Source organism: Gopherus evgoodei, chromosome 8, assembly GCF_007399415.2.
Source record: "Gopherus evgoodei ecotype Sinaloan lineage chromosome 8, rGopEvg1_v1.p, whole genome shotgun sequence".
Classification (NCBI taxonomy): domain Eukaryota; kingdom Metazoa; phylum Chordata; order Testudines; family Testudinidae; genus Gopherus; species Gopherus evgoodei.
The window spans coordinates 54,736,924-55,025,281 of record NC_044329.1 but is presented as its reverse complement, the minus strand read 5'-3'; the positions used below and the strand labels follow the sequence as shown (position 1 = coordinate 55,025,281).

At 46.8% G+C, this 288,358-nt stretch overlaps 4 protein-coding genes across 7 annotated transcripts; 1 reads left to right on the top strand and 3 right to left on the bottom strand.

The window, feature by feature from the left end:
• Positions 1-94,266: 94,266 nt before the first annotated feature.
• On the bottom strand, positions 94,267-127,028 carry TDRD5 (tudor domain containing 5). The gene is given in 19 exon segments (XM_030574000.1): positions 94,267-94,835; positions 95,624-95,840; positions 102,664-102,792; positions 103,199-103,408; positions 105,217-105,390; positions 107,406-107,561; positions 109,137-109,337; positions 110,404-110,470; positions 111,100-111,312; positions 114,179-114,399; positions 116,516-116,625; positions 118,319-118,429; positions 118,432-118,471; positions 119,389-119,445; positions 120,831-120,914; positions 123,173-123,351; positions 123,831-124,223; positions 126,348-126,586; positions 126,987-127,028. Coding segments are annotated over 18 exon segments (3,051 nt in total). The 5' UTR covers positions 126,580-126,586; positions 126,987-127,028; the 3' UTR covers positions 94,267-94,578.
• A 9,463-nt stretch (positions 127,029-136,491) lies between these two features.
• Positions 136,492-147,874, top strand: NPHS2 (NPHS2 stomatin family member, podocin). The gene is given in 9 exon segments (XM_030573120.1): positions 136,492-136,511; positions 136,513-136,793; positions 140,505-140,608; positions 142,014-142,086; positions 143,369-143,451; positions 144,873-145,076; positions 145,897-145,952; positions 146,596-146,674; positions 147,599-147,874. Coding segments are annotated over 9 exon segments (1,176 nt in total).
• A 4,276-nt stretch (positions 147,875-152,150) lies between these two features.
• AXDND1 (axonemal dynein light chain domain containing 1) lies at positions 152,151-221,010 on the bottom strand. Of its 3 annotated transcripts, none has more exons than XM_030573121.1 (26): positions 220,921-221,010; positions 219,381-219,541; positions 218,441-218,622; positions 199,168-199,268; positions 198,367-198,475; positions 197,373-197,455; positions 196,220-196,276; positions 195,988-196,096; positions 195,059-195,180; positions 194,509-194,649; positions 192,814-192,918; positions 189,957-190,077; positions 187,446-187,547; positions 186,641-186,807; positions 180,761-180,836; positions 180,270-180,504; positions 178,123-178,336; positions 173,471-173,564; positions 169,115-169,323; positions 167,832-167,928; positions 165,915-166,025; positions 164,811-164,957; positions 163,941-164,081; positions 163,027-163,118; positions 156,311-156,453; positions 152,151-154,263 (listed from the first exon to the last, which is right to left on the bottom strand). In XM_030573121.1, exons 2-26 carry the CDS (start codon positions 219,508-219,510, stop codon positions 154,175-154,177), a joined length of 3,177 nt encoding a protein of 1,058 aa, XP_030428981.1. In that variant the 5' UTR covers positions 219,511-219,541; positions 220,921-221,010; the 3' UTR covers positions 152,151-154,174. The 3 variants fall into 3 exon arrangements, with proteins under 3 accessions (XP_030428981.1, XP_030428982.1, XP_030428983.1); XM_030573122.1 differs by having other exon boundaries at positions 163,941-164,078; XM_030573123.1 differs by having other exon boundaries at positions 180,761-180,833.
• An 8,101-nt stretch (positions 221,011-229,111) lies between these two features.
• On the bottom strand, positions 229,112-276,485 carry SOAT1 (sterol O-acyltransferase 1). Of its 2 annotated transcripts, none has more exons than XM_030572781.1 (16): positions 276,408-276,485; positions 271,853-271,985; positions 260,678-260,736; positions 251,091-251,242; positions 250,943-251,002; positions 249,919-250,026; positions 247,287-247,569; positions 245,291-245,369; positions 244,373-244,454; positions 243,528-243,573; positions 239,194-239,323; positions 238,530-238,627; positions 237,823-237,921; positions 236,605-236,740; positions 235,259-235,404; positions 229,112-233,126 (listed from the first exon to the last, which is right to left on the bottom strand). In XM_030572781.1, the coding sequence occupies exons 2-16, from the start codon at positions 271,977-271,979 to the stop codon at positions 233,070-233,072; spliced, it is 1,662 nt and encodes a 553-aa protein (XP_030428641.1). In that variant the 5' UTR covers positions 271,980-271,985; positions 276,408-276,485; the 3' UTR covers positions 229,112-233,069. The 2 variants fall into 2 exon arrangements, with proteins under 2 accessions (XP_030428641.1, XP_030428642.1); XM_030572782.1 differs by lacking the exon at positions 276,408-276,485 and adding an exon at positions 276,218-276,362.
• Positions 276,486-288,358: the final 11,873 nt, after the last annotated feature.

The following is a 288,358-nucleotide window of genomic DNA, read 5'->3' as shown; positions in this document are numbered from 1 at the left end:
CCCTGTTGCCCATTCCCAGCTTCTGGCAAACAGAGACTAGGGACCCCCCCGCCCATCCTGGCTAATGGCCATTGATGGACCTTTTTCCTATTTTCCTTTTTGACACAGCTGTATTTTAAAAAAGAAAGTTTTATCCCTTCTCATCAGAAGTCATGCCTTCTGGGAAGGATGAGTACAGAAATTCATTGCCTGCTCCCTGAAACAAATGCATTACAATCTAAACATTTAATATATCACTTGGCCTTGTAAAAACAGACTAGAACATCTTCGCTACTCTCTAGCTGTGCTAACGCATACACGCACTGTTGTAGAATTACACAAGTCATTCTAGATTCTTTTAAGAGTTCCAAGGGAAAAAAGGGTGTGCAAGACAAAAGATTGATCCTCTGCAGTTGTAGCTCTCAAAAAGTTCCAAGGGCTCCAGTGAAGACAGCCTTCCCAAAGGGCATGGGACTGCCCCAATTACCATGGCTTGTCCAGCAACGAGATTAAAAAGACAACGCTTTTTCAGGTTGTGTGTGCTCATGTCACCTGCAACACTATGGCTGGCTGGGATGTACAAACAGGATGATAATGCTGGGGGAGGGGTGGGAAGACAGTGAAGCAGGAGTACAGCCATGAACCCAGGAATCTCTGTGTAAAAAAAACAAAAAACTCTGGCCTGCATTATTTAAGCACGTGGGACTACAAGATCATAATGGTTCCCTTCTGATCTTGAAATCTATACTCTTACATAATCAGTTTTGAATCAGAAGCACTTTCTAGAACTACCTACAACATTTCAGATGTCCCAAGCTGGGCCATAGGGGCCCTTTACGATTCTGCCCTTCTGTGGGTGTAATGACAAAACTCTGAAGAAAAGAAATGAAATTCAAGAAAAAGGCCCCAGAGATGGACCAAACAGGGTTAAGAGAATGGATCTTCAGGGACTGGACAGGCATTGGCCACTTGCAGCTGTTCTAGAAGGATGGCTGGCTCTCTCCCACATTCCCAGAAAACACCTGGTCTGCAGCATTTGGCTGTCATGGTGTAACCCATGTGCCTAATAGGGAGATCTCTTTAAGAGACCAGTTGGGGGGGAGGTAGGAGTGAGTTGTGCCTGTTGCTAGGCAGATTAAGCACTCCACATCTAGAAGCTTCTGGAGTTGGGCGTGGTAGGTCCAGTGAACCCAAGCAAGCCCATTAGATCACAGAGCTGACACCTGGCCCCCTTCTAAAAACTAGCTCATTTGCCATTGACTTACTGACCCAGGTGCAGTAAGACAGGATGGGCCAGATCATGCTCCCCTTACCCACCAATTCCTGCTGACGATAGCGGGAGCTCTCCTGAGAGCACTTTGTCTCCAATTTTGTTCTTGCTGGGTGGCGGCACTCAAGAGACGCTATTGATGCGATGGATGAATTGGCCCATGGTTCTAACGAGTGGGCTGGATGTAAGGAATGAGCAGAGTTCACATTTCCTACTGGGGGTGCCTGTAGCTAGACACACTGACAAGGCAGCAAGGGGAAGTTCTGCTTAGCTGTGTGTGCCCAGAGATGCCCAGTGCCTTCCAGCAGCACTGAGAGTCGTGTCACATGTATTCCAGAAGAGAAAAATTGAGACCCCAGTCACATTCTGGTGCAAACAGATGCAACCATGGCGGGGGGGCAGGGGAAAGAGGGGGCTTCCACAGTTTAACTTAGGGCTCTCACATGGTTTGTGGTCCTCACTGGACTGCAGAAACAGTCACTTCTGCTGCCAAACGCCCACCCGCACCCTCGTTTCAGAAAGGGGAAATACTTCCAAACACTAGATATTGAAGAACAGCCCTTGACCTACAAACTGATCGTTGCTTTAGAACTCTACTACTTTGCACTTGGCTTGCTAAGGAAAGAGAGGTAACTTAACGTGTCCTTCAATTCAGCTAGTATGTAGGTCAATAAATATACAGTATAGATGCATTTGGGATGCCCTCTTTTGATTTGAGATAAGGTATCTGGGGCAAAACATTTGACTCGAACAGAGACTTTTGGATCAAGAGAAAGCCCTTTAGTACAGAGGATTATGCTTTGTTAAAACTCTGAGAGGGAAAAAAACTACTTAGCCTCGCATTGCTTTAGTTCCAGCGATTAAAGACAGAGGCCATGGCAACACTGGCGCTTTACAGCGCTGCAACTTTCGCGCTCAGGGGTGTGAAAAAAACACACCCCTGAGCGCTGCAAGACACAGCGCTGTAAAGCCTCAGTGTAAACAGTGCCTCCCAGTGCTGCAAGCTAGACCAATAGAGGATGTGGAGTACATGCAGCGCTGGGAGAGCTCTCTTTGAAGTTTCAAGTGTAGCTCTACCCAGACACATCCTCTAAGGAGAAGAGACTGATTGCATTGCTGAACAAACAATACACACACAGAGATCGATGCCTTGGCTTGTTTGCTCTGCCAGTCAATCTTAACTAAAGTGTTAATTTGATGTGTACCTAACCTTGCAGCAGGTCCCTCTGTCTTTGAGATCAGTGTAAATGGAAGAAATTGAACTGATTTTATTTATTTTGATCCAGTGAAAGTTCTCCTTTGCACATCCAGACCCGTTCAAGCCATCAACCTCAATGCACTTGGCAAAGGTGGGTAGCATCCTTGTCCCCATTGTACAGATAGGGAAACTGAGGCAGAGAGAGTTAAGGGATTTGATTGATGGTCACAGACTAAACTAGTGGCAAGAAGAGACCAAGGGCCAAATTCTGCACACTGCTCCAGCTGCAGAAAAGCCAGCTCAACAGGGTACCTGGGGATTCCTCTTGCATAAGGGAAATCTCCCTGTGGTCTAGAGAGCCAAAAGTAGCAGCAGTATGTTATCACCTACCCTGGCATCAGGAGTGTGGTCAGCTATTCCTAGAGGCTGGAAAAGCCCCCTTGAAGCCGTCAGTAGGCAGGTATAAAATCAAAGCAGCCTTCACGCTGCTCTAATTGATGACAGAGATTAGACTGGTGCCTGGTCAGCCCTAGAATCTAGCAGCCACAAACATACAGTCACCTTTCCCCTCCCACTTCACCTCATCAGCTGGGCCAGCCTGATCTTATGACAAGTAGTCAGGCACTTTTTTGCAAAAGAAAGGATGTTCTGGTCCAATTCCAAGTGGAGCAGTGACCTTGTCCCTTTTATTTCAACTATACAGTATTAGTCTTTTAAAAATTCCTGTCAAACTGTTGTCACATTACTGGGGGCTGTTCAGCTGCTGCTGCTTCCACACCAGAGGTGGTTTCAGTTCAAGAGCAGGTGAAAGGGTCTTTTAGAAAGTAAGATGCAATACAGATAGAAGCAGTGATTCAAATTACCATTATAGATTGTTAGAAACTTTGGGGCTTGCGCACAGTTACCTGACGTGTCACTGAACTTTCACTGGCTTTCTGGAAGCAATTAGCACGATGATACAGTAGTGTAATGTTTTTCAGGGAGGTGAGGAAGAAGGGAACTGAGGCAGACACATAATCCTTGGTGAAGGATAGGGACTGTGTTAAACTACGTGCAAAGCCACTTGGTGCAGAGATACATTTGCTATAATTGATGCCACGGCTCAATGTGAAATTATGGCCTGAAAAGCAACTCTGTAAATTAAAAACATCTCAATGTTCTATATTTATTCTCCTTCAAGTGACATCCATATCAAATTTGCACAGTTTGCAAGTCGATACAAGCTTTGCCAACAGTCAGCATTGTCAGCACTGCCTTACAACAGTGGTTTGGGGGGAGGGGAAGGAAATCAAGCAGAATTCTTGCTCCTTCACACTCTGCAACACCTACAAACCCTGCAAACCCAGGAGCTAGCCTGATGTGTATTTTAACATCAAACAACCTACTCCTTTCTCCCATCCACCCCCTTTCCCTCACTTTTTATCTGAACAGGGGCCAACCCGAGCTCTTGGGGCTGGGACCAGGTCTTTGCTCATTATTTAAAGCACACCTGTGCTACTATATCCCCAAGTGATGATGCTACCCTGGGCTGCGGTGTTATTGTGGCAATATTCACTCAGTCAGAGAGACAGACACATATACATTATACACACACACACACACTTACTTTAAGGTCAGAAGGGACCATTATGATCGTCTAAGTCTGACCTCCTGCACAATGCAGGCCACAGAATCTCACCCACTCACTCCTGTAACAAATCCCTAACCTATGTCTGAAGTTACTTAAGTCCTCAAATCGTGGTTTAAAGACCTCAAGGTGCAGAGAATCCTCCAGCAAGTGACATGAGCCCTCATTCAGCAAAGCACCTTAATCAAGTCCCTGAGCCCCACCGAAGTCAGTGGGTGTTCGACACCTGTTCTAAGGGCTTTGCTGAATAGAGATGAACCTTTTAATTGGGGATGGGGGCTTGATCTAGAGCTCATTGATGTTCATGTCATTCTGTCCATTGATGGGCTTTGTATCAAGCCCATATTGCAAAATGAGATCTGACTATAAATGTTGTTGGCAACTGACATAAAACTTAGTTTGTCCCTCCATTTTCATTTCAAAACAAGATCAGCCCTACCTATGTTAACCACGAGCAGTTCTGACCATAAGAGATGCTTTAACAGAGAAGTTCATTGGTCCCTCTAGCCTGATGCCTAGCCAGAGGCACAATGCTAAGAGCAAAATTTGGAAGAAAGTCATAGTAAAAATGTCCCAAAAAAAAATCACAACAGATCAGATTTTGATCTGTGTTACACTCACGTGAAATCAAGCTCCGAATCTGGTCCTTTGATTTGTAACAACCAAGCTAGTTTAATAAACCCAACTTTTCTCTACAAACTACGTTTATTTTTGCTAGTATGGAAGGAGAGCCTTGTGACTAGAGTTTGGATCAGCAACAGGGGGAGCTGCAATCTATCCACGGCACTATAGAAGAGTCCTATGTAATCCTAGGCAACCTCGTTGGTTCCACAATTTCCCCATTCATAAAATAAGGATAGTAATATTTACCCCTCTAATGAGTGTCATGAAGCCAAGCTATTAATATTTATGAAGTATATTACCTATAGCATCCAGCACTTAGAAGATACAGCCCCTGCCTCAGAATGCCTACAGGCAATGAACCCAATCCCTGCTACCCTTCTTCCTGGGAGCAATCCATCTTCTTGCCAGCAGTCCCATTAACGCCCAGGATTAACAATGAGCACAGGCTGGTGCTAAAGGAAACATAAAACAAATCCCAGTGGTTTGGGGGGGAAGGAAGAAGCATGTTACGGCAATACACTTCAGAGGCTGGTTGTATGGTACCGCTGCATCAGGGCGTTTCCATTTGGGTTTGAATACACAGAATTAGATTACCTAGTGTTCAGCACGGGTTCCTTGGCTTTAAAGCGCCACCCTGCATAAATGCAAATTGTTTTTATTTGAGAGGGCTAGATACTAGCCATGTCTACCCAGGGGTGGATGGCTACAATACCAGTGCCTATGAAATACTCCACTTGCCTTCAGCAAACTACATTTGCAAAATCCATTTTATGATGATATTAGTCAAAAAACGGCCTATGATTAATAGAGCACTGTTTTAATCAGTATCTTTGATCCCTTATTAATAAATATGCAGATCTCCCACCCCACAGGAATTCTCAGTGGATGGTAAAAATGGAACAAAGTGCTTTCACCACCCCATATAGCCTTGTATAGCCTCAAGGCTACTTTTACTAACACGGCAAGAAAGTATCATTGCATGTATCTACCTAACAGGTGTGGCTCTGCTGCACTGGTGGCGTGCGTGAGAGATAAGATCACTTTCCTGATACCCATGTTATGCCACTAACAGTCTAGTGTCCGCCTGTAATTGGCTATGCCCTAGTGCAACACATAAAACACCCACGCACCAATTTCAGGATCCTACGGGAACATGAAGATGAACTGCATCCATCAGCCACCCTGTTGTCTGAGCTTGTATTATGTTAGATTATTGGTGTTCACTGAGCACCCACCAGTCTGCTTCTCGGCATCCTCACTGGGATATCCTAAAGATGAGAAAGCCTGGTTCCACCACCAAGTCCATCCCCTCATCAGGGCAGGAGGCATCCCCACCCTTCCCTGACAATCACACATCAGATATCAAGTGGCTCCTATGCTTGATCTAAACCAAAAGGTCAAAACAACTGAACAATGAACTCCCACTCTTTGGGCTCAATTCCCCCATCATCTGTACCTTGGGCAGCCATTTACACCAGCAGTAGCATTTTACCTCCACTTTGCATTTTTATTAGGTAACGGTGAATCAGGCCCCCATCAGCCTCCCAAATAGCAAGCCTTTCACTGCAGCTTTTTCTGCTGTTACCATCGTACCTACTCACCCATCCACAACCCCCCCCCCCAGCATCAGAGGTCAAGAATGGGGCGAAGGCAGGACCCATTTCAATCGGATGAGGATGATGTTTGCATTTACGCAGCACCTCTCATCCAGGCCTCACCATGCTTTGCAGCTATTAATGCATTTGATCTTGCAACACCCCTGTAAGGTGGGTGAGATGCATTATCCTCATTTTACGTAAGGGGATATAGACACACACAAAGGCTAGGACTTGCCCAGGGTCACCCAGAAAACCTGGAGTGAAGCCAGGAAGAAAGTCACAATCACCCAACCCCCAGGCCTGTGCATTAGCCACAGGACCATCGCCTTCCCTCGTCAGCTGGGACAAAAACCCAGCCCTGGTGTTAACATTGCCCAAGCTTTGTTCTTTGAAGGCTTAGCAGGCTACAGGCCTCTTGTCCTGCCCATGTCTGCTCCCTGTGTGTTCTCATCCGTATGTGCTTGGTTTATGGACAAAAGAGACTCTGTTCGCCTGTTTACGCAGCATATCAGTGAAACGTGGACTAGCAGCCTCTATGCTATTCCACCTACCACATCCTCCAGAAATGCAGCAGCTAGCACTTTTGTTCCAGAATCTTTCCTGCTAGGCATGCTTATCTTGCATTACCCAACATGTGCGAGGTGCTTTGCAGACACACATCCCTGCTCCAAATACCTTGCAGTCCAGGGGTCTGTCTATAGTGCAATCACAGAGTCTGATCACAGCTCAAGTAGATTAAAGGTAGCTCAGGTATGTCTACAAGTGCTGCAATCACAGATAAGGCTGCATACCCTAAGGGCTTGTCTACACAGGGAAACCCTAAATCATTCTCAACGTAGGGGTATGAGCATGTTCGGGGGGATGGTGGCTACCCTTCTCTCTGAGTCATTGAGAGGGACGGGGTTGGGGTCGGGGGGTGCCTGGAAGTTGTTTCCAGAGACAGCCACGAGGCACAGTATGGAAAAGGTTGAGACCCATTGATAAGACAGATGAAGGCTGGAAGGTGGGGGAAGGAAGCAACATATACACAAAGGCCTGATCCTGCAATAGGCTCTGTGCAAGCAGATATCCCCACCCAGACAGTGCCACATAGAAGTCAGTAAGGCTCCATGCCAGCACAGGGGTCTGCGCTCGCAGATCCAAAGCTATTGAGGAGATGTGGTGCCAACAGGATGTGCACCAGAGCATTTTTTGGAGGCGTCTTTCCCCTCGTCTCCAGCTGTCCTGGAGCCTGCAACTTGAACTACCCATTGCTCTGTGAGCTGGGTTGCCACCTCATGGGTATTTATCTTCACAGATTCCCTCCTGCATTTCCCCCCTTGCTCATTCTCTCACTGCGCAGTTCCACCCCACTCATTGACTCATTCCATCACAGCTCACTAGCTTTCCCTCTACCTTCTCTCTCAGAGCCTAATCCACTCCCACAGCAGCCACCTCAAAAGGACCAGGCCAAACCATGTGGGACTGGAGTCCAGCAGCACCATGCATAAGCTGGGAATGGGAGGCCAGCCCAGGAAGCCACCTGGCCCCCTCACCTGCAGCCAGGCCAGGAACCCACCAGCAGCTGCTGCTGCCACCCCTCCCCTCCTTCCTCTTGTTCTAGTCAAGGCTTTCAAGGCCCATGCCCCTCTCTGAGCAAAGCCAGACTCCCCTCTCCAGAGCTCTTCTCCGATGTCAGCAGAGTGACCTTTTCAGACCTGGGGCACCTGCCTCGGAAGTCCCAGGCTGCAATTCTGCCTCCTTAGTGGAAGAGATGGGTCATCATGACACTTGCCCTGCAGGTTTCCATCCCTTTAAGAAGCCTTAGAGTGACTTTAGTGGCCAGGAGAGTTGCAGGACAATACAGTTCTGGCCCTGACCAGCTTTTGTAATGTCCTGTGCGCAGATGAATGATGCCTTGGCCTGAGTTCCAGGATCCCGTTGGAGGATAGGAAGATTTGGCAGTCGAGTGGGTGAGGACCACTTTCTTAGACCCTACCCCTGCATGCCAATAATCCCACCAACCCTCGCTGTGCTCCGGGGTGTAGCCCTGTACAGGGGGCTCTCTACTGGCTGCCTGGCAGAAGAGATTCCAGAAGTGCTGAGCCCTGTGTGACTGCACCTCTGGGCATGTAGCTAGGTCCAGGCCTGTGCTGTTAACGCCATAGCCAGTGTGCAAATGCCTCCCCTCCAACAGTGCACTCAATGCATCTCGCTTCTGAGCTGCAGACTCCAGCTGTTCCAGGCTCAGGCCTTTCGTGAACAGGCTGGATTAGTCCACGCAGCCCTAGATACAGATGGGATTTGCTCAAAAGCAAGACCAGCCCTGCACCAGCAGGGCCCTGCCAACCCCCTTTGCTCAGAAGGGAGGAGTGGAAAGAGGATGGTGACCAGCCATTCGGTGATGGCTCCTCCCCGCACCCAGGGCCGTCCTTAGCCATAGGCAGAATAGGCAGCCGCCTAGGGTACCAAAAGGTCTGGGGGCACCACTCTGCAGGGAGCCCAGACAGAGGGGAAGCAGTGGAGAATGTAAGAGCAGGGCTGCTGGGTCCTAGAGAGAGCTGAATGCAGCACAGTCTGAGGGAGGAGATTGGCTGCTGGGAAGTCTCTGGGAAGGGGTAGGGGAAGGAACTCACCTGCAGGGGTGGCAGCTTATAGGGGCTCAAGGTGCTCAAGCACCAGGAATATTCAAGGCTGGAGGCTGTGCTCCACCAATATTTGGAGCTGGGTTTCTCCTCTGCCCCCACCTCGGAACTTCCCTGGCTGAAATAAAACAGCCAGTGCCTCTCTCCTTTGTTTGGGCTGCTTTTGCCTAAGACTATAGAGATCATTGGGAGGCAGCCTCTTGGAGCACTGGGGGAGGGGAAGAGGAAGAGAGGAGGGGGAAGGAGGCACACACATGCTTGGGAGCTCTCTCCCCCGCCCCCCCGGCACTCAGTGGCAGCAGCAGGGATGGGGAGGCCACACATGATGGCAACCCCCCCGCCCTGGTACCCATCATAGGGGAGGCGAGTGGGCTTTCTGGACCTGAGAGAGTCACTAGGAGCATATGCAGTGACTGTGGTGCAGAGTGAGTGTGCTGCGGGTGGGGGGCAGGAGAGAGAGGAGAGGTTCCTTCCCTGGAGCTTGCTTCTGCTAGTAAGGAGGGGGGAAGAGTCCTCTCTGGCCCCAGCCCTGGGCAGCCTGTCTGCATTCCAAGTTCCTTATCCCGAGCCCTGCCCCACCCCAGAGCCTGCACCCCCAGCACCCCAACCCTGAGCACTCTGCTGCAGTGTGAACCCCTCATCCCTAGCCCCATCCCAGAGCCCTCACTTGAGGGGAAAAACATGCAACTTAAATTTGGTGGTCAGTTTGGAGTATCATTGTGTTTAGCACAATACTTGATTATTTTACACCCTTTAAAGTATACAGGTGTTACAAAGTGGGAATGTTCTTAATGTTTTCTCTGAATAGTGTGTGGGTGCCTCAGTTTCCCCTATGCATTTCTCAAGGATCTAGATGGTGGGATAAGGATGTGTGATTGTTGTAGAGCCCTAGAGTGCCAGTGTGATGCCGTTTGCACAGAGAATGGCTGAAACCCTGTCTCTGGGCAACTGATGGCCTGGGTCGCTCTCCTGCAAGGTGCCAACTGAAGGTGTTGGAGAACAAAGAGATCAGGTGGCCTCCTAATGCCTGGAAAAGAGACAAAGGCCAGAGGAGAGAGTGTCAGTGCCTGTTTGGACTTCCGGGAAGTGCATGGTGTGGAAGAGGATGCTGGGATGCTTTGGAACTACTCCATACAAAGCCAGTCAGGACTCTGGGGGAGCCTCCTCTCTCTGAGCATACTGTCTCCAAAGCAAGATGCTTATACCTTCCTGGGTCTGACCTCAGAGCATTCAGCATGCCCTTCCACACTGTGCGCTTTCCACAGCAAGTCTGTTCAGGCAGGTCCTGGGGCAACCAGAGGTCCCTGCATCCCAACTCTGCAGTCAGACGTGGCTGTCAGCCAGCCAGTAAAACAGAAGGTTTATTAGATGACAGGATCACAGTCTAAAACAAAGCTTGTAGGTACAGAAAACAGGACCCCTCAGTCAGGTCCATCTTGGAGGGTGGGGAGCCTAGACCCAAGTTCTGGGCCTCTCCCCATTTCCCCAGCCAGCTCCAAACTGACACTCCCTCCTCTAGCCTTTGTGTCTCTTCTGGATCTCTTCTGATCTCTTTGTCCCCAGCACCTTCAATTGGCACCTTGCAGGGGAAACTGAGGCACCCACACAGTATTCAGAGAAAACATTTAGAACATTCCCACTTTTTCACAAGTGCAACAAAATATAATACTGTATATTGAAGCAGGCAAGTGCTGCTTCTGAGTTTACACTTTTAATTGACCCTTGTAATCTTGTGGTGCCAACGCACTGTAGCTTCATTTTATATCGGCTTACAGGGCGACAGCGGGGGGGATGGGGGCAGGCAACACCATTTTGGGCACCACCAAAAATTATACAAACTTGCTGCCTATGCTCACCTGTGAGTGTGACTCTTTCCCCTGGCGTGAGGGCTGTCAGGGCTGTGTTGGGTGAGGTGCTGGGGGGGAGGTGAGGCTGGCTGCCTACCTGCTGAGGAGTGAAAGTGACTCACTTCCTTGCAGGCAGCCAGGATTGGAATGGTCACACACGGCTGGGCTGGGGATAGCCAGATAGCATGTGCGAAAAATCAGGACAGGGGGTTGCGGTAGGGTGAGCAGATGTCCCACTTTTATAGAGACAGTCCCATATGTTGGGTCTTTTTCTTTTATAGGCTCCTATTGCACCCCACCTCCCATCCTGATTTTTCATACTTGCGGTCTGGTCACCCTAGGTGGGGGTAATTGGTGCCTATATAAGACAAAGCCCCAAATATCGAGACTGGCCCTATAAAATCAGGACATCTGGATCTGGTCACCCTAGCGTGCATCTCTCCCCCAGACTGGCAGTGATCCATCTCATCCGGGGGGAGCTGCACAGGGCAGGATGAGCTGCTGTGGCTCCATGGGTGCCCCGTCCCTGAGATCAGATGCTGTGCTAACTTCACCATGGTCCGTTGAGCTGGCGGTGGTGCCCATTGGTGTGTGATCAGACCTGAGGATTTGCTGCTGCTGTTGCCGCTCTGCATCCCAAGATGTGGATTTTGGGGTCCTGCAGTTTTCCACCTCTCCTCTTCTACTGCAGCTGTTGAACCAGCAGGCTGGGGGGGGGGGGATGAGCCAAGCATGAAAGCAGTACTGTGTTGCCATTTTGATTGTCACTGAGCAAATTTTTTTGCTAAAAATGCTTGCTAAGAATCCTGAATTCAATTTCAATATATATATATATTTTTAAAAAATCAATCTTAGCCAAAAACAGAAAATTAAGTTGTTGACAATTATTTGTGACAATTTTGGAATGGGGAAGGGAGTGGGCCAGTTTTCATCAGAGAAACAAAAAATGTTGACTGACTTTCCTATAGCCTGTTACTGCTAAATAGAGCCCTCCAACAACTGTAATATGCTCATCTCCTTACTAGTGTATAGAGCAGGGGTCGGCAACCTACGGCACATGTGCCAAAGGTGGCACATGAGCTGATTTTTGATGACAGGCAGTGGTGGGCTGAATAGCTCAGCCCGCCGCTGATCTGGGATTCCGGCTGCTGCCCCATTGCCACTCAGGGTCCCAGCTGCCAGCCCCACTCAGCACCTGCTGCTGGCCTGGAGACCCCCAAGGAACCCCAGGCTGGCAGCAGGCTGAGCAGGCCGGTGGCTGAGACCCCAGCTGAGCCACTCAACCCGCTGTCGGCCTGGGGTTCTATTCACTCAGCTGGCAGCAGGCTGAGTGGGACTAAATTCAACGAAATAGGAAAACAAAAGCAACTAATGACAAAGTGCAAGAACCTAGAACAGTGGTCACCAACCTTTTTCGTCTGGCGTGCGCCAGACGAAGGACCGTGGTGGTGGACGAGCATCCGCAGAAATGCTGCCTAAATTCGACGGCAAGCAGTGTCATCCAGAGGCATTGGCGCCAAAATGCCACCAAATTTCGGCGACATTTCTGCAGATGCTCGTCCTCCGGCCAGTATGTGGGTGCACTGAGAAGCCCCTGTGGGCGCCATGGCACCCGCGGGCACCACATTGTGGATCCCTGACCTACAGAGCCCCCTGAAGCATGGTGATCATTTTGATTTAAATGGACTTCAACTGTACGAAGAACTGAGTTGTTGCCACATGCAAAATCAGTGGTGGACATTGTACAGTTTATTCATACCAGCAAACTTGCCACTCGTATTCTACTTACGATTCCTGTAACAGTAGCATCAGGAGAATAGAGTTTCTCAAAACTAAAGCTCATTAAAAACTATCTGCACTCTACAATGAGTCAGGAACCTTGACTGGTCTTGCTATTCTTACAATCGAACAAGACATCACTTTGTCTTTGTCATACGATGACATTATTACTGATTTTGCAGCCAAAAAAGCCAGAAAGATTGCTTTTAATTAAAAACTAATCCTTGTTTCAATACCTCTTCATATAAATTTCCAATAAAATGTTGACAAATTTAAAAAAAATATATTATTTGCATCATTCTGTCAAATCAGAATTTTTTCTATAGTGCGACTTTTTAGTGTTAGTTCATCAGTATTACAGTGTGCTTAATTAAGTCAAACTGGTTTTAGTAACATGCCTGTGGCAAGTTTTCCAATACTGTAAGCTTATGTTTGTGTTGCTAAGAGCAAGACAGGCACAGGGGCACCAGTTTAATAATCCCGCCTAGGGCACCATAAATCCTAAGGACGGCCCTGCCCGCACCCATGGCACTGAATCCAGCCAAGCTATGAACATGCCACGAGCAGAGGGCAATACTCCTGCACATTTTGGGCAACGCTCCTAGGCAGGCTTGGCAAGTCGTGCCTGTTGGCTGAAGCCAAGTGCAATTGCTACTTACACCCCATTTAATTTGAGAAATGCACCATTCAGACAGCTCTGCTGCACTCCACAGCTGCTACAATAAAGGAAACATTACACAAAGGCAGCATAAGAGCAGCCAGGAGCAAGGGGCATTAACCAGCAACACTTGGGCCACCGCAGCTGGTTAGAGTGACCAGATGAGAGACATGAAATATTGTGTCATGGGGGAGGGGAGCGGGGGGGTTCGCTGGTGGAGCAAAAGAGCCGCCGGAGCATAGAAAAAAAATTGGTGGGGGCTGAGCACCCAGAGGCAGCTCCCCGTCCCGCCCCCCCACCGCACCAGCTCACCTCTGCCTCCCCTGAGCGGGCTGCCATGTCCTGCTTCTCCCCCCTCCCTCCCAGCACTTGAGCTGCCATACAGCTGATTCGCGCAAGCCTGGGAGGGAGGGGCGAGGAGGAATGCGGTGTGCTTGGGGAAGAGGCGGGGCCAGGGCAGGGATTTGAGGAGGGATCCAATGGGGCAGGGAGGGGGCGGAGACAGGGCAGGGCCACAGCTGAGTTGGGGGCATGAGCCCCCTCCTCCGCCCATGTGCCGGGGTGCAAAATATCGGGACAATTCGTGTCCTGACCAAACATCAGTCAGAATGCAGGACAAACAAGAAAATATCGGGACAGTCCTGATAAAATCAGGAAGTCTGGTCACCCTACAGCTGGTTGCAAGCCATGGAAGGGGGTGGCGCTTGGGTATCCTTTTGAGGAGGAAGTGATGCCAAAGGAACTGAGCAGGTGGAGGTGGTCCTAGAAAATGAGTAGTATTGGCATAGTGGTTTAGAGACACCCCCCCGCCACCAAACTAGAGATCAGGCCCCACTGTACTAAGAACTGTACATGCACATAGAAAGAGTCCCCTGCCCTCAACAGCTTGCAATCAAAAGAGATAAAGGATGTTAGATCCCCGCTTGGAAAACCAAGGCAGAGAGAAGCAAAAGGCCAGATTCCCATGACAGATCCTCCAGGTGCATACAAATCTGCCCCAAGTATCACAGTAGCAGCTGCGGGTTCTGAGCACTTGAAATCCTGGCCCCATAGGACATCCCAAGGTCACACACGCAGTCTGTGGGACAGCCAGAAACTGAACCCAGAGCTTCTGAGTCCCAGTCTAGTGCCAAACCACTAGGCCATCTCTCCTCTTAGGAGTAATAATGAGAGCAGGGGCGGCAAGTTGTATGCGCCCATAGTGCCCAGGCTCCAGCAAATTCAGTGCCAGAGGGGGCCCGCTCCACCAATGGTAGGGACTGGGTTTCTCCCCTGGCCCCACCTGCTGCCCCCGCACACCTCCCCCCAGCATCCCTGCCTGCTCTGGGCAACGGGTGGCTTCCCCCTGCAGCTCTGTGCTGCGCTCCCTCGCCGCCGCTGCCAGCTACAAGGGAGCATCACCAGGGGCAGGCTGAGGCGGCTGCTGGACCTGCGGAGGGAGGAGGCGCATGGCAGCTCCCTCTCCCCCCAGCAGTAGACTCTGAGTGGGACTTATCCTGGCTGGACCTCCTGAGCAGCAGCCGGGGGGTGGGGTGGGGTGGGGAGGCTTGGGTGAGTGTCATGCTGGGAAGGCCAGGGTCCCCCGGAGATTGCTGCTGTTGGCGAGGAGAGTCCTCTGTGCCCCCACCAACCAAGCGCTAGGGCAGCCTACCTGCTGTACCCCAAACCCCCTCCCAGAGCCCTCCTCCACTCCCTCCTGCACCCCAACCCCCATGCCAGCCCAGAGCCCGGACCCCTCCCACATCCAAACTTTCTTCCAGAGCCTGCACCCCAAACCCCATCCTGCACCCAAACTCCCTCCCAGAGCAGTAGGCGGGGGGGGGGGCGGAGGGGGACTTGGACCCATTCTGGGTACCACCAAAAATTATACAAACCTGCTGCCCCTGAATGAGAGGTCAGTTTTCCAATTCCTCAGTATAGACTAGAGCTCCCGTCTTTATTCAGGCTAGCCTCCCATTGACTTAAACCAGACTGGGGACAGCAGAGGTCAAGCCTGTTGTCTGTTTTCAGCTCACGTATTTTCCTTCGTTGCAGATTGTCGCTAATAAGAATATTAGATAAGCTCAAGTCGACGTCACCCAACCCCCTCCATTCCTGCACTGGTGAACTCCACCCCAGCACATGTCCCGCAGTTCCAGGCTCACTCACCGATGCATTTGCTAATTCAATGAAATGTCTGCCTGCTAAATTAGCCCAGTTGCTGTCTTTCCAGAATCGTCTAACTGGCCTAATTGGGGGGGGGGGGGGAAGAACAGCATCGGGGCTGCCTTTTCAAAACAGATTACAGAGGCAAACAACAGGACACGGACATCACCTCACTGATCCAGCGGTGCTTAGACCGTGATGAGGTCATCTCTGGGCTGAGACTACAGGGGGGTTACTGGGTCTGCCGACCCAGCTGCTAAGAAAGAATTAGCATGAGTTGGAGCATGCGGTTGGTGGGTTAATGCACTCATGCAAGTAGAAGCTGGACCCTCGTTTTGGCTGGAGAAAGATGAATGGGGTGCTCACAAAGGTAAGGAGTTCATACTACTGGCTAGGCGCACACACAAGCCTGGGCAAGCTTTACCACCAAACATTCCCACCCTGCTGCTATTGCAGTCTTGGAGCTGCCCTGCTAATTGGCCCATGGCAATAGTTGTACAATACATCCATTGCAGGCTAGGCTGAGATCCCTCAAACTCATTGGATTTTTGACTTCATGCACATTTGACAATATGGGCCAAACTCATTCCTGGGGTAACTCCGTGGATTTATTTGGTCTTCTGTGTTTAGAAATGAAAGATTAGCTCATTAATCCAAGGAATCAGAGCCAGTCAGTCCATCCCCCTTACAATGAAGAGTTGCCTTATTGCAGAGAAAGGCATTAATAACTAGGGAAGTGGCAATAAGCTACTTAAAAAAAATTCCACCAACCTTTATTGCTGCCATATCACACTGCAAACTCACGCCCAATTTGTTGTTCACTTCCACCCCTAGAGCCAGAATTGTCAAGGCCACTCAGAATGTTGGAAACTGATCTCCTTTGAAATCCTGGCCTTTGGTGTCACATGGGAGCTGCAGGGTGTGGAGCACTTTGGAAAAATTGGATCTCCTGAGCTCTTCTGAAAGTTGGACCATCATCTCTTTCAGTATCGCAGATTGGCAGGTTTACCCCTCCCACTGAGGGCATGTGTTTCCAATTATTTTCCCATGATCCATCAGCCTGCACTTTTACAAGCCAAATCTGTTTCAATTATTTTTGGTCTGCAATCCTTCTACGTTCCTTTTCACCATTTCCCACTCCTCACTGGTATCTGCAGCTCCTTCCAACTGAAGACCATCTGTTAATTAGCATGCCTTGGCCCCTGATCTGATATACCAATTTCAGGCCAATCTGCCTATTTTAATAGATTTTTAGAAAGGATGCAATGCACACACACTAGCAGTGCCAGTAAAATATTGCTTCATTTCAAGTTTTAGTCATAGCATTTCAGCAATATGAAAAGGCAAAGCAATTTCTGGAAATGTATTTTGCCTCTATCACTTAGAGTTTATTATAAACACACCCCCAGCCGGCATTTTAAGGCCTTTTTTTTTTGGGTGCATAATCAATCTTTGATTTTTATTGAGGACAAGTTTTTAGTTGCATGCAATCATGTTTTTTGTGAACAACAGTTTACTCTCCAGAGAGATTAAGGATCTTACACCATTGAGGTCTCCAATACCATGTCTAGCCCTTTGGTTAACTAGGGTTTTGTGTTCTATGAGAGCACTGGGTGTTGCTGTGTTTGGGTAACTTGAGGAGCCTATGAGCCTGTTCGTAAACAAGACTAAAGAGGAAATACCTAGAAAAAGCTCTTGAATTTAGAAAAGATAAAAATTGGGATAGTTGTCTTTGAACTGAGCTTCTCAGCCCAGCTAGTGCATTTCAGTCATTTCACCCGTGAGTGCACAAAGCCAATCTGCTCTCAAGGGGCCCAATCCTGCAATCGGAGCCGCTCACATGGACCTCTGGGGGACGAGGTCAGCACACTGGGAGTTCAGGCTGTGTGTGCACATGGCCCAGTAATACACAAGACATATAGAAAACATAATATAGCAACACTTTAAACATTACAAAGACAGTGGAGATTCTAGGACAAATAGCTAAATTCATCTCTGCTATTGTCTATAGAGACATTGCAGACCTTGATGGATTTGGGGCAAATTATTCCAAGATATGCAAACAGTGGATTTCCATGTACTTTCCTCATTTGTATTTTGAGAATTGTCTGACTGATCTCTGGCTGATTTTGCCTAGCATCCCATCATTTTATGTTTTGTGATGGAGTTGAGTGAGGTTGGTTAGTAGAGGACAAGATGCTATTTAGTTTGGTCTTGTTTCAAGGGTGCCCAGAGCTTTGTCTAGACACCTCTTTCTCCTGGGGCATAAATCCAAATAAATAAGGAATATCTGGGGTCCGAGACACTGCTGTGTTACTCCAGATTTCACCAGAGTAACCACAGAAGTCAACAGATTTATACCAGGGTAAAAACCAGAATACTACAAGAGTGACTCAGGGCCTGTACTGGGAGCTTGGTTCTGTACAATGCTCACTAGATGAGACCCCTTCCATGCTGTAATCATTATACAGTTGCTTAACTGAGTCTGGTTAAACATAAGACAGCCTACAAAAAAAATAGGAAGTTTGGGCCAGGTTTCAACAGAGCTCCCCCAACTTACATCAGCTGAGGACCTGAATCTCTATCTTCCGATCCGATAACTCTACTCCACAATAAAGCTGATTGGTGCATGTCCCAGCTTCACTTTATTCCCTTCCCCAGCTTGTCCTCCCAACTCCACCTGTCCTCCCCCCAAAGCTCTTGCAGCATGACCAAAAGACAGGGAACAGATGATGGCCTCCAGCCGAGAATCTCAGCTGCCAGAGTTCAGGAGGCTTGCATGAGCCCAGCCAACCAGATACTGAAAACTTTGCTAGAGCTCATGGAAGGTAATTCAGAGAATCAGGCTTCTGCACGTGCTTGGTGTAGGCTGGGATACAGGAGAATGTTCAGAAGCACTTGCAGTTTTTTGTCAAGATAGCAGAACTCAAGGCTAAGTTCTAGCTGTGATCTGCATGGGCTTACAACATGACATGGCCCACTAAGCATCCTCTCCCCTCCAGCTCTCAGCACACACTCTCATTGCCACTCCTTTCCCTCCCAGCCATGCACTGTAGCATGAGGAAATTCATCAGCCCCCTTGCACTTGACCGTCCCTCAACATTTTTGATACTCTCACTGACCTCCACTACCCCTCAGGGGCTAATTCCTTCTGCAGCTCCTGGCTCTTGAGCAGGGGATTGCGCATACATAGCTGGGCACCTAGAGCTCGACCCTGCAAGCAGAAAAGCATCTTCAGGCCCCACTGAAGGTAATGGTCACTGAGCACACTTTCCACCTTGCTTGCAGCAGTATCAGGCCACTAAATAGTATCCAGCCCTACTCATCCCAGTATGGAGAATCATTACCACAGGCATTGAGTGCTCAGGGTCTGCACAAGACTAGGCTGGACACATTAAAAAAGAAAAAAACATGGTCGTTAGCTACTGTAATAGCTCTCTGCAAAATATTTCCCCTATGCTTTCAGTTACATGAGAGAAGCCACTTGACACTTACAAAAACTGGGGGAGGCGAGGCCATTAGAATACCCAAAATCAATAATACGTTGATCCCGGTGACTTCTTCCAGACACACATCAACAGCAAATAATGGAACATTAAATCAGCGGAATTGCGCTGCTGTACCAGCGCATGATTTGGCCCAATATGTCTGATTAGAAATGGACAGTCAGCCCCACCCCACAAAAATTAGCACAGCTCCTATGAGCAATTCAGTGTGATCTGTGGTAAAATGTGCAATACCAGCCATCTCATGTTAGATCCTTGGTGGATTTTATCGTTTTCTTACTAAGCTTACACCATGCCCTCTAAGCAGTACCCAGGGCCGGTTCTAGCCATTTCAGCGCCCCAAGCACGGCGGCACGCCGCGGGGGGCACTCTGCAGCTCACCGGTCCTGCGGCCCCAGTAGATCTCCCGCAGACGTGGCTGCGGAGGGTCCGCTGGTCCCACTTCTCTGGTGGACTTCCCGCAGGCATCCCTTTGGAGGGTCCGCTGGTCCTGCGACTCCAGTGGACCTCCCGCAGGCACGCCTGCAGGAGGTCCACCGGAACTGCGGGACCAGCGGACCCTCCACAGGCATGCCTGCGGGAGGTCCACTGGAGCCGCCTGCCGCCCTCCCAGCAACGCGCCCCAAGCACGCGCTTGGCGTGCTGGGGCCTGGAGCCGGCCCTGGCAGTACCATATCCCAGACCAGTACTTCAGTCCTCTCTGATCTCATGCAATGAGATCTTGCTACTGGCTGTAATTTAGTATAGATAATGAGAAAGGCAGCCCTCTGTTTTGAAACATAAATCCTGCTCACATGACTGCAGATCCAGAGTGATTCTACTGACTGTGGAGTTATTCCCTTGACATTATACCAGTGGGACTGAGATCAGAAGCTGGACCCAGGTGTTTGGCAGGGCAGACCATCTGCAATACTCTGGCCTGCTGACATGACGTGGTTTTATACGGAAAAAAAAAAAATCACAGAAGCAGCATGGGAAAACTTTGTTTTCATATTCCAGCAGGGTACGAACAAGGCCAAAATAGGCTTTTCCAAGGAAAGTGAAGCTTGTAACACTTCATTCTTTGTGGCCATTGTGTGCTATGGCCCCCTTAGATTTCACAAACTAAGCAGGGTTGGGCTGGGTCAGTACCTGGATGGGAGGGCTACCAGAAACACTGGGCATTCTACCTTAGTACCAATCCAAGGTGTGGCAAGTTCAACTGGGCTGCTGAAGGTCATGTCTTTTATATCAGATATAAGCTGAAGGACTAGCAAACTGTGGTCCTCAAAACCCCAACACTTCATAACAGTTTGTCCAACAAACCCTGCAGCATTCTGGATTCATCCCAACTCATACATTTGCATTCCACTTACCTGCACTAAACTCCCGCTACAGCGAACAAGTTACTATTCACCTCCTGCCACAAACTGTTAGGTAATGCTGTTGTATGCAGTCATGTTCCCTCCCTGAAGTGACTGTATTTCAGAAATGGATAAAATGGGATATGCCCAGTGAAGTGCTTCTGAGTGCTGGGGAACACAGTTCTAGAAAGTCCAGAAAAACAAACAACTATTTGCCTGTATAGTACCTGCCTGGAGATCATTAGCAAGACCTATGTGATTAGATCTAGTGGTCTGAGCAAGTGACTGGGTCGTAGAAACTCCTGCGTTATAAATCACAGCTCTCAGACAAATTCACTGATCTTGGGCAAGTGACATTTGTCGCTCTGCATTGGTTCCTATGTCACAAAATGGCTATCCCTCCCATGGTAATTAAGGTTATTAAAAGACTTTGAGGCAGGTGCTATGCATCATGACAAATCTGTCGCCACCCTAGCAGGTCGACATTTGCCATGTTGCTGCACCCTACAACCTAGAACTTCAGGATGGTAACGGGAACAGGACTCTTAATTCTCCTGCACTGCCCCTACAGCTTGAGCTAAATGAGACTCTCCATTACACTGTCAGCAGGGGCTATGACACAGGGAAGGAGTTCAGCGTCCATCCAGCTGAGGGCACTGCTACTCCTGCTAGAATTGCAACATGTTTCTAATTGATATTAACTTCGTGTTTCTAATCAACTCCCTCTCCTCATCCTCGTAGGGTTACTGGAGGCCAAGCTGAGCAAGTGACTGACTCTCTCTTACCCTCTTCTTTTGCTTATAAGAAAGTGCAGAGCTGGCTCATTGGGCCTTCTCAGAAGGCTTGAGCAATAGGTTGTGTCATTGTTAAAGGGCCCTACCATGGTGTTACTGCCAAGCTGATCTCCCCGACAGCCACCTCATGTGTTTGTTCTTACCTTCAGGAGTGCTGCCACCCAGAATGGATCGCTGCTGTCAGTGAAGAGAAATGACATTCTGCAGAGGCCCACACAGGCTTACTGGTTGTCAGCTGCAAGTCATGGAATTTAGATGATCTGGTGGTTTCCTCTGCCCTTAGTCTGACCTCCTGGATACCATCAACACCATGCAGGCCCCCACAGTAAACCCAGCAACAAAACGTGACTGAAGTATTACAGCCCACAGGAAACTAGACTGTTATGTGCCACAGGCAGAGAACAGGAGAGTCCGAGGTGCATCTCAAGGCCCCTGCTATGGCAGCTTCATGATCCATAACCCTTCTAGGGCTCTTTTCATCAGAAGAGCTCAAAGTGCTTTATTAAAAAAGGAAGAAAGCATTGTAATCTTCAGATGAGAAAACTGAGGCAGAAAGCAGGAAGGTGACTCGGTCTCCCAGCCTGTCCCTCACATCCCAGTCTGGTGCTCTGACCACAAGACAAAGTAGTTGAGACATGAGTCCTAATTCATCTTTTAAAAAGAATACTTCCAAAAAGTCAGGTACAAACAAGGGAGTTAGTGTGAGCCTCACAGCTAGAACTGCAGCCGGGCAGGGGGAGGGGAACTAAATTTGAATTGTCCCTTTATGTGACAGAGCCCAGTGGTCTGTTATTTTTTAGCTTTCAGCTCCAAGCACATTCAGTATCTCAGGGGGTCTTGTTAGGACAGGCCCAGGAACTGCTCAAGGCCCAGGAACTCTTGGCCTCAGAGGCAGCCCTATGGCATTCCACCGGTTACTTATGTGCATAAAAAAACAAAATTTTTTAGTCAGTTCTGACTCTGCCACCTTCCCATTTCATTGAATGCCACCCTCCTCCTGTGTTACAAGGCAAGGACACTAGCAGTTCCTAATCTATCTCCTCTAGCCCATTTGCCGTTTTGTACACTTGTATCACATCCCCTCTTATCCACCTCTTTAAGATAAACTATCCCACGCTTCTCAGTGTCACAGTTTCACCATGTTCTGGGTCAGACGTCAGGAGTTACTTTACTGCAGTCACACCTAGGAACTCCCGTCACGGGCCAGAACCCCACTGTGCGTCACACTGCAGAACACACAGAACTAAAGGACGGTTGCTGCTTGAAGGAGCTTACAGTCTAAGCTGCTGTCTCCAGAGCCCTTCCCCACATATTCGCAACATCCTTTGAGATGGGGTGATCAGAACTGAGCATGGCATTCCAGACTACGGTGGCCCGCCAATCTATACAGAAGTATAGATCCTCCTCCCTTCCATTCCTCCGGCAGCTTCACATTTGGTTCAGCCTCTGCTTGCTTGCACAACTGGCCCTGAAGGAACTTAAGTGTTGATAACTAAACCCATATCCCAGAACGGGCAGCTGGGCTCCACTTCTGCCTCAGAAGGCTAGTGGGATAGGACTCAAACCCCCTTCCCCCTGCTCATGTTTTACAACATGCTAGGTGCTGTCCAAGTTACTGTCATCAGACATCCCGGCCATTCAATCTATAGTCCTCCCTTGTAGATATCAACCATCTCCAGCTGGCCTTCAGTGTAGCTATTACAAGGTAAAGTTCAACTGGAAGAGTGTCAGGGGAAGACACCAGATTCCCAGTGACAGCTAGCCACACTGTTTTCCTCTCCATCAGGAGGCATGTTTTCTGCTGGGCTGAGTGCATCTGACACCCATCACGATCTGGGGTTGTGATGACTAGGGAGCACCACTAAAGTACCAACCACAGCAGGAGCTAATGGAACACCCTGGGAGCAGGTGCAGAGCTGACGGTCAAGAGGCTGCTTTATGTAACCCTGCTGCCATGAGAATGCCAGAGCAATACAAGGAAGGATCCACATGACGGGGAGTGGGAGGCAGATCTCACATGCAAGCCTTTCAAGTATGGTGACAAGCAGGCACTACTGAATTTGTGTAGAGATGGGGCAGCATCTGACCAAGTCCTGCTGCCATGGCCAGCGCTGCGATCAGATGAGTGCCTTAGGGTTACATATCAGTGGGCTCCTGGCATGGCAGAGCACACGGGCCACAGACAGGGTAGGAGTTAACAGAAAGGGCTTGGGCTGCATCATACCAGGCAGGGCCTGAATGCGAAAGCAGCTAGCAGGTGGGTGTTTCTTTCAATCACATGGTACAGTCCCCTTCTTGGGATGATTTCCCTTCCCCATCCAGACGTAGACAGGGCACTACTGTGAAGAAACTCACAACCACAAAAGCCTTACCTGCAATCTGCAGCTGCTAACACTTCAAGCCAGCACCTGATATAGGGATGACTGGTGCTTGAGCTCTGCCTGACTGTGGCAAGGCAGCGCTATGGGGAGTCTACCACCCTAGCAGCCCTGGCAAGGACACACTGAAAGCTTACTAACCCCAGAGCTCCAGCCAGCACTGGTGGAGCTTGCAGGATTGGAGCTGTTGTAGAAGCAGAAGGATGCAGGTTTCGGAAAGGTCCTGTTACAAGGAAACTCATGCTAGAAGGTGTAATTGAGTCCTTACCTCTACAGCATTGAATCAAAAGTCCATGCCTCAGTTTCCTCTCTGCCTAGAGGTGGTTTGCAGTCCCCCCCAGTGCGGGGGTGATTTGGGTTCAGCCCTCCAACCAGGGGTGAAAGTAACTGAAAGGACTTACCGCTACGCCGGAGTCCTGAGTGGGGGCGTGACCTCAACCGGAAGAGACGTTTAAAGGCCCTGGGGCTCTGGCTGTGGTTGGGAGCCCCAGGGCCTTTAAATCATTTCGGAGCTCAGGGGTGAAATAAAGGGCCCAGGGCTCCAGACGCCACGGAGCTCCAGGCCTTTTAAATCCCTGCCCGAGCCCTGCTGCTGGAGCTCCAGTGGTGATTTAAAGGGCCCGGGTCTCCCCACAGCGGCTGGAGCCCTGGGCCCTTTAAATCACCGCCTGGGAAGCTGGTCCAGCCCAGCACAGCGTACCAGCTCTTTGGTAGGCCATATCAGACCAGACCAGCTTACTTTCACCTCTGCCTCCAACCAAACCTCTCGAGGGGTCTTCCCCCTTCCAGGGATCAGCAGAGTCCAAGTCAGACAGACAGTCATCCTCCAGCCTCTCTCTGCTTAACAGCACAGGGCTTCCCTCCTCAGAGTGCACCGTCCTTCTGCCGTCTCCTGACTACAGACTTTGTTACCCCATTGACACAGGGGTGTAACTTCTCAGGAATCTGACCCCCATAAGCTTCATTAATCACCACCCACTCTCTACAGGTTCAGTCAAGAGCCCTTCTGCCCTCATCCCGTCAGAGCTCCTTAACCTGACACAGCAGGTGTGAAGAGGAGAGTCCTTCCTCTCTCCGTGGAAGCCCCCAGCCTCAGGTCCCAAGCAAGGGCTAGTAACATCACTGGACCACTAGCCTCTACCACTGCTCTACTACCTTCCACCTTTGTTTCTTGCTTGGCCCTTCCTTGGCCTCCAGGCAGGCTTTTTCCCCACTGTTACCTTTCCAGGCCCAATGCTTCACTAGCTCTCTTATCAGAAAGCTCCTCTCTACACCCTTTCACCAGCTCAACTCCTTTCCCATGCTGAGTAACAGGGCTAATATATAGCCTATCAGTCACATGGGCCCTCTCCTGGTCACATATTTAGAGACTACTCTTCCCAGCCATCCCTCTTGGGAAACTACATCTCCCAGAATTCCTCTCTCTTAAAGTACCAAGACCCAATAAAAGGCAGGCTGGTGGTGCTCTTAATGGAGCCAGCATGCTCTTGTTACAGAAGGCTTAGCTGGCACTAGCAGGACACAGGTGTGAAACAAATAGAAGTGATGCTATAGCTGACATGCTGAATGAAGAATTCATATTGAATAATTTATTCAATACATTCAGTCTCCCTTTTTGCTCCCGGAATCCCCATCAGTAGATCATGCTTCCCTCAAATACACTCTGTTCATAATTTTCCTATGTATTTTTATGCAAATGCTTTACACTCTGGATTTCTTACAAATGATACACTGCAGTTATGCTTTGATTGTAAACCTTTTTGGGCCAGGGACTGTCTATTTCACTGTGTGACTGAGGCCTCTGCGACTAAGATAATACAAAATCATCATAATCACTCAACAGGGGATCGTCACTATTTAAGCTGCGATTGGTTAGAACAGTCACACAGCACTGTTTTCTATTCCGGATTGGAGGAGCCAACAACAATCAGGTGCAAATATTTGCAACAAACATGTAAAAGGAAAGCTTGGGTTTTTTTTTTTTTTTACTAACACTTGTGAACACAACATTGAAATTGACTTTTCATGGCCTTCAGGCTGGTAAAACGTTCTTGTTAAAAAGTGCATGGAAACCTAACACAAGAGGAGTGTGCTGTATTGACAGCTTTGGACCAGTATTCCTGGATTCATTTTGTTTCACCGCTATTTCTTCAGCTCTCCATAGCTCCTGCCTGCTGTAGTTAGAGAAGGCAGGTTACACCCAGGAAAGGCAGAGCACAGGTAACAATGATTAAGAGATGATTTTGGCATCAAAGCTGATGTTGTGTTGCATCTGAGAATGATGGAAAACTCCTCTGCTGAGCCCAGCAGCTGCAACTGTTCAACACTCAAACCGGAGAACATCTCATGCTGGCCTTTGCCGCTGCCTTTCAGAACACAGTGAACACCTGCCAGCTGCCTCTGTCCAGCCCCCACTTCTCTGCCCCAACTGCCACCAGCTTCCCATAGATGCTACTCCTCCTTCCAGCTGTCAGGGAGAGGAATCTATATAAACAGAGGGCATGCACAGCTAGAAACTTGCTTCCACACCCTCCCCCCATCCTCCTCAATTAAACACCCTTTGCATTGATCATGCTAAACTGGAGGATTTGCGCTGGAAGGTGCTGGGAGACTTTCCTTGGGCAGCAGATTTGACCTAGCTCTCACTGAGCAGAGATAGCTGCCAGACAGCATCCAGACATCCCAAGTCCAGTGTCTGGCAGGATATTTATCTCTTACCCTGCTTAACTTAATCTCTATAGCTGTATGGTTCCCTGCCTTCATAGCTCTTACCTGCCTGCCCTTTGTATCTACCTCTCTCTCTCTCAAGCTCTTTGTCCATCTCTGTCCTTCCCTCTTCTCTCAATCTTTTTACACCTTGCTCCCTTTTATCTCTCCAGTCTCTCATATCTGTCTGATTTGGTGATCTCACTAGGTCTTGCAAGCATCCTGGCCTTAAGGGAACACTGTGACTCCCCACCACCACAAGTGACATTTTCAAATGTCGCTGCTGTTGTTACAAGTGAACCCCGTGATTGCTGGCATGGGACAACATTATAGAAAAACAAACAGCATTCCTCTGTTGGTTTGTCCAATGTCCAGCCCATTGTGAACAGGACGGGTAACTGTTCTGCGGAGGGAGGCCAGCTGGATTGCCCTCCCACCCTGCTCTGAGGGCAGAGCCCCCACTCTTCCCCACAGGCCCTGCAACAGAAAATTTACCCATAAGGGCAGCACCAAAGATGAAACTGAGGAGGCAGAGGCAGGAGTGTGGAGAGCAAGAAAGGGAAGCTGGGACTGTTTGAGGGGCTGCTGCACTGAGGACGCTGCTAAACACAGCAGATCAGCGGACAAACCCTCACACAAATCCTGCTGTCTGCTGAAAGTTTAATCTGCAGTGTTTACCCAGGGCTTGTGGTCTGATGTTTCCAGGACAAGCGCTATGACTTCTGGTCAGGACCACATCAGACCTGCCGACTGGTGCTACAATTACCATCCAAAGGGTATGCAGGGACAGGTAGTCAGGGGCTGTAGCTGGTAGCCTAGGACGATGCTCAGACTGTCAGGCTGAAGCGAGCCAGACTGGTCCAGGCCGTGTCTCAACTTGATCGGGATTGTGCAGCTTTTGCTGCCGGAGTAACAAAAGGCCGGGTCTTTGAGTGAAAGGGGATGGTGCAGCATTACTTGAAGATCTGAACACGCAGCGCAAGGAGTGCATCTGGGCTCCAGCAACTGAGCTCACGCAGGCCTCGCCTCTGAACTAGCACAACGTTGCCTCACTGAGCCTCGTCAATATTTGATGCTCTCCTCTGTCTTCTTTGCAGAGAGAGCTGCTGGTTTTATTCTGGCAGGCAGCAGGTAGAGGGCAGGGAGTTAGTTAAAGGTAGGACAGACAGAGGGACGGAAAAGGCAGAGAAGAAGAAAAAAAGGCATGAATAAGTGATGGCCTGTCCCAAGAGAGGATTCGGGGCAGGGAGCCAAAGCTCAGAGCTGGCCACGGGAGCGGTGGTGTGGAAGAATTTGACGTGACAGATACAAATGTGTACTACACTCTCCGGAGATGCGGGGGTATGAGGAGTGCACGGATTCTCAGAGGAGGTGTTGCCTCTGCCAGGGGAGATTAGTGCCCGTGCTTGCTCAGAAAGATGCTCAAAACTATTGTCTCTTCTTTTATACAAACCTCATTTGCTGAGGGTCAGCGGCACAGGATGTGCTGCCCCCCATGGCTAGCAAAGCTCTCCTTAAAAGGCCAGCAGTATGATCCTTTTCTTTAAAGCCCAAATCACCCTCTCTCCCCCCCATCACATTTATTATTTGTGAGACAGCAGCACTTAGAGTGTCTGACCTGAAGCAGCGCCTCACTGTGCTAGGGGCTGTTCATATACATAGTACAAGATAGCCCCTGCCCTGAAGAGCTTGCAGTCTACAGAGACAAGCCAGAAAGAGGCAGTATGGGTATGGTTATCCCCCGTTTCACAGCTGGGGAACAGAGGCACTGTGGGGACGTCTACACAGCAGCTGGGAGTGAGCCTTCCAGCCTGGGTAGACACTAATGAGGCTGGAGTCAGCATGCTAAAAAGAAAGAGTGGTGTGGATGTTGCGGCTCCAGCAGAGATGGATTAGGCACCTGAACTCAGATCTGGGGGGTAGGTTTGAGAGTCTAAGCTGCCTCCACCCTGCTATTTTTAACAGGTTAGCTTGAGCTCAGTTAGCACCAGTCTGCCCCCTGGGCCAGGCTCAGGCCCAGCTGCAACGTAGCTATACCCAGAGCGACTGTGACTTGCCCAAGATCATAAAGGGAAGCCTTGGCAGAGGCGGGAATTGAACCTTAATCGCAGCTGAATCTTCGACAAATGCCTTGACCACAAGGCTCTCCTTTCTTCTGCAGGCAGAGGGACAAAAAGCTAGTGGGGAACAATGAAGTGCCACATCCATGGCATGGCCTCTCCCTTCCACACCATCACCGAAGCCCCTCCCTGAGGGCAGGGCTGGGGTATGGCTACTGCCAGTGGCATCAGGCATGCTTCTGCCCACTGTTACTCCCATCCGTGTGAACTCCTCCACTAGGGTTCCCCCTCCACTAAGTGAACCCTTCCCCTCAGGAATGGGTCCTGGGAAGGAGGTAACTATAAAGCCAAATGGCCAAAAGGCAGGAGAAACCAGCAAGGAATTCCTGGACCCCAGCTTACCTGCACGCACGCATGCACGCACACACACACACTCCTGTGGGAGGGGCTAGAAGTCTAAAGTTACATAAAAGTTTAGAAAGCTCACAAGAGAAGGCAGCTCATCAAAATCTGGTGACTAATGGGTTAAAAGGCTCCAGTCCAGAGCTGCTCCAACACCACTTTTCATAACCCCCCCAGGCCATTTTCATTGCCCAGCCTTCAGAAGGGCCCAGCTTCCCCCTTTTTTTGTTTCAAAAATGTGACCCATTTTGTCCCTGCTAGTTGAAGTAACTGTCTGGAGATGTAGTAGCGAATGTACACAGTACAGAAACACGTACAGAGCGTAGAACACGAGCAGCTACGCTCCAACACCAGACTAACACCTAAATAAATACAACAAAATATTTACACACTAGTGTAACCAGAGGATGATTATTTGTATTACCATAACATCGAAGAGCTGTAGTCAAGTCCCCATAGTGCAAGGTACTGTATGAACACAGAAGAAGAGCCAGCCCCTCCCCCAAAAAGCTACCAGTCTAACTAATGCACCTTTTGCAAAAAACTCAAGCCGCACCATAAGCTACAGAGGGCAGAAGCTGTGTGTTTATAAGAGTTTGTTCCACATCTAGCACAAGGGGGCCCTGATCCCAGCTCCTAGCAGTTACTATAAAATTAATGATCACTTAATTTTGGGTGAGCCCCCCTTTCCTTATCACCCTGCATTGAGTCATGTCACGGCTAACCAAGGACCTGATTCTGATCCCCCTTACACCAGTGCAAGTTAATTGGCTTCAATGGAGTGTTATTTAACCTGGAGCCTGTACCACTGGAATCAATGGGACTTTGGTGTGTGCAGGATCCAGCCCTTATACCAGTGTAGGCAAAATCTGAGTCAGGCTCTTTATTTGCTCTGTAAAGTGCCATGCTATGGTGTCTACATGCACGTTCCAGCAAGTCAGGGAAATAGAGTATAATAGTAAAAAAGAACCAGAAGGGAAGAACTAGGCAATAAGCAATAAAACAGATTGGGGAATTCTGAAGACTTATGGCCAGACTCCCAGTGGTTGAAAATCAGTGAGACTCCAATGGAGGAATGCTATTTCCATGAGCTGTGTTGCAGCCCGCTGCTAATTCTCGCTCCATCTGGCCTTTATTTGAAAGGCGCAAAGAAATTCAACAGCCCCTCAGGTCTAATCAGTCCCTATCAGCTCAGGAGCTCAACTAGAGCAAGACAAAGTGTCACTGTGAAAACATGAACGCAACTCTTGAAACTTGGTCCTGCCCCATCCCCACCATTCACTGGGTGGATCCTGGCTTTACTTGGTGACCTCAGTCAGAAGACAGGAAGGAAAGGAAAGTTGAAAACCCTCAAGGCTGTCAGTCCCCCGTCTGATGGTAACTGACTGGTATATGATCAAGGTCACCCATCATCCAGTTGGGGCTCTCCAACAGTTCTATTTTCTGCAATGCTGCCAGCTTGTTCTGTGAATCCTGTTTCTGCCGAGCCCCAGGAATGGTTCTGTACTTGGTTTGGGTTTCTGTTTAGACCTTGAGAGCTTTCACATCATCATTGCTCTACAAAAGGCTGACACTTTTCTTCTTTTTTTCCCTTCTCCCCCACTTCCCCCGCCCCAATTCTCAAAACTCAGATTGGAACTTGCAAAAAGTTTTTACTTCCAGCTAACAGCAGATCTGAGGACTAGGTACTGAAAGATGGCATCTCAGCTACCTTATCACACTTGGCCATGGCAAAGTGACCCGATTTCTAACGACAGGGGCTGAGCCTTTTTCAGCTGGAAAATGGCAAAATTCCCACTGATTTTAGTGGGGTTGGAATTCTGACTGTAAGTCCATTGGATCCAGGGTTGCTTTTCCATTCTATGTGTATCCAGGATCTCACACTGGGGCCTCAGGCAGTACAACAATCAGGAAGAGGAATGATTAGTGTAGGCCTAGTAAATGAGTTCCTGCTGACATGGCAGATCCTTAGAACACATCTTGTCCTGGCCAGCCTCACCAGTGAGCAGCGGAGAGGGAAGATGGATGCAAAGAAGGAAGGTCTTTTAAAAAATCAGGTTTTTCACTGTGCGCTGTATTGCTTCTGCAATCTGGAGATAGGAATTCCTGTGAGACCAACAGAACCCATTTGTTCATAAAAATACACTACACATGGCAAAAATAACAGTTGGCACTCGCCCAGCACCTTTCATACAGAGATCTCCAAAACACTTTACAGACCTTAGTTAAGACTCTCTACTCCCTTGTGAGGTAGATATTATTAGCTCCCTTTTATGGATGGAGAAGCTACAGTACAAAGAAGTTAAGTGACTTGCCCAAAATGTGTCAGTGGCAGATCGAAGAATAAAAGCTAGTAATACTGCCTCCCGTTCTCTTGCTTAAACACCAGCTAACGCATCTCGCTTCTACTCTGTGTCCAATGGACTAAACCTTGCAGACTTTATTCATTCCTTATTCAGGCAAACTACTGTTAATTTCAGTAGAAATTTTGCCTGAGGCAGAAGTGCTGGATTTGACCAAAAGCAGATTTTCCATTATATGGATTTCAGCCAATTATTGCTCTGGAAATTCAATCTGCACCCTCTTGTGAGAATCCGTATGGATTTACTCCTGGGCTACCCCATCAGTCCTGCACTGACAGGTTACCCCTCAAATATTCATTTTCTGCTGCGCCCCCAAATAATTCCCCTAAACCCCACTCATAATTCCCACAAGCCTCACTATCTGTGGGCAGGCTGAGAAGATACCAATGCAGAACTTCCAAAGCCTCAAGAGGCAAGAAAAATATTTTCCCCTCCTATATACATATTTTTTAAACCTTCTCTTACTTGACTGTATAATCCTTGCCGATTTTGCTTTGGTTTCTCTATCTGATTGACAGAAATGCTATGACAGGTGCCTATCCAAAGACTGGACAGAACTTAAACATACATCCTCATGGCAGCAGTACACTTGGAAAAGAACCCACCATTAGTGAACCAAGCAACTTAAACACTCAAATTCCCCTGCACCTCCAGTTCCCCTCACGTATGACCTCCCCCAGCACATTTTCAAATGCTGGAAGGAAGAGAAGAGAGCTTTGCAACATGCCCCTGAAATTCAAGTGACTTTGAACCGAGTGGAGATAGGATGGGTATTCATGGCCTAAAGGAGAAACTGCTCAGTAAAAAGGCTTTTGAGATTATCACGCAGGCTAACTTCTCTTCGGCATTTGATCACTGCCAGAAGCCATTTATTGCCTTGTATTCCCTTCTGCCACAAAAAGGATCCCTCAAAGAAACCGAGTATCCTCTTACAGTTATAAGTTGATACTGGGCATTGTGAAGGCAAATGGCTGTACAGACAGCCTAAGAAGGGTCGCAGCTCAGCAGAAGGAAACTGAGCAGCAGCAAAAAGGAGGAGGAGGAGTAGAGAGGTGGTCCAGTGGTGATCCCTCAAGGGCCTGCCTGCACACATTGAAATAAATGGCAAAGCTTCTCCCTGATTTCAGTAGTGCAGCATCATGTCCTCACTGAAGGATACACAGGGCCAGCCCAGAGCCCCCAGTTCCATTCCCATGGTGCTGCCTGAGGAGAAGCAGCCAGAGCTCCCCAGCTGGAGACTTCACTGACCCAGAGGCTCCAACAGGTGTAGAACCAGCATCGCCAGCTTCTCTGCCACCCTGCAGGCCCTGCCATAGCTGGGAAAGGATGAGAATGACCCTGCTTATTCACTGCTCCCACATCCTTCACTTCCCTCCCCCCACCAGGAGTTGGGGATGGCCCCCAAGAACTATGCCTGCATATAGCCCCGCAGAACAGTGTAGGAACCCAACTACCTCTGCTCAGATCTGTCTGGTGGAATACACAGCATGGAGGATCAGGGAGTGGCAGTAATACATTGACTATAGCAGTAGATCAGGGGCCCATTGTGCTAGACACTCAACTTACATATTGTAAGGGACAGACCCTGCCTGAAACACTTATTGTCTATACAGCTAAGTCAGATAAAGGGTAACAAAGGAAAGAAGCCCAGAAACTCGCTCAAGGTCACACCGAGCCACAAATAGAACCTTGGTCCTATCTCCTCACAGCCAAACCAGGCCCCTACCCATTGTCTCCCCCATTAACAAGAGCCCACAGAAATGGAAGAGGTCTAATAAGACTCAACAAGGTGCTAGGCACTTTACAGCCTTGGTCCTGCCCTGAAGACTGCACAGTTTAGGGGCACATAGACTAAATTGTCCCACAAGTTTATAACAATTGGGACCATCTCATAGACTAGGGATGGATGGCAACCCTGTAACCTGCCTCTTTGTTCTGTAATTGGCTCCAAATGCTCATTCTCTAGGTCTCAGACTTGACACTAAGCCAGTGAGAGGCAGGGCCAGCTCCAGGGTCTTTGCTACCCTAACCAACAAAAAAAAAAAGAAGCAGCCACGATCACGATCGGCGGCTGCTCCACCGCACCACTTGCTTCTTCGGCGGCCAGTCCTTCCCTCCGAGAGGGACCTGCCGCCAAATTGCTGCCAAAGAGCCCGACGTGCCGCCCCTTCCCCTTGGCCGCCCCAAGCACCTGCTTGCTGAGCTGGAGCTGGCCCTAGCGAGATGCATGGTCTTCCCTGGACCTTAACATCCAGTAGGTCAATTGCTAACTAACTCCTGTTAGCAGAAAGGCCAGGGGCCCAGGACTCAGGCCCATAGATCTCCTGTGGACCTATAGGATGCTTAGAGGCCTCTTTGCTATGATGTATTCAAGTTGGTGGAGCTTGATGAGATTCACTCCAGAGTACTTAAAAAAGTAGCTGAAGCAATTTCGGAACAGTTAGCAATTATCTTTGAGAACTCATGGTGGACAGATGAGGTCCCAGAGGACTAGAGAAGGGCAAACATAAAACCTTTAAAAGGAGGAATGAAGAGGAACCAGAGAATTACAGACCAATCAGACTGACTTCGATACTTGGAAAGATACTGGAACAAATTATTAAACAATCAATTTGAAAAATGCCCAGAGGGTAATAAGTAATAGTCAACATGAATTTTTTCAAGGACAAATCAAGCCAAACCAACCTAATTTCCTTCTTTGACAGGGTTATTGGCCCAGTGGATAGCAGAGGGAAGCAGTAGACATGATATATCTGACTTTAGTCAGGTTTTTGGCACAGTCTCCACATAACAGTCGCATAAGTAAACTAGAGAAATGTGATCTAGATGAAATTACGAAAAGGTGGGTGCACAATTGGTTGGAAAACCATACTCAAGGAAATCACTGTCAAATCGAGGGAATCTAGTGGGGTCCCACAGGGGGTTGACTTGGGTCCAGAACCATTTAACATTCTCATTAATGACTTGGATGATGGCCTGAACAATACACTGATAAAATGTCTGAATGATACCAAGCTGAAAGTGGTTGCTAGCATTTTGGAGGACATGATTAGAATTCAAGAAGACTGATGAATTGGTCTGAAATCAACAAGATGAAATTCAGCAAAGAGAAGTACAAAGTATGACACTTAGGAAGGAAAAATCCAGTGCATAAACTACAAAGTGTGGAATAACTGACAAGCTGGAAGTACTGATGAGAAGGATCTGGGAGTTATAGTGGATCACAAGCTGAATATGAGTCAACAATATCATGCTGCTGCAAAAGAGTTTATATCATTCTGGGATGCGTTAACAGGAATGTTGTATGTAAGACACAGGAGGTGATTGTTCTGCTCTATTTGGCACGGGTGAGGCCTCAGCTGGAGTACTGTGTCCAGTTCTGGAGGCCACACTTTAAGGAAGATGTGGAGAGGAGCAACAAAAATGATAAAAGATTTAGACACATGAACTGTGAGAAAAAGTTAAAAAACTGGGCACGTTTAGTCTTGAGAAAAGACGACCAAGGGGGGACCTGATAAGTAAAAGGTTGTTTTAAAGAAGATGTTGACGAGTTGTTCTCCATGTCAACCAAGGGTAGGACAAATAGTAATGGGCTTCTTCTGCAGCAAGGGAAATTGAGGTTAGATATTAGGATAGACCCTAACTATAAGGATAGGCAAGCACTGGAACTGGTGACCTAGGGAGGTTGCGGAGTCCCCACTGGAGGTTTTTAATAACAGATTGGACAAACACTTGTCAGTGATGGTCTAGGTATACTTGGTCCTGCCTCACTGTGTGTGTATGGGGGAGGTGGGGGGACTGGACTGACCTCTGGAGGTCCCTTCCAGCCCTACATTTCTAGGATTCTACAATGTCACTGTCAATTCTGCTCTTAGCACTTGTCTTATAAGGTCAGGGTTCTCCTTCCAGGGCATAGTTGGGGTGCGCTGATGGGTTAGAGTAGAGAGATTCAGCACTGAGTGGAACCAGTGAATTAATTGTGATGCACTAGCAGACCATTGCATAAACAAATGCATTTAAAACAAAGATTAATGTAAAAAGTTTTGTAATTACTGCGCTTCCAAAATGGCACCCAAGTTACGGCACCAATTAATCTGTCATTGCGGAGAGGGGAGATAAAAAACATTTAGAGGCCTGATTTTAATTCTGAAAGGCTTATAAACCACAATAAGAATCCTGGGCCAGATCCCCAGCTGATGTAAACCAGCATAGCACCATTGACTTCCAAAGAGTTATGCTGATTTACACTAGCCGACGATCCATTCCCCTTTAGAGTTGAATGGCACTGGCCCACTGAACCCAAGCATTTCCACCGCGTGCAGGACAGGAACAAGGCTAAGTATCTGGAAGAGCTACCCACTCACACTGGTGCATGCACAGACACTCTAGTCACACACACACACACACACACACACACATCCAGACACTCAGTCATGTACACCTACACGTGACCCCCTGTTCTCACACGCTCAGGCAAGCACTTCCAGGCACACACACTCACTCATCCACCTGGACTCTGTTTTCCAGATAAACAAGGGGCAGTTGACTTCAGTCATTTACTACAGATTCAAAGCACCAATGATGAATCATGTAACAACAACTTCCAGGAATCCCCTCTAACTCCTTGTGGCAAATTGCCAGCACTATTATGATGGGTTTCATGCTTTCTTCTCTTGTGGGGGTTCAGGGCACGATTTCTCACCCCTGAACTGGGGTATCAACTGTCCCACTACTATCCCAGAAAAGGGGAGCAGAGCAGAAGGGACCCAGGCCCACCCTCTACACCAAGTCCCAGCCCAGGGGCTCTAGGGATAGCAGTGAACCACTTGAACTAACAATTCCTTCCCCTGGGCTACTTCCCTCTCTGGCCATTCAGCTTGTGGGGCTTACTGCCCTCTCTCCGCTTGGGCCAAGTTTCTCCCAACCCCTTGTGTCTGTAGAGTCCCTCTGCTCTGCACAAGCCAGGTTTCCCTTTACCTAGGGTCTTGGTTTTCTGGCCCTCTCAGTAGCCTTCAACTCCTTCAAACTGCTCTCTGCTCCAACACCAAACCACTCTGCTTCAGATCCTCCTACTGCCTGATTGAAGCAGGGGGCTTTTATTAGGTGACTGGCTTCAGGTGCTCTAATTAATCTGTAGCAGCCTCTCATCCCTCTACAGGGAATAAGGCTCTCATCATCTTGGGGCTTACATATCTCCCATCGATCATTCTCTTGCTGCCCTCTGGTCATGCTATATCACACTCCTCTAGCCCTCTCAGCAGCCTTGTCCTCCTATACACCTGATCCTCCCCCTCCCTGGCTAGTCAAGGCCTCTCCACCACTGAGCAGCATTGCCTGAGGGCTGTCACATTCCCACCCTCTGAGAGCAACAGAGCATGCTCAGAGTTCTCACATGACAGCGAGCTAGGCTGCTGATAGGCCAAGCTGCAGTTTTTAAACACAAGGAAAGCACTAACTGGGCTTTCAGCAGTGAATCTGCTCCCAAATCAGAGGGCTGGGAGAAAGAATAGGGTTTGTTTACTGCCAGGCCATCTTTTCTTGGTTTGTATCAAGATGGGGCAATCTGGTCTTGTTCAGAAGTGCTTTCCCCTTATATATCTCTGTCCCACCCACGTATCACACTTAAATAGTTTTTTCAGAACCCCTCAATGCTACTCCGATGTCCACCAGCAGGGGGTTGCTGCTGAGTGAACTCACATACCTCCAGGGACTATCAGTGTGAAGAGAGAGAGGCCAGGCCAGGGAAATAGACTCAGTTCTTTTTCTGTTACACTGCATGCAAGGAATTGTGGGAGTTTTTGTCGTTACAGTTCCCAATGCTTGTTATCTGGAGAATAGCCAAAACCAGCAATGGGAGAAATACCCAGACTGTTACCTGACCTTTTCATGCCTTCATTGCAGTGGCTTCCCTCAAATGCTACTGACATTTGGAAAGTATAATATTTAGCTTCTGCTGTATAATAGCTCTTCCCTTAACCTTAGCGGCGTGAGAGGTGCAAGTTCTTGCTAGAGTTTCTCCCAGGAGCCTTGTCCAGACTAGGATTTAGAAGGTGTTTGTTAACACATATTAAATGCCTAGTGTAGACAAGATAGAGTTGATAATGACACACTGCCTTGTCTACACTGGGCATTAACATGTGTTAGCAAAGACCTTCTAAATCCTAGTCTGAACAAGGTCAGAGTGAATAGTAAAGACACTAGATCAAAAATTTTAGGCAGGGCATTGTATCTGGCCTGAACTCTTCATGGGCTCATTACAGGCTGTGATCCTACAAGCTGCTCTGTTTGGGCTCACTCCCACATGTTGAGGTGCCTGGGGCTTTGTGCAGGAGAAGGGATAGTGTGATGGAACAGGAACTAATTAAGGGAACGTAGGTGCTCCTTGCTGGGTTTCTTCAGTGAAGTGCTACTATTGCTTCTGCTTTAGATCCCCCTGTTAGAACATGCACTGCACAGTCTGGGGGGAAGCAGAGCAACCTTCCTGCAGAAGACCTATTCCATTTCATGCACTGCGGGTGGCAACACAGAATGAGGATGAAAGTCAAGGGATTTTAAGTTGTTTCTATTTTCTCACCTTTTCTGTGAGAGTTCATGCCCCTAGGGTTAGGTTTTCACCAGAATTCAGGGTCAGACTTTCACATACTCAGCACCCCCAGTCAGCACCAGGTGTTCCAGACAACATAACTCCAGTTGAAGCCTCTAGATTAGGGCTAGTTTTTAGAAGTGCTTGCACCCAATATGCACCCACTTTGCCAAGCTCTTTCTGGCGCCAATGCCCCAGTGGTAGGGCCATAACCGGCAGCAGATGTCTCCCAGGCAGGAATGTGCAGACTGCTTCAAAGGAAACAAGCATCCACCAGAGCTTTGTCCAGAAACGGCTACACTGCAGCTTCTTCCAAAGGTTTGAAAAATGCCTTTTGGTGCAACCTCTGTGCTTGCTGGAGTGACAATGCCCTGGAGTGGCCATGCCAAAATGCCACAAGAAAGACTGCTCTTGGGTCACTCCCAGCTGCATGCTGGGTGAAGTCTTCTCAGGCTCTGCTAGATGGGACACCTGCCAGGGCACATAGAGAAAAAATGCCCAGTTCTGATCTCACAATTGGTTAACTCCCTTGCTGTCAATGGGGAGACACCTGTCCTGCAACAACTGATGTGAGATCAGACTCAAGACAATGCTGTGCAGGGAGGGAGGCAGGTACTAAAGTGAATCAGAGGGCTCAGTTCTGCTCTCAGTAGTAATTCCAACAAGCCTATGGACCTACCTGGGGGTATGTCTCTGGTGCATATGAAAGCTGAATCAGTCCCAAAGTGTTTGTCTGATGTTACAACTAGCCCTAATTTTGCCAAGTGACCTGTTCCTGTAAACCCAGTGAGTCAGGGGCCCAACTTAATTTCTAAATTCTTTGAGTATTTTGAACATATCCAGTGAAGATTTGCACTTCTCCCAGATCTAATCTTTTTCTGCTACTTAGAACTGTGTATTACAATGTTCTTAGGCAGGCATAATCCTATGCAGAAACTTAATAGCACCAAACCTGCAGAGGTCCAGGGTGCAAACAGAAAAGTTATCAGTTTCGTCCTGATGCAGAGATGTAATTGGAGGTAATTCGCAGCAGCTCCATTGCCTCACCTGATCTAGAAATGGAATCAGGATTCTGATTTGCATCCTTCCCCGATAGTCTGGATGGATGTACCCAAGATTTCAGTTGGCGACAAAAGGGAAGTCCTGACTGTATAAGCATCTCCATGCTACTGGAAATAGTCAGCTTCCTAAAAGGATCTATGTGTTCTGTGCATGGAGAGAATTTCATTTCTTCCGCCACTGAAATGCAGCCACTGCTGAGGAGCAACACAGCACAATTTATTACATGTGCATGTGTCATAAACAGATAAGTAAGAGTTAATAGAACAAAAGTGCTACATATCTCTTTGCCTGGAAAGGGTTAACAAGAACAGTAAGCCTGGCTGTCACCTGACCAGAGGACCAATCAGAGGACAGGATACTTTCAAATCTTGAGGGAGGGAAGTTTTCTGGGTGTGCTGTTAGTTTTTGGTTGTTGTTCACTCTGGGGGCTCAGAGGGACCAGATGTGCAACCAAGTTTCTCTCCAATCTCCCTGATACAGGTTCTTATAGATTCCTAATAGCGAGTACTAGGTAGATAAGGCGAGTTAGGCTTATGTTTGTTTGTTTTCTTTATTTGCAAATGTGTATTTGGTTGGAAGGAGTTCAAATTGGTATTTTGCTGAAAAGATTTTAATTTGTACTTGTATACTTAGGCTGGGAGGGTATTCCCAGTGGCTATAGCTGAAAGACCCTGTACCTATTCCATTTTAAATTTACAAAGATAATTTTTACTGTTTTTTCTTTCTTTAATTAAAAGCTTTTCTTGTTTAAGAACCTAATTGTTTTTTTATTCTGGTGAGACCCCAGGGGACTGGGTCTGGATTCACCAGGGAATTGGTGGAGAGAAAGGAGAGAGAGGCTAATTTCTCTCTGTGTCAGGATTACTTTCTCTCAGGAAGAGTCTGGGAGGAGGAGAGAGAAGGATGGGGGGAAGGTGGATTTTCCTCTCTGTTTTGTGATTCAAGGAGTTTGAATCACAGTGATCTTCCAGGGTAACCCAGGGAGGGGAAGCCTGGGAGAGACAACGGTGAGGGAAAGGTTTTACTTTCTTTTTGTTAAGATCCAGAGAGACTGGGTCTTGAGGGTCCCCGGGGCAAGGTTTTGGGGGGACCAGAGTGTACCAGGCACTGGAATTCCTGGTTGGTGGCAGTGCTACAAGTACTAAGCTGGTAATTGAGCTTAGAGGAATTCATGCTGGTACCCCATCTTTTGGACGCTAAGGTTCAGAGTGGGGAATTATACCATGACAGCATGTATCCCACCACTGGCCAAGGGGGCTAACTAACTTCATCAACAACACTACCTGCCACACCCTGAGGAGATGTAAACAAGCTACGATCTTAGAGGGAGGAGCTGATAGACGAGCGAAGAAGTGAGCTGTAGCTCATGAAAGCTTATCCTGAAATAAATTTGTTAGTCTAAGGTGCCACAAGTACTCCTGTTATTTTTATTAGGGAACTAGACCTTAAAAAGAAAAGATTTGGAGCAGGGGAGTGGCCTGACCTGAAGTAGAGCTGGTGCTTAATTTGTACTGAAAGAGGTGCCAGGGCTCAAGCAATTATTTTTACATTCATAACTGATGCAGTAAAGGTGCCAGGGCTCTCAACGGCCAAGCCTAGAGGTGCCAGGACTGAGTCCTCACTACCTGATTTGTGCCAGAAGAGCTCACCCTGCCTATAGGGCTCAATGCCAAACCATACAACAGGTGGGTGAGTCTGTCTAGACAGACTGCTGTGGACTCCTAAGGCCATGGCTGCCATGTTTAAGGAAGAACCAGAGGCACTGGTGCGTCAGCCTCCCCAGGGTGGGGGAGTTAAACAGACAAACAAAACAAAAAAAAAACCCTCCCTAACCACTCCAGTTCAAACATCACCATGGAAGTTGGTGCATTCAGCAGCGATCAGCCGACGTGACGTCCAGTGGGAAGTGCAGGGGCCATTTGGGGCAGGCAAGATATAATCGTTCAGCTGGAGAGTAGCCACGAGAATATGCTGCACTGGATGCTCCAGCAAGTCCTGTACAGTGATATTAGGCAGCATTGTCCTGTGGTTAACACCTTTGGAGACAAAGTTAAAAGCCAAACAGATGGCAGCTGGAAGGCTGGGCCATGGGCTTGAGGACAGTTATAGTGCAGCTTGAGCAGGAGTGCGGCCAGCTTTTTTGGCGCCCTAGGCAGTGGAAGGTCCCACCCCCAAAATACCAATGACAAGCGGGGTGGACGAAGATCTGGCCGCCACCCCCCAAATGTTAGTGCCCTAGGTGACCACCTAGGTCACCTAATAGGTTGCGCCGGCCCTGAGCTTGAGTCAGCTCCCACTGGGAAGTTAGGCCTAGATCCTCAAAGGTACTTGAGTGCCCAACTCCCATTGATCCCCTTTGAGGATCTGGATCATAAACATTTCTCTCTGGCATTCTCTGAAACAATGCTCAGGAACGCTGCCCAGTGCAGTTCCTGACCAGGGATATAAACAAACCAACCAACCACAGCTCTCTCACATCCGCGCCTGGATGCACAGGTGCTGTATCTTCCGAGCCATTCTGCAGCCATTATCACCATCAAAGCGCTTCAGCTTTGTATAACAGCGCACCGCCTGCCACCTGAAAGCTTTTCCTAGTTGCACACTGGCCCTGGGCCTCCTTGTCTGACACATGACTCATGACCCCTGCAAAATCTTTTGCGAAATAGTAAACCTTGTTCCTCCCAGACGCCGTGCCCAGAGGGAAGCTTTCACTGACAAGTGAAGCCTGTTGTAAACCTGCGGGCTTTGGACACATCTGCTGCATCAGACGCCGAGATCCTGAGTTCAGCTGCAGATTGCTCCCAATTCAAAACTGTCATCAAGAATCTAAAACTTTCCCTGAAATCCTTCTGACTTTTCAAGAAGGACTTGCCATTGCGGAGTAAAGAGCAGAGACAAAAATCAGGGAGAGAGAAAAGTAAAAAACAATCTGAACCACTGAGTGTCCTGTTGATATGATGTGGTTATAGACATGATGTTCTGTTTGATGTGGTTACAGCTAATGAACAAGATCCAAGGTGACAGAGTGGATATATGGTTTGCCCTAGATCAGCAGTTTAGTCATATAAAAACCTTCAAAATAAGCTGAAAAGCTGAATGCAAAGCTATAAACTGTTTCCCTATACCAGGGGTTGGCAACCGATGACAGGTGCCAAAGATGGCACAGGAGCCAATTTTTAATGGCACTCGGCTGCCTGCTGGAACTCTGCGTGTCATTAAAAATCCTGCCGACACGGCAAGCCGCGAGGTCCGCGGTCCTGCGCTGGCCTAGCGCGGCAAGCCGCTGGCCCCTCCCGCGCCTTCTCCCAGAGCCCTGCTGCCACCCACACAGAGCTCTGCGGGGCTGGGGCTCCACGCTTCCGCGGGGCAGCGTTTGGCTCTGTGTGGAGGGAAAGACGCTCCCCGCTCACCCAGAGCCCTGCTGCCGCACGCACAGCGCTCTGAGGGGCTGGGCGAAGCAAGGCTGCGCGCCGGGGGGGTGGCGGCAGCAGGGGCAGGCTCCGGATGAGTGAGGAGCCTCATGGTAAGGGGGCTGGCTAAGGGGTGGGGGCAGTCAAGGGACAGGGAGCAGGATGGAGGGGGTGGTATACTGGGAGGTGGTTGGGGTGGGGGTCTCTGGAGGGGGCAGTCAGGGAGCAGGGGGGGTTGGATGGGGCATATGAGTCCCAGAGTCTGTTTGGGGGGTGGCTAGGGGTCAGGGCAGTCAGGGGACAGGGAGCAAAGAGGGTCCTGGGGGAGCAGTTAGGGTGGGGGGGGTCTCTGGATGCGGTGGTCAGGGGACAAGATGCTGGGGGGACTGGATGAGTTGGGAGTTCTTGGGGGACTGCCAAGAGGTAGGGGTGTGGAGAGGGGTTGGGGCAGGCAGGGAGCGAGTGGGGGGGTTGTATGGGTCCAGAGTTCTGGGGATCCTGTCGGGGGCAGGGAGCGATTCAATAGGCATGGGAGTCCAGGGGAGTCTGTCTGGGTGTGGGGGTGTGGATAAGGGTTGGGGCAGTCAGGGGAGAGGTAGGGGGTAGGGTCCTGGGGGGGGGCCAGTCAGGAGATAAGGGGCAGGGAGCTTAGATAGGGGGTGGGGTCCCAGGAGGGGGTAGTCAGGACAAGGAGTGGAGGGGTTGGGGGTTCTGGGGGGTCCAGTCACCCATCCCTCTGCCCTGAGGCCCCCCCCAGCCCTGCACACCCCCAGGCCCCTGCCCTGAGCCCTGCACCACCCAGCCCTCTGTTGATTCCTTGACACCCCCCCCCCATGACCTCAGCCCTGACTGGCACCACCACAAATACCCAGCCCCCCTACCCTGACACCTGCACCCCCTCACATACCCCCAGCTCTCTGCCCTGACTCTTGCACCCCCTACATCCCCAGCCCCCCGAGCACCAAACGGGAGCCCCTGCACCCTCACTCACATTCCCACCTGCCCCCCTCAGACCATATGGGAGCTGCCCATGTAAGTGCCCCTACACCCAAACCTCCTGCCCCAACCCTGAGCCCCCGCCTTCTTTTTAGCTCCTGGCCAGACCCTTCACCCCCAGCCCTGTGCTCGGTCCACTCCAACTCTCAGCTCAGTGCAGAGAGAGGAAGAGAATGGGCCAGAACCAGGGAGAAGGTAAGTACCCACTGTATGTGGGCAGGGCCAGGACCCCAGACCGGCACTGGGCTGAGCGGGTCCAGCAGCCGGAATCGCAGCTGGCAGGAGCCGGAGGATGGAACCCCTGAGCGGCAGTGAGCTGAGCCGCTCAGCCCACTGCCGGTCTGGGGTCCCAGCCACCAGCCTCACACAGCCCGCTGCCGGTGTGGGGTTCTGGCTGCCAGACCCTTCCCTGCTGGGGTCCCAGCCGCAGGCCCCACTCAGCCCACTGCCGGCCTAGGTGAACAGAACCCAGACCAGCAGCGAGCTGAGTGGATCAGTGGCTTAAGATCAACATTTTAATTTAATTTTAAATGAAGCTTCTTAAACATTTTGAAAACCTTGTTTATTTTACAATACAACACTAGTTTAGTTATATAATATTGTGACGAAGTTCCTCCTCTACCTTGGTGGATCCTGCACTTATTGGCAGATTTGCTCACCTCAGTGATCTTCCCCTCTTGTGGAACCCACAGTCTGGGTCAGCTCCTCCTGTGTCTGATCAGGAGTTGGGAGGGGGGGGAACCCAGGCCCACCCTCTACTCCAGGTTCCAGCCCAGGGCCCTGTGGTTCACAGCTGTCTATAGTGCTTCCTGTAACAGCTGCAGGACAGCTGCAACTCCCTGGGCTACTTCCTCATGGCCTCCTCCAAAACACCTTCTTTATCCTCACCACAGGACCTTCCTCCTGGTGTCTGATAATGCTTGTCTTCCTCAATCCTCCAGCAGTACACTCTCTCACTCTCAGCTCCTTGCCCTCTTGCTCCCAGCTCCTCACACACGCTCCTTCTCCTCTGGCTCTTCTCTGCCTTTTTAAACCCAGGTGCCCTGATTAGCCTGCCTTGATTAGCTACTTTAATTAGAACACCTACAGCCATCTCCACTGCCTTCTAGAAAGATCTTAATTGGCCCCAGGTGCCTTGATTAACCTGGAGCAACTGCCATTTGGTTACCAGGCTACTAGGGATTTGTTTAGCCTGGGGCTAATGTACCTGTTTCTCAGTACTTTACTGTAGCCATCTGGCCTCGCCCCATTACAATATATAGACTTGTAGAGAGAGACCTTCTAAAAAAAAAAACATTAAAATGTATGACTGGCATGCAAAACCTTAAATTAGAGTGAATAAATGAAGATTCAGCACACCACTTCTGAAAGGTTGCTGACCCCTGCCCTATACTGTTGTTCACCACATTTCTACAGTCCACTTGTGTCCAAAGAATCCAAAGAGGAAAGAGGCCCTGATAAATAAGGACTCTGACCTGCAGGGCCACCCAGAGCATTCAGGGGGCCTGGGGTCTTTGGCGGCGGGGGCCCCTCCACTGCTGAATTGCTGCCGAAGACCCGGCACTTTGGCAGCAGGTCCTGGGGTGGAAGGACCCCCCACTCCCAGCCACGGGTCTTCGGGGCACTTCGGCAGCGGGTCCCGGAGCGGAAGGACTGAATTGCCGTCGAAGACCCAGAGCACAAGAAGCTCTGAGGGCCCAGGCCCCACGAGAGTTTTCCAGGGCCCCCGGAGCAAGTGAAGGACCCCATTCCAGGGGCCCCAAAAAACTCTCATGGGGGCCCCTGCAGGGCCTGGGGCAAATTGCCCCACTTGCCCACCCCCCCGAGTGGCCCTGCTGACCTGCATTCTGATCCTTGCTCCGACTTGCTAGGCGAGTTACTTAGACCTGCATTCTCAGTAACATCCCCTGATTTTGCATGACCAATTTGAGTTGTCTAAAGCTGGATTCTGAGAGGCGCTGAACAGCCACAGATCCAACTGACTTCCCTAGGGATAATGCTAATTATCAGCGATGCATTAAAGGACTTTCCCCATTACTATTCCAATGCACACTTGATAGTCACCTTTCTCCAGATGGGAGCCTTTGGGGCTGGGAACTTTCAAAGCTGCCCAGCAGATTTGGACACCCAATTCCTATTCATTTAATGAACGGCCAGAAACCTCTGATAGCTTTAAAAATCCTCTGTCCAAAGCTTCTGGGCCAAATCTATCCCTGGTGTATGCAGCTGCAGCTCCACTGACGTCAATGGAGCTCTGCTTCCTTCTAGCTTCCTTCTCCATTTGACCCCCTTTGCAATGGGTTGGTCTCATCTCATGAGAGAGGTCGCCTCCAGCCCCCCACCCCCCAAATGGAGAATTGGTTACAAAAATAAAAGCCCCTCTGCTACTTTTTCACCACCCCTACTTGTCACTCTGTCAAACGATCCATTAAAGTCTCTTTTTCATTTCCAAGGGATGGAGAATATGGCTGTCAGAGAGCCATGGCTCCATATCGATCGTGGTGAGTAACTGCCCAGGCCAGAGGAAGCGCTCTGTGTGGCTCGAATGCTTGTCTCTCTCCCCAGCAGTAGTTGGTCCAGTAAAAGACATCACCTCCCCCACCTTGCCCTTTTCTTGCAGCGACAGGATTTAGAGAGGCTGGAGGAGGGGCAATGTTGCCCATCAGTTACAGGAAAGCAAAGACTCTCTTCCTGCGGAGGATATAAGACATGCCGCTGGGACTGTCAACATTATCTTGGAGCATAAACAGAGGTTTAGATTAATGGCTCATTAAATATAATTACATTCACCAAGTCATACTCCAATAGCATCCCACGTGCTTACACACTACAGGGATGGGCGCACACAAGAAAACAAAGCCCAGAGCCAGCTACTGTCCTCAGGCGCATGTGTTCAATGCCTGATGAAGCTATGGAGAGTTGCACATTTCTAGCTCCTCAGCTAGCTTACAAGAACCTACAGTGATTTATACCAGGATCCAGCCACAGTAGAGTTGCCTTAATTTTTAGGTAGAAAACCACAAGCAGCCTGGTTCTCACTTTCATAAAACCCTCATTAATATGCAGGCGTGTCCTTCAGATGGGCACAGCACTCAGCTGCCACTCCAACAGGGTGGCTAACACTGATAGGCATTGCCTCTCTCTCTGTCATTAGAAGAGTGAGAGCTTTGGTGCCCATCTAGTGGCTGATCCACAGAAGAATCCCTTATGGTTTCCAGTCAATAACTTAGTTCATTCTCAACTTATTTCTGTCTAGCTGCGGTACTTTGCCGGCCCCCATTAATCCTGGGATATCTGAGCACTTCACAATCTTTAGTGCATTTTGTCCTCATGACACCCCCAGGAGAAAGGGCAGTGCTATGATTCCCATCGTACAGATGAGGGAAACTGAGGCACAGAAAGGCTAAAGTCACACAGGAAGCCTGTGGGAGAGCAGGGAATTGAACAGAGATCTGAACAGAGATCTGCACAGTCCCAGGCTAGTGTCTTAATGGCTGGCACAACCTTCTTGCTAGAGTTCCAGCAATGGAGCCTTTTAGTTCTGAAGATCCCACATTCAAACCTCACTGGCGCCTTAAGCAGGGTCAGTTTTACTTCCATGTAATCAAAATTAGACAAAGAAATGCATTCTGGGGTGGGGAAATAGCATACTAGCTACACAAAGTGACCGAGAACCTAGGTAAGGTCTGCCTCCAACAATATCTGCCCTCTGCTGCTGTCCTTCACCATTGGATTTAGATCTGGATAAGGCACTGAGCCAACACTGGTGGCCCTGGGAGATAACCATCTTAGACATGGGCCAGGGACAAATGTATTGGATCTCTTAGCAGTGTTTGACACATTGGTCATGGGGTGCTTCTGACTAGCCTCAGAGACCTGGCAGAAGCAGATGGAGTTGTTTTACTTGGTCCTTACAAGAAGAGCTTTGCAAAATGAAATGCCACTGAAAACCTGCTGAGCAAATATCGGAACCATAACTTCATCCAAGCCTGCCTAGGCATGGCACCATTCAAATCTCCCCCAGTTCTCCCCATTGGCCAGGACCAATCAAACCAATCCCAGCTCTACCCCGGGGTCAGGACTAGCCAAACCTAACCTTGCTCTGCCCATTATATTGGCACTGTAGAATAGATTCATAGGGTTGTAGAACTGTAGAGCTGGAATGGACCTGGAAAGGTCATTAAGTCTAGCTGCCTGTGCTGAGGCAGGACCAAGTAATCCTAGACCATCCTCTTCATAACAGCCCTTACCACAATTGAAGATTTATCAGGTCCCACCTCAGTCTTCTTTTCTAAAGACAGTTTCTCTGAGTTTTTTAATCTTCTCTCACAGGTCAGATTTTCTAAAGCTTTTGTCATTTTTGTTGCCCTCCTCTGAACTCTTTCTAATTTGTCCAAATTTCTCCTAAAATGTGGCCTCCAGAACTGGACACACTACTCCAGCTGAGGCCTCACTAGTACCAAGTAGAGTGGGACAATAACCTCCTGGGTTTCACATATGATGCTTCTGTTAACCTACCCCAGAATATTAGCTTTTTTGCAACTGCATCACATTGTTGACTCATTCAGTTTTTGATCCACTCTAACCCCCAAATCCTTTTCAGCAGTATCACCATCGAGCCAGTTATTCCCTGTTTTGTAGCTGTGCATTTGATTTTTGTTCCCTAGAGTGGAGTACTTTGCACTTCTCCTTATTGAATTTCATCTTGTTGATTTCAGACTAATTTTCCAATTTGCTGAGATACTTTGGAGGACAGGATTAGAATACTGAAGTGCTAGCAATCCCTCTCAATTTGACGTCATCTACAAATTTGATAAACATACTCTCCACTCCACTATCCAAGTCATTAATGAAAACACTGAATAGCACCAGGCCCAGGACTGATGCTGCAGGATCCCACTAGATATATATCCTCCCAGGTGGACAATGAACCACTAATAACGACCCTTTCAGTATGGTCTTTCAAGCAGTTGTGCACCCACCTTATAGTAATTTCACCTAAACCACATTTCCCTAGTTTGTTTATGAAAATGTCATATGGGACTGTGTCAAAAGCCTTATTCATATGTCTGAGTTCAGTTCCTGTAGCTCTTAAAATATCATTACACTATTCCCTACAAAAAGACAAAAGCATTTGTTTTGCTTTGTATCTCTATCTTCTGCCCTAGTCACATCACCTTACAGCCACCTTTCATGCCAAGGACTCCTCCCTTATTTACTCCCCAGATAGGACGCTGTTAACTTATGCAGACCACTCCCTTTGCATCCCATCCCTGCTGCCCCTTGGAACTCTCACATGACTTTAACACAGGTATAACACCCTCAATTCCAGTGGAGCTACTGCTGCTTTCAACTGGTATAAATGAGAGGGTAATCGGGTCCTCAGATGTGAGGCCTAGTTTCCCAGCTGACAGCCTTTACTCATCCTGCAGTGGATCCTCCTACATTTTAAAGTGTGATGATATCTGGCCACCCTGGGATATATTATGTTATGTCATATGTCTGACCTTTGACCTTGTGAACAAAACTGCACCGTGCTGTGGGCTAATGCTTGCACAGCATTCCCCCTAACTGTCTCTGTTGCAATGAAAACCCTCTTGGGACCAATTCTCCTTTTACTGCTATCAGCGTTGCACTGTTGGAACTCCATAAGGCTTGATTCTGAGATCATTTATGCTGGGATACATGGGGTATAACTCCAAACAAAACAATGGATTTGGGCTTTAACCCTTACTTTTGCTCACCAACGTGAGTAAACGGGACACAATCTGGCTCTGTTCAAGCCATGGACAGGGTACTAATCCCACTTAATGAGTGAATGAAAGGTGGGTCTCTGATGCAGAACTGTGCATGGAAGACACCCAAGAGATATACATTTATGCTAGGAGAATGAGGTTTGCAGCAAAACCACCCAGAGACACATCACCCATATGCCTTATAGATTTTGGCTTTGCGGAATGAAAAATGTGGCATGAAATCTCTTAACATTTCCAGCAGATGAAGCATGAAACAAATTTTCAAGAAAAAGGCAGTAATGGAGCCACGCTAAATATTTCATCTCAGTAGCAAAACAGCCATGTGAAAGGTCAGCACTTCAAACTGCGAGCAGCTCAGCCAGGATGTCAATTTCTGCTCTTGTAGCAGATGTGCAGGAAAGGAAATCAGATGGAGAGGGGAGGTGGGGGAAGACAGACAAGATTGTGTACCTATTGTTTGTCTAAGCTTATCTACCTTCATTTAGTGGAGGTGACTGGCATCCTGGATTTATCCACAGGACAGATATAGCAATGGGCCGGGGTGGTTCTCTTTCTGTTCATGTCTATTGTTAAATTAACTGATTTTGCTCAGGCCATAAGCAACATTTTTATTGTGTTGATATTTATAGCTCCTTCTCCTGTCAAGGAGAGGGTTGGTAATCAGGCCATGACACCTCTACCCAGCCTTCCATCCAGGGTGTTTTGTGATAGGAATTGAGCAGCCAGGTGCCTGAAAGAAATTCCACAGGGAGGAAAGACCTAGGTCTAGCTAGGATCATCAGGCATTCATTCAGGGAAATCTTGTGGCTTGTGTTACACAATTGTCCCTCCTTGGCCTTAGAATCTATTAATCTGATCTTTGTCTATGATAACTTCTGTCAATAACTCATTCAATAGCCTTATACACTTGGATTCCCCTTCTTCCCCGGTCAAATCCACCTCTGTTCAGAGCAACCCAAACATGAATCTGATCTTTCAAAGAAACAAAGTTTTCCAGTTCTCAGCCTCTACTAGACTTTTGTTCATACCCCAAACCATTAGGAGACAAAATGATGAGGGAAGGTTTGTTTTTCCATCAGGGCAAGGGCCTTGCTGGACCATTTTTGGAGTGGGCCTTCTACTTGGAGCTGAGTGGGGAGTGGTGTGGCTGCTAAAGCCAATGAGGACACCACATTGCAGAACCCACTGCATGGAATATCAGTAACCCACACTGCAGTTTAACAAGGGCTCCTGAGTCATCTGCTCACAGCCCTTCATCAGCACTATGTCCATCATTACAGCCTGATCCTGCTCTCGCTGCTCCAGGAGTAACCCCACTGAAGACTCATCACTGTAAAAATCCCTGTCATGAGGAGACTCAAGCCTGTTGTCTCATTAATTAATTGCCACTAGTGGCAAATGCTAATCTCCCATTATCACAACCTCTGGTTTAGCAATAAGTGAAAACCCTACTTACCCATCTAATGAGCCTATTACACTTCCTAGATCACTAGCAAATCTGCCCATCTTAGCACACCTCCTGACCCTTCTGAAACTCTATTAATGCTAATTAACTAAAAACCAGGTGCAGGAACAGCCCAAATATTGACATAGTCACAAACAGCATGACATTTAAAAACTAAGCTTCTTAGGGCAGATCATTCAGGGAAGAGGTGGAGGACAGTAAGATAACTCTGCGTATACTGTGGAATAGTCCATCGGTACATCTGAAAGTCTCTAAAACATACAGACAGAATCAGAGAGAAACTGTTTGCAGGGGACAGAAATTCAGCCTCCGGGATGAGTTTAGAGGAAACAAGCCCCACCAATGGTGAAGCAGTCACCCACAGGGTGCAGGCAGTAATGTTCAGGCTACACCCAGCTCTTCTTCCTAATTCTGGACTGCAGGGAGAGACAACACAGATCTCTGGGAACAAACAAAGGGATGTGATTTCCTTCATTTCAGCAAATCAGGCAGATGAGACAGTATAGGAGAGCAAGGCTGGGGCTCTACTGAGCTACCATATCCCTGATATCCAGCTCAACTGCATAATGGGCCTGGTGGAAGCTTCATCACCTGGGACTTTTCAAACTTAGCCTAGGTAAAGCGCTAGCAAGTGCTGCAGGGGACAATCCTGGCCTGGCACAGAGCTGGGCTTGCTAAATCCTTCCCCTCTCTGCCTGTTAGGACTCCTCAAGGAGAGGGTGTTACTGCTTTAAAAAAAACCACACATACACACGCACAAGTTAGCCAAGAAATCATAAAGTCCAGCAGGGCAGCTTAGGCTCTTGCAAGGAGAGGCAGCCTGCCGACAGTCCTCCCATACTTCAGTGGGGCTCTCCCAAAGCGGAGCTCTGGAGCGGAGAAAAGGAAATCTGGCTCGGAAACAAATAGCCCAGAGTCAAGAGCACATCCCACTGCTCTGGCTCTGCTGGTCTCCGAGCATTCCCCGCAGCCATGCGAGTGCTGCGCCATTCACCAATGGCCAGATCTGGCTTTTCTTCCTTTTCTACGCACCCTCCTGGTCTCTCTTCCCTTTTCTGTGAGGCGGGGGGAAGCAAGAGAATTCACTTAAATTTCCTAGCCGGGGCGCCTGGCAGGGCTGGCTCCATCCCCAGCATAACAGCCACGTACTTTCCCCGGGGGTCCATGCAAGAAGGGGAGACCTCGCCGAGAAGTTTGCAGAGGGAAATATCTCGCTCTCTTCCGGACACAGCTTCCCTTTTGCACTGGGCTCTCCAGATCTCTCCTCTGCAGTCACACAGCCTCCCCCCGGACAGAGAGCCCGGCCCCACGCATGGTGTGGAAAGCAGCTTACCTTGGAAGCGTCTGCTCCGGCCGATCGCCTCCCCCCGACGCACACCCGCCCGCTCTGCGGGCAGGACAGGCGGCTGAGCTGCTGCTGAGGTAGGAGGTGATGGAAGCGCCTTCAGCTCTCTGAGCCTCGTGTATATTTCATGGCTGCGTTGCGCGCCCCTTGGCTGCAGGGAGCGCCCTGCTGCAGCCCCTGGCCCCCGCCCCCCTACAAGGGGGTAGCGGCGGGACGAGACAATGGCACCAGAAATCCCGCTCCGAGCTCGCTCGGGGGGAGCCACCCAGGCTGCAAAGCGGCGAGCAAGTGCAGTGGCCAAGGCTGGCGCCCCCGCCCCCGCCGAGCCGTACAACTGAGGGAGGAGGGCGGCCAGCCTGGGAGGCAGCGGCTACAGGACAAGCAGGAGCCCAGAGCGGGGCTGTGACTTGCCCTAGGGCAGCTTCGAAGTCCCTCTGCCGGGGCAGGCGCCAGGGGCATCCGCACGCGGCACTATCCCGTCTGGGAACGAGCGAGCCGCGCGCTGCCCGGAGGAGTCGGGGACGCCCCCCACCCCCGTTCGAAACCAGCAGCTCCCGAGAGCGCCCCGCCGAGCGTCCGGCAGCTTCGGAGCGGGCAGGGAGCTGGCGCCGACTTTAGACCAACAGGTGAATCCGCGCCCTGGTACTCAGCCTAGCGCGCCAGCCCTGCAGGGCACCCGCCATTGTTCCCAGCTCTGCCTCAGTAGTCCCTGTCCAGGGTGCTGGAATCCCAAGCCGCCCTTCCTTCTCCGGCACCTGTATTTCCTGTACACCTCTTCTCTGAATTCCCCACTGCTACCACCAGCACCTCCGGGGCGCTCCTGGTTTGTGCAGTTGCTAAAGAAATCTTTGACTTTTACGTTGACCAAACTACACCGATCTTTTCCTATTACAGGGGCAGGCGATTTCTGAAATCAAACTGCTGCATCTGCTTCTCCCCGCTGGCTTTGCTATGCCTGTGAGCTGCTTTGATCCAGTGCCAAGCGTCCCAGGTAGCTACTCCTTCTGCCTACCAACACAGAAGCCAGTTCAGTGCTTCAAAAGGGCCAGAAAGGAAAACAGATGCAGAAGGCTGGACTTGGGGAGTTGGGCTTTGCCTGAGGCCTAGGCAGGATTGGCATATGGATGAGATACACATGAGATGGGATAGGAAAGCCAGCCAAAGGATTTTTTCAGATAAGATTACCCGCTTGTCTATTGCACTTTGCAGAATAGAGCCTCTCTTTGGCACACTTTAGTCCTGCACAAGAGGGCTTGTTACAAGATGTTATTTCTGTTCTTAGTGGCTCTGGCCCTTTCTTATATAAACTGTTCCATCCCACCCCCAAACAGGTGTTCCTGGAGCTAAGTGTTAGCCACACAGTGTTCTCAGACTCAGACTTTAAGGTCAGAAGGGACCGTTATGATTGTCTAGTCTGATCTCCTGCACAATGCAGGCCACACAATCTCACCCACCCACTCCTGTAACAAACCCCTAACCTATGTCTGAGTTATGGAAGTCCTCAAATTGTGGTTTGAAGACCTCAAGCTGCAGAGAATCCTCCAGCAAGTGACCCGTGCCCCATGCTGCAGAGGAAGGCGAAAAACCTCCAGGGCCTCTTCCAATCTGCCCTGGAGAAAAATTCCTTCCCGACCCCAAATATGGCAATCAGTTAAACCCTGAACATGTGGGCAAGACTCACCAGCCAGCACTCAGGAAAGAATTCTCTATAGTAACTCAGATCCCAACCCATCTAACATCCCATCCCAGACCACTGGGCATACTTACCTGCTGATAATCAAAGATCAATTGCTAAATTAATTGCCAAAATTAGGTTATCTTGTTGTACCATCCCCTCCATAAACTTATCAAGCTTAGTCTTAAAGCCAGATGTCTTTTGCCCCCACTACTCCCCTTAGAAGGCTGTTCCAGAACTTCACTCCTCTAATGGTTAGAAACCTTCATCTAATTTCAAGTCTAAACTTCCTAGTGTCCAGTTTATATCCATTTGTTCTTGTGTCCACATTGGTGCTAAACTTAAATAATTCCTCTCCCTCCCTGATATTTATGAAGAGCAATCATATCCCCCCCTCAACTTTCTTTTGATTAGGCTAAACAAGTCAAGCTCTTTGAGTCTCCTTTCATAAGACAGGGTTTCCATTCCTTGGATCATCCTAGTAGCCTGTCTCTGAACCTGTTCCAGTTTGAATTCATCCTTCTTAAACATGGGAGACCAGAACTGCACCCAGTATTCCAGATGAGGTCTCACCAGTGCCTTATATAGTGGTACTAATATCATCTTATCTTTGCTGGAAATACCTCGCCTGATGCATCCTAAAACTGCATTAGCTTTTTTTAAACAGCCGTATCACATTGGCTCATAGTCATCCTGTGATCAACCAATACTCTGAGGTCCATCTCCTCCTCCGTTACTTCCAACTGATGTGTCCCCAATTTATAACTAAAAAATTCTTGTTATTAATCCCTAAATGCATTACTTTGCACTTTTCACTATTAAATTTCATCCTATTACCATTACTCCAGTTTACAAGCTCATCCAGAGCTTCCTGTATGATATCCCAGTCCTCCTCTGTATTGGCAATATCTCCCAGCTTTGTGTCATCCGCAAACTTTATTAGCACATTCCCGCTTTTTGGGCCAAGGTCAGTAATAAAAAGGTTAAATAAGACTTGTCCCAAAACTGATCCCTGAGGAACTCCACTAGTAACCTCCTTCCAGCCTGACAGTTCACCTTTCAGTTCTGAAGGATGGGGCAGCATTGAAGTTACAAGCAGCTACACACCTCCCTTTTTTTATTTTGTAGGTAAGATAAAGAGAATCAGACCTCCTGCTTCAGGCCATAAGCCAACCACTGCAGTGATCAGGAAGGAACTTTTCCACCCATGTATGGTATTGTACAATTACCTCAATGCATTAGGAATGTTTTTTATTTTCCTAAGATTTCAAATGCTGCCAGAGGTAACATTCTGGACTCAATAGCCCAATAGCGGGCAGCCTGGTCTAGTCAATAGTCACTAGATTGGGAAACTAGCATTCTGTTCCCAACTCTGCTACTGAGCTGCTGCATGACCTAGACCAAGTCATGTCACCTTTCTATGTCTCAGTTTCCCCACCTCTAAAATGAGAATAGTGATACTGGCCTTCTTTTGTAATGAAGAGATGAATAGCACTACATAAGAGCTAATGGCTTTAAGAGGGCAAAGTAATATCTATTTTGTCCATACTGTATTTCCTGCATTCCCATTGCCATAAGTTAAAGCATCTGTTACCATCCACCATCTCCTTCTTGATCCAGACAGGAAATTATTTCATTTCTGGCCCTCCAATTCTGTTGCCAAAATATTGATGATGATGTCACCGATTCAGCATTATGACTGCCCAGCACAATCAGAAGGCAGAGGTGAGCGGGAAAGGACTAAATCTTCGTTTGAATGGGAGCTAGTAAAAGGACAAGGGAAATAAAATACAAATGTACCGACATCCTCCTCACTGTGGTATACAAGCACCTAAAAAACATTACACACACAGGTGAAGGAATTACTCCCATTTAATAGGCCAATCCATTTTATGAAATCCTGTGCACCGAGGGCTAGTAAATTTACTAAGGATTCAAGCAAGGAAAATGGATGTGCAGAATACACCTGTGGATCATAATAGAGAGACATGTCCCATTAGCTTTGTTTCTGTATTGCCAATGGAGGTCAACACCAACCTCAGCTCCACAGAGAATGACCAACAGCCTGAGAAAGCCTTTGCCTATGAAGCTCTGAAAAGAACGTGAAGAACACTATTGTAGCCCTTTGAAAATGCAGGGGGAATGGAAACAGCCACCCAGGTTCTTGGGGAAAAAAGAGCCATGGGGATCCCAAGAGGGCTGGACCTCCCTCAAGATCCCTTCAGCAATAACAAGCATAGTCCTCATAGCATGCTAGGGCACAGGTTGAAAGAAGAAGTCCCCCTACTAAACAAGCACCATCCTGAGCTGGTCTCCCATCCAACTACTGCCTAGGCCTGACCCCAATTCCGATGTTGCTTGTGAAATCTCAGAAGACCCCAGCTCAGGGTGGAAAAGCTGCATATGCTAAGAGATTTCTTATTCTCTGGGTTCCTGAAGGCTATACTCCCTGTGTCAGAGCTACAGGACTCTTCTGTTGGCCCACCCTCTTAGCAAGTACTGAAATCCTGCAGGGTATGATTGATTCTTGCTGACACACTGACAGCTGTGGTTCATTAGCTTTACCCTGGATGCAGGAGAGGTAAGTGGGATGGGTGTGGAGATCTTTGCATGGAAGCTCCAGGAACACTTCAAATTGAAGTTTACATGTTGTTGCTACCACCAATAAAGCCAAAGCCCAGGAAGGGTGTAACTTTGGGCTAAATTAATTGCCCAAGAACTGCATTAACACTCAGTAAAGGGGGCCCGGTGCAGCTTTGTGTCCTTCCAGAATATGGAGAGTAGCTACATTTAAGCAAATAGAGTTAAGTTACAGGCCACTCTGCAATACAACCTTAACTCTGCCCCCTGGAGCTGCTAATGACCACTGGGAATAGGTCAGCAAGGGGAGGGGGTGTGTGCGCACGCATCATGTTAGCTAGCCAGGAGGAAGAGCAAACAGAACAAGCCAGTTTGTGTCATGTACTGCAGATCTGAATCCCAACATTTCTCTGCATGCACTCCAGCTGCCATTCATTGTGTTCAGTGCAGCTGCACCAAATGGTACAGGGATTAGTTGAAGCAAGTCACCAGATCTGGCAGTGGCAGATGAGAAGAAGGACATGTGTACCTATGACATCCACTTCTTCCTAGTGGAAGTGAGTGCACAAGGTGTAGAATCAGAACTTAAGAGGGCAGATTATGGGCAGAGCCAGGTAGGAACTCCCACAGCATATGCTTCCTATCACATCCAGCACTTTTTAAGTAAAAGAAAGATTTCAGATATTTTCCCTTAATGTAATGTTACCCAAGTAGTAATTAATAAGCAACTGCTACAACAAGCCTGCACAACTCGTAAAGCGGTGAGGGCCACATTACTCCAAAGAAAACAGCTGAGGGCCGAACACCCCCCGTCCCGGCCCAGCGGAAACACTCCACTCCAGCACCGCCCAGCCCTGCAGAAACAAACCCTCCTTTCCCAATGCCGCCCCACCAAAACAGCTGTGGGCCAAAAAGGAAGGTTGGGGGTGGGGAGGTGATACTTGATTTTAAATCAACCAGGGGCTCCCAGCTGAAGAGCTGGCTGGGAGCCCTCAGGGTCAAACTAAAGGGCCTGGGGCTCTGGTGGCTGCGGGAACCCAGAGCTTTGTGGGGCTGGGGCAGGGATTTAAAAGGCCCAGAGCTCCTGCTGCTGAGGGGAGCCTGAGCCCTTTAAATCCCAGCCCCAGCATATCCGCTGGAGCTGCTGCCAGGATTCAAAGTGCTCTGGGCTGCCTGTGGCGGCGGGGAGCCCTGAGCCCTTTAAATCTCAGCCTCGGCCAAGAATCTCTGTGGGCAGCCCAGAGCCTTTGAATCCCATCCACAGCTGGCAGGGCCGGCTTTAGAAAGTGCGGGGGCCCCGGCAGGGATGATTGAAAAAAAAAAAGTAAAAAAAAAAAATAAGCCTCTCATTTCTTAGCAACCGGTTCCCTATAAAAAGTTCTGCCACAGTATGTATTTTTTGTACCAAAAGGGTTACCATACGTCCGTATTTTCCTCCTGGATGGTGATTTAAGATCCAAAAAGCCTGACATGTCCGGGAAAGTACAGATGTATGTTAACTCTACCTAAAGTTGTTTTTTAAAAAGATGTGTCTGAACTAGAAATGAGCTCCGCTACTCCCTGAGGGTGTGTTAGGGTGCATGTGTGGGTCCCAGCTGCTCCCTGCCCACTTCATTGAAGCAGGTACGCAGGGTTACTTCCCTGGGAACTACAGGGCACCAGTGGACATGGGGCTGGCTGGAGGTAGGGGGGAGGTGGCTGGAAGTAGGGTCTGGTTGCAGGCTGGGCAAGGGGTGTGGGGCAGGCAGGAGACGGCATGTAGGATGGGCTGGCTGGCTTCAGGCAGGGCCACGGGGGGGGTGCGGCATGGGTTGGCAGGGCTGGAGACAAAGGAGTGTAGGACTGGCTGGCTTCAGGCAGGGGGGTGTGGCAGGGGTTGGCTGGAGACAGGGAAGGGGGTGCAGGGCTGGCTGGAGACGGGTTGGTGCAGGGCTGAAGGCAAAGCAGGGAGTGAGGGGCTGGCTGGAGACGGGCTGGCTGCGGGCAGCGGGTGCAGGTGCAGGGGGTACAGCTCATCCTGTATGGTGAGTGCCCCCTCCTCCTGCCTCCCCCACCAGGGTAGCAGTAGCAGCCCGTGGCTCAGGAACTATTTAAAGGGCCTGGGGCTCCCCTGCTTCCACTGCCCCAGCCCTGTAAATAGCTGCAGGAGCCCTGGGGAAGTGGTGGGGCTCCAGGGGCTATTTAAGGACCGGGGCAGCAAAGGCATCTGGAGACCCCCCCCCCCGCTACCCCAGGGCTCTGGGGGTATTTAAAGGGCCTGGGGCTCCCCTTCTTCTACCGCCCCAGCCCTGTAAGTAGCCATGGGAACCCTGGGGAAGTGGTGGAGCTCCATTGGCTATTTAAAGGGCCGGGGCGGTAGAAGTGACGGGAATCTTGGACTTTTTAAATAGCCCCCAGAGCCCCACAGCCCTACCCCAGGGCTCCAGCAGTGGTGCTCTGGTGGCAATTTAAAGGGCCTGGGAGCCACAGGCCTTTAAATTGCCCCTTGGGGAAGCTGGGCCACCCTGCTACAGTGCACTGGCTTTTGCCGGTACACCGTACTGGGGCTTGGGCATGTTGCCCTCTTAGGGGCAGGCTGATTCAGGGGAATTGGTTGAATTGGCCTAAAGCCAGCCCTGGCAGCTGAGATTTAAAGGGCTCTGGGCTCTGCGGCTGCGGGCAGCCCAGAGCCCTTTGAATCCCGGCTGCAGCTGAGATTTAAAGAGCTCTGAGCTCGCGGCTGCCTGCAGCTCAGAGCCTTTTGAATCGCGGCCGCGGCTGGGATTTAAAGGGCTCTGAGCTCCCCACCGCTGAGGGTAGCCCAGAGCCTTTTGAATCCTGACCGCAGGCCGCACAGTGAGCCTCTGCGGGCCGCATGTTGTGCAGGCCTGTGCTACAGCCTTCACCTACTTTTAATACCCAGGCTGTTGCCTAAATCTGCCTTCCACCTCCAGCTGTTCTTACCCGGCACGTTTAACAATTCCAGCAGGACACTTCCTTGCAGTTAGCATTCTCCACCCTCCTCTTCTGCACAGTTTAAATGGCTAGTGACAACACTGGACATGATCTCCTCTCTTGCCAGGGGGAGGGGGCGGGAAATAATCTAGGACATGGTTTCTCTCTCAGGACATAGGGTCTGGATTTCCCTGCACTTCATGCAGCCAATAATACCAGTGCAAAGTGAGTCCAGATAGGGTGGCGGATGCTGCTAAATTAGAATGGCCTCGTTCTACATTCACTTTGTAATATGGGATGTCAGTTCTCCACTCCTGTGATTTTATCATGAGTCTTGTGATATTTGGCATTTTTCCAAGATCTCCAACTGCTGGAGTCAGGTCATTACCTGAGAAGCCCAGGTTTTATTTTTACAAAGTAAATGTCTAGCCCTCCACTTGAAAACCTGATTTGTGCTCCAATCTAAGAGGACAAAGGAATCAAAATTAATTTTAAAAAAAAATCAATTTTTCAGTGTGTGGTCATACTGCTAACAGTAGTACCAAGTGACGAAAAAACTTGGCCCAAAGTATTTTTATAACCCAGGATATTAATATACTTTTACATCAGTGCTGCTGTCTCCTTTTAAAGGGACCCTCCCAAGACAACTTTTTATTCAAATCTTCTTACTCAGTCCTAATAATATCACCCTCAGTTATTGAAACAAATTTTAAAGATCAAATTGACTTGCCAGTATTAATGCTTTGTTAACTTTCTGAAATTTCATTCAGCTTCAATACTGATATAGTACTAGACTGGTCATTAGTCAGCTTAGTGTTTAGTCATTTTCACTTCCTGGTTCTCTTCCTTTATGGGGTCTCCCTATGTCCCAGGCTGAGCACTGGCCCTGTTTCAGCAAGGCATGTAGTAAGCACACAAGCAGTCCCCATTTGCTTCTCATTCCAGATACAAGCATCATGGATTCAGTCCTGCATTTTCAGCACTGAAAAGGAAGGATTAAATTTAAAACAAAAAACCCACCACAAACACTAGTTTCATCAAATAGTTAAAAATATTTCTATTAACCTCTGGTTTTGTAAAATCTTTTGTAAAGAAAAGTCAAATTTGGGAGCTTCACTGCTAGACAGTTGTTCCCGTGGTTAGTTATTCAGCAGCTGCACTCCCTATCTGAAAAATATCTCCTAGGGAATCCTCATTTAAGCCCAGGTTCTGCAGAATGCTTAAGAATAGTTAAGTCCTATTGAAATGCTTCGCTGAATACAGACAGATTCAACAAGTTGCACCAAGAAAAGTGAGAGCACACAAGGTTTGTGTGGAACCACAGATCTAAATTAAGGAACATCTCTTACACCAAGAAACAGCAGAGGTGCATTATTATACTATCAGAGGGGTAGCCATGTTAGTCCGGATCTGTAAAAGCAGCATAAAATCCTGTGGCACCTTATAGACTAACAGACGTTTTGGAGCATGAGCTTTTGTGGGTGAATACCCACTTCGTCGGATGCACTTAGTATACTGTAACGCTGAGATGATCTAGGACTACCTGATACAGGAGAGACAACAAGAGAGAGAGAGCTCAGTGTTCCTTTATATTCTCTCTCTCTTTCTCACACACACTGCAGCTAGCACAGATCCTTGGACCTACAGAACTTCAGTGGGACTCCATATGGGTATAAGAATCTATACCTGTGGATCCAACTGCAGGATTGGATCCTGAGGTAAAGCACTTAAGCATATATTGAGAGCTGTTTACACTGAGGCCAGGTCTACACTTAAAATGGAGGTTGACATAGCTACAGCACTCAGGGGTATGAAATCCACACCCTGAGCGACATAGCAATGCCAACCTAGCCACTGGTGTAGATGCAGCTAGGTTGAAGGAAGAACACTTCTGTGGGCCTAGCTACCATTGCTTGGGAAGGTGGTGTTCCTACAACAATGGAAAACCACCTTCTATTTGCATAGGCTGTGTTTACACTATGGATTATGTTGGCACAGCTATGGCACCATAGCTATGCTGGTACAGCCTCTGTACTGTAGAAATACCCTGAGGTCACTTTGCACTGCTTTGGGAGTGTGATCACAGTGGTGCCTTCTGGCCTCGTAATCTATAGAGAAGCCTTGAGGTGACTTCATTGGAAGACATGCACATGCATCAAAGGCTCTAACATTTAATGAAGTTACTGGGTCAACATGCCCTCAGTTGCATGTATGCAAACTAATCCTGTTCCCTAATGGCAAGAGCGGTGTGAGAGTTAAGGGCAGGATCTGCCCCTTACTCATTACCTTACCCCTAAGGAATGAAATGAGCACTTTCTTCCATACATTGCCCTTATTTGTTCTTGTGCTCATCATCATTACCCTTGTCACTTCTCTCATCACTGCCACTGCAGTCTGGATCTCCCTAAACCTTCCCAGCTCTTTGCTAAAGGCAACTCAGAGTTAACGCACAGGTTTCCCTTCTGCAGAAGGCTCTCATTGGATGTGGATCAGCCATCATGCACGTAAGTGATTCTCCTTTCCAGAAGCTTGTGCAGGCAAAAATTGAGCCCAACTGTTCATGCAAGAAACATATGCAACAAGCATCCCTATTGTTCTATGAAACAGGCCCATGGAGAAACCATTGCTGGGGAAGGAAAGCACTGCAATACTTCAAACACAGGGCTAGATCCTCAGTGGGTATCAATCAGTGGAGTTCCACTGCCATTGAGCTGTGCTGATTTACAGCAGCAGAGGATCTGGCCTGCAGACTGGAAAGAGTTAAAATTCAAATCTGGGAGGACACCCACAGGAAGAGGCAGCATGATTCTTGGGTTAACAAAAAGCAGCAACAATTGGATCTAAAGCCAGAGAGCAGGAGGAAAGCAAATAGCTCTGTTAGCTCCTTTACTGCCTTCATTAACATGCAAACACCACATCAAGTACTGAGGGGTGACTGTTTCCCAGACAAGTGCCACCAGATCCAGTCGCAAATAAATGTTGATGGTAATAACACTTGATATACTTAATACTCTACAACTACAGCAAGTTGTAGCCAAGGCACTCAATTTCCTGCCATGAGTCCCAACCCTACATACAGGCACCTCACCCATTCTCCAGGGAGTCTCAGCACCTGACTCTGCTCCTGCTGCTGGTGGCCTGCACCAGTCCTGCTCCCTTGTGCATGTTTGCCCCATCACAAGTTCTCCAGCGCCTGGAACAAGAGCAGAAGGGGAGCACTTTGGCCCAGATTCAGTAAGCATATGGGCCATCTCAGTGAAGTTGAAGAGGCTTGAACTTAAGTGCTTTGCTGCTTTCAGGGCTCCAGCAGCAGAATGGTTATGAGCATTTAGAATTACTATAGGAACAGCAGAGATTAACCCCTTTGCAGGTACGTGTGAACTTTAAAATGACACACTGACCCAGATGGCTATACAGCTCCACTCCCTATACAAACTGCTACATAGCACACTGCATATGGCAACCCCTCGTGACCATGCGTGAGCCCCCAATGCCCTGGCAGAGCTCTGGGGAAGAAAGGCAGGTGGCCAAGCACCCATTTGTACTAGACAGGCACATGGTGCTTGGTGGTGGGGTTAGGCCCTTTCTTGCACAAGCTCCAAATTCACACACACACACACACGGAGTCCAGCAGGAGTCAGGTTTATTGTGAGATGCTAAAGAAGTGGATGCTGTGGAAAGGTTCCCATGTCTATTTTCTAGTGTCCCAAAGTAAACCTCTCTCCCTCTAAAGGAGGGCAATACAATTATTGCCCCCCCCCGGCTACCTGCAGGGCTGTTGCTGAGCCCTTTGCCCCATCCCACCACTCTGCCCTGCCCAAAGTCTGAGCTAGAACCAGGGCCGGCTCCAGGGTTTTTGCTACCCCAAGCAGCGAAAAAAAAATGTGATCATGATCAGCTCTACCGCCGCCACCGCTTCAGTCTTTGGCAGCAATTTGGTGGCTGGTGCTTCGCTCTGAGAGGGAGTGAAGGACCTGCCACCAAACAGCTGGATGTGCCACCCTAAGCACCTGCTTGCTGGGCTGGTGACTGGAGCTGGCCTTGGCTAGAACAGCCAGGGCAACAATACAAACAGTACTTTATGCACAAAGTGCATTATACAGAGAGCTAAATACATGTGTGATTTAGTGCTGGAGGGGAGCGGTTTGTGATAGATGGAGACAGGCTTCTCCTGCAAGAGCTGGCAAGATAGAGGCCCCAGCTGAGCCTTGTTTACTGCTTCCCGAAGAAAGGCTATTGGATATGACAGAATAATTCTAAGAGCTTCTTCCTAGGATGTGTTTGTTAGCGCCACGCTAGCACTTATCTGAGCTCCAATGGGGGCACGCGTGCCTGGATATACACAGAGCTACAGCAACCTGTGCAGGAGAGAGATCAGCCAGGCAGAGCTCTGCCGTGGCATTTCTCTTAGGGAGGGAGAAGAGGAGGGATAATGCTTAAGTGGTGGTGTCACAAGTGAGTTATGTCATCATCCGTAATGTCAGGCGCTATTAGCCCTCTGGTATTTTAGATCCAGAGATGCTATAAAGATTCCCCCTTAAGCCAGACTGGGCTGAAAGGTTTAGCAGACTCCTGGGGACTGTTGGAGGTGAGGGAACAATACTGTGTTAACCTATTACCACCTTTCACCGGTTATATCATCAAGGGAATAATAGCAGAGGCTGGAGTGGTGCCATTCACCACCAAGCAATTTCCAACTCGTTCATACAACGCCCCTGTGATGTGGATCACCCCCATCAGACGGTGCAGAGGAACAGAGCTAGATGATACTAGCAAAAACAGCGTGAACATTGGCCTGAATTGCAAATGGCCGACTGACTTGTCAACACTCACACAGCTTTTGATTCGCTACTTGTGAAGGGTCATGGGACACACCTCATTTGGGGACTAGAGGTTAGTTGTGCAAATAGCCACTCACACATGCCATTAAAGTCGCGTGAACCACAGGACAGCAATTAGTAAGGACTCAGCCCAATGAGAGTCATTCATTCACATCAGGAAGCACAATCAGCACCATGTGATTAACCAGAGCCCACAAATACAGGAGAGCAAATAGTCATGAGAGCAGCTTGTGAACTCCTCTTAAGTTGAAAATGGTTCACACCAACCCCAATTCAGCAAGGCATTTAAGCACATGCCTAGCTTTAAGCTAGTCTCTCACCGATTTCAAGGCACGTGCTTAAGTATCTTGCTGAATTAGGGGCACAGTCTGTATGTGAAACCATGACACCAGTGAACCTTTGCTTGAATGCATTTACCAGATACAGAGCTAGGAGTTGCACACTTTTGCCTGGTCCTTAATGTTACCCATGTGAGCAGCCCCTTAAATTTGATGGTCTGACTCCTCAGCTGGTCCATTTACTTCATTGGCTCTATCCCAGTTTACACGCAATTCCTAGTGCTCCTGATTCTGCCCAGCTCTACTCAATTCCTTCTTCCTTTCCCTGTGATAGTTTCCCTAAAAGGTCCCTCTTCATTTAGTTTTGAGGGGAGTTTTTCACTTCCCCAAGTGAACTGTTGTGCACTGTGGCTGGGGCAAAACAGCATCTGCCTTTCACATCACCCTGAGATGACTGCATGGGTGAATATATGCAGGCACACACAGTGTATAGAAGCACACATCCCATGCTTCACCACTCAGCAGAGTTCCTCCCAGGTTGCCTGTGAGAAAGAAAGCTTGCAGCCCACCTAGCAGGTTAATAAATCCAGGCTGTGGTAGAACAAGGGAGGAGGCCTATTACTAGTCAAAGAACCCTCACAGAGCAGCAGGAGAGGGCTGCTGGCACATGCAAGCAGCAGCAGGAGCACCTCTGTTGATCTTGCTGCAGTAGTGTGGCGGGTGAGCACATGTGTAGAGAGCATGGTGGGGCTCGGGCCAGTGCCTGGTGAAGAGGTGTCCATGTTCCCAAAATGCACCTTGCACTAACTCACCACCCTCACCAGTAATCTCCACCAAGGGACCAACGTCTGCATTCTGCATGGCCCTTGGAGACTGAAATTCCCTTCCAGGGCTAGAGGCTAGGCTGAGCTGGGATACAGAAACAGGGCTTGGCACATGTGGGGGGGGGGGGGGAATGAGCTGGCATTGCCACTGCCTGCATTGTAGAGAGAGGATCTTGCTGCCCTGGCCTGCGCTTTTTACCAGCAGCAAACTCACTTCATAAAAGCAAGAGTAAAGGGGAAAATACAGCAAACACTTAGGGCAAGATTGTCAAAGGTGCCCTATAAGGACAAATGGGAGTTGGATGTCCAGATTCGTTAGGGAACTTTGAAAAACAAAACCAAACCCCCCACCACACACCACCACCTCACCTTTCTATCTGTAGCTAGGTAAAACACCAGCATTAGAAAGGGCTTCAAACAGACCCTTACACAGGCCTTAGCCAGACTGCATGTTGTAATGAGACGGGCGGAATTCTAGCTCCCCTCCCCGCTCCACCTCAAGGAGGGATCTGCAGACTCACCCTCATCATTAGCTTGGCCTAGTTCTGGATGCTTCTAGCCGGCCAGAACACCACTGGGCAGGGAGGGGCTGACAATCAATACAGCAGGTGGAAGCAGTACGAGGTCGATTTTTTCCTCCCTCCAATGAGCACAAGTCTCAATATTTGATGAGCCAAGAGGCTTTCTCCAGATCTTAGCAGGATGAGGCTTCACAGTGGGAGCAGCTTGCCTGAGGGATGGCAGGAGGAGCTCGAATGCAGCACTGCACAAGCAGTAATGGGAGATGCCGAGCCATGCCCTTAGACTGAGTCAGAAACTTTCTCCAGCTCATCCCCACCCACCAGAGCATCCCACTTATTTCATTCCTAGTGATTTCCTTCTCTCTAGCCCCTTCCTCGCTTCACTTACTCCCCCAGCTCTGGCCACACTATTTGGCCCCCAGTAACTTGGCACATGGATGATGCCCTCAACCCCCTCACTGTTTTGCCACCCATCTCTATCTCCCAACACCTGTTCCCCTGGCCAGCCCCATGCCCACCTGGAGAGGACACCCACAAACATTGGGGGCAAGGCTGGGATTTTTTACAGTCACCACCCAGGACTGTTACCTAGGAATCTACCTAAGGAGAAGGCCTCATGGAGACATTACAGGCCCACCAGAGAAGAGCTTTATTCAATGGAGCTGGTTACTTCAGCAGCCTAGATAGAACTAGATAAAGTCATAAAGAGGAAGTCGAACAAAATCTATTAGCCAGGATGGGCAGGGATGGTGTCCCTAGCCCATGTTTGCCAGAAGCTGGGACTGGGCAACAGGGGGTGGATCACTTGATGATTATCAGTTCTGTTCACTCCCTCTGGGGCACCTGGCATTGGCCACTGTTGGAAGACAAGACACTGGGCTACATGGACCTTTGGTCTGACCCAGGATGGCCAGCTGTTCATAGGGATGTCCACTTAGCTAACTGCCATACGAGAAAACCTGGCAGCTGGTAAAGCAACTCGTGACAATCCACGGCTGGGCGATTTCAACCCATCCCCTCAGGCCAGGAGTCACCCCCGGAGCCCAAGGGAAATCAGTGCTCTGTGAGCTCAGCAGGAAGGGTAAGTCAGGAATTAATGGTCAGATGCTCAAGTGGTTTAAAGGAACATCACTCCATTGATATCAAAGGTCAGTGAAGTTACACCAGCTGAGGATCAGGGTGATCCTGGATCTGTTGAAATCTAGACTAGCAAGGAAGAGGGGAGAACACTACTCCCTTTCCCTTCATTAAGCCCCCCTTCCCCCTCCCAAAATGGGGCTTATCACCACACAGGAGATTGCTGGGCACAGCACTGCCTAGGAAGGGAACTCTTGTCATAGTCCATAATCCAGCCCTCAGACCAGAAAAGTTAGGAACAGCTCTAGGATCACGGGTCTAGGCAACACCAGGCTCGCAGACGAGACAGCTAGACAAGGCTGGGAGACATTCATGATTAGACAAGGAGGGAATATCACCAGAGCGACACCACTCAGTACTTTACTCCAGGGCCTTTCCCTCCTTTGCTCTGCCTGCCAAGCCACAGCTGGGTTTGGCTCAGCAGATTCTCTTCTATCATCGGGAAAGCTGTGGGTAAAGCAGCTTAATTCAGTAGGTAGAGGAAACATGCCCTCTGGGACCTGTGGTTCACATGGCTTCAGTGGCTGGTAATAGCCCACAACCCACAGCTTGGGATGTACAGGGGCAGTCACAGGAGCTGAGCCCAGGCACAATGCAACTCAAAACAACCGCTCAGCCCTGCCCTTTTGCCTTCCTGGGGAAAGGAGGAAACAGATACAAGCACAAGGGAAGAAGCTACAGCTCAAGCTGCAAGGAGGGAAGCAGCAAGAATTAACCCTTTCTGTAGGGGGTCCCACTCAGACCTGCTTTGCAGGGTTTGTGCTGACATCAGTCCCCCGACAGGAACCCCAGTGTTCAGTGTCTAGTTTAGTCCCATCCAGCTCCAGGGCTGGGGCTCACACCTTCCAGCTCCTTACCTCTGCTTTGTTTGCCAGGGAGCAGGGCAGCTTGCCTATGCTTTATTCTCAAATACTCAGGGTGCATGTAGCCAAAAGGCCCCAGCCATTCAATTTAACCTCAAGGCAGCCACTGGACCAGAGATTCCCCAAGGGGATTCCAGAAGCAGGGTGGGAGGAGGAAAGTTCCCATGAGCCACCAAGCCAGAGGCAAATTAAGGCATCAGTGTTACAGGTCCAGGTCTCACTCCTGGAGTTATGTGATGTCAGAATCACGTTGTTTTTAACTGACACTAAGTTTTAGCTCACCTGGTTGCACAGAAAGGCTTGAAAACATGATCCAAGTATAACCACTGTCATGAAACCTGCTTGAGTCTGCTAGCAGCCTGACACAAGCTGGATCTAGCCCAAGGAGTTAGAACAGAAACCATTCTGCAACCCTAGGCCAGTTTCCAGATTTACTCATCATGATTCTCCCTTGCGGCTGGACACAATAACACCAGGGTTACTGCCTCCTTTTCCCCCTCACCTTAAGGACTCCACCATAATGGGTCTGATGTTACCTTAACCCTGGGCTGGTTTATTATCCCACATAAGTGCCAACAATCCTTAAAGCCCCCCAAACACCACTCATTTATCCTCCACACAATGCACCTAGCCTATAAGTGCCCCCATACCCAGTCCAACAACTCACCTCCTATGCCAGCTCCAGTAGGCTCTGCCACACTCAGCCCTCTGTGGCTCCCCACCTGTTCTTCTAACCAAAACAGCCACCCCACCTAGAGTCCTCTGCAGGCTTCTTCCTACCCTCTGCATGGGGAAGATCACCAGATTACTCCTCGGCTAGGCTAGGCTAGGCTAGGCTTTGCTTTGCTTTGCTTCTCTCCTCACCCTCACCCTCAGCCCTTTTCAGCCTCCTGGCCCAGGCTTTCTGCCTCAGCAGACTAGCCCCACCCTTGATCTGCTGCCTTCAACTTTCCCCCAGGGACTGCCTACAACCCCCTAATCACAGCTGTCTTCCTTTCATTCATTAGCCCTAAATGGCACCCCGCCCTCTTAATCAGCTCAACCTGGGATGTAGCTGTGCTGGGGAGTGGGCAGCAGTGTCCCCTTTCACTTAAGGGGACAGCAGGGGTGTTGGAACAATTTGTATAGTGGGGGTGCTGAGAGCCATTGACCCAGACTGTAAACCCTGTATATGATGGAAACCACTTCAAGCCAGGGGGTGTGACATCCTGTGAGAACTAGCAGCAGTGCCAGGGATGTCACCAGAGCCACCCTGGAATCACCAGTGCGTGAGATCAGAACAGAGCCCCTTTGAGGGGGCTGTGTGCTAGCAAGCGAAGGATCATGCAATTCACAGAAAGCATACAAAGGCCAGTGTGCAGGCAAGGCATTAGGGCAGTACTGCCCAGAAGAGCCTAGAAGCTCGGGACCCTGTCTCCGGCACATGGGTGGAAAGAGGATGTCAGTCTGAGCAGCACATACTTTGGTCAGTAGCAGAATTCAAACCTGAACAGCTCCAGCTCCCACTAGCATCCTCTTTCCACCCAGCTTCCATGTGTCCACTTGCCATTCCGTGCCCAGGATTCCTCCCCAACCTCCAACTTCTGGAAACAACAGGTCTCAATTGTCCTCCCACACTTGACTTACACTGGGGTGAGTGAAGAGAGACTCAGGTCCTTGCAATGTTGGAGGAGGAGACACCCTTGCCTGGGGAGGGCCTGACAACTTAGCATCACATGGCCCAGAAGAGGACAAGCTGCAGTGGTGCTGCTCTTCACCAAGAGGAACCGGAAGGGAAACATGAAGAATTTTGAAACCACCTGGGTGCTCTTGGGATGTGCAGCTGTGACTTAGGTTATCTGGGGACTTTGGCTCATCATATCGATGGCATCTGCATCCTTATTCAGTTGCAGGTCACCTGTAGCTCCTCAGTGGCTCTCTCATCTATTCTACGTGCAAGTGTGAAGATCACCAGCAGCAGGAGAGAAGATGCTGCTAAAGTCACCATTCACACACTCCTTAGCTGGCATAAATGAGCACAGCTCCTTTGATTTTACTTGAGAGAGGATGGCTCAGAGCAGCTGAGGAGCTGGCTCAGCACTTTGAATCGAGCTGGTAACCAGAGCCCTGAGTGCTCAGAACATGGCTGGTATGTACACCCAAATTGTGCTCAATGTACAGCTAGTAACTGTGGCAGCTGAGCCCGAGTGGCCCTTGCCAGTGACCAAGGTTGGCCAGTCTGCCTGCCTTGCAGCTCTCTGTGCAGTGAGAACCCCGCAGTGCCCTCCTGTGTGCATGTCCGCTTGCTACTTTCCCCCTGCTGAGGCATTCTGGGATAGATTTTTCCCAGGATGCACTGAGACAAGCAGGTAACATGTGTGTGAGCCTACTTCTGCAGTCAGACATGTGGCTATGCGGTGAAAAGCTGCTGTCAGAACACACGGTCAGATCTCAGAGGAGTTATGGGTGGGGACTGAAAACATGGCTGCACTCTTGACCCAGAGAGGACAGAAGGCTGAGATTTGCAAAGCTGCGTACAAGAGTTGGGTGCTAATCACCATTCGAACTAATGGGAACAGAGGGGCCAATCCTCAGAGTCCTTTGACAGTCACAGCTTTTGTATTGACAATGGGTTTGTGTTGCTGTGACGGGAGAAGGCTGTTCCATTGAACAAAGCAGTGACAGGTGGAGGGACCGGCTCGTGCTTCTTCTCGAGGCATCAGAGTCCCCAAAGTCCATGATGGGCTGATCATCCCTTGCCCTTGGTTTGAGGCTCTTTGTAGTGGGTAACTCTCCCCATTTTCCCTTTTCCAGTCAGCAACCCTAGGTGATGCCAATGCAGCTATGACCCACCAAACTGCTCCCCCTCACCTCTCCAGGCCCCCCCCTTGAGATCACCTGCATCGGCTGCCACGCTGCGGACACAGGCTGCGCTGCTAGCAAAACGTGCTGCATGATTGCCAACACAGCAAGGCAGCCTCCCTCTCTTTCCAAACACCCCACCAATGGGTGCAAGGGAGAATGCTAGCAGCTGCAGAAGACAAAAGGCGGACGGCATTGTCCCTTTAAGACATCACTCTCCATTCATCACTCTCCTGCAGCCAAGGCACTGCCCTCATTTCAGGCTGGGCTAGAGGGAGGCCAGGCCCCAGAAGTAGCAGAATGATGCCCAAGTCTCCTAATGGAGCTTGACAGCCAAGGGATTAAAAGCACAAGCGCAGCACCCAGAGAGCAGTGAGTGAGATCCCATGCCCGACCCTACATCCATCTTCTTCTTTTAAAGAGCTGAACCAGAAAATAAACCTTTTGGCAGGGAATGGGGAAAAAAACCCAACAGTGCTTAAAGAGCACTGAAGAGGAGAAGATTGGGCTGGGGGAGGGAGGAGGAAGAGAAAAGATGTCTGTATGAAACGAGGAGATCTAGGGAACAGGAGGTGTGAAAGACCTACCTGCCAGGGGCTTATGTGGAAGGCATGTCTGTGAACAAGAGTCCAATGGACATATATATACACACTGTATACACATAGGCATAGACTCTTCCCTGTTTGCTTCAATACCAGCCATGCCATGCACTTGTTACATTTCACATGCAACCATTGTACATCCACTTTCATTCCACTCCCAGTCTTTGCACCGGCCCCTCACACCTATTCCACTTTGTTTTGCACTTTCTCTCTCTCTTTCTCACACAAACACACACACACACACACACCCCTACTCAGCTGGGACCTGTATCCCTGCACCCCATGGCCATGCAGTCCCTAGCTATCTATTCCCATTTCCAGATATGCCTTCCAAATGCAAACAGAAGATAAAGCAATGCAACGATGCCTTCCAGAGTCTTCAGCCAATGGCTCGGAGAGGTGTGAACTCCCCTATCCTCTATTAAATGCATTGGAATGGCAACTAAAGTGATGCTTTAGCTGTTCCATGGCTGATCATTTTAGCAGATGGACTGGAGAAGGGATAGTAGAGCCGCTGGGGGGGATGAAATTGCTGCAGGGAAGGAAGGGTAGAGGAAAGAGGAGGTGACACAAAGATGAGAATGATGGGGAGAGAGAGAAAAGAGGCTGGGGAAGAAGAAGCAAAGGGCCAAAATGGTGGTGGGGCAAGGGCGGTGGCAGATTTTCTCTTGTCTGACACGGAGCATGACAGTGAAGAACTTTACAATAATGAACCTAGGCCCAGACCCTCAAAGGAATTTAGGCGCCTATCTCCTGTTGAAATCAAAGGGCATCCATGGCTAGCTGCTGGGATTAGAACTCATACACCGAAGCCCTTGCAGCACCAACCCTTTTGTGCAGTAGCTCGCAGGCGTGGCAGCACCAGCCTTTCCCAGCAGGAGTCACTGTAGGGAACGGTGCCAGAGCATTGGCTTTGGGGGTCATGTGTTCAGGGCTGGGACTAATGGAGACGTGCTGGATGTGGAGCTCTGTGCCACGGCCGCTCCTGCCCCACTCATTAGGAGCCAGTCTAGGGAAAGCTGCAGGAATGCTGGCATTGGAGAAGCTCACAGCTCTGGCTGTCCCAGCCTTGCTCATTGTAAACTCCCTGGGAGATTAGCCCTAGCTACTGCACTCCCAGCCCTGCACTGTAGAATGACCATGACCCTAATCCACTCGCCACCATCCCCTTCCCTGTGTTAAGGAAAGGGAGGCTGGTGCAGTGGAGTAAATAGATCAGCACAGCTCATCCCTTTGCTTAGAGCCAGCTCTGTTCACGCAGAGCCCCAGGATGCAGCCCCAGCTCTGGGACACCATACTGTGCTGGAATGTCTGGGGACACCACCCCACTGCACTCAGCGTATACCCCAGAGCCCCTGTCCTGGCTGTCAGTGGGACACTGCCCTGTCCCGGCACCACAGGTGTCTCAAGCCCCCGCATCACTGCTCAAACACTCACTTAAGCTTTTAAGCTTGATCACTAAGTTGCTCGGGTTTGTGGCCATCTGTATCTCCCACCCTCTTTGATGAAATCGGCAGCTGGAGACCTGTCCTCCCTCTGGGCCTGCCAGCTCACAACAGGCTCTAGCCCCTAAATCCAGGCACCCTCCACCAGCTATTTCCCCTGCCATGTGAACTAGGGGGGGGGAAGGTGACTCCCTGCCAGACCCCGTCTCCCTGTCCTGTGTTCTTCCCCCACCCATGCTGTGAACAGTCTGGGGTGGGAGTGGGGGTGGGGGGTGCAGCAGCGAAGGGCTGAGCTGAAAAGCCGCCAGCTCTCTGCACTTGGTATTTGTCAGCTGCTGTAGCTCTTTGTTAAGCTGAAATGAGCTGTCATTTCTCAGCCTCGTCCTCCCTGCGCCAAATGCTTTCTGACAGGCCATTTAAAACCCAATGTGCTTCCATTTACAGTCTCTGCAATGGACCTGGTGACTGCCACGGCCAAACCCCCAGCACACGTACAGAGAGCGCTGCCCCCACCCTTCCCACTGCCCAGAGCCCTGGCACCTCCCCAGCCCTACCAGCTTGCAGCACATCTGGACAGATGGCTATGTATGCCCCGATCTACTCCCCCTCACCTATTCCACGTCAGGAGATACCAGGTGAGGGCAGTGCTCTGTTCATTCTGATGGAATGCGTGGGCCCAAAGATTCACAGCTGTTAACATGACAAACTGTCCAACATTAAACAGGGTTAAACAAGGTTCAAAGTTTGGTGTACAGAGACCTCTGCCTGCTTCATGCCAGGTCAAACACTCCCTTAAAAATCCTTCTAACCTTTGATTAAAGATACAGAAAAGGAGGAGCAACAGTTAAAGCATTAGAAATGGGAGCATTAAGTGAGGCTTTTATTTTGATAACATCCCTTGTTCTTTTTCCCTTTAGTTGGAGAGAGTCTTTAGAGAGAAACCCTCCTAGATGGTATCAAAGATGGTAACAACTGTCCTGCTGGGGGAGGAGAGCAGCAGTTAGTTGAAATGGACTGGAGTTGCCGCTGTTGGTAAAGTCTGATCCAAAGAAGACACTGTCCCTGGTGCTGATTAGCTCTGCTGGCAAAGCACAGGCCCAGCACAGGGACAACTCCGCCACTCAGACCTGGCAAACTTGTACCAGCATTGGGCTATATGGGGCACTGCTTTTAGCTGTCTCTCTGGGCACAGGCTCAGCAGGTGTTGCAAAATACATAGTCTTGGCTGGCTAAGCCAGACTTTCATTAGACAGAAGGAAGGAGGAGGATAGAGAAGAGAAGAAATAAGGTAGAGATGGAAAAGGAAACGGAGGGAGGAGAGATGAAGTCTCTCTTCCCAGCTGTTGTTTCAGATTGAGCTGGGGCTGGTGGAGGTGGCCATGTCATCTGGGTCCCTCTCTCTGGCCCCTTCAGGCCAGGACATCTCTCAGGCTCAGGATGACAAAAGCCTGGGATCCCAGGAATGTCTGGGAATGGCAGCCATCATGGTGAAGCTCACTCCTTCCTTCTCTCCCCCTTCTCAGTCAGCCAGCAGCCTGGGCACCAGCTTTCCGCCTCTGCTCAGTCTCCTCTCAGAGTCTCTGAGTTTAAGGGCCCCACAAGGGGAGGGCTGGGTGAAATAGCCCATCCCCACATTGTTTTGTCCACCTAATATTTGACACACCAATTTAGGTCTATTGATTTCTGACCCCTGCTTCTCTTGTTTATCAGGTCTGATCCCAGCGCAGTCGCCAAGTTCTCCCCAGGCCTTTTTGTTTGGACTGACTCAGTCAGTACATCTCCCTTTTGTACCTTTTCCCATCAACATTAGTCACTCTCAGTCATTATAACTGGTGTCGTTATAATGACACCTTAGGAAACCTATGTGCACTTTTCACAGCGGCGCTCACAATCAGGGCACAGTCATCACAATAGAGGGCACCAGCCATTCCCTTCTCTGTGATGGCACCCCTGCTTGTAACCCGTCCAGACACCCCACCCTGTGGCAGGGAGAAGGCTATGTGCACATGCTGGCCACAACATGAGCGCTGCTCCCAGCATTTCCCCTCCCTGGGCACTTGACAGCAAGACAGGGAGAGCTCAGTGCACCCCAACTGCCACCCCCCCACTCCAGGGGGGAAGAACCCCTTCGGTACCTAGGGCAATGAAGGCCCCTCAACAGTACAAGCCCAAGCCTGACACCAGGATGGGCAGAGCTGCTGCCTCTCCTCTCTCTAGTACTCCAGCCCATCCCAGGTGATGGGAGTAGGGAAGAGGACAGACTGCCCTCCTCCAGGCCCAGGTCAGTCTCTCTATTCCAGGACACCTGACAGGCAGGCAGTGTAACCTAGTGGATAGAGCACTAGCCGAGGACTCAGGAGTCTAGGGTTCTATTACTGACTCAGCCACTGATCTGCTTGGCCAGTCACTTCACCTCTGTGCCTCAGTTTCCCTCCAGCCTGCCTGGTCTACATGTGGCTTTTGTACCAATATAACTATTTCACTTAGGAGTTCCTGTTACACAGATCCCAGAACAAGCCTTAGCGTGGACAGTTACACCAGCATAAAAAGGTGCCTTGTAGCAGAATAGCTCATCCCCGTCCCATGCAGGACTTAGCCACACCAGTCTAAGCACAGTACAGCTCTACACACATTAGGAGCTGCACTATTTGAAATGCACCAGAGAGTTAAAGTAGTATGATGCAGGGGTATAGACGAGGCCCCTTCTGGCCAGGGGCTCTCGCTGGGTGTGTGCAGCACCCAGCACAACCAGGTCTCCAGGGGCTATTGTAACAACCAATATGACACCAGACAATGCACTGACTCCGCACCCCCAGTCTCTCCTATTCGAGGCCATGTGACAGCAGCCCAGGGGGGCGCCTGGTTGATCTGTTGTAAGGCCCCATCGATGCAGATACAGTGAACTGTGACCCCACCCATCACTGCAGTCCATTAGCCACTCCCTTGGAGCACACCTCAAGGATGTTTGCCCAGCCCTGGCTTTTAGGGAAAGCCACAGCGAGGGGGAATGCTATGCTGCAGGTCCATTTTTAATTCACTTTAACCATTTTTTCCCCTCTCCCGGGAGCCCTGGTTCAATAACCCCTGCTTGCTGCAGCCGCACCTGTTCATGACTGGGGCACTAGCTCAGCCCAGGGTTGCTCGCCACTGAGTTCAGGCTGACATGCTCAGAGCAGAGCTCCTGGGACAGAGACTATTGCAGAACAATTTGTTCTCTTCACATCAGTACCAGCAGGAAAGCTCTGCAGCAGGAACTAAGCTGGTGCGGTACCTCAGCTGCTGACCCACTCAGTCCCATTATGCATTACTTGCCAAGTCCAGTCCTTCAACAGCCATGGCCCACCATACAGTGCAGTCCTGCAGGACTGATGTGGGCACAGCCCATTGCTCCAGAGATTGGGGGTGGGGTGCTGCATTTTAGCCTGTCGTACACAGTTTGTTTCAGGCTGTGACGTTGTCTAATTAAAAAGTAATCATTCAAATCGTTATTGCTACCACTGTTATATAATTACAATAAATCTTATACCAAGTATAATACATGTCCAGAAAAGGTTAAACAGCTTGCACGACCCAAAGCCCAACTTTAGATCCATGTTAGAGAGGTATGCGAATGGTAATGAGGGCCATTCATGGTAGATAAGCTCGAACTTTGAAATGCAAACCTATATTGTTAGAAGTAATACAAATTGTGTGTATCTTAGACACTAGCCCTGTAAACAGACAATTCCTCTCCATCACTATAACGATTAATTCAGAAATCAAAAGGGAATATTAACATTTAGGTGAATCGAGGTGAAGTAATGTCATTGTCTATATGTCTCTTTCAAGTTCGTGATAAACTGCCTAATGAATAAATTGCCCTATGTTAATTTGTGTAACTAATTACTGGTGGTGTTCAGAAAACAGAAGGTTACATCAAAAGCCTATTGTTCACCTAGGACTGTGTTGTCAAGTGGATGCTAGAACACTATATAAAAAGACCCTTGGTCCTGATCCTGTTCATCTCAGATCTGCTTGATGTTTCATTAGGGGAAGCTTAAACCACCACTTTGGGATCCCAGTGCTGAGTGGTCCGCCCTGAATAGGATATTTGGACACAGGTGTATAACCTATAAACTATTTCTGAAAACTCTTTACAACTACAAAGTTCACCATCTCTGCTATGCATCTGAACCGCAAGAGTTAAACTCATGTCTGTCTGTATATTAATTTTTTAATCATATTCTTTTCTTTAATAAATTTTATTTTAGGTAATAAGAATTGTTATATGCAGGTATTTACATAAGATGGAATATTCATTAACCCAGGAGGTAATGTGTCTGGTCCTTTGGGAGTGTTAGAACCTTTTCTTTTATATGATGAAATAAGATTTTCAGAAATCATCATCTTTGACTTAGGTAGCCGGATAGAAGTTAATCATTTCAAGGGAATGGTGTTATTGACTTCTGAATAACCAGGGAGATAATAAAGAAGTTGTTTTATGCTGACTTGGTGAATCTAAGTATTGAATTATCCACCAGCTCTGGGGTTTGTCTGCCCCATTCTTTACAGTTCACCCTAATTGAATGACCACAGCTGGCCCACACTGGGACCCTGGTCACACAGGCTGTCAGAGGAATGGCGGTACAGAATCCTGAGACAAGAGATTTCATCCTCACTCATAGGTGCCGACTCTGGGCCTGCTCCAGGGCAAAAATTGGGGAAAATTGGTAAGTGCTCTGCACCCACCGGCAGCCCCCCACCCCAGCTCACCTCCGCTCTGCCTCCTCCCCTGAGCACGTCGCCAAATCCTACTTCTCCTCTCTCCTAGAGCTTGCACTGCGAAACAGGTTTTTTGCAGAGCAAGCAGTGGGAGGGAAGGGGAGGAGGAGGAAGAACGTGGCATGCTCAGGGAAGAGGCAGGGCCAGGACCGGGATTTGGGGAGGGGTTCAATGCGGGCAGAGTTGGGGCCAGAAGAGGGGCCAGGGGCACAGGCACAAGCACCCACCAGCACCAAGGAAAGTTGGCACCTGTGTCCCCACAGATGACTCGCATCTTGTTAGTATCTTGTCACAGGGCAATGATGCTCCAGCCAAGAGAACCACGCAGCAGCTCAGGGGATGGGTAAGGGGCCTGCCCCAGGAGCTCAACCTGCAGGAGTCACTTATGCAAAGACTGTATCGGACTAACTGCAGAGAAGACGGGGCCTGGAGCTGTGGGCAGATGAGCTCAGCTCAGCCATGCAGCACATCCCACCTCTCTGCACCTAGTGAGCCTGCAAAGCTGGGCTGCACATTCCAGGAGAACAGCCTCCCTCGGGGCATTTCAGCACTTGGCCTTCCAGCCGCAGTCCCCACCCCTAAACACAGCAGTGTATGGATACAAGGAGTCACTGCATAGGAAGAGCATTGTAGGGAGCAGCCCTCCAACCCACCCTGCTATTCCAACTTGGTGGAAAGGGGTGATCAGCTCCTTCTGCAGACTGCATGGTGGTTTGCCCAGTCTCTGCAGTGCTTAGGACAGTAGCAGCAGCACATTAGAGGTTGGCAAAGCAGAAGGCAGGGAATCCATGACTCTTGCATTGACAGTAGAACCTAGAGGCCCCAACCACAGTTAGAGCCCCACAGTGCTAGGTGCTGACCAAACTGGCCCTATCTTGAAGAGTTTACAATCTAACTAGACAATGCAGACAACTGGGGATGGGGACGGCACTCGGAGGTGAAGTAGGGTCACTAACAGCTGGGAATAAAACCCAGGTCTCCAGAGTGCTAGGCCAGGGTCCCATTCACTAGCCCAGGGGTTCTTAGGAAAAAAAATAAGGTTGAGCCCCCCACAACATGCTATACAAAGTCCATGGCCCAGCTGCGCCACAACAACTGGTTTTCTGCACATGAAAGCCTGGGCCAACGTTAGGGGGTAGCAAGCAGGGAAACTGCCCTGGGCTCCACGGCACAGGGAGACCTGTGAAACTAAATTGCTCAGGCGTCGGCTTCAACCCCGGGTGGCAGGGCTTGGAGCCTTGGGCTTCAGCCCCAGACAGTGAGAGACTTTGGCTTTCTGCCCTGGGCCCCAGCAAGTCTAATATCAGCCCTGCTTGATGGACCCCCTGAAACCTGCTCACAGCCCCCAGTGGGCCGAGAACCACTGCACTAGGTAGTCCAGGCTCTGCTAAAGAATTTCTGTGACTTTAGGCAAATTGCTCCACTGTTCTGTTCCTCAGTTTCCTCATCTGCAAAACATAAAATACCTTCCTACCCAGGACACTGCGTTAAAACAGAATAGCCATGAAGAGTCCTAGCCAAAAAGTGCTAAAGAAATACAAAGTATTTTTATCCCCTCCCCCCCATAACCACCTCTCCCCCGTCCCCCATCGTTCCCAGTGAGTTTTGTGGACTGCCAGACTTAATCATGGACTAACACTTCAAGTGCTTTGTAAGGGAATCTGAACCATATTTCCAGGGGGTTTGCCCTACTAGCAGACACATTTTGACCTCCCTACAAAGGTTCCAGAGAGCAAAAAGGGTGGATCACAGGAAAAACTGCTCATATTTGTGGACAGAAATTCTAAGCTGAGCTGAGAGCTTTGGCCCTTTGAACTTAGCAAATTGTTCAGGTTTAATTAAATTCCACTCCATTCCCCAGCAGCTGCAGCCCACTTATCTCAAATCTGTCATTAAGCTGCTGATAACCTTACAGAGAAGGGTAACCAGGCAAGACGTGAAAGCTCCCTAGGTCCAAAGATGGGACATGACCCAGTTAGGGGCCCAGACTTTCCAAAAGTTACAGCCAGAGGAGCGATTACAGCAAGTTGCAGAATTACCATTAAGCCCAAGGGGCAGAGGTGGCCTGCCTGCCTGTCTCCCCTGGGTGATGCACATTCAAAGGCAGATTTATTCAGAGCGCTGGCAGCCGCCCAGCCATTTATCACAGGGAAGTGAGTGCTATGCTAGCAAGCCAGGGGGTCTGGGAGATTTGAGTGAGGCATCGCTGAGCTTCCCTACCAAGCTCTTGCATTGGTCTTCCCTTCCAGAGCCATCACCCCCTTAAAGGACAAGGGGTGGGGGGGGCAGGATGGGGCAGTGCTAAGGCACAGGATTGAAAGTCAGGGACCTGGATTCTTTCCCCAGCTCCACTCCAGCCCTCCTCTGACTGGAAGCAAACCACACCACCTCTGGGCCTCGATGACTCCCTCTGTACAACAGAGGGGTGATGGTATTTAGCTCCCTGCCAGAGGGGGCTGAGATACTTAATTCACTCACCTTACCAAAGGGCCTGGAGACCTCAGGGGAAAGGAGCAACAGAAGAGACAAGACTAAGAATTTGGGCTCCCTATGTGCTCAGTGCAGTGCTTCTCCCTTCCTTTGCCCCAGAGGGGCCTCCCACTTTCTCCCCTCTCCTCACGTACCAGGGAAGCTCATGTTTGCTGGGCTTCCTTACAGTAGCCGAAAGGCATGTCCAAGAGCTTTCCAGCCAAGGAATACAGTGCCATTCTCTCCTGACAACGAGGACCCAGGGCTCAAAGCAGGGAGCTCAGGAGCCTTGGAGCCTACAGCAATAGGCTAGGCTCCCTTCTTTTCCCACTCCGAGCCCTGGCTTGGTGTGGCCGCTGGGGCGTATATGCTATAATACAGACATGAATGTGACATTTTACTAGGTTCCCTCAGGCGTGTTATTCTTGCTCCAGCGCCTTCAGCAACAGTGTACGACCAGGGAGCCACGCAGCATTAAATGTGACCCAACAGTCCCAAGCCCATCACTCGCCAGCAAGCTGTGGGTCCTGCAGCACAGCTGGAAGATTAGCCCAGGCAACTCACAATGCAGGCTGCAGTTTGTGAAAACCTCAGACACAGGAGCACCAGACCACAGCGCAGAGCAGCCATGGCGCTCAGGCAGTCTGCTAGTGGTACCGTGGTTACCGGAAGGCTGTCTAATGTTTAACACAAACACAGTGTGGTTTCCAAAGTGGTTTGCTCTCTGACAGTTCAGGCTTAGTTTGACTGAAGCCAGCCCAAGTGCAGTCTGAGAGCTAAATTTCAGGGAGAAGGGACTCATTTACTCCCCGTTTCATTCTAGGATGAGAGTCAAGCTGGGCTCTTTCTGGCTCATGCATCATCACCCATTACAAATACACCAGGGCCATCCCATTGAATTACAGGTGTAACATGACAAAGGTTACTAATTCTGTGGATGATAGGTGAGCAAGAACACAAACCAGCACACCTCTGTAGCTCTGCAGGGAGAAGAGATGTAAAAATTTAAAGCTGGGATGTTCACAGCAGCCTGAGGGATCTGGGCACTCAAACCCCACTGACATTCAATGAAAATCCCAGTCTCAGCCACTAAAAGAAGCTGGTACACCTCAATGCAGCCAGGAAGCAGACTGGCTGTATAAACAGATGCCATTTTTACAGCAACACATCTCATGCTAAAGTGGCATGTTACGGCTGATCTGAACCCTTTCCGTTTCATCCCAAGGTCCCGTTCTCAGGCACTCATTTCAGTCTGGAAGCTTACCACATGGGGACTCCACCTCTCTGGTGATTTGGTTAGGAAAGTTTGGTAGCACTCTGCAAATTCAAAAAAATGTCTCCACTCAGCCCAGCTCATCAGCTCCCCAGGCCAGGCCCAGTCCCCACTGGTGGCTGCACATCCCCATCCCAGGCTCCTCATCTTCACCCCTGTGTCTGGCTCTTCACACCTCTGCATTCCAACCCAGCTGCTGCTTCTACTACAGATCACCCTGCCCAGGGATCAGCTTGGGGAGTATTGAGAGAGAGAGAGAGAGAGTCTCCTTGCTCTCAGTTCCTGTGCTTAGCCCAGTGTTCCCTGGCCATTGCAAGGGGAGTCCTGCTCTGCCTCGCAGCATGGAATCTAGGGGCCAAAGTCTAGCAAGTCCTCTATTTAGCATATGGAGATTGAGACTGGCCAAATTTGAGTAGCTCTTCATGGGGACAGCAAAAGGCACATCCCTGACACTGGGGTGACTGACCCCACTGCCAAATTTCAAGCCCTTGCTCCAAGGCATGCGGTGCTAGAGATGCTCAATGAAATACTGAAAAACAAAATTAACATGGCAAAACAACATATTTTTCACTAGCCTCAATCTGAGGAGCAGCTGAGCCATTTTTGCTGACATTATCCCAAAAAATGCAGCCAAAAGACATCAGGTAGAAAAAGTTACAGCCTAAACACTTGAAATTTGGTGACGTTATCACCCCACCCATCCCATGGTGAAGACAGAGTCCCCACTCACTCCTCTGTGGCAGAAGGGCAGCAGCTCCTGAGGATGGCAAGGCTGCTGGGCCCCAGCATGGCTGGTACGTCAGCCTGGCTGCAGGCAGAGCCCCTCCATGGCAGTGCAACTCCATGCCCCCCACCCACACCTTACAGCCAGATGCGCGCCAGCTTGTCCTTGTGCTGCTTCCACCCAAACCTTGGGCAGCACCAAGCCACACATGGCTGCTCCCAGAGCTCATTAACAATTGACATTAACACAGAAAGGAGCTGGAACAGCAAGGGTCCCTTCTCGCTTTCTGCTATGCTGCCATTTGCTCTCCCTTGCCCAGCTGGTGAGTGACAGATCTTCAGGGGACACTATTCCCCAGAAGCAGCCCACTCACTGCTCCAACCCTAGTTTGCTCTTCACAGTCAATGCTTCATCATTTGCCCAGGTCTGATTTTTGGTTGTTTGTGTTGGTCCAGCACCGTGCAAAGGCCTTGAAAAACCACTTACCTGGGAATTCCTCACACAGAGGGCTACTCCCCCCTAGAGATGGCAGGAAACTTGCTTGCTCCAGGTCCTGGCTGTGCATGGCCTGAGAAGAACTCAATGGAGGTACCCTAATCAGACAATTCTGTCAGCTCAGATGTCTGAAGATGAAGATGCTCCAGCCTCAACGAAGAGGGGCTCTGTACTTCTCTAATCAAAATAGAGCGAGTTGTCACCTACTTGAGCATACTGTACACAAGGCCAACACTGGATCCTACCTATGCTGGAAGGCTTCCCAGCGTTACACTATCAGAAGAACTGCTCAGCCATTGGAGGAGGGGAAGTGTTACTAGGTCATTTTCCTTCTCTAAGGATCCAAAGGAATGGTTACTAGAATCTGACTTACATTCTGCACATTGCATTTTACTGAAGCCATATATGAGCTTCGCTACACTAGTGAGGTTTTGCTATAAGCAGGTGCCCACATTTTAGTACAAACTCCTAATTAAGTGCATATTTTGCTGCCTATCTGTAAAGGCTAGCAGTCTAAGGTGTGAGCACAGGTCAGAAGCAGAGCAAATAGGTTGCTTGGCCTGGGATCAAATGAAACAGATAAGAATCCGATGGTACATGGTTTTCGCCTTTCCAGGTTTTGGGACATCTCCCGGACGGCACCAACACCAAATTCAGCACTTCAATCTGATTGTCCCTAGGGTATGATCTCCAGCATAGCACCTACAGCAAACTCAGGCAGCGATCATCCTGCCTTCTACACTATTCATTAGAAAATGGGAGGCTGATCAGTGAGGCCACACCCAGGATCATCAGGGATGAACAATGGAAAGTGGGAAACAAGAACTGAGCTGGGAGGTAAGCAGACATTAGGGTATTAATATAAATATGGACTGGCCCTGAATCCAAAAATCTAAGCCTCAGCACTTCAGCCACACCCAAACCCAACTTGGGACCTGATTAGTGGCCAGCCATTTCAAACGCCATCATCACACTGCAGTAACCACTTTGGGCAAGCCCAGGGGACTGGAAATTGAACACACCCATCAGGCAGCAGATTCTCCAGAGAGAGCTGACAAGACAGGAGCATGAATGGTATCAGGATGGCGACAACCAGCAAACAAGGCAAGCTCTCCTTTACGTTTAAGCCTTTAACACGAGGATGCCTAGTGGCAACAAGAGAAAACCAGTTTTGATTCACCAGGCCTGGATCCCCACTCCAAGTCTGCAGCCCTTGTGGAGGCCATCCAGTCTGTGCCCCACTAGAGGCGGCTTGGGGCACCCTGTAGTGACCCCTGCCTGGTTGAGCAATGCTCACTGCAAGGATCCATAAGGGATTCTTGTCCCACAAAGCAATGCCAAGTACAACACTGCAGCCCCAGTTCGTAAGCAAAGGTTTTAATGGGAGACCGGCAGAAGGGGTCTAACAGCAGCCAGCCTGTCTGGGTCAATAGAACTGCCAGGTGGATGGTGACATTCAGCAGCTGGGAGTCTGGGAACTTGTCAAGGGGCAGCGTGGGGACTAGGCAGCTGGGAGAGGAAGGGTCTGGCAGCTACATGGGACTGTTGGGCTCCTTGGCAGGTGGAGGGGAGCTATGAAGGGAGTAGTCATGTTACATACGAGGTAGCGGGAAGGTTCAGGCAGCTGGGGGAGTCACCTCAGGGAATGTGGTGGATAACAGGATGGTTTGGCAGGTGCTGGGGTGGACAAGTCATTTGTCAGGCAGGCAGCAGTGGCGTCACCGGGGGGAAGGCATTGTTAGGTAAAGGGAATTGCAGAAAGAGGTGGCAGTGATGCAGAGGAGGGGGGAATGTCACATGCTAGTTAAAGCAGCAAAGAATCCTGTGGCACCTTATAGACTAACACGTTTTGGAGCATGAGCTTTTGTGGGTGAATACCCACTTCTTCAGATGCAACATGCTAGTTAGCAGGCTACCGCAGCCAAGAACTCTGTGTTAGACACAGAGCCCCTTAGGCTGGCACTCCACCTCCCAGAATGCCACGGGAGGGCCCACACAAAGCTGAGCCAAACAGGCTCCGTTTATGGAGTCAGTGGAAAACAAGCTGAATCAGCAGGTCAGCAACTTAATTACAAAGAGCAAACGGCTAATGAAACCCCCACTGGGGGAAACAGAAGGGAGGTTTCTACTGGAAACCTGAGAAACAAGTTTCTCTCCACTACTGTGCTTAATGGCTCAGGGTCTCAGGCCCCAGCCTTAATTCTGATCTTTTATAGTCACTCTCCTACTCACGGCCCTTTAGCAGCAAGTCATTTCTTCCCAAGCAAAGGTGAGGGGACAGTAGGGCCTAGGAGCTAAAAAACTAGGGTCTAAGAGGTAGAAGGAGCCTCTGTGGCCCCTATATGTGGATCCAGCAGCATGGAGGGCTGCTATAAAGCCATAAGGAGCTGAGGAAGAATTACTTCAGCGCAACAGCAGCATACAGTTGCCTATAGTGGCCCTATGCTGCTCCCCTCAGAAGGTCTGGCATAGGGGATGGTTGGAGTGGGGCTGGAGGAGGCATGCTGGGGTATGTCTCCACTGCACTGATAGTTGGACAGCAGCCCACAGTCAGCTCTGGGCAGGCTACTGTAAGTTAGAGAGGTCTCTGGTTACATTTATACCACCAGTCACGCTGGTTCCTGCAGTGGCCCAGAATCCAGACAACAAAATAGTGGCTTCAAGCCGTGCTGCCCCTGGACGGTGTCTTAAGTGCTGCCCTTCCTGGAGGCCCAGCACAGCACATCTCAGGTTCCATTTAGAGTTACTCCAAAAAGCTACCAGTGGCTGTGTGTGTTTGCAAAATATCCAGTTCTCAGGCTTCAGGAAAAACATTTTAACTTCAATTTTAATAAAAAGATGGCAATTTCCTCCTACAGATTGACTGCCATTTCACCTCCCCCAAAATGGTCAAATTCTCCTCGGATGTAAATTCCGGTTCATGTGCTGTTCTAGTAGAAGCACAACTTCCCCTTTCAACAGCAGAGACCACTTGTCTCTCCCTATACTAGGCTCACTCTTCCACACACAAGTAGCCTGGTCTCCCAACAGTCCTGTTCCCTCTGAAGCAACATTATTTCCACATCTCCTTCTAACCCTTCACGTACCTCCAAAGGAGCCAGTATTGCCACCCTCTCCATGGTTCAAATCCCTTTGAGACAACACTGCCCCAGTTTCTGCAGTTTAATTTTTTTGTCTGGTGGGGACTACTCTGAAGAAATCCTCTGCCGCCACCTCCTCTTCAAGGGAAGAGACAATCCTCTTGATTTCTTCCCCAGACACATTCCCACCCCTGTAAGGGTACTTTAGTTGTGATACACTAAGTGTCCATATAAGGGTTACCTAGGGAGGTGGTGGAATCTCCTTCCTTAGAGGTTTTTAAGGTCAGGCTTGACAAAGCCCTGGCTGGGACAATTTAGATGGGAACTGGTCCTGCTTTGAGCAAGGGGTTGGACTAAATAACCTTCTGAGGCCCCTTCCAACCATGATATTCTATGATTCTATGATACTTTATGCCACAACACAAACAATCTTGTTTCTTTGGGAAGCTCCTTTTATAGACATGACTCCATCTAGGAGATTCCTCAAGACTGAGCCACCATGTGGAGCAACTTCCAACTGCAAATCTCTTTGGGGCCTCTATTACAGTGGTTTTTTTTTGTGCACACTATTGCACTGAGATGATGACCTATAGTTTCTCCTCCACCACCTTTGGTTCCTCCACCACCACTCAAATGGGGCACTCCCCAAACAGATGTATCTGCTTTCAGCAAGAATAAATGATTGGATTTCTTCTGCTCCAGGCACTGGGAGAAAACAGGCCTGGAGGGCAATACCTTGTCCCTCAGCTGGTCCAATCATCTGATGTACATTTTCCCTCCTCTGCCTCTTTTTGCCAGAGTTATAAGATCAGCTTGGTCAGGGCAAGTGCTTTCAGAGAGACCCCTATTAGCCTTACAGGACTCTGACTCCAGGAGAGCTCTTTGGGAACCACATCTCTCAACAGATCTCCTGTAAGACCCAGTAAAATGCTGAGATCCAACCAGAGCCCAGCTAAGGGCCTGGAATTCAAGACAGTAAGTCTCCAAAACCTGGCATATTCTGATGTCGTGATAGACATCCATCCTAAGTTCAGAAAAGATTCCACCACCAGGATTTATTATTGAATATGGAAGACTTTTAGGGGCTGGAAAGCCCTCCACAATATGAACACTAGTCCTCTGAGTTTTTTGTCTGATGAATATACAAAGGACTGAACCGTAGTATACTTAAGAGTTGCTGTACCGGGAGCTGTAAAGGTGTCACCTAGGAAACAGACTAGCATCTGATCCTATGTCAGATTCCTGAAAGCAGCTGCCAAACTTCATCTTCCTATCAAGGTCCCTATTTTCAACAGGAAGCAAGACTTACAGAACAACTTTCTGGACCAACTCATTGAACCAATGGCTGCATTACTACCACCGTGGCCAGAAGAATTAGTGAGTTTAAAGTCGTGTCTTCCTGAAAAACCCTACCTAAAATAGTTTCACCAGAACATCACTCTTCCTTCATTTTGTGCTAAAACTTCCTCATTCTCAAGAGATGACACTGTCTGGATGTGGATAAGACACAGCCATTTAGGAAATCTAATGCCAACATACCAATCAATCATTCTGCCATCATATCCACACAAGTCACCTCCAATACATATTTGAGTGTAGCTGTCAGAATGATCACTTTAGTTTAATTTGACCTCCCAACACAAGAGGAGTTGCCTTTCCTGTGTGCTCAGAGCCCAGAAGCTAGCTTGGAGATCACCCTCATCTGAGAAGATAAGGGAAGTCACAAACTGTGGAAACTCATTTTCCTCTTCATGGCCTTCACCAAATGCATGTACAAATCCAGGCACCACTACACCTACACCAACTCTGACTGGCAAACAAACAATCAGCAATCAAGAGCTTTTTTAGCATAAAACCCACACAGCTTGTACTTCTGTAAGCCAAGGTGGACCACCCTGTGAGAACACTTTCAGTGGCTGACCTGACAGATGCAAAATTTCACTCTTTGTCAATGCTTAGCAAGAAACAATGTTTTTAAAATACAGTAACTGTCTATTTCAATTACTGCAGGCCAAGGAACACGAGTCGTTTCACTTGCCTTCCTGAACTAGTATGCATTGTGCAGGGAAAAGGGCCAACATAGTAAGGCAGCAAAATCAGCACTACTTTTTTGTAAGATTCCCCCCCAGTTCCTTTAAAAAACCAAAACCACAGTGGACAGGAGTCCTCATTGAAAACCCAAGAATAAAAAGTCCCCTTGCTGGCTCCTTTACAGGCCTCATGCCACAAATCCACTGAGGCTAGAACAATGCACGCTCACAAGACAATGACACTGTAGTAGTGGCTGAAAAAGCAGTTTTCAAACATGCAAAAATCATTTACTTAATGGACTGTATGGTATGGGCCAGGTTCTGAGCTGATGTAATTCAGTGCAGCTCCTCGGAGTCAAGGGAGCAATGGGGACTTGTACAAACTGAGAAAGTGGTACCATATGTTTAGCCACAGAAGTACAAACAACAACATTCACAAGAATCTAACTACGTTATCCACCCAAAGAGGCAGTCTCTCTGCTAAATTTGAGAGTTTTAAGATTTTCCTTCAAACAATTTGGGGTTCTCCTATTTTAAAAGACAAGTTTTCCATTTATTTTATACTTACTGTGAAAGGTAACTCTAAAATGGCACCGTTGAGGCTCCTTATTTGTTGTGTTTCAATTTGTACATCATATTTGCTTAGTTTACAAGAGCGTTCTTTTCCTCTCCTCTACAAACTGAAAGTTAACCTCATTTTTTTCTGGTTCACGTATCACCAGTAGTAATAAAAATCTGCAGGCCACATTCTGCCTTTAGGTGCATCGGTTACCTCCATCAGGGTCCACCATGGGTGCAAGAAGGTGAACAATGAGATTGCAAGTTCTGAGGCAGAATCTAGCTCTGCACTGGAAAATTAGTCAATGTTGTTGCTGATGCAGGAGCCAAAAAAGAATCAAGCTCACTCTTCCAGAGCAGAACTGGCTTTCCAGGGCTATGATAAGTGGTACACTTACTTCTGTCATGGAAGTCAGCAGATCTGATTCTACCAAAGTCAGCAGCTGTATCTGAGTACACACAAGCAGATCTGCTAAGAAAGAAGTGCCATTTTTAAGCCACTTTTTGAAGAATAAAACATTGCCTATCTGTAACTGTTGTTCAAGATATGAGGCCCATGTGTGCTCTACTTAGGTGTCTGCACGCCCAGTGCACTGGAGCAGGAGAACTTTGCCTAGTAGTCCCCTGAGGGGCTGTGCTCATGCCCTAGCCCCTCCCCTTTTCATCTAAAGGTAGCACCACTCCAAACTCCCTCATAGGAGGGGCTCAGAGTCTACTTAAACAAGTACTGGATTGTCTTCCCAAAGTTTGCATCAGATCTGGGTGCAGCAGTAATAGCATATTGGTTTGTAAAAGTATGCACTGAGAACCAAGTGGCAGACTTGCAGATGTCCACTATAGGAATGTCGCTGAGAAATGCCATCAACAAGGAATGAGCTCACACCCTTTGAGGAAGAGTAGCCTGGGCTACTTCATATGCTGTCATGATACACGGAATTATCCACCTGGAGATGGTCTGAGGAAACCACTTGACCCGTCATTTGGTCTGCACGTGAAAACAAACAAACAAACAAACTAGATGAGGAGTAGAAAGGTTTGGTCCTATCCACATAAAGAGTTAAACATCCCCTGACGTCCAATGTCTGAAAACACTGTTTCTCTGCAGTTGAATGCAACTTAGGGAAGAACAGTGGTACATATAAAGCTTGGTTCAAGTGAAACTAGAAACCACTTTGCAACCACACCTTAAGTTTTATCCACAGTTACTTTGTCTTTAGAAAATTGCATGGAAGGAGGCTCCATCAAACAAACCCTGCAGCTCACCTACTCTCCTTGCAGAGTTATTGCCACAAGAAAGCAATTTCTGACAGAAGGAAGAAAAGTTCCCAGAGGCTCAAACAGAGTTGCTAAAACAACGTTCAGGTCCTACAGAGGAATCATCTCTTTAACCAGTGGGGGAAGACACGTTATTCCTTTCAAGAACCTCACTGCCTGGGGTTGAAAACAAGACTTCCCCTGCATAGGTGGATGAAACCACCAAAAATGCCACCCAGTGAACTCTCAATGAACTCAGGCAAGACTAGAAGATGAAGGTGTAACTGGTTCTCCAAGATGTCCGGATACAAGCCAGCTTCAGTTGAACTTCCCAGGTAATGACCATATCAAGAAACCACTCCATTCTATTGAATGGAAGCATCTCAACCAGAGCAACCCTAATGTTGAGCAAGACTTGTCAGACCTCCTCCACACATTGCTTCTCATCTAACCAGGCAACATCCACACTGTGCAATGCAGGAAGCTGAGCCGAGCACTGGATGCAAAACCTGACTGTGATGCTCCATCAGGAGGTTGGGGTATCGAGGAAGCGATATGGGAAGTCAACTTGATACGTGAGGAGGTTGGAGAATCAATACTGTCATGGCCATGCTAGAAAAATTAGAATTAGCATAGAATGGTCCAACTTCATCTTGAGAATGACCTTCAGGATGATCCAAATTGGAGGAAAAGCATACAGGAGTGCCAATTCCCAGCTCAGGTGAAAAACCCTGGTCAGGAAGCCTGGACTGAGGCCCCCCTTGGAGGCAAAAGAGCCAGTATTTCTTCTTGTCTCTCATGGCAAACAGGCAGATTGTCAGGATACGCCAAACTGCAAACATGGATCAATGGATGCTGGGCTTCAGAAACCATTCATGATTCAGGCAGTGTGTTCCACCATCTGTTCATGTAATACATCATGGTGCTATTGTCAATGAGTATAGGAGGCGCTGTGTCCCAGATGTGATCTTGAAAAATCTGACAGGCGTTGTAGATGACAAAGCTCTAGGACACTGATGTGCAGAGAAGCTTCCCATTTTGACCACAGGTCTTGAACTTCCAGCAACTCCAGATGTGCGCCCCAACCTATTAAGGAGGCATTGGTGACAATAGTTTTGGTCAATGGAGACCGAGCAAAGGGTAATGCCATAAACACATTTCCCTGAACTGTCCATGAGTATAAGGAGTCTAGGATCAGTGGAGTAAGTTGAACCAGTCTGCCTAAGGGATGATACTCGGATGATAGACCTACTTCAGCGACATTTGAATAGGATGAAAGCACAAACTGGACTACCTGTGTGCATGTAACTATATGGCCTAGTGATATCAGGCATACATGGGCTGTGCTTGAGGGTTGAGACTGCAGTTCCAGACACAGGTGGCAAATTGCATAGAATCAGTCAGTCAGCAGACATACACTCAAATTCAAAGTCAGTCAGGGCCCCACTGGGCTCTGTTCTTTGAGCTGGAACAAATGTTTACTTCCTGCTGTTTAAGAAGAGACCTAGATCATTTAATACATACAACATGAACTGAATAGAAGATTTCTTCTCTGGACTTGCCCCTCAGTAGCCAATTGGCCAGATATGGGAAGATATGAATTCTCCTCTTCCTGAAGCATGCTATCACTACAATGATGCATTTGGTACAAACCTGGGGAGCAAGGGACTGACCAAAAGGGAGCACGGTTTACTGATTGTTGTGGCAGACTAGAATTAACTGGAGAAACCTCCTGTGGCTCGGAAGGATTGCTATGTAAAAATAAGCAATCTGACGGTCTAGGGCAGCAAACTAATCCTTGTGATTTAAGGCCGGGGAGGACAGTTGCATGTAACTGATGTATTTGTTGAGGTTGTGGAGGTTGAGGACAGGTCTCATTCCTCCCTTGGGCTTGGGAACTAGGAATACTGGGAGTAGAATCCCTGACCCTCATACTGCAGGGGAACCTCCTCTATGACCCCATTCCTCTCCCCTTCCCCACTCTCCCCCACAGAGATACTAGAGACTGAACGTGTTCGAGAAGCCGTGTCTCATAAGTGGGATCCCTGAAAAGGGATGGGGTAATGGGGAGGGGAGGAGTGATGGAAATGAACTGTATTGCATAACCCAATCTGATGGTGCTTAGGAACCAGATGTCCATGGTAATCAAGTCCCAAAACAACACAAAAAACAGGCCAGCTTGTCCCCGAAAAGGTGGGATGGAAAAGGAGGTACTACTGGATCGCTGACCTGGATACATGAGTCAAAATGGGCACTTGGTTGATACTGGGAGAAGGGGAGAGAATGAGAGCCAGCTGGTTAACCCAGAACCAGAGGACCTTCTCCTCTGGGTTCTATGGCCCTTGCGGGAGTGTAATCCTGCTGCCACACAGAGAGGGAGAGCTGTCTCTCAAAACACTGCAAGTGGCATTGCTTCTGTCTATTATACTGGCACCTGTTTATGGCTGAAGTATATACTCCCAAAGAACATGAAGTACTCAGGAGTCTTTATACTCCCAAAGAACATGAAGTACTCAGGAGTCTTTAAAAAGTGAAGTGTTTTATCAGTTTTCTCGGAAACAAAACCCAGCCAAAATAATAAGTCCTCAATAGTTTACTGTACACTGAACACAATGTCTGAATTCTGCAGCCATGAGCCCCTCCACGGGCTCACAACTGATGTCATAATTCTGGCCATAGCATCTGCCACATCCAGGGCTGACTGCAATGAGGTCTTGGTCACCACGTGGCCTTCCACAATGAAGACCGTAAACTCTTCCCTGGACTGTTCTGGCAACTTGTCCATGAACTCAGACATGGCCACACAACTGACAAAGACATTTAGAAAGCAACACCTGCCGGTTTGTGATGTGCATTTCCAGGGAAAAGGAGGTATAAATCTTCCTCTCCATTAAGTCCATCCTCTTGGACTCTGTCTTTAGGGGTGGACTTGTATCTTCTCTGCCATGCCCTGTCATTGATTGCAGTTACACCACCAGAGAGAGTTAGGGGACAGGTGAGTAGAAACCTTCAAAGCCCTCCATGGGAAGGAAGTACTATTTCTCTGAATGCTTTTCCATGGAAGGCAACGAAGCTGGAGTATTCCACAGGGCCTTTATAGGCTCTAGAGGAGCCTCATTTATTGGGTGGGCTACTCTTCCTGGAGCTGATGGTTGGAGAATATCTGCATATTCTCTTGCAGGAATTTCACCTGGATACCCAAGAAAAGAGCCCACATGTGTCAGATGTGCCTTAAAGTCCTCAGACACTGAGGGAGAGGAAGAGTCAGGCACAGTAGGTTCATTCGGGTAGGATGAGGAGATGATCTGCTGCACCAATGAGGAGTCCTGTTCTTTCACTACAGGATCCAGTTCGAATAGCCCTAGAGGTCCAGGGGGAACAGGCTCAGAAGTCGCTTGCAGCTGAGATGACTTGTGAGTGGAAGCTACCATCAGGACCCGTGATCTCGCTCTAGAGCAGGTCAAGGAGTAAGATCTCAGGGACTCAGTAGCATCCCAAGGAGGCCAGTAGGCATATGGATAAGACATTGGTGGCCAGTAGGTATTGGACCAAGAGCCTGTCCCAGCTGTGGGACACACACCGATCTCAGCATCAGTGGTGATCCAAATGCAATTTCTGGTGCCTATGTGACAATGAGGGGGAGGACAACCCCAAGCAGGATCTTGAGGATTCCTGGAGGTTTTCTGGTGACAATGTGGGAGACACCCCAACAGGGCAAATGGTCTGACTCATCTGAAGCCCATATAGGGGCAGCATCAATGCCAAAGAGGAACAGGGGATCAGCACACCAGTGGTTCTGAATGAGACACTATTCCACCCAGTACCAAGGCAAAGGGCTGTACTGAACTCTAAGGGATCTGCTACCAAGATGACTGTACCAAAATATACACCAGTGTCAAGGGGGCTTTTGGATCAGGCCCCACATTGGCCTCCACTCCACAATCTGAGGCCTGGGAGGTGTGAACTATGGTACCAATGAACTTGGCAGCTCTGCAACACAGCTGAAAGGTGCCAAAGGCACAATGGAGGGTGATGCGGTAGAAGATATGGCACCAAAGTCCTCTGGAACCAGTGGAGGATCTAGGACTGAGAGGCAAATCACGTCTGTTGCAAACAGCATGCAGTCAGCCAGCACTGGTGCAGACTTCATCAGTACCAGACTTTATAGATGGCCTACAGCTTGAACCTGAGTCAATGGTACAGGCTCTCACTGATCTCGGCATGGTACCAGGGAGCAGTCTGACAGATCTGCTTCATCCCACGTGCTGGAGGGAGTACGGTACCAGTGACCACTCCCCTTAAAAGATGAGGAGTTTCCCCAAACCAAGAAATGGTCCTAATTTGTTTTATGGGACCAATTTCTCACCCTACCAGAGAAGAGTGAACGACTGCTCTTCCTCTTAGAAGCCCAATGTGCAGCGACGTCACTTGGCAAATTCGAAAGTGACTACCCTTGGGACAAGGGCCTCTGTGCCGAAGCGAGCCTCATGGCCTGATCTAGCAGGTGCTACTTCAGCTGCAACACTCTTGCCACCTGAGTCCTCTTTGTGAGCAACTTGCAGATGGGGCACTTCTCTTTAATGTGTCCTTCACTGAGGCACAATAAGCACCTCAAGTGGGCGTCACTGTTGGGAGATGGCACCACACAATGGCAGTGCTCAAAACCTAATGAGAGCATCACAGACAGCAGCCAACTGCTCTAATACTATACTCACAGTGAAATGAAACTACTATATACATAAGACAAAGTTCTCAGAAACAGAACAAAAGTGTGAAGTGAAACACGACAGAGCTCAGACTCTAGCCACCGGTGGTCAGAAGGAACTGAGGGCCTTGAGGCAGCACTGCCTTTTATAGTCAGGGGAGGGGCTAAAGCTGCAATGGCACAAGCGCCACCCCTACAAATATTGCTAGGCAGATCTCTCTGGCTCCAATGCACGGAGGGCATGCATACCTAAGCTGAATACACAGCTGCATCTACTTGAAGAACCACTATATTTTAACATTATGTAGATCGGGGTTCTCAGACTCTTGTACTGGTGACCCATTTCACAAAGCAAGCCTCTGAAGTTGACCCCCCCCCCATATATCGAAAACACTTTTTTATATATTTAACACCATTATGAATACCGGAGGCAAAACGGCGTTTGGAGTGGAGGCTGACAGCTAACGACCCCCCATGTAATAACCTCCCGACCCTCTGAGGGGTCCTGACCCCCAGTTTGAGAACCCCTGACGTAGATGCAGCAAGACAGTGGGGCATGAAGTAGGCCGTTTACTGGTTAGCAGTGCTCACCACAGGCTGAGTGGCTGACTTATGATGTGGCCAGTAGTTGTACTACCAAGAAAAGGATTGTGTGATGGATCAACTGCATTTAAAAAATCCTTACTCACAGTAAGTCATACATTGCGACGCTCAAGGCAATACTCGTTTGAGGGGAAGTGGTTTAGAGGTGAGGAGAAAGAGGTTTTTGGGTTTTTTTTGTTTGTTTTTTTAAAAGATGGTCTGTTTCCAACATGCCAAATCTGACCCCCCGTTTCCTTCCTCCACCTTTTGGAAACTGTTTATACATGCAACATAACATTGAAACACAGTTCAAACCACTATATTAAAAAGAATACAGTCATTATACAGCAGTACAACAGAAGGATTATAACCATCTCCACTGAAAATAAAAGCAACATTTATCCTATACACACAGGCATGTCCAAGGAGACCCTAGGAGGATGAGTAACTCTTATGGACAAAGAAATGGTACAGGAGAACCAACCCCTCAAAGGGCATCTGCTTTGTTTCTCCACCTTGTCTGATGCAGTACAAGTGGATTAGACTCCTTTATTGAGAAACTATACAGCTTGGGGTTCCTCCTCCTCCTCATGTCTCCAACTTTCTCAGGACAGCGAACGAGTGAAAAAGGCCATTGGAGGTGGCCAAGCGTGCAGCAGCTCCCAATGCTGCGGTAGGTGAGCTGCGAGGGACGTAGAGCTTCTGGGAGACCTGGAGCTCAGCAGCTAGAATCAGGGAATTCTGATCCTCAGCCCTTCGGTTACTGCAGTTGTTACTGCTACTCAGTGTGATAACTTGGGTCCTCAAGAGGTCCTCATTCTTTACCGTCTCTGGCATGACTTCCCCTGCATAGTAAATGAGACAAGGGTAGAAGGATGGTCTAATGGATAGGGCACTGGACTGGGACTCAGGAGAACTGGATTCTCAGCTCTACCACAGACATACTATGCAACCTTGGGCAAGTCACTTATTTTATCCTGTAAAATGTGGATAAATATTTCATTACCTCAAAGGGGTGTCGTGAAGTTAAAATCAATTTATGTTTCAGAGGACAGACACATGGGAGCTAAGAGGGATTTAGAAAGAACAAGGGCTTCGTGCTCTCTCATTTTCCATGGTTTTACATGAAATCCCTTAAATGCCAGGAGATGAGAGTCCATTTAATATTGGGAAACTCTAACACTTGAAACAGACAAGCAAAAATATTTAGGATAAGGGCTGGACAAAGGTAACAGAAGAAAAATATCTAGATACAGCAGGGAAATGAACCAAGAGAGGAATAAACCTCAATTCAAGTTCATCCCCACAAAATACATATGAATCCACTTCTCTGCACATGGGGCCAACCTGAAGCATTGCATCAACCCACAGTCACTTACTGACATCTGTCCATTGCACCAAGAAGCCAAGATTCAAGGTCTGTATTTGCATACACTAGTGCCCTAGCCCCAGGATTCCTTAGCCCAGCTTCTGACTGTAATGGACTTCAGACAATACCAAGAAACACCCACCAGTGCCATTAACATAGTACCAGGATCGCAGAGCTAGGGCCAGCATTCAAACTGAGTAGTGGAATGCACATTACTAATACCCCTTCAGTTTTCACAAAACCACTCAGACAAATCCACAGTACCATTCTGCTTCTCCAAAGATACAGGTGCTGTTGTAAGTGAGGCAGAAGCAGCTGGTGCTGTAAGAAGCTGGACCTTGTTAAGAGATATTTTGTTCTGATCAGTCTCCAGTTGGCTAGGCTCTGCTGAGGGCTGGGAACAGCTTAGGGAGACATAAAACTCTTCCAGTGACTTGGACAAAACAGCAGGATCTGATAAATCTCCAAGGGAGGCTGGTGTCTGAAATCAAATATAAAACAGAGCAGACAGCGAGGTTAGTGCACCCACAGTTCATCAGCTGTCCTGGTCACCATATAGTTAAGCATCCAGACATAGCTGGAAAGGAATTCTAGCAATTGCATTTTCGGAGTTTGTTTTGGGTTTTTTTGGCCAATTGCACAAAATCAGGGCCAGAGAGCAGCACTTCCTCCGCATTCTCCAAGGAGGGTGGCTGCTTATTGCAACGTACAAAATTCCATCTCTGCTCATGTCTTAATAAGATATTAATGGTCTGCTGTAAAAAAACCCTCATAGTTCTTGAGCTGAGAGAGGCCCCAGGCACAGCAAGACTGACAGTGACAGAGTGAGCACAAGGCAGTTTGGACTGAGATTGAGTATGCTGCTCAGTCAATTTTTAGCTTCTAGTTTAATTCACAGATCTGTACTGGGACTGATGTTTGTATTCACTAATTTACTGGAAAAGGGGAGGATAGGAAAAAACTTCAAGAACTTTCTAACTATAAGGATGAGTTAATGCACTGGCAGAGGCTATCTAGGGAGGCTGCGTAATCCCCATCCTTGGAGGCTTTTAAGAACAGGTTAGACAAGCATCTGTCAGGGATGGTCTAGGTCACTGGTTCTAAAACTGGGGGTCACAAGTGGGTTATGTGGGGGGTCGTGAGCCCCGACCTCAGCGTGCAGCTGCAAGTTGCGAGCCCCGACTACTTCTCCAGGCTGTGAGCCCTGACGGCAACGCATGGCTGCGAGCTTCGACCCCTGTATCGAGCTGTAGGACCTGCGAGCCCTGACCTGGGCACGCAGCTGTGAGTCCCGACTCCGACTTCCCATGGGGCTGCAAGCCCTGAACCCAACCCTGGCCAGGAGTGGGGCTGCGATCCCTAGGCAGGAGTGGGGCTGCGATCCCTGAGTACGACCTCTCCATGGGGCTGTGAGTCCTGACCCCAACCCTGGCCAGGAGCAGGGTTGTGAACTCCAGCCAGGCATGGGGCAGCGAGCCCTGACTTCGATCCCCCATGGGGCTGCGAATCCCGACCTCAACCCTGGCCAGGAGTGGGACTACGATCCCCGAGTCTGACCACCATGCGGGGTTGCGAGTCCTGACCCCAATCAGGAGAGGAGCTGTGAGCACCAACCCTTGTACTGGGGTTGTCAGGTGGAGCCCAGCCATGCAGAGGGTTATTACTTGCTTCAGGTCATTAATTGCTGTCAAGTATTAAAATAAAATCCTACTTAAAAATAACTTTTCCACTTATATTTAATTTGATAAAAATGTGTTTTAGTCTTAATTTAAAAACAGTGAGAAAAGGTAAATTCATTTTAAAGCAACAGAGTTTAAATTTAGTATTTAACATAGTGTTAAATATAAAAAATGCGTTCTTAATTTCTAAGGGGGGGGTCACACTCAGAGGCTTGGTGTTCAAAAGGGATCACCAATACAAAAAGTTTGAGAACCACTGGTCTAGGTATACTTAATCCTGCCTCAGCATGGCAGGATGGACTAGATGTCCTCAAGATTCCTACATTTCTATGAACTGTAAAATGACAACATTTACAATAGAAACAAAAATTTTTTAAGATAGTCAAAGTTAGACATGACTGTGGGGAGCTCTTGAAGTAGTAAACAAACTAGGAAGCATATATATGGACAGAAAGGAAATTCAATATTGACAAATGCAAGGTAATGCACATTTGGAAAGAATATTTTGAACTGACATTGCTCGGTTGCAAATTAACCAACCACTTGCGAAAGACATGGCCATTGATGTCAATAGCTCAATGGAAACCTCTGCTCAATATGCAGCAGTCAACACATGAGAACAATCCATAGTGAACTGGAATAAAGCACAAAAGATCGAAACCCTCAGGCTCCAGACACAAGCCAACTAATAACTGATGGGGGACTAGGAAGAATCTTCTCCTAAGGGAAATTTTTTCCATAATTGTCACTTAGAGTTTCTTGTACCTTCTTCTTGTCCGAGATCACTGTCAGACAAGATACTGGACTAGATGAACTGTTCTACTCCAGTAAGGAGATGCCCAGGCTCCTAAAGCCACATGATCAGCTGTCTAATACTTGTGTAGTTATGTCTGAGTCAGCATATGAGGAACTCTGCATTCTCACATTATCCATTCTGATCTCCCCACCTCTGCTTGCACAAGCTATGTTGTCTGCTCTTCTCTCATTACCTTAGTGACACTTTCCTCACCCCAACTTCTTTGCTCTCACAAAACCTCACTCCATCTCCACCCCAGGAAAGCTTGTATCTTTCCTACTCCTAATTTCTTCCAGCTCTTCCCTTGATCCTCTCAAATCTGGTTTCTGATACCCCACTAGAACGGCTCTCATCATGGTCACTAACCACCTCTTCCTTGCAGTTAATGAGCTGTAATAATGCACAAAAAACTTGTAGGTATTTGATCATTCCTGATCCCTCTGCTGCCATCAACACTAGAACAATCTATGCCCCTCCACTATTCCTGCCTCTTGTCCATCCCAAACTCTGCATTCATAAATGGTCATGTTAACTTATATCATTAGAACAGGGGTCAGCAACCTGCGGCACGCAATTTTTAATCGCATGCTGCTACCTGCCGGGGTCCTGGCCCCATTCAGCACCTGCCCCCCCAGCTCTCTCCTGCGGGGGCAGGAAGCAGAAGCTTGGTCTTGCTGGCAGCCAAGTTCCCCCCACCCCTGCTTCTTCCCCCAGCGTGCTGCCTTCCTGCGCCTCATCCTCTCCTTCCCTCCTCCGATCAGTTGATCGCCCTTGCGACGGCGAGGGGGAGGGGAAGGGGAAGGGGAGGAGAGTCGCAGCATGCTTGCTGCTCCAGGGAGGAGGCAGAGAAGAGGAGGGGACGGACAGGGCCCTGGGGAAAGAGGTGGAATCTGACATATCCCCTCCAGCCCCCTGCCATGAGCCACTCATGCCAGGGGGCCGGGAGCAGCCCCACAAGCCGAGCACCCCAGCCCTCTGCCCTGACCCTTGCACCCCACCCACCCACACACACCCCCAGCCCTCTGCCCCGACCCCTGCACCCTCGCACACACACACCCAGTCCTCTGCCCCGACCCCTGCACCCTCACACACACACACCCAGGCCTCTGCCCCGACCCCTGCACCCTCACACACACACACACACACCCCGCCCTCTGCCCTGACCCCTGCACCTTCACACATACCTAGCCATCCCACAACCTGACTCCTGCACAGCCTCACACACATCCAGCCCCCGTTCTGACTCCTGCACCCCCTACACCCTATGCCTTGACTCTTGCACCTCCCCACCACATCCCCATCCCCACCCTGAGCACCAAACAGGAGCTCCTGCACCCCCTCCCCACCCACATTCCCACCTGCACCCCAGTCTGGGGCCCCGGCCACCAGCCCCGCTCAGTCCGCAGCCAGTCTGAGGCCCCAGCTGCCGGCCCTTTGCCAGCAGGGGTCCCACGGGCCCCGCTCAGCCCGCAGCCAAACTAGGTGAATGGAACCCTAGGCCGGCAGCGCACCAGCAGCATAAGATCAGCATTTTAATTTAATTTTAAATTAAACTTCTTAAACATTTTGAAAATCTTGTTTACTTTATGTACAATTGTTTAGTTATATAATACGGAAAGAGATCTTCTAAAAAACCATTAAAATGTATAACGGCACATGAAACTTTAAGTTAAAGTGAATAAGTGAAGACTCTGCACACCAATTCTGAAGAGTTGTTGACCCCTGCATTAGAAAGTCATTATTTATTATTCCATTTAAGTATCAGCACTCACTTTGTGCCCCACGTCCCACAAGTGATCCTCCCCAATCTTACTATTAAGAATCCTGACTTCAATCCCCTAACTCAAGCAGTAAGAGGCATTGGCAATATTGACTAAGCAGCTTCAAATAAATTCAGCCATAGATGCACTTATAAAGTTGTTAATATAGAGCCTGCTCCTCCTCCCACTAAAGTTAACTGTAAAACTCCCGCTAAGTTCCCTGATGCAAGATCAGGTTCAGTGTGAAACTACAGAGTAGATTTTACAGATTTCCCTACCTACAACAGAACTGATCACACCAAGAGTATGCCAGGGGAAAACAAACAGCCAGAGAGTCTTTCTGTGGAAGCTGACAAACACTCTCCACGATCAGGCCAAAGCATCACACTAATATAAAGCTGCAGAGTCTGGATTGCTAACTACATTTATATAATATAACAATTCTTTTCTGGGTTCTTTCATTGCCCTCTTACCCTTTATCATCATCACTGGCATACATGAAAAGGAAGGGTCAACACTGTTGACTAGAGAGACGAAGCACAGACAGGAGATATGTACACTTCCCCACAGACTTCTGTAAGAAAATCTAGATTTACCCTGAACCCTTCAGCTCACTCCTGCAGATCACAGAGTCTCTATTAGCAGAGACTGCCTATCATACCAAAGCATGGTATGTGTGACGGGATCACAGAAACCCCCTGGGAGCTGCCAGCTGATGTGCCCAGACTACCTCTGCTCCTGTTTTCCCTGTCAGCTCAGGACCCCAGCACCCTGTCTTGCTGAGCTAGACACTCCCGTCTGCTCCAACGAAGACCTAGGGTCTTAATTACTTGCCCCAAAACTGTAGGTTTACCTGAAAGCAGTTAACAGAAGCGTGCTTGCCTTTAACACCCAGATGCCCAACTCCCATTGGGGTCTAAATTCAAATAAATCTGTTTTACCCTGGATAAAGTTTATACAGGGTAAACTCATAAATTGTTCGCCCTCTGTAACACTGATCGAGAGATATGCACAGTTGTTTGCTTCCCCAGGTATCAATACATACTCTGAGTTAATTAATAAGTAAAAAGTGATTTTATTAAATACAGAAAGTAAGATTTAAGTGGTTCCAAGTAGTAACAGACAGAACAAAGTAAGTCACCAAGCAAAATAAAATAAAATGTGCAAATCTACGTTTAATGAAACTGAATACAGATAAAATCCTCACCAGTTCCAGAATACTCCCTTTAACAGGCTAATCTCCTTTTAGCCTGGGTCCAGCAATCACTCACACCACCTGTAGTTACTGTCCTTTGTTCCAGTTTATTTCAAGTATCCTGGGGGGTGGAGAGGCTCCCTCTTTAGCCAGCTGAAGACAAAATGGAGGGGTCTCCCAATGGTTTAAATAGACTCTCTCTTCTGGGTAGACACCCCCCCCTCCCCGTGTGTAGAATCCAGACACAAAATGGAGATTCAGGGCTTGTCTACATCAGAAAGTTGCAGCGCTGGTGAGGGGGTTACAGCACTGCAACGTAGGAGGTGTACACATCTGCAGGGCACCACCAGCGCTGCAACTCCCTGTTTGCAGCGCTGGCCATACTCCCGTTTTGTCTCGGGTGTAGAGGATCCAGCGCTGGTGATCCAGCGCTGGTAATCAAGTATAGACACTTACCAGCGCTATTCTTGACCTCCGTGGAATAAGCAGGTATCCCAGCATACCTTAGGAAGCCTCTGGTAATCAAGCTGGTCTCCTTCCCCGGCTTGCTCTCGCGTTCCCCGAACAAGCAGGTCTCCTTCCCTGCGGTCTGCAGGGTGGTTCGGGGAACGCGAGAGCAAACCGCGGCGAAGCTGGTCTCCTTTCCCGGTTTGCTCTCTCATTCCCCGAACCCCCGAGCAAGCAGGTCTCCTTCCCTGCGGTTTGCAGGGGGGTTCGGGGAACGCGAGAGCAAACCGCGGCGAAGCTGGTCTCCTTCCCCAGTTTGCTCTCTCGTTCCCCGAACCCCCGAGCAAGCAGGTCTCCTTCCCTGCGGTTTGCAGGGGGGTTCGGGGAACGCGAGAGCAAACCGCGGCGAAGCTGGTCTCCTTTCCCGGTTTGCTCTCTCGTTCCCCGAACCCCCGAGCAAGCAGGTCTCCTTCCCTGCGGTTTGCAGGGGGGTTCGGGGAACGCGAGAGCAAACCGCGGCGAAGCTGGTCTCCTTTCCTGGTTTGCTCTCGCGTTCCCCGAACCCCCCTTGAAGCCGCCCAACAGCGCTGCAGTGTGGCCACATCTAACACCACTTGCAGCGCTGGTTGCTGTAAGTGTGGCCACTCTGCAGCGCTGGCCCTATACAGCTGTACTGATACAGCTGTAACAACCAGCGCTGCAAAATTTTAGATGTAGACATGGCCTCAGAATCACATGGGCAAGTCGCATGCCCATGCATGACTGAGGACTTGCAGGTAGCAGCCATTACCCACATGCTACTTATAAGACGTCTACCTGAGGACGTTCAGTGGATTGGAGTCTTCCAAGCTCTTTTGTCTGTTAAGTGCTTCCTGACTGAGCACTTAACTTGCATATTCCTTTCCCAAGAAGTGACCAAATGTTCTAAGGCTACTTAGAAATCAAGCAAATATACAGCCAATGTTCATAACTTTGAACACACAAATGGTACCTGCATACAACTAGGATGAACATAACCAGTAGATCATAACCTTTACATAGATGTGTTACGTAGCATAAGTAGCAAAACTCTATTCCAGTTATATCATACATACATTTATAAGCACCTCTCCCCATAAAGCCTTATGGGGTACACTGTCACAGCAAGGTTCTCTGGTACAAATATACTGAATGAGAATGAGACATTACATTTTGTTTAATGTTACTTGCTATAACTGGATTAATTTGGGAGGCACTCAGACAAACTGGTGGTGGGCACAAATGTAAGAACCTAGACACAAAGGTAGGTGGATCATCTTAAAACATTTGTGCCTCATTTGGACTAAAATTTCAATTTAATAAAGACCAAAAAAATATTTCCAGAAATATTAAAATAATTTAAAAACAAAAAACACACCATTATGCCAGGCCAGAAAATGTGTACTTACCTTCAGCCCCTCGGTGGGCTCCAGGACTTCTCCCAGATCCCCCTGGATTGGGTATTTTGACTTTTCAACTACTGTCCTTGTCATGTTCACATGATCCAAAGTCTCTTCAGCAGCAGCAAAATGCCCTACCTAAGACACTCAGTACAGTGAGTATGGAGAGGAGAGAAAGCGGGAAGGGAAGAAACACATGAAAAAATCTGGCAAAAAGTGCAACCAAAGATCGATTATTTAACCCTTAATTGAAAGTGGACTTAAACCTCTCATTTTATTTCCAAATGAAAAACTTTTCAGGCACACAAAAACTTGAAGTTGTTGGTGTAGGAGGCCAGCAAGAAAGGAGCCCTGAAATCACAGATCTGGACAAAATGGAGTATCCCTTCGTACACACTTCCGCTTGAGGGTATTGGCCAGGTTTCCCCATTAAATCAGCATATGAAGCTGAATGTGCATCATGCACAAGATGTTTAAATCCCTTTCAGATGTCACCATGGGGCATTTGTCCATTTCCCTCCCTCCACGAAAGATTAGAAGTAACCTGTTGCAGCTGCTCTTCGCTTTGCAGGCTCTGATTCCTTCCTTCATGGCTGGAGGTCTGGCTGGAAGATATCACAGTATCCAATTGCAAGGTGTCATGGCCAATACCCATCTGCTTCTGTAAGGTTTGCAGAGGCAACCAATTTTCATCCCAGATGTCTGAGATCACAGACACCGGCTCTAAGTATGGTATATCCAGATGAAGACTTTCCTTTAAAAAAAAGCAACTAACTCAAGTTGATATTCTATAAGACTATGTGAAGAACCTAGAAACCATTTAATAAAGGGCAGAGAGTGGAACTTATCTCTCCGTATCCTTGTCCATCTTTCCATTTTCTAAATACCCCTCTTTATTTAGCCTCAAGAGTTCAGTGAGGTTTGATAGTTACAGTGGATACCGCTTAATAGCAATTCTAATATTAACAACTTCCAGTTAATAGGAACATATGGCTAGGAATCAATCTCATCCCACTGACTTTAAAGTTCTTGAGACTTGCATTTTGGCAACAGGCATGTAGCTTATGGCAACTTTTTGAGATGCCTTCCCTGGCTACAGATCCACAAGCTTGCCTGCAGTTGGGAGAGGAGGGTACAGACAGGGCAGTAACTGGGAGGGCCGCTGCAGTCTGGATACAAGGCTTTTCACAGTTGTCATTTATTGAAGGTTGTTAGTAAGAGGAGGGAAGGATCGTGGGGCTGCAGCCAGGGAAGGATGCACTGGGACATGTTGAGCCTGGTCCCTCAGATCCAGGGCAGGGTGCTCAGCATGTCCCAGTGCATTCATCCCTGGCTGCAGCCCCGCAAGCCTTCCCTCCTCTTACTAGCAACCTTCAGATAAATGACAACTTTTTACTGGGAACCGAGTGGTTGCTAATAAATAGAAGGTTCATAGAATATCAGGGTTGGAAGGGACCGCAGGAGGTCATCTAGTCCAACCCCCTGCTCAAAGCAGGACCAATCCCCAGAGAGATTTTTGCCCCAGATCTCTAAATGGCCCCCTCAAGGACTAAACTCACAACCCTGGGTTTAGCGGGCCAATGCTCAAACCACTGAGCTATCCCTCCCAAAGCACTTATCGCACCACATAACCCTTTGCCAAATGATACGTATAGCAGCCTGTAGCAGTTTAAGAAAGAGTCTGTGCTAATACTTCACTGCACTTATAACAGAGCAGGAGAAATTTGGAAGTTAAGAGGAAAAATTCCTAGGCTCTAAGGAAGCAAACAGACTCAATCTTCTCCTAACTCAAGTGATATGACAAAGCCTTGACCAGTAAACCAGCACGCCATATTAAGTCAAATCAAAGCTAATTAGATGTGTCCATGCAGAGGTCTACACCAATTTAACTAAATAAATTAGAAAAGTGATTTTGATTAAACAGAACCTACTGTACTTTAAAATGGACAGAAAAGTAATAGCATGTTAAGTCTGGAAGCTTTTAATACAACAGAGACTAGCAGCATTTCCGCAACACCATTCTTTGTCCTAAGATATAGAGTTCCAGCATTTTGCTCCTTTCTGTGGATGAGCGGAATACTCTGATGTATAGAATCTGGTTTCTTGGGAGGTTCAATTCCACTGTTTTCTTCTGCTTGCATTTAAACAAAGTGTATGCTAGTAAGTTAACACTTATTTGCTTAAGAGCATTCTTCTCCACTAACACTAGTTCATAGTGTTATCCCTAAGTCTGTAAAATTTCATTGCCAAAACTGTTCCTATTCTAATACCTTGCCACCACCTGTAAGTATAAAAATTAACCACCTTTGCAAATATCTCCTGAATAACATTTAAAGTTTGCAGTTTTATTACAGCAGTTTTAAGTTGTCACCAACACTTGATTCCTCTGGGGAGCTCCTTTCTAGGTCTTATTATTCCTTACCCTTCATTGCAGGTAAACACGTTTGCAAAATGCTTTTTGGAATTGCCCTAGTCTTACTGTCAGCTGCAAGCTGATTAAGGGACAGTCTCAGCTCAACCTCAATTAAGTTATTCAGTATTGGAAAAAAAACCCAACCTCACCTGCATTTCCAGTTTTGGCTTTCTGGGCTCTCCATTTGGACTTTCCTGCGAATTTTTGTAATTTTTGCCTTGTGAGTCCCATGAAGTGAGAGAAGAATTCACAGAGCAGGCATGTTCTTGTACCCTTCCTTCAGGTGCTAAGCACACTGCATCCTTCTGGTCAACCTGAGATCTCTAGAAAGAGAACAGCAACTTTATTTCAGCTCAACTGTACATGGTTGGGCTGTTTATTTTTAATTCTGATTTTAAAATATTTATTGTATTTGACATAAATGACTGTACAAAAATATGTAGAACCATCCACCCAGTGAACCAAAGACTCACCCATAACATCTATTATTTCAAAAGAGCATAAGCAAAAGTAGTAAGGTACAATTCTGCACAGTACATGTACAATATTTATATTGTGCAAGATAATGAACTATAAGATTCCAAATGCAGACACACAGCTCTCATTCTGCTTGAGAGCAGAGCATGATCATTTGTTATTTGTATTAGAGTAACACCTATAGGCTCCAGTAAAGATGGGGGTCATTGTGCTAGGCACTGTGCATGGTGTTTAAAACAGGATGCTTAGATTTGTTACACTAGTTTTAAATTAGTTATATTATGAGAGATTAAAAAATGGTTCCTAGAATACTCAGGTCAAGGAACAATTCAACATCTGGGTACCACATTTTAGAAAAGATGTGGACAAATTAGAGAAAGTCCAGAGAAGAGCAACAAAAATGATTAAGGGTCTAGAAAAACATGACCCATGAGGGAAGACTGAAAAAATTGGGTTTGTTTAGTCTGGAGAAGAGAAGACAGAGGGGCATGGTAACAGTTTTTAAGTACATAAAAGATTGTTACAAGAAAGAAGGAGAAAAATTGTTCTTAACCTCTGAGGATAGGACAAGAAGCAAGGGGCTTAAATTGCAGCAAGGGTGATTTACGTTGGATATTAGGAAAAACTTCCTGTCAGGGTAGTTAAGCACTGAAATAAATTGCCTATGGAGGTTATGGAATATCCTTCACTGGAGATTTTTAAGAGCAGATTAGACAATTACCTGTCAGGTATGGTCTAGATCAGCATTTCTCAAACTAGGGTCCACAGAATGGGGTCCATGGGCCCTGCTGATCAATTCCTCCTCCACTCTCCCAGGAGAGGGGACAGGGTGCGCTTGGGGGAGGGGACAGAATCATGTCCAGGGCCATCAGCCCCACTGATCAACTCCTCCTCCGTCCTCCCAAGCTCCTGCATGCCAGGGAACAACTGGGAAGAGGTGGAGTGGGAGTGGAGCCTTGGGGGAAGAAGTGGAGTAGGGTGGGGCGTGGGGCTGACCAGGAAGCTTGGGAGTCTACAAAAAATTTTAAATCAAAATGGGGGTCCTTGGGTTGCTAAAGTGTGAGAACTGCTGGTCTAGATAATACTTAGTCCTGCCATGAGTGCAGGGGACTGGACTAGATGACCTCTCGAGGTCCCTTCCAGGCCTATGATGCTATGATCTACTCAAAAGGTGCTCAGATGCCCTGATAAAGTGTGCCACAGAAAAGCCTGTAAGAAAGAAATAGACAAAATTGGTTTATAAATATTTCACCACTCTGTGGCCTAATGGATTGACAGCACTGGACTGGGACTCAGGACACCGGTTCTATTCCTGGCTTGGCCACTGACCTGCTGGGTGACACACAAGTCACTGTCCCTCTGTGCCTCAGTTTTCCCCTTTGCAAAATGGGAAAACGATGCTTTCCTTTTTTGTAAAGTACTTGGAGGTCAAGTGCTATATAAAGAGCTAAATATTATGATGAAGGTGAAAGCAAGTGAAGACACAGGAGATGAGAAAGGGAAAAGTCTGAAGTCAACACTGATTCCAAGATACAATATCTGAACTCAAGAGCCAAGTAAAGGTCTGAGTTCAAAGGGTAAGCAGAACAGGCGTCTCAGAGCAAAGAGGGCTCTATACCTAGAAGTTTATGGAGTACCCAAGTGCTGTCGAGAGACCAGACAAGCAGGCAGGAAAATAAAAGATTAGGGCAAGCATTAGATGAGATATTTGTGTCCCATCTGAAACATTTTTATTCTTAGGCACCTGTTTGCTTTTTTATGCCACAGAGTTAAAACACCGTGTACCAACCCACCAGAGTCTCCCAACACAACAGCTGTTTTTCATCTTGTCTTAGACACAGAAGAGCTAAAAACCTCCCACCTGGGCATATGGTTCACTCTCATTCAGCTCTGGATTCAGTGCCCTGCTGATTTCACAGAAAGATTCCTGTTCCTGTAAGGGAAGGTCTGACCCTGATGATCCATCATTCGGACTGGGCTGCAGGTACAATTCTGAGGGGTTCTGTTCTATGAACCCCTATTAAAAATAAAAAACAGTACAGTACAGTCAATAAAGTGTGTTGTAATTAACAGAAAATGAAGAAAAAAAAACTAGAGCAAGATTTTGAAATGGTTTTCAAACTTCAGCAACCTGCTACCCAACTGAGTGGGAGCTAGTTTGAGAGCTGTCTGGACACTGGCAGAGTCTGCCTTGTTTCAAAACTTTAAATGGTTTTCCACAGTGACAGGACTACTCATCAAATGATATCTAGACACAGCACATGCCAAAAATGGCAAGGCTTCCTGCCACAAGATTTACTGCACAGCATGCTGATTAAAGCAAAGGATACAAGGCCCCTGGGTTTTGCCTGTTACTGATACTTGAAATAGTGGGATTTTGTTTACAGTTCTTGGTAAAACAGTGCTGACTCTCACTTTCAAATCATGGTGTTGGCTGTTCTTAACTATATTATACTTATACATTTTTACCACATTGTTTAACAGTCTAGGCCCCTTTCTAAACTATAATCTGGTGCTGGAGCATAATCCATTTAGTGTGGAACTGTAGCGTAGGCCACTGTACACTTACCAGGAAAAAAAGTAAATCAATCACACTAGCATCTTTACCCCTAGATCTGTGTATAAACTCAGTATGCTGTAATTTGGCTTCAGCAGCCAGTGCAGACAAGGTTGGAGATTTACCTCTTGTAATTCACCTTGTGCTTCAAGCAAATCAGCTAATTACAGCTAAATCACCTGAGATTGATATTTCCAGAGCAAAAGTACCAAAACTGCATAACAGTTTGATTTCTTCATTAACAAACATAAGCACAAAGCAGAAGACTTCCAAGCAGACCTCAAACTAGACAGTAAAACCTCATCAATTTCAAACATCTAGAACTAAATGTTCTAGTTCACTTTTCTGAGCGAATCTTGTGCTGTTAAAAATGATAGACTGACAGAACTGGTGAGAGCCAGCCATAGAAAAGGCATGTATCTTATAGGCAGTTGCACCTGTGTACCTTAATCCTGCCCTGTAACACAGGCTCTTCACTACTATCCCAGTTCTGGGCTGCTGTTGAGAATGTCTACAGTTCTCAATCTATTTTTTCCATATTTATAGAAGGTCCCTATCCACAATACATGAATATAGAATAAATGATAATAAAATATCCACATTAAGAATCTCCTAAACCCGGATTAGCAAATGTAACGAAAAGAATCCTCTCTTCTTCAATGTAACATCAATGGAGCCCTGGCAGCTTTTCAAACAACTGTGCAGCAGAGATGGAAGCACACATGAACCCTGCAGCACTACACAGTGGTGGTTAGGTGATGACGTTCAAATGTCTGATTGTGCTCAGGCTGTGAAAACCTGTTTAAGATAAATGTGAACTTAAGCTTTATGAGATAAAGGACTATTGTATTAATATACTGCACCAATAGACTCCTCTCTGGGATAAGTGACATTTTAAGGTGCACTGGAAGTTCCTGTTGCGTTTCCTTTTTGTTAAGAGTAAATTTTCCATGTTACATAATCCAAATTCCCACCATATTACAGCCCCTCCCTTGAACAGTCTTGCTCAAACTCCCCACCTCTGCCCTGCTTCACCTTGGAGGGAATATTTTCTCTGCAAATGACAGCATGGCCCTCTGCTCTCAAGACCTGATGGATGTAGGTATCTTCATCAGCGGTAGTGTCACACAGGAAGAGGTGAAGAATACCGTTCACATATTCATCCACCACTCCCACCAGTGGCTTCAGGTTACACAGCTTCCAGAACTGGAGAATGGCATTGGTGGTCCAATGCCCCTTGAAGAAAGAGATAAACAAGTTACTACAAAATAGCCCATCGGCAGCCATATGATGCTTATTCTCATTCCTAGAAAGTTCAGTGTGGATGCAAAGGGCGAAGGCAAGCTAGATTCAGTGGCACAACCAGGCAAGGCTTAGCTGAAGTAAGTGTAATAAGGATGCAGCAGACAGGCAAAATGCACCAAACTGAACCTGACAAGGTTACCAACACTTAAGTTAAATTACTCAAAATGTACAATGGCTGCAAAGATGGAGTTACCACTGGGAAGCCATTTGCACTCTAAGCTCTTGTTTTTCAATGACTGAAACTGTGTGGCCAGCTCCCAAAGTTTTATGAGGAGTCTATTCTGCAAGCCTTGTGACTAAAGGAGAATTTCAGTTTTCGTTTATAAAAAAGGTTTCTAGCCCTGAAGAAAAGCTTGAAAATGTGAACCTAAATGCTTAGAATGTGAAGGAAATAAAAAGAACCCAAAATTTATTATTGTTTGAAAGCCTTTCCTCTCTTTGGGGTTCTTTCATATACTTCTCACCCTAGACAAATTTTTTTGTTCTGAGAAAGTCTGATGGAAATTTATTTATCTATTTTGAAGTTAGAGTGGAAAGGAAATCAGGGATCCTGCTGTAAGGGGTGATGGGCTAACTCTAAAGAGGGTCCTGGACAGTCCCTACTTGTGAAGGAAGTTTTGAATAATGTGGGTCACTCAAGTAAAGCAAATATCTAAAGCAGAGAAAACTGGGCTGCATTTCCCCAGGCTCCAGAAGGGTCACAGAGGACTCAGGGCAGAGGAAAAAACTTATTCAATAGCATAATGAATACCTCTACAGGTGCTGTCCATTTGTAGACAGAATGCAAACAAGCATGTTATGAATATTCAGAAAGGGAACAATGATAGGGTGACAGACAACAACAAAACTCCCAGCAAATTTCATGGGATTCGGATCAGGTTCAGTGATTGTTAACATCACTATTACTCAGTTTATTTCAAGTAGGCAAGAGGCCAATGTCTACTGCACAGTCCCATTATATATACACATAAGTGAAAAACTGTACGTGGATACATACCTCTATGGGTTTCACCCATGCCAAGGAACAAGGGATAGCTTGGGCAGGAAGTTTTGAATAGCAGCACCTGCAACAGGAATCAAATCCATCATTTCATCATACACCAAAGGTTAAAAATACGGATGGTTCAAGTTTCCGTGAGCCATTTAGCCTCTTGACCTTCAACTCCAACAGCCACCTCATAGTTTTATTTTTTTTAATTAATGTTATATGCTTGTGAAAAATGCCAAACGTACAGCCCTGGCAATCAATATCCTGCTTCCAAAGAATGGGTACAGCACAGACAACAGCAGTGCCAGTTCCCACACACTGCTCCATGCCAAATGTATCTCACCCCTGCAGCTCATTAAACAAAGACCAATAGTTATGACTTTTGGTCCAATCAGTGCTAAAGCCCCCACGTAGAGAGGAAGATGAGACAGGAGAACAGTGCAGAAGCTGGGAAAGGGGGAAGATGAAAAAAAGCTCTCTTCCCTCCACTCCAACCAACTCAAGATAAGGATAACTGATGCTTTATGTTCACCCCAGAATAAATGACAACTCCAGGTAAGTCTAGAAAACACTGTGAATTCTATTGACAGTGTTTATGCAGCTTTCCCCAAAGGGAATGAAGGTGGGGCAAGTTCCAGAAGAGAAGGTAAGATTTGGCAGCACTTAGCCAGAATATCCTTAGCCAGAATACCGCAATTAACTTACTTGAGCAATCTCAGGCAAGACTTCTGGACAGTTCTCAGATTTCCAAAGTCTGGGAAGAACACCTCCACCTCCTGTTCGCTGAGCACCCGGTGGATGATGACTCGGTACCACCATTTGTCCTCTGAAATCCTAACACAGCAAAGATGGCCAGGCTGGACCAAGCCCTCCGTCATGACATAACGGTCAGAAACGTTTTTATTTGAATAGCATCGTCTGCAAGACACCACAGAAAAAGGTAGTGCCCAGCAGGAAGCAGTACAGAGAGAACTCCATAGGTACTTCAGTATAGTGTTGCTTCCTTATTTTCCTTTAAACCTCTCTGATATGAGCTTTCAAGGAGCCTTATGGTAAAACATCAGAGCTGAGAACAGTTTTCAGAGTTAACATAAGATCTAGGAACGACAATGCAGAAGAAGATCTTCCTTAACAGTGAAGGTGACCCTTCCATATCATGCTCTTATACCACATGGGTAGAGTACACATGTACTTTAAATATTTACGATGAACACAGCCAAATTCAAAGGCTCGAGTATAAAGCACATAAAGGGATTTTACTAGCCTTCCCAAAAATACAGTAGGTACAGTTGTGACACATTGTACTTCAAAGTAGCACCCTGCAATCCCCATATTCATTGACAGTATATGGTTGTGATATTTCATATAAAGCGTGCCTTGCAAGGTATCATATGAAAGGTCATGATCTGCTGAAACTCATTGTTCTGTCAAAATATGTATATCATTATGTATGATATTATATGATTTTGCTAGATGGTTCTTACTGAAACATGCTATGAGTTTGGGATATGCCCACTGCTAGCTTTCCAGTGACAACAGGGGTGTTGACTCACACCCAGATGGGCATTTAATGACCACTGATCAGCATGGGAATTGTAAACAAGAGATTTACAGTTCTGTAAGAGACAGTTGTGCAAGCACCACACAATCAGGATTGCTCAACTCTGACTCAGCAAGGCCCACCAGGACATGCCTGGACCAGTATCTTTCCAGGGACATAGATTGAGAGTATAAAATAAGGGACAGTGGCATCAAACCATCTCTTGTCCCTCACCTACGCCGAAGACAACAAAAACAACGGCAAGACAAAGACTTAGAACTAAGGAGATTGGTCTCATGTTGAGAGGGAAATTCAGACTGAGAATTAATAACCATAACCTGCCTACAACATTCATTGAGATGAGAAAACTGTTTGATTTAATTCTTGCTTAGTCTAAAAGTTTAGGATTTAGAATATGTGTTTACTTTTTGTTTTCTTAAGGTAACTATCTCTGATCTTTGTGCCTACCATTTATAATTAGGGCTACGATTATCACAGAATCCATGACTTCCAGAGACCTCCGTGACATTATCTGCCCCAGGGCTGGACTACTGTCAGCAGGCAGCCCCACAGCTCTCACCGCCTGCTGGCGGAGGCCCACAGCAGCTCTGCAGCAGGGGGACCCCAGGGCTTCCTAGGGGTCCCTCAGAGCTCCAGTCCCCTGAGGGGAGCTGAGCTCCCCACAGCTGCCCACTCACCAGGGCAGGGATTGGACCCCACAGCAGCCCAGCCGCTGTGGGAGCTGGACCCTTTTCCCTCCCCATTCTGTCCATGATTTTTACTAAAAATATCCCTGACAGGTCACGGGCTTCTGTGAATTTTTGTTTATTGCCTATGACCAGTCCGTATTTTTTACTAAATATCTCTGACAAAATCTGAGCCCTATTTATAATCACTGAAAATCTATCTTTCTGTGTTAATAAACTTATCTGAATGTTTTATCCTTAGTAGTAAGTCTGTCCAAAGTGCTTGCGGAATCTGCTCAGTTTACAAAGGCTGGTGCATAGCTACTTTCCTTTGATGAAGGTGCGAACTAATTACTGAGCTTCCACTGTTCAAGAGAAGGTCTTGAGCAGTGGAAGACAGTATATTTCTGGGGTGCAAGGCTGCGGACTTGGGAGATTTACTGGTGTTTCCCTGTGTATAGTTCATGAGTTGCATGAATGCTCTCCATGCCACTTAGCTGGGTGTGCCTCTGCATGCTGATGGCTAAGTGATTACGGTGCCTGGAGGGGTTTGCTGCTTGACACTGGCAAAGCATTGAGAGATAGAGCCCAGGCTGGAGAGTTAAGGGGGCCAGTGATGTTCCAGGTTGCTCGCACAGCAGTATGTAAAAAAAGTATACGTAAAAAGTATAGTTAGAGCTGTGTTACAGAGTTCAGTTTTTAACAGAAGCTGTCAACCTTTACTTTGTTGAAATGTCTAAAAATACCAGAAACTATTTGAATTTTTCATAGTGGTTCAATGAAAAATGAATAGAGAGCATTATAAGCATTTAAAAGTCACCCTATTTGGCAATTTTTCATTAAGATTGTATCACTTTTTTGGTACTCCTTCTGCAAGAAATCTAACACATTCTGGGAGCTGTCCTTTAGTCACTTTCCTGTTCCTTATGCATGAATTCCTAGAATGAGTTATGCATTAGTAATGATGCTAGAGAGCATTTCATAACTATCCCTGAAAGCAACATGTACCCCACTCGTAACAAGCTTTTACTTTAACACAAAACCTTTAGATAATGACCTTCCCAAATGCATGGAAAGCATGACAGTCAGATGTGCTGATCTGCTGATACAAAAGCACAGGAAGTAATTGTCAAGGTATTGCCTTACTGTGCAAGTTTGATGAAGCTGGGGTAAGTAGTGCTTTTTGGTATCTGTTGGAGATGGACGTGAAAGCCTTAAGTGTTGTAGGCAACATGAAGGTGTGAAGGAATGCATAAGTCCTTTGCCATAACTATTTATTTCTATGCTTTTAAATGTTGGGTGGAAGAAGTGTGTCCTGCTGCAGCCTTAACTGCCACCAAATAGTTCTTGTTTGCCAATTATAGAGGAATGAGTAAGCATTATACATACATGAACGAGTAGAGTGCATGCACATCTGCACCAACACACCCAAGCCAATACCAACCACAACAGCAAGCTGGGTGCCCTGCTCTCTCAGCAGCATAGCACATGCATACACATACTCATGAAGAATCTGCACAGCAGGCCACAGCACAAAGCTGATGCAAAGCTTTCTCACCTCATCTCAATCATCATGTCCTCCAGCATCTCAGATGTTTCCTTGCTACATATCCGGATGTAGAACTGGTTAGGCGAGATGATTTTCTCCACAAAGACACCCACTAGGGAGCTACTGTCCAGTGCAGGGAGACAATAAAGGCTTCTGTCTTGAACAGCATCAGGGGGGATCTCTGGTTCTGCTATCTCCCGTGCTAGCTGTAGCTCCTCCACATCCCAATACTGTAGAGCCAAGAAAAGGAGGAAAAGGATCTGGTGCTCAGACAGATGGTTAAATGCTGGTGCTGTGGGTGCACTGAACAAGGACAAGCAACCGCCCCATTAAGATAAAACCCAGTGCTGGTGGGGCTTGTCCTAATACCTATTGGAAAGGATACTAAGTGGCACTGTACAGCCTAAGTCCAGTGCTTAATTTGTAACAAAAGAGGTGCTAGTGCTCATGCTCAAGCAATATTTTTACTTTGATAAGTGATGTGACAAGCCCAGAGGTGCCGGGGCTTAGAACTGCCGAGCCTAGAGGTGCAAGGGCTCAGCCCTGGCATAAATTAAGCACTGCTTAAGATCTATTGCAATGCCCTTCCTCTTAAGGTCTTCAAATGACAAGGGCTGGCAGATTTAATTGGGGTGGTTCAGACCCACAATGAAGGAGAAGGAGTGCCTGACTCACCCATTGCAAATATTCCAATTAAACATTGGGTCTGACTGGCTCAGCAGAGGAGATCATCTGCCAGCAGAAAGTTCTCTGGGAACAGAGAAATTCTAAAAACTCTCTCTGGTATGTGTTACACCCACCAAGAAAGCAAATGGGGAACAGATACCTTGCACCAGATTTGAGAGTGACCTCTGAACAGCTCCCATCTGGGAGCCTGGAAAATAGGCTATTAAACGCAAAAAACTATTTTGTCATGAAAACTTAGAGGCAACCCCAGAAGGGAGAAAGCAAGTCCCTTCCATGAGAGGACTTGACTGAAAAGGTGAACTAAATCTTTTTTGGTTTCATTTAGTTAACTAGGTGCATGCAGTGCTTTCTGCTGCTCTATAGAGATTCAGACTCCATCTGTGTACATTGCTTCTTGTGCCAGCAAGGAGAGTGTGTGCCATAGAAGTAACTTCAGGACATGGAAGGTTGAGGCAAGGGAGAAAGAAAGAGAAAGGCACCTCACTTCACCTGGTAGCCATCCCTATGGACAATGCAGAAGCAATGCAGATGAGCTCAAAAGATCGCCTGATCAACCACCATAGGTGGAAACTGCATTGTGGGAGTAAGGTACTTAACAGAATGAACAAATTCATAGATATTAAGGCTAGAAGGGCCCATTATGATACTCTAATCTGACCTCCTGCATAACTAGGGCCTTGCCAAATTCACAGTCCATTTTGGTCAATTTCATGGTCATAGGATTTTAAAAAATTGTACATTTCATTATTTCAGCTATTTAAATCTGAAAAGTCATGGTGTTTGTAACTGTAGGGGTCCTGACCCAAAAAGGAGTTGGGGGGGGGGGGGGTTGCAAGATTATTGTAGGGGAGGTTGCGGTACTGCTACCCTTACTTCTGTGCTGCTGCTGGCAGTGGCCCTACCTTCAGACCTGGGCAGCTGGAGAGTGCTAGCTGCTGGCTGGGAGCCCAGCTCTGAAGGCAGAGCCGCCAGCAGCAGCAGTGCAGAAGTAAGAATGGCATGATATGACACTGCCATCGTTAATTCTGTGCTGCTGCTGGCTGACAGCTGCCTTCAGAGCTGGGCACCTGGAGAACAGCCACTCCTCTCCCGCCGCCCAGCTCTGAAAGTATCACAGAAGTAAGGGTGGCAATACTCTGACCCCCCTAAAATAACCTTGCAACCTCCCTCTGCAACTCCCTTTTGGGTCAGGACCCCCAATTTGAAAAATGCTGGTCTCCCCCATGAAAGCTGTGTAGTCTAAGGTAAAAGCACACAAAAGACTAGATTTCATGGGGGAGACCAGATTTCATGGTCCATGATGCGTTTTTCATGGCTGTGAATTTGTAAGGCCCTATTCATAACAAGCCAGAGATCCTTATCCAGTATTCTCTGCATCAAGCCCATAGCTTCTTATTTGAGTTACAGCATATCTTTTAGGAAAATATCCCATCTCAATTTGAAAACTTCAAGTGATGGAGAATCCACAATGTCCATAGGCAAGAGGGCTTTGGACAGGCTGGATACAGATGCAGAAAGATTCCAGTAACTCTGCAAGGCTGAGTCTGGCTACAGTACACTCTTGAAGGGATATTTAAATTCCCAATAGCCAGCCACACAAATCACAGCTTTCAAACCTGAAAAGCACCCCTGGTCATTACATTATTGAAGGCCACTCACTGGTTTCACCGTCTTTTTTACCACATTGAATACTTGGCTTTTTTTCAGGTCCACAGCCTCTGAGTTCTCAGAATGGAAATCCCAGCTGGAGACCTTAAGCTCAGCTGCACCTAGTGAAAATGTCAAAGAATCAGACTGACAGATCTCATCCTTTGATTGCTCATCTAATGGAACCAAATGTGCTCTGTTAGAGGATGAAACTCACTTGTCTTAAAAGCTAGAGCTGTTACTTTCCAAGGCTCCATCTACATTCAGGAAATTCACCTTTGCTCTTACTCTAGTGCAAATATGTTGCACTGAAGTAAAGCAGGGCTTACACAAGTGTGACTTAACCCAATAAAGAAATTGCCCCTTGTGTAACTACATCAAGATAATTACACCTGCACAATTTCCAATGTAGACACACCACACTGCTGTAAAACAGGGCTTACAATGCCACAGTTTATACTGCTAAGTCACACTACACTGATGTAAATTTCTTTAGCGTACAGATGCTCTCCAGGTTACGCAAGCCCGACTTATGAAATCCGCACTTATGGAAAAAGTTCCGTACATTCTGTAAGCTTTTTTTTTCCTGGCCTTCATAAACATTGGGTATACATTCCTGACTTACACAAAATTCGACTTACGCAATGCATTCTGGAATGGAACGGAACGCTTGCGTAAGTTGGGGAGCGTCTGTAGATAAGGCCCTAAGAAAGGAAGGAGAACACATCCATTTGGGCTTCAGAAAGCAATGAGAAAAAGAACTTATGTACATCAAGATACAAAAGCAGAAACACTATAAATTCTTTCCTTGCTCAGTGGCACATGCTACAAAACTCATTGATAAAAAACTTCCCTCCTCAACCCACAACAAAAAGGTTTCAAAAATATCTGCATTAAAGTATAATCTGCAAGATGCCAACAAAGCAAGCTTCCCTCCACAGAGAAGGGAAGGAGAAGCAGATGATTTGCCTTCACAATTCAAATGGACAGCACTTTTACCACACACTTTCCACTGCTGTGATACTGGTCACAGATTCCAATACTTGCAGCAGAATCTAATCTTTGATTTAAAAAAAAAGAGGAGGGGGAGCTAGCCTTTATTGTGAAAATACTCTTTGGCAATGAACCTAAGCCAGAGATCAGCAACGTTTCAGAATTGTTGTGCCAAGTCTTCATTTATTCACTCTAATTGAAGGTTTCATGTGCCAGTAATGCATTTTAACATTTTTAGAAGGTCTTTTTCTATAAGTCTACAATATATAACTAAACTACGGTATGTAAAGGTTTTTAAAATGTTTAAGATGCTTCATTTAAAATTAAATTAAAACACAGAGCCCCCTGGATCAGTGGCCAGGACCCAGGCAGTGTGAGTGCCACCGAAAATCAGCTCACGTGCCACTTTCAGCACACGTGCCATAGATTGCCTACCCCGATCTATGCAATTCTGTTTTCTTGACAGCCTCAGACAGTAATTCTAAAACAGATGTGAAGTCCGCCCATTCATCTCAATAGGTTTTTAATTTTGAATATAAATGTCAAATCTAAGAGTTTCACTCAGGCTTGACAAATCCACTCACCAATGGTAAGAAATAAGCAAAGCTGCTAGTGTGTAATGCTGAATCCTGCTCTGAACACTACTCTGTTTAGACCAAGGTGATGAATTGCATGATGAGACTTGTAGACTCTGCTTCTCTTTTACAGATCCCATTTTTAAGGGACCCTGCTGTACATCTTCGTTGGTAACATCTGTCCCACCAGCAGTATTTTGGTGACTCCTGCCCTACAGTGAAACATGGACATACAAACCTCACTTACCATCTGCTAAGCACTTGGATTCAAGATCAAAGACCAGCCAGTCTTGTTCACCTTCCTTGCGCTCAACATAGAGAATATCATTAAGGGCCCCAACGAACTCCATCACATTAAGAACCCCAGCTCCTTCACGGACAGCTTCTGTTTAAAACGTGCCTGTTGCCAGAAAAGAAGAGTTTTACAAGGCATATTCAACTGCCTTAAAAAAAACTGCCAACACACCATTCTAAAGGGAGTTAAAAGTATGGGGAGGAAAAAGATTCCAAAGCTATAAAAACAGTTCAATGGTATCTTTTAAACAGAACTGTTTCACAGTCGGGACTATAAGCTGGAACAAATCATATCCAGATGACTTGCGACCTTCTCATTCTTGATGCTGGACATGGAATGCAGCACTCCACAGCGCATCAATTACAAGGTTCATTGCTGTGTAACAGACACATACCTGATCCCTAAAACCAGACACAGGATGTAGATTTACATTTTGCATATCTAATAATTTTGTTAAACGACCAAAGAATGTGTTTTGCTGGAACACGACTATAGATAGAAGCCTGCAGCCAGACAGAACGAGCTTGAACACTAGTTCCCTAATATTAGTGGAGCTGCTCCTCAACAGCAAAAAAAATTAGACTTTTTTTCAAAATACATATATTCAGTTCTCTTAAGCCTCTTAAGCAGGGTATTTCATTTACTTACAGGATTCCACAAGGATTAGAAAAATCAATATTTCAGCCTGTGGCCTGCCTCAAGATTAGTTAAATAAAATACCCTTTTAAAACTGTTTAAAAGAATTATTGGGGTAATTAAGTTTTGGGGGAAATATTCCTATTTCCTCATTGTCAGCATGTGAATGGACATGAGTTAGGCGACATTATCTTAGCTCCTACGGGTATTGATCTTCACCATAAAGCCAACACAGAGTTGGCAGCCTCTTCTGGAGGGGACCCGCACTGAAAAAAGGAAACTGCTATATCAGAGCTGAGAGAGAAGCTTACAGAGATCTACATGTACCATGCCCAGCTTTAGCCAAACTGAATAAAGACTCCCTACCTGCCAGAGGCAAAACTTACCTCAAACTCACCAGGTAGCTTAGAAGCAAGCAAACCCTCAGGATACTGGGCTGCAACCTACACGATAGGAAAAGACACATCATAACCAGACAGTTGTGTACCTGGACCTTAGGTGAAAGAGGGAGTAAGAATAGGCTTCATATTGCAACACAGACAACTAAACAGCATGTTATGCGTGCAAAACAAGTACTTATAGAAAGTTAGGGGCCCTAGCTTTTTAATGACATGCACTTTAATACTAGCCCGTGGCTAGACGTGTTGGACCTTCTATCTGTCACTGCCCCCAATTAGCAGTGCTCTGCCACTCATCCAGAACCTCAGACTTGCATAACTTAATTTCTGAGGGTACATATAAACTGGAAAAAGAGGAAAGGACAACAGATAGCATGTGCATGCTTGGAATTCATGGCCCCACACAGTGAAACGAGCAGGAGGAGCAAATGGAAGAGCTCTTTAAATTATCTGCATTTTGTATTTGATCTGTTGGCCTCAGCTGTGGCCACAGGCCCTGCTAGAAGATACAGGAAGTCCACCCAGAGCCTGCTCAGTTACAAGAGAGAATTTCAATGGAAAGTATCTACTTTGGCATGGATTCATCTGTCCCAATCAACAAGTTCACACATCTCTGAACTCCGTGCAGAGAGAAGCTCTACTGTATACAAGGATTATGAACATTCCACATTGTAGAATAGCTGCAAGGATCAAAAGTCTAATTCCCAGCTAAATAATCTAGGCCAGTGGTTTTGAAGACCCTTTCCATACCTTTACATTCTTTTCCAAACAGGCACCATCCTAACGCCCCTAGCCAAATCTAGCCAAAAACCCCTCTCCCACTTAGCAATATGGTAAGAACAAAGTAGTCATGTCTCCTATATCTACCTGTTCACGACCTTCACGTTCAGAACCCAACCCAGACAGCTATGCTGAGAAGCCTCAATTAGCAGCCCACCACTGTATTTCAGTATGGTTGCTTAAGTGTACCCATAACATGAAAGGTACTGTCCACACTTATAGGACGATGGTGAGCTCTTTAGCGCATGAAGTATCTGTAAAATTTCAGTTGCTGTGAAGGGGAACAGTTCAAGACACAAGCAGTAAAAGAGAGGATAGTAGATTATTCTCCAGTGTGATCTCACTCCCCCTAAATACACACATTTAAATAATCTATAGGGTGTCTCCACCTTTCATAGGTTCTGGTTCTGCACAAGCATCAGGATTCATAGATAGCCTGGAAAAACCCAGCAGAGAATACAGATTATCTGATGCCAAAGACAGAGGAAACATATTTCAATCTTGCTGACCCTACACCATCTTCCCTAATTTACCCTGTAACCACCAAGTCTTGTGGTGTTCCTTGATCATAGGACTTTAGACATGCTAATGTCTAAATGCTTATTCCTGCCCAAAGCTTAGAGACATTTCCAGATATCAGCAACACTTACAACTCGGATCTTCTCTTTGAGTTCTGAGCTGACTGTCCCTCCGGCTCCCTTCTGTGCAAACATCATCTTAATATCCTTCTCCAACTTCAAGGAAAAAACCAAAAATCATACCAAGAAAAGGTGAATTCCAAGGCTCAAGAAAACTCATATCAATTGTAATCAAGGGGGCAACAATTACAGTAAAAGATTTGTTTATCAGTGGAAATTACAAAGAGATTAGGATTGCAGTGAAACAGGATTGAATGTCAGCATCTAGCAAAGAATTTTGAAAACACACTGCATGCATGACATGCACAACCATTAACTCTAAAACTGCTCAGATACAGGGCACTTGGAATGTCTAGTAGTTCTTGCCCTCCATAATCTCTGGTGACTATTCTGTAGCTCACCAATACTGATGATGGGTCTTGCTGTGATGCAGGGGTCGCCAATTAATTATTGCTTACATTTGCCATTATACTACCGGCATTGCACCACCTCATCATAAAGCAGACTCCATGCCAGCCATAAGCAGGGCCATCCCTAGCCATTTTGGTGCCCTATGCAACCCCACCAGGGGTTGGCTGGCCCCAGGCCTCCATGGGCGGGGAGGGGGAGAGAGTCTGGGAGGCAGGGGGGAACCACTCCCCAGCACGAGCCAGCAGAGTGCACCGGGTTGGGCCCAGGTCATGCCACTTCCTGCCATCCAGTGAGTACAGGGCAGGCCCAACCTCACACCCATGGGGTGGTGGGAAGTGGAGTGACCCAGCCACAGCCCACTCCACTCTGTTCCCCTGGCTACCAGCCTTGGGGCTTAGGGGGCAGGGGGAAACTGCCCCCCCCAGCACTCAGCAGCAGTGCAGCTGGGAGCCAGGGGAGCGGAGCAGGCTAGGGCAGGGTCACTCCACTTACTGCCGCCGGTGAGTGCAGGCCTGACCCCTGCTGCAGACCTCAGGGGAGTGGGGGCAGAGCTGGGGCAGAGCAGGGGCAGGAAAAGGTGGGGCAGGGGCTTTGGGGAAGGAGTAGAGGTGGGCAGGGCTTAGGCGGAGCAAGAGCAGGAGCCATGGGGAAGAGGCGAAGCAGGAGCTGGAGCAGCATGCAGCTGCTTAAAGCACCAGGAAATCTGCTGCCCCAAATTTCCTGGTGTCCTACACAGTTGTGTACTTTGTGTATGGGTAGGTACAACCCTGCCCATAAGCAAGCTTTCTGGAGCTCTCAGAACACCTCACACACTTTCTTTCATTCTTCCTTTGTCCCTAAGGCTCTTGCCATGGCATATGAGCCTTCTAGCAGGAACTAATTATACTGCAGCCTATTACAATTCTGGATCAGTTCCCTCCCACAGCCTACACTTCATCCAAACCTCCCTGCTAAACCTATCCTTCGTATTTTTTCCCACTCATGTCTATGCACCTATCCCCATGCTGTCCTCTACATACAGAACTCACTCTCTCTCTCATTTGCTAAATGACCCTCTTAGGTGTAAAGTATTATTCATTTCAAATCCCTCAACATATGCTGCTTCATTAGTACTTCAACAATGATCTAAAATAATCCACACCACCTCCCATTTGTACCATTAACCATTGTATTAATTGTGGGTCAGTATTGAATTGTCTGTGCCTGATCACCTAGATAAGCACACTGGGGTGAGGGCAGTGAGTGTTTTCCTTTGTCTGAATATAGCCTAGCACACAGAACTCAACAACAATGGCTGGCCTTTGGACCAAGCCCTTCCCTGGTGATAACAAACAGTCTAGTTATATGCAACCTCAGCACAGAGCCCATCAGGACCAAAAAGGACAAAGGAAATAGTGTCTTTCTGTTATGGCATTACCTGGAAAAGCTTCCATTCTTTTCTGTCCTTGGGAGGCAGTATATATAGTAGTCTGAGCAAAGTACAGGGACTCAAGGCTCCTGGTTTCTATTCCTTTCTCTATGAGATTCTGTGTGACCTAGGACAAGTGACTTAACCACAATGTACCTCAGTTTCCATTTGTGTAAAGTGGGAATAGTTACCATGGCTTATCTACCCTCACAGGAAGGTTATGAGGCTTAATGTTAAGTGCTCTGGGATCTTTGAGTGGAAGGCACTCTGTCATTAGGTAACGTTACAGGAATTGGCCAATGAGTGATCTGTAACATGAGTACAGAGATTTTGCACACCAGAAACAGGATTCTGATAGCCCACTGCCCTCCCATGCCAATATCAATTTGTTTCCTGTAGAACTAATCTGAAAACAATTTAGAAAACCTTATTTTGCCTTGTACTGATGATACACTATATCCCAGAGACAATTACATTATTAAATTACTCTGCTTAAGGATAAAAGACCCCACAGCTCACTACTTCAGTTACTTACTTGTTTCAGTCTCTCACCACAGTTCCCTACTGCTGCTTCCACTGGCTCTGATCCCCGTTTTGGTGTTTCAAGGCTCTCTGTACATAAGACAGATCCTGGAGGGGGTGTCCTAACTGCAGGTGGTAACACAGAATCAGGCTTGGCCTGCTCTGCTTTCTTTGGCTGAATCATCATCTTACCTTAAGCAGAGAAGAGGTTTATACATGGCATTAATCAAACTACGTGAACATGCAGATCACAGTTATCCATTTCCCTGTCAAGCCAGCAGGCAATGTTGGGCTCATATCAATGTTTATCCATTTCCACAACAAAGAGGCAACCTTTGTCATATTAATAAAAGCTATCTATAGAGTATACACTTCAGGGTAGATGGATGGAGAGGGGCGAGTTTAGCTAATCTGGAGAACACAGAGGAGGAACCATGTAATAAAGTCCCAAGTCATACAGAGTCAGAATCCTTTGGCACTGGGCTGGGCACACAGCTGTGGGAGCAGCACCACTACAATCCTTCTGTGTGTGAATCCTAAAGGATGGGTGCTATTGCAGCCAATGGAGACCTAGCCCCTTTCAGCTGAAACACAGTCTACTTGAAAAAAAAAGTGACAATATGTGCTAATCAGAACTACCTGCCCCAAGTTAAATACATATACAGCCTCACCCTGTGACAGCTTTTCCTGCTGTTGCTTAACTGAGGGGCTTTCCTTCAGAGTCAGCAGAGAGCCCGCCCTGGTCTGCTCAATGGCAATGATATCAGAGGCTGCGCTCAGCACTTCAATCATGGAGAAGAATCCATAGCGCGTATACTGGAATGTCCGTCCAAAACGCCTGGCGAAGGCCTTATCAAAATCTGAGAGCAAGACTGGGGATAGACTCAGCAAGTCCTTCAGCTCACTCTTCACCATAGCTGGCAGGATAGGAGCGGTCCGGCCCCGCCGGGGCAGGCGGGGGCGAGAGAAGGCATTTGTTCTTCGCATGATATTTTGCGCCTTAGAACTGGTCCTCTGTTTGGCAACCAAACTTGCCAACCCCCTTGTGGTCTCATCTGCAATGACTAAAGAAGCAAAAATAAATAGTTAAAGCTGTGTTGGGTAATGCTCTTCCTCTCTCCCCTTTCCTTTTACTTGCCCCTTTCTGAGGAAACAGTCCTCTTCAAAGAGCAAATTGCATTAATCAGTTATGGCTGAACTCTACCATTAATGATGGAAAGCACAGTAACTTACAGCTTTTATCTTCCCCCTGTAAGTCAGTCTGGATCAGCTTTAACATCCCATAGAGGACAACGTGTCAGCACCATGATCTCAGCAGATCATGATCCAAGCAAAAAGGGCTACTGAGCCTACTAAGTGCTTGAACAGGAGATCACACGAGACAACCCAGATATTGTAAAAGGCTGTGCTGGCCGCTCAATTGATGGCACCCTTCCCTGTGAGCCAGTATTGCAACAAAACCCTACTGAACCTTTTGATAGTGCTACAGCATAATGTGCTTTACTGAAGCTACAGCCTTTTGAACAAGATGTAAAGCCAAGGCCCTAACCACCTGTCAGCATGGCATTTTTCACAATGTTAAAGGTATTAGCAACAGTGTCCTGGACTAATTCCAATTTGTGCAGTTACATTCTACCTAAATTGACCTTGCAATTTCAGTCAGATATAGCATTCTTTTTCACTGCCCTACACTGATGTAGATACTGAAGCTAAACTGCACAACTATTTGATAAAGCGATCCCTGTATATACATAGCTGGTGTCAATTCATGGCAACTGCACGTGTATTTTCCCCTTGTGCTCCAGCAAGGGCACCCACTCTTGACTCCCAGCTCCTCACCTCTCTTGGGAAGAGACCCATATCTCTTTCCCTCCTGACAGGGGTTTTTCCAGGCTGCAGTTCCCTAGTAAGTCAGACTGCTTAAACAGGTCTCCATCTGTGCTTTGCCTTCTCACCAGCGGCTACAAACAGTGTAATTGCCCACAGTTATAAGTTACCACACAGCCCTTTCTAAGCAAGCACATTCATTGTTAAGGTGAAAAACTATTAAAACAATAAAAGAACCTACCCACCATGCAAATAAGCTCATTAGAGATCAACCTGAACTTGAGCAAGAGTTCTAGTAGGTGATTGCTCCTTTGAACCCCACCATGGGGCTTTTCTGTGGTTACAACAGCTGTTTGCTCAAAACACACATTCATAGATTGGCCTTTGCACTATACTGCTTGTGTCTTTGCATTTGAGAGGCCATGCGTACGTCAGTCAGACAATGGCACTCTCCTCTGGACATAGCATCAAAAAGTTGGGTCCGGAGGAGGCACTCTGCATTCACCTCCTCCCAGGTATTTCCTAGAAAACCCACTTAACTTTGTCCCAAAAGTTCCTTCTTGTCTGGCATATTGTTTAAGAGTCCTTTGAAACTCAACACTTCTCAGGGTATACATTGGCCAAGTCTTTCCTTCCGAGAGAAGTTGCATACAATCCCACAATAATACAGTACAATACAATAATACAAACTTTGCATTTATAATACAGTGGACGCCAAAGCTATTTAACCTTAATTCAATATCATCATGAAATTGCCATATCTGTCACCGCTTGCACGGTGCTTTGGGAGGCCTCAAATTAAGAAGCACTATCTACATGCCTTTAAAACAAGCTAGCACCACCAGTGAGAGACAATGTTATTAATACTCAACCCTGAATACCCTTAGTTATAGGAAGCACACAGCCAGCCTTGCAAGATCTCTCTGGACTGATGGATTGGTATTATGGAGCTTACCAAAGAATTCTATGAACCTTTCTGGAGACAAAGCTATGTTCTCCCAGCATTTCCACATCACCCCTCATTTCTTAAAAAAGATTTTAAAATGTCAATTCATCCTCCTCCTGAAGCTGCTTGCCTCTTCAATTTTGCAAAACTCACTCCTCCCAAAACAGTGCTGCTGCTGCTGATCATTCCAAAGACTCTGCTCCCAAAGGTGAGGAAACAAGAAAGAAGTAGGATCTGGATAACTTCCCCCATGTCCAAATGCTCCACATCCAGGGTCCATATGCTACAACAGCCTTGTATCATGCACATACAGACTACAAGTACAGCATGAGACTGTTCTACTGAATGTCTTTCCATGCTAGGGGGAGGGTTCCCAAGTCATTTGCTCCTCTTGCCAGGGAAGTCACGCACCCACCTTTCAGTACAACACAGCCATCTCTACAGGAACAGATATTGACGACATCGGGCATGTCCTTCACCAGCTCCATGGTGGATCGGTAGCCCAAGGTGCGCAATGGGAGAGGTTTGCCGATCATAGTCAGGTACTCCTGCTCCAGCTGCACTGGGGTCAGGCCCTCTTTGACAGCCATCAGCAGTGACCTCACCTCTTTCCTCAGCAAGTCCATGAGGTGCTCTTGGTCCGACATGTTTGCACTAGGGGAGAGACAGAGTGAGCAGAGAGCGCTGGTCCAGCAGAGAGGAGAGGCACTGGAACCATGTCAGTGATGGACTCTATAGCAAGCCCTAGAGACAGGCAAGCGGGAGGGGGGGCGGCGAGTCTGAGCCAGCACCAAGAGTGCAGCACAACAGCCCTTGCCCCACAGTTACTGCCCCTGCATCAGCCTGTCCCCTTCTCCGCAGAATCACTGCTCCCTCTGCAGTTATTGCCCCCCTCCGAATTACTGCTCCTCCCCCCACGAAATTACTGTCCCTCATGCAATTACTGCCCCTTCCTCACCCCCGGGGTTACTGCCACTGCCACTGCCCCTCCCCCATGGCGATTCCTGCCCCAAGTCCTCCTCCCTCCCATCCCCCAGAAGCGCCCCGCCCCCACCGTCCCGCGGGCTCGTCCTGTGTCCTCGCGTCCGGGTCGCTCCCTCATGTGGTGCCCACCCTGTGCGCCTGCGCACAAACAACACACCCCTGTGTCCTCCCACCAGACCATAGGGCGGCGCCTGAGGGGCGTTCTACCAGTGAGACCATAGAGAGCAGCGGAGGGGCGCTACAGCCTCACCAGCGGCACATAATGCCACCCAGTGGTGCGAGCGAGGTACTGCGCTCAGGCAGCCCGTCCCAGCTGGGGCTGGGCCAGCCTCCCATAGGTGGGAGTGCCCATGGGCCGGGGTCCCCACCCAACACAGTGACCCTCAGGTCCTGTGGGGGAGCAGCCAGGGCTGAGTTCCATCCCAGGTGACAGGCATCCACAGTACAGACACACCCCCAAAGTTGTACTGAGTGGTCCCTTTGCTGAGCTCCCGTCTGACCCTTTGGGCCACCCCATGCATGTCCCACGGAGCTATGTCCTACTGCACCTTGCTAGCTGTGCCCATCCTGGTAACTCATAACCTCGTGAGGCACAAAGCAAAACATCAGGTCTCTACCTGGGCTTCATCAGACAGACCTGACAGCACAGCCGGCTAAACCAATGAGACCAACGGGGCCTTGAAAGCAGGCCCAGGATCTTGCCACAGAATCATGATTGAGCCCTGCCCCTTCAGGCTCAAAGAAAGCAAAAGGGATGGGGGGAAAGAATAGAAAAAAAAATCAACCACACCCCAACATAAACCTTCAGCCCAGCTCCACATCATGAACACAATCTCCAATTAGCATCAACTTTAAGCCCTTACACCAGGGGTGGGCAAACTTTTTGGCCTGAGGGCCACATCGGGGTTGCAAAACTATATGGAGGACCAGGTAGGGAAGGCCGTGGCTCCCCAAACAGCCTGGCCCCTTCCCCCTATTTGCCCCCTCCCACTTCCTGCCCCCTGACTACCCCCCTCAAAATCCCAGACCCATCCAACCCCCCTGATTCTTGCCCCCTGACCACCCCCTCTCAGATCCTCTAACTGCCCCTCAGGACCCCACCCCCTATCTAACCCCCCTTCTCCCTGTCCCCTGACTGCCCCGACCCCTATCCACACCCCCTCCCCATGACAGGTCCCCTGGGACTCCCACACTTATCCAACTCCCCATTCCCCATTCCCTAACTGCCCCCCCCAAACCTCCACCCCATCCAACCACCTCCTGTCCCCTGACTGCCCCTCGGTACTCCCCGCTCCCCATCTCCTTACCATGACAGAGCCAGCCATAACGCCATGCTGCCCAGCAGGGGCGGTGGGCCAGAGCGTTGGCGGCGCAGCGAGCTGAGACTGCAGGGGAGGGGGAACAGCAGGGGAGGGGCTGAGGTCTAGCCTCCCCAGCCGGGATTTCAGAAGCCAGGTAGGACGGTTCCGCAGGACAGAGGTGGCCAGTGGACCATAGTTTGCCCATCTCTGCCTTACACATTCCACAGACCTACCTCATGGAAGGTTAGGAAAATTCCCAGAAAGGATCATTACTCCACAACACTGATGTTTCAACACAACAGGACAATGTAATGGCACAGTGTGAATATTATGGCACCAAAACCTAGGCTTGTACAAAATGATGCAAGCATTGAAAAATGTCAGACAAATCATTAAGAGCTGGACAGGGCCGTCCTTACCCATATGCAAAGTACGCAGCTGTGTAGGGCACCAGGAAATTTGGGGAACCAAATTGCCCCAAATTTTCTGGTGCCCTATGCAGCTGAGTAGTGCTCCAGTGGCCGGCCTGATCCCCCGGTTGGTTGAGCCGCCCAAGAAAGCTGCCCTTGCCCCTGCCCCACCTCTTCCCCATGAGCCCTGCCTCTTCCCTCCCCAGATCTTCCCCAGACCCACCCCTTCCTATGAGCAACGTCCCAGGGGTGTGCAGATGGGCGCACCCTGTACTCACCAGGTGGCAGGAAGTGGAGCAACCCGGCCCCAACCTGCTCTGCTAGCTTGTGCTGGGGTACGGTTCCCCCCAGCCCTGCAAGCCAGCTCCTGCCCTCCCGTGGAGGCCTGGGCCAACCCCCACCCCGCAGAGGCCTGGGGCCAACCCCCCCTCCCCCCCGCAGGGGGCAGCGTAGGGTACCAAAATGTCTAGGGACAGCCCTGAACCTGGAAAGAAATGAAGGGGCACTAATCAATCCCAGTTAGTGTTACAAGCCTTGTGGATGGCAGGAAGCAGTAGATATTGTATATCTTGACTTTAGTAAGGCTTTTGATACTGTCTCACATGACCTTTCCATAAACAAACTAGGTAAATACAACCTAGATGGCACTACTAAAAGGTGGATGCATAACTGGTTCCCAGAGAGTAGTTATCAGTGGTTCACAGTCATGCTGGAAGCAGTAACATAGCTAGCAGGGTGCAAGGGAAGCAGCCGCTTCCCTCAGCACATTTTCCAAAAGCGGTGCCTTAGTTAGGGGTTACCATGGCGCCAGAGGGCGGGGCCCATGCTCCCTCCACTCTGAAGCTTGGTCTGCTGGGCAGTGCTGGGCTCCTGCAGGCAAAGGAGGGCAGCACACCCGGAGGAGCCATGGGGAGGGGGTGGCACGGCCAGAGGAGAAAGGAGGGGGCGCAGCATGGCTGCCCGCCCTCGCCCCGCAGATAACTTTGATGCGGACGGTTTGGCAGCCAGGCCCCTGGGAGAGCGCCGCGGTGCAGAAGCAGCTGTCAACAATTAGGTCTGGGCAGTTCCTGCTGGAGAGTCCTGCCAGCGAGAGTCCTGCCAGCGCAGCTGCAAAGCAGAGACAGCAGCAGAGCCCGTGCACGGTGGAGGAGCGGACACCGCGGCTCTGCGCTGCCCATGGCAAGCTCCGCGCACGGCCTGCTGCGAGGGCAGCTCGGTGCCCGCCCAGCCTCCTGCACTGACTGCGTCCCGGGACAGGGAGGGTTTCCCCTGCCTCCTCGCAGCAGCCACACTGGGTGGACTCGCAGCCGGTCACTCCCAGCAGGAGCCTCAGCGCCACCCTCGGCTCACCAGAATAAAACTCCCCCTGAGGAGGGGAGAGCGCTTCCCCGCTCCTGCCACAGCCTGTCAGCGCGACCTGCCCACAGCCAGGCTCTGTGAGCAATCCCGGAAAGGGCAGCGCCTCTGGGCTGAGCGAGCAAGCCAGACTGCAGCTGCCCCGGCTCGTGGCCGCAGAGCCATGCGCGATCTCGGCTACCGATTTGCCGTGTGATTGGGGCTGCCAGGAGATTTGCCATGGTGGGGTTTTGCTGGCCCGGAAAAAAGCAGCGGAAGGGCAGGCAGTGGACTCCCAGGCTATCCCGGTCCCAGGAGCAGCTCCAGCCCCCTCTGCACAGAGAGCCCCAGGGACCCCAGCCCACTCCCATCCCCAGTAACCCCTCCTCAAGCTCCATACCCTGTGTACCCCTCCCATGTACCCCATTCCCCTGCCTTTCCCTTCCCTTCACCTCCTTTCGTACCCCTGTCCTCTGCCACTCTCCCTACATCAAGTCAACCTCCCTGTCCTCCTCCCTCCACAGCCTCCCCTTCACCTCCCCTCATACCCCCTGTCCCCTGCCACCCTCCCTCTACATCCCTTACATCAACCCCCCTGTCCTCTGCCAGCCTCCCTGTACAGCCATGGGAGGGCGGCGCAGCCAGAGGAGCGAGGGGGGGTGCAGAATGCAGGGCCAGTGCAACCATTTAGGCAAACTAGGCAGCCACTTAGGGCACCTAGTGATTGGGGGCACCTAAAAGTCCCCTCAGGCGAGGAAGTGGAGTGGAGGTGAGCTGGGTGCGGGGGCGCGGGGAGGGTCACCCGCAGTAATGGGGGGGGCGCACAGGGGAACAGCTCCCCGCCCCAGCTCACCTCCACTGAGCACACAGCCCAGCTCTAAGTCTCCTCCAATCAGCACTGCAAGCCTAGGCTGGGAGGAGAATTAGAGCAGCGCCGGCGTGCTCAGTGGAGGAGGCGGAGCCGAGGTGAGCTGGGACGGGCTACCCAGGCAGGGTTAGCTTCCGCGCGGGGGGAGGTCTCCCCAGGCAGGGTAGCTGCCGTGGAGGGGGTGGGGAGAGGGAGGAAGTCTCCCCAGGCAGGGTTAGCTGACGTGGTGGGGAGAGAAAGGGGAGTCTCCCTGGGTGGGGTTAGTTGCCATGGGGGAATGGAGGGGGGAGAGGGGGTAGTTGTTGCAGTGGGGGGGTAGCTGCTGCGGGGGGGGGCTCCTGGGTGGGGGGCTGAGTTAGCTGCCATGGGGGGGCGGCGTTAGCTGGATGGGGGGTGCAAGGTGGAAGTTTCGCCTAGGGCACGAAACTTCCTTGCACCGACTCTGGCAGCATGGCCACAGTGTGGCCAGAGGAGCCAGACAAGGAAGTGAGGCACGGCATGGCCAGAGGAGGAGCCGGGGGGGGGCACCTTTTTTTATGTTTGCTCCCTCTGCTCTTAGAACCTGGCTACACCACTGGCTGGAAGGGAACAACAAGTGGGGTCCTGCAAGGATCAGTTCTGAGTCTGGTTCTATTCAATATTGTCATCAATGATTTAGATAGTGGCAGAGAACACACTTATAAATTTTGCGGACAATACCAAGTTGGAAGGGGTTGCAAGTGCTTTGGAGGATAGGATTAAAATTCAAAATGATCTGGACAAACTGGAGAAATGGTCTCAAATAAATAGGATGAAATTCAATAAGGACAAATGCAGAGTACTCCACTTAGGAAGGAAATATCAGTTGCACACATGTAAAATGGGAAATGACTGCCTAGGAAGGAGCACTGCAGAAAGGGATCTGGGGGTCATAGTAGATCACAAGCTAAATATGAGTCAATGGTGTAATGCTGTTGCAAAAAAAGCAAACAATTCTGAGATGTATTAGCAGGAGCATTGTAAGCAAGACATGAGAAGTAATTCTTCTGCTCTGCTCCACGCTGATTATGCCTCAACTGGAGTACTGCATCTAGTTCTGGGTGCCACATTTCAGGAAAGATGTGGAGAAATTGGGGAAAGTCCAAAGGAGAGCAACAAAAATGATTAAAGATCTTAGAAAACATGAATTATGAGGGAAGATTGAAAAAACTGGATTTATTTAGTCTGGAGAAGAGACGACTGAAAGGGGACATAACCATTTTCAAGTACATAAAAGATTGTTACAAGGAAGAGGGAGAAAAATTGTTCTTCTTAACCTCTGAGGACAGGACAAGAAGCAATGGGTTAAATTGCAGGTGGGTTTAGGTTGGACATTAGGAAAAACTTCCTAACTGTCAGAGTGGTTAAGCACTGGAATAAATTGCCTGGTGAGGTGGTGGAATCTCCATCATTGGGGATTTTTAAGAGCAGGCTGGACAAATGGGTGTCAGGAATGGTCTACTCTAGATAATACTTAGTCCTGCCATGAGTGCAGGGGACTAGACTAGATGACGTCTCAAGATCCCTTCCAGTTCTATGAGTCTATGATTTTTCTGGGTAGAAGAGTATTGATTTATGTCCTTTAGAGCCCATGCAATCAAGCCAATTTTCTCCATCTTTTTATTAATCAGTCATCTTATAACAAAGTGACTCTGTCCTTTAGAGCCAACACAATAGAATAATAGTTGGCACTTTACCCCTTCAAAGCACTTTAATATTAATCAGCACCTCTGTGTAAAATAGGTATTATTCCCATTTTACATACACACAAACTGAGAAAAGAAAGGGACCAATTTTAATTTAATGCAACAAAATTAAAACATACGTTTTATATATTTTGATAGTTTTTGGAATATTTTTGCAGAACTCTGTTTATAATCCCTACTTTACAGTGGCAAAATCCAAGGATGAAAGGTTAAGTGACTTGCCCAAGGGTAAAAGGGCAATCACTATCAATCTGGAGTAGAATTCTTGACTCCCAGTCCTGAGTTCAGGCCAATGTTCTATTTCTGTTCCTAAGTCCATCTGTGATGCCTGTTCAGTTATTTTGTTTATTTCCAAAAAGTTGTACGATTCAGTACAATTCCCAGTGATACAGGCTACAGATTAAGCTGTTTGGAGGAAACAAGGAGAAATGCCTGCATTTGAGTAAACGATTCCTGTCTTCATTCTACACAGATTTTCCCCAGGGCAGGAGTAAACATGCTGCACTATTCTCAAATCCAAATTCCTGAGATCAACTGAGAGTTGCTCAGCTGCAAACTGCTCTTACAAAGAACCCTTGGGAAATAGCATCCAGAACACCAGACAAGAAATCAAAGGTCCAGGCTCTTATAGTTATTAAAGATTGCATCGTACTTTTGGCGAGAAAGGGCCATAGCCAAAGCAATCTGACCAACTTTCAGAATTACTTACTGCTGACCTGAAATTCCACTTGCAGTTCCCGTTGGATATGGGATCCTTCTCTGTTCTCTTCCCACTCCGCACTGTTCCATAATGTTGACATACCTGATTAAACAGGCAATTTTGGTATTTATATAGTTTATAAAGCATTTGGGGATGATTAAGGAGACCATTAATTATGTATCACTGTTTTCTCCCAAGTACCTACCCAACTCCATTTGCTTGACAGTTGCCCCATGTATTCAACAGTTCCCTGGGACCAGTAAAGAATGTTTCCAGAGCCTAACACTACAAACTAGATTAGGGAGTAGAAAGTTCAGAGTTCAGGCCTGCCTGTAATATCCTGACTTAGCAGGCTGCAAAGATTTCCAATAAAACAGGAATCCAAAAGAAAACAGACTGTTGTCACGCTAACTACTCCCTTCCTCTTTCTCCTCCTCTAACACTACACATACCTGCTGGACAACAGCTGTGCTTCTAGATATCAGCACTAAGTCAGCACCAACTCATCAGAAGGGAGGTTGCTGCTTCTGTGTGCTGAGGACTAGCATTGTCTTAGATAGGCCCTATGAAGCTCTCCCTCAATCCACCTAAATTGCTTAGGATAGCTTGAAATCCTCGGATGCCAGAGTCAGCCTGAGCAAGCACTAACCTCTGCTTTGTTGGTGAGCAGCTCCCCCATATGGAAGAAATGCATACAGAGCGAGCTGGTACATAGCATGGCCCTAACAGACAAATCTCACTCCTCATAGGGAATGGAGAGTGAGTAAAAGTTAGTGCCCATATTTTCCCAAATGGAAAATGGGACACTGCACAGAGCCGGCCTGAGACCCCTTTTCCACCCCCCGCTGCCCGCCTGTGCAGAGCTGGCCCAAGCTCCCCCCCGCCGAGAGCCCAAACCACACCTGCTGCTCGCCTTGAGCCTTCCCTCCCTCATGGAGCTGGCATCACTGCTCATCTCCACCCCCCTGCATGTTCCTCCATTCCCCCCACTTTTTTGGCAAAACTGGGCATTTGTCCCATTTCCTCTTGCCGACTGATGGTCAGTCAGCAAGAGCACACGGGACAAATGCCCAGTTTTGCCCAAAAAGTTGAGACTGCCAGGACAGAGCTTAAAAAAGAGATTATCCCAGCCAAAACAGCATGTATAGTCATCCTAGTGGACTCTAACATCCTCCTTGCACTGGCTTCCCTTGTCTGGCAATGCACCTGATTGGAGATCTCCAGTGCTTGCATCCCCACCACTGGGACAACAGTGTCTGGGCCGGATGAGGCTGAACCTACCAAGGTGTCACAAGCAGAAGTCAGACTATGGTCATAGCTGCTAGTGTAGAAGCTGGGCGTACCAAGTGACTTGGTTGGGGAAGATTTCTCTGGGGAAGGGGATTACTTCTGCAAATATAAAGTCACTTTGTTTCATTTTAATGGAAAGAGGTTTGAACATTTCAGCTGCTCATTTTTTTTATTTCTTTAACATCCAGGGTCACGCGGGATTGAATTTTCAGCAGCACAAGAATTCATTCCAATGCTCCCTATAATAAGATCCTTATTTTCTTTAGTATAGCCATTAACTTCAACTATCTAAATGTGCATATATAAGTTTCCTGTGCTTCATACAGATCTACAAAGGACCAGCCACACTTCTGGCACCATATGGAAATGAAGGCAGCTGTATTGTTAGTTACTTTGCCCACCAACAAAATGCAGCTCCTTCTGTGGGCAGAATACTGATAGTAGGTATCAGTGCACAGCAACATTTGGCAATGGTCTGAGACAGGAAGTGAAGGATATCAACGAGAACTGCAGAAAGGAACGGTTACAGTCTAATAGCAGATACCAATAAGAACCAAGGGAAGGGAAGGGGAGAAACAGAGGAAGAAACCAAATCAGAAGACAGGCACTCAGAGCATTTCTGTTTTGTTCTAATTTCAGAGGCCGGAGGTGAACGAAGATAACCCTGGGCTTGCCATTGCTCTGCTAAATGGATGCCTAGTTTAAAAAAAAATAATCAACTTTGTTAACTCAGGAAGAGGGAAAACCCCAATCAATTGAAATCAATTTCCGTGAGCCCCAAATTTAAACCGCCACGAAACAGAATTTTCCTCTCCCAGAGGCCTGAGTGAAAAGCTTTATGCAGTTTACCCTGTAAGAATTAACCCTCTCCCTGTTAACAGGCATGTACTGACAACCCAACGGGACCCTCTGATCTAGCATGCAAGTGAAAGGGCATCCTTCACACCACTGCTGAGTGTGTGAGTAACTTACGCAGATTATTGTACCCCCCTCGACACTTCACATCTTGAGACCCTGAGGAGCTATTTCAGGCACAAAGTTACAGTTCTGTCATTTAAACAAGAGTCTTAAAGGCCCCATACCTCACTGTCCGCAGCTGTAAAATGGGGACGATGACTCTGACCTCCTACGTAAAGCATTTGAAGATCTGCTGATGAAAATCTCTAGAAAAGAGCTAGGTATTATTATTGTTCATCCTGCAACGAGTCCTGTGCCCTGAGCCCTAATGGAGTCACACTAAACTCAACTGAGCTCAACTCAAGGGAGCACGTTGCTGGATTGGCGTCAAACTGCCTCACTTGAATTTGAAAAGCAACGTAGTTGGTACATTCAGATGAGAACAGCTGTATGTCAATATGCCCCTGCTGCATCGGGATCCCAACCACCTGTTTCTAGGGAGCAGAGCCAGTGGGAAGCAATCCCCCCATCCCAAGCCCTAATGGAGATAGTTTCTAAACATGGGTAATATTCAAGATTTGACTTGGGCAGTTGCTTTCAACAGCCAAGGTTTGGGATTCGCCACGCAAGTCATGGTGCTAGTGATGCCAGGAGAGTTCAGCAGCCTCATGAGCCAGATGGCTGCACTAGGAGTGGGTGGGGAAGAGTTACTTTACAGATGCACAAAAAAGACCCCTTTGTGTGAGTGGCAACGCATTTTATGCCAAAGTCATGCAAGAGCAAACAGACCCTCATCATGGATTCCACCATCTTGGCATCTGAGCGGTGAGGACTGAACCTTCCTGAAACTCCCCTGCCAGTGCTGGGTAGATGGGGGATAGGACAGTGTCTGGGAAACAGCTTGCTTGGCTCACTGTCCAACAAGTCTAACAAGCCCAAAGCATGCTCAAAATCTCCTGCACCTCCCCCGCCTGCCACCTCCTCCACTCCCCGATAAATTCCCAAGACCGGTCATCCTGCTGTCACAGCAAGCTGCTTCCCAAGAGCTGCATGCTCCTCCGCTCACAGCCTGATGAGGATGGAAAAGCAGTCTCGCAGCTCCTCCAGGGAGTCCCACAGGAGGAACAAAGAGCCCGGAGACTCACAGGGCAGGAGAGAAAAGGTGGAAAGCAGAAGAGGAGCCAGCAAGGACAGAGAGGGGCTCAAGAGGGGGAAAGCCAAAGAGGGGAAGAGCCCCACAGAGATAGACAGCCGGGTGCCAAGCTCCACAGTGGTGGACGTGGATGATGTGGTCTCTTTTGACGAGGAAACAGAGGTGATGGCACTGCTGGAAAGCGAGCGGCAAGAGGAAGGTAGGATTTGGAAAGGGCACGAGAGAGATAGGCACAGAGGCTCCTGGGGCACTGGGGTCCGATTCTGGTCTGATCCCTGTATCAACGTTTACACCAGTGCCAAGGGAGAGCAAAGCAGTTGCAATAAGTGCATGACGCAGGAGCAAGTGATCACACAAACCCCTAGGGCTAGATTTTCAGAAGGGCTCAGCACCAGGCCCTGAGGCTAGCCAGGCTGCTCAGAGACATCAAGACCTGTTCCATTTCTAATAAAGCAATGAATTTAGCAGCAAGCAGCATCCACCCCGCATCCCTCTAGGCCTCAGAGCACTGCTCATGAGTTTCGTTAGGCCATGGCCTTGCAGGCTTTATTACCCCTTAGCCCTGAGATGCACAGAGGATTATTTACCGCCCTTAGATGGAAGAATTTTCTAGCTAGAGTTTATCCTAGGTGGCTCTTAAGCCTTGCTCTGCCCAGAACGCACCTGAACCAACCTATTGCCACAGAAAACAGATGGAGATGGCCAGTTCCAGGAGCAGGGATTTGGCACAGGGGGAAAGGAGGGGAACTGTGAGATGATCAACAGAGCTCTTGGCCTCTCAGCCTTTGCACATTGGCACTGTACTTCCAATAGGCACATGCTTTATCCATAGAACTGATATGTTCAGTCCTGGCATCACAGGGATGGGAGAGAATGTCAAGAAGCAGCAAAAACCCTCCCCAGTCCAGCTGCTCTGCTGCCCCTGCTTTGCTTCTCTGTCTCTGATGACTAATTCTCTACAGCTGCCTCCTTCCTCCATGGAGTTATGTCTTGATTACAGGGAGCATCTCATTGCTACAACCAAGAAACCAAGCCACACAATCCGAGCATTGCTGGAGATTCCGAGGACACACGCAGTTTGAGAGTGTTTCCAGCCACAGGTTTAGTTCAACTTGTTGTAGGGAGAAGATCCAGCTGCAAAACTCAGATACAGACTCTGAACCCTTAAAGCTTGGTGTATTGGCATCTAGGGCTTAGGTTCAAGCTCCTCTCTAGACCTGACCTTTCTGCAGAGCGCCCCTAAAGGCAGAAGAGACTGTAGTGGTCAACAGAAGCAGGGATGTTAACTCACCTTTGGGAAGAGTAAGCATTCCACTTTCAGGGGCATGCCTGCACCCAGCAGGAAGCCATCTGCCCACTAGAGCCCCAGGTCCTCTCAAGGGGGCAGTAGCCCTGAAAGACCATCTTTTAAGGGCAGCCAGTGGAAGCTGGAGCATGCCCACTTTGGGGAGAGGGTGGAGTCAGCATCCGCTCAGTAGGAGAAGGGGGCTCTCCCTCTCCTTCATACCTGGCTACTGACGGCAGGTCAGAGAGGAAGGTTCAAAGGGGGAATATTTTAAAGCCAAAACTAGGAGAGCCAATGGAGCATAGTGACTAGAGCACCTGCCTGATAGCAGAAGAGCAGGGTTCTGGTCTCAGCTAGGCCCCAGGGGGGGTATGTATAAGCATGAACCTGGGAGAGTGAGCTGACCTGTCTGTTAAGTAGGGGAAATAGTCTATGTCACAGGGAGTGTGTGAGGCTTAACTCATTCCTGAATGGAAGGGGCTATAAATGCACAAGCTTTGCAGGTGCTGGTAGGTTACAGAAAGAACAGAACTATCAGGACACATGAGGTGTCTTTAAAATGATATCTGCTTCCTCATCTTTCTCCTTCCTGTACTGTCCATTAGTAAATAAACACTCAGAGCTCAGACAACCATTCTTTCATTGTAAGCCTTTATCCTGTTTCTCTCACACACACCAGCCAATATAGACAAAAGCCAAGTCTCACTTTTGTATCTTTCTCCATAAATAGCTATTAATCCAGTCTTACAGCTCAAACAAAGTTAAGAGCCAGAATTTCTGGGGAAGGCTCACTTGTTGCTTTAAGGCGCAGCATTAGCACTGAAGGACTGCATGGCTCAGAGAATTAGTACGAGCCCAGGTAGCCTTTCATCTGGAAGTCACTGCCCATCCACCTGGGATTGCTGGGGAATAAGAGTTGTTTCCCTCTAATATCTGTTTGATGATCCTTGGGTGACATTATGTCCCACAGGAGAGATGCCCACATCACAGAATTCACCAGGGGCTTTAGCTCTAGTGGCACCAGCCACGTAAAGGCCAAAGACTTACTAACTTCCAAGCAGCAGGATTGTCTCTGAACTAAGGGATTGGCCTGGGCATTGGTTTCAGTTCTCAGTTCTGCCACAAATTCCCCAAGGGGAAAGTCACTTTAGTCTCTCTGTGCCTCAGTTCCCCCTCTGTAAATGGGATAACAGCACTTCCTTCATCTATTGTTTGGGGCAGGAACTGTCTCTTACTGTGCGTATCCCTAGCACCATGGGGCCAGGCCTCCAGCAATACTGCTAACAAATGGGGATAGGTGATAGCCTCTGAGTGGCTCCAGCGGGTCAAGGTTGAAGCACAGTGTGGTGGGGCAGCACCCGTTGCTCCTGCTTGTGCTGTGCATCCCCAGGCCCATAAAGCTGGCACAAAAGAAAGAGCTGTTGCAACTTCCCCTTGCACTGGGTTGCCTCTAGTAAGTCACTGCCCAGGGAACAGTCTCCTCAGGAGTGAATCAGACACCACCTTCAGGTCAGTAAACGTGCAGACCCAGAGCCAGCTGCCAGCCCTGCCAAAGGTCTTGGGCTCCTTGAGCTCAGGACTCTTACACCAACCATGGGGAAGCCACTGGTCTCACCCTTCTTCCCATGTTCCAGCAAACTCCCCCCCACAACGCATGTGTTCCTTGCAGCTGCCCATTTCACACTGTGGCCTCATGCCATGGCACAAAGACTTTGGCCCAGATCCTCAGCAGTATTTTGGCACCTAACTCCCATTAAAACCTTGGAGGATCTGCGCCTTTGTTCCTAAGGACACCAGTGGAAAAGTGGCATGCCCTGGCCTGCCAAAACCACAAGTCAGGGGTTTGGGCTGCAGCCTCTAGTCCCTCCTATTGGTGTGGATTTCCAGGTGTAGCAGACACACCCATGCACAGTGCTACACTCATTAGGGTCGAGACTGCAGTTGGAATCCATTTCAAAGGGACACACAGACCCAGCCTGAGATCCCCTGTACCAGTCCCAAATGAATAATGCAGGCACCGCTTAAAACAGCTGAGACAAGTATAGCTTTCACCTGATTCAGGTGCCCTTCACTTATGAGCACTGGCTTTGTTTGGTTCATGTGTCCAGCTGGGAGTCTGCCCTGGGGCTCTGATGCTCCCGGGCAATGGAATCGTCCCAAATACACAGCAATAAAAGCTTTGTACCCAACCCACCAGAGAAGCTACACCACCCCAACAGGAGAGATGCTGGCACATTCTGCATCTGGGAAATGGAGCACACTGACTACCCCTTCCTTGCTGGGACTTTCAGAGTATTTCTATTGAATATTGAAAGTACAGTACCAGCAGTAGTGCTTGGTCAGCTCTTTTTTCCCATGGTGCTGTCAGAATATATATGATGATGCAGCCCTCTGCCCCAAAATGCTCACACACAACCACATTTTTACCCTTTTAAGCCAGGCCCTGAATGCTGACACAGGTGTCTTGGTCAAATTCCAGCCCAGGTGATTATACTCTGCCTATCTCTGAGCAGGTTTTGAACACCTGGTGGAAGCTGGATTTCTGACCATGCAAGCAGGTGTTCAATTGGTCAGTAATATGGAAATAAGCACCTGCTAATGCATTCTTTCTTTATTTTTCTTTAGGGATGACATCTCCCAGTCGAGGTATCTGTGAATGGCTTCTTACCATCTTGTCTCTTTTCTTCATCATATTGACCTTCCCCGTTTCTGTCTGGTTCTGCATGAAGGTGAGGCTATGCATGGTGCACTCGACTTTGCAACCTTATTGTAGTATTTTAACATAGCTTTGTAATTTCCTAGAGTTTTAAAAAAGCAAACTGAAAACACAGAAATTCCATCATGTGGCATCATACTGATTCCCACATAATTCCTCAGCAGGGTCAGAACCTTTACATATACCACGCAGCCCTCTGCTGCTTGAGCTAAGGGAGTAACTGAGGGCCATAGTAGGTTGTTATTCTCTGTATGGCCTAGCACTAGAGGAGGATGAGACACATAGCCAGGTGGCTTCCCAGATATCCCATCCCAGCAGAGGAATGGCATTACCATGTATTTGGTTGTTAGTACTACTTCAAGCCAGGGGTTCAAGCCAGCGGGTGCTGCTGCACCATCAGCACCTATGGTCTCAAGGACCTGGGGTTCCATTCCAGACTGTGGAGGGGAGTGTGGTCTAGTGTGCAAACTCTTCTGCGCATTCCCCTCCAACCTGGTCCTGTCCCATCCTTACCCTGGGCTCCTTGTCCCAGTCCTATCCTCCTAACCTACCCAGTCCCCATCTCCACTCCTCAGAGTTTTCATCCCAGTCCCCGTCTCCTTTGCCCAGCTATCCCAGTTCCCTGTTCCCAGCTCCTCAACTCATCTGTCTCTGTCTCCCACTCAGCCTCCTATGTCCACAGTCCCCATCTGCACTGGCTCCCAGTCCCAGCCTCTCGGTCTAATCTCAGCGTCCTTCCCCCAGTCTGACCCCTTGCCCCAGGCTCTCTGCTCAGCCAGTCCCAGTTGTCTCCTTGCACACTGGCTCCTCTCAGATCTGTCTTCCCTCCCCCACTACACTGCTTCCCACTCCCAGTCTCCCCCAGCTCCCCCTCTGAACTCAGCCTTCCCCTCAGTGGCTCTCAGTCCCATCCCCAGCTCCCTGTCGTGGTCTCCTTGCACAGCCAATCACAATCTCCCCTGAGCCCAATGCACAGTCCCAGTCATTCCCCATCCCCGCATCCCTCCCAGAATTCTTCATCCCAAGGTACTTGCCCCACCCTAGATCTGGCTCTTGCCCCCTCTGCATTTGATTCAAATGGCTTCCTCCTCTATGCTGCCTAGGCCCCGGCGGAGGGGGATCATTGAGAGCACTGGAGAGACAGAGTCCCTGCTCTCAGTTCCAGGGGCAGGGATCAGGCCACAGCTGCAATTGTCATATAGTCTCTGATCCAGATTCTCAGCTAGTGTAAATGGAGATAGCAGCTCTAGCGTGAATGGAGCTATGCCAGCCGACAGCTTTGGCTGGCTGGCTTGGCGCAGTTTGCCTTTCGGTGGTTTTCCCAAAACAATGATTTCACCAGCTTCTCTTCCAATGCTGCAGCCCTTCCCCCAGAGCCCCACCCCCTCTGATTTCAGCCTCTCTGTCTCCCACTGCAGATCGTGCGGGAATACGAGAGAGCCATCGTGTTCCGACTTGGGCGCCTCCTTCCTGGAAGGCCCCGAGGGCCCGGTAAGCAATTTGTTCACTCCTTCACCCCTTTCTCTCATCACACTCTCGCAAGGCTCCCAGGGGGCTCCCAGAAGTGCCGGGTCGGCCACCCCATCCCCACTGTTCCCAGGGGATCCCATACCCAGTGTCCCCCTCCCTGTGCCCCCTCACCCCACCCACCACAAATGTACATCCTGACTCAGGCCAGCCTCTGCTTATTCTGAGTCTGTGATGGGCCCTTTTCCTCTGCCCCCGTCCAATGGCCTTGTCCTTCTAATCCCCCACCCCTGCAGGCTCTGGCACTCTCCCTCTCCAATCAGGTCTGCTAATGGCTGGCAATGCAGGCACTGCCCTCTGCTGGGCAGGTGACTGGCTCCTCACAGGGCTTGCTACTCCTTGGGCTGCTGCAGCCACAGGAGATGAGTGGGGTGAGGGGCACCTGGAAATCCTGTGCTCTGTGCCTGCGGCTCCCTCAGCCCTCTCCCGCCCCATGCAGCTGAGCCAAGAAAGGAGAGGGGATTTCTCGGGAGCCTTGTTTTGGCTCCTCTCCTGGCAGGCTCCTGACACCTGTAGGCCTCCAACCACTGCTGAAGTGGTGGGGTCTGGCTTCATGCCCCCTGGTTCCCTTCCCCCTCCCAACCATGAGGAGGCGGAAGTGCAGCCCCTTTCCCACCCCCAACGGCAGGTAGTGGTCATCTCCCTACCTGTCTCCTCTCACGGGGCCCTTCGCGTGTATGTGCCATACTCAGCTTGCTCCATCCACACTCCCCACATTAGCTGCCTGGGGGGCCCTTGCATTAAGACCCCAAAGGCCTAGTATGCCCCTCCTCAAAGCCCCCACTGTGAGGACTCTAGGCAGCCATGGGCCTGAGCCAGAACCCCCATCCAAACAGCCCACAGCTTGTTCTGATCTGGATCCCACTCAAATGTTACAGCTCAGACCCATCTTGGTGCTAAGACATGGACTCACCTGTGAAGTGAGAACCCAGCACGCTGCGTGGGGACGTGTGAAGGGGGACAGCGAGTGACTCTGAAACCTTAGCACTGGGTGGCCAGGGGAACCCCTCAGGGTCTGATGTCTCTGCCCATCTTTTGGGAAGAGTTTCTTTTCCTTCCCCCACCCATTCCTGCAGCAGGACATCTGGGCAGGTGTTTAGAGCTGGAGATGCTGCAGCTCTGGGCCCTTCTCTTGGTCTTTGTCTTGTCTTATGTAGCCCCAGGTTTGCTCCTGTTGGGTCAGGAAGTGGAACTTTCTTCCATGGCATCCAGTCACATGCCACTGTTCTGTCTCTTCCTCCCCTAGGCCTTTTCTTCTTCCTTCCCTGTCTGGATACATACCACAAGGTAGATCGTCGCCTCAAAACCCTAGAGATCCCCTTCCATGAGGTAAGCCAACTCCCTCCCATTTATTTCCTTGCATCTCTAGCATTAGCCTTTCCTATGGCTGGTTAGATCTATTTGCTCCCTAGTGGGAAGGTGGCACATAATATTACACCCACCCAAGAGGCAGGCTTACGCCTGAAGTTAACTGCAGCCAGTGGCTAGGGTTGGTCATTCTGCCCTGAAGCAATAAAAGTGTCTCAAACTTAGCTAGCACTCTGGATTCTGAGGGCTCCCAAAGTGCTTTACAAGCTGTGCACGGCCAGCACAGCTGGGATGCAGTCAGCTCTGGGCAAAGGACACTAGCCAACTGGCACACAGCACACTGCTCAGTGCTCATGATCTTATTGCCAATCTTATGATATTTGGTGTTTTTTATAAGCTCCAGGCCCTGGAGTCAGGCGAATGGGGAAGAATCTCACTTTTTCCCCCCTTAATCAATGCTCAGTATCTAGGCTTCACAGCTGTGCAGAAAGGCTCCCAAATGTGACTGAAATTTACCCTAAAGAGACAGAAACTAGAAGACACAAATCATACAGATGGGGTGCTTGGACTTTAAAATCTCACCATTTTTAATCCAAGTTCATGATTTTTGAACACATTAAGTGGGCAACACCACACTAATGCCCAGCACAACACAACACACTGCTGCACAACACAACACAACCCAATGCACCAATGGCCAGTACAGCACAGCATGACACAACACTGCACGACAAGGAGGAGGAGGAAGAGTTTTTGGCCAAAGACACTGGGCCAGATTCTTACAAAAAGTGCCAGGGGGTCCCACACAGAAGAGGCTGGAGAATGGTTCTTAAGCTCTCATCTGAAGAACCCTCCATCTGTACCGGCCTTGGAAGGACAGCTTGCTGGGATCAGAGTCTGTCATTTCCAGGGTCTAGGCAGGCACAGACCAGTGGGGAGTGGCCCTCCCTATACCCAAATCCTTCCTTTTCATTTTTTTCCTTGGCTCCCTCTCCCTGCATGCCTTATACCCGGCTGCATTACTAGTAATAGCAGCATCTAGAGCCCTCATCTGAGAGTCTTAGTGTGGGAGCAGCCTGGAGCAGGGACCGTCCTGCATGACTTCTAGCATGTAGTGGACGCTGCCGTAAACAGTCAGTGATAATCACATTGTGCTAGGTGCTGCACACACATAGTAAGAGACAGTCCCTGCTCAAACCACTTACATGCGAAATAGACAAGTCAGGCCAACAGCAGGAGAAGAAAGAGAGGCAAAGTGACTTGCCCAGGGTCACACAGTTGGTCTGGGGCAGAGCTAGGACCTGAATCCCTGAGATCTCCTGAGTCCCAGCCCAATGCCTTACCCACAAGGCCATTTTTTCTCTCCTGCAGTGTTCCCAGCTCCTCCATCCCACCCTACAGTTTTCAAAACCAGCTCCTTCTCCCCCAAATTCTCTGTCTAGGTGGTGACCAAAGACATGGTTACCATGGAAATAGATGCTGTCTGCTACTACCGGATGGAAAATGCCTCTCTCCTCCTAACCAGCGTGGCCAACCTCTCCAGTGCTGTCCAGCTGCTGGTGCAGACAACCATGAAGCGCTTGCTGGCACATCGATCCTTCAGTGAAATCCTCCTGGAGAGGAAGAGCATTGGCCAGGAAATGAAGGTATCTCCATGTGGAGGCGGGCAGCCATGGGGCCAGAGCTCTGGGTCAGTGCCATAGATCAATCTTTCAATCCACAGTAAAAGTGTATAAAGGGCCTCAGGGAAAGCCTACAAGAAGCCCACAGTGATCAGTTGCAGGGATCAGTCATAGCGTCAGGTGACTTGCTGCACCCAATGGAAGTCAACAGTGTAATGATTATACTTTTGAGTCCCTTAGATTCGAGAGGCTGTCCGAGGACAAAGTGCTTTGGCAGAACACAGTCCTGATGGGCCACAGCCATAAACAAAGCAGGGAATCGGTAGGTTTCTCCACCAGCTGCAGCAAAGCTGACACATCCAGCTGCTGAGAGGGGTTTAGGGGAAGCAACCCAAGCTGGGAAATGATCAGCCATCTAGATTCAAATGACACATCCAGGACCAAATTCAGGCCTGGTGTAAGTGGGCCCCATCCTGCTGATTTCAGTGGAGATACACCAGAACTGGATTTTTTTAGGCAGCAATGGTGCTTCTGAGTCAGCTGACTTCTCTGGGAGCAAATCTTTCTGAGCACAGTGTGAGACCCAGAAGCCAAGAGCAATGAAGACGCACATGGCAGCTATCTCCTTGCCCTGCCACAGGGATTTCTCTTGGTGTCCAACCTTTAGAGACACTTGAGCCTTTTAACCAGAAGTGTTTTTCTGTAGCACACACAAGTATCCATAGCAGACACATCCTGCCAGCATGAGCTCTCAGGCAGTGAACCATATGTCTGACCTGTTTGTAAGTGCCTTGGCACAGGGCCACACACACTGCCTACGGTCAGTATATCCCCATCTCTACAGGTCGCCTTGGATGCAGTCACATGTCGCTGGGGAATCAAGGTGGAGAGAACAGAAATGTAGGTAGGAAATGTATGAAGCGGAGACCCAGCAGGGTAAAGAAACCTCCCCGTGCCCCTTTACAAACACTGCTTGCTAATGTCTGCTCCTTTTCCGCCTTTGCCCCTGAAGCTCTATCCTAGTGTCACCTCTTCAGCGCCCTGAGCCCCCACCCAGCCCTTCTCCTTTGCCCACATACTCAGCACCTCCACTCACTGGGCTGCAAATGTTTAAATGGCACAAAAAGCTCTTGTGTTTTCCAGCTGGGGCCAGCACCTCAGCGGGGTAACTCAGCCTAGTGCCATGGATGTCGTCAGAGCTACACCCATTTACACCAGTTGGGGATCTGGCCCTGTTATTGCAAGTCAGATTTCCCGGCCCGGTTCCAAAGGAGAAAAGCACAGCTCGGCCAATAGCAGACCCTACAAGAATCAGAGTGTCCCTGGGAAGGCCCCCCATTGATTCCAGTGCTAGGTGGGTTGGGACCATCTGGATGGGAAATGAGACTGGAAGGCTGAAAATCCAAACTCCAGGGGCTTTTGTAACCTGTCTCAGTGCAGGAAGGAGACCCTGGGGCGCAGTGTCAGGCAGGCTAGCAGCCTGGCACCACCTGTGGGTGTGGAATTCCAGGGTCTGTGTAACTCCAGTCTCTTCCTCCTGCAGCAACCACGTGCGGCTGCCAGCTGAACTGCAGCAGTCCCTGGCAGTGGAAGCAGAGGCCCAGAGACAGGCCAAAGTGCGGGTAGGACACCAGCGAATGCCCCATATTCCCATGTGGATCAATTCCCAGCCTTTTCCGGCCATTTGGGCAGAGACGCTATAACCGCCAGGAGAGGAGATTCCCCTGAGGGCCCAGCTGTCCCTACCTCTACTGGCTCCTCATCCCACATGCCTTCCTGCTCACAGCACTGCCCCTCTACACCCTGCAGTGGGAGGGGTGCCCCTCCCTATCCTAAGGGGACTCTCTCCCGCAGCAGCCCTGCCCCTCCACACTCTGTGTTGCAATGCCTATGTCCTGTGGAGCCCAGCCATTTCTGCGCATGGAGCAGTCCCTTTACCAAACTCTTCCCACTGGTGCTCCCTGCTAGCTGAGTTGGGGGCTGCCTCTGTCCCTGCACTGAGCTGATGGACATCCTAACAGGAGAGGGCAGGTTAAATGCTGGTGCACAGTGCCTGTCTCCCAAACCCTGGACTGGCTGCCCCCCCCCTTGCTTCTCCTATAGCCCTCCTCCACAGGAAGGCTCTGCCCAGTCGAGATCCCCAGGAAGGCCCCTCTGACCAGCCCTAGAGGTACTTGACCCACAGGCGGGGGAATCCTGCTTTAAAGAGTAACACAGGAGGTAGGTGCTGCAGCGTGGTTACCCTGCTGCAGTCCCAATCTCTTCCAGCAGAGGGCACAGCAGAGAAGTGATAGAGGAACTCTGGCTGCATGGGCTATTCCACTCCCTCCTTTGCTCAGCAGGAGGCACTGCAGAGACTAAGGCAGGAACACAGGCCATGGGGGGAGCTTGCAGCGACTCCAGCCTAGCATCTTCACTCAGACTCACTGTAAGAAACAATGTCAGCTCCCATCAGCCAGGCCCTCACAGCTCCTGCCAGCCCTGGGGGCGGGGGGGCAACCCAATGGAATAGTACAGAAACAGCCCTTTGTTCCTTTATGCTGCAGGTGATCGCTGCCGATGGGGAGAAGGCTGCCTCCGAATCCTTGAAGATGGCAGCCGAGATCTTAGCCAGCTCCCCAGCTGCTGTCCAGCTCCGGTACCTGCACATGCTGCAATGCCTGTCTGCCGAGAAACCTTCCACTATCGTCCTTCCTTTTCCCTTTGACCTAATGAATCTTGTATCTGCGGCGAGCCACAACTCCACGGGCAGCAGCCTTCCCACCAGCGCTCCCAATCACCCTGAGGCTCCAAAGGACAAGAAGGACTCCCCCATGCTGTAGAGCCATGCCAAGGGAAGCTGGCACTCAGGCAGGGCTGCCATGCTGATGAACACCTTCTACCAGGTCACTTATCTTCAAACAAGCGCCATGGACTGGCCTACACCATACCAGCCCCCCAGCATGAAATGTGGAGGGGTTGGGATGGGAAACGAGTAGGGGCCTATGATATAAAGTGGGCTGGACACAGACGTTTGAGTTTACTTTGAAGAAACATTCCGGCTCATCCCGTGTGTGGGGTGCAGGAATGGCACTGGGGTGGGGGTGGGAGCTGCCTCTGCATCTCACCATTTCATTGCTCCTTTCACCCTGCTGTGCTGAGGAGCAGAGGGATGCTATAACTGCTTCCCCCAGCCCCAGAGCTGGAGCCCTAGAGATGCTTCTATCCTTCCAGTTAGGCTGGCTGGATAAACTTGGAATGTTTTTATTAAGGCCCAAAATATCAACCTCTCTCTTCCCAATCCCCACAACATGATCTGGCTGGAATCATTTGCATTGCAGAAGCCCAGGAGAAGCGAGGAGGCCCAAAGGGGTGCCCCGCTGTAACATATCAGTCAGAGGCTGTGGATTATCTAGGACTCCATACGCTTGGGCAGCGCTTGAGATCTTCCTGCTGTGTCACTCATTGCGAGGTGGGCATCTCCTCAAAGAAGGGTGGCTGGTAAGAAGCGCTGGCCCAGGTACATGAGACCTCATGAGTGAACCCCTCTGGAGACAGGTTTCGCTACTTTCACCCATCCCTGGGTGGAACCCCCATGGTCCTGGGCTGATCCCTTGTCTGGGTTTCTGGGCTGCAGCCCCCTGCCTCCCAATCATAGCTGGCCCAGCTGGGCCGGGCCCCTGTAAACCCTTTCCCTCCAGAAGCCTGGGGCAGCAGCTGAATAAAGTGACGGAAAACAAGGGCTTCAGACTTACATATTAATCATTTACCGAGCCAAGGGATCACATGGTACAGGCCTAGCTACACCTTCCCTCTCACTTACACCTTCAGCTTCCCTTGCAGCCTTTGGCAAGGTCCTCTCACCCACTTACATTCATCTCCAGCTAGAACAGCCTGCCTGCTGCAGGTGCTTCCACAATCAGTGTGTCTCTGGTAGTGTCCTCCACACAGGCAGCTGATGATGACCCACCTCCCAAAACCAGGGGAGGAGCTTTATAGCTCTTCCTGGTCTTTTACAGCTCTAGGCTTTCACCCCAGGCACCTCCTCTGCCTGACAACCGGAGAACAGCATCTTCCCACGTAATAACCTCAACCCGTGTCATCTTAGCTCCCTTGAAGCTGTTTACCCCAGGTGGCTTATCCCAACTACTGCTTCATTTCCTGCTTGTTTACCCCAATAGCCTCCTTTGGCTGTACCTCAGACAGATGGGCAGGCTAATGCCAAGCAGGTAAACTGAGGCACGTAGGGTGCTCATGAAAGCTAATACCGATAGCTCCTGCATTCTCCACCTGTGCAGCCAAAGCATTGACTGCAAAGAGCAAACTAGGGCTGGAGCAGTAAGTGGGCAGCCCCTGGGGAATAGTGTCCCCCGAGATCTGTCACTCACCAGCTGTTGGGTTCTGGGCTGAGGTAGCTGAGCCAGGGCGAGCCAACGGGCAGCACAGCAGAAAGCAAGGTGGGGTCCTTCTTGTTCCAGCTCCTTTCTCTGTGTTAATCTCAATTGTTAATGAGCTCCAGCAGCAGCCCAGTGGCCTGGTGCTGCCCAAGGTTTGAGTGGGAGGGGCTGGAGGCCAAGCTGGCACACATCTGGCTGTGGGATGGGGAAGGGGCACAGCCTGCAGCGAGGTTGACACAGATCAGCCACACTGGCGCCTAGCAGCACTATCATCCCCAGGGGAGCTGCTGCCCTTCTGCCCTAGAGGAGTTAGCAGGGCCCTGGGCTTCGTGGGGTGGAGGCAGCCCAGCATGAAGACATAGCACCCCCATCCAGACCAGTCTCCTCCATGAAGGATTTGGGTTGCGTGAAAGACAAGCCGCTTTATGGCCCGGAAGCCTGCTCCTGAAATGGTTACTCCAGCCATCTGTGGGGTAAGCGAGCTGTATTGCTGCTTGTTGCTACTAATGGCGCCCTAGGACAGTACACAGGCAAAGTTCTTGTGAGACATCAACATGGTAAGAGAGATGGGATCTTATTAGGAGACTAAAGGCAAACTAAAGGGATAAACTACAAATCCCAATGTACTTCCCGTGAGATAGTGAAAGCAGGGAGCTAATAACTGTCATGAGTTTTATAGATAACAGCAACATTTCTATAGCTTTCTTCAACTTCCCTATACGTCCTATGTGATGATTCACTATTCAGTTCTGTCGGATGGTCCACAGAATAGGTAGAATGCTCAAAAAACCCCAACAGAACTAAGCGTCATCTCTCCAGAAGGCTCTTTAAGTATCTATAGCTCCCTATTCAATTTGATAGACCTTTCCACATAGCAAAAATATGCATGTTCTAGCAAATCCTGTACAGCCCTAGCACTGCACTGTATTCCTGACCATCTGTCCCCCAGGTCTGGGACTCACCACAACTCTGATACTGCCCCTCTCACCTACCTTTGGGTACTCCTCCTGGAGGCAGTGCAGCCTAACTGATAGGGCACTGGACTGGGACTCAGGAGACCTCGATCCTATTTGGGGCTCTGTCACTTACATGTTGGGTGATCTTGAGCAAGTCTCTTCCCCTCTCTGTGGCTCAGTTTCCCCATCTGTGACCTAGGCATAATACCAACCTCCTCCATAAAGTGCTTTGAGATCTATGGCTGGGAAGAGCTATATAAGAGCTGGATATTATTAAAAATTATTATAATTACAGCAAATTGCCAACCCAGCCAAATTGCTCTGGTGTGTGGAGGTAGTTCACTGCCCATCAATGTTGAGCTGGAGAGTGCCTTGCAATCCCTCCCCTCGATAAATGCACACTCAGTAATGTTTCAGAATGGGTAGTCCCAGCCAGTGGCATCTAGGCCATTCGCTCCCTGCACCCTCTGGCTATTGTATTTGTACATCTCTTTTCACTTAGCCCTTGCTTGCTGCTGACTACTGTAAAAGGAGACCATGTGCTGCTGGGGTAAGTTTCCCGATAGTGATGGATCACTATAATGCATCAGCATAATGGAGATGGACTAGCACATAAAGGGTTATGGACAAGGATCCTTATTGCCAGTGAAGTGATCAGGCCAAAGCCCTGAGCTGCTAGTGCCATCCTGGGCCTCCACTCCTCCTCCCTCTCCTTCCACTCTGCAGCCAACCTTCTGGCTGCTGATCCACTTTGGGATTCCTTCCCTACCTGCCTCCAGAACCCCTTATCCTCCCATTTCCATACGTCACCCTCCATCTTTAGAGGTATTAACTGGTATTTTAAGACTAAGGAAATTCTCAGCCAAATGTCTGAGCAGGTGGGAAGGGAGAAACTGGCTTTGGAAAATTTGGCACCAGCCTCAGTTAGTCTCCACTGAAGAACATGAGCTGAGTGGAGAGCCCCTCCTGGCTAGTTCAGGTTATTGAACAGAGGCAGCTCATCTGGTCCCACCTCCCAGCCTGGGACCCAGAAAGGTGTTGATCAAGCTAAATAGTTTGTTTTTCCCCAGATGTTTCTCCTGCTGCGTTTCAAACTCTGTACAGAATATTCACTCTAGACAGACTCTCTGGGGTGAGTTACACACCTGGCATGTTTTTAGGGCTGTTCTTTAAATATGTGAGAGGAGGGACTCTTGAGGATCACCATGGAAATAACACAACCAACCTCAGTCAGACACCATCAAGTTAATAGGTCAGGAAACACATTGTACATCAGCCCTAACCAAGCACACACACACTGCAGGCAGGGGGAGCACTGAAGGTGCAGGCAGGAGCACAGAAAAGAGCGAAGACACAGGAACAAGCACAAGGAGTGGTGGAGCACTTGGAGAAGGAGAGGCAGAGCTGCAAGGGAGAGGAGGATGGGAAGAACAGCAGCAGCACAGGCAGGAGTGCTGGAAAGAGCAGTAGATGTGCCTGGGGAGAGCACTGAAGGCACAGGAAGAGAGTGGGGAGGAGTGTGGACAGAGGCACCAGGAGAAAGGAATGAAGGAGTGATGGAGGCACAGAACTATTTACCAGGAATGTAAACTGCTTTCTTATCAGCTACCAGTGTGTCAGGATAGAATGTACTGGGAAATCAGTTTTATACGTAAAATGTTAAAAGGTATTGATTAAAATACAGGAATTGGTTATTATAGCAACTATAAGTATAAATGGAAAAGGGGTGTTATGTAACCAAAATAAAAAAATAGTCAGTGAATAAATATGTTATATCGGAAGTCCTTTATATTCATGTTAAATTCTATAAACTGTATGCTATGTAGACGCTGTGACCTTTGTAAGAACTCCTGTCTTCTGCTACGTATCTGTGCTGGAGAATGCAAAACCTAAGATACCTTTAAACTTTGTTAATTTCTAAAACACTATGCCTAAAAAATATTGCGTACATGCATCTGTTTTTGTGTAATGTGCAGGGTCTGTATAACTGTCAAAATGTAAACCATATGCCATCTTGAAACTTACAACATACTTCCCGCATCCTGGGGTAAAAATGTATTGAGCCTCATTGTCAGTGAAAAACAGTAAAAGAAAACAGTCAAAAAGGTGTATTAGGTAAAGTGGTCTAGGAAACTGATGGAACTCTTCCCAGTTAGGTAGAAACACAGCAGGGGGAAGCACAGAATTTTGAGACAGCGTGACCGCTGCCATTGCTGTCTTCCAAAGGGGTTGGTAACATATCGACTCTTCCTTTCTGTATTATGCTGTATTAATCTTTGATTAATAACTTGATCAAGCCTAGTTATTGGACATCTCTTCTTATTAATTGCTATTGCACCTGCAACAGACCGTTCTTAAGTCATTATGCAATGATGCAAACGCTAATGATAAGGCCAAACACAGGGATTTGAAATGAGATCCTCAGGCCCAGTAAACTTGAGAATCAAGTTGTAATAGTCTCTACTGGCTAATAACTGGCTAATAAGACATTTGGTCATTTCATTGGAGCAACAGAGGTGCATCTTTAACATTTCTACATATACAGAGCCCTGGAAAAGCAGAGAGTAGGGCTGTGTGTATATATAAATGGTAAAACAGGGCAAAGTCCCGGAGAAGCCCTGGCAATAACAGGCAATAAAACCAATCAAGGCAAAGTCCTGGGCAGGTCACTGATATTTGCTGTAGTAATCAAACTTTCTTTGCAGGCCCAGCCTCCCGTTGTAGTTTGGATGCTCTGGGGACACTTTGTGACTGTAGGGGATTTTACTACTCCCTGTCACACCCCACCCCCAAAGTCCTTTTTGTAGGTGCAAGCTGCTTCATCTTTGTTTTCCACAGTCATTGTTTTACAGTGTTAGGAGCTGCCCTGCCATCAGCTCTTTTTCTTGTCCTGATGATTCTGCATTGCCTTGGAGGTTTAGTACTTAGGACTCTCCCCATTAGTCAGCAGGGCTCCACCTTTGTGTCCTGGCAGCGTTGTCTCTATAACCCTTCTGGGCAGTCCTGTGGGTTGTTTCCTTAAGAGTCTCAATCAAACTGACAGAGCTGTTCCTCTCCAATTCACCATCCACGTTAACAGACGTCCCAACATATCAAAAGCCATGGACATCTTGTAAAAGGATGATAACCATGGAAATAATGGCTCTCAGAAGAGGTATTCTGAGTCTGCTGCCTTAATTATTTCTCAAGCAACACTGAGCAGAACTTTTTTTCTTTTTCTATACACTGCGCTTGTATAAATTAGTTGGAAACCTCCCCTCTAAGTACTTAGAAAGTATCCTGTATCCCACTCTGAGAAAGACCTGGTCCAGGAGCCTCCCTTTGTTTCCATACCTGGAAGAAACCATCCCAAGATTTATGTTCACAAGCTGAGCACTTATGAATGGATCTGAGATCTGGACAACTAATCCCAAAATTCCAATTGTGGCAGTACAGCTAGCCTGGGATAAGTTTATGACCTGATCTCTTAAAGACTCTACTAACAGCAATGTTGAGAAGGCCTGAAAGCCTTTTCTACAAGTTCTGTTCTAGTCCAGTCTCCAGTTATGACCGGCAACTACACTAAAATACTGCGTTACTCAGCGTGGGAGTTTCAGATAATTTATAAACCTAGAAAAGATCCTCTCCAGTGCTTTGTCTAAAGCTCTCCTTGGGAGGGTGCATTCAGTCATTTTGCTATACTAAAGAACTTGGAATTAAAGTGTATCTGGAGCCTCAGAGATGGGCAGTGTTATGCTGAAAGTCTACTACAAATGGGAACCAAACGACCTTCACTGGGCATTGCTACTCTTTAATGTTTGGGTCTGCTGGCTTTCTTGGACCGGGCAGCAGCAGATGGTTTATGAGAAGTTGGCTTGGATTCTTCTTGGGAAGGTACTTCTGAAATAAAAAATACACAGATGTTAAAAATAAATGTAGCAAAACTCCTCCTAGGGTAAAGACATCCTGAAGAATCACCCTCTCCTTTCAAATCACAGCTGGGAGAGATCCACTAGAGGGGCAGTGTTGGGAAAGCCTAGGACTATAGTCCTCATTTCCCCTAAATCTGGATGGATCCAATTCTAAACCGATGAAAGAAGTGCTTTCCCACATAATGCACATTTTGCCTGTTGAACTAAAAGCCACAGGATGTCAGTGAGGCCAAGAGTTTGGCCGGGTTCAAAAAAGGATTAGACACTTACACAGATAACAAGAATATCTAGAGTTATAGAGAGGAAGGATGGTCTTGTGATTAGGGCATTAGCCTGGCACTTGGGAGAAAGCGAGCAGAACAACCCTGCCCTGCCCTGTCTTGTGAGCGTAAACACACTCAGATATTGCATGATAGGGGCTAGATAAGTATCTTAGTAAATATTAAAAATGAGCAAGATTCAAGATATAAGCCACCCTGTACTGAATGGGGGTGAGGAGGGAATATTCCTGGGGGCAGGTACCCCATGGCTGCAGGGTTTCTTGTGCTTTCCTTTAAAGCAGTTGGGTCTCTGGCCCCTGTCAGTGAAAGGATACTGGGCTGGACAGACCATTGCTCTCCCTAGTATAGCAGATCCTTAGTTCCTATGTTACTCAAAGTTAGGGTTGTGCTTTTTTGACATCACACTGTGAGCGACCCCAGAACTGAGTGGAGATGGAGAGTGAATTATCTGTAACTCAGGAGAGGTTGGTCCTGGACAGCTCTTAAAGATAGCAACAAAGAGAGCATGAGCAAGATGTAGCCAGTCTCCACATTCATGTCTGTACAATGCACTGGAAACAAACTTTTTAAAATGCTAGGCTTGGTCTACACTACAGCGTTAGGTCCACATAAGGCAACTTATGTTGACCTAACTATGTCAGTGTCTACATTACAGACTTGCTCCTGCCAATATGAGGGCCTTACTACACCGACATAATACCTCCACGAGAGGCGTAGGACTTATGTCAGTGTAGTTAGGGCAATGCAGTGTCCCTGTAGACACTGTGTTACTTACATGGGCCGTTGGCTAAAATTCTTGTCAATTTTGCAGCTCAGTGCTAGAGCAGTGAAATTGTCAAGAAAGGCTAGTAGGTTCCCTCTTGTGAACCATGCACCTGGCTCACAGCTCGGGCTGTCACCCCAGGACGGGTGGGGGACTCCAGCTAGAACCCAGCTGCTCCCAGGGCTCCTGGCTACACACTCCCAGTGGGCTGCTGCCTGCGCTCCCCCTCTCCTTGTTGGGAGCCCTACTGTCTTCCCCGCCATCCCACCCCCTGGGATACCAGCTCCCAGCGGGCTGCTGCTCAGGCTCCCCACTCTGAGTCCTGCTGCCAGGCACTGAAAGCCTTGGCTCCCAGCTCCCACATTGCCCAGAGCTATTAGAGTGGGGCTGCTCTGAGCGGAGAAAACAGCAGCATGTCAATTTCATGGCTGCTAGTCTCTGTGCTGTGAAACTGAGCCTGCGTGGGGCTCACAGTTGGGACTGGAACATCAGGGTGGATAGGGACTCCAGCTGTGAGCCCCATGTGGCTGTCAGTGCCTCACATTCCGCTGTCAGTGCCCCCACAATGCCCCACTTCAGTTGGTGCAAGCGCTCCTGGTGAGGATGCTCTTGACCGGCAGCAGGAGTGGACACCCACAGCTGACTGAATTACTGCAGTGGCTGTAGGTCAACCTAAATTAAGTCGACCTAATTTTCTAGTGTAGAGAAGCCCCTAGAAACAGAAAGAGTCTGATGTATTAAGCATTCTTACCAACTTTCTTTCAAAATCGCTCAGAATGCAGTGGTTCTACTGCTTCTGCTATAGAATAATCTCCCAAGGGAGGTGGTGGATACCTCATCTCTTGGCACATTTAAAATTAGTCTAGACAACACACTAGTAAATGTCCAAGAGGGAATGGTCCTGCACTGGCCCTGAAATGGACTAAGAGACCTAGCAGATTTCTTCTATCTCAGAATTCTGATTAGCTCACCTGGTTTTGGTGCTACTTCCTGGGCTTTGAGTGCTTTTTCCAGCTGTTTCTCTAGATCCTGGATTCTCCCCAGAGCTTCTTCCAGATGCTCATCCAGGCTTTCTGATCTCTCCTCTGCATTCTGAGCACGGATCTCAGCTTCTCTGAAATACAGAAGCCAGGAAGGCACTGGCAAGATATTCAAAAGACAGGCTAAGAAAACTGAGATTTTCAGTATAACTGATTGGCTCTATAAAAAACAACTCACTAATGTAAATGTGTGGCATTATTAAAAAGATCTAAACCAAATAGTGACTCCACAGCCCCAGCTGTATGGTCCATGAGCATCAATTACATTTTAAATTAATTTTAAAACTCAATTTCTCCTAACAAAAGGTCAGATGAAATTCGATAAGGACAAGTGCAAAGTACTACACTTAGGAACAAATAGTCCATTGCACAAATACAAAATCGGAAATGAATTTCTAGGAAGGAGTACTGCAGAAAAGGATCTGGGAGTTATAGTGGATCACAAACTGACTATGAGTCAACAATGTGATAAATACTGTTGCCAAAAAAAAATAGCAATCACTCTGGAATGTGTTAGCAGGATTGTAGTGAGCAAGACACAAAGGAGTAATTCCTTCCACTCTACTTACCACGGATCAGGCCTCAGCTAGAGTATTGTGTCTAATTCTGAGCACCACACTTTGGGAAAGATGTGGATAAACTGGAGAAAGTCCAGAGGAGAGCAACAAAAATGATTAAAGGTCTAGAAAAAGACGGTTACTCACCTTTGTAACTGTTGTTCTTCGAGATGTGTTGCTCATATCCATTCCAGTTAGGTGTGTGCGCCACGCGTGCACATTCGTCGGAAAACTTTTACCCTAGCAACTCAGTGGGCCCCTAGAGTGGCGCCGTCATGGTGCTCGATATATACCCCTGCCGGCCCACCCGCTCCTCAGTTCCTTCTTGCCGGCTACTACGACAGTGGGGAAGGAGGGCGGATGTGGAATGAATATGAGCAACACATCTCGAAGAACAACAGTTACAAAGGTGAGTAACCGTCTTTTCTTCTTCGAGTGATTGCTCATATCCATTCCAGTTAGGTGAATCCCAAGCCTTAGGTAGGCGGTGGGTTTGGAGTGAAATGTGGCAGAATGAAAACTGCTGAGCCAGAGGCTACAGCATCTCTTGACTGTTGAACCAGGGCATACTGCGAAGCAAAGGTATGGACCGAGGACCAATGGAGCTGCGCGACAGATCTCGTGGGTAGGAACACGAGCCAGCAAGGCGGCAGATGAAGCCTGAGCCCTGGTAGAATGCACGGTGATGTGGCTTGGGGAAATATGAGCCAAACCATAACAAGTGCGGATGTACGCCATCACCCAAGATGAGATCCTCTGAGAGGAAAACAAGCAAGCCTTCCCTTTGGTCTGCTACCGTGCCAGAGCTGGGGCACCTTACGAAATGGTTCTGTCAGCGCAATATAAATGTGAGCACTCTACAGATGTCCAGGGAGTGCAACTGTTGCGCCCATTGCGTTGATCTGTGGGTAACATGAAAGGCCGAAACCACCTTAGGGAGGAAAGCCGGGTGTGGTCATAACTGCACCTTGTCTTTGTGAAACCTAGTGTACGGCGGAACCACCGTAAGAGCTCTGAGCTCGGAGACTCGTCTGGCCGATGTAACAGCTACGAGGAAAGTTGTCGTCCAAGACAGGTATAGCAGAGGGCCGGTCGCGAACGGCTCGAATGGAGGAGACATAAGTCTGGTTAAAACTAGGTTGAGGTCCCAGGTTGGGGCTGGGCGGCGCACCCGAGGGTGCAAGCGCTCCAAGCCTTGATGGACCTCGAACCCATAGAGTGTGAGAACACGGAACGTCCACCTTAGCCTGGCTGGAAGGTAGAGATGGCTGCTGAGTGTACCCTCAGAGATGATACCGCCAGGTCCTGCCGCTGAAGGCCAGAGGCAGGCCAAATAGAGGTGATCGAGACCTCAGTAGGAGCAAGATCGAGCGTATTGCACCTGTAGAAGAAATGCTTCCACTCGGCCAGGTACGTTGACCAGGTGGAAGGCTTCCTGCCACCCCGGCTCAGTTACGCAGCAGCCACACCGTGAGGTGAAGAGGCTGCAGGTCCGGGTGACGAAGCCTGTCGTGGCCCTGAGTGATGAGGTCTGGGTGGGGTGGCAAGGTAATTGGGTTGGTTATTGACAGGCCGAGCAACGTGGTATATCAGTGCTGCCTGGACCACGCTGGAGTGATCATGATGATGCGCGCTCTGCCCCTGCGGAGTTTGAGTAGGACCTAATGAACCAGTGGGAACAGTGGGAAGGCATAAAGGAGTTGGCCTTTCCACGGCATCAGGAATGCGTCCAAGATCGATCCCGAGGAGAGACCTTGGAAGGAGCAGAACATCTGGCATTTTCTGCTCTCGCAGTGAGCGAACAGGTCTATGTGAGGAAAAATCTCCACTTCTGGAAAGCAGAACGCCTCACATGGGGTAGAGTGACCACTCGTAAGACAGGAAAGACCTGCTGAGTCAAAGCGCCAAGGCGTTCCGAACGCCTGGGAGAAAGGATGTCACCAGCTCCATCGAGTGGGCCATGCAAAAGTCCCAGAAATGGATGGCCTCCTGACAAAAGGGGGGGAGGGACATGTCCCTCCCTGGTTATTTATGAAGCACATGGCTGTTGTGTTGGCTGTAAACACCGAGACACCACGGCCTCGCAGCTGCCGCTGGAACCCCTGGCACGCCAGGCGGACTACTCTCATTTTTGGGGCATTGATATGGAATGCCAGCTCCCGAGAAGACCAAAGGCCTTAAGCTCGGAGGTGACCATGAGCACTCGAGCAGAGAGATGACACGTCTGTCGTCAGGGGCAGAGAGGGCTGGGGCGGATGGAACCGCATCCCTGCCCACACCAGGGAGGGAGTTAGCCACCACTCTAGGGAGCCTAAGGTGCTCGAGGGAACGGTGACTACCATGACCATTGGCTCCCTGTCCAGGCGGTACGCCGAGGTGAGCCGGACTTGGAGAGGACGGAGGCGGAGCTTGACGTGTTTGGTTACAAACTTGCGGGCAGCCATGGACCCAGGAGACTGAGAGAAGTGCGAGCCGAGGTCGTTGGGAAAGTCTGCAGACCTCGGATGATTGTTGCCATCGCCTAAAACCGTGGCTGTGATAAGCAGGCTCCGGCTAGGTCTGAGACCAGGATAGCCCCTAGGAAGTCCAACCTCTGTGTGGGAACCAGAGTGGATTGCTCTATAGTAATCATCAGGCCTAGACCTGTGAATAAGACCGTGACAATGCCCACGTGCTGAGTGGTTTGTGTCTCGGAGTCTCCTCAGATAAGCGAATCGTCCAGATATGGAAAAACGCATATCCGACATCAGCGAAGGTAGGCGGCGACTATGGCCATATACTTGGTCAATACCTGTGGGGCTGCAGAAAGGCCAAACAGTAGGACCGTAAACCAGAAGTACTGACGGTTGGCTAGAAAGCGGAGGTATCTCCTGTGCGGAGGGAAGATGGCGTTGTGAAAGTACGCGTCCTTCATATCGAGGGCGGCATAGCAGTCCCCAGGAGGCAAGGATGGGATAATGGTTCCCAGGGATACCATGCGGAACTTCAACCTTATCCTAAACTGGTTGAGTCCGCGCAGGACTAGGAAGGTCTGAGACCTCCGTTCGAGTGGGGGACTAGGGCATAACGGGAGTAAACCCCTTGCCCCTTTCGTCCGTCGGCGTCTGCACCTCTTGTACGAGGAATTGCTCGTGAGTGGGGTCCCTGAAGGGGGACAGGGTTGGAACAAATTAGAGGTGGTACCCATGCTCCACCGTGCGCAGGACCCAGCGATCTGAAATTAACTGGGGCCACGCCAGGAGAAAGCGGGATTGGAATCCCGGCCTGTGACTGGTACACCGCCCTCAGGCACACCTTGGAAGGTTCGTCTTTGGTCCCAGTGGTAATTGCGAGGGACCTTGACCTTGGCTCTTTAGGGGTCCTGACGTTTGTCTGCGACCACCTTGGCCTCGCCGTTTGCCAAAGTCCTGTCTCTGGCTAGGCACAGAGTATGGCGGCTGGGGACAGAAAGGCCTGCGTTTGGTCGCTGGCATATGCATGCTGAGAGAGCGCATTAGGACCCTATTGTCCATCAGGCTTCGCAGCCTGGGGCTGTCTTTGCCGCAAAGAGGCCTTTACCAACAAAGGGTAAGTCCTGAATGGCATACTGTAGCTCCGGCGGGAGGTTTGAAACCTGAAGCCATGAGATGCACCTCATGGCGACATCAAAGGCCAGAGTCCTGGCTGCTGAGTCTGCTGCGTCCAACGAGGCCTGGTTGGAATGCTCTGGGTACCTTTTTCCCCCGTCCTCCAAGACGGCAGCGAACTCTTGGCGGGAGTTTTGAGGGAGAAACTCCATAAACTAAACTACCTTCACCCAGGTGCTATAATTATAGCAGCTAAGCAAGGCTTGTTGCTTTGCTACCCAGAGCTGCAGGGCCTCTGCAGAGTACACCTGGCGGCCAAGTAGGTTCATTCGCCAAGCCTCCTTCGGTTTCGGGGGTGGTGCCCGCTGGCCATGCCAATACCTCTCCTTAACAGACTGAAAGACTAGTGAGCAGAGAGGAGAGCGGACAGACGAGTAGTCGTACCCCTTAGAGGGCACCATACCGGGTCCTCTGCCTCTGGGAACTCCTCCACCTCAGGTTGTTGGGGGGGCGTATCAGAATCGTGGTCCTGAGCATAAGATCTGCGCATGTGGGATGACACGGATGCATGTCTGGATGGCCATGGAGGTACTAAAAAAAGGCAAGGGCAGAGTCTCTGACTCTATCGGACCTTGCCCAACTCGGCACCGGGGACTGGCACCGGGAGGCGTACTGGTACCTGGAACGAGATCCAGACTTGCAACCAGAACGGTGCTGGGAGGTCGACCGAGATCTCGAGGCTTGGGGAGAGGCTACGGGAGTCACAGTACCTGTCGCGGTGCCGGGAGTCGGAACGGTGCTGATAGTAGCGGGTCGGCGAACGGGATACCGACCGGTGCGGCGAGTGCGACCAGTACCGATGAGGAAAACAGCACTGGGACTGCAAGTGGTGTCGGGTGTGCCGACGGGACCTGGAGCGTCTGCGGGACCGTGATCATGAACGGTGCCGCTCTGCTGTGCTGACAGAGGACAGTCATATGAAGAGACTGTATTACCCGCACCGGCGGTGCCGGGGTCAGGCAGCATCGACTCTGTCATGGCAATGAGATCCCTCACCGTTGGTAATGTCTCCGGCGTGGAGGGAACAGCAGGCTCAACCACAGTGCATACTGGGGAGCTGTCAGGCACTGGATTCGACGGCTCTCATGGGACCGGGATCGACGGTACCGAGGTCGTCAGAGCTTCGGTAGGTGTCGGTGCTGGGCGATCCGACTTAGACAAGCTCTCTGGCTGCGGTGCAGTTGGCACGGAAGCAGCAGGAGCAGTAAGCTCAACCACGGCGCGTGCCGGGGAGCCGTCAGGCACCGGATTCGACGGCCCTTGTGGGACCGGGATCGAAGGTGCCGACGTTGTTGGTGCCTCGGCAGGTGTCGGTGCCGGGTGATCCGACTTAGACGAGCTCTCTGGCTGCGGTGCAGTTGGCACGGAAGCAGCAGGAGCAATAAGCTCAACCACAGCACGTGCCGGGGAGCCGTCAGGCACCGGATTCGACGGCCCTTGTGGGACCGGGATCGACGGTGTCGACGTCGTCGGTGCCTCAGCAGGCGTCAGTGCCGGGCGATCCGATTTAGACGAGCTCTCTGGCTGCAATGCAGGTGGCACGGAAGCAGCAGGAGCAGGGGGCTCAACCACGGCGCGTGCTGGGGAGCCGTCAGGCACCAGCAGGAATTGCAGGCTTTCTCGACCTCGGAGGAAGGGAGCGGTGCCGAGTCGACTTCGGTGCCGGCAACGGCCGGTGCCGAAAGGCCTTGGCAGTACCGGCGGGGTCCGGTGCCGAGGAGGCGCTTCTGCCAGCCGCTTGATCATCGCTCGGTGCCAAAGGTGGAGGGGTAAGTGAAAGTCCCGCTCCTTTTGTTCTCGGCTTAAAAGCCTTGCAAATGAGGCACTTAGCTGTCAAGTGTGATTCCCTGAGACACTTCAAACAGGAGTCATGTGGATCTCCCTTCGGCATCGGCTTCTGGCAGGCCGAGCCCATTTTAAAACCCGGTGAGCCGGGTGCAGGAAAGGGGCTACTTCCTGAACCCCGATAACTATTACTAAACTAACTATGTTAGCAAAGAAAAAACGTATAACTATACAAATATATATATAAAAGGATTATAACTGCATAACTATATACGAGAACTACGAGTAGCTAGGGAAGTGGAGGTCAGCTAAGCCGCGCTCCACTGTTCCAACGACCGACACAGGCGGTAAGAAGGAACTGAGGAGCGGGTGAGCCGGCAGGGGTATATATCGAGCACCATGACGGCGCCACTCTAGGGGGCAACCTGCCGGCCCACTGAGTTGCTAGGGTAAAAGTTTTCCGACGAATGTGCATGCGTGGCACACACACCTAACTGGAATGGATATGAGCAATCACTCGAAGAAGAAAGATAACTTATGAGGAGAGCTTGAAAAAATTGGGGTGGTTTAGTTTGGAAAAGAAAAGACTACAGGGGGACATAACAGTCTTACAGAACATTAAAGGTTGTTATAAAGAGGAGGTTGATCCGTCCTCTCAATCAGGTGATCCAGTACTCACAAGAGCTGCTCTTGCAGACGTTCTAGTGAAGCCAAGGTCTCAAACTCCTTTTGAGAATACGGGGTTGTTGACTTGCTGGCAGTCATCTCTTTCTAGGGGGAGGAGAGGAAACATCTTCTGAATGGGAGTATGAGGAGTGCACAGAAATCAACAGAGCTATGCTTCATCCGCAGCATGTGCCTTGTCCAGTTGGGTGCTAGTCTGTCACTGCTTAATCACAGCATGGACAAGCAACAAAGAAGGGCAGGGCACTGCATCAAGGCTCCAATTCAGCAAAGCACTTAAGCACAGGCTTCACTTTAGCCATGTGATCAGTCCCATCAACTTCAACTGGATCTTCTCACATGCTCAGAGTTAGTGCTTTGCTGAATCAGAGCCTGAGTGGACTCAGTGGGTAATTGACTTGGATTGCCAAAACCTTCAGTGCACACCCAGATGGCATGTAACCTGTCAGGTTATGGCAGTTTGTGAGGGTGATGTCCTGACTGGAAAGCCCTGATGGTCAGACTCAGAATGAAAGGAGGTCAAAAGGATGAGAAGGGACAGATAGTTCCTTTAATTGGCTGAGCTTGAGAAGGACTTACACTCAATGGCATTTGTCCGTCTGTAATGTGATAACTTTTGAACAATGTATATAATCAATTCCAAAATTTCAGGGAATGTTTTAGTCATTGATAGCCAGATCCTATTGCTTTTGTGGAAAATCAGAAAACTGAAGAGGGAGAAAAGAGGGGAGAAATGGAGCCCCTGCCATCTGATTAGCACAGCCACAGCTTCTCGGATTGTTTTGAAAGTGCCACTAGGAACTTATCTGCATCTTTAGGCACCAAAATACCTTTAAAAATCTGGTCCCACAGCTCAAGCTCCAGTCCAGGTGAAAAGGAAACAATAATTTGTATGATGGAGATTCCTACCCCAGAGACCGACACCGCTGTTGACTTGAGGGATTTCAAATGGATGTTGGAGTCATGTCCTAGGTACCTGATGGTGTCCTCAGTTACCTCACTGCTTACAGTTGGGACATCACTGCTGACATCTGGCACAGGTAGCTCCTGCTGAAGGAAAGGTGAATGATGAGTTAGGGCAATGGCTTTGAGGCCTACATTTCACATGTCATATGCAAATGGCAAGAAGCAAAGAAAGGCTCCACTGGAAAGCAGTACATCCTATGCCAACCACGGCTACTGCACTCACTTGAAAAATGGAGATTTTCACCATGGGTGGCAGGTGGAGCCCCCCTTTGGGGAAGCTAGCCCCCGGCTCCGCCCCTTCCTCCTGCACCCTCCCCATGGCTGGAGCCCCAGACCCCCTCCCCCTCCCGCTGCAGCTGGAGCCACAAGCCCCTCCAGCTGCAGGAGCCCTGGGCCATCCGAAACACTGAGCCCACCCACCTGCTCGGAGGAGCCCTGGGCTGGCCAAAGCCCTGAGCACCTCCCTCGGCTGGAGGAGCCCTGGGCTGGCCAAAGCCCTGAGCCTTCCCCCTACCCCTGCCCGGAGGCACCTTAGGCTGGCCAAAGATGTGCCGTGCCTCCTCTCCCTGGACCCAACCTGCTCAGGGGAAAAGCATCTGTTAGATGATGCTTTTGATATGCCCCATGCAGGTTCCGGGGCGGGTGAGGCAGCAGTATGTATGTGCCTTCTCAGCCGCTCCGGAACCTGCATGGGGTATAATAAAGCAAAAACTTTGCCGCCAAACCCCATGACTGGGGGTTCGACAGCCACGGCAGCACCGGGGCAGGCAGAGCCACTGCTTGCATATTATACCCGCCGCTTATGATTTTCACCTTTTCCTCTAACACTTCTTCCCCTTTCTCAGATTTCTTATCAGCATCAACATCTTCAGTTTTGTCTTTCCCAAGTTCAGAAGAAGTCTCAGAAAATTCTTCAGGTAAAGAATCCACAACAATTGAGTGCATCTGTGGCTGGGTCTCCTGGAAAGCAATGCGAGGGACTGGTCAGTAGCACTCTCATCTGGGATTCTGTCCCTCCACATAACATAGGCAAACACCAAAACAAGGCAGCCAATCACCGATCTTGTCCTGCTTAAATTTTTAAACAAGAAATAAATGGAAGCTTAGCTGGTTTACTACCCAGCCACCTCAGGAGGGCTGGCTTCAAATCTATTTAAATCACAAGTTACAGGATGTTGGTGTCTCCTCTAAATCCTTACTGGACCCTTATGAACATTACAAACCACTACATGGTTTGGCAAAATCTGTTCAGAATCGGCCAAGGAACGGGGTAGCAGAGTGACTGCAGAGCAGCCAGTGCACGTGCTGAATGTGGAAAAGCTCAAACAATATCTATCCACATGAGGTCAAATTAGATGTGATGTAAGCAGATGAAACTCTGTTAAATCAATGGAACTGAACCCACTTCCATAATATTTGAATATAGCCCATCATATCTGAAATTAGACCAATGTCAGACCTAACATCTAAAAGATTTGAATCAAATCAAATTCTCACAAGCAACATCCATCTGTCCAGCCACATATGGAATGAAGCTAGAAGCTCTCATACCATTATGAACTCCTGTGCAATCCAAACCCCTGGATCCCATCAATTTGCAATTTTTTGGGAGAAGCAGAATTTACCAGGCAACATCACAGAGCCAATTTTCAGCTGGTGTCAACTGTCACAGCTCTACTGAAGCTATGACAGTTGACACTAGCTGAAAGTCTGCCCCCATAGGAAGCATTTTAGGTGTAACAAACTCCATCATGAATCCCAATAAATCACCAATGTGGAGTCTTGAATGCAAAGGGCTCTATATGCTGAATCCTCCTGGAAACTGAACCATAGTTTCTTCAGTTTGGAAAGCCTTTCAAGCAGCTCCCCAGCCAAACAGGCTCTACTTTGGCTGGCAAATGCTAAGTCTTTATGTACCTGAGGCCCAAACAGGTTCCTCTGCTCTTCTAAACTCAGTAAGGAGACTGGAGAACCTTTGAATTCAGAAAGCAGGAGATTGCAGGTATTAATCCAATCAAGGCACTCGGTCTGGGATGAAATAACAGAAGAGACAAATTACCAAGAGGGAGAGAAGAATTGATATTTCTTTCACTCCTGTGATTAAATAACTCCATCCTTCTATCTATGGTATTTATATGGCCCCATCTATCCTCATCCTACAAAGGAAAAGGAACATACTGTCCTCCTAAGTCTTCAAATATGGAGCCTTTCATGGGCTAATCACCTATTCCATACAATATATTTAACAAGCTGCCAATTGGTTTGGCCCAATAGTGCAGTGGCAGCACATTGCCCTGAAAAGTCGGGGCAGGGATCAGAGTTCAGACCCCAAGTTTGTTGTTTTACCCCATAAGCCAGCACAGACCAGAAGTGCTGAGGAGGAGCCGTCTCAACCCCTGCAGGAAGTATTTCCTCACACCACTCTGGGACAACCCCATCTGTTTGATGCTTAGAATAACGTGAAGCTTGAGAGGGACACATGCCCAGTATTCCTTAATGGAGGATTGGATCAGCCCAACACAAGGTGGCCTTTGAAGGTTTGGGAATTCAAGGGGGGAGGAATGGAGATATGCAGTACTAGAGGGCACCTTCCCTGGCTCCTCTAAGATAAAATCCTGCAGTTAACATGTTATCTGCATAATAGCTTTACATATATACGTAGAGTCAGGAGACATGAGGACTAGATAAGGAAGTCTTGCCCAGTGCTCAATGGGGTACTGTTCCCAATATATCCACGGATCTCTCTCCTTAGGCTCAGCAAAACCCTGGATATGACTACCTAGCCCAAGTGCCTGACAAGCTTTAAACTAGATTTGAATCTACTGCAATTCTTATATGGATTAGATCCTACAGAAAAGTCCCAAGGCATGTAAGCTGGAACAGTGTAAGGAAGGAATTAAGTCTGAATATGGCCCAGACTTCTCAAAACTGTGCAGCTTTTGAAGTGCTCTCTGGGATCAGTAGGAAACTGCTGGGAGGAATCCATGAATGGAGGTAGAGTCTCACTGGAGGTAGTGTTCAGGGATTCTCTGGAGCATTGAGAACAGGAGTACTTGTGGCACCTTAGAGACTAACAAATTTATTTGAGCATAAGTTTTCATAGGCTACAGCCCACTTCTTCAAATACATAGAATGGAACATACAGTAAGGAGATATATATACATACAGAACATGAAAAGATGGAAATTGCCAAACCAACTCTAAGAGGCTAATTAATTAAGATGAGCTATTATCAGGAGAAAAAAACATTTGTAGTGATAATCAAGATGGCCCATTTTAGACAGTTGGCAAGAAGGTGTGAGGATACTTAACATGGGGAAATAGAGTCAAATTTGTGTAATGACTCAGCCATTCCCAGTCTCTAGTCAAGCCTAAATTAATGGTATCTAGTTTGCATATTAATTCAAGTTCAGCAGTTTCTTGTTGGAGTCTGTTTTTGAAGCTTTTCTGTTGCAAAATTGCCACCTTTAGGTCTGTTACTGAGTGACCAGAGAGGATACAGACTGACATGGCTGCTACTTTGAAATCTGGAGCATTGGGGTCTCTAACCAGCGTCCGTATCATCCAATCAATTTGATTATGTTTTAATTCACTATTGACCATTGGTGAACCATAAAGGCTGAATATATTGCTGCAAGGAAGAAATATTTGGTGGTGGCTTGTGGCTTTCTACACTTGGATCTAAGATGAAACAAAAATGTTCTGTCTGTTCAAACTCCTTCCTGACTCTGATGTGTGTTAGCTTTGTGCCAGTTCTTCCTCTTACCCTTTCACAAACAAACCAGGCTGATCTGGACCATAGTGTGGACAGACACATGCACTTGCAGCTGTTACCTTGATTTTCTCCAGCTCCCGCAGCTCATAATTGTGGTCTGAATCCAATTCAGCTTGTTTCTTCCGAACTATAACATCTACCAACTCCTTGCAGCAGCTGAGGAGACACAGAATGTCACCCACTCTCTAAGCAATGCTCTCAAACGCCTTTTTCCCCTTGGTCAGAATTGTGCAGTATCCTGTTGTTGCAACAAGGCACACTGTGATCACACATAGCAGGATTTTTAAAGCAGCACCAAGTACAGACAAGGGCAGCCCATTCCATTGGGTTTGTTTATTAAGTGATGCATTTGTCAGGTTTTTGATACGCCTTAGAGAAGGGCTGTGGGAGGATGTAGGCCTATAAGACTGTGCTTAATCTCCCCAGTATTACAGGAGGGCTGCAACATAGTATCAAATTATTGAGAGAGAATGTTTAAGTTACTAGACCAGCCAGGTTCTCTCTCTGCTATTACTCCCAACAGTTGGATTTGAATTAAGAGCTTCCTCCTGCACAGACCAGCTTCTCCTTGGCCCAGTAGTGAAGTCATGTAAAGGCCCTAGAGGCATTTCTTGCCAACCTGTCATATCAGCTATACCCTTTAGGGCACCACTTCTTCAACTTCCATAGAGTGGGAGAGAAGCAGCTCCCTCCAGGATCTTGGAAAGAGCCTTAGGGTATGGCTACACTTGCACTTCAAAGCGCTGTTTCGAGTGTGGTCGTAGCGCCAGCGCTGGGAGACAGCTCTCCCAGCACTGCACGGACTCCTCTATGGGTGTAGCTTGCAGCGCTGGGAGCCACGCTAGCGCCGGTCCTGGTTACCACACAGCATTACTGGCACAACAGACAGTGGAATTCCAGAGGATTGGGCTCTTGTCTGTTTTCCTTTATAAAATATGCACCATGTTAGAGCACGATTCTGTAGATGCCAACATTATAGCCAGGGTACCCACTGCTTGCTTTGTAAACTCAAAGTCCTCCAGGATTCCCCAATCATTTTCCTCAGCATGACATTTACCACGTGAATCTATGATATGTCTAAGAGATCTGAACAATGCTCATAGCCAGTCAAGCCCTCAGTGATGCTGAACACCACAAGTCGTTCCAGCTAATGTTATAATTAATTTATACATTATAAATGTTTCCTTCTGAGTGTCACACAGCATTAAAGTTGAATTTTCATGATCCCATGCACTTTTGGGGAGATCATACCTCCCTTCAGAGGGCTTTCCCATTACACTAAGGATTTTTTTCTAATGGGAAAATCCCATAGGCAGGTTAGGTCCCAAAGCTTTATTAATACCTCATTACATAGCTGGAGAATCTGCTCAGTTTGGGAACCAGGTTCATAGCTTCTTCCTCTAGTTTATAGGCCCTTAGCCTCTTGAGCTCCTGATCCTTAGCAGCTTCTGACTCATTCTCTAGGAGACCTTTATTGGAGGAGTGGTCAGGTACCATCAAAGTCAGCAAATTCACTATCCACATGGTCAGGGCTTTGTGGAGATCAATCATCTGCATAGAAGTTCAAACTAAAGGATTAAACTGTATCAAGAATCTGGAATGGTAAGAGGGTATCTGATTTGCAAAGTAGTCTGACTTTAGTGGCAAAGTTCAGATGTATGGGTAAATATACTGACACTCACTACACTTGTAAACTGCCCCTCTAAGGTAGTTTTCATCCCAAGTTAACATCTTTTCTATCAATCAGCCACAAAGCAGTATGACACTTCCAGGAACCAGGAGTATCCCACAACTCTAGGGGGCCACTGATGGGGCATTTCAAACATAACTTTGTGGTGGCTGCCAAACAGGATTCTAGGGTGAATCCAAGATCCAACAGGACCAAGCAGCTATCTGAGCTGGAAATGGGAGTCACTCTGGAGGAGGCACCAGATGAGACTGGAGATCAAGAAAAGATAGTTGTAATCAGAAGCTTATTTCCAAAGGATTCTGGGGAGACTGGAGCTAAGGTTTTCACATCCTTTACCCTGTTATTTTCTCATTTATTTTCTCTAGGAACGATTTCTCATAGTGGACGGATGCGTTACAGAAAACCCCATATATTTAAACAGGAAATGTAAAATTAAATGATCCATACTCTTGATACAGCAATAAGCCAGTGCCGGGAGGACAGTGGTAGACTACTGGGACACTTCTCCAGTGGCTGAAACACACACATGCATACCCTTCCTTGCCTTACTTCTATAATAATCCATACAGTATTTGGTTTTCAAAGCATAGGCCACATCTTCATAGAGAGATTGTCTCATGGACCAGCTTTGTTACTGTAGCCCACTGTTGTATGTTACAGGTCCCCACCTGTTCCAAAGCAGAGGACAGGTGTATGTTACAGCCCATTACTGCCTGGCCCGTTAGCTCAAATTGAAGCATCTTATGCTTTTAGCTCTGGAGGTCTCAGATTCAATCCCTGCTGAGTCAGCCGTTGGGATGAACTTTCTTCCCTGTGCAAATAAAATAACATCCCTGTGCCAGCTACAGCAATTGCCTACCGTGAATAACATTTAATGTTGGTTTAACTACCTTTGAGTGCAGTTTAACACATGGAAACAAAGCCGATTAGACAGCCAGTTAAGTCCAAAGTAGACTGCAAAGGGATTTCACAAAACTGGGTGACTGGGCAACAAAATGGCAGAAGAAATTCAATGTAGATAAATGCAAAGTAATGTACATTGGAAAATATAACCGCAAATACACATATAAAATGATGGGATGTAAATTAGATGTTACCACTCAAGAAAGAGATCTTGGAATCATTGTGGACAGTTCTCTGAAAACATCTGCTCAGTGTGCAGCGGCAGTCAAAAAAGCAAACAGAATGTTAGGAACCATTAGGAACGGGACAGATAGTATGACAGAAAATATCGTAATTCCACTGTATAAATCCATGGTACACCCACATCTTGACTACCCCATGCAGTTCTGGTCACCGCAGATAAATTAGAAAAAATAAATTAGAATTGGAAAAATCACAGAAAAGAACCACAAAAATAATTAAGGGTATGGAACAGCTTCCTTTTCACCAGCCTGTGGAAACAAGGAAGAAAGAAGGCAGAAAAGGAAAGAGAAAATAAAGATGAGAAATGTAAACCAAAGAAGAAGGATAATAGACTTCCAGAGCCATCCAGCTGCAGATCCCAGGACCCTGGAGTGAGGCCCCCAGCAGCAGGCCTACTGACTGGGCTTGGACTCTCCCTCATGAAAATCTGTAAGGATGACATTTAAATTATTTCACTGCTTGCCATTTAAGCAGAAACGTCCAGCTAGTACATTTTACCCAGCGTGGTTAGATTCATTTGAAGGAATACTCTATGGGTGGGGAAGGTTGAAAGTTTTAAAGATGCAAATAACTGAATGCTGTATCTAGTATCTGATTGTTTTGTGGTGTCAACTCAGGAACCTGGGAGAGAGGGCAAGAAAGAAGCTCTAGCACACTGGAAGATTTCTGGAGAGAGAGAGAAGGGGGTGGGAAGATCTGACAGGTCTCATGGAGTGAATGAAAATTCTCGAGGGAGTGTGTTGGTGGGATTTAATATAAAGACTGGGTTAAATACCCATTTTGCCTAAAGCTACCTAATATAGTTATTAATACATTTACTAAACCACTTTGTTAGCCAACACATATAATTATACGGCCACACACCATACTAATAAGTATTATGCTCACTGTATTAATATTGTATACATTATATCGGAATGTTGGGTAGTTATGCTAACTAACTTGTATTATGTTCACTTACGTTAAGATAGATATGTGACGTTACATCCCATATTCTTTATGGAAATATGGTTATGATATGAATATAGTATAACTAAGATATACTTTATGCATGATGGCTCATGTAAGGTATCACTGGAAAGGTTATGATTTACTGAGTGTGTTTATCCAATTTGTATGCATGTATCATTTTTTTATCTGAAGCTGGGAATATTGACCGTGTCTCTGTATTTCAAATGTGCTATGTTAGATGAGGCCAGACAGTGTTAGTGGCTTACTGAAGAAATGTACACAAGCACAAGGATTACCCCAGAAACTGTGTGCAATAGAAACCTCTCAGAGATAGCTCTATACAATGGGAACTGCTTGACCCAGCTCAGACAGCTCTAAACATTGGGAACTGTTTGACCAAGTCACAGCAAAAAAGCTTTCCAGCAAGTGGAGGGGAAGATATAAAAGAGGGATAATGACAACATGAGCAGTCTTCACTCTCTACAACAAAACACCTGAAAACACCTGAGGAAAAAGACTGAACTGTGGGAAGTGATGGTCCCAGCCTAAGATCTTTAGCCTGTGTAAGAAAATCTGGGAAAGCCAAGGCAACTGATGCCTTAAGAATCTGCCAGCCTGTTTATTACTTAGGGTGAGAATTTGTTAATTTTTATCCTACCTATCTAGTGTGTTAAGCTCAGTCTGCGTGTTTATTTACTAAAGTAATCTACTTTGTTCTGTTTGCTATCCCTTTAACCACTTAAAATTCACCTTTTGTAGTTAATAAACGTATTTCTTTTTTATAATAAAATCCAGTTTATATAATTTCTAACTGGGGAGGGTAAAGAAGTTGTGCACATCTCTCTTCACATTGAGGAAGAGGGCGGATTTTTATGAGCTTGCACTGTGCAGATTTTTCTATGCAGTGCAAGACAGAATTATTTTGAATTTATCTCCCAAAAAGGGTGGGCACACGAGTGCGGGGGGAGTCCTCTCAGACAGAGCTAACTTCAGCCTGTGACTGCAGCGGGGAGTGACCCTACCTCTGTGTGTGTGCAGCAAGAAGCCAGAGAGAGGGAAGCCTGGCTGATTGAGCAAGAGAGGCTCAGTGAAATCCCAGTACAACAGATGGCACCCCAGAAGGGGGGTCCATCCTGTCACAATGTATATCTCACAATACTCTGCAAATGAAAGGTAGCTTTTGGTATTCGCAAATATGAAACCTATCGAAGATACATGAATGATGTGTCCCAGTACAGGTTGGGTTGTGTCTTCATGGCCCCTAGCACTTGGAATGTGCTTTCCAAAACAAAAGATAGGGAAGGAACAGGTTGATAGAGGAAAACAAGGTAAAAAGCTGATTGGTGGATTTTAGTCTTGGGTGACATATAAAATGCTTTTAGTCTGTAAACAACCATACTATAAATAAGGCTAATTTGAATGCATACTTCAATGCACACTTTCTGTGTAAGGTGAACTGCATGCTGAACTGAAAGTGCTGTCAAGCAATTGGCTATACTTTAGACAATGAACTTGTTAACATTCTCATATGTACTTTGAAATTATCTGATTTTTTTTTTAAATCAGAGATTTCAAAAACTCTTTGCAGAAGCCATTGGAAAAAATCATGAAAAATGTGGCAACATTTTTCATAATTTCCAATGGTCCTACTTAAAGTCTAGTTTATGTCACTCTACTGGGTCTTCTCTGACTCAATAAGCAACAGCACTGAAGAACTCTGAAAGGATCCCTGCCAAGCCTTCTTTTGCCAGAAAGATGGAAACCATAGTGCTGAGCTTCAAAGGGAGAGGAAGGGGTACAGGCACAGGGAGCTTCTTCGGGAATATACAAAATAAATACACAAAATAAAATAAGAGAATGAATGCTAGACAGAGGTGCTCCCATTCCAACCCCCCTCAGGCATATACCTACTTCCTGTGTAAGCTGTATGTTGTCCTTCTCAGCCCCAGAAGTTGTGGTCAAGACCCATTGTTGAATCATCTTAAACACATCACCTGAAACGACCCTGAAGAAAAACAAACCCAAAAACCAAAGTGACCTATAGTGCATCAGATCTGACTCTGAGGCTCTCATGGCTTATACAGAAATCTAGCTTCCCAACTCCACTCTTTATCTGGACCAGCAAGATTCTCTTCTATCTTTCCTGCATACATGTTTCTAGCACAGATCACACATGCCACAGGAGTTGAAGTAGGTATATATTATTCTTATACCAAGAGTCTTCTGGCTCAGCTAACTTTCTCTTGTTGTTATGTTTTTACTTTAACCCACTTCCCAGGAAAAGAGGGTAAATTTGATGCACTTGCAGCATGCAGGTGCTAAAACAGTTTGGTTTTGTCTTCTAATTGATTTTAGTGCTCATGAAGGAGGTTGGGGAGTCCACGGATGAAACTCATGAGTCATTTTCAGGGTGTAGTCAGAACAGAGAGCTTGTATCATGGACTCTAATTGCAGGAGAGTGAAACCAGGAACTAAGGAGCAGTCACCATAAAGATCATTCCCAGACAACAATAATTAAGGAAAATGGAAATCTGGGGTGAAAGAGAGCTTAGGTTAACAAAAATTCAGTCAAATAATTGACAAAAATGATATTAATCTCTTGTATGAGGTAGTCACACCGGGCATGAGAGCTTCCAATAATGGGAATTCTGATTGTCTGAAGTCACAAGTTCTATGTAAATGTGATTGACTTACAGTGGAAACAAAAGTTGTATATTGATTTGCTTCCTTGTGATGGACAAAGAAAACTAAAATGTGTTTTAAAAGTAGGAGAGAGGTTCCTATTGGATTTTTACATTAGAAATTCAGTCCGGCTTGTATTTCCTGAGAGGCTCTATGGATTACTGACAAATAACAGCATTATGACAAGAGAGTATCTGGAGCAACTGGTTTTCAGTCAGAATATTTAAACTCTGGTTTTATTTATGTTTAATATGCATTTAATTCAAATGCCTCACAAACAGTTGTTATCAATGATTTGTCATTGCCTCTCTACTAGCTAAAGACTGAGAAAGCTCCCAGTCTACTTTTGTGGTCGTCCCAGAAAAACTCTAGCAAAAACAACAAGGAATCTGGTGGCACCTTAAAGACTAACAGATTTATTTGGGCATAAACTTTCGTGGATAAAAAACCCACTTCTTCAGATGCCTGTTTGAAGAAGTGGGTTTTTTTCCCACAAAAGCTTATGCTCAAATAAATCTGTTAGCCTTTAAGGTGCCACCAGTCTCCTTGTTGTTTTTGTGGATACAGACTAACATGGCTACCCCTCTGATTCTAGCAAAAACAGAGAAGATAAGCCTTGAGTGCTGCTGACATTGCTTGGATAAAAAACCCACACAGAAACCCATTGTTCCCTTTGAAGATAGATTTAATGGCCTCTCACTTGATGGTGAGTGACTGAACAATGTGTATAGCCATGACCATCAAGCTGTGAATAACTGTGAACTAGCATTGTATTCAGTTTATGCACATACTGCTTGAAGGGTGAAGGATTGTATATATACCTCTACCCCAATATAACGGGATCCTCGGGAGACATAAAATCTCACCACATTATAGGTGAGACCACGTTATATCAAACTTGCTTTGCCCTCCACTGTTCTTTGTTCCCTAATAATTCCCAAGCCCTGACAGGCACTCACCGGCAGCGGTGGGAAGTGGAGCAGCCAGGCCCCAGTCCACTTCACTCCACCAGCTCCCAGCCACAGCACTCCGCTTCCCACCGCCAGTGAGTGTGGGGAGGTTGGGGAAAGGATTCCTCCCACACTCACCTGTGGCAAGAAGTGGAGCGATGCGGCCCCAGCCCACTCCACTCTGCCACCTCCCAGCGCGGTGCTCCGCTTCCCACCACAGGTGAGTGCAGGGAAGTTGGGGAAAGGATGCTCCCCGTCAGGGCTGGTGCTTCCATTGAGGTGAACTAGGCAATTGCCTAGGGCGCCAGGATTTTCGGGGGGTGGCATTTTGCCGGGGGGTGGGCGGCAGGCGGCTCGGGTGGACCTGCCGCAGTCGTGCCTGCGGACGGTCCGCTGGTCCCGAGCGGCTCCGGTGGACCTCCCGCAGGCACGGCTGGGGCAGCTCCACTGGAGCTGCGGACCAATGGACCCTCCGCGGGAGCGGCGCGCAGGGCGGTGAAATGGCCGTGCGCCTAGGGCGCAAAAAACTATAGCACCGGTGCTGATCCCCGTACTCACCTGTGGCAGGAAGCGGAGTGCTGTGGCTGGGAGCTGGTGGAGTGGAGCAGGCTGGGGTCGGGCTGCTCCCGGACCCCTGCTAATCCCCCGGGCCACTCTGGGACTGTGGGGCCCCCAACAGTGCCCTCCCACAGCTCCTGCCCCCCCAGCACCGTGGGAAAGGGACCCCCTGACCACCCCCAAGACCCTCTGCCCCTTATCAAACCCCATGGCCCCGGCCTGGCCTGGCACCCTTAACACGCTGCTCAGAGCAGCATGTCAGAGCTTTACCACATTGTGTGCGAACTCACGTTATAACAGGTCGTGTTATATTGGGGTAGAGGTGTATTTGGTAGGGGGGAGAACTGTGGAGAGGGGTTAAATTGCTATGGTTAGACTACTACATACTGTATTGTCATAAACAGATAGTTAAGGGTTAATAGAAGAGGAGTACTTCATGTCTCTTTTGCCTGTAAAGGGTTAACAAAATAAGTGAGCCTGGCTGTCACCTGACCAGAGGACCAATCAGGGGACAGGATACTTTCAAATCTTGAGGGACGGCAGTTTTTGTGTGTGCTGTTAGTGTTTGGCTGTTGTTCTCTCTGGGTTCTGAGCGTGACCAGATGTGCAACCAGGTTTCTCGCCAATCTCTCTGATACCCTCTCTTATATGTCCAGAATAGTAAGTACTAGGTAGATAAGGCGAGTTAGGCTTATGTTTGTTTTCTTTATTTGCAAATGTGTATTTGGCTGGAAGGAGTTCAAATTTGTATTTTGCTGAAAGGATTTTAATTTGTACTTGTATACTTAGGCTGGGAGGGTATTCCCAGTGTCTATAGCTGAAAGACCCTGTACTTATTCCATTTTAAATTTACAAAGATAATTTTTACTGGTTTTTCTTTCTTTAATTAAAAGCTTTTCTTGTTTAAGAACCTGATTGTTTTTTTTATTCTGGTGAGACCCCAGGGGACTGGGTCTGGATCCACCAGGGAATTGGTGGGGAGAAAGGAGGAAAGGGGGAGAGAAAGGTTAATTTCTCTCTGTGTTAGGATTAATTTCTCTCTCAGGGAGAGTCTGGGAGGGGGAGAGAGAAGGAGGGGGGAAGGTGGATTTTCCTCTCCGTTTTAAGATTCAAGGAGTTTGAATCACAGTGATCTTCCAGTGTAACCCAGGGAGGGGAAGCCTGGGAGAGGCAATGGTGAGGGAAAGGGTTTATTTTCCTTGTGTTAAGATCCAGAAGGTCTGGGTCTTGGGGGTCCCTGGGCAAGGTTTTGGGGGGACCAGAGTGTACCAGGCACTGGAATTCCTGGTTGGTGGCAGCGCTACAAGTACTAAGCTGGTAATTGAGCTTAGAGGAATTCATGCTGGTACCCCATCTTTTGGACGCTAAGGTTCAGAGTGGGGAATTATACCATGATGTATAAAAATTTGGAGATTTCTGTAAATGCTGTAGCTGTTGGGGAGTTTCTCAGTAGTATACATTGTATACATGTATACAATGTATACATATTCTGCAGCTAATTCATTCCATATGTAACTTTTTCTGTCAACAGAGTTACACCATAGAAGAAGTTCACCTCATAAATCCAATTGTAAATTAATCAAATATTTTAATTCTTTTCTTCAAACTGATAAAATAAAATATCGCTATCAGTTAACATGCACAAAATTACAAAAAAGGACTCTTCATATATATAACCAGTCCTCAGCCAACCCCTTCTTATCAGTCTGAGAAGAGAAAGAAAAGATGGCTTTTGCAGAGTGCCTAGAAGGTAAAGAAATCAGAGTGCCACTATTTGCTATGAATGATGTTTTAGTGTTCTGTTTGAATTAATACAAATACAAGAGAAAAAGCATGATTTGTGTATGAAGCTTCAATTTGTACGAAGTTCATCACATGCTAGAATTATCACTGGCGTCAAACTGACCAATCTGAAGCCTACATTCTTTTTTTACCATCTAACAGGTAAACCATGAGCAGCAAGATTCTTCACATTGCCCCATCAATGTGCTTCATCCCTCACCTGGAGGGACCACTTCCAGGGGGTGAGAGGAGAGGTCAGGCTTTGAGGTGCATTTGGTCCTTGGCTTCTAACTCCAAGATTGCCAAGGAAGTGTCAGCTGTGATGGGGACAAGTGTACTAGGAACTGTACACAACTCGTTTCACAGGTATTACCAAACAGCCATCAGGTGGGAATGACTTTTAATCATTGCCCATCTGAACCAAATTTCAGTCGGTGGCCTAGAGGTGAAAGGCTCTATAGCCCATTACCAACCTCCTGTTCCAGACAGTGTCCACCACATGAAAACATTTATCCAAGCATGTGAGAAGAGCAAATTGTATCAGAACAGCCCCAGAGAAGAATGAACAATACTGGCAAGGACCTATCTTACGAGACATGAGGCTTTCTATTGCTCCGATCCTCATGAGACTGGCCGGAACCTATAACTGTCATCAGTGCAGCCACCTGGGTCAGCCAATCAGGAATCACTCGAAACAGTTTCAGCCAATCAGATTCATGCATGACAGATCCTCGCTTGTTGGTTAGCATCTTGAATGTCCAATCTTCCATACTGCTCACTAAACCTGTCAAAATCCTGGTTATCCCTGGGGGGGAAAAGAGGAAACTTTATCTGTATTCCTTCAGTCAGTGAAAAGTGAGCTTCAGAATCCAGCAGTTCAAAATTCTATGATAAGAGGAATGACTACACTACGCATGAATTTAGCGGGCCTGAATTACAGATTAATTGTTTAGTAAGGACCTAATTCAAAACCCACTAAGTCAATGGGTGTCTGTCTGTTTATTTCAAGGAGCTATGGTTCAGACCATAAATTATCTACATAGCTCAATCAATTTCAGATTTCTAGCTCTAAGCAATGGCCAACATCACAAGAATCAGCAGCCTTGTATTCATTCAAAAGCACTGGATCAAGACAGACCAAAAAGGATCTGTCATTTCTATGCATAGAGCCTTTCACAGTACGGTTTTATTTATTTATTTATTTGCCAAGAATGCCTCATACATAAAAGGGCAAAACTTTTAACACAAGCACCCAACTTCTGCCTGGTAAATGTGCATGTGTATGTGCAAATTATAAAAGTGTGTGTAAAATGGGAAACTGCCTGTGCAAAGGTGTGATTACCTGTTCATTTACCCATTTTGCACATTCAGATGTGTATTCTCTGTCTGCTGAGCTGCTTGTAACTATACACATTCTCAATATCCACATAAAGTGTTTAAGCTCTCTTTGAATCCTACTAAAGGTGCTGACTTCTGTGATGTCTTGTGGCAAAGAGTTCCATAGTTTGTGTAATATGGGGAAAAAAGGATTTCCTTTTTCAAATGCGTCGCCTTTTAGATTCACTGATTGTCCCCTTGTTTTTTATTAGAAGAAAGGGTAAATAGGAGCACCAGACTTACCTTTATTCTGTATATCTTTGTAAAATCTCCTCTTATCTAAACTAAATGGTCCAGTCGTATCAATCTCTCCTCACATAGAAGTCTCTCCAGGCCTCTACTCTTTGTCACCCTATACTGACCCCTTCTATTCTGATACGTAGTTTTGTGGAGAGGGTGATCAGAGCTTAGCACAGTATTTAGATGATTGAATGCTATTTCTTTATGTTACAGCATTATGTTTTCAATATCACTAGCCTGTTCCGTATAACTCCTTAACATTTTGTTTGTTTCTACCACTACTGCACACTGAACGCCGGTTTTATTCAGCTGTTCACATTGATACTTTGGTCTCTTTCCTGAGTAGTTACATTAGTTTAGAACCCAGCAATAGTTCTCAAATGACTTTTTCCAATGTGTATTACCTTACATTTGTCAACACTGGATTTCCTCTGCCATGGTGCTGCCCAATCCCCTCATTACATTAGGATGCCCTTTAGATTTCACTGATTTAAATTATTTTGTGTCATCTGCTGATTTTGCCAGCACACTGCTCACCCCTTTCTTCAGATAATTAATAAATATCTTACACAACACTGGAGCTAGTACAGAATCACAAGGCAACCCATTGTTAACCTTTTGCCATAAAGAAAACTGAACATTTAGCCCCACTTTTTTCCCCTATGTCTCTTACCAGTTTCTATGACTACTAAGAACTTGTCTACACGGGACATTTGTTTGCGTAAGCCAGGGTGTGAATGTACAGTGCACTAACTTGCCATACAGTAATATCCCATACAGACACTACCACCATGCACTAGACGTTTCACAGTGCACTTTGATGTACTCCCATTTCAAACAGCAGTATGTCAAAGCACACTGCAGAACTTGCAGAGCGCTGTACCAGGGTCAGCTTGGTGACTTAGTGCATGGCAGGCTAATGCACTGTAGAGTCACACTCTGGCTTCCCAAACAGTAACATCCTGTGCATAAAAGACCTCTTTCTTTAGTAACCTTTTGTGAGGGACTTTGTCAAAGGCTTTTTAAAGTCCAAATAAATTATGTCAGCTAGTTCTCTTTTAGTCACTTGTTCATTGACACACTGAAGGAAAGATTGAATGATAAGATGGGTAATTTCTTACCATTCTCCCCATTTATTCTTACGCTGTACTGTTGGCAAAGCTCATTTGCATGTTCATTTATTTCTTCCATGGCTCTGAGCTCTGGAGGCAACACCCCATTAATGTCCTTGTGACGACTAAGCACTGTTTGTCCCAGTTCTGTCCAACGTTTCTGCAGGTTGGCAGCAGTCTTGAGGGTCTCCGTCTTCATTAATAGAACTTCTCCTCCATATTGCTCCAGGTCCTCATTTAACATCTGAAAAGAAAGTAATGAACATGTCATCCCAGAAAAACCTCTCAGCTGCCTTGGTCACCCCCAGGTGTGCAGCAGAAAGGTGATGGATATCCTTTTGGCCCAAGATGAAAAAGATATTGCAAACTAAGCAACTATATAATAAACTTGGAGCCTTGCTTTATTTCTGTCCTTCTTAGTATTTGTAGAGCTAAATATTAATTATTTACTAGCAGCTTAGTTTGTAGGCTAGGGGAATATGCTTGTCAGAAAGTCTTACATTTTCCAAGTTCTTGAAGTCCTGCAGGATTTCCTCCAATACTTCTCCCTTCATATTAGAGAAGCTTGCTTTCCTGCTAGAGGGACAAGGAGAGAAAGTGAGAAGGGATGAGATACAAGAGAAACATTACTCCTGAATGAGCAAAAGTAAACGTATAATGTGTGCACATGCTGCTCCATGCTATATCCTGTACTTGAAACAGAGGCCTTTTTGCCAAGCGAAGGGTCTTTAGGGCTTCCTCCCCACCACTGACTTACACTCCCTCCCCTAGAATCACAAAAGTGTTTGGAGTCCCTTGTAGGAAAAAAGATTGCTTCAAGCACAGGAGGAATGGAAGGCAAACAAGTACTGGATGTTTAGTCCTCAGAAAGGCTGTGACTGAAACTGACAAAATGCTGTTCTTCACTAATACTGTAATCATCCTGGAAAAAATCTTCTTAAAATAATCATTTTATTCCTATTTTACTTTTTAAATGTGTAGCTCAACAAGTAAGTGGAATGAGGATGGGAACTAAGTTAAAGTTACTATGAGAACCTTACATTTTACATCTTCTGACTGGTCTCATTTTGTAACCTTGGTGTTCTATTAAAATAAATCTTGGTATTTCACTTATTTGCATTTAAGAATAAAAATTATCAAACTTAAACAACAAACAAGAGCACTGTCAGACCAGCCAGAGAGTAACCTTTCAGAAAGAAACCTCTGGTTATAAAGTCAGAGGGTGGACTCCTTGGTCCATTTGAAGTCAATGACAAAACTCCCAGTGCCTTCAGTGAGATCAGGTTTTCCACCCGAGGTGTGGGAGGCTATTGGATAAATACAGTAGGACCTCAGAGTTAAGAACATCAGAGTTACAAACTGATTAGTCAACCACAGACCTCATTTGGAAGCAGAAGTTCGCAATCAAGCAGCAGCAGAGACCAAAAAAAAAAAAAAAAAGGAAATATAGTACAGTACTGTGTTAAACATAAACTACTAAAAAAAAGGAAAAGCAGCATTTTTATTTTGCACAGTAAAGTTTCAAAGCTGTATTAAATCAATGGTTTCAGAGCAGCAGCCGTGTTAGTCTGTATCTGCAAAAAGAACAGGAGTACTTGTGGCATCTTAGAGACTAACAAAAGCTCAAATAAATTTGTTAGTTTCTCAGGTGCCACAAGTACTCCTGTTTTTATTAAATCAATGTTTAGTTGTAAACATTTGAAAGAACAACTATGATGTTTTGTTTAGAGTTACAGACATTTCAGAATTACAAACAACCTCTATTCCTGAGGTGTTCATAACTCTGAGGTTTACTATGATAGGAAGTTTTCTACAATCCGGATTCATAGACAGAAATGGATTTCAGAATTCAATACCTAGGATTTGTTTAAAAAACAAGCCAGTTATTATTTCAGGACATTGTATTGAAAGTGCTTAGCTGTTACTGCATTTTATATTGTTTTCTCTCTACTTTCCCCCTTAAGAAAGACTGTATTGTCCCCGCATTGCCACTGAAGAAGTATTGTTTTGGGGCTTGTCTACACTGGCAAGTTTTTTCGATGAAACTAATGTCGACAAGGAAAAATCAACAAAAGCAAAGTCACCAAAGCGTGTCTACATTTGCTCCCACTGTCAACAGATCATGTCCACATTTGGGGCACCTTTGTCGACAGTGAGAGCAATGGACTGTGGATATGTATCCCACAGTGCCTGGCGACACCATCCATCACTAAGTGTTGTGAGAATGTGGAAACTGAGCAGGGCGCATCCTGGGATGTGCAAAATGTACTGTCATGCCCTGCTTTGTGTCCCACCCTTCCAAAGGTTTCTGGCTTCCTTTTGCACCCTTTTTCCAACTGTCATTCTTTTACAGTGTGCGCCAGCATCTGCAGTGAGAGAGGATAGATCCCACACTTCTCTCCTATGTGCTGTTAGCTGTCATGAGGACATTGCACGTGGCAGCACAGTTACTCTCAGAGTTACTTGCAAAGTTAGCAGAGGATGAATCACAGGCCTCCGAGTGTGATATGGACGGCAGCAACTTATCTGTGCTTTGTGCATTCACAGAGCAGCTGCATAAAGTAGATCGCTTCTGGGCTAGAGAAACAAGCACTGATTGGTGGGATCGCATTGTCATGCAGGTGTGGGATGACGACCAGTGGGTACAGAACTTTAGGATGCGTAAAGCAACCTTCATGGAGCTATGTGCTAAGCTGTCCCTCGAACTGCGACACAAGGACACCAGATTGAGAGCTGCCCTTTCTGCACAGAAGCATGTTGCAATCGCTGTGTGGAAGCTGGTGAATCCAGACTGCTACTAGTCAGTTGCAAATCAATTTGGAGTAGGAAAGTCCACTGTTGGGGCTGTGTTACTCCAAGTAACAGAGATGGGTTTCCCTAACTGTGGCGGGGTGATTGATGGCACACACATTCCAATTTTAGTGCCAGACCACCTTGCCTCTGAATACATCAATAGGAAGGGATACTTCATGCTGTTGCAGGTGCTTGTGGATCATCAGGGGCATTTCATGGACATCAGTGCAGGCTGGTCTGGAAAGGTACATGATGCATGCATCTTCAGGAACTGTGGCCTGCACAGAAAGCTGCAGGCAGGGACTTTCTTTCCAGACCACAGTTTCACAGTGGGGGATGTGGAAATGCCCAAAGTAATCCTGGGAGATCCAGCTTACCCCTTATAGCCCTGGCTCATGAAACCTTACACTGGGCACCTGAACAGCAGCAAGGAGCATTTTAGCAATAGGCTGAGCAGATACCACATGGCAGTCAAATGTGCCGTTGGCCATTTGAAAGCTCACTGGAGGTGTCTCAATGATAGTATAGACCTTACCAAGGAAAGTATTTCCATGGTCATAGCCCCATGCTGCACTAAGGATAATCTGTGTGACTCTAAGGGTGAAATGTTTGCTCAGGTGTCGCGCACTGAGGCAGAGCGCTTGGCTGCACAGTTTGAACAGCCAGATGCTAAGGCTGTCAGAGGAGCCCAGAGAGCTGCTATTAACATTAGAGGCTTTGAGGAACTGCTTTGACAATGAGTGGCAGTAACACGTCTGCTTTGGAGTTGCTTCCCTGGTGCCTCCATGTACAATTTTGCAGACCAAGATCTATGCAACACAATGCTTTACAAGCCTCTTTGCGAGAGTGAATTGAATGCTATACGCTTTTGTAGAACACAGATAAAAACGCTGTACCACTGAATACCTTAGCCTTTATTTATTGTTAAAAAGGGTAAAACCTCACAACTGTGTGTAGCTCCAGCTATCACTGTGCAAGCTGTGAGAAGGGGTGGAGTGATGGGGAAACTCAGGAGTGCTGTGAAGTGAAAAGGAATGTGTGAGCATGGGGGGAGGAGGGGTTGACAAAGAATTATGCATCTGCATGTGCTGCAGTGGACACCGACCACAGATCTGCTCAGTCGGCAGCTGTATCAAAGACTTGAGCATCTCTGTCTGGTCCTCCATAACTGTTATCATCCACTCTGTTGCTTGCCTGGCAAAAGCAGCATTCTCTTTTCTGTCCTGCCTTTCGGCTTCCTGGCACCCTTTCCATTCCCTGGTCTGTCTCTCATTGTGCTGCAGCACCTCCCAGAACATGTCTTCTTTTCTACACCTATGTTTTTTTCTTATCTGCCAAAGTCAGTCCACTAGGATGTGTGGTGTGTTCTTCAAGGTCTGTGCTGAACAGAAGAGGAATTGTTACATTCCAGCAAATGACTGAAACATTTTAGTAAAAAGGGTATTTTCCTAGTAGAAATCATTTTCCCTCTGAGACTCTAGGCAGGCACACAGCTTCACGAGCACCCCAATCATGGTGAGTGTCGGGAGTGGGGGGAAGTTGTGCGTACGGACAAAAAGGTCATGGCTTTCAGGGCAGCTTTCCAGGGAACTCATTCTAAAATTATCCCACTCTTTTTCACAGGCGGCCAACCTGCTGGCTAACATCTCACTGTTGTGGGTGACCAGATATACCAGGGCACAACTGCTGAATGCTTGTGGCTTTCACCCTGGTCTATATGTAGCTCAGCTATGTGCTGCTTTGGTCCCGGCTCCAGTGATTGCTAAATGGCATGGTACAGTTTTCCAAAATGGGGGAACTAACAAGGCTGCCATCCCTTGGAATCTATGGCAGAGGATTAACAAGTACCTCTTGGAAACTTTCCAGAGCCTCTCTCTGGAGGATTCTCTACAGGTCTCGATGTCCACTGACACCCTGCTTGGCCATGCAGATTAGCTACACAGGTCAATGTCCAGCTCACAGAAAAAACTACCCGCCTCCCACTTTTCAATTCCCTACATAAGCCACAGCAACTTACCCAGAGTCTCATCTGCTTCCTTCTCCCCGTTGAGTATTTCTGAAGTGGAAAAAAGTTTCTGGCTGCCTGCCCCACTGGGCGATCCCGTCGGGAGCACCACATCCTCTTCTAGCTCAACTTCTTCATCCAGAATTTCAGCCTGCTGGTTACCCCTCTTTCTGCTGCCTGCGAAGTATCCACGGGGCTATCGGTGATGGAGGTGGGGTCACCACTGAGGATAGCATTCGGCTCCTTATAGAACTGGCAGGCCTTAGGTGCACCACCGGAGTGATGGTTCGCCTCCTGCACTTTATGGTACACCTGCCTCAGCTTCTTTATCTTCACTCTGTACTGCTGCGTGTCCCAATCATAGCCCTTTTCGCACAAGCCTCGAGAAATTTGCCCATATGTGTCCTGATTCCTACGGGTCACTTGCACTGAACAGACTCCTCTCCCTATATACTGATCAGATCCAACAACTCATCAGTGGTCTAAGCGGGACCATGTTTGGTGCGATAGCCAGCCATGCTCACCTGGGAAGCCTCCTGGGAAGCTCCTCTGGGAAGCCAGGAAGCAGGAAATTAGATCTAAAATTCCCAGGGCTTGCAAGGGGGTGGGGGGGGGAAATTGCTGCAGGGCAGCAAAGTTCAAACCGGCAGCATGAGAATTGTGGGATACTTTCTGGAGGCCAATAAAATCGAAAAAAACCCTGTGGAGTCTACACTCCATGTTTGTTGACAATAAAGGGAGGAGAAAAGACAAAAGTCTCTCACAGGGATGGAAGTTTTTTGTCGCCAAAACTAGGCGTTGTTGTTTTTTTTTAAAGTCACACTGCAGTGTGTATGCTATTGCTGTTTTGTCTCCAAAAGCCAGTTTTTGGTGATAAAACTTGCCAGTGTAGACAAGCCCTTAGTGTGTATTAGTACTTAGGATGTAGTATAGTCCTTCCAATAGATAGGATCTATTATTTATTTCTTCCCTTCATTTAGAGACAATCAACCTTTATCCTTGTCATTATTATTATTCATTACATTCATTGTGGAAGTCTCAGGAGCCCCAGTCATGAACCAGGACCTCATTGTACTCGGCATTGAAAAAACACAGCACAAATAGATGGTCTAAAAACCTTACAAGCTACACTGCCTCTGAGGTGCTGGATGTTATCTTGAATGCCTGTATTTTAGTAATGTTTCATCTTAGGTGATCATTTCTCCCCATTTGCTTCAAAATCCTCATGGTAACAGACAAACAGATCTCATAGTTTACTGTGAAATCTTTTGTTTTCTGCTGTTCGGGGGGGAGTAAGACAGAATTCTTGCAGAAGGCATGAACAGAAGTCTACATCACCATACTGTAGCTGACAGATTTCAGCTGTGGACAAGGTTTTCAAAATAAACAGATGTCAAACCTAACAGAACAATGGTAAGGTGTATGCAGCTTGCATCCAGTGAGCCAAATCCTCCAAGTAATGGTGGTTTTGCCTGAATATGGGCTGCCAGGTTTAGTGTACTGCAATTTTCTGTCATATAAAGGTGGTGGAGGTAGCCAGTGTACCACTGCCTAAATTAAACAATAACTCCTGGACACTCACAAAGCATTGTCCTGGAAGTACTGCATCCACTTGGTGAGGCCATTCTGAACCATTCGCAACTTCTCCCTGCTGGAGTTTTCAGCATGTTCCACTTCAACTCCAATGCGGTTCAACAGCTCCCTGAACTGCTCAGTCATCTCCTGCAAATTGGAAAGGTCTGCTGTGTCCTGTGTGCATCACAAGAAAGAATGGGAGAGCCATAAGACAAGGGACCTTCCATTTCACTGGGATCAGAACAATGACCACTCAGATGTCTGAAGAAGTACCCACTTCATAGACTGCTAGCTGGAAAATGTTCTGCAGTTCCACAGCATTCACAATGACCTTGGAAGCTGGACATTTCACTAGTGGCATTAGGACTGAGGCACACATGACTCAGCTCAGCACCTGAGTTTTGTATTTGTGCTGAAACATCAGAAGGCAAATGTGCCAGGCCAGCACTGTTGAGGATACAATTACACTAGCATTGATTTGGCTTGGTCTTCTGAGGATGAACAGAGGGATCAAAGTAGGAAAAGCCATGGAGAGAAGGAAAAACAGAGAGACGAAGAAAGCTGAGGACAAAGCGATGGGACAGGAGAAAAAAGGATCAGTAGGGAGAGGAACAGAGAGAAAGAGAAAGGGGGAGATAGAGAACCTATTCAAACCATACCATTCATTCAAACCTGAGCCAAAACTTTAAAGTTCAAATAGTAACTGAGAAACATGAAATCCTGCACTGAGACAGATGGACCCTGCACAGACACAAGCTCTTCAAACATAGCCTTCTCCACACCACAGTCATACATCATAAACAGGACTCTACCTGTGATGCCAGAAGCACTATGAAGTGTTTGATGACTTTGGTCCATGCCTTTTCACTAACATAGAGCTTGCGAGACAACGTGAGCTGGTTTCTTTCGATCACCTGCAAGGAACACAGTTACTTATACTGGCTTTTTTGGGAGTGGTGAGGAGGTTAGAGGACAACCCAGGAGATAAGTGACCCAAGCTCCACTGTGTAAGAAACGTACCCTGAAAAGCTGACTTCACACTAGCACTCCCTAAGCTATAAGACACTATGGGCAGAGCTGTGACAGGATTTACAGGGCTAGGACAGGTAATCTTCTGCCTTCCTGTCACCTGTCCCCTACAGTGACCCCACACTCCCAGAGAGGCTGTTATCTCTTCTAGCCCTGCCTCCCCTACTGCAGGACTCACCCTCTCACCTTGAGTCTGTTTCTCATCAATGTCTGCCCTTGCTTTTCCTTGCCTCTGCTCCCCGCTTGGGGTTACTCCTCCCATTTGCTGCTCCCCTCATATGTCTGCCCCATCTCATTTTTCTTTCAAACATCCCTCACCTACTTTTGCTGTTGTTCTCAGTCCTTTTCCCTTGGCTCTCTCCAATTCTTTCACTACCCTGTCTCTGCCCCTCACTGTTTTAGCCCCCTGCTCCATTGTTGCCTCTTTTTGCCCTGTCCAGCTTATCAAGTGGCTCAGGACGGCCCAGGGCTGCCCTTCTGCTGTCACAGTGAGTGCTTGTTGTGTCTTCCCAACACCTGCTCCTGGCTGACTCCCCACTGGAGCAGGTGGCACTAGCGTGAACTCCTCCTGCTGCACATATTATTGCCAGGTACTGTACCCAAACACTGGCAGACTGTCCCTGTCCAAAGTGGTTGGTGAGTACTGACCCCCCACAGCATACAAGAGGGGCATCAACCATTTCAACACTGACTCATGGCATGAGAAAGGGCCAGGAAATACAGACCAGTCTCTTACCAGCGCTGCTGCGCATCACAGACATCCTGCTGTGCAGACCCATTGAGAGGCCCGCCTTCCACTAAAAGCCCAGGCCCTGGACAACTGTCTCCCCTCATCACCAGACACATGACAGCCTGGCCATTTGGAGAGAAAGATCTGAATAGACGTTGCTGTCATAGGCCTCACAGAGAACAGTTTGTAGAACAGAACTCCATAAAAAATGGCTACCTAAGTGCCAATGACCACCATAGCGAATAAATGAGCAGCATGCAACAGCAGAACCAAAGTGTGTGGTAAAGCCACCTACTGTCATTGGTTTGATTAACAATCCAAGAACACTCCTTGAGGAGGAGAGAACTTCCTTACCACACTACCTCACTTGAGCTTAAACGCCAGCAGGAACCTCCTTAGAATGATTCACTGTGTGATGGAGGATGGCCAAAGCCCAACACATCCCAGCTAGTAGGGATGGAGATTTAAAGGACTGCTCAGCAACTTTTGGCTTTTATTCCACATGATATGCAAGGTATCCGAGTATTTTATAAGTAACAATGGTGAGCCCATGCTCGATTACATCCCAGCAGATGGCTCCTGTATGTAAAAGTGGCAGTAGAACAACTAAAGCCCATGGTTTGAAGCTTAGTGGGGCTCTCTGGAAGGCAATAACTTTGGTCAAATAACAATAGATTGTAAATTTGCATTAACTTACTCAAATTCAGGCACAAACCATCAGGGTAATGCGCCTTTTAAAGTTAAACTGTAACAGAAACCACATATGGCATTTATGATAGGTACCACATATATCAAAAATGTCTGTACCATATTTCCAATATTGTATTTTTCTTGGTAAAAATAGTCCTCAAGAGATGAAGTAAGGTACTACTCAGGATGAGCAAGAGTGGAAGAATCTGGACATTAATAATCTCTTAAAAGGAAAAATATCAAAAGGAAATGTAAACATATCAAGCCATCGCCAATAACTCTGAACAGATGTACTTTGAAAGACTAATAATGTTGTCCATGGGAAACTCAGAGAGCCAAAAAAAAATGTGTTCCCACTCTGTTTCTGCAGAACTATTGCTACCTCATCCTAAGAAACAACCTGAAAAACTACCAGACAACTCCAAGAAGTTCTCACAGCAAATGTTTAACTTGAATGGGATAAAATAAGAGACCACCAATGTGGACACAGTAGAAAAAGAAAGTAAAATATATTCTTGAAATTACAGAAAAAGTCTAGGGAATCTGGGTTGGATAATCTAAACTTTGAGAAACGTCAAGGAAGCATTTTAGTGACACTATTTCTGAAAAAACACAAGCCACTCTCTGATTCATATGAAATCCTCTGGCACTGAGCCTGAAGATTAGCACCAGAAAAAGCAATATATATCTGTCAGTTTCCACAGTTAAAAGAGCCAAAAAGCAACAGTCCCCTGAGAAAAGCAGTCTTGGCAGGTCTGGGAGCACAAGATTTCAGTTAAATAAAACCTTTGGAAATCCTGGAACAGGAGTTTTAGTTACAATGGTTTGTATCCTGCAGTAAGGCAGTGTCCTCCATGATGCTGTCTGTACCTACCTTCATTGCCAGGTCATATGTAGCTGAGCTCCAGATTTCTTTCTCTTGGGTTAACTGGAGCAGCTGGGTCTCAAGCCTTGCTCTTTGTAACTCATACAACTCACGATATTCTTCCACAAGACTGAGAGAAGAAGACAGAGAGACAAGGTGTGGGTGAGGTAATACAATATCTTTTATTGGACCAACTTCTCTTGGTGAGAGAGACACGCTAAATGCAAGGTGGAACAGATTGTTTAGCATAAGTTTACTTAATTTATTACAATTTAATCGGAGTATCTTTCCCAGACCTGAAGAAGAGCTCTGTGTGGCTCCAAAGCTGGTCTATCTCACCAACAAAAATTGGTCCAATAAAAGATATTACCTCACCCATCTTGTTTCTCTAACATCCTGAGACTGATACAGCTACAATTACACTGCATAGAAGATGACAGAGGTACACTACTGGAATTCACATCCCCCTCCTCCTAACCTAGTTTTTTATCTTTCCCACAGCTCCCAAACATTTCTCATATACCTGCTTCAGCCAGATCTCCTTCCTCAATTACCACACTCTGCAGGCCCTGCCAATCTACAGCTCCTTTCCCTGAATCCCAAATAAGCCCTGTCATAAACAGATAGTTATGGGTTAATGTCTCTTTACCTGTAAAGGGTTAAGAAGCTCAGTATACCTGGCTGACACCTGACCAGAGGACCAACAGGGGGACAAGATACTTTCAAATCTTGGTGGAGGGAAGTCTTTGTTTGTGCTTTTTGTTTTGTTGTTGTTGTTCGCTCTCGGGACTGAGAGGGACGGGACATCAATCCAGGCTCTCCAAATCTGTCTGAATCAGTCTCTCATGTTTCAAACTTGTAAGTAATTAGCTAGGCAAGGCGTGTTAGTCTTATGTTTGTTTTCTCAACTTGTAAATGTTTCTTCTTGCTGGAAGGATTTTTACCTCTGTTTGCTGTTTACCTCTGTTTGCTGTTTACCTCTGTTTGCTGTAACTTTGAATCTAAGGCTAGAGGGGGTTTGCTCTGGGCTATATGAATCTGAGTATCCTGTAAAGTATTTTCCATCCTGATTTTACAGAGATGATTTTTACCTTTTCTTTCTTTAATTAAAAGCTTTCTTTTAAAGAACCTGATTGATTTTTCCTTGTTTTAAGATCCAAGGGGATTGGATCTGGACTCACCAGGGACTGGTGGGGGGAAAGGAGGGGGGAGAGCTAATTTCTCCTTGTTTTAAGATCCAAGGGGATTGGATCTGGACTCACCAGGGATTGGTGGGGGGCAGGGCCAGCTTTAGGCCGATTTGCCCGATTCCTCCGAATCAGGCCCCGCCCCTGAAGGGGGCCCCGCACTGGCCAGCTGTCTCCCTGAAGCAAAGTTCTGCGTCTTCCCGAAGCAGCAGCTGTTGCTGTTAGGCAATGAGAGATGCTGGCCGGCAGAAGGCTGAGGCAGAGACAGCCGCTGGGTATTGCAGGTCAGGAGGGGGGAGAGGGGAGAAGGCACACGTGCTTGCAGCCTTCCTCCCATCCCCTCCCCTCCCCTCCCCCCAGCAGTCACCTGGAGCCTGGAGGAGACCCCGAGGGAGCTTCTGGTCTGGTGGGAGACACAGGAATCTCTGCAGTGGACCTCACTCATCTGAACAGCTGCTGGGGCTTCCGACAGTGAGTGTTTGACCCTGTCATTCCCCCTAGGTTTGTAATATTGGGTTGGTGTTGTGGTTTTCAGGGTGTTGCTGTTTGAGGGTGAGTTTGTGCCTGCCTGTGTCTGTTTCAGAACTAAAGTTGGGATCATGTCATGTAACCCAGGAAAAAAGCTCCCAGCTGGTACTTAGTGCTGTGAACTCCAGGTAAGAGAGAGGGAGGTTTGGAGGAGGAAATCAAATACATCAAGAGGGGAGAATGGTTGTTTTTAAGCGCTTTTTTTTGGTCATCCTTGCTGGGGCCCCGTCAAAACTGTTCGAATTGGGCCCCGCACTTCCTAAAGCTGGCCCTGGTGGGGGGAAAGGAAGGGGATGGTTAATTTCTCCTTGTTTTAAGATCCAAGGGGTTTGGATCTGTGTTCACCAGGGAATTGGTGAAGTCCCTCAAGGCAACCCAGGGAGGGGAAAGTTTGTGGGGGACAGGGAGTGCGCCAGACATTGAATTTCTGGCTGGTGGCAGTGTTACCAGATCTAAGCTAGTAATTAAGCTTAGAAGTGTTCATGCAGGTCCCCACATTTGTACTCTAAAGTTCAAAGTGGGGGAAAAAACCTTGACAAGCCCTTTTACTGATATTCCCACTGTGAGCTCCCAACAAGTCTGGAGACAAGTCTGTGCTGAGCTTAGGCTGACTGTTCTATTCATAATGCAACCTTCCCTAGGTCAGGTGTTTCAGAACTCAATGCAGGAGTCTGACACACTCTGCACCAGTTGGCCACTCAGAGATTGAGGTCTGTGATGTTTTTTGCAGACTGTCAAGAGACAGGGAACTGAGAACTGGGAGGACGAGGAGGCGGTAGTACTTAGTAAAAATCATTAAAATGTGAAAATACACAGAAAACAAATACAAAGGACTTTTAATGGTTAAAACTTGAAACATTAAAACAACTTCTCCCTTTGAGAAATTTGGCACTATTACAGAAATTTCTGTGCAGTATACCTGGTTGGATATACTGCACAGAAATAAGCAGTTTCCCATACAGAGAGAGAAATCAATATTCCACCCCCCTCTACAATGCCCTAAAGAGAGAGAAATCAGTGTGCCACATCCCTTCCCACAGAGAGTAAACACTGGGCCACGTCACCTGTGAGACAATAGAAGAAATATGTGCTTTGCCTTCAACTCAAAAACACCATATTGCTCCAACCTTCCCTCGGCTGAAGGAACTCACTTTGCATTCAGCTCAGCATCCCGCACTGCATCAGCCAGCTCCTCATGGGCCCGTTCTGCTTCTCTTGTCACCCTGAAGTCGTGTTCTCGGACCTCACATAGCTCACTAGAATAGCATAGAACAGTCATTTCACAGCCTGCTGCAATCAGAACAATTCAGAGTCAACCTACCAATCTCAATCTAGAGTGCCTTTAGTTGTCTTGTGTGCTTCCCTTCCACAAACAGTCAATCATCTCATCTTAAGGGATCTTTATGTCCTTCCAGTGCACACAAAACTCTATGGTCTTCTTGTGCACACGTTTTGCTTAAAGCTCTCCCTCTGCAGACAGTTTTGCATAACATTTCAAACAAGATGGATGGATTTAAATCAAAGCTATTTAAATCATTGATTTTAATCATGATTGAAATTAGCAAGAAGAAAATCTTGATTTAAATCATCAACTTTAATCATGCTTTGCATTAGTACTTTTTAGTTATTTTCCTACAGAAAGGTTGATTCTCATTGATTGGTAGCAGAAAACATATTGATTTGCAACTAAATATAGTCCTTACACTAAGCTTAGTGTTTCATTTTGCAAACAAGGAAGATACACCATACCTGTACACATTTATTTAAGCAATAATATAGCTTACCATCCATTTATTCTGATTCTTAGCTTTCCATTTTTTAAGTTAGAAATGGTGAATGATGCATTTCATATTTACTAGATGATGATTAATTATTTACTTGTGATTTGTGTCAAAACTCTGTATTGATGGAAATTCAAATTCAATTAAAAATGCACCAAAACAGCATTCTATTTATTAATTAAAACTATTTTAAATATGTTGAAATATGCCAAAAAAATCAAAAAGTTTATCAAAATAAGTTTTGCATTTAAAACTAACCAATTTATTAAACAAAGAAGGTATTATTTGTATTTAAAGAATTGAACTGACTGTTTCTGGTCACCAGGTCCTTCAACATTTTAGAACTAGTAAATCTCATCCTCTCACACCTAGTTTTTATTCATAGTTTGGAAGAGGAAAACAAGCTTTCCTGATTTTTTCAACTCCCAAGTGGTTTTTTAACTTTGAATGAACTAGTCATTGAACTGAACTACCCGAATAAACTAAAATGAAGAAAATATCCTCTCTGAACAAGCAGAAGAGGCTACTGCTGTCAAAAGCTAATTTAACACTTCATACATTGGTTCCAGATGCCTAGGAAATGACTACCATCAGTTCAATGGTTTGACATTCTTTAAAATTTAGCAGCAAATATTCATTACTTAATATTTTTTGTATTTAATTTAAATGATTTAAATAGACAATAATTCACTTAGGTCTTAACATAGGCTATCATTTCAAATTTATTTTTAAATAGGTTTATTTTTCAATTCAATTTAAAGAAAGTTCAATTTAAATTTAAAACAAATGTGAGGTTTTTATTTTTTTAAATAACCATTGATTGTTTTCCACCCTGATTTGAAGAAAAGGAAGAGACTTTGCTGCCATCCTATGCTACAGTTCTACAGGACTGGTATTAAGAATGTGGGGAGAAAGCTTTGCATAAGAGGTAAGACAGCTGTGAGATGGTTAATATTGCTCTGACCCACAGCATATAACATGGGAGCAGAAACCATGGACAAGCAGCACACCCAACAAATCTACTGAACAGAAGGTAGATTTCTGAAGATTAATCATGATTCAGACCTGGTCAGCTGTCCAACAGATTCCTTGAAGTTGTATAACTCTTCTGTAATGTGCCTGTCCATTACTCGTTGTGCCATCATTTCTTTGTAAAGGTTTCTCATCTGTTGGGGGATTCGATCCAGCAGATGCACATACCTCTGCCTGTAATAGATAGAGACAGTAAACAGGGGAAATTGTCTTACCTTTCTGAGAATCACATCTGCTAATCCAGAATCTAATAGGAGGGTCCTCTTTCCACTGAGTATGGAAATTTCTATAATATAAACTTCCTAGCATTTGAAGCCAGGATTTTAACATTCTAGGATTATTCAGTTGTGTCAAATACAGGATCTCTGAGAGAATCGTGTAAAAACCTTGATCACAAAGGAGCTCTCAGCTATCCTATTCACAGCTTCTCCCACTAGACATCACTTATAGAGAACAGGGCAGCGGTGCGGAGGAGAGTGACAGTTAATTATTCTTAACATTCTTGGAGGCAACATGGTTTTATGAAATACCAGGCTAGTCAGAACGCAGCCATAATCTGAAAGAGAACTCTATGAATTCTCACCTAAGCTTAGAAAGCAGTTCTCCTCTCTCTGCACAATCCACACTGACCTGTCGAATCAGCTCATGGAACACTATGTTGTAAATGTTCTGCTCTGTCTTCAGCACCTCCAATACATTGTGCAACTGGCAAAAAACAAAACCAGGATCTTTGCAGGCTTTCTCAAGGAATTTACTCCTTGACAGCAATGACTTTGGAATAAAGGAATCCTGGACAAAGTTCGGTTTTAAAAAACAAAACCCTTGTGATAGATTTCTTTTTCAGAAGAAAATGGTAATGCAGAGCGAACTGGAGAAGGAGTCATTGTGCATGAGTTCAATAGTATGGTTTTCAAAAGTGCTCAGTACTGGCCTAACTCTGCTCCCATCAAAGTTGATGGGAGCCTTCGGTTAACTCCAATGGGAACAGTTAGGCAGATACTGAGTGCTTTTTAATGTCTCACCCTCTATGTCCAAATCTGCCCCATTTCTGTACATGGAAAGCCTGAAGATAGCCCTAAGATAGGGAGAGTCTCTGACATCCTGTTTCAAGCTTGGACAGGCTTCTGAAGGCCCAGTATTTAACATCTCCAGTCAATTTGCATCAGTAGTGTTCGGTCTCCTTTTGTAGTCACAATCAGGAGATTGGGAATCTGCTGCTTTAATTCTTTCACACTAGCCATTCAAAACATATCCCGTTGGCAACATTTGCACCAAGAAAGACCAACACCTAATGCCCTGGAGCCAACCTGTCAGTCTTCATAAATTAGACCAAATCCCAAGAGGGTACCCTCAACAAGGAACAGTCTCCATTAGTAGTACCAGGATGAGAAGCAAGACCCACAGTAGCATATAGCATTAGAATTAAACAACTGGGAGACCCCTTAAATATTGCAGGGGATAAACTCTAGCGTAGAGGAGATAATATTTCTCAGGATTTTTACAAGACATTACCTGTGAAGGTCCTGTTATCCCAATTTGCTCATCATCTACTCCAGCCTTCTCCAGCATGGTGTCCATCACCTTCATTAGCTGGATGACCTCTAATCTCCCAGATGGTTTCCTAAAATTCCATGGTAGAAAAGAAGTGTCATTAGTTTATATAAAATGTTATAAGGTATTACATAGAAATTAAATCCATACTGTCACTTTTTCTAATAGCAACATGGTGCAGGGCAGTACTCACATGGATGGGAATAGCCGCAGTCTATTTTCACTATCTTCAAGTAGAGTTGTGTATTTACTGTAAAACAAACATAAATTTTAAAACCTGCCTCAGACAATATTCTGGCTTCGTTGTGGAATTCAGGACTACCTCAAAGGTGCTGTATAAAATGTAAGCTCTGTGAGGAAGGGACTGCCCTTTTGTTCCGTGTTTGTACAACACATAGCACAATGGATTTCTGGTGCATGTCGGGGGTGCTACCATAATACAAATAAATAAAAAAAGTATAACACACAATACTAATATTATTATTAATATTACTTATATTAACATTATATATTCTGCCACTCAGAAGTCTGGGATTTAATTCCTAATCTCAATCTTTTATTCCCTGATGGAGAAAGAAGGAACAGAATACGAGACTCCAACAAATTTAAGGCATGGTGTTGAGGATTTAAAAGGACTCTCTCTAGACTTCTTTGGTCAAGGTTTGGTGAACTCAATTCAAGCCTCACAGCCAGGAGGACTAAAAGGTGGAAAACCTGAGGGGGTAGCTTCAGGATTTCAACTGTGGCAATGAAGATCCACTATGTAGGATGAGAGAATCTTTCTAGCTTTATTGCAGAATGCAGTTCTAAAAGGTAGATAGAGTGTAAAAAGACAGACACATTCCAATTAAACTCATACAAAAGCCAACAAAGACTTTAAGGAGTCTCACAGCATTGTCCTCAAATGACAAGACTCGATGACCTCTTGAGGACCCTTCCAGCCCTATATGTCTGTAATTCTGTGGTCTCATTAGATTTCTACTGTCACATTCAGACCCAACCAGAAATACATTTGACAGCCCAATTCTTGAGAGGTAGTCAGAGAAATGAAAAATAAAAAAAAAGAGAGGTTTAGCCCTCGTTAGCCATCACACAGCAATGGATGCAAGAGCATTGCTCAGACAGCTCTGCAGGGACAGGTGTTGCCTGACATCTCTTCTGCAGCCGTTTTTCTAGATATGCTCTTAACACAACTGTTAAACCAGACTTTATATACTTTTCACCCCTTGATTAGGTTGCATATATTTGGCCAGTGTTCTTGGCCTTGTTACCTTGCCCCACTCTATAGTGCAAGGCAGGCCATTAAACCTTGAGGAGAATTCTCTGTAAATCATAGAAGCACTCACTCATCATAATACTCCAAGCCCAGGACTCCTTTGTTCTTCACAATGTGAAATTCTTCAGGGACAAGGCTATCTGCTACACTTGTCTGCGAAGGACAGAATGGAGACATCAGAACACGAAATGCATTGGTAAAAGCTGCGCACAAACCCCCACTGTCCCCAAGAAGGGATATTTGTTGTGGTTGCTTAGAGAGCAAGCCTTATGCAGAAGCTTTCTGTACTGCTTTCCCATTTCTCCATGTATGAATTTAGAACCTAGATGATTGGTGCACTTCACAAATCTAAAATAAATGTAAATTAATGACATAAAATAAACGTGTGTCTGAATTCCAACTGTGATATGGGAGGTTTTCTGCTGCTGAAGAAATTGTATTGCCACAAAAAAAGCAGTGAGTTATTAGATCAAAGGGTAACAGGGTAACAGATTAAAAGACTGTGCTGGGTGGGAAACCAGGCCTAAATCCAACACAGACCAACATCAGCCAAACTCTCACAGAGTTAGAGCAATGCAGAGTGCAAATGAAAATTCACCCCTAAATCTACACCTAAAGCTGATTCAAATTTAAAATCTTTATAGCCACACCAAAATGGAAGGGTTCAAAATGAAAGCACAGCATTCTGTACAGTGATGCCTGCAAGACAGCTGTGGCCCCCATCCCCCCCTACAGTTAGTGTGGCTATATTATTGCTTACAACAATTATGGCCGGAAAAAGCTAGACCTGACAGAGTTTGAACTGAAATCCCACGAAACCAGAGCTCTTGCACCATTCTCTGCAGGCACTCCAGCTGAGACAGGCTGAAAGGGAGTAACTGAATTACACTTTCCACCATTCCCACAGTGACTATTATTATAAATATCTTGCTCTTAAACATACATTAATACCGGGAAAGGTAAAGAAGAATCAGCAGGGTTTCAGACTGGTGAAGAAATCTTTTGATCACTATGTTCAAGGGCTCAAATGAAATGAGAAAGATTTATCAAACTTTAGCACTCACAGCACTAGTCATGGATGAATCATAATGATGTGGTTCAGCTAAAGGGCTTGCTGGAGACATCTTTTGTCCATCTTCTTTTCCAGCTATGTCATATAGAAATGAGACATCCCTGAAGAAATAGAGGAAAGTGCTTGCTCATTGAGCTCATCACCAGGCACTCCACTTCTCTCCTAATGCTAATCACAATCTAAGGGGGGATTATGCTGTGCATCCTGATGAAGGCTATACCTGGAATCTTGTCACACTTGGCCAATGAAGGGTGACACAGTGATATTTTTAGCCATCTTAATTATTTCATTGAAGTTGAATCTGCCAGGAACTACTGTCTGCAATAACACTGGTCAGGGGGTTGCTTTTCAGCCTTGTTGTCACTGATGTGCCAAAATATGTGTGTGTCTAATTTCTGGTAAGGACAGCATATGATTGGAACATTATCACTTCCCTGGCATGACTAATACAATGTTAAATTACAAGGAGCTGCCATAAGGCTATAGGAGATCTGCATCCTCTTCCAAATTTATTAAAGACAGGCAGGGCTTCCTCACAGCAATCCTGGATTATACATATGTGTGAGACTTAACTCCTGTGGAAAAGAGTAATTCCAAAAAGAAACCATATGACCTCAAAGGAAAACATCTTGCCCTGAAAAATCTCTCCAGATTGTTGGGCAGCACTTCCACTTGTTTATTTCCCAGCCAATACCTGAGTGTTTATCACAGTCATTAGACATGAAGAGTAGGGATGTTCCCAGCCCTCATCTTTCTCCACTTTCAACATCTCCCTTACCCCCAGTTTACTTACCTTCCAGCTCCCGTCAAACAGATGGGATGGTCTATGAGGTATTTGAACTTGTTCCGGCGAATGGGATGTTGCCAGAGCCCATCTGGGACACGTATGCTCCCCTGAAGAGCAAGCACAAATATTACTTCCCAGTGAAAACCCTACGGTCAAAGGTAGTCAAACAAAGCCTACCTGTCATTCCAGGGTTACCTAAAGAACTGAGTCATCAATGCTGATGGCTGAAAAGAACAATACCATTGACTCAGAGTGAGAGAAAGAGAAACAGGGAGATATTACTAGGAATATTTACATAATAGAAAGCGAACAGCAAAATGGTCACTAACAATTTTACACAGATCAAACATAGGGTCCTCCATTTTTGCTTTTTACTGAATTTCCCTGAAAAATTCAGTATTGAGGCACAGGGTGCCTGCACAGAAGAGAGCAACCTCTGGTTGGTGACTGCTACAGTTGCACAGTGGGGCAGCCAGACAGGCAGGAAGTCTGGTCTCAGCAGATGAGACCACCTAAGCACTGCAGTAACAGGCCCATAGGGAATGGAAGGCTGTCACTAGGCCCCCAGTTGGAGAGAGCCCCCTGCTGGCCCCAGCTGTTGAGTGCAGCCCCAAAGATGGACAGGGAGCTGAGTGATAGTCCCTGTCCATTTCTCCTGCTAACCGACTGGCCCTCTTCTCTATTTTCTGTTTTTTTGTGTTCTCTCATTCACCATTATTAATCCCGATACTGTGAAGTTAATTTTTGCCACTGATTTTCACCCCTTTTTTTAATATGTGTACTAAACACCACTAACTTTCCTAGGAATTTTAAACAAAATAAAAGCCAGAAACAAAGGGCCCTAGTTATATAGCATACAGAGGGTCTGTTTGACAGGTTTCCATGAGTCCACATTAGGGCTTGGTTTATATAGTTCTGTGGTTTCAAACATTTTGGAGTTGTAGCCCCTTTTTCCCATTTATGACAGACTCTTGCCTATGACCCCATCTTGTCTTTTAACCCTGTTCATTGCTGTCACATATCACTCGGTAGTTCATCCATTTACTCTTTCTCTTTCCCATCTTCTTCCTTCTTCCCTCTCTCTACCAGTGTTCTCTACAGGACCCTGTTCTCAATCCCTTTCTGCCATCCCTTCATACTCTGTCAGTCATTCTCCAGGGTTTGCTATCAACTCTATACTAATGACTTCCACATCTCCCTATCCATCTTCAATGTCTCTCCAATATCTCTCCCTGAACATCCAGCTGCCATCTCAACATGTCTCAAACTGGACCTCTGTGACACTCAGTACCACAAAGTAGCATGCTGGAACCCCGATATTCACCACTGCCACGTGATTATGATATGTTTTGTACAACGCGTGCCTTCTGAGGTATCATTTTAAAAGTCTTGATCTGTTGGACCGCAATATCCTGTTGAAATGTATATACTATAATTGAATGTGAAGTTATGAAGTATTGCTATATCTGTTACTGAGATATGTTGTGAGGTTGGAAAACATCCACAGCTGACCTTTCAGTAGTGTGACAAAATCAGGCCGGCCAGCTGCAAAAGGGTGTTCCTATTGGGTTCCAGGGAGAATCCAGAGAGCCTAGAAACTCAGGTAATTACAGGGGCCAATGGAAAAAAAAAACAAGAATGAGTGTGAAGGCCAAAGGGTCAAAAATAGGGAACCTGAAGGGGACACCAAGCAGAGAACCCTGGACAGCACCCAAAGCTGTCAAGGGAGCAAGGTGGATGTGGCCCAGCAGAACCCTGCCCAGATGCGTGAATGGAAGAAGGATCGGAATTAGGCCCTACAGTCGCAGAGAACCCCCTCAGCCAACATCCTCTCCCTGGAGTTCTAGACACCCGCCTTGGCCATTGCTAGGAGGAAGCTGTTGGTGTCACTAAGCATAACCCTACGTAACTCAGGAGGGTGGAAGGCCACAAGAGTATGGAGCCTTCCTGGTTTTAGGCCTCAGCAGACAAGAGTCCCTCCATGTTTGAACTTTAATCGACCTAAAAGGCCAGGTGTAACAGCCGTTATCAGTTGCAACAGTTCTAACTGGTCTAAAGCAGAAATAATGAGGCCTGTGCACCTTTAGCAAAAGGACAAAATAACTTACAAAAGGAAAACTTACTAACAAGCTGCCGCGGCCAAAATTACTTAATGTACCTGCGCTTACGTAATTGCTACAGGGGAAGAAAGGAAAAAGAGGGAGGGGAAATAGGAAATTGCTAGTCAGTGAAAAAAGTTCTCATGAATATAAAAAAACAAACTGCTTGTTTTAGGTGTGCTTGATCTGAGTCAATCTCCCTGCACCGCTTTGAGATCTCAAATAAACTTGGTTTGCTTCTCCATCCTGGTGTGTTTATTGGCGCGGCACACCAGGCGACAAACCCCCCCCCCCGCTGTTGCTTGGCGTCAGGCAGTTATCTGCCGGCAACAGTTCTTGGTGCCCAACGTGGGGCATTGAGGCTAAAATTAGCCTTGCCTGGATCCCTTCTGGGGGTCGACGGATTGCGGCGACAACCGACGCCCAGCGTGCACCGGTGACTTCAACGGGGGCCTCGGCGGAAACGCAGTTCGACTGACCCCAGAGGGCACAACGGTGCAACGCGCTCGAGTAGTGGAGAAGCAGTTGAGGGCGATGGTGAGGAACCGGTCCCTTGGATAAGGTAGGAACAGTCCAGTGGTCTGGATTTTTGCCTGTTATGACCTGGGGACACCCAGTGTCACCCTAGGATATGGGGCAGGGACAAAGTACAGGCAGGGCCCGGTGTACACCCTTAGAATGCATTCTAGCGAATTGGGAAGTGCTTGGATCAGATCCACTAACTAAAAACAACTAAAAAGTTCTGTATAGTAGACTGGCCTCAATATCAACTAAAGGACCAGAAAGGTGGCCACCGGAAGGATCACTTAATTATAACATGATCCTCCAATTATTCCTGTTTTGTCAGTAAATGGGTAGCTTCTGAAGCTGTTTGTATGGAGAGCTCTTGTAAAAATACCCCACTGTAGCTCCAGTTCTTCCCTCTGTCTGGCAGAGTGCAAGGATCCAAAAAGCAGGTTAGGAATAGTGCAGGGACAAAGGAGGGACCTGTCTAGAAAAGGGAGACCCTATGTCCTAGTGCACTCTCTCCCTGTTGTAGCTAAAAAGCAAGATCAGATGCAAAATGGTACTGGGGGCCAGTGTAAGTGACTGTTACCGGAAGACGCCCAGAGTACCCTGTAAAGCAAAAGCTCGTGACCAGGACTACTCTAACGCAAGCCCAGTAACTAGTGGATCTTTAGGAGGTCCGACCCATGGTAGGCTGACTTGGCCTGGCATTGTCCGGTGAGAAAGCTGCCTGGGTCCAGAAGTGTGTGTACCCATCTTCCCTTCCCCTTTCCTTTCTGTGTGGGCTACTGACAGTCTGATCATCTCACTGGATGCAATCAAAGTAAGCGGCGCCGTCTCCGAGAGACTAGCCGACGCTCTTTGCTAAAGGAAGGTGTAGGAGGGTCGTGGCCATCCTCGTTAGCCTCTCCTGTGTAAGTACCCTGTAGGGAAAAATCCTTAGTTTATGAGCCGCTAGCGCAGACAGGGCACCCTCCCTGTGTGTGTAAGTGGAAAATGGGTGGGGGGGGGGCAGTCTAAACATTCCACCTCACCCCCTAGGGTACCCCAGCATATTACATGTACGTACATTATGGTTCAACAACCTGCAGGTATTTAGAAAAATGGAATATTTACACGCGTAAAAATCCATCTAAACAATGCCCACTAGAAGGTACTTCAATCTAAATAAGATCATACATCTAAAAGAAGCGTTTAATCACCAAAAAGCCCTAACACAGGGTGAGCAAATTTGTCTATTAAGGAAAGAAACGGGTTAATTTAAAAATCATCTTGGCCCAGGGATAAAAGGAGGGAATTGCTCTGCGTTCAAGGTCCAAAATCAAAGCAAACTATGCTAAGTACAAAAAAAACTGCTTTCGGCCCCAGCTGACTGTGAAGGAAAAAATATAGACAAAGGCAAACCAAAGGCAATACAAGTTACAAAACTAAAATTACATTTGCAAAGCTTAACTGTCCAGTAAGATCCAACAGTGTGCCTTTGTGACCCCGAAGCCGGTGTGGCTTGGTGACACTGAAAAAGCCGCAGGCAGCTAACCTGGACTGGAATCTCTGAAAAAAACGCTGCAGAAGATTCCAGGGTGCAAGAGAACAGCCCTCCAAAAAGCAAAAGCATGTTAAAAATTCTGGACAAGCTGTATACAGGATAATCTCCAGTCCACCTCTCCCCCCTTCTCTAAACATTATACACAGAAATGGCCAGTCTGAACGTACGTGTGTGGGTATGAAAGGGGCTTGGGGCATTAATGTTTTCCTAAGTAATAAGGGAGCGTTCCCAACACTCTCCGTTGTTGTTTTATTATTTTATTAATAAAGCTTTAAAATTCAGTTATATGGTGTGTTTTCTTTATCTTCCCCCAACGATCCTGTAGTGTCAGCCTAATCACCTGACACGAGGAATAAATTGGTAACAGAAATTTGTCACAGTTTGGTAAGCAATTAAGAAGGGGGGAGCCCTGCAGAATTTACACCATCTATTTGTTTTACCCTTGTTATTTTGTGTTTGCTTTGCTTGGTACTGTTGGTGTTATATGTTAAAAACTGCATAAGTAAAAGTGAGTCCTAATAGGATAAGAAAACGCTATCTGGTTCTGGTTCTGTTCTGTTCAACCGGTTACTGTTGTTTTCCTGCTCTGTTCATTTGGGCGTTAGGAGTGTGGGCGGAACTAAACCTCTCGTTCGTAATTCCTCCGAGTGAAAGCCATGTGTGCAAAAAAGCTCTAAGGTTGAATTAAAATCCTTCTGTCCCGTCCTTTGTAGTGGTCAGTGTATAGAAGTGGAAAAGTCTGGTTTAGACTGTAATTCCCTCTGTTCTCTGTGTAATTCTCTTTTCTGTTTAAGTGTCAAACAAATAAATAAGTCTCTGGGTAAACCCTCTAAAAATAGTCCTTTAAATTATATGTTAAGTAAATGGCCTTTGCCCAATGGGCCATGTGTTTTTGTCCAGGTGGCAAGCCTCTTAAAAAAGGACTCGGATAGTCTTGTAGGTAAGAATGTTTAAGAAAAAAGACCAGGGGGGTGGGGGCTAGATAAAAAGCCCACCCTCCTAGCTAAACTGGTAGTAAAACAAGTTGGTGCCTATGAAAGGGACGGTTCAGCAAAAAAAGCAGGATCGGGCCCAGGCAGGCAGGCAACAAAAAAAAAAAAATTAAAAAGCAGGTTAAAAAACTTTAAGGATGTAGTGAAAAAAAAAAGTCAGTAAGTGTAAGCATGAAAATTTCAAATACCCAGAACTTACTTAAAATGGTTATTTAAGTTAATAAAAGTGGCTGTTAAAAAACAAGCAAGTAATTTAAAAAAAAGTTAAAAGTTAACTCTGTAGTTGCTAAAAAAAAGGGCAGTTAAACTTTGTAAAAATGCTAAAAAAAAAAAAAGATTTTTGGTGTCTAAAATGTTTGTAAATAAATTCAGGCAAAAAAAGTATTAAATTGCAATCATTTGGTTTGGCTATAAACAATTTAGTTAAATTAGCTAAAAAATGTATACAGTGTTATGTAATTAAAAACCTGGGCTGCCTATAAAACAAATACAAAAAACTATGGGGTAATTCCTCTGTTTTGCCTGAAGCCAACAAAAGTATTTGTATATTTCAAGTAATAATTGTCTGCCCAAAAAGGGTGGGTAAACCTCTTGGTTTTTTGTCTTTCAAATAATAAAAAAAAACTAATGCCAGCTAAACAGCATTCAACATACCATGCATTTACTGGCACAATAAAAATTATGTTTTGTGTTCTATGTTCTGTCTTGTGGCCGAAATTTTTGTGTTTAATATTTTTATAAAATAGTCTAGTTTAAAATCAAACAAAAAGGTTAAATTAAAATGCAAATATTTGTTTTATTCAACTTAAAATACAAAGTGTTTAAATAAATAAAAAAAAATGTAATATACTAAAGTCTAATGCATTTCCTCAAAAAAAAAAAATTTCATTGGCCAAACTGTTAATTGCAAAAATTGTTGTTAAAATTTGCATACCAACAGTCTTTGAAAGCAAAGACATAAAAAGTTAACCCACTCCCCATATTGTACATAAAATCTTTCTGGCTACCTCAAATTTCTAGCCAAAGGGCTAAAAATGGTAAAAGGCTATTAAACTAAAGGTTGTATTAAGTTAACTCCTCAAAGTGGGTGTGCTTGTCCTGGCTTGTTGCTCCAAAGCTCTGTAATAAGGTTATTTTAGTAAAAGGGTGTGTGTGGTATATATTAAATAATAAAACTAATTACTGTATAATAACAATGTTTATGTCTTCATTGTTAAAAAAAAGGTGTATAAGTAAAAAGTAAAAGTTTCCTTTGCAGGTTAAAAAAAAACAAAAAACAAAAAAAAAACAAAAGCACAAAATAAGTTAACAAAAAAAAAAATTAGCTAGCAAGCTCAGGCTATAAATAAAACACTAACTCCATTCAAGGACACTGCTCACAGTTAAAACTTGGCTAACAACCAAAAAAAAAGGGCTTAAATTTGCCCACACAGCTATAAAATCTAAAAAACATTGCCAGGCACTAATAAAATGTGTTAAGTTTCTTTTCTCACAGGTAAAAAAGGGCTACCCAAAAACCCTAGCAGCCCTGCCACTCCTTAAAACCAAAAAACAAAATTAATGTAAAGGTCCACCGACAAAAAACTGCTTTGGCTCCATGCTAAAAAGGCCCTTAAGTCCCGGTGACTACCAACACTGCTGTAAAGTGCCAAAGTCTAACTGCTTGAACCCAAAATTCTCACTGCAAAAAAACCCACTCCACATCAAAAAAATTTTCCTACTGAAAATTAGCCTATTTCACCTTCTAGCTCCACTGTGCCTTCTAAACAGTAAAAAAAAAAAAGTACAAGAATGCTGCACCACAACTGTTTTAAAAAAAAAACCCAGAAACACTCGCTCCACTAAAATTGCCAAAGTCCAAAAATTCCTGACTAAAAAAAACATTAAAAACTAACCCTGGTAAAAAAACAAAAAATTATACACTGGTAAAAAAACATTTGTAAAACCCATGTTTAAAAATGTGGTATTAATTGAATTTTGGGGTTTATTCTACAGGCTGCGTCCTGTGTTTTAAATAAATCCTTCAGCATATATATCTCTCTCTAATTAAATTTGAAATAACAAGTACTCAAAAAGTTTGTTCTGCTACTAAAAATTTTACCCGTATTAAAACCATTCCAGTAACTAATAATGTATGCTATTAATAAAAATGCCTTTTAACAGTACCTAAAAATAGTTAAATAACAGGTGTATTATAGTACTACACCAAAAAAAAAATGGTATTAAATATAACTAAGGGCTTGTCTACATCAGAAAGTTGCAGCGCTGGTGAGGGGGTTACAGCGCTGCAACTTAGGAGGTGTACACATCTGCAGGGCACCACCAGCGCTGCAACTCCCTGTTTGCAGCGCTGGCCGTACTCCCGTTTTGTCTCGGGTGTAGAGGATCCAGGGCTGGTGATCCAGCGCTGGTAATCAAGTATAGACACTTACCAGCGCTTTTCTTGACCTCCGTGGAATAAGCAGGTATCCCAGCATACCTGAGGAAGCCTCTGGTAATCAAACTGGTCTCCTTCCCCAGCTTGCTCTCGCGTTCCCCGAATCCCGAGCAAGCAGGCCTCCTTCCCTGAGGTTTGCTGGGTGGTTCCGCGAAGGGGAGAGCAAACCGCGGCGAAGCTGGTCTCCTTCCCCGGTTTGCTCTCGCGTTCCCCGAACAAGCAGGTCTCCTTCCCTACGGTTTGCAGGGTGGTTCGGGGAACACGAGAGCAAACCGCGGCGAAGCTGGTCTCCTTCCCCGGTTTGCTCTCGCGTTCCCCGAACAAGCAGGTCTCCTTCCCTGCGGTTTGCAGGGTGGTTCGGGGAACGCGAGAGCAAACCGCGGCGAAGCTGGTCTCCTTCCCCGGTTTGCTCTTGCGTTCCCCGAACAAGCAGGTCTCCTTCCCTGAGGTTTGCAGGTTGGTTCGGGGAACGCAAGAGCAAACCGCGGCGAAGCTGGTCTCCTTTCCCGGTTTGCTCTCTCGTTCCCCGAACCCCCGAGCAAGCAGGTCTCCTTCCCTGCGGTTTGCAGGGTGGTTCGGTGAACGCGAGAGCAAACCGCGGCGAAGCTGGTCTCCTTTCCCAGTTTGCTCTCGCGTTCCCCGAACCCCCCTTGAAGCCGCCCAACAGCGCTGCAATGTGGCCACATCTAACACCACTTGCAGCGCTGGTTGCTGTAAGTGTGGCCACTCTGCAGCGCTGGCCCTATACAGCTGTACTAATACAGCTGTAACAACCAGCGCTGCAAAATTTTAGATGTAGACATGGCCTAAGGCTAAAAAGGCATTGCAGTAAAATCTAGTATGTTTAGAAATTCGCAATTTCCTAAATAACCAGCTAATGGCCATTCAAAGTAATCTTAAGTACCAAACTTGGCCCACTGCCCTTACAAACGCATCAAAAATACCATCTAATCTGTAATCGTAAAAACATACTTGGACACTTCCTGGGTGGAAGTGTGGCTTCCCAGGGCTGGGTGTGCGCCCTTATAAAAAATAAATGCTGTACTTATGTCCCAAAAAGCGCACAAAATATTAACAAGCACATCCTGTCAGCCAAACAGGCTTTTAAACAGTAAAAGGCCCAAAAAAAACAAACCCTACTCTTTCTAATTCCCTCTGGGGCTGGTTACTCAACCTAAAAAAACTAGGAAAAGGCATTGTTCACCTCCTGCTCACTGGTGTGGTGTTGTGTATTGTTACTCTTGTCTTGCTTGCTGTAAAGCACTCCAGCTCCCTAAAGCTTAATCACATGTTATCCTTTAAATGTAAAAACACTCAGCCAAAAGTTTGTTAAGTATTCTCAAAAAAAAAAGTTGTTGGTGTCACTAAGCATAACCCTACGTAACTCAAAAGGGTGAAAGGCCACAAAAGTATAAAGCCTTCCTGGTTTTAGGCCTCAGCAAACAAAAGTCCCTCCATGTTTAAACTTTAATCAACCTAAAAGGCCAGGTGTAACAGCCGTTATCAGTTGCAACAGTTCTAACTGGTCTAAAGCAAAAATAATAAGGCCTGTGCACCTTTAGCAAAAAAACAAAATAACTTACAAAAAAAAAAAAAAAAAAAACTTACTAACAAGCTGCCGCAACCAAAATTACTTAATGCACCTGCGCTTACGTAATTGCTACCAAAAAAAAAAAAATTGCTAGTCAGTAAAAAAAGTTCTCATAAATATAAAAAAAACAAACTGCTTGTTTTAGGTATGCTTAATCTAAGTCAATCTCCCTGCACCGCTTTAAAATCTCAAATAAACTTGGTTTGCTTCTCCACCCTGGTGTGTTTATTGGCGCGGCACACCAGGCGACAAACCCCACCCCCCACCCCGTTGCTTGGCCTCAGGCAGTTATCTGCCGGCAACAAAGTTGATAAGGTGGTCCCAAGACTTTGTGGGGACATGGATGAGGTGTGCATATATAAAGAGGTAGGGGGAGAACTGCAGCCAAAAATGTAAAAGGAGGTCCAGGAGGAGCCATAAAAGGGGCTGAAACCTGCTGCACTAAAGGTAAAATGTGCAACAGGGTCTCCCTAATGCTGCAGAAGGGACAGGCTTCAAGGACAGGAGTGAACTATGTCAAATACACATCCGTGCTCACGGCTCCATGAAAGCAATACTGGGTTTACCATGGTGCCAGTGGCACCATGGTACTGGGCCCACACTCAGAAGGGGCCCCATTGTCCAGACTTACTGCTCCAGCCTCCAGACCGATCCCCCGGCCAGCTGAGCTGGCCAGGAAAGCTGCCTCCACCCATGCTCCGCCTCGCCTCTTCCCACCTCTGTTTTGCCCCAGCCACACCCCCACTCCACCCCTTACCCTGAGCTACATCCCGCTGGTGAGTGCTGGGGGACGGTTCCTCCTTGCCCCCAGTCCCAAGGCTGGCAGCCAGGAGAGCAGAGCGGAGCGGGCTGTGGCCAGGTCACTCCACTTCCTGCCGCCCCGTGAGTGCGGGGTTGGGCCTGCCCTGCAATCACCAGGCGACAGGAAGTGGAGCGACCTGGCCCCAACCCATTCCGCTCTGCCGGCTCCCAGCAGCTCCACTGCCTTGTGCTGGGGGGCGGTTTTCCCCCTGCCCTCCCAAGCCTACTCCTACTCCTGCCCCCCATAGACCTTGGGCACAGCCTCCCCGCCTGCAGAGGCCTGGGTCCAGACCCCCTTCCCCCTGAGGCCTGGGTCCAGCCGACCCCCCTACGGGGGGATTGCGTAGGCACCACAATGTCTAGGGACAGCCCTGCTAGGCCCCTCCAGGCATGTAGGTCCTGAAGGAGCCTGGCTGGGGCAGGCCGGGCTCCCACTCTGTCCTGACTGGTTGTGCTGCTTCCGAGGGCCAGAGGGATCCCTGACCAGCCACAGCAGTGCTGCAGGCTCAGCCCATGCATGGACATAGTCAATTCCAGCAGGCTGGTGAGTGTGACTGGGGGGCAGGAAGGATGTGGGGGAGTGGGTCTCTGGATGGGCTGGGGGAGGGGCACTGGGCAGTGGGGGTTCTGTGTGGGGTATTCCTGGGGGAATTAAAACAGATCCCCTGCACATTGCTTTGCTTCCCTCAAATGTGACCAAGAAGCAAAGGGAGGTGGGTGGCAGCTGAGAACACCCGTGGGCTTAGTTTGGGGGGCACTGCCCCCAAACAGAGGCAAGGCGTGGGGGTACACAGAGTCACGTGCCACTGCCTCACCCCATTTCCACAAGCGCAGAGCTGCCCGGCTGAAAAAAGAGGGTGCTGCTCAGAAGATGCCACTTTCTGGGTCCTAGTTCTGGTAGAGCTCCCCTGCTGTGTGCCATCCTGTTTTCTGTACAACAGTGAGTGCCTATGGTGGGGAAAGGCAGGCTGAGGCTGGGGCTAGGGGGAAAAGAGGCAGGGAGGAAAGAAGCGGGTGGGGTAAGGAGGAGATGGAGCAGTGGGGAAGGGGCATGCGATGGGGAAGAGAAAGGGATGGGGGAAGCAGAGGCATGGGGAAAGCTGGACCCCAGCATGTGGTATCCCCTTGGCAGAAGCTGGAGCTTCCCTGTTAAGCAGGCCCACTGAACCCTCACCCTGACAAGCCCCACTTTCCCTGCATCTGCACCACCCCAATGAGCCCCCCCAACACCCTCTCCACTGAGCCTCAACCACCTACACCTGGATCCTCTGCAGAGTCGCATTGCCCTGCACCTGGAACCCCTCAATGAGCTTCTGTGCATCCAGATCTCCCATTGAGCAGTCCGCCCCCAGATTGCCCCACAGAGAAATCTCTTACCTCCACCTGGATCCCTCTACACTAAGTCCCTCTGTACTTGGATCCTGCAGCCAGGCTGAGCCTGCTCACCCACACTTGGTGCACCTGGCACAGAGGAAAAGGGCCCCAGGGTGTTTCTGGGGCAGGCCTGGCCCTTGCACTGTGTCAGGGTTGGGTGAAACCTCACTGCCAAGTCCCTGTCCCGTGGTGGGGTGCAGGAAGGCTGCAGGGTAATCTCCCACCTCCATGCAACCAATGGCCTGTGCTCCCCACTGCCATGTTGGAGCCTCCACATTTAATTTATTGAGGGATAGCTCAGTGGTTTGAGCATTAGCCTGCTAAACCCAGGGTTGTGAGTTCAATCCTTAAGGAGGCTACTTAGGGATCTGGAGGAAAATCAGTACTTAGTCCTGCTAGTGAAGGCAGGGGCTGGACTCAATGACCTCTCAGGGTCCCTTCCAGTTCTCTGAGATAGATATATCTCCATATATTACAAAATACTCTGCATAGAATTTTTTTTATTTTTTGGTGGAAAATCCCCCCAGGAATATGGGGTGCTGTGCAGCTGTGATGGTGGGACTGTGAGGAAGATGGTGGGCAGTGGGGAGGTCCATGGGCAGGGGCGCTAGGCAAGCGGTGTGGTGTGCAGGGTGCTGTGCAGTTGTGGTGGGAGGCCAGCGGGGGAGGTCTCTGGGAGGGGTGGGGGCTGGGCATAGAGGTCTGTGGTGGAGGTCTCTGGATGAGAAGGTGCTGGGCAAAAGGGTGGGGTACTGGGCAGGGAGTGTGGTGTGGTGCAAGCCTGCCCTCATGGGGAAGGGGCATGCTGGCAGCACAGGGCTGGGCAGGCCAGTGTATGTCTGGCAGCTGCAGGTTTGCAAACAGTGGCCTCCTGATGGGCTGCACGGAGCAGGGCTGCTCCCACCGCACTGTGCCTCGTTGCCTCCAGCCCGCCCTTCACTCTGGAGACTGACCATCCCACCCCTTTGCACCTTACTCCATGGGGGCCCACAAATATTTTTGGCGCTGGGCCCATAAAAAGTTAATCCGGCCCTGCATGGAGGAGCCATCAGCTGATATTCCTAGATGGCTGTGGGACTAGGATGGAATATAGGCTGGCCCACCGGGGTTCGTCACCCTTGACAGATGACATTAAGTCCCACCATTTGGTATCGGGGTGGGACACGAGGGTGAGGAAATGGAGAGTATAGAGCATGAGCGTGTGCAGATGTGCCCTTGTCGTGGTTTGAAAGCTAACTAGATGCAGGTCATGCAGCCAGCTCGAGGTTTAAGAGTGGGGTGGCCAAGTAGGCTCATGGAACAGGGCCTGATAAGAAGATCCAGAGGGGTGGGTGGGGAGCAACCTCCCTGACGACCTGCTCAAGGTAAGCTTGAGAGGCGGGAGACAAGGCTGCCCTCACCTCCTGAAGTAAGTGCCAGGGAGTAAGAAGGGTGGAGAGCCCCATATGCTGAGTGAGCATCAGGGGATCGACTCAGTCTCCTCAGTTGTAGTCCAGGAGGTCTCCGATCCTGGTGACTCCTCCAGGACTACCTCTGGTGCACCAAGGGGGACTCCGCCACCTGCACACTGAGTTGGGGATTGTGTAGCTGGGGCTTTGCGAGGAGATCTACCCCCCCAGCGGCTGCCACGGACCTGGTTGCCGAGACCAGCTTTCAGGTCTGGAGGAGGTCGTGATAGAAGAACAGCAGCCCGGAGAGGTCTCGCGGAAGACATCTCGAATGGAGATAAAAGAGCTGCCAGTCATATTGGAGCCCTCGGAAGTGGAGCAGGTAGGTGTGCACCTGAGTGCTCCACTCCAGACTCTGTGCACCATAAAGAAGTCTCTGCAGGGCCTGAAGGCAGAAGACATGGACTTGAGTGTGAAGCTAGATCAGACCTTTCATCCCTCCTCCATGGGAAGACTCAAGACCCCTGCAGAGACCCAGTGCAATCCTGGCCAAAAGAACTCCAGAACTATCTTCTGGAGGTGGGCCAGGAAACCTGGGGCCAGGATCAGGGTATTGAGCCAGTGCCGGGGCATGGATAGGACCAGCTGGTTAAGCACCACTGCTCTCCCTCACAGAGAGAGCTACCAGAGCAGTACTGTCCATCTCCGCAGCCGCTCACCCACCCTGCCCTCCAAATCCTGCCATTTCTCCAGAAAAGGAGAGAAGGATGTGTGGCGGAAAGATAAATGCTGAGATAGAGCAGTGGACCCGTGCTCCATCGAATGGTTTAAAGTGCAGGTGGGAGGGACCTCATCTGTCACCCGTCCCCGACCCACAGGCCAGAGCTCTTGACCCAGTTAACTCAGGCAAAGGAGGCTGCTGAGTAGATTGCCTGGCAGGCCTCTACCCACACCAGATCACCTGGGTCCTGGACCACAATGAGCACATCATCAGCGTACACCCATGGGACCGGCCACAACTGAGGTTCTTGGAGCACCAACTCTGTCAACCTCCAGTGGAGGAGACAGAGAAAGAGCTCGATCACCAGAGAATACAGCTGGGCCAACAGTGGACACCCCAATGTACCCCTCGCCCGAAGCTGACTGGTTCAGTCAGGGTCCAGTTGAGCCTGACCAAACACTTCACAGAGGCCCTGCAGCCAAAAGCTTACAGAGTGCCCAGGAGATACACGGGGTCCATCCTGTCAAATGCTTTTACTGGTCCAGGGACAGGAGGGCTAATGACAGACTATCCCTACACCTGAGCTCCAAGAGGTCCTGGACCAAATACAGGTTTTCGAAGATGGAACGGCCCGAGATGGTGTAGGTCTGGTTGGGATGGACCATGTCCCCCAGCATGGATTCCAGGTGCAGCGAGATGGCCTTCGCTACGACTTTACAATCTGTGCTGAGGAGCAAGATGGGATGCCAATTCTGAAGGTCACGGGGGTCCCCCTTCTTTGGTAGCAAGGCGAGCATGGCTCGCCTGCATGACAGGGGGAGGACCCTGCTCTCCAAGGACTCGGCCCAGACGGTGACGAGGTCCAGGACAAGGACATCCCAGAACACATGGCATAACTCCACGGTCAGCCCATCCATGCCTGGAGATTTATTAGTGAGCATGACATGGAGGGCTTCTGAGAATTCAGCTAGAGTGAGAAGCAGCTCCAGCCAGTCCCGGTCGCCTGTGCTGACTGTCGGGAGTTCATTCCAGAGCACTCTGCAAGCATCAGCGTTGGTCAGATCCAGAGAGAAAAAGCTGAAATAGAAGGCCCTGGCCCTTCCACACATCTCCTCTGGATCTGTGAGGGGGGTGCTGTCCTCTGCCAAAAGGCAGGTGATGTGTTTCTTGGCCCCCCTCTTTTTCTCCAGGGCACAGAAAAAGTGGGAGCCACAATCCATCTCCCAAAGGAGACGGATGTGGGAATGAATGAACAGCCCCAAGCTTGATCAACCTTAAGAGCCCAGAGCTCCTCTAGCTTCTCCTGGCAAGTTCCACAGAGGGATGGATCCCCAGGGCTGGTGTCCAGGAACCTCTTCAGCTCCAAGACCTCCTGCTCCAGCTGCTCTATCACCACATCCCTCCGCCGATAGGCGACCCAGGTGTAGTCAAGACAAAAGAGCCGGGTACATACCTTCCCCACATCCCACCATCGCTGCGCCGAGGGATAGGCACACCTCTGCCCTCACCAAGCCAGCCAGAATTCCTGGAAGGATGCCACGAAACCCACATCCTCCAGAGGTTATTGTTAAAATGCCAGTAGGCTGGCCCTGGTCTCTCTGAAGTGAGAGAGGCCGTCACGGCCACCAAATGGTGATCCGAGAATAGGGCCAGCCAAACTCTGGAGACGTGGTCCCGTGAGAGATGATGATGAGATCGATAAATGCGGTCCAACGGGAGTGGCACGACCGATCTTCCTCCACTCGGACACAAGTAAAGGTAGACTAATCGTCCAGGTGGTGGTCGTGCCAGACGTCCACCAGGGAGTGACGGTCTACGATCTCCCAGAGGACATCCGCAGAGGCTGGGCACTGCTCGATCCCTGGGCACTGCTCGGCAGAACGAGAGGACGTGACGGAGGGTGGGGTCGTTACAGCTTAGTGGGAGAAGACAAATCACTGACCGGGGCTTTCCCAGAGTGGAAAGAAAAGGCAAAAGGGCAGCATTGGGAAGGAAGAGCAGGATGGAAGTGAAAACCACCCATATGCTCAGGCCCTCCAAGGGCTTGAGGCGGACATACATGCCCCCCAATGCCAGGCCCCTCCTCACTGCCTCCTGGGCAGTGGCCTTCGATGCCAGGAAGAAGACTACCTTCCCATACATCTTAGAGACTGCCACCATGGCCTTGGGCCCCACCACCCTTGCCAATGCCTACATGTAGATTTCTACTTGGGGCAAGGCAGGCACCAGGAGGCAGCGGATGCTGTGCTTTTTGATTAGGGTGAGAAAGGGGCCCCGGCTGCCAGGGATGGAAACGGAGGCAGTGGCCAGGTTAGATGATGAGATGGCAAGTGGAGCAGCTGTGGCCACCTGGGCGTATGCTCTAGGGGGCCAAGAAAGGGATGCTCCCAAAGCTGGTGGAGAGGATGGAAGGGAAGAGGCAGGTTGGCTGCAGCCGATGGTAGGGCCATGGCAGAGGGGACAGCCCCTACCATGGGGGGGTTGGGCTTCCGGGCACGGCTTTTCCCCTCTTTTTCCCCTGTTCCTTTCTACCAGCTGTGGGGGGTCCCCCAGAATTGGAGGAGACAGAAGGCCTGGCAGCAACAGGGTCCACATCTGTGCCCGCCGCTGCCGATGCCCCAGCAGGGGCGATGACAAGTCTGGCAGCAGTGGTCGAGAGGGTTGCCACAGAGACAGATGGGAGGGGCAGGCGGAGGAGGGGCAGCAAGGTCAATCCAGGGGGCCCCACCCACTGTTCCCCCCGCCATACTTGGTGGGGATGGGGATGAGCACTAAAGGGGGAGGCAAGAGGCCAAACCACACCTCCCCACTAGGCTGCAGGCAGGGGAGAAGGGTACCATAAAAGTGAGGGTACAGGGGCACCAATCAAGGCATGGGAGGGGGAGCACAATCACTGCCATGAGATGGGAAAACTGGCTCCTTCAGCCGCACTGAAAAGGGGAAGGACTACAATATCAGAGGATGGTGCATTGTACAGTGGGATTCAACATGAAGGGGGAAGGGGCATAAGCATGTGGGGGGGGGACAAGCGTGCACAGAATGAAGGGGCTGGACAAGGATGGCAGCAGAAGGCAAGGGGAGAAGGGCTAGGCTTACAAACCAACAAACTCCTAGGGACTGGGGTGGGGCAGGCAAATAAACCGGAAAAACTGCTGGGGGGATGCAAATACAGGCAGAAAGGGAAAAGGGCAAACTGCTGCAGGGAGGCTGCTAGGCAAAGCAGAGGGTGGGAAGGTCCACCAGCCAAAGCAGCAGAGGAAGGGAGGGCCGGTCCAAGGGCAGGGATCAGGCAGCCAGGCAAGCAGGAGAGACTCCATAGGTGGCAACAGAAACAGAGATGGGGAAGCAGGCCAGCACGGCCCCCCAAGAAGCGGCAGAAGCAACCAGGGTGACCACTAGCTAGTGAGGCAGCAAGAGGGGGCTGGCCCAGACCAAGACTGAGGGTACTGTGCACCTAGCAGCAGTAGCTCTGCACCCACACAACAGTGGTGTCCTATTGAAATTCCAGGGAAGTGGGTAGGTGTAAGCTCTAGAATGTTAAAGATCCTCTTCCCTATCAGCTGAGAAGGGGTTACCTCAGGTCAATTAGGATTAGCTGAGAAGAGGTTACCTTGGGTTAATTAGGAACAATGAATCCAATTAAGGGCTTCCTGAGACCTTTTAAAGCCCCTCCTATGTCCCATTTCCTCCCCCACCAGGCCACACTGGCAGGTGGAAAATAAGCATCTCTAGGAGGAGAGGTTATGCTCCTTCTCATAGGGGAGACAGACAAGCCTGAGCACCTACTAGGGGAAGGACTGACTCCCCAAGGCAAACCACAGGATGATACCCTCCCCAGCCTCTTCACTGATGAGGGGTATCTCCCTTTGTATTGGTGTCTGGTGAAATAGTACCTTCTGTTTGTTGTAGATCTAAGGGTGATCCTACCAAGAAAATACAGCCAAAGGAATACAGAGCCGGGGAGACGAAGACTGCCCCAGTGCAGCAGACTGTGGTAAATCAACCCCTGGCCCGTCTTGCCAAAGGGAGAAGTGCTGAGGCTGGTGAGACAAAGAAGGTGCCTTACAACTGTAGGGACAGAGGAGCAACTATCATTGGCCAGACAAGTGTTGATGGCCCATCAAGAATAATCCACTATCCCAGAAACTCCACACAGAGGACACCTAGGCAATGATGGCAGCCTGACCCACATCACAGCAATTATCTTTCCAGCAGTTGGAAGAAAGTATAAAAGAGGGACAGTGACATCAACACTTGGCCTCTTTTCTCTCCCATCTCAGCACCTGGAAGATCATCCGAAAGACACGGACTTTGAATTGAACTGTGTATTGAGAACTGAGCTGCTTGTAACATTTATTAGGTTTACTGATTCAAATTTTGCTTAGTCTGTAGAATTTAGACTGTGAATTTATTTTCATTTCTATGTAACCAACTTTGATCTCTATGCCTGCTACTTATAATCCTTTAAAATCTCTTTCTGTAGTTAATAAATCTGTTTTATATTTTATCTAAAACTGTGTGGTTTTGGTTGAAGTACATGAGAAATTTCAGTTCAGGTTAAAAGTGCTGTTGCACGTCCACTACTCTTTTGTCGGACTGGCGAACTAATTAATCAGCTTGCACTGTCCAAGGAAGTCTTAAGCAATGTAACAGTATATATCTAGGATACAAGGCTGGAGACTGGGGTGATTGGCTGGTGCCTCTCTCTGTTTGCCTCTCTCTGTATGAGTCATGAATAGCTCAGGGAACATTCATGCAATTTAGCTGGGTGTGGGGCTCCATATGCTGAAGGCTGAGTGATCACAGCACCTGGAGAAGTTCTGCTGTTTGTCACTGGCAAAGCATTTTGAGCCTGCACTGTCTCTCACGAGTTAAGGGAGCACAGTGATCCCACAGTTTCAGGTTATACTCCAAGGATCCTGTCACAACTTTCCAAGTCTCTCCTCCCCTTTTTATGTTACTGTTAACATCACACACATCCTCCTTATTCTCAAAGCTTGCAATACTATGGTCATCTTCCAGTTCTCTTCCTACATCTTCCCTCACATAACTAATCTTGCCTTTTTGTCAGCTATAGTACCTCCAGAATTTGTCCCTTCAGGAGCCCCCTTGCCAAGATTTCAGTCAATGCACTAGTTTCCTCCTGCCTTAAACACTATAATCTCCTACTCTCTCACCTCCCAATCTTGCCATTTATAGTTCATCCAGAAGGCTTGTCCAACAGAGTACTGCAGTGTACCCTTTCATGTCTTTAGGCTGAGGCAGGAATGATGGTTTTGACTGGCACAGTAACCAATTGTGAAGCTTTATGCATGTTATGGTGCTATACAAATTATAAATAAAATAAATCAAAATAGTAATAAAGTTTCCAAGAAGTAGAAAAGATCAAAACAGCAATCTAACTAGTTTCCATATAGCTCTGTCACCAGAAAAAGCCAGGACGAATATAGACAAAATAGTTATCTAATATTTTAGTGGCACTAAAGTGTGCTAGGCACTTTATGGTAATTAAATGACAAATTCCATTTCAAATAGCTTAAAATCCATATAAAGTTGTTGTAATTAGAACATAGGTGTAATATAAGTTTAACAAGTTTATGGATCCATTGAAACAAGACACTTCTAGCCAAGAGAAACACAGAAAAGACCCATTAAATTCACTTAAACTTTTAGCTGCTGGAATAAAAACACGCTGCACTAAAGAATTCCTTTAACTTTTTGATAGCACCGCTGGATACTGTGCTGGTATAGATCTAAATGAGACAACTCTGGGCAGGTCTTATCCTGAAGAGGAAAAGATACTACCTAGGATAATGTACGTACCTTGAAGTCTTTTGCACTTGTGTTTTTCTTGAGGGGTCTTAAATATTCAGGGCTATAGGCACTACTGGCAGCAGAAGTCAGAGCTAGAAGGATCTCTTTTGGGATGAAATCGCACTGTAGGGAAGTGGGAAGAGGCCCTGAACAGTCCAGCATACTTGATTTGTTTCTTAGCTGAGGGAGCTCTGGAAAATAGCAGGAAAAAAACCCCAGATACTGTTACACTTTGCTGGGGAGGGAAACATTGTTTTCAAAACAATATGGCGAGCTGGCCTCATTTTCATGTATTTTTGCATAGATCTTTATTAAAGGATCACCTTATCCCATCATTATGAATTAGCCCCCACAGAAATAGCTCTCCAACATGAGCCCATTGTAAACCCCCTGCTGTAGCTCATCTGCAGGCAATGCTACTGCTACTTGTTCAGTATCTAGCAATCAGTTTTCTGTGAGAATTTCAGAATCGGCACAAAAGGCATCAAACTGCTGCTATCTGCAGAGTTATTTTACGTATGGTAGTACAGCACGCACACATTCAAGCGCACTCACAGAGGATGAGCATCCTAAATTCACCGTTCCTTTGGCAGTGCTCTGAGGTGTTAGATTATATTAGAGACCTGCAAATCAGTAGATATTTGCTTTGTATCTGTGGATCATTTTTGCGGATTGAATGCTGGTACAAATGTTGTATTCACTCAGTGTTCTAATTATTCAAACCACAGATGTAAATATAAGAGCCATGTGACCCACCTCAATACAGTGACTACATAAAAACAAGAAGGTACTCCCAACTGCATTCTCCTGTTATCAACCTCTTACTATGGATTGCTAGGAGGTCAATTTTCTGCAAAAATGATGGTGACTGAGACATTTGTGAATCACTATTAAACAACACCATATATGCAGTTTATACAGTATCATCCGGTCCCCAGATGAGATTTACCTGCACTTCTACTGCTGACAGGTACCAGAGATAAACTACTTTTCATTTTTCTGCCCTCTGGTTTGGATGCAGATGGTGGCCCAGGAACAGGCATTTGATTGAGGGACACGGTGAGTGGTTTACTATTCATTTATTCACGTAATTTTCAATGATGAAATAACCTGCAAGCAAAATTAAATCAAAATTGTTGCTGAGCTTAATCATTTTTATGGAAATAAAACCTTTCTGTATGGTACAAGGAGAGTCAGGAACCAGACACGGTGCTTTGCATCCAAAATTTTGTGTGTATATATATATTTTTTGTAAAAAGCTTGGTTTTAATATTTAACATGAAGCAGGCACTAACCATTTCACATACATTTGTGAGTACACTGAATTGAGCTCTAGTATCTATTTTGCAATTCACTTTTCATCACTTATTTCCAGTGCCAAACCAATCTACTGTCAAACCTTTGCTTTGTAAAATTATTAGAATGAGTGACAAACTGTGCTCCTCCATCACCACCAGTGCTTTATCCTCCCATTCATATAGGTGCTTTCCATTTGTTTCCAATTTGTGTTGGGAGTAAAACACTTATCAAAATAGTTGCCTTTATTACCTGCATGACACCACAATGCTTGTGTTGGACATATCTGAACTGTATTGCAATTACCTCCATATTTATTGCAAAAAAATGTAGTCTCTCCCCTTTCACCCATCATATTCTGAATTTTATGTCTTGATATCTAATTGGATGCATTTAATATTTTTTCACAAGCACTCACTTGGAAAGCCCATTTTTACTAGCTGCAAATACACATCGTTTTTGCGAAGTCAAACCACATCTCATGTTAGCCTTCCTTTGATCTGGTCACCAATAGCAATACAAATAATTAGATCAGTAAGTGGCATGTTAATTACCCCTGTGCCTTAGCCTTATCACGGGATGATCAACACCATCCCCTGGCAAGTGACTGGAAAGCAGATTTGCCTTTCCAGTGATATGCTGGCGTGGCGTGGATCAAGGTATCCTTGATCTTTCTGCCTGACACATCAGCAGACCCCTTCCCTGCTCCCCGCAGAGTATCCTCCATGCCCCCGCGCCGGCTGCACACTGTGGAAGGCTCCTCCCGCTCCAATGTCCCGCAGGCACCCCAGGGTTCAGCCCGCCCAGCCCGAGGGGTTCAGGTGGTTTCTCCTCGCGTGCAGCCGGCAGGCACAGGAGACGCCGTGCACCGCGCTGTCAGCCGGCGGGGGACAGGCGGCACCGTGCCCCGGACAGCATCACACCGGCCCCCAGAGGCAGGGCCGGACACGGGCCAACAAGCATCTTCATTCACCCCGCGCCCGAGCTCGGCCCGTGGCAGGCGGCAGCGAGCTGCCCCGCTTGAAGGGACAGGCTGAGGGGGCGCAACCCCCCCCCCCGCCAGCACCTCCTGTCCCCCCGGGGTACGAGCAGCTCCCCGTGCAGCGACACCCCGCTCCCGCGGCCGAGCCAGCGGGGCCCGCCCACAGCAGTCCCGCCGGGGTGATACCGGCAGCGGGCAGGACGCCGTTTACCAGCTCTCAGTAGCACCCGCACATTCCCTTTAGTTTGTTGCTATGGAAACGCAGGGCTTCTCCACCATAGCTGTCTGAGTAGCGCCTGGTGAGGTAGAACTCCCCCTCCGCAGAACCTCCTTCCCGCGCCTGGGCCTCCTGACCGAGGCCCAGCTTTGGCATTACGACCTGGACAGCCGGGAAAGAGGCGGGAGTCGAAGGAGGATTTGATCAGGCGGTGGCTTAGCCACCTCAGCAAATCCACTTTCCCTCAGGGCCTTAGTGCCGGCTCTACAGCGTGCGCGGCGGCACGCGGCCCTCCCTCCCGTCTTAAAAAGTGAGCTGCGCCTGCGCAGCTGGAACCTTGGGCGGGCTGGGTATCCCCCCGTCCCCGCCGTATTCTTTTCCCTGTTGAAAAGAAAGAGGGCCTGGTTCCAGGCCTCCGCTGGCCCGAGCCCGGGAGCAGGTCCAGGCATGAGACACATTAGGGAGGGGGCTGGCGCTCCTGGGTGGTGGACGCACAGTACTGAAGGGAGAGTGGCCAACTTTCTTAGGGTTACCATATGTGAACATTCAAAAAAGAAGAGAGGGGGCATCAGTACCGCCCACCCCTGCTTCACCCCTACTCAGCCCCAGGTCCTGCCCCCTCCCCATTCATCCCCTGGCCTGGCCTGGCCTGGCCTGCTGGGTCCCTCCTCACTCCCCCATCCACTGCTCACCTCCTCACTCCCTCGCCAGAACTTCCCTCGCCCCCGCCAAGAACCCCCACCTGCCCCTGGCTTGCTGCTTCTTGCTTCCTCATCCCCAGCTGCCCACCACTGGCTCCCTTGCCCCTCACCTCTTCAACCTTCACTGCCCGCTGCTGGCCTTTTCACACGCACCCCGCCTGCCGCTGGCTCGCCTCCCCCCTTCCCTGGGAAAAGTGCCCATGGGAGCTGCCGGAGCCACAGAACGGGGCTTGCAGGCGCCAGCAGCACGCAGAGAGCCCTCTGCCCCCCCAGACCTGACCCATCACTAAGAGCTAGAGGGACCTGCCGGGGGCCAGATAGGGAGTCCCAGCGGTGCTTCCTTGGGGCGGCTCCCAGGAAGCATCCGACAGGTCCCTTTGGCTCAGGTTGGGCGCAGAGGGCTCTCTGCTCACTGCCTGTGCCTGCAATTCCCGCTCCCACAGCTCTGATTGGGCAGGCGGGAGCCGGAGCAGCATGCAGAGACCCCCTCCACCACTGTGCCTGGGGGCCACCCACACTGCAGGCTTCTGTTAGCCGGTGGATATTGGGAGCTGCCCCAGCACTTTGGACTTAGGGTTATGTCCATATTTTCCAAGACATTTTTAAATATTTAAAAATTCCTTCCAGACAGCAATTTAAGAACTGAAAAGCCAGATATGTCCAGGAAAATATGGACATATGATAACCTTAACTTTCTGATTGCAGAGAAAACCAACACACTTGCCCTGCCCCCAGGCCCCACCCCTGCTCACTCGATCCTGTCCCTCCCTCATTTTCACCAGGCTGCAGCAGGGGGGCAGATGAGAGTTAAGGTTGCCTACTTTCTAATTACAGAAAACCAAACAGTAGGGTGACTGGTTTTCAACTGGAACACGCCATTGAAAAGTGACCCCAGCAGCCCCAGTTCATACCGCTGACTGAGACATTACAAGTCCAGTCAGTGGTGCTGCAGAGCTACTGGTCCTGGCTCTGTGTTGCACCCCAGAAGCAGCAAGCACAGCTGGCTCCTGTTGGGGGGGCAGGGCTCTGGACCCTGCCCCCACCCTGAGCACTTACTCCATACTGTCATTGGCCAGGAACTGCAGCCAATGGGAGCTGCAGGGGCAGTGCCTACAGGCAGGAGTAGCATGCAGAGGTGCCTGCTGAACCTCTGCTCCACCTAGGAGCTAGACCTCCTGGCTGCTTCTGGGGACCAATACAGTCTGCAGTGTCAGGAAAGGTACCTTATCCACACACCCCCCCGTTGTGCCACTGACCAGGAGCTGCCACCGGTGACCCAGAGCCCCAACCCTGAGCCCCTTCCTGCAACACAAGCCCCTCAACCCACACCTCCAGATGGAGCCTGCATCCCAACCCCCTGCCCCAGCCCAGACCCCCCTCCCACACTCTGAACACCTCTGTCCCAGCTCAGAGCCCCCTCCTGTACCTCAAACCCCTCACCCAGAGCCCCCCCTCACACCCTAAATCCATTTCTGGCCCCACCCCAGAGCCTCCGCCACCAGTTAGAGCCCTCACCCAACCCCCTACCGCAACCCAGTGAAAGAATGAAGGTGGGGGAGAGTGAGCCACCAAGGGAGGGGAAATGTAGTGGGCAGGGCCTCAGGAAAGGAGCAGGGCGAGGGTGTTCAGTTTTGTGGGATTAGAACTTTGATGGGCAAACCACAGCCCAAGGGCTGCCTCCAGCCCTCCAGAGGTTTTAATCTAGCCCTCAAGCTCCCACCGGGGAGCAGAGTCAGGGGTTTGCCTCACTCCACGCAGCTCGTGGAAGCAGCAGCACAGCATGTCCCACCTCCAGCTCCTATGCTTAGGGGCAGCCAGGGGGCTCCACACACTGCCCCCACCCCACATGTAGCCTCTGCAGCTCCCATTGGCCGGGAACCATGGCCACTGGGAGCTGCAGGGACAACGCCTGCGGATGGGGTGGCACCTTCGCATAGGAGGCAAAGAGAGAACATGCCACTGCTTCTGGGAGCTGCTTGAGGTAAGCGCTGTCCAGAGCCTGCACCCGACCCCCTCCCACCCCAAACTCCCTGCCTCAGCCCGAATCCCCCTCCTACCTGCCAAACCCTTGGTCCCAGCCAGGAGCACCCTCCTGCACCCCCAGCCCCTCATCTCCAGTCCCACCCCAGAGTCCTCACCCCTCTTGCACCCCAAACCCAATTTCATGAGCATTCATGGCCCACCATACAATTTCCACACTCAGATGTGGCCCTTGGGCCAAAAAGTTTGCCCACCCCTACATTAGAAAGTTGGCAACACTACTGAACACCCATGCCCCAGCCACTGCCTTGCCCACCCTTTCCTGAGGCTCTGCCTCTCTCCCTCCACTGCTTGCTCTCCTCCACTGTTGCTCACCTGCTCATTTTCACTGCAAAGCCCAAACCGGCATATTTATTGTTTTGACAGATGTATTATGCTAGTTTCAGGTCAAAAGGGTAATTCAAAAAACATTTTTTACAGAGATTTTCATGATTCTTTCCCTCCCTTCTTCCCATTTTTCATAACCAGCTCCATGTTTTTTGTTCACTAAAGTTACAGTAGTTTTGTGTGTGGAATTAGGACCAAACATTATCACAACTGCAATGGGTCTATTAAAGGCTAACTCCTGAAGCCCAAGTACAAATCCAAAAAGCAAAACTCCAGAAATGCACATCTGCCCATATACCTTGTCATAAACAGATAGCTAAGGGTTAATATCTCTTTCACCTATAAAGGATTAACAAACAGTGACCTGCAAACAGCTGACCAGAGGACCACTCAGGAGACAAAATACTTTCAAATCTCGTGGAGGGAAGCCTTTGTTTGTGGGGTTTGGGGGTTGGCTTTGTTCTCTCTGGGTCCTGGACTGGACTAGAGGTGCAACCAGGTTTCTGCCAATCTCCCTGCTACAGTCTCTTATCTATTCAGAATTGTAAGTAAGAAAAGGCGGTCATAGTCTTTTAATTTGTTTTTTTTTCCTCCATTTGCATATGTGTACTTGCTGGAAGTAGCTTAAATTGTGTTTCTGCTGGAGAAAGTTTCTTTCTATTGTTTATAGTTGAAAGACCCTGTAACTTTTTACCATCTAAAGTGCAGAGATAAACCTTTTACTTTTTTCTTTCTTTTTTATTAAAAGTTTTGCTTTTAAGACCTGTGTAATTTTTTTCTCCTAGTTAAGGTTCATGGGAATTGGTGGGGAGAAGGGAAGGATAAATTTTCTCTTTGTGTTAGATTCACGCAGCTTGAATCTGTATGGCCTTTGGGTGAGGGGGAAGGGAATGGTTTATTTCCCTTTGTTGTGAGACTCAAGGAATTTGGGTCGTGGGACCCCAGGGAAGGTTTTTGGGGGAGACCAGAGTCTATCAGGCGCTCTACTCTAACTGCTGATTGGTGGCAGCCTATCAGATCTAAACTGGTAATTAAGCTTAGGGAAATTCATGCTAGTACCCCTATTTTGGACACTAAGGTCCAGAATTGGGAATTATACTTGACATACCTATATAAAGAAATCTGTAGAAACTGACTCCCACACCTACATCCAGATACACACAGGTATTCCTGTGTACACGTCTGGCATGTAGTAACACATACTTCCACATTATTTATTATTACAATTGTTTAGTGCCTAGAGTCCCCAACTAAGATCAGGGCTCCAGGGTTATAGGTGCTGGACATACACATAAAAAGAATCTGCAACAAAGTTTATAATATAGCTAGACTAAGGTAGAGAGAAATGTATGATATATTATCTCTTCTGCAATTACAAGTTAACAACATTCACTTTTTAAGAAATAATACATTTCTTTTAGAGTTCCCTTCTCTTTTAAAAACTTGTTATGAAATTAATACATCTTTTTTTGTGTGCAAGCTAGCAAAAGGAATAAGAGTCAAAGAGTTAGGCTGCAAATTTTATTCACATAGGTATACACACATGCAGCAATACATGTACTTCCCTACACAGAGACACAGTTTCTTACATGCATGAACACACGTGCCTGCACAGACACACCCAGCTGGGAAAGGAGGAGGGTGGACTGGCAGGGAAAAGATGGGGAGGCAGGCGGAGGAGAGAAAGGTGAGGGAAAGAGGCCAAGGACAAGAGCAGAGTGGGGGTAAGAGGCAGCAGTGAAGGAAAGAGTTGGGGGAGGGGTATGTGGGGTGGATGGGGATGCAGAAGGCTACTGGTGCATGCGGATGTGGGAGGCACAGGGGTGTGTAGGGACATAATGGGAGTGAACAAGTGTCTGAAGGTGACTAGGGTGCAGGGCTGTCAGGTGAGGGACATGGGGATGGGTGAAGGAGGTGGAGAAGATGGGTGTGAGAGTGCTGAAAGGGGTACATGGCTGGGATGGGTAGGTGTGAGGGACAGAGTAGGATAGGATGGGGAGGGATGCAGTGAGGGGGATGAGGGTGCAGAGGCTTTGGGATGGGGAGGGATGCAGCCTTATTCCCAGCACTCTGAGATGCAGATACATGCCACCAACTCCTGGGTGCTGGTGATGGGGCGACAGACTGCAGTTCACCGCAGGGCACGTGCCGCAGCTTGAGCCCAGCCACAGGAGGAGCAGTGGGCCAGGAACAGCAGGAGAGGCACACACCACCACCCCTTAACAGCCACCTGCTAGGCACGCTAGTTCATCCCCTGCCCCAGCCAATGGGAGCTGTACCTGTGGGTGGAGCAGCACGTGGACCCGCCGGCTTCCCCTACATGTAGGAGCTGGAGGGGGGACATGCCAGCTGCTTCCCGGGAACTGTGCAGTTCAGCCCCCGTGTGGCGCTGCTAACCCGACAGTCAACAGCCTGGTCAGCTGTGCTGATCGGAGCCACCAGGATCCCCTTTCGATCGGGTGTTTCATTCCAAAACCAGACACATAGTCACCCTAGTGAGGGCTCCAGCTTGGGGTGTGGGCTCTGGAGTGGGGTCAGGGCCAAGGAGTTCAGAGTGGAGGAGGCAGCTCAGGGCTGGGGTCAGCAGAGGGCTCAGGGCAGGGGTGCAGGAGCAGGTGTGGGCTCTGGGAGGGAGTTTGGATGCGGGAGCGGGTTCTGACCTGGGGCAGGGGGTTGGAGATGAAGGAGAAGGTTCGGGGTGGGGGATAGGCTCCAGACAGCGTTTACCTGAGGTGGCTCCCGGAAGCAGTGCTATGGCCCCTAGGCACAGGGGTGGCCCGAGAGGCTCAGCGTGATGCCTTCACCTGCAGATACTGCCTCTGCAGCTCCCATTGGCTGTGGTTCCCAGCTAAAGGAAGCTGTGGAGCCAGCAATCGGGGCAGGGGCAGAGCTCAGAACCTCTCTGGCCACCCCTGCACTGCAGGGACATAGCACTGCTTCTGGGAACCATACAGAGCCAGGGCAGGCAATGAGCCTGCCTTAACCCTACTGTGCTGCCAACTGGACTTTTAAGAGCCCAGTCAGCGCTGCTGACTGGAGCCACCAGGTTCCCTTTTCAACCAGGTGTTTCAGTTGAAAACCAGATGCCAGGCAACCCTAATTGAAGGGTTAAAGAGGCTGCACACTTGGCTGCCCAAATCAAGCAAGCAGCATTCGGCCCCTGGACAGTTTCATGGGGGGAATGTGTATCAGATATAGGCAAGCAGGCAGCCCATTTATAAGCAACCCACAGGCCCCAGCATACAAGACTCCATCCTAGCTTGCTTTGCATTGCATGCAGAGACCAGTAGTTCCCAGGGGACACACCTTTGTAGTGAGATAAGGGTTGCAGAACAGGCACAGCATTTGGGTTCTTCGCAAAGTGATCAAAACTGCCCTGCTAGGGAAAGTTTGGGCCTCCTTGCCTGCTGGGATGGGAAACCTAACAAGGCTCCTAAAGAACAGAGATCGTCATAGATGGCTGGGGCCAAAATGCATCCACGGGGCAAGTCCACTAGAGTCAATTTTAAGCCTTGGATTCAGAGATGCAGAAGCCAACTCTCTCCCTTTTCTATTGGCATATAAATGAATCATAGCCTGGGGGACCACATGCACTGAGGGCTTGTCTACATCAGAAAGTTGCAGCGCTGGTGAGGGAGTTACAGCGCTGCAACTTTGAAGGTGTACACATCTGCAGGGCACCACCAGCGCTGCAACTCCCTGTTTGCAGCGCTGGCCGTACTCCCGTTTTGTCTCGGGTGTAGAGGATCCAGCGCTGGTGATCCAGCGCTGGTAATCCAATGTAGACAGTTACCAGCGCTTTTCTTGACCTCCGTGGAAGGAGGAAGCCTCTGGTAATCAAGCTGGTTTCCTTTCCCGGTTTGCTCTCTCGGTCCCGGAGCCACCCAGCAAACCGCAGGGAAGGAGACCTGCTTGCTCGGGGTTCCGGGACCGAGAGAGCAAACCGGGAACGCCGCGGTTTGCTCTCTCGGTCCCGGAGCCACCCAGCAAACCGCAGGGAAGGAGACCTGCTTGCTCGGGGTTCCGGGACCGAGAGAGCAAACCGGGAAAGGAAACCAGCTTCGCCGCGGTTTGCTCTCTCGGTCCCGGAACCCCGAGCAAGCAGGTCTCCTTCCCTGCGGTTTGCTGGGTGGCTCCGGGAACGCGAGAGCAAACCGCGGCGTTCCCGGTTTGCTCTCTCGGTCCCGGAACCCCGAGCAAGCAGGTCTCCTTCCCTGCGGTTTGCTGGGTGGCTCCGGGACCGAGAGAGCAAACCGCGGCGTTCCCGGTTTGCTCTCTCGGTCCCGGAACCCCGAGCAAGCAGGTCTCCTTCCCTGCGGTTTGCTGGGTGGCTCCGGGACCGAGAGAGCAAACCGCGGCGAAGCTGGTTTCCTTTCCCGGTTTGCTCTCTCGTCCCGGAACCCCCCTTGAAGCCGCCCAACAGCGCTGCAGTGTGGCCACATCTAACACCACTTGCAGCGCTGGTTGCTGTAAGTGTGGCCACTCTGCAGCGCTGGCCCTATACAGCTGTACTAATACAGCTGTAACAACCAGCGCTGCAAAATTTTAGATGTAGACATGGCCTGAGTTAGCGCTTGCAGGAGATCAAAGCAGAGGAGCTGGGATTGAGAGGATGCAGCTTCTAGGATTGTCATTGTTTAGGAACAAGAGGAAAGTAGGTTTGGAATTGGGAGTTACTTAACACCCTGCATGGAAATGCCTGGAGACCTGTGCCCCATGGGAGCTTATTCCTTCAGCACAAGAGTTCTTTCCCATTCCCAATCACTCCCCCCCCCCCCAAATATCCCTCCGCAATGCTTTGCAACAGATCCCAGAGTGCTCCAGAGCAGGCACACAAGGACTGTATGCAATAGGTTATCAGAGTGCTTGCTGAGCAGGCAGGAGTTGCCCCAGTGGCTGCCTAGTATCCAGAGCCTAGCTCCAGCGAGAATGTGATACATAGATTGGAGGAGGAAAAAAGTCTCTCACCCCTGATGCCTCAACATCCAGGAACAATGCTCTTCACCCTCCCATCAACTCCAGTAGGGTGAGGTACAGCTTGTACCTGTCCCCCACAGTAACACAGGCCGTAGACGACACTGGAGAGAACAGACCCACACACACACACACCTTTCCTAGATAGCAAAATATATTTCAACTGCTGAAATACAGTAGATTATATAAACCGTGTTTCTGCATGACAAAACATTTTACAGGTTAATACATTGCAGACAGTAACAGAATCACATCTCCCACAACAGGCATCTCTTGGCAGCTATTCCAGCCGTAATAACACCAGAGGTTGTTCATACAACTCACAGGTAGAGTGCACTTTAGTTTCTTCTACTAAGTGGTATTTGCACACTTAATTCTTTCTGTCGCCCACCCTTTCCAACTAAAGAGATTAGAATCTGTCTGCTCCAGGAAGGAGACTAGTAGGGTTGTCAACTACTCTCAACAGCAAAGACTCTAGCGCACTGGGTAGAGACTTGCAGGTATCTTGCTGACTAGGTGCATAACCCTGAGACATCTGAAAAGAATGCATACTCTCTCAGAGGGCACATTTAAATCATTCCCTCCCTCCAGCTCATTTACATTCACAGATTCAAGCCAAATGATTCACTTTCCATTAATAGGTTAATACTGCCTCTTCCCATCCCAGGCACCCTGGCTCAAATCACTGATTTCTTCACAGCAAGTAAAAATAATTAGGCTAATTTTGATAATCCTTATTGAACAGTATACAGTTTTAAGAGATCAAAGGCAGGATTTCTTTCAGTTCTAAAGCCATCTTCATGCAGGAAGCTGGATAGCTTGGTGGGTTTTTTAAAAGCAGCAAAAAGGACACATTAAGTCTGAAGATTCTGTATGAATCTACAGTTCTCTTACAAGGACAAATATACAATACCCTTGTGAACTATTACATATTTCATATATGCAAGAAACTGGGTACAAAAAAATCTCACCACATTAATACTGATTCTGTGATGTTACTGAGCAGTAAGTTGAGTTGTATTGGCAGGAATTCCAAAATGGAAGCTTCCCATTTCATGGATGGTTAAGAGATAGTGGAAGTAAGCTTCACAACTTTACAAAGAACACTTAATATGTGTATACCGTAAGAATTCAAATAGGTTGTTAGCCTTAAGTGGCCAAATCACTGGCCAGACCACCACACTGCTAGAGCTGGTATTCTATGGTCTACAAAAAACAAAACAAAACTCTTCAAATGAACCATGTAGTATCTTCAATTCCCATTTAGCCCAGCAATGTGCAATAATTTCGCTAGAAAGTCTAAGGCCTAAAGTATTTCCCCAAGGCAATCATGAAAACTGAATTTCAAGCTGATATCAAATCACAAAATAAGTCAACAAATAGCAAAAATTGTCAGTAGTATAGTTGTCAATGCGCTCTAAAGGCATGGTTTCAGATGACTTGAACTATAAGGTTAGAACTGAATGTATCAAGAAAAAAGGCCAGTTACAGCAATGGAACATGCCTGTATAATGACTGGCTTCTGCTTGCAGTATTTTAATCCTTTGGCTCCAAGCACTGAGGTTATTGACATAGTAACGCTCAAGATTCTACATTATAGGTAAGCTGGCACCAGAGAGTTATACTGAGAGTCCTATTAGTAGGCAGAGAAGACTCAAAATACAATTCTTCCTTCTTTTGAGAACACTAAGACACAGTAGCAGGAATCAGACACAGGCTTCAGGAAATCCAAGCCTCTAATCCATCATACCCCAGGGGAGTGCAAGGATTTCCATACATAAACAGTACATTGCATTTTAAGAACTATGATTAAAGTGTACTGACTTCAATTCATCTTAGATGGAGGAGAAGTGCTAATATCTGACCACAAAGCTATTTTTAAAAAGGACACTATCAGGTTAAAAATAATCTCTTAAAATTTTACTAGCAGCACATTTTTTTTAAAAAAAGGTCTAGTTTACTTTCCATTATAATTGTTCAAGCTCAACTAGTGGAAGTAAAAAACCAACAGACATGGTAAAGTTTCTAATGATTTTCACCTCCAGGCTCTTCTGTACTAGCACAAATGTCCTATGTTTGGGGGCAATATTTGTTAAATTCTTTCTACTAAAATAAAAAAAATCATGAAAACAATTAAGAGTTTTTATATTTACTGTCATTCAATTAAAAAAATCCACCCTATACATTCAAAACCTGAATTTGTCACATATTTGACCTGATTGTGTCCTTTTAATAAAAGCAGAAGACCTATTAGACAGAAACTGAAAACTAAGAAAAAAATACTTAAAATCAAAATTAGTTGGCTCTGATGAAGTTATGTTTCAACTCAGGTTAGAAAATAGCTTTCCCAACACTTGAATAGAGTCCCATTGTCAGCACTGGTGGCCATGCCTGTGGCTTGGAGGTCAACAGGATCAACTTGCCACTCAGAAAAATGCCATTAAAAAACATTTGAGTAACTGTGAAATTACAGTACTTAATGAAGGCCAAGTTGTTCTCTACCACTCAGCTCCTTCCTGCAATGGAAGTTGTAATTATTGTAGGATACAATTCAATGTGCATCACTTAAATGAATAAATGCCATTCAGATAAACAGGAGTTATATGGTTAGTTTCTGAACTAATTTGTAACCTAGAGTGTAAAACTGACATCTCCATATAGAAAGTGAAGCAGACAGTAACTGGAAGGGAACTTCAATTAGATACAATAATGCGCAACTGCTGTGGTAAAGGGAATATTCCCAGTTTGAATATCCCATTTATCAATCAGTTTCTCCCTGTAGCAGTGCAATGGTCCCATCTCCCTCCCAAAGCAGGGCATGAACTTTTCCTGACTCCATATATTTTTGATGCAACATTCCAAGGGAGATGTGGTTTTCCATTGTAAAAGTAGTGATTTAGAGTGACGGGGGGTGTGGGGGGAAGGCTTTGATTCATCCCCTTATTTCCAACTGCTTTTGTGTCAGGAAGCTATTATGGAGCATCTTGTCAACATGTGGCAAGATAAATGGGCATTGTATACAGTGGAGCCATTTGAATGAGAATACTAATCATTGAAATCAATGGGATTTTTTCAAACTGCTTCATATACTCAATGCATACTAACATATGCAGAATAGTAAGTGCACATGCAGAGTAACAACTTTTCACTCTGACAGTTTTGTATCCCCCTAAGATAATTGATTAATCTAGGGGCTACAGGGAGGGAAGTTGTCAGAAAAAGCAAAACTCCTACTGCTCATAGTCACATGAGCTTCAGAGCACAATATAAAAAGCCAAGGGGCATAAGAGCTGTAGTTGGAATTCTGAGAGCCAAAGAGGTCAGGCTTTTGTGATTTAGAGACCAATCTTAAGCTTTTTTAGTGTAACTAAGGTTTTTGTTTTTTTAAGACTGTATGCCCTATTTTTGAGTAAAGCAAATATCTTCATATAGCCAGTAGCAACTGATCGTTCATTGCAACCACAGAAAGAAAAAAAGTCCTCAGCATTAAAAATTAAACTTTCCCCAGCCCATTTTCAATCTCTATGTACTGTCTGTGGAAAGTAATTCCAGACAGAGGACACAGAAAGCCATCCACCAATACTTGGGCTATGATGCAAAGACATGTTGCTCTATCACATAATACTACCATAGCAACAAGAAAGGTTCCAAAGAGCATACAAATTCTGTAGAGTCTCCAGTTACTGAAGGAGGAAACAACTCTGAAAGAATGTCTAAGAAACAGATGGACAGAGGCTACTGCTGAGCTCTAATTAGTCTGACCAGACAATCTATTGTCTGGGTGAAGAGTAGCAAAATATGAAGCATGGCTGGAATGAGCAAAATTCCAATGGACATAACCTTCATCTCAGTGTTTCATGACTGACATGGGAATGACTGAGTAGAGCGGTGTGCAATGAGAGCTACCTGGATGCCTGCTGCAGTCCACTTCAACTGGGCTGCCTCAATAAAGTTACAAAAACAGTTTATCTCCAATAATCAGGAGGCACAACTTCCCTTAAAAAAGATTTGAAGTGAATTATGTCATTGTTCCCTGTCCTTGGAGGAGCACAGGCTGATCTTCAGATACAGGAGGTAAGATGAAAGCTGGGTTTAATGGTTTTAAATCTGAATATGACAATCCCAGGAACGTGGTTTCACATAGTCCAGGAACGTGGGCTAGAAGACACAACAGAAGAGAGGCAGCATGTTAATCATGGACATGTAGTGGTGGACATTATTGTACTGTCTATTGAAGTCAAGTAACCTTTTCTGTTCACACTCCCCTTACAGAAAAAGCCAGCAACACCACATAGTCTCACATCTGATAGTCATGGAGGCCATGACTGATTCTGACAGCAGGGTGTAGACAGACGACATTTTTTCAGGTAAGCATGAGTGTCTAATCTATGGCCATTACAAAAATCTATTCCTCTGTCTTCAGCAAAGACAGATTTACAACAGCAGCTGATCATTTCATCCCAGGAGTCAGTTCTGGGTGATAGCTACCACTACAGGAAATGAATACAAAAACTGCAGAGATGACATATTTGTAATAGGGGGAGGGAGAGGAAGACCAGTATTCCCTCTAATTTTTTAGATCCATGTACGGAATAATTTTGTTATGTGCACCAATATGGAGGTGATGTGTGACATGTCACCTTAATACTGGTGCACATAAAATTCATGTAGTGGGAGTAGGGCCGAGGGGGTTGGAGTGTGGGAAGGGGCTCAGGGGTGGTGCAGAGGGTTGGGGGGGGCATGAGGGCTCTGGCTGGGAATGCGGGCTTGAGGTGGGGCTGGGGATGAGGGGTTTGGGGTGCGGCAGGGGGCTCAGGCCTGGGGCAGAAGGTGAGGTTTTCAGCTAGGGGTGAAGGCTCTGGGGTGAGGCCAGGGATGAGGGGTTCAGGAGGGGGGCTCAGGGCTGAGGCAGAGGGTTGGGGTACAGCCTCTGGGGTTGAGCCAGGGTTGATGGGTTTGGGGGGGTTCAGGCTGCCCCAGGGCTGCGGTGGAGGGAGAGAGAGAACTCCCTCCAGCCCTCTCTCACTGTAGCAGCTCGGGGCAGGGGGAGAGGTGCCTCTCCCGGCTGGGGCAATTCCAGCAGTCCTGGGCCGGGCCGAGGGAGGGGCGCCTCTCCCCCAGTCCCAGCAAGTCCAGGGCAGGTCCGTGCTGGGGCCAGCAGGGAGGGGCACCTTTCCCCTGGCAGGTCTGCACTGGGGCCAATGGGGAGGGGCGCCTCTTTCCCAGCAGCAGCAGGTCCGTGCTTGGGGAGAGGAAACTCTCCCCGCTGCAGGCCTGAGCCCCTGCACAGGGCTTAATAGGCACATACGCAGCTTAGAGGGAACTTAGGACCAGACCTTGAATTCTGAGCCCACTTAGAATGGGCTTCAGGTAAAACCTTGCTGAATAGGTTTGAATGCTTTGTCAAGGCGCTGTGCAAGACAGGTTGAGCTATCAAGACTACTCAAACACTGAAGGGTTGGTGTTTAGGAGCGAAGTTGTTCATGTTTGATTTTATAACCATGTTTCTATTTTCCCTATTTTACAATTGCCACTGCTGAAAGCAAGGGGAAATTCCCTACAGACCCAATCAATGCAAAAACCACAACAACCCACAAGACAAAAAAACCCCACCCCAAAACACAAAGCAAAACAAAAAAAACCAAAATCCCACAACTGTTTCTCCTCATCCTGGAGGCTGAGCATGCTGCCTCCCCTGCACTGTAATACTAGTACATATTGCCTGAACGGATTAAAATGCTCTGAGTTTAAAGGACATAAGCCCACCACTTGAAAACTGACAGTCAGGGGGAAATAAAATGTACTGTTTAAACTTCTTTAAAGAAGTGACCCTACAAAGTAAAACTGAAAATGTGTGCGTGAAGGTAGGGGAGACAGTGAACAATGGGCAGTAAAATACCAGATCCTTGAGTTTTTGTCAGCTAGAGACCTTCTCTAATTTCTGTTAGTAGAGTCAGTCCTTCTCTAAACTGATCTCAGAGGTCAGTAATCATGTAAGAGTTATGTCTCAGGCTTTGTAAGATTCTGGAGTTTTTGTTATTAGGCTCATGTCATAAGTTTAAAAACAGTAAAAGTGAAATAGAAACCAACTTCTTTACATCATCACCCCCCATTTTCCAGATTACGCCATATCAGTCCACCGCTCTCCTCTATCACATTAGAATTTCTCACCCTTTTTCCCATAAGGCCGACCGACTCTCACTAATCTTTTGTCCTTTACACAAACCAGGCTTGTCCCTTCTCACTGTCTCTACACTTCGTTATTTCAGAATCGAAGGTTAACCACTTACATTTTCCAGGGGGCAATACTGATGTGCATACCACTCCTGACTGTAAAGGCAAATGATGACACCCTGGCCCAGGAAGAGAGAGGTCCACATGATCACATTCCAAATGGGCCCTTTCCGACGGTCATCAAGAATGAAGTTGAAAACCACTGGAAGAGGAAATAAAAACTCATCAAGGCGCGCTATTCGGGACATCTGCAAGCTCAAGTTTTAACCCACATTAAGGGCCAATAAGTCTCTTGAATTCTCCTTTCAGTTCCACTAAATTAGTCTGATCATCGGTCTGCTGTCCATCTCCACTGAATTGGTGGCACGTTATGGGAAAAGTCCATACAGCACAGGAAAGCATGCTTATCATCTTCTTTCACAAATGATATGTATCACATTGGCAAGTTTATTCCCTACAAGACTACCAGGTCCATCTGGCAGCCTCGGTTTAGAATGGGAGTGGTAGAGTGCTACAGCAGAGGAGTGAAGAACGCTAGCAGAGCAGGGAGTGGGAGGCAGCTGTGAACATCTGCACTGTGCCTGCCCCATAACAATTACCACCCACAAAGTAAACATGTTTGCACTCATGCTCCCACAAAAAGAGGTAGGGAAAAGGGAAGATGCCATCCTCCAACTCAGTGCTGGAAGGCTACACCTATACACATCAGTTACAGTAGCAAGATAAAAACTGAGCAACTACTCCCTCAGGCTATGGCTTTAAAAATAAAAATATTGGCTACTAGGCAGAAGCGTGGTAACTCATCCTCGAGGGGCTGGCTAAAGGGAAAAGTTATGTTGTTATAAATTCACTGCCCAGTTTTATATACATTAACTTGGTATGTTTTATATGCATGGGAATATGTATGTTGCTATACAACTAGCCCTAGGAGTGCCGGCAGCCTTTTTGGCGCCCTAGGCAACAGAAGGTCCCACCCCCAAAATGGTGCCCCCAACGGAGGCAGCAGAAGGCCCCACCCTCGAAATACCGCCAACGACCGCAGTGGCTGGATGTTCGGCTGCTGCGGTCGCCGCCCCCAAATGTCAGTGCCCTAGGTGACCGCCTAGGTCGCCTAATGGGTTGCACCGGCCCTGCACAGCAATACAATTTCCCTCACCCTTATATTCCTTGCATCCTTAGACCCCAATCCTGAAAACACGTTAAGTAATTCTTTAATGTGACTCCTTGGACACAGGTGTTTGCAGGATTTGGTTCTCCAGCTGGAACTTTTCTACAGGAAACAGTTCTGCAAGTGTTTGAAGAGCAACTCGCCCAACAGACCCTGATCACTATTTTAGCCTCTGTGCTTTACCCCAGCTGTATATTTTATTATTTTTTACCAAATGCTTTCCTGGTGACTTACTTCCAAAGCACATGAAGAGGCAGAAGAGGACTGGATAAAAATAACCAAAGCAGACTCCCAGGACATACTCGTGTACGGCAGCTGAGACAGCAAAGACGGACAGCATAGCAGCAGCTTTGAACTTTTTACCAAAGAACTGGTGATGGGAAGAGGGGCAGGGGGAAGATATCAAATACAGACCTGTTCTGTTATACTTTATTCTATTTTATACTAGAGGTTAATACATTTAAAGTAATTTTAATGGACTAATTAGGATCTGCCCCTGCTATGCATGAGGTGCTTTAAAAATTCCATATACATTACAGATTCCTTAGATTAAGGGAAGTGTCTATTCTTTGGGGGATTTCTACTCTGCTTCTCACTTCCTGAGAACACACATGAAATATAAAAACACACCAATGCTCATCTATTCAAATAACGTATTACCATGCCAGAATATAACAGTTCTGTGAACCAACATATTAGGTTCAGTTGTTACCTTTCATTAAAGCATTAGAATAGGCCCCACTCCTGCACTTTATGCATGTGAGTAGATCAGTGAACTCAATGGTTCTCCTAACATGCATAAGTGGCTGCCCATACCAGGACACTGAATTTGGTCATTCACATCCCTGAATGCACTATGAAGAGCATTTCACAATCAAGTTACTCGTTTATCTATAGTTACATTTTTAACCTAAGTCTCCCCTCCCATCCTGCAGGAAAGGCTTTGTGATCTCCCCCTCAAAGGTCAGCAGATCACCAGTTTGTCAGTCACTGACTCTTTTTGTTAGTCATCAGGTCAATCAAAAAGCAAGGCCTTTTTGCACCTCTACGGGATAAGACACTGGCTTCTGTAAAATTGGCATAGAAATAGGGAGGAGCTTTTACTGGACATTCATTTATTCAAAACAATTTACAAACTTCTAATATGGATTCCATTCCTACACCACTACATTAATTCACACTTCCCCACATTCTCTTCCTTTGTCATTCTCTTCAGTGATTTCTGCATAATTGCAGAAATAACCTTGCTGGATGAAAGCCATTCCAGAGTGCTTCTCCACATCAGTCCTGTTCCAAAACCAATGAGGACTCTAGCAACGCAAACTACTAATTTTCTCACGAGAAATGGTGTTAGCTCCCCTCTTACACCCACCTCCTTACTTATTTAGAAAAAGATGCCATAGTGTTTCAAAGAGAGATAAAGAATGAGGACCAAGTCTGCTTGCTGCTCACCCACAGAAAGTCCCTGTAAGCGTAGTAATACAGCCAGTCATGTACCACCACATTCCATGTTCGGTAATAGTTTGCATATGATGTGGAGTTCCACCAATCCTGAAACACATAGTTAAAGGGGAGAAGAGGGCACATAGTTGGTGTTAGTGACAGGTCTTCCATTAACTCTTTTTTGAAAACTAAGTTTGAAAATGTTTGAGGAGACAGATTGTGTGATTAGAACAACTAGTTATCCCAGTTAAATTAACAAGTTGTATTGCACGATTTCACAGGTTATGGCATTTTGATCTTTCAGGGGTATGACAGTTACTCCAATAGCTGAGTTCTATGGAACTGCAGTGGTCAAACAGAATGAAAAATTTAAGTTATGGTCATGCTAATGAAAAGATTTGACAGTTCTGGTGGCTGAAGTCCTGTTCACTCACAGAGAGGTAATACAGGCATCGGCAGGCCAAGTTTCCTCCACAATACCCGACTAGGATGCCTCAATCCTGATCTAGAGGGACTTTGGAGAAGGAACTTCCCCTACAATGAACATCAGCAGCATTGAGGTTCTTTTCCTCTTCTGACACTATTTCATTTGGAGAAAAAAATTCTAGGAACTTCATAAAACTAAAATCATTTCATTTGGGGTGTATTAACAACGATAGCATCTGTAGAGAACAGCAGCAACATCTACAGACATTGCAGAAGAAAGACCTTGTTACCTTGTAGAACATTCTGTCTGCAAAGCGCAGCATCTCAGCAAATGCATTAAGCCAGCAGTGAAGGAATGCAAAGAAGACCAAGAAGAGAATCAGAACACCTGGAGATACATGGGGGGGAAAAAAAAAAAAAAAAAAACCAGACTCATTTCACAACATCTGTTGGTTTACTCATCTGTGACCAGGGATACATAAACAGAGCCATCAAACTGTGTCTGCTGCAAACAGGTTTAACAGGAGGAACCAGATTTTGTATTACTCAATCTATAACTATCATTTTTAAAGGCTACCTCACCACACGAGATGCACAAAGGCTGCTCTATGGTGCTGAGACTGTTGACAAAGGAGCCAGAATTAAAATCTGAAGTTCTGTTTGACTCTCTCGTGCCCTCAAGCTATATCATCTCATCGCTCAACTTTCATGGAGAAAGTCTTATTTAACAACAGAACAGCAAGTTATCTTCTTAGTTATCACAGGATAGGTGCATTGCAGGGCAGCCATATCTGTTATAGCGACCAATTCTCCCCTTCCTATGAAAAACCACTCATCTCACACAAACCCTGTGAGCAGGAGTTTTGGCACTTTCTCTGAACCCTCCTTTTACAAGTCTAGCCTGGGTGAGAAATGGAGGAAGGTTGTAATGTCGCACAGCCACGTAGGTCTCACCTGGCAGGATGGAATTGAAAATGCAGAGGACCAGCCCTCGCAGATTGAAGGGTTCCTGACTTATGTTCCGAAATGGAGGGATGCAGAGTCGCACAAAGATGTAGTAGGCATAAAAAAGCGAACCAATCACCTGCAGCACAAGAGCAGTCACACTCCATAAGAAAAATTAACGCACAAGTAACATCTGTAACATCGCAACTCTTTACAGAAGAGAGAGAGAGAGAGAGAGAGAAACAATGGCACCACCCCAAACTTCCCACCACTCACACACGTCTTGGATTAGAAACAATATTCATGAAACTCCCATGATATTCTAATTTTTTGTTTTCAATTAATATTGGAGCATTGTTCCCAGATAGCTGGTGGGGTAATGTCAGTGCATTGTCACTGTTTTGCCAGAGTAGCTTTATACATTTCTCCAAGTCCACCTACTGATGTGGCGGCTGTGAGCAGTTCTAATATAGTGCTAGAAGATGAAGCTCAATAGTTTTATGCTGATGCCCAAAATACAAGTGAGAAATCTCACAGTTTGGATCTAACCAAGACACTGAGACAGCGCTGAGCACACACTGTATATTAAAATCTTTACTTCATATATATTATAATCTTCAATTCTCTTCCACCGGAGAAGATTTACAACAGGCCGGGCCATTCAAGAACCTGGTTTTGGTTCATCAGGCAACTCCCTATTCAAAGTTTTAAGACAGGGAAGTTCTGTCAATACAGTAATTTGACTGGATGAACACCTTGACTCACTTTATAATTAGCTTTTCAACTCACCTAATCCCCATTATAAATGCACATACGGTACCGCAACTAGAGTACACATTTTTTCACCCCTTTCCTTCCACATCAAGAACAGCCTATCAAGAGGGAGCTGGGCCCCCTTGTTAGTGCCATTTAGATGCAAAGAAGGATTCCTTGTGAAGTGGCAGAACTCCAGGTCACACCACACTGAGGGTCCAAAAAAATTTGACCTGGAAGTTTCTTTGGATTACAGCAAGAAATAATGAACGACTGTGCTCATTGAAGCACATGGGGCAAAGGAAGCAGTTTCTTGTCACTGACCCCGCAACATACACACACTGCCTTCCCAAGCTCACAAAGAGGGCCGTCCTTAACCATAGGCAGAACAGGCAGCCGCCCAGAGCACCACTAGGTCTGGGGGCACCGCTCTGCCGGGAGCCCAGACAGATGGGAAGCAGTGAAGCATGTAAGAACAGGGCTGCTGGGTCCTAGAGAGAGATGCTGCAGCACAGTCTGAGGGAGAGGATTGGCTGCTGGGGTCTCTGGGAAGGGGTGGGGGAAGGAATTCACCTGCAGGGTGACCAGATGTCCTGATTTTATAGGGGCAGTCCCGATTTTTGGGTCTCTCTCTTATATAGGCTCCTATTCCCCCCCACTCCCGTCCCGATTTTTCAAATTTGCTGTCTGGTCACCCTAGGTGGGGGTAATTGGTAGCTATATAAAATAAAGCCCCAAATATTGGGACTGGCCCTATAAAATCAGGACATCTGGATCTGGTCACCCTAGCTGGGGAGCGCGTCTCTCCCCCGGGCTGGCAGTGATCCATCTCATCCGAGGGGAGCTGCACAGGGCCTACATGGGTGCCCCGTCCCTGAGATCAGATGCTGTGCTAACTTCACCAGGGTCTGTTGGGCTGGCGTGTGATCGGACCTGAGGGTTTGCTGCTGCTGTTGCCACTCTGCACCCCAAGAGGTGGATATTGGGGTCCTGCAGTTTTCCACCTATCTCCTCCTCTACTGCAGCTGTTGGACCAGCAGGCTAGGGGGTGAGCCAAGCATGAAAGGAGTGCTGTGTTGCCATTTAGATGTTCATTTAACAGATTTGTTCGCCAAAAATGCTTGCTAACAATCCTGAATTCAATTTCAATATATATATATATATTTTTAAATCCACTCTCTTAGCCAAAACCAGAAAATTAAGTTGTTGACAATTATTTGTGATGAGTTTGGTATGGGGAAGGGAGTGGGCCAGTTTTCATCAGAGAAACAAAAAATGTTGACTGACTTTCCTATAGCCCTGTTACTGCTAAATAGAGTCCTCCAACAACTGTAATATGCTCATCTCTTTACTAATGTATAGAGAAGGGGTCAGCAACCTACAGCACATGTGCCAAAGGTGGCACGCAAGCTGATTTTTGATGGCATTCAGCGTTGGGCTGAGCGGCTCAGCCTGCCACTGCTCTGGGGTTCCGGTTGCTGCCCCATTGCCACCCAGGGTCCCGGCCACCAGCCCCACTCAGCACCCACTGCTGGCCTGGGGATCCCCAAGGAACCCCAGGCTGGCAGCAGGCTGAGCAGGCAGGCGGCTGATACCCAGGCTGAGCCACTCAACCCGCTGTCAGCCTGGAGTTCCATTCACTCAGCTGGCAGGTGGGCTGAGCAGGACTAAATTCAATGAAATAGGAAAACAGAGAAACTAATGACAAAGTGCAAGAACCTAGAGTAGTGGTCCCCAACCTTTTTCGTCTGGCGCTCACCAGACGAAGGACCGTGCCAGTTGGACGAGCATCCGCCGAAATGTCGCCAAAATTCGGCAGCATTTCAGCGGCGACGCCTCTGGATGATGCTGCTTATTGGTGGCAAGCGGCGTCATCCAGAGGCATTGCCGCCGAAATGCTGGCGAATTTCAGTGGCATTTCGGCGGATGCTTGTCCGCCGGCCAGTACGCAGGTGCACTGAGAGGCCCCTGTGGGCGCCATGGCATCTGCGGGCACCGCGTTGGGGACCCCTGACCTAGAGAGCCTCCAGAAGCACGGCGATCGTTTTGATTTAAATGGACTTGAACTGTATGAAGAATTGAGTACTGTCCTCAATGCTGCCACACGCAAAATTGATAATGGACATTGTACAGTTTACTTATACCAGCAAACTTGTTGACATATATCCTAATGGGTACATTGCCACTCGTATTCTACTGACAATTCCTGTAACAGTAGCATTAGGAGAACGGAGTTTCTCAAAACTAAAGCTCATTAAAAACTCGTATTCTACTGACAATTCCTGTAACAGTAGCATCAGGAGAATGGAGTTTCTCAAAAAACTAAAGCTCATTAAAAACTATCTTCGCTCTACATGGAGTCAGGAACACTTGACTAGTCTTGCTATTCTTGCAATCAAACAAAACATCACCTTGTCTTTGTCATACAGTGATATTCTTACTGATTTTTGCAGACAAAAAAGCCAGAAAGATTGATTTTAATTAAAAACAAATCCTTGTTTCAATACCTCTTGATAGAAATTTCCAATAAAATGTTGACAAACTAAAAAAATTATATTATTTGCATCATTCTGTCAAATCAGAATTTTTTCTATAGTGCTGATTCTTTAGTGCTAGTCCATCAGCATTACAGTGTGCTTCATTAAGTTAAACTGGTTTTAATAACATGCATGTGGCAAGTTTTCCCAATAGTGTAAGCTTATGTGTGTGTTGCTAAGAGCAAGACAGGCTCAGGGGCACCAGTTCAATAATTCCGCCTAGGGCGCCATAAATCCTAAGGATGGCCCTGCTCACAAAATCTTGATCAGTGCTAGATTTAGAGAAAAAGTGAGGGGAGAATACAGATGTGTAAGTGCCCTCTGCACCAATCTCAGTTGAACTAAAAGTTATTTACTTTGACAAGGTATGGCCATTAAAATAATAAAAGAAGTTTAATGTTCAGATAAGCATCCAAAAGCTTGGCTTGAACTATCAAAACCTCAAGTTTTCAAAAGAATGCTGGACATCTCAAGAGATATACTGGCACTTGTGTTTCTGTCTGGAGCCTTTGAAGTGGTAAACCACCTTTTCCAAAAAGGGTGTGGTTCAAAACTAAGACAAAGCCTCAGATCAGTTCTTTGTTGTGCAAGGTAATTAGCCCTTTTCCAGTATCCACAGTACGATGGTAAAATGCATACTGGTGTTTCTATTGCCCTCTGTATCAATATAAAAGCCAATGGTCATAAATCAAAGCTAAGGAAAAATCAATCCCTAACTGAAATTATGACAGAATTTCATCATAGGGTGGATTATATATCAAGTCAACTCACTGAAGGAAGCAACTAGTAGAAATATTTTTTCTTAAAAAGGAATTAGACGAGTATCTGACAAAATATTTCAGGGTAAAAATATTAATATAATAGCAGGGATCAGAGAGAGTTTTCTTTTCTTTCATCACTGGAAGGGCTTCTGTATTTTTCCGGTGAAACTCATTGCTGGATAATTCACATAAGCTGAGGCATCAAGCAGGAAGTGCCCGACAATTCCATCTGATAGAGTCTGAGAATTCTCTGGACATGTATTAAGATGATCAAAAATTAAACTAGACTCACCTGTGCAAACTTGGTAGCTACATAACCCCATCTTATCATGGGATTCCTACAAAGAGAAAGAGCACAATGTTACATCTAACAAACTCTTCCTTTGGGGCAGCAAGGATCTCATCCAGTACAACTGTATTCTGTAACCATCCCATCCCTTGAGCACAGAACTAAATTAAAGTTTAAATTAGAGGTTTAGTCTGTGGAATATTCAAGGTCTGTAGAACAGGCCCATACTATGAAAGTATAAGAACTCCAGGGCTAAGTGTATTTTAAAGGTACCTGTAGTTCCTCCTCAAATCCAAGAGATGGAGCTGCTTAACAACTCCATATTATGGCAGATACTCAAATTTAACTAAAATCTAAGGGACTGGTCTTCACAGTTCCCTTTCTTTCTAAAGACATTTAGCATCTGGTTGTTTCATTCCTAGATCTAACTCTAGATGGTTTTTCAGAAAAGCTCCTAAAATACACCTCTACCTCGATATAATGTTGTCCTCAGGAGCCAAAAAAACCTTACCGCATTATAGGTGAAATGAACTTGCTTTGATCCAATGGAGTGCGCAGCCCCGCCCCCCCAGAGCACTGCTTTACCATGTTATATCCGAATTGGTGTTCTATCGGGTTGCATTATATCGGGGTAGAGGTGTACCCAGAGACTGATTAGCAGAGGGTGGGTCCGACAAGTCATTGGCGTGCTATTTCCAGCCCTGCCAGTAGTTTGGCATATGACCTGCAGAAACTCCCTTATCTCTCAGTGCTTCAGTAAAGTGGGGGTAGTTCCCACTTCAGAGTTATTAAACATTAGCTCAGACTTTTAGAATACTATATAAAGATATCAGTGTTGTTGACATTACCTCGGATAGTTGTCCCTGTAGATGAGGGTGGGAGCGAAGAGGAAGTACAGATACTGGGTAACTTGGGGAACTGGGATGGTGCCTGAAAGAGTAAAAGAGTATTTGGCAGTGAAGCATTCAGCACACTGAAGGCATGGTGCTTCCCTCAGTAGCCTTCTGCATACTTAACCTAGGCCTCCTAACTAGCCATCACCCTGAAGACTTTAGTCAAGGAGGCAGAATTCTTAGACTGCCAGAAAAAGAACAGAGGGACAACAGATTAGTAATTAGCAGGAATTCTGTTTGGGACACACAGTTCAGAGAAACCAGCACAGCCACTCAGTGCACAATGTTATTAAATTGGCAGTCATTACACACAGTCGCATTTTTAAAAGGAGTTACTGCTGGTGTGTCATGATTACTGGTATCATGTGTACCCCAGGGCCAGAATGTTGGCACCACACCAGCATCTGGGCTTTTATTCCATGCTAACTTTGCTGTGCAGTTCTAGATGGGCTACTGCCCTCTTAGAGGTGCTGTCCTTTGGATTGAAGCATTACACCGAAGTCCCCTCTGCCATTTCTTGTGGATGTCCCAGTGGTAGCAAGATCCCCTGGCACTAAAAGCACATAGAAAAACCCTTGATGTCTTGACCAACTTAGAATTAGAACTGGTTTTAGAGAGACACTAATTCTTTGTAATAACTCAGTCACCCTGGTTGAAATTCACTTCTGTGCAGAAGGCCACCACAGACCCCAGGCACCTCTCTAGCCACATTAAAGACCCACTTATACCTGAGTGGGTAAATGGTGCACAGAAGCCTTGGGCTGACCATATGCATATGGGTGAATTTCACCCCTAGAGGAAGGAGGACTTGGGAAGCAAAGAGTAAAACAACATATCCACAAACGTCTAGTGGTAGCAGGGTAAGTTACTCACTTGACTTCTCCTTGGCTGAAGACAGAACCCGAGGAACATTCTCCCTAATGAATGAATAAGCCTTCATAATTAGACGAACCTGTAAAACAAGAGTGTCCAAGATCCCATTTTCCACAGTTTAACTTTCTCAGCCTCTGCACTCTAGTGGGACAGAGTGATGCATCTAGGTAACGCTTTCAGCATATAAGTCTCTTTTCACCTTATCCTTTTTAAAAAAAAGGTATGTACTGTTCTCCCTCTAGGTTCACCTCTTGACTAAACACTCAGAGTACCAGAAGAGGCAAGTATGCAGATAGTAGTGGTACTTGCCCCCTCTGCACCTTCAAAAAATCCAAACTGTTTTGTAAATTTAGGTGGAAATTAAAATGAGCTCCAGTCCAGTGCATGTGCTGTGTGACGTGGAAACCAATAAAATGTTAGTCAGGTTAACCAAACACGATCTAGACTGAAGCAATCAATCACATCATTTCAACACCCCAGCTGTTCTCAGCATTGAGATTACTACTGTCAATCTAGAATTATTTATTGAGTATATGGCTCCATTTTTTAAGTGATCAAGTTGAAACAAGATAGCACCAGCACATGAGCTCTATGCCTACTGTTCAATTCACTTTTTTTGCCCCCCACAATTTCCTCTCAGGAACTGATAATTGCTTGGCAGTTAATACTCTTCAAACTTGCTCTCTGAGTGGTGGCGACTCCTTTTTTGAGAGACGCTCACAGTGACAACTGCTTCTAGAATTACAAACATCAGGACTGTTGCGAAACATTCAGAACACAAAACGTGAATATACAGTAACAAACTAATGTCAAACGTAGCTATTAAGAACTGTTTCTGGGTCACAATAGAGGTGTACACTTCTCTTCTTTGTATGAATATAATTGTTCAAGAAGGATCTTAAATTCTCTTTCAGGCCAGCACAACATGTTTAATGGGAGTTTCAAGTAAAAATCTGACCCCTCTTTTATAAAAGCTAGAATTGTTCTAACTCTAATTATATTTAAATCTACTTAAGATTGGCTCCCTCAAAATGTAACTGTGCACAGTTACCACCTTCCTACTTGGGATACAACTGAAAGATTATTCTGTGAATATCACAGAGTATTACAAAGAAGCAAAATGCGATGCATCACATGGGCCATAGGAGAAACATTTGCTACATTAAACTGTTTGCTGTTTGGGTCAATATTGACATATATTTTATATACCGCAGATCTTACAAGAGGATATATGTAGTCTTCATATTTAGATGCACAGGGCACAAAAAACTGCTTGAATTTAGAATTACAGTATTAGAAGTCAAAATCACCAAGAAGGTGAATGGCTATTTTAGACGGAGACCATTCAAAACCATTCCCTACCATTTCTGAATATATTTAATGTCATCTGCACTCTTCATTGACAGAGCAGCAAATAAAGTGAGTGTGAGGTTGCAAGACAACCCAAAATTAAAGCTGGAGAAATTACACAGATTTGTTCTGCCCTCTTTATGGGTATTGCAGCATATCTGTTGTGTGACAACTAGATTAATTTACATCACAATGGTCAAGTGGCCTTAAATTTTTACTTTTGTTCTAAAAGCAGCTAATACTGGGAATTGGCAATATTTCAAGTGTTTCCACTTGTCTCTTGCTTCTAGCAGTCACATGGGTACACTTTGTCTACAACAGATGATATTTAAAAATATACATGCAATAGTTCAGTGCAATTGTATCATATTAACAGATACTGAATTTGATTCAATTGGCAAAGGGTACAATTATTGAAAGTCTGTTAATAAAAAAAATATTTTTAAAATATCAGGACTAGTTGCCAAGAGTAATGAGGTCTCTTAGTTACAAATTGCTATTGTCTCACATGCAGAGACAGGCATTACAATAACCTTTTGAGGAGGAAAAAAGGCTTTTCAGCAAGTTCTTTCCTAGACAAAATTTTCATTCTAGCATGCAAAGCCATCTACTGTCCTGCCTCTAAAGTCACCATGCAGAGACTCACCTGTTCAAGTATTATAATGAACCGAGAGGCTGGAGGTAGAGCATACGACACAGCAACATATGTTGGCCCAAACCCAAGCCCGATGCTTTGGAATAGCATGAAGAGCATCCCAAAGAAGAGGGAGCGGATTTTCCGGTGGGAGGAACAACAGTGACCCTGGGCCCACTGCTGGAAGAGGCCATAGGGTAAAATGAACGTGGACAGAAACATGCAGAGCCAGGTGGAAATGACAACAGGAAACTTGCCAAAAGCGAAGACCAAAAGATCAAATTCAAGCACCAGCCTAAAAGAAACAGATACGAGACAAAGCCAGATTAGTGGCATGTGGTGTTTGTTATCTCTTTTTATGAAAGCTTCCAACCCAGTTCTGCAGTGGTCACAGAAAGCGACATTAGCAGACAACAGCTGGTAGATGATCTCAGTACAATTCCTAAATGGGCAAGTGCATTGTGCAAAACCAAACCACACTCACTCTTGTTGGCAACACTGACTGGCTGAAAGACTAAGGTCTGACTCAGCAACACGTGCAAGCACATGCTTAACTCTAAGTCACATGGGCTTCAATGGGACTTAAGTGCCTGTTCTAAGGAAGTGCATGTTTAAGTTCTTTGCTGAAGATGAATGAGCTTAAGCACACACTTAAGGGTAAGCATGTGCTTAAATGCTTTGTTAAATCAATACTAGAGTAAGACCCAGAGACAGAACTTCTCTCACTTCTAGCAAGGGTCCCTCCAAAACAGGGAGGAGACATTTACTGGGAAGTGAGAAAAGTTTCCATTGATGCCTCCATGGCTGTACTTGTTCTGTGGACAAACAGGATTTCAGTCTCCAGAGATGTCACTTTAGCATGTTTCACAAGAATTCAGAGTCAGTTTATTAAAGATATTTAGGCACCCAAAAATGCAGATAAGCACCTAGTGGGGATTTTCAAAAATACCTATACACCTGATATCCACTAATTTTAACAGGAGTTGGATATCTAGGTGCCTTTGAAAATCCCACTAGATACCTAAGTACCTTAACAAATCTAGCATTAAATCTACTCTGGTTAAAAAAAGGTGGAATTAAATCCCAGGTAGATTTGCTATAGAACATGGCTGATTATTTTTAGAATAATGAAGGAACAGTTCAAATCCACACAAATTAATATTGTGACTGGTCCTTCATGGTTTTCCCCTCCTTTAGAATCTAGTCTGATTTAGAAGTTTTAGATTTCTAGCCCTTCTATCTCAGAAGAGCCTTCACTCTATAGATTTAAAACTGCTGGCTCAGAACAGCCTCTCAGGAACACATACCACAAGTACACAAAAGCTTAAAATGTATTCATTCCCATCTGGATTCATACTAGGATTACAAACTGTAACCTGAGACATTATCAGATCTATTTAGGAAGACAGTTTTTTAAAAGGATATTACTGCAGATACTATTATGACAAAATATTAGACAGACAGACAGAGACAATCTGTTCCTCTGTATGGAAGACAAGTCTCCAATGTAGATCCATCCAATGTAGATCCATCCAATTCTTCCCCTTCTGCCCACATCACTTTCAATTGAGAAACAAAGCTAAGCTTCCATTTGGAAACCCAAGTTACTGCCAGTTTACATTCATCCAGAACTGTACGTGCCAGCTCTCAATGAGAGATGAAAAAACACTAACACAAATCATGTCATAACTGGTTCTGATACATGAAAAACAAGGAAATTGTATTATCAATAAGATAAACATGTAGTTTCACTTGGTAATCTACAGGGATAGCTGCCAAAAACAATCACAATTTAAGCAATAAAGTCAGCAAGTCAGAGGAAGATTCTCTCTCTCTCAAGCATGTTCAGTACTGGCTACAAGCATCTAAGCACAGACATAACTGAGTCTGTTCCAGGACCTTTAAGGTTCTCTTAGAACAACTTAATTTACATCTATTTAGCAACAGTACAGTCCTCCAGAAGTGTGTTCAGTATAGTCTACTAATGCAGGACAGAAGGCTACCAAAGTACACCTCTACCCCGATATAACGCCACCCGATAGAACATTAATTCGGATATAACGCGGTAAAGCAGCGCTCTGGGGGGCGGGGCTGCACGCTCCAGCAGATCAAATCAAGTTCAATATAATGCAGTTTCACCTATAACGTGGTAAGATTTTTTGGCTCCCAAGGACAGCATTAAATTGAGGTAGAGGTATATTTGCCATTTTTCAAAACTGTCTACACTGTCTCCTTCACCTGACATAAATGAAGAACCACCACTATCCAGTTCATAATTCTGGTGCTCTGAGAACCTAAATGAAAAGAAGCTATCATCTATCTTTATGATGAATTCTCAAGAACTGCATGCCTCTAGCCCAATGACATTGGATATAATATTTCTAGGATATGTGCCCAAAGCCTATGAGCCATATGACAAAATTGCTCACTATCTACCTATGCCTTCTGTGGTTGCCTTGTCTGTCTAGATGTAAATTCTAGCACAATTTTAAAGCTTGTTGAGTCTATTTACAAGTTTTATGACCTGTCCTCACTGCATTATACTTGGACTATGAGTTCCTCCATTTTGTAACTTTATGTACCACTAATTTTTAATTATCAATTTTCAATATGCAAGTGCTTCCCTTTCAACACGCTTTCTTACCTTCCTTCATCAATAAAGTCTACTACAAGTGTGCTGAGAATGAAGAGGATGAGGAGAGCGATGAACATGTGGTAGATTGTCCGGATGTGGTTCACTTCAAACAGCTCACTGAGGAGGAGGTCCAAATGAAGAGCAATATCATTAGCACACATATGAATAGCATATACTGTCTATAGTACTTTTTCCTCTTCCAAATGTTTCCTTTCATTGTGAAACATGCCCCAACAAGTACAGCACAACTGGGAGACAAGAGATCTGAGTTATAGTTCTGACTTGCTACATGACTAAGTCACTGCTCCGTTCCTCACTTTTATCATCTGTAAGAAGATGGTGATACAACTACCTCACCAGGATGTTGTGTGAATTAATTTATGTTTGTGAATAAAAGACACCTGGTTCTCATCTAGCACTTCTTCTACCTGAAGACCTCAAAATTCTCTCTTTGAAGGTGGAGTGGGTAATCCTCAACCTTATTTTTACACAGGGAGTATTAGTCACAAGATTAAATGACTTGCATAAGAATCCAAAGGGGACTGTCAGCAGTCAACAACTGAGACAGGTCCATTAAAGCAATGAACACAAGCAATAAACAGTTTCACCCAAAAGGAATTCAGATTTGAGGATCCAACAAGTGTTGTGCTGTGGCAGCCCTCCAGCAGGGCTACAGCTATTCCTAGTGCCTCCCACTATCACCATCTTTCTAGCACATGTGGACAAGGGCATGTGGGAAAAGGTTTACAGAACCCTCTACACAGGTGAAAGGCAGGCAAGCAAGCTACACTGCTTTGTAGCTTCAGAGAACCATTATCTTTTCAACAAATATCCATTTTCTTAGAGATAAAGCTCCAGGGACATTTGCAACTATATATGGCTGAAAAAAAATATTCAACAAGAATCGGACATGGAAAGAAAGGGCTCAACTATAATAAAGCAGAGGTCCAAAAGTAAAGATACTGAGGGTGGCCAAGTGAGGCACTTTTAGCCAGTATGCTTCAGAAACAACAAGTGCAGTTAAAGTACTCACTCCAAGAGGGACCTCCTAGCAATAAAGAGCTTTCCATGTTCTGGAGGTACTCTCAAGCCCCTGTGAAGAAGAAGGACAATATTAAAGACAAAAAATTGTAAACTATAAAGGTTGCAGGAAACTTAACCTCATCCAGGGACTGGCTTACTTGGGTTTGTGCAGGTCTCTCTCTGAGCAGGTAGCTACAGGGAAGGTGGATGTTGCTGTGGAGGATTCCAGAAGCACAGACTTTGCTATCAAACGGTTCACAAACTCTGTAAAGTGACTGTCCACCTCCTTCATGAATGCTGGCTTCAACTCCTGATAAAGTAGAAATAGGTTCACATTATTTTCTATGCCTTGATGGATCAAGTCAGCTGTGAAACACTATCATGAGTCATGCTTTGAATAATGCTTATTCATCTTTTGATACAATGCAGAAGAGAGGAAAGCTATCCATATTCTGGTGATAAAGTTTAAAGAAGGTGAAAAGTAAAAATTAGGGGTGGTATGTACATCATAAAATGTGGGACCAAGTAAGTTAAATGTAACCTCCTATCCTTGGAAACAAAGCCCAGCATTTTCACAACATTATGTTACATATTTAAATACAAGAACGTCAGAATTGGTACACATGATGTAACACAAGATTGCCCATGTTGCACTACGAGGATAGTGCCCTTTGCTTTTATAGTTTTTATATTTAACCATGTATGTTTTTTGGGAAGGTTAAGGGAGTAGAGTTACACATTAATTTCTCATATGAACAATGAAATGGTCCCAACTAGTCTTTGAATTTTACACCCTCACAAAATGAATGTGGGCAAGAGAAAAGAAAGGAATTCACACCTGTGCTACTGCAGTTGTTTGGCTACAGGCAGTTTTCTGCATGGCTGTGTTTACAGGGCAACATGTGAAAATGCAATAGCAGATGAAACAATAGCAACAGAGGAAAAAAAAAAAAATCAAACAAATAGGCCCCAAAGTACTGAGCCCTCCGATTCCCATTAGAGTCAACAGGAACTAAGGGTTCTTAATATCTTGCAAGGCCAAGCCCTTTGATTTGCACTGTGGAAAGATTATGCCACTTGTACTTTTGATATTTACAGTTTCCAATTAAAATATTCCTGCATGCCAGGCCAAGATGCTTGCACTGTATTGTCAAAGGGGACTAGGTATGCCATTACAGCATGCTTAGAGGTGATTTGACAATAAACTGTAGACACTTTTTATTCTTCCCTCTCCCTGCAAAAGCCTACTACGGGTCCAATGGTTTATCAAAAGGGTGTTTAGATGCATTTTTAAAAGATCCTTTGGATGACCAAAAAGAGGTCTTATGCTGTAATGTTACATTCTCAATTACAGTATTTCAATGACAGCTGAAGGAATTTTTGCTTAAAAGTCTTTCAAAAAATTTCATAGAATCATAGAATATCAAGGTTGGAACGGACCTCAGGAGGTCATCTAGTCCAACCCCCTGCTCAAAGCAGGATCAATCCCCAGACAGATTTTTACCCCAGTTCCCTAAATGGCCCCCTCAAGGATTAAACACTCAACCCTGGATTTAGCAGGCCAATGCTCAAACCACTGAGCTATCCCTCCCCCTCTTTTGTAAGATAGCTCACTGAATAATCAAAATTGGGTAGTCAAGGCTACTTCATAAAGCAAGCAAAATTATAGCTTCAAAAAGGTGAATTTTCAGAATGTGAAAGTGTGGCTATAACTGAAGTCCTATCTTGTCTATATTACCAGTCTGCATAACATGTTTCCTAGTTGCACATTGCTTTCCAGCTTGTAACGTACTAGGAAACGCACCATAATGCAGTCTACAGTTTGAAGATTGTACTGATGCAACGGAAGCGTCCAGCTTATTTGCAAGGGAGTTAAAATGGTAAAATGGTAGGTGTCTTCAGGCTGACTGTGTAAAGAGAACTACTACTGCTAGTATGTGCTAGATTGACAGTTCTGGATAGTGAAGTGTTCTTCTCGCCCACAGAAAAAATATGGCAAAAGCAGTGGTAGTGAAAGTTTTCCCCATCATATTACATATATATCCTGAGATGAAAGCAACAGCATAAACATTAGCCTCAGGAAGACCGGAGAGCCATGCAATGCTAATTCTTCTAAAAAATCCAGAGAATATGAAAAACAGACTGCAAGAGATATGGGGCCAGATTCTTTGCCTCACATTAGAAGAGCTACATTGATCTACACCATTTGAGCATCTGACCCCTGGGTAATAGTCTGAAGTTAAATACTTGCTGTTGGGTTGCTCCTCAAAACACCAGCCTGGTGGGGAGGAAAGATGGGGAAAGCTAACTAATAAGACAACAATGCTCTACCCCAGAATCTTTCCAGAAATTAATTTTACAAAAATTAAACTTCTGCAGCATAAGAGGAGCATTTCTAGGCAATGGATTTCAAAAATAGGGGCTTTAAATTAAATAAAAACTCAAGCTAGTCAAAAACTCAAAAAGGTAATAAAATGTTTAAGTATATCAGAAGCAGGAAGCCTGCTCAACAGCCAGTGGGGCCCCTGGACGATTGAGATACAAAAGGAGCACTTAAAGACGAAAAAGTCATTGCAGAGAAACTAAATGAATTCTTTGCTTCAGTCTTCACAGCTGAGGATGTTAGGGAGATTCCCAAACCTGAGCCGTCCTTTGTAGGTGACAAATCTGAGGAATTGTCACAGATTGATGTGTAATTAGAGGAGGTTTTGGAATTAATTGATAAATTTAACAGTAACAAGTCACTGGGACCAGATGTCATTCACCCAAGAGTTCTGAAAGAACTCAAATGCAAAATTGCGGAAATGCATATGGTTTGTAACCTGTTCTTTAAATCAACTTCTGTACCCCATGACTGGAAGATAGTTAATATAAACGCCAATAGTTAAAAAGGGCTCTGAAGGTGATCCTGGCAATTACAGACCAGTAAGTTTAACGTCAGTACCAGGCAAATTAGCTGAAACAATAGTAAAGAATAAAATTGTCAGACACATAGAAGAACATAAATTGTTGGGCAAAAGTCAACATGGTTTCTGTAAAGGGAAATCATGTATTACTAATCTATTAGAATCCTTTGAATGGGTCAACAAACATGTGGACAAGGGGGATCCAGTGGGCATAGTGTACTTAGATTTCCAGAAAGCCTTTGACAAGGTCCCTCACCAAAGGCTCTTACGTAAATTAAGTTGTAATGGGATAAAAGAGAAGATCCTTTCATGGATTGAGAACTGATTAAAAGACAGGAAAAAAGGGTAGGAATAAAGGGTAAATTTTCAGAATGGAGAGGGGTAACTAGTGGTGTTCCAAGGGCCAGTCCTAGGACCAATCCTATTCAACTTATTCATAAATGATCTGGAGAAAGGGGTAAACTGAAGTGGCAAAGTTTGCAGATGATACTAAACTGCTCAAGATAGTTAAGACCAAAGCAGACTGTGAAGAACTTCAGAAAGATCGCACAAAACTAAGTGATTGGGCAACAAAATGGCAAATGACATTTAATGTGGATAAATGTAAAGTAATCCACATTGGAATAAATAACCCCAACTACACATACAACATGATGGGGGCCAATTTAGCTACAACAAATCAGGAAAGAGATCTTGGAGTCATCATGGATAGTTCTCTGAAGACGTCCACGCAGTGTGCAGCGGCAGACAAAAAAAGCAAACAGGATGTTGGGAATAATTAAAAAAGGGATAGAGAATAAGATGGAGAATATCTTATTACCCTTATATAAACCCACGGTATGCCCACATCTTGAGGCGACCACATCTGTACGCAGTATTCATCTCAAAACAGATATACTGGCATTAGAAAAGGTTCAGAGAAGGGCAACTAAAATGATTAGGGGGTTGGAACAAGTCCCATATGAGGAGAGATTAAAGAGGCTAGGACTTTTCAGCTTGGAAAAGAGGAGACTAACGGGGGGAAATGATAGAAATATATAAAATCATGAGTGGTGTGGAGAAAGTGAATAAGAAAAAGTTAATTTACTTGTTCCCAAAATATGAGAACTAGGGGCCATCAAATGAAATTAACGGACAGCAGATTTAAAACAAATAAAAGGAAATTCTTCTTCACACAGCACAGTCAACCTGTGGAACTCCTTGCCTTAGGAGGCTGTGAAGGCTAGGACTATAACAGGGTTTAAAAGAGAACTAGATAAATTTATGGAGGTTAAGTCCATTAATGGCTATTAGCCAGGATGGGTAAGGAATGGTGTCCCTAGCCTCTGTTTGTCAGAGGGTGGAGATGGATGGCAGGAGAGAGATCACTTGATCATTCCCTGTTAGGTTCACTCCCTCTGGCACCTGGCATTGGACACTGTCTGCAGACAGGATGCTGGGCTGGATGGACCCTTGGTCTGACCCAGTATGGCCATTATTTTGTTATAAGGAGTGTCCTGGAATGAGTCACCCCATTTTGGGGTGCTGCCAGGAAATAACACACAAGGAAAATGTCTTGTAAAGAAAATTTTCTAGGTATTATTTGATGTCCACTTTGTTATTTTCTATCATTGGAATAGCTAGCTGATAATCATTCCACTGATGAACTTTTAAAATTTAATAATCTTTCTTTAAGCTTTCTTATTTTCCCTTTCTAAGATACTTTGAAATTCACTATAAAGTAGATAATTGCTATGTCACAGCTGGTACTTTTGAGAGGCACAACTTTTACCTGGGACATTATCACATGGTCTCTAGGAAAGAGAAAGCTGAGTAACCAACTTTCTGTTGCAGCTCACCTTTGAGACCAGCAAATGTCATGAGCATGTTTTTTTGCTTCTTTATGATGTGTAATGAAAGTCTGAAAGTTTCTCCTGATTCTTTACCTTAGAACAGGAACACAGATAGAAACAACAGACAAGGGAAAAATCAAAGGACTCTTTGGAGAAGCTAACAACTGGAACTCTTGTAGGGCTACATGCGTTTGGATCTTACACAGAGATTTTCTCCCAGTTATTTTTCCCAGGTGTTTTGAGTTGGACAGATTTTTAAAAAACCATCCTTCTCCATCCCCTTATCACCACCCAAATTGCTCATGATTCATCCTTGTTCCTCATGATACCATAATGCTACTAGTTCTCCAGTTATCCATTGATTCCATGAAAAGACGACAGGTTACACAAGGCATGAAATACTAATAAGCAATAAGCGCTTTCTTACATCCTAAAGCAGGAAAAGGGAAGATGTTTTCTTCACTTTGAGGGCCCTCTTTACCAAAATACTACATATCTAGGGAGATGCATTTTTAGAGACTAGTAATGTGTAATAAAAAGGAAAACAAATCCAGTCAATTAAGTGTACATCGTGCTTAAGACTCAGACATTCAGTTGCAAAAGAGCTGAGATGTGACTGTATGAAAATAATGGTGAACTAAAAAAAAATATTATATAAAAAATTATAAGACAGCTTTGCCTGTTTCTTGAAGAGGCGGTGAGTCTCCGAGTTTCCTACTCTCCACTTGGAAAAAAGATCTGTCCACTGCTCTGCTCAAAACAAATTGCAACTGTTAATATTTAGCTTATTGAAAATACTTGCTCAGCAACCACCATGGGAACAAAGAAGCAGAGGGTAAGACGAGGATTTAGTTGAGCAGGGATTATGGCTGATACGACTGTAGATACCAGAATGCTAAAGCAAAGTATCAGAACCAAAGCCAGAAGAGGAGGAGTTGTTATGGGATTCCTGCTGGTACAGAAAGCAGGAATAGTCCTTTAAAATACACTACATCCCCTTCTCCATTCCCCAAGGAGCAAGGGACGGGGGACAAGGAAAGAGTCCTCATGAGGGTTACCAAAGTCAAATAAAATTTACCCTGGCACTGCACCAGAGAAGCGTCAGCTCCAAGGGCAGGGTGCATTATGGCACCGCTCCTCATTCCTGAGGACTGCCACCTCTCACATTTCCCAACCCCCTCCCACACACTTAGATGATTCACTAGTGTCACTAGGAACAAGGAAAGCAGGAGCCTAGGCAGGTAGTCTTGCAGTAGCTGTTTCTCTCAAGTCTGCCCCATGGGCCACAAGGCAGAGGAAGGTATCAGAAAAGCTTTCCAGCAGGAAACCAATGCATGCCCTGAGTCCTCAGCATGTACCTCCTTTACTCCCATAATTAAAGGAGCAGTAGAACTTCTCTCTCCCTCCTGAAGTGCAGGCAAGCACCACCCCATGCACCCAGTTAGTGCATGTGAAGCTCTGGCCTGCACCCCTCACACTACATGGGAGTTGCCCAGGTAAGTGCCTTCACACCCAAACCTCCTGCCCCAACCCTGAGCCCCCTCCTTCATTTTAGCTCCTGGCCAGACCCTTCACCCCCAGCCCTGTGCTCGGTCCTCTCCAACTCTCAGCTCAGTGCAGAGAGAGGAAGAGAATGGGCCAGAACCAGGGAGAAGGTAGGTACCCACTGTATGTGGGCAGGGCCAGGACCCCAGACCGGCACTGGGCTGAGCTGGTCCAGCAGCCGGAATCGCGGCTGGCAGGAGCCGGAGGATGGAACCCCTGAGCGGCAGTGAGCTGAGCCGCTCAGCCCACTGCCGGTCTGGGGTCCCGGCCACCAGCCTCACAAAGCCCGCTGCCCGTCTGGGGTTCTGGCTGCCAGACCTTTCCCAGCTGGGGTCCCGGCCGCAGGCCCCACACAGCCCACTGCAGGCCTCGGTGAACAGAACCCAGACCAGCAGTGGGCTGAGTGGGTCGGTGGCGTAAGATCAAACATTTTAATTTAATTTTAAATGAAGCTTCTTAAACTTTTTGAAAACCTTGTTTATTTTACAATACAACACTAGTTTAGTTATATAATATATAGACTTGTAGAGAGAGACCTTCTAAAAAACATTAAAATGTATTACCGGCAAGCGAAACCTTAAATTAGAGTGAATAAATGAAGACTCAGCACACCACTTCTGAAAGGTTGCCGACCCCTGCCTTAATGCATCTGGCACATAAATATTTTGCAACACTGGATACAGCAGTACATGCAAATGCCTGTTCTCACTTTCAAGTGACATAAGAAGTGTAAATAAGAAGTGGGCAGTATTATCTCCTGCAAAAATGTAAACAAATTTGTATGTCTTAGAGATTAGTTGAACAAGAAGTAGGACTGAATGGACTTGTGATTTACGTAACTGCACTCAAACAAAAATCTACATTTGTAAGTTGCACTTGCACAATAAAGAGACTGTTCTACAGTAGTTGTATGAGGTGAATTGAAAAATACTATTTCTTTAGTTTATCATTTTTAGTGCAAATATTTGTAATAAAAAATATAAAGTGAGCACTGTACACTTTGTATTCTGTGTTGCAATTGAAATCAATATATTTGAAAAAAGTAGAAAAACATCCAAAATTTTATAAATTTCAATTGGTATTCTATTATTGTTTAAAAGTGCAATTAAAACTGTGATTAATCATGATTTTTTTAGTTAATTGCGTGAGTTAACTGCAATCAATCAACAGCCCCACAAAAAAAGTAAATCTTAAGTAAAAATTAAGATATGTGATGTTTTCTGCCTTCCACTGGTATCTCACTGAGGCCCTCTTAGCATGTGTGTGTGTGTACCCATATATATACATATATGAAGTCAGGAGAGTTCCCAAGGGCATTTTAAAGCATCAAAACTGTTCATTTCACTGAAATCCTAAACTTGTCCACATTAGTGCAACAAAATGCATAGAGAGGTATCTTCCTCTGTTGTGCAATGCCTTTAAATCCACTCTAGTTACCGCTATCGTATAATGAAACTGTGTGTTCACCACCCACTAGCCATAATACCAAGATTGCGAAATGGTATTTCTCCGAGGCAAGGGCATTCACCTTTCCTTCTAAGAGTTATTCATTCTCTGGCATCAGGTAAGACGGTGAAATTACAGATCATTGCTGTGGAACACTTGTGACGTTAACAGAAGGTGTGAGTAAGGCACAGTGTGTCCTGAAGAACATGCAAACAAAAGAAAACTGGTTGCTACAATGAAGAGTGGAACTCAATGCTGCCCCACTTAGTATGGGAACAGGGTACCCTTGCAGAATAGCATGGAAAGGTTTGGAAACTCCTTCTGTGTCTTAACAAGAATAATGGCAACCACAGGGGAAAAGGATTAACAAATGGGTTAATAAAGCCAATAGATATTTGTTTAGAAGCCTTGGGAAACCATTTGGGAAGGAGGACTGTGGAAGTGTGTATAATTTCTGTTCTGATCAAATACAAAAATTAATTCCTATGTCAAAGTTCTCTACTCCACTTCTGGTGCCCAGGGAAGGGGACATGGCAAAGGAATTTCCCTTGGTGTTCCAAAGTATTTTATGTATTCTTAAGTAAAGTGAAGAAAACACGATTTTTTCTGACATTAATTTCAAGACCTTCTAGGCAGAAGATGCTTGGACAGGAAAAGGAAGCCCTAAAGATGTTTAAGGTAGTAAAAGCCGCATAACAGCTCCATTAGGAGCAAAAGCCAACATCACTTCCACTAGAGAAGACACTGGCTGAATATACAATTTATTAAAAGTAATATTATTCAGGCTAGTAAGCCAGAAGTCTCTCTGAACACATGACTAAGTGTTGATAGATAACCTTCCCATTCGAAGATCAGAGCAGGACATGCAAACAAGCTTGTGTCCCCACATACCTAACAAAAGCAGCCACGGGTGTGTCATTGTGATGACTCAACCGAGATGTTACTTTATGTTGCTGCCTTCATATTGGAAGAATTTTAAATTTCAGATTCCAGAGAACTTAAGTGATTCTCTTTAAGAGGCAGTTCAACTCTCTGGGCCTATTGCTTTGAACAGTGATCCTTCAGAAGTGAACTACTAGTGTTCAAATCTTATCCTGCAGACATACGTCAGATGTTCTGACAAATAGGGGATTCAGCAGACAAGCAGCTTGAGGAAAAAAGCTGCTTCCCTACTCTACCAGAAATTGGTAGTATTTTTAACTCCCATATCACTGTAGAATGACCAAGCAGTGAGCACAGAACTCAGGAGAACACTGCCGGACGTAGCATGCAGGGAGTTCAGTCATGTTAAAAACCACACTACTGTTTCACGGACTATTATGTTGGAAGCTGGGATATTCCTGTAGGTCCCCTTAAAAAATAAAGGTGTCATAAAGAATGAAGAAATTCTCTAGAAATTAGAACCCACATCAGACTGTCTGCATCTCCTGCTCACACACATTTATGGACAACACAACCTTGTCGGCACTAAGAGAGTCACCTCTGGCTGCTGAAGGAATGCAGAACTCCCTACTGAAAAGGGTGGGAGAAAGTGTCTTAGCTGGCTCCATAGCAACAGGCAAGAATACCAGGCAGTGAGTAGCCCATTCAGTGGATGGTACCATGAGGAACTTTTTCCTTTAAACATTAAAACCACAGATTGCCAAAATAGCAGTCCCAGCTGTACTGTCAAGGGGTAATACAGACAAAGCCAGTCAATTTGTATACGGGTGTCAAAGTTCACATGCTTATCTGTATAATTAAGCTTTTGGGGCCCAAGTACAACACAGGCTGAGAAAGAAAAACAGCAGAGTTTATATTTTGACAGAGATGCTGTGCAGGGGGCACAGGAATAGGTAGGGGAGAAGGAGAAGAATAAAAGCTTGTATAAACACTACTCCTAAGCCATGTCTGAAATGATGGCATTATAGAGCATTAAACTAACCATAGACAGACACACACAAAGAGATGTTTCATGTTTTCCAGGAGTCTGGATCCCTCCCCCACCGCCCCAAGTAAATGTTAAAAAATGTTTACCTCAGCCTCTGCTATTAGCCGCATTTTCTTTGTTATCCCATGGTCAACATCAACCCAACCTAAAGGAGGAAAAGCAAATATTTAACAGCTATGTTTTCAATAGATATGATGTGGTCAACACACATGCCCAGAAGCATGAAGAGAAAAGGAGGAACAGCATACCCAGCTCACAAAAACTGGATTTACCATTAACTTTCTCTCTGATAAGCCAAGGGCCCCGTTAAGCTCAGAACTGACTGAGCTGTAGGAAGTTTAGAAGCCAAGAAGGAGCATTTTGGTATTTTATGTGGATGGTGATTTTACTAAACAGCTGCTGAAACCCAAGCACCCAGTAACTTCGCAAGTGTCAAGTCTTCTCCCTCCATCTCAAACAAATAAATATTTTTCAGGTTTCACCAGGAGCCAAATTTTTGATACAAGCAAGAGGACAAATGCACATATACTTGTCAGAGTTAACCCCAGGAGTTTAAATTAGTCAGGTGACAAACCAGCTGCATCTTCATATTAGAAAGTGCTAGATTTGAGAAACTTACTTTTGCCCATTGCTATCCATAACCTAGAGTCATCTTCAGTATGTCATTTGTATTATCATTAGGGCTACGAATCAGTGAATTCCAGAGACCTCTGACTTGAGCTCATGGCACCTGGGAGCTGCAGGGTCTCCCCACAGCCCATGAAGGCAGGGAACTGTGGGGACCACCCCCCCAAGCTCTGAGATATCACAGGTGTGCCCTGGGAGCTCCCAGGAACCATGGGTGGCAGGGATGCCCCAAGCTGAGAGCCATAGGCAGTGGGGGGACCCCACAGGTCTGACCTGGGGGGCCCAGGGTGGTGTAGGGATCCCAGAGCTTCCAATTTTGTCATGCATATTTTTAATAAAGGTCATGGAGAGGTCACAGGCAATGAAGAAAAATTCACAGATGGCCATGATCTGTCTGTGACTTTAACTAAAAATAATATGCGAGACATAATCTTAGCCTTAATTATTACAGCACCTAGGACCCCCAATTGTGGACCAGGATCCCACTGTTGTAGCTGCTATGCACACACAGAACAAAAAGAAGACTCCTGTGGCGAATAACTAATGATCTAAGTAACAAGTCACACTGATTGCAAGAAGCAATGGACTGAGCTTGTGTCACAACAAGATGACCAGATCCCAGCAGATCTTGCTAAGACCAAAGTGCAAAAGACAAAAACCAACAGATTCCCTGCAGAAGGGCACTTTGGAAACACAGCTTGGTAAGAAAAATACACAAAGATGCCTACACATATTTACGACGAGCTGAGGCAAAGATACAGCACTCAAAGAGCCATACACTATTTAATGTTTACCACTATGCTTAAAGGACAGAGTTCAAACGTTATCCATATTTATAGCCACCCTTTGGAAGTTTGAATCTGAAGCCTATTATCTTACTAGAAATCTTCCCCTCTATTATGTATGCACACAGGTATATTACTGTAGGGCTTCACACAAAGAACAGTGTTGACTTAGACTCTTGTTCTCTTATGAGACCTGAAGCAGTTCATTGCAAACGGAAATTTAAATATTTAGAGTATTACATTATAATATGTTGGAGCAAAACAGATGGGAGGTGTTGTTCAGGCATTTACATAATGGAATAACCAAGGCCTTGCTATGCAAGAGTTGTGTTTCCTGTCAGGCACAGTGCCCGTTTCTGGATATCACTCACTAAGGAACACAATATCCCAACAGTTGGATTGGGAGTAAGGACGCTAAATGGTAAAGGATGGGAACAACTGATAACATACTGGCTTTTGGAACATTTTTTGTTTGCGACTACATAAGTCTTGCCAAGGTCCCTAAAGTTGGCCAACCCTGAAACAGTGATAAACAACCTTTAGAAGGCCACATGTGTCTGTGTGGACCTTTTCTGTAGTTTTCTCATCCTAATCTTGCAACTAATTCAGAATGCCTAGGTAGAAATGGAATAGTAGTGCACTAGCAGCACACAACCCTCCAAACAATGAGGCCTTTACATGTTGCTACCTTTTTAAGTAAAGAGCACTCAGCAAATTTCTTATTAAAACAAAGAATTCTTAGCAAACAGGTTTAAAGACTTCAGTAAAAACAAATCTTGAACCACCTCCCCCCAAAAAAATCCACAAACAAGTATATAGAGAAATAAAACATTGGCCTAAGTGTATCTTGCTAAGGGGAGGCCTATTTATAACCACCCCATTAAAAAAAAAAAAAAATCTCTTCAGTGCCTGAATTTGTGACTTTCATATTCACTTTAATGCTTGTCATCCTGTATTTAAAGCCTTGCCACTTACATGAAGAACTTAATACCAGAAACTTGTTACATCCAATATAATAGGCATCCAGAAACAGCAGCATACAAAGAGAACTGAAGGAACAATAAGAGTTAGTGGCTCATCAATTATGTTTGGGAGAACTTTTTATAGTTGTAACAGGAGTGCAGAAGTATACTGTGTTGTAATACAACTCTTTCCCATTGTTGTTTGTAGTGTTGTTGTATCCATGTTGGTCCCACAATATTAGAGGATAAGGTGGATGAGGTAATAGCTTTTAATGGACCAACTTCTGTCGGTGAGAGCGGCAAGCTTTTCTTCAGGTTTGGGAAAGATACTAAGAGCATCACAGCTAAATATAAGATAGATTGTTCAGTATAAGTAATTCCACATATTGTGAGACACCATTCAAGGTGTGGGCAGTGGGGGTTTGTGGGTTTCAGATTCTTGTAATAAGCCATAAATCCAGCATATTTAGTAAAACCATCATTTTAAATATCTAGCTAAGTTACGGATTTAAGCTCTCAACTCATCTTTTGAAAGTGTTGTGCAGGTTTCCTTTGAGGACAAGGACAGAGGTAAGATCGTTTTGAGAAAAATGTTCGTCCACAGGTGATAAAAAAACAACAACACCGTATCATTTTTCCCTGGGAGCTCTTTAAAGAGTGTAGTGATTATAAGATTTCCATCCACATAATATTACTAGGATATTTAGTGCCCTGGATGAGATATACCACACTTTGTGATAGATACGTGTAGGACCAATGGATCTTGAAAGCTGTGTTGTGGGGGTTATTGATCATCGTAGCAGTAGAGATATGTCTGCAGGTTTTGTATCAGTTGTTATGGCAAAGTCTTTGTCCATTTACAGTTGTTTATAAGACATGACAGCTACCCTTTGACTAAAAGAGGTTTTATTTTCAAACAGATGTACATAATAGCATTGCAGTAAAGCATAACTTATCAGATTCACAGAATAAAAATCGCTGTTGTATGGTCGAAAGAAAGTTTATCTTTTTATGATCTTTACAAAAATAGGAAACTGCTAGAATACCTAACTAAGTCCACACCCTATGGATCTACACTATTCCATTCAAGTAGTTTGAATACAAAACCCTATGCAGAACACTGTATTTGTTCAACTTATTAAAAAAGCAAATGTTTTAATGATGGGTAGTAGTTTTGACATTCATATTAAATAAGAGGTGGTTAAGAAAAATTAATCTAAAACAAGTTCCTCATTTGAGGGGACTGCAACTCTAGCACTATAATAAAGTTAAAGAAAGGTTTTGAGTTCTTCATTTTGAATGTTAAGTGAGGTGAATTTGGTTATCTTGAAAATGAGAGTTGATAGTACTGGCTAGAGCCTCATATCAACAGCAGGCACCATGCAAGCCCTCCCAACAAGTCTGTTCATAACATGGCTGATATCTGAATCCTCAGCCTAGTGAACAATCAACAGATGGCACCTGTTTATTTAGAGGCCTTGTGATGTGAACCAAGACACCCGGTAGAGATGACTAACACTAGAGAATGCATTTGCACCACTGTCAAGCTCATGAACATGGGTGTCAACCTCAGGATGGTTTATTACAAACCAGGGAAAAAAAACCCCAATTGGTTGTGTGTTCTATGATTAGATTTCACCAACAAAGTAGCAAGTGTGAACTCCTCAAGCACTATAACTGCCTTGAGATGGAGTCACAGACAGTCTCCTTCCTTAGTCACTCCAGTCTATCTTGCCACACCACCATGCCTGCCTTTCTGGTAGATGGTCCCTTACACCAAAAATTGGAACAACATTCAGGTTACTCCTAGTCCCAAAGGACCAGTTACTTACCCCAGGTCAAATGTACTTTAGATCTCTCACTAAAGACAACACTTGTAGCCAACCCTAGATTAAACTAAAAGTTTATTAGCTAGGAAAAATAAAAATAAAAGTTATTTACAAGGTTAAAGCAGGTAAACACACAAATGAGTTACAGTCTTTGGCTTCAAAAAATAATAGAAGCTGCTGTAATGTACATCCTCTATAGGTCCTTTAAGGCTAAGCTAAGCTAAGCTAAGCTAAGCATCTTGGGGATCCCTTGCTTATTTTTAGAAATACTGCCCTCTCCAAATTCAAAGCACCATAGTGATACAGTTCCTCCAGCTCTGAGATTTTATTCCCTTCTCCCAGAGTTAAAGCTATGATGGGATGAGGGTTTGTGCCCATCCCCTCTCCATATGGGTGTGGGGGAGCAAAGTCCCCTATCCACTGATGTTCCACAATGGTTTGTCTGGTGTCTATAGGCTTTCCTTTGCTGGGCAGAATACATCTCTTGCAGTCAGGGCTGGCTACAGCTTTTTTGCCGCCCTATGTAACCACACAAAAAAAAAAAAAAAAAAAAAAAAAAAAAAAAGGCACAGATCAGCGGCACCTCTACTGTGCTGCTTCGTTCTTCGGCGGCAATTTGGCAGCCAGTCCTTCCCTCTGAGAGGGAGTGAGGGACCCGCTGCCGAATTGCCACCGAAGACCCGAACGTGCTACCCCTTTCTATTGGCCACATCAAGCAACAGCTTCCCTTGCTGGTGCCTGGAGCTGACTCTGCTTGTGGTGAACTAGTATTTCACACTCGATAATGCTTCTCTCCTCTGAGGGTTTCCATTTTCACAGCAAACATTTAAATATTACCTTATAACGTGGTTTAGACATTGTAAGTGAGATTAATGGATGCAGCAACTCAAAAACATTTCATAAAAGTCCAAACACAAACCCATCTCTATAAATCTAATACAAATACTAACATGCAGGTGAGACAGACAGGTGTCCAACTATGCATTTGTCAGTGTTCAGTGAGGTCTAGGGACCTTGGCATGAGCTGGCATGTGGTTGGCCAGTGCCATAACCACTACTTGCTTTTACTGCAAATATGTCAAGATCGACTTGCTCAAAGTTACCAAAAACAGACATTTTCTGACTGCTAGGCAACTTCTCCAACATAAGACTTGGGCCAGCATTTAAGATGATTGCATTATTAAATGCAGGCAATTCTGATTTCAGAGATAATTTGACTAAGATTCAGAGGAGAGAAAAATAAATAGATGTTTGTAGCCAAAAAGCCAATTCTCTCCCTTATCTCTTGCAACCTATTATACATTAATCTGAAATTGACCAAGAGCATACAAGGAAAAAAATTGAGAAAAGTTTACTATTAAGTCACAGCTTTGAATTTAGCATACATTTTACTGTTAGATCGTTTAATTAGAAACTACAAATATTACAACTAGTCAAAAAAAGATTTTTTCTGTGAAAAAAAGTTTCTTTTTTGGTGAATGATTTTGAAAGTTTTCAACCAGCTCTATTAACTAAGGGGAAATTATATTAAAGCAACACCAAAGGAAAACTGCTAAGAATAATGAGTGGGAGGGAAAGGAGGGGAAGTGAGTTTGATATAATAGTGGTTAACAACGTGACCATCAGCATATAAAATGTGGATTACCACTGGAGAGATCAGCAAACCTAAGAATTATCAAGAATGAGGGACCCACAGACTCTGGGCCGGACACAGAGAAACCCAGAAACTGTCTTAACAGAATCTAAATATCCAAAACAGTCATTTTCACTGTTATCTCATGTTGTCTCATGTTAGAGTATGTACATTGACTACACAAATGTAAATGTACTAAAAAGTTAAAACAAAAGAAGAATAGCTAAATTGTGATTTGCCCTGGAAATCCAATCTCCTAAAACAAACAAACAAATAAAAACTACACCAAGAACTCAGTCTCCTGATTAACACTGGTCAAAAAGATTATAAAAAAGTGAGTCAACGTACAAATACGTGTGTACAGAAAAAGGGGGCAATTCATTTATTTTCTGTTACATAAATTGTTGCTTACTCACAAGGAACATTTGACTGGAGGAGGAACCCTCATATGATGATCAGTCTGAAGTGAGGAAAGGATGTCTGAGTAGGGGTCATAAACATTTATTTAACATGGGCCTCTCTTTGGAACTGAAATTTATGATCTACACACAAGGGAAGTCATACTTAAATGACTTACAGGCTGCAACATCTTCTCATTGCAAAACTAAACTATGTTAGCATAGCAGAAATTAAGAACGCCTAGATACTGACTTTTAGAATAGGGTAGGGTGCTAATTAAAGGGAAAAAACCTAATCAATGAGACTAGCAAACAAACTTGCAGGATCTTTGAGAGACAAAATAAACATGATAGTTCCATAAAAAGGTTTAAAGTGGGCTTATATTTTGTAAAGCAACTTTAAAGATGGTATTTAAGAGTGCCATCTCTGTGTAAAAAACTCTTCATCTGAAAATGAAACTTGGCTCTTTTCTCCTTGTTCAACACCTGAGCTGGTTAAAAAAAATTGGATTTCACAAAAATAGGGAAGTTTTTTAAAAAAGTAACCTGTTTCTGTAATGGGAACCTACCAGAAGTGTTTGTCATATGCAAGACTCTAGTTCAGTAGCTCTCAACCTTTCCAGACTCCTGAGAGGGGTACAATAGCCTGATTTGTCTTGTGTACCCCCAAGTTTCACCTCACTTAAAAACTATTTGCTTACAAAATCAGACATAAAAATACCAGTGTCACAGCATACTATTATTGAAAAATTGCTTACTTTCTCATATTTACCATACAATTATAAAATAAATCAATTGGAATATTAACACTGTACTTACATTTCAGCATATAGTGTATATAGCGCAGGATAAACAAGTCATTGTCTGTACGAAATTTTAGTTGGTACTGACTTCACTAGTGCTTTTTATGTAGTCTGTTATAAAACTAGGCAAATATCTAGATAAGTTGATGTACTCCCTAGGAGACCTCTGCATATCCCCAGGGGTACATGTACCCCAGGCTGAGAACCACTGCTCTAGCTAGCCCAAATGTGTTGGCTCTGCAATATTAACAAGGCTTCTCAAAAAGCAGTAAATATTTAACCACTCAAGTCAGCAATTATGAATGAGTTCATAAAAGGAACAGATCAGCTGAGTAAAGAGGTGGCCTTTTTATATAGTTCTATTACAGACTAGAATCACACTAAAATCCACGGAGTTGCCTGAAGTTACATACTATGAAGTTAAAACTAGCACAAGACTGGAACATTTTTAATCATGATGCATAGATCAGAAGCCACTGCATGTGGTTGTCAAGTAGTAAGAATTCGGCAAGATGTTACTATTGGCCAAATAATTGCTCAATATATGAATGACAGGACAAGATGCCCCCAGCTGCAGAAAAACAGAGAGAAAGAAGCAGGTCAGAGACAAGCCTCTAAGGGTTCAGATGACCTAATATGGAAGATACCACCACACTATACAAGGAAATCAAATAAAAGAACCACCCACAGGTAAAATGGATTTCTCCAATAAAGTGTCTGTAATCAGGTTGCCACTCCTGGAATGCCACTTCTCTGAATAGGGCCTTCCTTTCAGAAGTCATACAACTGACTTACAAAACTTCAGTCTTGTGTATTGCAAACCCTCAGGCATATGTCAGCCTCCACCCACTACATAATGTGAAGATACGTGGAATCCATCTTTACACACAAAGGACTGTGAGATATCCATCTACGTGCACAATTCAAGCAGGTGTTTTATAGGTACATGATGCAATGCACATAGCTAGAAATATTTAGAGTTTCAACTGGAAAAAATAATTCAAGAATAGCCCATGGGCTTTGACATATACTTTGCACTTGTAAGACATCTTTCAGATCCTGGGTGAAAGCACTTAAAATATTACACCTTACTCCTGAGGCAGACAGACAAATTATCTTTATTTTACAAAGGCGGAAAACAGCTAGAGGTTAAACAATTCGTCTAAGGTCACACATCAAGTCAGTAGCAGAAGTCAGATGAGATCTTAGTCCCAATTCTCAGTCTCTAAGCCAACCACTAAATAGAACACTACCTGCCTGAAGTAAAAACTAAGCTACAATTACTCCAGTGCAAGGCTACCATACTATTCAATTTAACAAGTTCTCCATTTACAATATGCAACTACTAATACTGTTTATTAAGTTAAGTTAATTTTTACAGTGAGCCAATGCAGGCATATTATGACTCCACAGTGACTAAATAACTCAGCTGATCTACTTGAAAGTACATGCAGGCCACAGAGGGCATAGTTCATTGAGCTGTTGTCCAAAAAGGAATTAGATTAAAACTTCAGACACTGCAGACAATACTCATGTGATCATTTCCACTGCAAGCTAGAAAGTGCCAGCATTATCTAGATTAAGGAAAAGCTTACTACTGTAGGTGTCTTTTTCTGTCTTCTTCAGGCTTCCTTCACTAAACATCATTGATTTTGCCATAACAAGAGAAGCAGAGAAAGACAGATCCTAGAATAACTGGTGTTCTTAGTTTGGATCCTACCTGATCCCTGTGAGAAAGAGTAACTCCGCATTTGATTTCCACAGAGAATATAAAACATTGGTTGATGTTGCTGAAGCAAACTCCCAGAATATGGATCAACAAAAAACAGGATTCCAGGCAGGGTAGACTGGTTTAAATTAGATTAATTATTTAAGTCAGCAAGCTTTATGTAAAATATCAATTGTAATTTTCATTTATAAAGGCATCCATCACAAATACAGTCTAGCTAGAGCAGAAATAAAGAGATTAGTAGAGTCACCCAAGAGTTAAGAATCAACTCTAGGACACGTGTAGTTTCCCACTCTTCCTTTCTCCTAGATAATCTAGTGGTTGTTGTTGGTCTGTTTGTTTTAAATAAAATTTATAAATCTTCCTTCTAACTTCACTTTTTGTTCCACCCCTTTTCTGTTTATTTGAGAAAGCGAAACTGAAATATTGCCTATTCTGAAGCCTAAGATCAATGATTTTCTCTAGTAATAAATTCCAAAGTCCTGTCTCCTCTTGCAGAGGAAGCCCAACTCCCACTCAAAGATTTCACCCACAAGGATGACAGCTCCAAAGCGCCTGAGGAACATATATACTTGCAAGATATAGCTCTCAAGGAAAAAGGCACTCGCTGACATGCCGAAAAACAGCTGCAGAAGAACATTAGCTTTTAACTTAATTTTATAAGAAGCCACGATAATGAGACTAGCAGTACTAGTTCTTGGTGGCCGGTGTTGCCAAAACAGGCTGGCTACTTCATTCTGGTTAAAATAACACTCATGCCTTGATAAAGCAAGTTGCAGTAATCCAGCCTAAAAGCCATGACGGAGTGGATGACTGTGGCCAAATCATCCTACAGCATGAGGTATAATCTTCTAACTAGACTCTGGTGAAAGGTTGCATCTTTCACAGCAACGGCTATTTGAACACTCCAGCAGCAGCAAGGAGTTGAAGAGGACCTCAAAGCTGCAGACTACTGATGATGATTACCTGAGGACTGATTCCCTCCAACAGAGTGGGACAGCCACCCTATTAGTGGTTCCATTTGTGCTTTCATTGTCTGGTCTTCCAATAATGAATCCTATTCCTTGCTGTTTGTGCTTCACTTTTGCATTTTGCCCTTTGAAAACTTCTGAATTCCATAGGTTCACTCCAACCCTCAAAACTCAGACAACACACTGCTTTGGCTAACTCAGATACTGGCCTATTCCTACCATCCTGCAGAGGTAGAAGAAATCTTCGAACTTCACCTTCAACCAGCCTTTCCTACAGGATGGAATTAGGGGAAGGTGACAGAGGAGCTCACACTGACTTCTGGGTAATTAATCTTATTTTGCCAGCTTGTGAATTCTTTTCCCTACTCCGCCACACATCAAGTGAGCTCCAGTGAAGTGCCTCCACTTGCACCAAAAATGAAGCGCAAACTTTGCAGAAGCCCTTTCATCAAGTCAATGAGAAAGTGTGAAAGGTATGGGAGATGCTTATGATATTTTATGAATATGATATGTCCAGCTATTTGTTATTGCATCATTTGCTATAGGACTACCAAGATTAATTCCAGCAGGAGTTACTTAGAATCATAGAATATCAGAGTTGGAAGGGACCTCAGGAGGTCATCTAGTCCGACCCCCTGCTCAAAGCAGGGCCAATTCCCAACAAAATCATCCCAGCCAGGGCTTTGTCAAGCCTGACCTTAAAAACCTCTAAGGAAGGAGATTCCACCACCTCCCTAGGTAACCCATTCCAGTGCTTCACCACTCTCCGGGTGAAAAAGTTTTTCCTTATATCCAACCTAAACCTCCCCCACTGCAACTTGACACTATTACTCCTTATTCTGTCATCAGGTACCACTGAGAACAGTCTAGATCCATCCTCTGGATCCCCTGTCAGGCAGGGGAATGCAGCTATCAAATCCCCCCTCATTCTTCTCTTCTGCAAACTAACCAATCCCAGTTCCCTTGGCCTCTCTTCATAAGTCATGTGCTCCAGCCCCTTAATCATTTTTGCTGCCCTCCGCTGGACTCTTTCCAATTTTTCCACATCCTTCTTGTAGTGTGGGGCCCAAAACTGGACACAATACTCTAGATGAGGCCTCACCAATGTCGACACTGTGTCCACAGGAAAGGTGACCACAGCACAGCCAGGAGTTCCTTAGCAGACATACAGGACTATTAACTATGATGTGATATGCATGTAGACTGCATGTGTTAATAACCCTTTGCTCTTGTTCTGCTTTGTTCCTGCTATAAAATTGAAAAATATGTTGTTTTGAAAGGACCGTTTTGTGTCACCATATCCACACACTGGTCACAGCTCCTGAAGGAAGCCTCCAGCCCAGTCAGCCCTAATGAAGAATCACAGTCAGTACCCCAGGATTCAGTCTGAAAGTGGGAGAACTGTGGGATTCCTCCTTCAAAGAGGTGAAGGTACGAGGCCTGGCACCAAGAGGAGGTGTCCCCAGCCAGGCTAGAATGGGTTGCAGGCACAGATAGCCCTGAACCATTACTGAAATAACTCACCATTGCTTGAGTTTTGGAATGGCTTCTCTGCCTCAGATCTCTTCTGCATTTCATTTTTCTCAGGGGTCCCGTGTCCCGTAGAACTCGGCTGGCGGTGTCTTATGGAAGCATAATCTTCACCTACCATTGTAGTCTACCATAGAAGAAGGGAAAGAATTAGTTAACAAAAGGCCTCAGACGTGATGCATTTATTCAGCAATTACATATGCTAGATTTGTCCTGCCTTTGACTGCTCACTGGAGGTGGGGAGAGAAAAAAAAGAAAAAGAAAAAAGCAGATAAATGGGACTGGCAGTGTAACAAAGCTAACCCCCTCTCCCATCCCAACTATCGACACAGTAAAACCTGTACTAAGAACCATACCTTCTCCTCCCTTCTCTCCACACTAGACAGTAAGTGGGACAGTAAAAGCTAATTCCCCCACATTCCCAAACCACCTCCAATATACAAACTCTTCATTTTAAGCAACTAGGAATCCTCAGGGCTCCCAACACAGTGTTGGGAGAGTCACTTCACAAGTGAAGCCTTTAAAATGCTTCATTTTTCACATGATTTTTGCTGGTAATTTATATAGCAAAACCTGTGTCTCAACACTGGTTTGGGGGTTTTGAGATTCCTCCCCTCCGTGCTTTTTCAAATTTCACTTTGGCATCACGGAAGAGAATAGGAGCCTGAGAATACCAGACAATCCCCTCCCTGTAAAAAAAAAAAAAAAAAGCGCCCAAGTCCTCAGTAAACCTTGTGCCTTACTTAGGCAAATGAATGATTGTGCTGCAAACCACAGTGAAACAGGAAGAGAGAGAACCGTGTTTCTTTAACCAAACCAAACCCAACAGCAGGGGCCATTGCTGAAGGCTGAATTATTACTAACACAGATTCCTGCACCACCACCTCCAGATTCAAAACGTAGACCTGTTTTTTAAAGAGAGGGAGGGGTGTTATTTCCCACAGTCACCAAGAGAAAAATGGCATCTTGCCCTACTCTTGACTAACAAAATGGAAATCTATGAAGCTCTCTAAAGTTGCCCCTGTCCCAGACTGGGCTTCCAAAATACCAACCACAAACACTTCTCTTTCATAAGACTAGCTCCTTACATTTATCTAAGTGCTTCTCATCCAGAAGCATCCAAAATGTCTCTGTAGTCCATCAGAGTATACTCTGTGCGCATATTTATAAACACTCATACTACACCCACTATTGAAAGGCAATATCCATTTAAGAAAATGTACCAACACTACAACCAGGGTTGACACTCCTGCAAGAAGAAACAGGATCTCTCTCAATCACATGTGGTCAGGCCTTCAGATTCACTTCTCATTAAAGATACAGCAGCACCAGTTACTGTTCTTGATTCTGTAAACTTTACATCTAGCAGCAGTTTCCATTCCTTCCCACACCACATTGGGCACTACTTCTGTATCGACAAAGGGAAGAATGCCACCTACTGAACTACCAGCATCACTTCCTGCAGCACCTACATGTTCCTTGGAAGCCCCATAGCAATTACTACTAACCAGGCCCAGTCCTGTTTATTTTATGAGATGACACCCCAGACTGCAAGCTATAAAATAATCAAGGACTATAATAAATTTGAGAAAACCTTCCCAGTTAACCATACACAATAGCAGGTAGTTTGTGTGAACAATCATTGATATGACAGATGTTACTGCTTTAATACAGATTTACATAACCCAGGAAATGACCTTAGAGGAAGAATTAGTATATTTTCTCACCAAGTACCAGATGTAATGCACTGGATCAGACAACTGGTTGAAAAGGACATAGTCCACAGGGGCAGGCTTTGTACACCACTGTTGCTGCTATCATCCCACAGCAAAACCAGTTTGTGTTTACTTCACATATTCCCCAATGTATTGAAGGCATTTCCTCCCTGAAAAATCAAAGTTCTAGGGTGCACTCAGAGGTTTGCGATCACATGGAATATCCGAGGTGGGCCCAAAGCTCGATACCTTTCTCAGTAGAACTTTCAACCCCACAGAGGCTGTAAGGACTGCAAATTCTTCTCTGGTAAACCCACCCCCAAATCCCTTTCCAAAGGACCTTTGGGATAGTGACGGGAAGGTGAATAGAAGTTAAAGAGGAAGGTGTGGGTCACCAAAAGTACATTTAAGAATATAACTAGAGTAAAATAGTCAGTATTGTAGGTACAGTATGTTTAACTGACATACATTAGACTTGTTTTAAAGACAAATATAGCTCTTGCCTAAGATAAATGTCATTCATATAATCAAATCTATCATGCAAAATTAAATAAAAGATTTTTGCACAGGGAGAATGGGATAGTATTTGTGGGGAGTCTGTCTTAATGTGCACCCTTAGTATTAGAAGGCACACTATTTGGCAACTGTCAATGTGTCACTCTAACAAAAAAAGAAAATATTCTCTCACTTCTCTAAACTGCTTTAGAGCTGAGCCAATCACAAGAAAAGGCTAAGATATATCAGAGGTTTTCAGATGCACTGCAGCAAACAGGGCTAACTGCTTTCTGAGTTTTACCTTGCCATACATGAAAGTCTGAAAGAATACAAAGAACAACCTATAATACGGACACAAGAATCACCTCACCTTTTCTGGTAGGGAGGATTTAATGTTACACCTACCTCACTTTCTGCAAGTGACTTTCTGCACCCACAACTATTAATCTAGACCTTGACATTAAAAACCAACATAACTAAAGAGCAGCAGCAGGCGGCTAAACCCCCTCACACTTGTATTTTTTTGTTATTTTCCCGCCCCTTCTTTGCTAAGAACTCCCATGTTTCCTTTTTATGCCTCTGTCCAGTTTAACTGTCTCAGGCAGGTAAGCAAATGTTGTTCAGTCCCCTGGCTCCTTGAACGCTATGCAGTAAATCTCTTCTGGCTTCCTTCCTCCCACAAGCTCAGCATATCACTGCTTCCACAAGCTGAACTTCCTCTTACATCCCCTTCTGTTCACCTTTACTCTCAGTAAGGAACAGTGTATGTTTCCGATGCTCACCCTATGCTCCTTCTGGGCTTCAGAACCATGAACAGATCCCCTCAGCAGATTTCTTTAGAGAGACTCATTTGAAATGGAGTATCAGTTACCAGGTACTATACCTCATACACAATCACTGAGGTTTAGTTTCTCCACCTTCCTTTTTAATTATTGCCAATAATCATGAGTTCACCTCACGTTAGCACAGAAACAATATACTTAAATACATCCATGTTTACACAATCACCTGTAAAAAGGTTGTGACGTGGCTTCAAATTAAACTGCAGACTACAATTAATGATCTCACTGTCCAGAGACAGTGTTTTTGTTTTCCATATCAACAGTTTTATAAAAAACATATGTGAAATCTGCTCCCTCAGACTGAAAGAGCCCTTCACACAACATAGGGCCTAAAATAACCAAAATAACCAAAACAAGCCTATTATGGCCAGCAAATAAATGCTATTTATTGTTTTGCTGGCACTCAGTACACTTGTATAGTAACAAGTGGACTTCCCTCTCTGCTAAGCCAGTGTTACTTACTACAGTACAGATAAAAAGCAACAGAGAGTCCTATGGCACCTTTAAGACTAACAGATGTATTGGAACATAAGCTTTTGTGAGTGAATACACATTTCATATTCACCCACGAAAGCTTATGCTCCAATACATCTGTTAGTCTTAAAGGTACCATAGGACTCTCTGTTGCTTTTTACAGATCCAGACTAACACAGCTACCCCTGATACCTGAGTACAGACAAGGTGAGTGGGAAACCGCAGCATTACTTATTACAAAACAAACATTCTTTAAGAACAAATATAATGCCTGAACTGGACTCTCTTCTCCAGATTGCGTGCAGGCCTAAGAAGTATTACAGAATCATAGTACTATAGGGCTTGAAGGGACCTCATAAGATCACAGACAGCCTCCTCCCCAGGCAGGACCAAGTAAACCTAGATCTTCCATAATCAATGGAAGCCTATTCCAATGTTTAACTATCCTTATAATTGGAAAGTTTTCCTAGCATCTAAGCTAGCTCTCCATTGCTGCAGATTAAGCCCATTACTTCTCACCCTACCTTCGGCAGACATAGAAAACTGATCACTGTCCTCTTTAAAGCTGCCTTTAATATTAAAAAAAAACTGTTACCAGGGTCCCAAGTCTAATCTCCAGTCTTTTAACCTTTCCACATAGCTCAGGGCAGCTCAGCCTTCTGTCATCTGTGCTAGTCTCCTCTAGACAGCCAGGTAGCCTCCCCGCCAAATCCTAGCCAGACCTGGGGCTCCGAGGACAGTCCCCCTCCCAGCCTGGCGGTCCCCATAGCAAGGCTGCCACACCAGCGAGGGACCGCGACCCCCAGCAGCAGCCAACAATTAAAGCCTCTGACCTAAGAAGCTGGCGGCGCCGTGGCAGAGATCAAGCACGGTGCGAGGCGGTCCGCACGGCAGGGCAGACCCCCGAGCCCGGCCCGTCCGGCGGAGAGCCCCTGGCGAGGTCAGCGCGCGCAGCAGTCCGGCAGCGGGGGAACCAGCGCGCGGAACTCACGAGCGCCCGGCCCAGGTGGTGGAATACGTCACCTTGTCCTCAGGGAGACCGTCCGGGCGACTCCCCTACGCCTCAGCTCCACTGCCGGTTGGGTGAACGAGAGCGAGAATGGGATGTTCCAACCCACACCACTCCTCCGCTACGTCACCGCGCAAAGGAAAGGAGTGGGAAGCGTCACCTCTCATTGGCTGCCTGCTCTAGAACCAGGCCCCACCCCCTTGCTACAGGCCAACGCCGGCGGCGCAGAGAGGAGGAGCGGGGGCAAAGGAGCAGCGTGCATGTTGGGGGCGGGGCCGAGGGAGGAGCTGAAGAGGGGGAGGTGGGCAGGGAGCACGTGGGAGGCACTTGTGCGTGCGCTCTGACTGGGCCCTCCTAGCTGCAGCCCTTGTTCCCGCAGTTCTGCCCTGTCTCCTTCCCTAGCCTGGGCCCCTCTGACGCCAGCGTGTCCTGCGGCGGCTCTTAGCGTGGACGGTGGAAGACTGGGCTGCGACCCTCCCGCCAGAGGGCAGCAGGAGTTGCTGCTCGCCCCTCTGTAACCGGACCTGGGGTCTCTCGGTGCAGTGCTGGAAGGTGCTCAGATGCTGCGGTGGGCAGTGGAAGAACCTCGAGAACATACTGGAGACTAGCCTTGGTGAAGCTGCGTTTTCAGGAGAGGGAACTGCAGAAAATAAGAACGGCCATACTGGGTCAGACTAGAGTTCTTCAAGCGCAGTGTCTTGTCCTCTGACAGTGGCCAATGGCAGGTGCCCTAAAGGGAATGAACAGACAGGTTATCATCAAGTGCTCCATGCCCTGTCACCCATTCCCAGCTTCTGGCAAACAGAGGCTAGAGACACCATTCCTGTCCATCCTGGCCTGTAGCCATTGATGGGCCTATCTTCCATGAATCTATCTAGCTCCTTTTTGAGCCCCATTATAGTATTGGCCTTCATAACACCCTCTGGCAAGGAGTTCCACAGGTTGACAGTGCGTTCTGTGAAAAAAATACTTTCTTGTGTTTGTTTTAAACATGCTCACTATTAATTTCAATTGGTGGCCCCTTGTTCTTGTATTATGAGGAGTAAATAAGACTTGGTTATTTACTTTCTTTATACCATTCATGATTTTATAGACCTCTATTATATCCCTCCTTAGTCACCTCTTTTCCAAGCTGAAAAGTCCCAGTCCTATTAATTTCTCCTCATATGGAAGCCATTTTATACCCCTAATCATTTTGGTTGCCCTTTTCTGAACCTTTTCCAGTTCCAATACATCTTTTTTGGGATGGGGTGATCACATCTGCGTACAGTATTCAAGGTGTGGGCGTACCATGGATTTATAAAGAGGCAATATAATATTTTCTGCCATATTATATTTTTACACTTATTTGCCAGAGTTTACACTCTTTTCTATTTTCCTCATTAGGATTTATCTTCCAGTTTTTAAAGGATGCCATTTTGCATATCACTGCTTCTTTTACTTTGTTGTTTAACCATGGTGGCTCTTGGTTCTCTTACTATGAGTATTTCTACACTACAGGATTATTCCGATTTTACAGAAATTGTTTTTTTAAAACATTGTATAAAGTCGAGTGCACATGGCCACACTAAGCACATTAATTCGACGGTGTGCGTCCATGTACCGAGGCTACTGTCAATTTCCGTAGCGTTGCACTGTGGGTAGCTATCCCATAGCTATCCCATAGTTCCCGCAGTCTTCCCCACCCATTGGAATTCTGGGTTGAGATCCCAGTGCCTGATGGGGCAAAAAACATTGTCGCGGGTGGTTCTGGGTACAGCCTCACCACTGCCTCACCCCTCCCTCCGTGCAAGTAGCAGACAACCGTTTCGCGCCTTTTTCCCTGGGTGAACTGTGCAGACGCCATAGTATGGCAAGCATGGACCCTGCTCAGTTCAAGACAGCAATCATGGATGTTGTAAACACCTTGCGCATTCTTGTGCAGTCAATACTGAACCAGGACCTGCAAAACCAGTCGAGGAGGAGGTGGCTACAGCAGCACGGCGACGAGAGTGATGAGGACATGGACACAGAGTTCTCTCAAACCGAGGGCCCCTGCGCTTTGGAGATCATGCTGGTAATGGGGCAGGTTCTAGCCACTGAACACCGATTTTGGGCCCTGGAAACAAGCACAGACTTGTGGGACCGCATAATGTTGCAGGTGTGGGACAATTCCCAGTGGCTGGAAAACTTTCGCATGCATAAGGGCACTTTCATGGAACTTTGTGACTTGCTTTCCCCTGCCCTGAAACGCCAGACTACCAGGATGAGAGCAGCCCTCACAGTTGAAAAGCGAGTGGCAATAGGTCTCTGGAAGCTTGCAACGCCAGATAGCTACTGGTCAGTCAGGAATCAATTTGGAGTGGGAAAATCTACTGTGGGGGCTGCTGTGATGCAAGTAGCCAAAGCAATCATTAAGCTGCTGCTATGAAAGGTTGTGACTCTGGGAAATGTGCAGGTCATAGTGGATGGCTTTGCTGCAATGGGATTCCCTACCTGTGGTGGGGCGATAGATGGAACCCATATCCCTATCTTGGCACTGGAGCACCAGGGCACCCAGTGCATAAACCACAAGGGGTACTTTTCCATGGTGCTGCAAGCACTGATGGATCACAAGGGACATTTCACCAACATCCACATGGGATGGCCAGGAAGGGTTCATGACGCTCGCGTCTTCAGGAATGCTACTTTGTTTAAATGGCTGCAGCAAGGGAATTACTTCCCACACCAGAAAATAACTGTTGGGGATGTTGAAATGCCTGTAGTTATCCTGGGGGACCCAGCCTACCCCTTGATGCCATGGCTCATGAAGCCATACACAGGCAGCCTGGACAGTAGTCAGGAGTTGTTCAACTACAGGCTGAGCAAGTGCAGAATGGTGGTAGAATGTGCATTTGGCCATTTAAAGGCGCGCTGGCGCACATTACTGACTCGCTCAGACCTCAGCCAAACCAATGTCCCCATTGTTATTGCTGCTTGCTGTGTGCCTCACAATCTCTGTGAGAGTAAGGGGGAGACATTTATGGCAGGATGGGAGGCTGAGGAAAATCACCTGGTCGCTGATTACATGCAGTCAGATACCAGGGCAATTAGAAGAGCACACCAGGAAACGGTGCGCATCAGAGAAGCTTTGAAAACCAGTTTCATCACGAGCCAGAGTACGGTGTGGCTGTTGTGTTTGTTTCTCCTTGATGAATCCCGCCCCCCCTTAATTGACTCATTCCTTGTAAGCCACTCACTCTCCCCCTTCTATTACCGCTTGCTTCCTAAGGAAATAAAGTCACTCTCATTTAAAAATCATGTATTCTTTATTAATTAATTATAAAAAGAAGGAGAGAACTTACAGGATAGCCTGGGTGTGGTTTGGGAGGAGGATAGGAGGGAAGGAAAAGGCCACTAAAAAAATTTCAAAATAATGACAGCCTTTTGGTTGGGCTGTCCACTGGGGTGGAATGGGCAGGTGCACAGAGCCTCCCCCCACAAGTTCTTAGTCGTTTGGTGGGTGAGGAGGCCAAGGAACATGGTGAGGGGGGAGGACAGTTATACAGGGGCTGCAGTGGCATTCTGTGATCCTGCTGCTGTTCCTGAAGCTCCACCAGATGCCGGAGCATGTCTGTTTGATCACGCAGCAGCCCCAGCGTTGCATCATGCCTCCTCTGATCTTCCTGCCGCCACCTCTCATCTCGAGCGTCTCTCCTCTCCTGACATTCACTGGCATCTTTCCTGTATTTGATACCACGTCCTTCCACCATTCAGATGAGCTCTTTCATTGCAAGTCATTTCCATGATTTCCGAGAACATCTCGTCTCGTGTCTTTTTTTTTCCGCCACCTTATCTGAGATAGCCTTCAGGACGGAGGAGGGAGACTTGAAAAATGTGCAGCTGCAGGAGGGAGGGAAGAAAGGGAGAGAAGTATTTTAAAAGATACATTTTACAGAACAATGGTTATACTCTTTCACAGTGAACACTATTCACCTTACATAGCACATGTGATCTCACTACAACGTCGCATTTTGCATCTTAATATCGAGTGCCTGCAGCTTTGGTGTTAGAGATCACAGACGCAGGTCCGGGCATCAGAATTCGGCTTGCATGCAGCCATGGTAAGCCATTGTCTTTCGGCTTCTGCTGCCTTCATATATCCAGCACCCTCCTTTCCCAAATAGCAGGCAAAGCCTGTTGAGTGCTGCTTCTTTCCTGTTAACGTGCAGCACCAGAACCACCCCCATCCAATTCTCTGGGATGATCGCTTTACCCCTCCCCCCACCGCATGGCTGGTATCATGGAAGATCGCTGCTAGCCACTCTCCCCGCCACCGCATGGCTGGTAGCAGGGAAGATCCCAGCTACCCAAACGCGAAAAAGCTCAGTGCCAGTCACCCCGCCTCCTTGGCTAAATGCAGGGAAGGATTTCTTTTAAGCCACAGGCAAACAGCCCAATCATCTCTGTCCCCTTAAATAAATTCCCATATTTCAACCAGGTTACCATGAATGATATCATTCTCCTGTGGATAACACAGCAAGATAAAGAACAGATGTTGCTTGAATGCCAGCAAACACTGGGACCATACGCAGCTAGGCTTTGTCATGCAATGATACCAGATTACTTGCTACATGCATGGCGTGGTCAAGTGTCCTACTATGGAGGACAGAATAAGGCTGCCCTGCCCAGAAACCTTCTGCAAAGCTTTTGGAGTACCTCTAGGAGAGCTTCATGGAGATGTCCCTGGAGGATTTCCACTCCATCCCCAGACATGTTAGCAGACTTTTCCAGTAACTGTACTGGCCGTGAATGCATCCCAAGTCCTCAGGGCAAATTAATCATTAAAAAACGCTTGCTTTTAATCCATGTTTTATATTTACAAAGATATACTCACCAGAGGTCCCTTCCATGGCTTCATTGTCTGGGCTAGTGGCTTGGGAGGGCTGGAAGGGTAATTCTGTCAGGCCAAGAAAAAGCTCCTGGCTGTTGGGGAGAACGGAGTGCTGTGTGCTCTCTGCAAGCTCATCCTCCTCTTCCTCCTCCTCATCTTTCCCGTCCGCAGACTCCTCAGGCACGGCTAAGATTACCCCCACCTTGGAATCCACAGACAGGGGTGGGGTAGTGGTGGCAGACCCCCCTAGAATTGCATGCAGCTCAGCGTAGAAGTGGCATATTTGTGGCCCAGCCCCAGACCTTCCGTTTGCTGCTTTGGTTTTCTGGTAGGCTTGTCTGAGCTCCTTAACTTTCACACGACACTGTACTGAGTCCCTGCTGTGGGCTTTCTCCATCATGGCCTTGGAAATTTTTTCAAATGTTTTTTCATTTTGTCTTTTGGAACGGAGTTCTGTCAGCACGGAATCCTCTCCCCATATAGCGATCAGATCCAATACCTCCTGTGCGGTCCATGCTGGAGCTCTTTTTTGATTCTCAGACTGCGTAGTTACCTGTGCTGATGAGCTCTGTGTGGTCACCTGTGCTGATCAGCTCTCCATGCTGGGCAAATAGGAAATGAAATTCAAAAGTTCACGGGGCTTTTCCTGTCTACCTGGCCAGTGCATCTGACTCCAGATTGCTGTCCAGAGCTGTCACAATGGTGCACTGTGGGATAGCTCCCAGAGGCCAATACCATCGAATTGCGGCCACACTAACCCTAATCCGACATGGCAATAGCGATTTCAGCGCTATTCCCTCAGCGGGGAGGAGTTCAGAAATCGGTTTTAAGAGCCCTTAATATCGATATAAAGGGCTTTGTTGTGTGGACGGGTGCAGGGTTAAATCGGTTTAACGCTGCTAAATTCAGTATAAACACGTAGCGTAGACCAGGCCTATGTTTTTTAAATTGGGCTATACATTTAAGTTGAGCCTCTATTATGGTGTCTGTAAAAAGCTTCCATACAGCTTGCAGGGATTTTACTTTTGGTACTGTACCTTTTAATTTCTGTTTCACTAACCTCATTTTTGTGTAGTTCTCCTTTCTGAAATTAAATGCTACAGTGTTGTGCCACTGTGGAGTTTTCCCCACCACAGGGATGTTAAATTTAATTATATTATGGTCACTATTATCAAGCGGTCCAGCTATATTCACCTCTTCCACCTGATCCTGTGCTCCACTTAAGACTAAATCAAGAATTGCCTCTCGTGGGTTCCAGGACTAACTGCTCCAAGAAGCAGTCATTTAGGGTGTCAAGAAACTATCTCAGCATCCCTTTCTAAGGTGATATGTACCCAGTCAATATGGGGATAGTTGAAATCTCCCATTATTATTACTGAGTTTTTTATTTTAATAGGATCTCTAATGTCTCTGAGCATTTCAGAGTCACTAACACCATCCTGGTCAGGTGGTCTGTAATATAGCCCTACTGCTATATTCTTATTTTTCAAGCATGGAATTACTATCCATAGAGATTCTATGGTACAATTTAGTTCATTTAAGATTTTTATTTCATTTGGCGCTATGCTTTCTTTAACATATAGTGCCACTCCCCCACCAGCACAACCTGTTCTGTCCTTCCGATATATTTTGTACCCTGGTATTACTGTGTCCCATTGATTATCCTAATTCCACCAGGTTTCTGTGATGACTATTATATCAATATCTTCATTTAATATTATACACTCTAGTTCTCCTATCTTACTATTTAGACTTCTAGCACTGGTATATAAGCATTTTAAAAACTTGTCATATTTTGGCTGTCCCCTATTGCATGACGTAATTGAATGGGACTTTTTTTCATTTGACTGTTTCTCATCAGATCCTCCCTGTATTTTATCATTTTCCATCCTCTCCTCCTTATTAAGACAGAGGGAATCTCCATTTATAGATCCTCCCGTAAGGGATGTCCGAACCACATGCTCCTTTGCACCTGTCGGCTTTCCCCCAGCCCTTATTTTAAAAACTGTTCTATGACATGGCACATTAAACACCAATATTTTGCCAAAAACTCTCTCCCTGCAACCCCCCCATGGCTGAACATAAAGATGACGGCCTGTACGTACTGAGGGTGTACAATACTGCTATAGGGTTATAGGTGATGTGTGCATTTTCAACCGTTCTGGATAGATTAGATGGCACCTCGCAAACTGAGTGCTGAAATGGCACTTCCATCATAATCCCTCTCATCACACACACACATACATACACACACACTTCATAATCTGGTCCCAGGAAAGCACCACTCCTTTTAGCACAGCTTAAAACACCAAGGTTGGCAGGAGTCCCAGGCCCAGGGGAGCCTGCCTGCAGTTTACATTGTCCTTCTAAAGGAAAATGATTGCGTAGCAAGTACTTTACCCGATGCTTGGGTTTAATACAAAGGCTTTCCGCAGCTATATCCATTTAAAGTAGATTTACAAAACCTCAGCTAGGCATTTCAAAAGGAGTCAGAGTTCATGTCAACTTCTCAGACTTTCCACCCTTAGAGACAGCTTTTCATACCAACTACTTACTGTGTTGTAGGTGTTCTGATACTGTGTATTTCATCAAGAAAATATTTCTAATTAATTAGCAAGAATGTTAATAATTAACTGACCAGTAATGTAGATTAAATGAGAAATGGTCCTGGAGAAGTCCAATTCCAATCGTTGTCCAGACTTCTAATACTTGGTGGATTGAAATCTGTGATCTTGGTTCATACATGCATATCTGTTTAAAACAGACTGATGCAAACAATATGAAATAATCTGATTCACTGGAAAATTCCAGTCACAAATGATCTTTAGTAACCTTTACTTGTCTGTGTGTCAGTGGTTATACTATCACGGTGAAATGGGGGAAGGGAAGGAATGTCTGTACAAGGAGAACTAATCTCTCTCTTTCATCCATGAAGTGTTACTTATCTCCTTCCTATTTCAAGTATAATAGTTTCATATTCACAGTCTAAGTTAACCAAGCAGTCACGTGTTCTTCACTTGTGCTTTATCAATGCAGTCATGAGAAACACATTTAAAAAGCTGTACAACTCTACTGAGCTGGATTGTTCAAACTTTGCTTAAGTGGCCTCTGGGACTCTGAGTACAGTCCTGAGTGAAAAGAACTTGTACTGATTCAGGTTACAATATATAAAGTGTTACAATGTTAACCCACTACCCATCTTTGCCCCATCTACATTAGGGAAATTTTGTAATTTCCACCATTGTTAGCACCTGCTCAGTCCCACAGATGTTAGCAACCAGGTTTCTGTCGCAACAGATTTTAGCATCTTCCCACTACTTAGACATACTGAGGCTTCCACTGTTGCTAACACTGCTGGAGATTAACCATTGGGAAAATTTCTCTATAGTCAACAAAGTGTCTACATGAAATTGGTAAAGGTCAGGAAATGGTCAGGAAAAGCATGCTGGGGGATGATGTACCTTTAACGGGAAGATGGAGCTAACCCACTCACTTCCCACTTAGGAACTTTTCTTGTTATGCCCAAGGCCGGTGCAACCTATTAGGTGACCTAGGCGGTCACCTAGGGTGCTAGGATTTGGGGGGTGGCATTTTCTTCAGCAGCGGCCGGATCTTCAGCTGCCCCAGTCACCGCCGGCATTTAGGCGGAGGGAGCTGGGGCAGGGGGGCATGGGGAGGGCCGCCTGCAGCAAGTAAGGGAGGAGGTGGCACGCAAGGGAACTCTCTGCCCCAGCTCACCCCTTGCTCTGCCTCCTCCCCCAGCACACCATGGCTGCTTCACTTCCCGCCTCCCAGGCTTGCGGCACCTAAACTGATTGGCACCGCAAACGTGTGAGGTGGGAGAAGTGAAGCAGTTCACCCCTGCTCCGCCTCCTCCCCGAGCACGCCGTGGCTGCTTCACTTCTCCCGCCTCCCAGGCTTGCAGCGCCAATCAGTTTAGGCGCCGCAAGCCTGGGAGGCAGGAGAAGTGAAGCAGCCATGGTGTGCTCGAGGAGGAGGCGGAGCAGGGGTGAGCTGGGGCGGGCAGCTGTCACACGGCTCCCTGGGCCGGGGGAGGAGCTGCCATGGCAGGGGGAGAGCTGCCGCAAAGGAGGTTCCTCAGGGCGGTGGGAGGGGGTAGGGAGCTGCCAAGGGGGGGTATCTCAGGGCGGGGGGGGGCAGGGAGCCGCCGCAGGGTTTGGGGATGGGGGAGGGCGCAAGGTGGAAGTTTCGCCTAAGTCACGAAACATCCTTGCACGAGCGCTGGTTATGCCCATAATTGGAGACAAAAGACAGACACAGTCACATCTTTATTAGAACATCTTGAAAATATTCTCCAAGATCACAGAGGGAAACAAGAGAGACATACAAACATACACCCAAGCATTTTGAAAAGTCAAAAGGTAGGATTTTCCATTGTTCATGGTGTATATTTCTCCATGGAAATCTGGGATACAGGACTTTGCAAAATAGAACAAGTTTTTTTCTGCTGTCAAAAGTGGGGCAGTATGTCAATAGTCCAACCATCATATTAAATATATTGGTCAGAGGGAATCAGACTTTTCCTCTCTTCCTTCTAGGATTTTGTTAATTAAGATCTGTAAAGTATTTTGAGATTATTGGTGGAAGCCACCTTGAAGGTATCTTGTTTTACCAAGCATAAAGTTTGTGCCTAAATTAAAGCATTTAATTTAACCTAAAAATAACACTTAATGCTCAGTTTTCAGAATGAACAAAAAACTCACTGTTCACCTCTTTTCTCTTATCTTCTTTATTTCTAATTAGTTAAAAAAATATACCAAACAAACCCGCAAACATCAAGAACATGGACACAGAGTTTTTCCCTTTTGCTTTTATCCCTGTTTCTGAGTATAGCATGAAGGAAATTTATATTCATTTCCCTGCCTCATCACATGACAATCTCCATCTGAATCTGTGAAACAGAAAGCATTTCTAAGCAATCATACAAGCAGAAGGATTGAATCTTCTCAGACTCGTGAAATTTAAGCTAGTGAGTGATAGTTCCCTCTTCCCCACTGGTGGGAGAACTTTAAGGTTCCACAAGGACTCCCTGTTGTTGTTTTTTTTAAAAAACCAAGTGCATCCAAGCAGCACTCTGTGCCCATGCTTCAGTACATTCTTAGCAGATGGCAATAGAAGCAAATGAATGTTCTCTAGTAGGATTGCTTACCAGTCCTCCCTTCAATCCCTTTTACATTTTTCCTTCATCAGTACATCAAATGAAGTAGAAAATTAGAAAATTCCCCCTTACCTACCTTCCCCATCTCTTTTAAAGAGAAGTGGGTGTGACATTGCACTCCATATATTTTATAAAAATATGTTTATAAGTGTGAATATGCTGTAACTGGAATATGCTTCATGCAAAAGGTCTCTTGTCAGGTATCATTACAAAGCTTATAATCTATCTACTTAGTGTGTTCATCCTATTTGTATGCATGTATCATTCTTATATCTAAAACTAGAAATATGAAGTATTACTCTGAAGTCCTATTGTAATTATGCAAAATGTGGGCCATTAACGGTGGCTTAGGATCTTGATGGCTCCCATTAACTAGGACAATTGGTTATAAATGACACTGTTTACTTGTAAGCCTTCCTGTGTTTCTGGGAGTCAGGCTGGAAGTAATGGAGGCTTGGGAGTCTCACAGGGCATGTGACCATGTCACCTGGTCTTGGAATCCATCTTAAACCTGGTGCTTTTCCATTTAGAAGGAGGGGTGGGGACCCAGAGAGACAAAAGATTCCTGCCATGTGCCAAAGCTATAAATGGGGTGGAACAGAATAAAAGGGGCTGCAGTCATGAGAAAACCCTTAGTTACCACCTGAGCTGGAATTAACAAGAACTGTACCAGGGAAAAGGATTGGACCCAGAGTAGGAAGGAGTGTAGTCTGTGAAAGAAGCTTATTGGAACATCTCTGAGGGTGAGATGATATCTATAATCAGTTTCTTAATGTATTAGGCTTAGACTTGTGTGTTTTGTTTTATTTTGCTTGGTAACTTTCTTTGTTATTACTTGAAATCACTTACATCCTACTTTTATACTTAATAAAATCACTTTTGTTTATTAACAAACCCAGAGTAAGTGATTAATACCAGGGGGAGCAAACAGCTGTGCATCTCTCTCTCTCAATGTTATAGAGGGTGGACAATTTATAAGTTTACCCTGTATAAGCTTTATACAGAGTAAAACAGATTTATTTGGTGTTTGGATCCCATTGGGAACTGGGTGTCTGGGTGCTGGAGATAAGTGACTTGCTGAGCAGTTTTTTGTGAAAGTCTGCAGCTTTGGGGGTGTGGACCAGACCAAGGTCTGTGTTGCAGCAGACTAGCGTGTCTGGACCAACAAGACAGGGTTCTGGAGTCCTAAGTTGGCAGTGGAAAATGGGATCATAGGTAATTTCAGCGCATCAGGTGATAGTCCCAAGGGGGTCTCTGTGACCGAACCCATCACAGTGGGAATGTCATGCCTTCCTCTACACGAGCTGTTTCCCCAGTTTATGCACTTTTCTTCACTGATCCAAGTTGTTACATTGCTTCATCAATTGCCTAATTTCCTCTGTTTCTCACAGAATATTTTGCAATCTTGACTCATTAATTCTACTGAAAGCATTGCCTTGCTTATTTTCTAATTGCTATAGTTTCTCAGTGATCCTGTCTGTAACACTACAGCATCATTACCATTATTTCACATAGGACAGTGTTAGTTTACACTTGTTATCTGTTTTGATGTTGCATTTGTAACAAACAAAAATTTTAAGACTTTTTAAAACGGCACCAAGCTTAGCCATTTAATGGAAAGCTGGTTACAACCCTAGCTACAAAGAGGCTGCCATCTTTGTATAATGAGGAAAATGGTTTGAATGGAAAGCTGAAGCTAAACCTCAATGAAGGCAATTGCTGGCTGAAAAAAAAAGCATAGTAAAGAAGTGACAGCACAAGGATGCTCATCATCTCAACCTAACCCTGAGATCCTAAAACTGTATTTTGTAGTGAAGAACTAAGGCTAGTTCCAGCAAGTACCAGATCATTTAGAATTATTGACTTGTCTTCATAAATCTTATTATTTTTTAACCCTTTGGTTCCAGGTTTCACAGTTCCTCCTACAGCAGTGC

Bases quoted from the DNA above. Each gene is read 5' to 3' on its own strand.
- AXDND1 (XM_030573121.1), bottom strand. From the start codon at position 219,510: ATGAATAGTAAACCACTCACCGTGTCCCTCAATCAAATGCCTGTTCCT. The intron at 196,097-196,219 runs GTGAGTACTGCC...ATGGAATTTTAG, and splicing joins CTGCGGCTATTCCCATCCAT to GAAACCATCTGGGAGATTAG. The intron at 180,837-186,640 runs GTGAGTGTCCAG...TTGTCCCTCTAG, and splicing joins TACTTCCAGGACAATGCTTT to CAGGAAAGCAAGCTTCTCTA.
- SOAT1 (XM_030572781.1), bottom strand. From the start codon at position 271,979: ATGGTAGGTGAAGATTATGCTTCCATAAGACACCGCCAGCCGAGTTCT. The intron at 260,737-271,852 runs GTGAGTTATTTC...TTCCTCCTTTAG, and splicing joins ATTCCAAAACTCAAGCAATG to GTTGGGTTGATGTTGACCAT. The intron at 239,324-243,527 runs GTGAGTCTAGTT...CTTGTGCTGCAG, and splicing joins TAGCTACCAAGTTTGCACAG to GTGATTGGTTCGCTTTTTTA.